Genomic DNA, 288358 nt, shown 5'->3' on the forward strand with positions numbered 1-288358 from the left:
TCCCTGAGTAGACTGACTGGGAGGCACCCCCCAGTAGAGGCAGACTGACACCTCACACGGCCAGGTACCCATCTGAGATGAAACCTCCAGAGGAACGATCAGACAGCAACTTTGGCTGTTCAGCAATATTCACTGTTCTGAAGCCTCCACTGCTGATACCCAGGCAAACAAGGTCTGGAGTGGACATTCAGCAAACTCCAACAGACCTGCAGCTGAGGGTTCTGACTGTTAGAAGGAAAACTAACAAACAGAAAGGACATCCACACCAAAAACCCATCTGTATGTCACCATCATCCAAGACCAAAGGTAGATAAAACCACAAAGATGGGGAAAAAACAGAACAGAAAAACTGAAAATTCTAAAAATCAGAGCACCTCTCCTCCTCCAAAGGAACGCAGCTCCTCACCAGCAATGGAACAAAGATGGACAGAGAACGACTTTGACTAGTTGAGAGAAGAAGGCTTCAGATGATCAAACTACACTGAGCTAAAGGAGGAAGTTCGAACCCATTGCAAAGGAGTTAAAAACCTGGAAAAAAGATTAGGCGAATGGCTAACTAGAATAACCAATGCAGAGAAGTCCTTAAAGGACCTGATGGAGCTGAAAATCATGGCACGAGAAATATGTGATGAATGCACAAGCTTCAGTAGCCGATTTGATCAACTGGAAGAAAGGGTATCAGTGATTGAAGATGAAATGAATCAAATGAAGCAAGAAGAGAAGTTTACGGAAAAAAGAATAAAAAGAAATGAACAAAGCCTCCAAGAAATATGGGACTATGTGAGAAGACCAAATCTACGTCTGATTGGTGTACCTGAGAGTGAGGGGCAGAATGGAACAAACATGGAAAACACTCTGCAGGATATTATCCAGGAGAACTTCCCCAATCTAGCAAGGCAGGCCAACATTCAAATTCAGGAAATACAGAGAACGCCACAAAGATATTCCTCGAGAAGAGCAACTCCAAGACACATAATTGTCAGATTCACCAAAGTTGAAATGAAGGATACAATGTTAAGGGCAGCCAGAGAGCAAGGTCGGGTTACCCACAAAGGGAAGCCCATCAGACGAACAGCTGATGTCTCGGCAGAAACTCTACAAGCCAGAAGAGAGTGGGGGCCAATATTCGACATTCTTAAAGAAAAGAATTTTCAACCCAGAATTTCATATCCAGCCAAACTAAGCTTCGTAAGTGAAGGAGAAATGAAATCCTTTACAGACAAACAAATGCTGAGAGATTTTGTCACCACCAGGCCTGCTCTACAAGAGCTTCTGAAGGAAGCACTAAACATGGAAAGGAAAAACCGGTACCAGCCACTGCAAAAACATGCCAAATTGTAAAGACCATCAAGGCTAGGAAGAAATTGCACCAACTAACGAGCAAAATAACCAGCTAACATCATAAAGACAAGATCAAATTCACACATAACAATATTAACCTTAAGTGTAAATGGGCTAAATGCTCCAATTAAAAGACACAGACTGGCAAATTGGATAAAAAGTCAAGACCAATCAGTGTGATGTATTCAGGAAACTCATCTCACATGCAGAGACACACATAGGCTCAAAATAAAGGGATGGAGGAAGATCTAACAAGCAAATGGAAAACAAAAAAAGGCAGGGGTTGCAATCCTAGTCTCGGATAAAACAGACTTTAAACCAACAAAGATAAAAAGAGACAAAGAAGGCCATTACATAATGGTAAAGGGATCAACTCAACAAGAAGAGCTAACTATCCAAAATATATATGCACCCAATACAGGAGCAGCCAGATTCATAAAGCAAGTCCTTAGAGACCAACAAAGAGACTTAGACTGCCACACAATAATAATGGGAGACTTTAACACCCCACTGTCAACATTAGACAGATCAACGAGACGGAAATTTCACAAGGATATCCAGGAATTGAACTCAGCTCTGCACCAAGCAGACCTAATAGACATCTACAGAACTCTCCACCCCAAATCAACAGAATATACATTCTTCTCAGCACCACACCACACCTATTCCAAAACTGACCACATAGTTGGAAGTAAAGCAGTCCTCAGCAAATGTAAAAGAACAGAAATTATAACAAACTGTCTCTCAGACCACAGTGCAATCAAACTACAACTCAGGATTAAGAAACTCAGTCAAAACTGCTCAACTACATGGAAACTGAACAACCTGCTCCTGAATGACTACTGGGTACATAACAAAATGAAGGCAGAAATAAAGATGTTCTTTGAAACCAACAAGAACAGATACAATATACCAGAATCTCTGGGACACATTTAAAGCAGTGTGTAGAGGGAAATTTATAGCACTAAATGCCCACAAGAGAAAGCAGGAAAGATCTAAAATTGACACCCTAACATCACAATTAAAAGAACTAGAGAAGCAAGAGCAAACACATTCAAAAGCTAGCAGAAGGCAAGAAATAACTAAGATCAGAGCAGAACTGAAGGAGATAGAGACACAAAAACACCCTCCAAAAAATCAATGAATCCAGGAGCTGGCTTTTTGAAAAGATCAACAAAATTAATAGACTGCTATCAAGACTAATAAAGACGAAAAGAGAGAAGAATCAAATAGACGCAATAAAAACTGACAAAGGGGATATCACCACCGATGCCACAGAAATACAAACTACCATCAGAGAATACTATAAACACCTCTACACAAATAAACTAGAAAATCTAGAAGAAATGGATAAATTCCTCGACACATACACCCTCCCAAAACTAAACCAGGAAGAACTTGAATCTCTGAATAGACCAATAACAGGCTCTGAAATTGAGGCAATAATTAATAGCTTACCAACCAAAAAAATTTCAGAACCAGATGGATTTACAGCTGAATTCTACCAGAGGTACAAAGAAGAGCTGGTACCATTCCTTCTGAAACTAGTCCAATCAATAGAAAAAGAGGGAATCCTCCCTAACTCATTTTATGAGGCCAGCATCATCCTGATACCAAAGCCTGTCAGGGACACAACAAAAAAAGAGAATATTAGACCAATATCCCTGAAGAACATCGATGCAAAAATCCTCAATAAAATACTGGCAAACTGAATCCAGCAGCACATCAAAAAGCTTATCCACCATGATCAAGTGGGCTTCATCCCTGGGATGCAAGGCTGGTTCAACATATGCAAATCAATAAATGTAATCCAGCATATAAACAGAACCAAAGACAAAAACCACATGATTATCTCAATAGATGCAGAAAAGGCCTTTGACAAAATTCAACAGCCCTTCATGCTAAAAACTCTCAATAAATTAGGTATTGATGGGACGTATGTCAAAATAAGAAGAGCTATTTATGACAAACCCACAGCCAATATCATACTGAATGGGCAAAAACTGGAAGCATTCCCTTTGAAAACTGGCACAAGACAGGGATGCCCTCTCTCACCACTCCTACTCAACATAGTGTTGGAATTTCTGGCCAGGGTAATCAGGCAGGAGAAAGAAATAAAAGGTATTCAATTAGGAAAAGAGGAAGTCAAATTGTCCCTGTTTGCAGATGACATGATTGTATATTTAGAAAACTCCATCATCTCAGCCCAAAATCTCCTTAAGCTGATAAGCAACTTCAGCAAAGTCTCAGGATACAAAATAAATGTGCAAAAATCACAAGCATTCGTATACACCAATAACAGACAAACAGAGAGCCAAATCATGAATGAACTCCCATTCACAATTGCTACAAAGAGAATAAAATACCTAGGAATCCAACTTACAAGGGATGCGAAGGATCTCTTCAAGGAGAACTACAAACCACTGCTCAACGAAATAAAAGAGGACACAAACAAATGGAAGAACATTCCATGCTCATGGATAGGAAGGATCAATATCGTGAAAATGGCCATACTGCCCAAGGTAATTTATAGATTCAATGCCATCTCCATCAAGTTACCAATGACTTTCTTCACAGAACTGGAAAAAAGTACTTTAAAGTTCATATGGAACCAAAAAAGAGCCTGCATTGCCAAGTCAATCCTAAGCCAAAAGAACAAAGAAGGAGGCATCATGCTACGTGACTTCAAACTATACTACAAGGCTACAGTAACCAAAACAGCATGGTACTGGTACCAAAACAGAGATATAGGTCAATGGAACACAACAGAGCCCTCAGAAATAATACCACACATCTACAACTATCTGATCTTTGACAAACCTGACAAAAAGCAGAAATGGGGAAAAGATTCCCTATTTAATAAATGGTGCTGGGAAAACTGGCTAGCCATATGTAGAAAGCTGAAACTGGATCCCTTCCTTACACCTTATACAAAAATTAATTGAAGATGGATTAAAGACTTCAATGTTAAACCTAAAACCATAAAAACCCTAGAAGAAAACCTAGGCAATACCATTCAGGACATAGGCATGGGAAAGGACTTCATGTCTAAAACACCAAAACAATGGCAACAAAAGCCAAAATTGACAAATGGGATCTAATTAAACTAAAGAGCTTCTGCACAGCAAAAGAAACTACCATCAGAGTGAACAGGCAACCTACAGAATGGGAGAAAATTTTTGCAATCTATTCATCTGACAAAGGGCTAATATCCAGAATCTACAAAGAACTCAAACAAATTTACAAGAAAAAAAAAACAACCCCATCAACAAGTGGGTGAAGGATATGAGCAGACACTTCTCAAAAGAAGACATTTATGCAGCCAAAAGACACATGAAAAAATGTTCATCATCACTGGCCATCAGAGAAATGGAAATCAAAACCACAATGAGATATCATCTCACACCAGTTAGAATGGCGATCATTAAAAAGTCAGGAAACAGCAGGTGCTGGAGAGGATGTGGAGAAATAGGAACACTTTTACACTGTTGGTGGGACTGTAAACTAGTTCAACCATTGTGGAAGAAGGTGTGGTGATTCCTCAGGGATCTAGAACTAGAAATACCGTTTGACCCAGCCATCCCATTACTGGGTACATACCCAAAGGATTATAAATCATGCTGCTATAAAGACACATGCACACATATGTTTATTGCAGCACTATTCACAATAGCAAAGACTTGGAACCAATCCAAATGTCCATCAGTGATAGACTGGATTAAGAAAATGTGGCACATATGCACCATGGAATACTATGCAGTCATAAAAAATGATGAGTTCATGTCCTTTGTAGGCACATGGATGAAGCTGGAAACCATCATTCTCGGCAAACTATCGCAAGGACAGAAAAACCAAACACCGCATGTTCTCAGTCATAGGTGGGAATTGAACTATGAGAACACATGGACACAGGAAGGGGAACATCACACACCGGGGCCTGTTTTGGGGCGGCGGGAGCGGGGAGGGATAGCATTAGGAGATATACCTAAAGCTAAATGACGAGTTGATGGGTGCAGCACACCAACATGGCACATGTATACATATGTAACAAACCTGCACGTTGTGCACATGTACCCTAGAACTTAAAGTAAAATAAAATATATATATATAAAAGAAGTCTTTTTAAAAGGATTGCATTATAAATTTGTACAATATATTTGCATATAATGCATTTACCACTACCAAAAATATTTTCCATCTACATTAAAATGTTTTTTTCACAGAACTTTGTTGTCTTTAATCAAGAACACCTTATGATGTTTTACCCTGCTTATACTGAAGATTATTTTGCTCTACATATAAAGTTACAAGGCATTGAAGTTTTTGGGGACAGTTGATGCTGAGATCTAGAAGTCCCGTTTTGACTATGAAGGCACAGTTCTTGGGAATCTTTTCCTTTTTGTCTACCTTCTGCAACTTATTTTGACAAGACTTTAATCTAATAGCTCTCCTGGCATTTATTTAAGCAAATTTTCCTCCAAAAGGTGAAAGAATAAAATTTGTTTATCGCACCATTTTCTTGGAGTTACTTTTGAAAAATTAAATGCCCCGCCTCAGTGTTAAGTTCTCAAGTTCCCTGAAGCATGATTTTCAACATCTAAAATTTTTCACTTGATGTATTAATAAATTAAACCAAATTACCAACTTACACTATCATATCACATTGTGTCTTTTACCTGATGTGCCTCTGTGGTACAGATTAAATGTCGCCTTTATTATCACCTCGAGCAAGAATATGAAAAGGATCCATCAAGCAAACGCATAATATAATATCAAAACATTTCTACAATTCTTCTATTATTGCTGATATCAGTGAGTATGACAAAAATAATTTTGCTTGAAGAAAGTATCCTTTGATGTACTGGTTTCTAAAAGACAACGCTACCAATATACTAACAATTTCAAGAAATTAATTAACCAATTTTTTTTTTTGCAAACCTACTTTGTGTCAACTAATCTTTTAGATTAACAAGAGAAACAAGGTCTCCATCCTCATGGAGCTTCAAGTCTAATGCATTGAGACAGACAATACACAAATAAGCAAAGATAATTTCGAATAATGATGAGAACAAGGTGGGGACGGCTGTTTTATTAGATAGGATTGCCAGAGAAGACCTTTCTAAAGATGTGATATTTGAGTTGAAACCTAAATAAGAAGTAGGAAGCAGCCACGCAAAATACAATCCAGACAGAAGGACAGCAAGTCCAAAGGCAATGAAGCAAAACAGCAAAGGCAGGGAGATCCCAAATCATCTAGGGTCTTGTGACTCATGGTAAAAAGTTTAGATTATTGGCTGGGCGCAGTGGCTCACGCCTGTAATCTCAGCACTTTGAGAGGCCGAGGCGGGCGGATCACTTGAGGTTGGGAGTTCGAGACCAGCCTGACCAACATGGAGAAACCCCATCTCTACTAAAAATACAACAATTAGCCAGACATGGTGGTGCATGCCTGTAATCCCAGCTACTCGAGAGGCTGAGGGAGGAGAATCGCTTGAACCCGGGAGGCGGAGATTGTGGTGAGCCGAGATAGCGCCATTGCACTCCAGCCTGGGCAATAAGAGTGAAACTCTGTCTCAAAAAAAAAAAAAAAAAAGTTTAGATGATTATCATTAGTTCACCTTATATCAATACAGTTAAACTATGAATGATTCCACATTTCAGTTCAGAAGTTTACAGAATTAAGTGACAATTTCCTCACTCCTGTGATGAAGAACAAGCTACTGGAAGTAAGTCTTATTACAGTCAATTAAGTGATCATATCTCTGCATCTTTTTTTTGTACAAACATGTGGTTGGAGTAATAACCTCAGACACTATTGATGTAAAGGAGAAAAACTGGTTTCTAATCCTTCCAAATGAAATGTATTACAATAGGAGAAAACGGAATTTGATTTAAAAATAATTAAAACCACCCAGTTTTATGGATTTAGTGGTAAAGCCTTAGAAACTTTGAGCCAGGCCAAGGTAGTAAGCCATTTATGAATTGCAATACAAAGCCTACAGGCCTCACCATATTCCAGTTGATTCTAATTCTTTGAAACAAATAAAATTTGGAGTCAGAGAAAGGAATTTATATAGCCATTGGGGTCTCATCATTTGTATGGCCACTTCCTCACTCCTCTACCCGAGTCTCCTTTCTATTCTGCTTTAGGAGGAAGGAACAATGAGTGTTGTGAGAGCGGAACATGACCTTAGAAAAGGGCTAGTTTCTAATGTGGCACATATACACCATGGAATACTATGCAGCCATAAAAAAGGATGAGTTCATGTCCTTTGTAGGGACATGGATGAAGCTGGAAACCATCATTCTCAGCAAACTATCGCAAGGACAGAAAACCAAACACTGCATGTTCTCACTCATAGGTGGGAATTGAACAATGAGAACACTTGGACACAGGGTGGGGAACATCACACACCGGGGCCTGTTGTGGGGTGGGGGGAGGGGGTAGGAGGGAGGGATAGCATTAAGAGATATACCTAATGTAAATGACGAGTTAATGGGTGCAGCACACCAACATGGCATATGTATACATACGTAACAAATCTGCACATTGTGCACATGTACCCTAGAACTTAAAGTATAATTTAAAAAAAGGGTTAGTTTCTAATGTCTAATAGAGGAATAATGGAGGTGTGCAGAACTTGAAAAACTGCCATTTCATCTCTCTGATAAAGCTCATTACCAATCTCACATCACCATATTACATAATGAATAAGGAACACCCTTTCCCCCAATATTTTTGAAGTTTGGGCTGTGGGAGTAACTCATCTAAAAGGGCCTTGGTATTACTGCTGGTGACTACCCTGCTGTACTCCCCAGGAAGCTAGAGATGAAAATCGCTCAGCTCTTGCCACAGCTCTGGGTAACCTTCCAGTCATGGGACTAGACCTCTGTTATCTATGGTTTCTTTTGTCGGCTCCAAAACTCAAGTTGAAACTGAATCCTCGATATGGCAGTATTGAGAGGTAGGGCCTTTAAGAGGTGATTGGGTCATGAGGGTTTCATTCATGGATTAATGGGTTAATGGATTAAGGGTTATCATGGCAGGCGAACTGGTGGCTTTTTAAGAAGAGGAAGAGAAACTTTAGGTAGCACATTAGCAGCCCCCTCACCAAGTGATGTTCTATGCCATCTTGGGACTCTTCAGAGTCCCTATCAGCAAGAAGGCTTTCATCAGATGTAACTCCTCGACCTTAGATTTCTCAGCCTCTGACTGTGAAACATAAATTCCTTTTCTTTATAAATTACTTAGCTTCAGGTATTCTGTTATGAGCAACAGAAAACAGACTAGGATAGCCTCCATCTTGCAACCAAATAATTGGAATATGCGGCGGTAAGTATCTTTCACTAAATTATTTGCAGTAGCCAAATACCTATTACTCTTTTCCACACACCTATTTCAAAATACCATTCCTATTTCTTTCACACTATGTTGGTGGTTGACTCACATCAGGTGGAAGGTGTAGAAGAGGGGTGATGGTGACAAATTATCAGCAGACAAGGGCATTCCTCTAAGCTGTCACTTTTATTTTGAGTATTTCAATTACATGTGGGAGAGGAAAAATATTTTAAAAGATGCCAGAATCATGATTCAAACTTAATCAAAAATCTTTTTATTTAATTTTAAAGGAAATCTGATTAGTCTGTCATTATTCGAGGCTCTTTACATTTTTAACATCTTTATTGAGATATAACTTATATAACATAAAGTTAATTGCTTTATTATGTACAAGTCAATGATTTTCATTATATTTACAGTTGTACAACCATTACCATAATCTAATTATAGAACATTTTAATGACCCCCAAAAGAAATACAAAGCCTATTAGCACATCCCCACCCCCTCCACCCCAGCTCTACTTACTCTCTATATACATTTGTCTATTCTGTACATTTACTATACAGTTGACCCTTGAATAACAAGGGTTTGAACTGCTGTGGTCCACTTATATGCGGATTTTTTTTCAACCAAACATGGATCAAAAATACAGTATTCACAGGATGCAAAACCCACATATATAGAGGGTCAACTTTTCATATATCCAGCTTCCCGAGGGCCAACTCTGGGACATGATTATGTGCGGATTTGGCTATACTCAGGCAGTCCTGGAACCAATCCCCCATGTATACCAAGGGACAACTTTAAGTGAAATCATACAATATGTGGCCTTTTGTGACTGGCTTATTTCACTTAGCATAATAGTTTCAAGGTTCATCCATGTTGTAGCATGTATCAGTACTTCAATCTTTTTTAGGATAAATAATATTCCCTTGTATGAGTATACCACATTTTGTTTACTCACCAGTTCATGGACATTGAGTTGTTTGTATTTTTTGGTTATTATGAATAATATTGCTGTGAACTCTTGTTTACAGCTGTGTGTGTGTGTATGTGTGTGTGATAGGGTCCTGCTCTGTTGCTCGGGCTGGAATGCAGTGGCGCGATTATGGCTCACTGCAGCCTCAATCTCCTGGGCTTAAGCGATCCTTCCACCTCAGCCTCCCAAGTAACTGGGACTACAGGCATGCGCCACAATGCCCATCTTGTGTACAAGTTTTTGTGCGGACTTATGTTTATAGTTCTCTTGGGTATATGGTAACTCAGTTTAACTTTTTCAGGAGCTGCCAAACTGTTTTCCAAAGTGGCTGCACAATTTTACCTTCTCATCTGCAAGGTATGAGGGTCCCAACTACTCCATAGCCTCATCAATATTTGTCATTGTCTTTTTTACTGTAGCCATCCTACTGGATAAAAAGTGGTAGGTATCTCATTGTGGTTTTGATTTGCATTTTCCTAATGATTAATAATGCTAAGCAACTTTTCATGTAACTATTGGCCATTTGCTTATATTCTTTGGAAAAATGTTTATTCAAATTATTTGCCCATTTGTAAATTGGGTTATCTTTTTGTGGTTGAGATTTAAGTTCTTCACCTATATTCTGGAAACTAGACCCTTATCAGATATATGATTTGCAAACATTTTCTCCCATTTTTGGGTTTTCACTTTCCTAATAGTGTTCTTTGATGCACAAAAGTCGTTAATTTTGATGGAATCCAATTTATATTTTTTTCCTTTGGTTGTGTCTTAGGTGTCACACCTAAGAAACCATTGCCTAATCTAAGATAACAAGTATTTATACCAGGGTTTTCTTCAAAGCGTTTTATAGTTTTAGCTCTTACCTTTAGGTCTTTGATCTATTTTGAGTTAATTTTTATATGTGGTGTGATGTAGTGGTCCAACTTATTATTATTATTATTATTTTGCATCTGGTTATCCAGTTGTCACAACAAAATTTGTTGAAAGGACTATTTATTTCCCCCGTTGAATTGTCAGTGCCACTGTCAAAAATCAATTAATCATAGATGTATGGGCTATTTTCTGATTCTCAGTTTTGTTCCATTGATCTATATGTCCATCTTTATTTCAGTACCGCATAGTGTTCCTTATAGTAGATTTTAGTAAGGATTGAACTTGGGGAGTGTGTCTTCCAACTCTGTTTTTCTTTTCAGGATTGTTTTGGCTATTCTGAGTTCCTTGCATTTCCATATCAATTTCTGCAGGTTTTGCAAAAACAGCCAGCTAGAATTTGGCTAGAGATTGTGTTGAATCTGTAGGTCAATGTGGGACATCACCATCTTAACAATATCATGTCTTCCAAACCATAAACATGGAATGACTTTCCATTTATTTAGGTATTCTTTAATTTCATTCAACAATGTTTTGTAATTCTCAGTCTACAGGTCTTGCACTTATTTTGCTAAGCTTATTTCTAAGTATCGTACCCTTTTTGATGCTATTGTAAAGGGAATGGCTTTCTTGATTTCATTTTTGGATTCTTCACTGCTAAAGTAAATAAATAACTGATTTTTGCATCTTGCTCATGTATCATGCAAGCTTGGCATACTTGTTCATTTGTTCTAAAACATTTTTCATGCATTCTTTAAGATTTTCCGCTATATAAGATCATGTCACCTGCAAATAGTTTTACTTCCTTTCCATTCCGCCTACTATTTCTTTTTTTAATTGCTGATGTTAGAACCTCAGACACTATTGAATAGAAGTAGTGAGACCAGAAATCCTGTCTTAAGGAGATCCCTTGATCTTAAAAGGAAAGTATTCAGCATTTTACTATTAAGTATGTTACTTGCTATGAATTTTTCATAGTTGCTCTTTATCTTTTAAGGAAGTTTCCTTCTATTCCTAGTTTGCTGCAAGCGTTTATCATGAACACTGTTGAACTTTATCAAGTGCTTTTTTGATTCTAATGATTATGTGATTTTGATTTTATTTTAGTATGGTATATTACATTGATTGATTTTCATATTTTAAACCAACCTGTCTTTCTAGTATAATCCCACTTGGTCATAGTATACATACTTTTTATATGTTACTGGATTTTGTTTGCTAGTATTTTTGATGACTTTTGTGTCTATATTCAAAGACTATTGGCCTGTAATTTTCTTGTAATGTCTTTGTTAGATTGGGTATCAGCATAATACTGGTGTCATGTAATTAGTTGGAAAATATTCCTTTCTCTTGTATTTTCTGCAATAGTTGTGAAGAATTGGTGTTTAAAAAAGAAAAACAAAAAACACTTGGTAGAATTAGCCAGCAAAGCCATCTAGGACTGGGGTTTTTTGGGGAGTTTTAAAATGATTAATTCAATGTCTTTACTTGGTATAGGTCTATTCAGACTTTCTATTTTATTTTTAGTCAGTTTTAACAGTTTGTTTCTTTCTAGGAATTTATCTATTTTTTTCCGTTATCGAATTTGTTGGCATGCTGTTATAGACTGAATTGTGTTCTACATAAATTCACATGTTGAAGTCCTAACCCCCAATATGACTGTGTTTGAAGATAAAACCTTTTATGAGGTAATTAAGGTTAAATGAGGTCATAAGGCTGTGGCCCTACCCCAATGACTGGTGTCTTTATAAGAGGAGGAAGAGACACCCGACTTGTGTGTGTGTGTGCACATGCACACAGAGAAAATGTCATGTAAGAATACAGTAAGAAAGTGGCTATCTGCATGTCATGGGGAGAGGCCTCAGGAGAAACCAACCCTGTCATCACTTTGATCTTGGACTTCAAGCCTCCAGAATGTGACAAAATAAATGTCTGCTGTTTAAGCCACCCGGTCTATAGTATCTTGTTATGTCAGCCCTACAGGACTAATATACCATTGTTCTCAGTATTCTCTAATAAGCCTTTTAATTTCTGTGAGGTAAGTAGTGATGTTCTTACATTTCCGATTTTAATAATTTGAGTCTCTCTGTATAACATTCCTTACTGCTTTCTGTTCTCTATTTCATTCTTTTATTTCTGCTCTTCTTATTATTTCCTTCTTTCTGCTTGCTTTGGGTTTAGTTTTCTCCATTTTTTTCTAATTTTCTAAGCTGGAAAGGTAGATTATTGATTTGAGAACTTTCTTCCTTTTATATATAGGTACTTGCTACTATAAATTTCCCTCTCAGCCCTGTTTTTGCTGATCCCATAAGTCTTGGTATATGTATTTTTGTTTCTCTCAATGTACAGTAATCCTCTTATTCACAGGAGATACATTCCAGAACCCCAAGTGGATGCCTGAAAGCAGATAGTACCAAACCATATATATATATATATATATATATATGGCATCTGATAACAGCTACTAAGTGACTATGGGTGGGTATCATATACAACATGGATATGCTGAACAAATAAATGATTCGCATCCTGGGCAGGACAGAGTGGGATGTGTAAGATTTTGTCACACTACTCAGAAGGGCATGCAATGTAAAACTTATGAATTATTTATTTCTGGAACCTTCCATTTAATATTTTCAGATCACAGTTGACTATGGCTAACTGAGGAAAGCAAAATCACAGATAAGGGTGGACTACGGTATTTTCTGATTTCCCTTATGGTTTTTCTTTGATCTGTTGGTTATTTAGGAGTGTGTTGTTTAACTTCCACATTATTTTTAAATTTCCCGAGTTTCTACTGTTATTAGTTTCTAATTTTATTGCACTGTGGTAGAAGAATATACTTCGCATAATTCTGATCCTTTTAAATCTATCAAAGCTTGGTTTATGGTCTTGCCTACAGTATATTCCAGAGAATATACCACATGCACTTCAGAATGTGTATTCTGCTGTTCTTGGGTGGAGTGTTCTATGCCTGTTAGGTCTAGTTGGATTATAGTGTCGTTAAAGCCTTTTATATCCTTGTTAATTTTCTTCCTATTCCATACGTTATTAAAAGTGGGGTATTGAGTCCCCAGATATTATTGCTGAACTATCTATTTCTCCTTCAATTCTGTCCACTTTTTGGGAGCTCTACTGTTAGATGCATATATTCATAATTGTTTTTTTCTCCCTGAGGGACTGAACCTTTTATTATAAATGGAACTCTTTATCTCTAAGTTTTTGTTTCAAAGTCTACTGCTTGTATTTACCATATTCTACCTTTCTTGTGATTGCTGCTTGCATTGTATGTTTCTTTGCCATTCTTTTACTTTCCACTTATTTGTATATTTAAATCTAAAATGTCTCCTGTAAATGAGTTTTTTTAAAAAAAGTTTTATTAAAATCTGCCTTTTGATTAGATCATTTAATCCATTCACATTTCATTATTTATATAGCTGGATTTACTTCTGCCATTTTCACTTTTCATTTTCTACATCTTATGACTATTTTGTTGGAAACTGGATTTTTAGATAATGTATTTTAGTAACTCTTGGTACTGACACCCCTAACCCTCCATGCTTGGTATTGTTATTTGCTTATGTGTTTAGTAAAAGGCTGGATTATTTTATTGAAGTCTCTTTATTCTCCCAGGTGTTAAGAGTCTAATGTTGCTCCTCAGGGAGGCTCATCTTCTGGTATGCCCAACTGGGATGACAGTGGCTTGGGTAGGGGTCTCTTCCTCTCTTTCCATGCCCACACCCAGATGTTAGAATCCACTAGTTACAAACTGATTACTTAACTGTTTTCAATAATGCCCTGTGGCATAAAATGCTCTAAACAAATCCAATTAAATGCTTGTTCTTTTGAAGGAATAGTTTTTGGTCAGTATTTGATATTGTTCTGACCCTAGGAGGACTCCTCCCAACTGTCTTATTCCTTGGTTCTTTCCGGCAAACTAGCTTGTCTACATAGTCTGTAGGTTGAATCTCTTCACTCGCCTTTCTCCATAATCACCATTGCTCTTAAAGAGCGCTCTTAAGTCCTGTTGTGACTAAAGTCAATTCCTTTGGAAAGAGATTAGAAGCTGTATGTTTTATGGTCTGCTTCTCCCCCCAGACAAAATGTCTGAGCCAGGGTTGTGGAGCTGGTTATGGGGGCAATGGCAAGCTTCCGGGGACAGAGTATACCTTGTGTTCTTGGCTGAAGCAGTTTAGAGTGAAGTCTGTGATGCGATGAAAATAGAGAGTAGTCTTGGTTCAAATACCACAGATTCTCACCTTTCTTACTAAATTTTCACAGATTCTCTTGTTGCTTGCCTTGTAGACCATCTCCAGAGGCTTGTGTTTTTTAAAACATAGTTTCCACAAGTTTCACTGAGGAGTGAGTTCTTCACGGTCATGACAGAAATCAATCTTTCCAATGACTTTTACACTTCCTAAATTGAATTTGATAAGTCTTTCTTATGAAAACAGAAACCTAAAGCAGTTCTATGGGATATTTGCCTTCAAATAAATAACTTTAACAAGTAGGATACAGAGCTTTTAAAGATTATAAGAAAATCGAACCTCCAATGGAAGTATGTTAGACTAGGAAGGTGCATAAAGAAAGGATAAGCTAGAAATTTTAAAGAATAGAAACATAAAGATTTTGGAAATCATTTAGTGATCAACTTCAGCCTTATACGACTAAAGATAACTGAAACCAAGGAGAACAAGGAACTTGGCTAAAGCCACTCAGCAAGTCTCCAACAGCTAGTACTAAAACTAGCCCGATGAGAAGTGGCATGTATAACAGTTAAGCAAACAGGTTTTGGAAACATATCTGAGTATAAATCCTGCCATTTAACAGCAATGTGATCTCTGGTCAATTCCGTTGCCTTTTCTAAACCTCAGTTTCCTCGTCTGTAAAAAAGTGTTAACAATAATACCTAATAGGTTTGAGACCTCAAGAAACATAACTATTATTATTAATGCAATAATTATAACATTAACATGTCCCTATCCCCACCAAGAATCCTTCTGCAAATTCCCCCTTCACGCACCTGCACCTCTACCAAAAAACAAAACAAAACAAAACAAAAAAATACAATAAAAAACCCCAAAACTTATGAGAGGCCTTCCTCAAACCTGTTTCCAGTGATCTGAGGCTGCTGTGCTCATTGAAGGGACTGACATCCAAACCCTGAACACTAAGGAATTTCATTCCTCATTAATCCTTCAAACCCTATTCTCTTCTCTCCTCTAGTTAACATGGTTCCTAGAAAGATCTCAAAGGCTTCCCTTATCCCCTTAACTCTCATAATAACCACAGTACCTGACTCCAGGTCAGGCTACTTCCATTGAAATACACATTGTGAGGAATATAAGCAAGGCTGCATGACAGTATCTAACCACAAAACAAAGCTCTGACCTAGATTTCTAGCTTATGTTCTCCTAATACAAGCAATGATTATTAGTGTAGGTATAATCAGCTAGTCAAACCTGCTGTGCTTTATCTAGCTAGAAAACCAAATCCAATTAATATACTTTATTTTCTATTCCCTGTTTGATTTTTACAGAGATCTTTGTTGACGTAATTCAATAGTCTATCTGCTGAAAGCCAACACTTTTCCTTGGATGACGATCAGACCAAGTGGAAGTTGTTTAGGAGAGGAGAAAAGATGGCATTGTGAAATATGAATGAGACTAACATAAATGCTATGAACCAAAGGCAACTTGAGCAGGCCTAATGTCTTCTCAAGGACCACTGCAAAACCCCATTTCTTGAGAATAAAGAGAGCAAATGCACGAGTCTTTGAGTTAAATTACTTGAAACGTTTCCCCCTAAAAACTCCTAATAACCACATACACTGTGACAGAATAGTTATAAAAAAATTTAAATCAGCAGTGGTTCAAGTTCACTTTACTGTATTTATAGGGCCACTCAACCTCTGCCGACCAACACTCCTGCCCCAAAGTCTTAATTAGAAAAAAAAAGCCACAAATAATTGTTTCCAAAGGACTGGTATATGTATTGGTGTAAAGAAAGAGTGACATTGGACTGTCGCGGTGGCTCACGCCTGAAATTTCACACTTTGGGAGGCCGAGGAGGGCAGATCACCTGAGGTCAGGAGTTTGAGACCAGCCTGGCCAACGTGGTGAAACCCCATCTCTACTAAAAATACAAAAATTAGCTGGGTGTGGTGGCACATACTTGTAATCCCAACTACTTGGGAGGCTGAAGGCAGAAGAATCGCTTGAACACAGGAGGCGAAGGTTGCAGTGAGCCGAGATCACGTCATTGCACTCCAGCCTGGGTGACAAGAGCGAAACTCCGTCTCAAAAAGAGAAGAGGAGTGACACATTAAATAATGAGTAAAACTGAGAGTCAGTTCAAAGGATGTAAAGTAAAAACACCCCAAAACAAAAACCCTAAATTAAACTTAGGGATTAAGTCAGGAACCCTGTTGCGTTCTCTGAGAACTGTACCTGAAACCCGTTTGAACTCAAAGTTCAAGGTTTTGCGCTGGCAAGGAAGCATAGAGTAGGGAAGACTGCAATAACAGATCATTCTTCAAAGTCACACATTGCAAAGCACATTTGTGTATATTAGCACAATTAATCTTCAAAATAAGATAGGAGTAAATTCTCTACACTTTTCTTGGGCATTTGCCTTTTTGTAAGAGTGTGTAAGATACACAATTCAATCATTTGAGCTTCAATCATTTTTCTACTTCCAAACCTGGTAGTTTTAAAAATTCCAAAGCACTAAGATGTTTGAAGATCCATATCTCAAGGTCCTCTTTATTAAAGATCTGAGCCAGAAGCAAAAATAAATGTTATTTTCAAGATACACAGGCATGATTTAGAAGTCTCCATTTCATAGAGATTGGGAAGAAAGAAAGTAGAACAAAACATCTTATTAATAAGATATAAAAGTTAAGACTAGAAACCTGGAAGCAGATATGCCGGATGAATCAAGGCTTTTCTAGTTACTAGCCATGTAGGCTTAGGCAAATTACTTGATTTCACTAAAACTCATCTTTCTGATTTGAAAAATGAAATTAACTAATGTCATTCTGATGATTGAGATTATGGACTTTGTGAACTGTAAAGCTCTTTATAAAATCATAGTGCTTGGCACATAGAAGACACTCAGTAAATGCTGAATGAATGAATAAAAAAGTGAACAAATCTAGGTAGCAACAGTCTAGTCTTTTTTTTTTTAAGTCATTTCTTATCACTAATATGAAGAGAACAGGCTACAACTGCCCACTGGTAAACATCTTTTTTGAAGGAGATACCAACACATGTTTAGAGAAAGAATGTGGCTCATTATCTCAGATAATGCTCTGAGAATTTCTGCTTGAATACTTATAAGCAAACTTATAAAAGGTATTTTTAGTGTTAAAAACTTGTCGTTGTGTTCAGCAGTCTTAAATTTTTGAGAAAACCAGAAAGCAAAAATGTATGTACCACAACCTTCAACTACTGTTTTGTTTTAGTAACTTCTTTTTCTTATGAAAACGACTAACCACATTTAGAATAAAAATGAACACAAATCTACAAAAGTAAAAGGATTACTTGGTAATTTCATGACTATGAGGATATCATGGGCATATTTTTTGCTCTATAGGGTCAGACTAGACAAAAACACTTGTTTTATAAACAATACTGAATCTAATTTATAAATTAAACATACGGAAATAACTCAGAACTACCAGCACTTCATTATTAATATTTTAGATGAATAATACTCAAGGGTAACAAAACAGTACTTTTCAAATGATCTATTACACAATTTGTTATGCAAATTTCATTTAAACATATTGTAAGCTTTTTTTTAAAAGCCAAGGGAGGAGGGAACACGTTAGCAGTTTCCTTGACTTAAATTACTTAACAGACTATACAAAATTGCCAATACAAATTAACATGTTGTTATACAAATTCTAACTAGAATTGCAACATGACAAAAATCAACCACAAAAATCCTTAAAAATGAATAAGCTCCATCAATTAATATTAGTCACCTAAATTAAAGAATTTAAAATGTTTTTATTTCTTCATATATTTACTTACAAAACTTATAAAATTGAAGAGAACTGCAAAGATGCTGACCAGCCAAGGCGGCAATTCAAAATTAATACTAGATTCAGAAAGACTTTTAAGTCTCCAACATCAAATTAAATATTAATTTGTTAATTAATAACTGTTAAAACTAGATGTCTAGAATAATTAAAATTATAAGATTTTATAATTATAATTAGATGTTTATAATCTGTAGATAAGAACTTCATTAAGGCAATTGTCACAGATGGCAAAGAAAAATCTATTAAAGTTACATAGAAAGGAAAGGAAAATGTTTCCCTAGAACTTTGGGGGAAAAATCGATACCATAAAAAGTTTACTTCATTTAATATTATTGTTTGATCTACCTGTGTTTTGTAGCATTAAAAAGCCCTTAAGTATTTATATAAATGACCTGAGAAAGCAACTGTAAGCGTATAGGCTTAACTATCCCACCAAAAATCTCATTCAAAAGATCAACTCACAGGCTCAATATATTGGTTTTATTTTGCACATTTTGGTAAAGTAGCTTTAAATTGTCAAGAACATGTAATTGAGAGAGGATGGAGAGCACCTTTTTCTTGACCTTCTCAACTTGGAAAAAAAATGGATCCCCAGGCTGGAGTGCAGTGGCATGATCACAGCTCACTGCAGCCTTGACCTCCCAGGCTCGAGTGATCCTCCCACCTGTCTCCCAAGTACCTGGGACTTACAGGCACACACAACCATGCCCAGCTAATTAAAAAAAAATTGTTTTGTAGATACGGTGTCTCACTATGCTGCCCAGGCTGGTCTTGAACTCCTGGGCTCAAATAATCCTCCCACCATGGCTTCCCAAAATGCTGAGATTATAAACGTGAGTCACTGTGCCTGGCCTTAACCAAAAATTTTTAATGTAAGATTTTTATATCCTTAAAGAGTGCTATCTCTAACCAATTAAGCAACTAAACAAAAATACCAAACAACTTATCTCCACTTCAATCTCTGAATATTGTAAAAAATCAGTCTACTTTTTTCCTAAATGCATTTTTTTATTCTAAATACACAAAATACACAGTATATATATCAAAGATACAGTCCAGTCTTTGGCCAGCTTATTTATCTTGAACCTAGTGGAATGTTTGCCACTGGGAGACAAATTCTGGGTAACTATATAGTTATGAATGTTCCTGTTAGAGCATTCAGATCATCTCACCTCACTTCTCTCTCTCCTACACTTACACTGAATTAAAGCACCATTTACAATGTAGGTAATCTGACTATACATTTTAAAATGTCAGGGACATATAACTCAGCTGTTAAAAGTTATAAGTCATAAATATGTTAGAGATCTATTCATTTTGAAAAGCTCTGCAAAACAAAATGTTGACAAATGCTTTGCAGGCTGTTATTGAATGCACCAAAAGCAGCCCACATTTAAAGTGTAAACATCATATTTATTATCCTAAAAGTGACCCAAAGAATATTTGCAATGTCTAAGATGAAAACAAAAAACAAAACCTTTTCTTTGATAGGAAGAAGCATCCTAGTTTCTCAGATTAAAAAATAATAGTAATAAAATATTCTATGACAAAGAAACAAGAAAGACCTAAGAGTTACATGTTACAATCTCTAAAGCTGAATAGGTAACTCCATATTTCTTTCTTCTGGTTAATTTTTCTCTGGTACATAAATTAAGGCATAAAGCAGCAAGAGTGCAATTGATTCCAAACAACTTGGAATTTTATTGTAAACATCCCATAAAGAATGGCAACAAATTAGTCCAGTTTTTTTGTCTTTGAAGATAATTGCTTATAATGACTGATAACTGCCAAACAAAACATCTTTTATAAATCAAGCCAGTTTAGATTACCTTTTTTACTGAATTTTAGTTTAACGGACATTTTGCCCATATACAATATCATATCAACTATGAACTGATTTTCCATCTTAAAATGTATGGATACCAAGAACAAAAAAAAGGTACAGTTATGTTAATACTGTGTAAGAGATTACAAAAGACAAGAATGATAAGTTACAGGACAAAGAAATAAATTACTGATTGCCATCACCACAGTATTGTTTAAGAATTAACATTTGTAGTACTGCCTAATGTGTATCTGGTGACATATGCAAAAACACATTTCCCAACTGGATTTCTAAATATTTTTGCATATCATTTTAAAATTCAATTACCAATGGTGGTTTCATTATGTATCAATAGTTTTATTTTTTAAGAAAATACTTATCATGCTTTTATATGTCAAAGTCTCACATTCTAGATTTAATTTAGAAGAAATGGGCATACATGTAAATAAACAAACACAACTTAATTCTAAACTGCAGGGCCTTTCTACTGTACTTCTCCCATCAATGAATCAAAAACTGCCAATCTTAAGTGTGGTAAATTAGGTGCAGTTTTCATGGCAGAAAGAAAAGTGAGGATAAAAGTAAGCAGGATTGAAAAGATGAAAAAAGAAATAATCAAGAATAAGGGTATATAGGCCGGGCACGGTGGCTCACGCCTGTAATCCCAGCACTTTGGGAGGCCGAGGTGAGGAAGGAAGGAAGGAGGGAAGGAAGAGAGGGAGGAATGAAGGAATGAAGGAAGGAAGAAGGAAGGAGAAAAGAAAAAAGAAAGAAACCTGAGTGCTACCCATATTCCACAAAATATAGCACCGTGAAAAAACTTAATTTTATATTGCAATTTAATCAAAACTTGGTAAAGAAGCTTTGCTAAAAGATGAGAAACAAAAAAGCATGAAAATACTTTCACACTAGTTTTTGAAATAAGCCATAAAAGTGACTTTAGAATATTCTATTTCTGATAAACCTTTCATAAAGCCTCACGTTCCACAAAAATATTGGGGATGGGGTTAGCATTTAAAACAATGGACTTTTTACATGTCGAAAGTTCCATCCCTTCCCCTAGAACTATTCATCTCAGAACTCAAAATGTTACTGTAATTGTTTAAAAGGCTGGACAGCAAAGTATACTGAAAATTATATATGATGCAAGTCTCCCTTTTATGGATGTGAAAATTCCAACTTGAAGATAAGTACCAGTTGGTAAATGTACATAAAATGATTTCCAACATACATCAGCTGTAAAAGGTATTTAATTCCCCATTACCACAAACATACAAATTTTTGGAAAATGCTCAAAAAAGTTTTATCAAAAAGTTAGAAGTGGCATTTATATCTTTCTCTCTCAATCACTCTATTATTGTCTGATGACAATCTATGGGATTAAAACAAAAACAACAAAAAGATAAATAACAGAAACGTACTTAAAAGTATTAGAAGGCTGAGTTAAATATCTGAGCGCACAGTTGTGCAGAATGAGATTTCTAATTTTACTCAGTTACTTTGTTACTTTGCATCTGCGGGAAACAAAGTATTATAGAGAAGAATTCCAACACAAGCCTGATTTCTGGGGAGGGAAAAAAAAAGAAAAAAAATTAAAAAGGGAAATAAAAAGAATAGAGGGACACAGGTATATGACAAAACCTGGACTGGTTATCTAGAAGGCATAATGAAATGGATGATCAAGCAGTAAATATACAGGCTAAGAGCTGTAGAGAGGCAAAAAGTTGGCAGACTGTCCTCCATACAAAATGTTCTCTTTTTTTGAATGTCTGAGATAAGGTGTGTCAAGTTGGGGAAAAAACTTTACACACATACAAGTGCACAAACACACATATACAAAAATTTAGTAAGTAGGCTAGTAGGCTAGTGAATGTTTTAGAGAGCATCCTATTGCTGAAAGAGAAACACACAGTAAGCCATAGAAGAAACACACAATTCAGATTTTATAAATATATACACACACTAAGATCTTAAAGCTGGGAATTTAAACATTATTAGCATTTATGAGAAATATTACAGCTCACTGACTATTCATATCTAGCATAGGATTAGGTTTATACATGTATATGCTCTCATGGGCCTAAATATAACAGTGTTTTTTCTTAGCAATTTAAGATTTAGGCTTTTCTTCAAAATTCTTTGTTCATTTTGTACTTGCTTTGCTATGGCTGGACCCAGATTTTACGTAGGTTTAAAGGGCCTCAAAGAAATTAAAATGATAAAGTAATCAATGTGATACTAATTACAACACATTCACAGGAGGTGGTATTACAAGAAAGCAAAGTGTAAATTGGGGGAAAAAAAAGTCCAGATATAAAAGTAAAAATACTATCTTCCAAACTTTTATTTTCACACTTATTAAAATAATTTGCATGCAAACAGAAAATTATCTGTTTGTTTAATAAATGATAACTATGTTTATCTAACATACCCTGATGACTAACTCTTTAAATCTTAATAACTGAAATAAACATTACAGCAAAATGCTGTTCACTAATATTTTCACAGTATTTCACTACATATAAAATATGCTTTAAAATGTCTTCAGCCTTATTATTCTAATTATCTAATTCTAGAAAATCTTGACATTTGGGAAATAAATGTGGCATTTTTATTTTTCAAAATAAATTATAAATAAAGCTCCAGATAGCCAAAATCACACAAATGTCAATTCTTCTACATTTCAAGAGGTCAGCTCTTCATAGAAGAATGTCAACAAAAAATTTCAAACTAAAATGATACATGTGATCCATATTTGGGAATTTAAGTAACTATGTTACTTAGATCAGGATAAGCCAAAGTATTATCGATTTCAGGAATACAGGCACAATTTAGTCTAAATGCCCAAGAGATAAATAACCGAAACAGCACATTTTAGCAAAAATCAAATGTAGTTTCAAATAGGAACGTTTTGAATCTCTACTATGGTTTAAAGTGGCAGCTGAGTTACAACCAGAAGTAGTTTTGGTTTAGTGAAAAAAAGACTACAACAAAAAAATAGTTTGGTCTGCTGTCTAGTAACAGAAGTTAGTGCCATTAACAATTCACAACAATACTTTCTCTTAAAGCCTGAACATCATTTCTACTGCAAGTGAAAACTGCTTAAAGATGTTAGTCCAAGAATAACCCTACTGCCGACCCTACCAAAAAAGCAAAGTTTTATGTGTGTACGCCTTCCTCTGCACTTAAGGGTTTTCAGATGCATGAAATGATTGAAAGCATGAGACAAACACATTAGCTTAAGAAATATCCTGGGATAGCTAGGTATATACTAAGAAGTCTGTTTTATCCCATGAGCCTGATCTAAGTGCAACAAATTTGCTGTTACAGAAACAGAAATTGCTATTATCCCTCTTACCTCAGAAATGTAAGTATCTAACAAATGAACAAATCTGTAATATTAAATTTGGGGAGTAAAACTGACCTTGGAACTCAAGCTCACTTATGGAACCATGTGCACTCTACTGCTGTAAACAAGACAATAAGGGGTTTTAAAGATGTTTTTTATCTATAAAATAATGATTCACAACATGAGTGTGCAGTGCAATAAGGTTCTTTCCTGAAAGACTAGAACAGAAGAACCCTTTGGAATGATATGAGCAGAATCTATAAGTTGATTCATAATACTAGCTAGCCAAAACATTCCAAATCAAACCAGGTGCTTTGTTAAATTTTAAGATTCAAATGAAAACCAGCAACTCACAGCTGTTAAATGGTAAGTGGAGCAGAAATATATAAGCAGTAGCCCAAGTCTACTTACACAAATATGTTCTAAGAAAGCCTAAGGTGGTAGAGCATACTATACTTATGAAACTTTGTTAATTACAATTATTAATTTGAGAGCCAATACAATTATTAACAACCTCTCAGCTTATAACTTATGGGGTATTCATTCCTACTAAGCTTGTTCTATTTCTCCTTAGTCAGTAAGGAATAACAACATCTATTTTCCTTAATGTTTCCAGTAGTTGTAGTTAAGAGGTAGCTGAGCTACTGTTCAAAAAAGTTGTTCTTTGTGGATGAGGATTTTTCAAATGTTTAAGTTATTTAAGCTACACAAATTCTATTAATGCAATAAAATGTGATAGGAAAAAAATTGATGCGGGAAACTTTTGCATTTGGCACCTTGTCTAGATTGATACCTCAAGTATTCTTTTTTAATAAAGTTAATGCACACATCAGAACACACCACGAAGATCTGCTACATATTTACAAGGCACCAACCCTTTCTCACCTTTAACGTGAATTATGCAAATCAATGAAAATCATATCAAGATCCCCCCACCCCCCAAAAAACTGTAGTATAAATATATACTTCAGTTCAGTACAAGTCATGAAAGTTTGGCCTGGGAAGAGTAAAATAATCCAGATCGCTCTTACAATATAGAAACTGTAAACATTTAATAGCTGCCTTTAGGATTGGTGTATTGTGCAAAAGTTATTATTACTGGGTATAGGAATCAAAATGGCAAAAACAAACTATATAAAACTCTGTAAGAAGGTGCTATACTTCTGTGATACAAAAGCAAAAGAGGGCTATTCTATTGAGATAAAAATGTCATGCTACTCTTAAGAAGCTGAATGCTCCTTTAATGTAGTAAATCTGTAGTGTCTGTGTTGTGTTTTGTGTGTGTGTGTGTCTGTGTGTGTGTATGTGTGTGTATGTGTTTGTGTGTGTGTGGGCAGAATTTCTTTTAATTTAAGGCCTAATGAGTAAGGCTTATTTGAACAAATGAAGTGTGGAGATCAAAAGTCTTGAAACAAATGTATACTGGCATAAATGGAAAAGCACCAATGTGAAAGGAAGCAGAAGTCCCCACACAACTTGCTTTGTAGATTTCCTGGTAAATTCCCTGCAGTAGAAGGCCATTGAATTTTTTAAGTTATTCTAAATTTATTAACTGTTAATAATTCCATCCCATGAGATGGCTAACCCTGGCTTTTTCTGTCATTTTACGCACTCTGCCTGATCTGGATGTACCAAGATTCAGAGGATCCTCAGTGGACACAAAATTGTCATTATCAGAATCATCATTATATAAAACAGTCCTCCTGCCTTGGTTTCTTGTTTTAATTCGAGGCAGTCTACTGAAACGTCCTGAAAACATGGTATCAAATTCATCATCTGCAATACGTGCTCGTTTGGCTCTGGTAGCTCCTCTAGAAGCACCTCTTCCTCCTCTCCCTCTTCCCCTCCCCCTAGTGCCACCTCCACCTCTTCCTCGACTCCCTCGTCCCCTGCCTCCTCTTCCTCTGCCTCCTCTACTCCATCTACCCCATCTTCCCCATCTGCCTCTTCCTCCTGTGCCTCTGGTCTTCCAATTTCTTTTTCCATTGCCATGTTGCTTTCTGAGTTTTCTTTTAGGTCTGGTTTGTATGAATTTGCTATAATCATGGTCTCCATCTACGTAATCTTGATCTGTTCTGGAAGTTGATTCAGAGTCAGAGTCAGAACCACAGGTACTTTCAGAACTTAAACTGGATCCTAACTCTCCACTCTCTGAGGTGGATAAATGAGATTTCTCTTTTGTTTCTTTTTTCTCTTTATCTTCTCCTCCCATGTTTTCATCTTCTTCTGATGCACTAAGTAGTTTCCTCTTGATTCCTGTCCGGGGCTCTCTGCCATCACCATTTGTAAGGGGTCCATCAAGGGAGTGATCTAAATTAAAATGAATGATTTTTAATAGTTAAGCTTTGACATTGACAAAATGGTTATTTAGGTTCAAAAACAGTCTACAGTTCCCAAAAATATGTGGAATACAATCATGGAGGGTGTCAGACTAAGAACTTAAATTTCTTCAAAATAGAAGATATTAAAGTGTTTATTTTTGTCTGCTTTTTTGGGAGAGGGAGGAGAATATGGGGGTGGAATGATGGCCATGAGGTTTAGGCAGAAGTTTTAAGGGCCTACTTCAGGAAGAATTACCTGAGAACACTAATTAGTATAGTTTCATTCATTCGGTTGATAAATTCTTATTCATTATCTACTATTACCAAGGCATTGCTAGAAGCTTTGAATACGGCAATGAAAGGGACAGTCCTTGCTGTTGGAATTTATATTTTAGTGGGAATACCTTGAAAGATAACAAAGTGAATAAATTAATAATAAAATTTCACACAGACATGTTATAAAGAGGATTTAAAAAAGAGTGTATATGTGTAGAAGGGAATGTATTTTAGATAGGGAAGACTTCTCTACAGAGGTAGTATTAGAAGAAATAACTGAATGAAGTCAGATGTAGGGAAAGAACATTCCAGAGGAGGGAACAGAAAGCAAGCCAGTATAACCAGAGTGGAATAGAAAAACAGTGAGTAGTAGGAGATGAGTGCCAGTGGAGAGTTTTAAGCTGGAGAAAGAATCTGATTTACACTTTTAAAATAGTATGGTTGCTGTATATAAAAAAGATCACAGGGGAGGCAAGACTGAAAGTGGAAGGAGAGACCAGTTGGGCATCCACTGCAGTATTCTAGGTAAGACATGATAAAGGATATGCCAATAGATGTGATGATAAGTGATTATATTTGGAATATTTCCTTCTAGAGAAACCTTTAATTTCAAAGGTTGAACTGATGGGACTTGCTGACAGACTATATGTCAAGTGTCAAGCACAGAATGAAGACTGACTCCTAGGTTTTATGGCCAAAGCAACTGGGTGAATGGTAGAGATATTTTGCCAAGGTAGAGAACACTGAAGGAGCAACAGGTTTGAGCAGGGCTCAAGATTCCATTTTAGATGTTGACAGAGATCCAAGAAAAGACATTTTTAAAAAAAAAAAAGAAATAAAGAGCAGGTAGATATACCAGTCTGGAGCTCAGGGGAGAGGGTAGAGCTGGAGATATAATTGTGGAAATTTTCAGTAAAGAGATAATATTTAGGGTAATGAGAACTAGGAGAGCTCACTGAGTGAGTAAGTAAAGAGAGACAACGTGGCTGAAGACTGAGACCTGAGATGTTCAAACATTTAAAGATAAAGAAGAACCAACAAAGAAAATGGAGGACCAGCCAGTGGGGTAGGAAGGAAACAAGAGAGCAGACTGGAAGAATTGAAAAGAAGACTAGGGCTGTAGATAATTACAAGATTAATCTAGTAAGTCTGGGTGTTATGGACTGAATTGTGTCCCTTCAAAATTCATATGTGGAAGCCCTAATCCCCAAAGTGACTGCAGTTGGAGATTAGGGCATTTAGGGAGGTAATTAAGGTTAAATGAGGTTATATGGGTGGGACTATAACTCAACAGGACTGATGTTGTTAAAGGAAAAGGAAGAGATACTAGAGGTATTTCCCTCTGTCTCTCTGTAGAGGCAAGGCCACGTGAGGACAAAGCAAGAAGGTGGACATATAGAAGCCAGGGAAAAAGCCCTTATCAGATACCCACCCATATGGCACTTTGACAATGGACTGAGCCTCCAGCTCTGTGAGAAGATGAATGTCTGCTGTTTAAGCCACCCAGTCTGTGGTATCTTGTTATGGAAACCCAAGCTGACTAATACTTCAGGCTGGAGACTAAGGTGATAGCAGTAGAAACTATATAGAAGATTTAAGTGGTATTAAAGAGTTGTGGAATTCACAAAACGTGGCAACTGACTAGGTATGAGGGATAAATGAAGAGTCAAAAAACACTGTGAGATTTTAAGCTGGGTGGCAAGAAAGATGGTTATGCCATTAACTAAAATAGTGAGCACAGAAAAAGAAGCAAGTTTGAGATGCGAAGATAAGCAACCAAAGATTTTTATTTTTTTATTTTTTAAGGAAGCACTTGGAAATTATTCTAATAGAATAAAGAGATATTTAAGCTCTGCATATGCATTTGGAGAGTCATCACATCAAGATGACGGATGCAGTCATTAGATTCCTTTATTTGTGGAAGACAAAAACAAGCAAAAAACAGTGGCAAACTGCAAATACAGAGCAGTAGAGTCAAACAGAAGAAACAGAAATAAGAGATATAAGCTAATCAATAGAGTATAGAAGCTTACAAGTAGAGTTCATAGAGAAGGCAGTCAACAACATGCAATGATACAGAGATGGAGAAGTTAAAAACTAAAAAAAGACACTAGTTGGCCACTGAAGAGTACTGATGAGTGTGAGAACAGCTTTTGAAGGGTGGTCGGGACAGACACCGTACTATAAAGGATAAACGACTCTGTGGATGGGAAAAACAAAATAGATAAAGGAAGCATGGGTTAATCTTGGCAGTGGAAGGAAGGGTAAAATGAAAAAAGGCAATGGCATAAGTATGCAAGATCAGAGGAGACACTAAAGATGTAAACTGGGAAAAACAAAGGCACTAATTATTTTCAAGTAATCAAATATGTTTCAACATTTCTTACATAGCCACTATAAAATATCTTCAGAAAAGCCTATTTTTAAGTTATTTGATGGTTAAATAACAATGGATAAGCTACTTAATCTTGCATTAAAATGTATATAAAATAAAATCTATATTCCAATAAAATTATTTGTAAAAGCATATTAACTATTCTTCACAAACTTCAAATAGCCGAACATGTTAGAACTTTCTCTGAATACATTCAAGGTCCCTAATATAGGCCTAAGTATAAGAAGAAAGTTTGAGTAACAATAAACTTCAAATATTTATGATAATTGATGTCCTTTGTATGGTCCAAGATAGACGCACATAATGAATTAGGTCAGTGTTTCTTTTTAAGCAGTGAACATTTTTCTCCTAATAAAAAGTAAAATAGCATCTCCTTATATGAAATAACAAACAGAACTGTCTGGTTAAATGCAGAAGGTTCTTCTGAGAATGCCTGAAGTACTTTTGTGGATGCCCCAGAAATGGGCAGGGCACAGTCTGAAAACCACTGACTTTGTGATATAGCAGGCCCCTAAGGAAGAGGATATCTGACTTACATAACTGGAAAACCTTAAGGAAGGTGGTAGAAGCGGTTATTGACTGAAAGAAGGCTCATTTCTCAGCCCAGACTCATATTTTTACTGTAGTGGGCCACAAAAATATGAGACCTATTTAAAGATGACTTTGGAAACTCTCCTTTCTTATTAATATGAAAAATATGGAAAATCCTAAATGTGTCTTCATGTGCTTGGGGAAAGAACTCTTCATTTAGTTTTTTTCTCCCAATTCCTTTTATTTTATTTATTTATTTTTGAGACAGAGTCTCACTCTGTCACACAGGCTGGAGTGCAGTGGCACAATCACAGCTCACTGTAGTCTCCTACTCCTGGCTCAAGCGCTCCTCCCACCTCAGCTTCCCGAGTAGGTATGAGTTGTATGCCACCACATTTGGCTACTTTTTTTTTTTTTTTTTTTTGTAGAGATTAGGTCTTGCTTTGTTGTCCAGGCTGATCTCGATCTCCTGGCCTCAAGTGATCCTCCCACCTCAGCTTCCTAAAGTGCTGGGATTACAGGTGTGAGCCACCACGCCTGGCCCCATTTTACATTTTAAGACTAAAATACATTTGAAAATAGCTATTGGAAATCTGCTAATGGCCTGTTCCCAGTTATGAATATGAAATGCTATCTGACTCATACGTGACAGAATTCTCATTAACTATAAGGATATACTAGTTTTTAGTATGTCAACATGTCAGCTTTTAAATGTTTTATCTGCTATCATAAAGAAATAAATAATAAATGTCTTGTCCTGTATTTATTTCCTACCTTGTTTAACTGGCAAAACTCTATTCCGAAATGATTTGGCTTTCCCTGGATCATGGCTATTTCCACTTCGGCTATATCCACCGAAGCTCGATGAAGAAAATGGCCCATCTGGCTCATCATCAAGTAGATATAGTGAAAGCCCTTCAGCAGCATCTGAAACTTACATTTTAAAAGATTTTAATACTAACATAATTATCATGTTTTCAGGAAAGTTAAACAGGCTACTTTTTGAAACCATATCTCTGTTATTTTATTCTAACACCAAAATTATAAGTTTCTCTAAGACAATGATATGAATATTTTGAGAACAAAGGGGTGAATGTCAGAAAAACTTGTCCAATTGCTCATCATAAATTTTCAAATATTATGTTGGTAAATATATTGTAGTAAGTGCTCTGAGATATTATAGGCATCATTTAATCATAAAATTTTAAAACTAAGAGACTTTTCATGTAGTCTAATAAAGAAAATGAATCATATGGCCTAATGTCATACTTAGGGACACAAAACTAGCAAGTGGAATTGGGAATAAAGCACAACTTTTAAAAATCTAAATCCATTGTTCTTTGCACTATAAACCATGCTGCCTCTTCTATATCCTTAATATCAGAATTAAACCGAGATACAAAACACCAAAAACAAAAGACATATTTACCAGGAGATGAGAAAGGAGAGCTAGTCCTGGCATAAGATACTGAGGTATTCTGGTCATTTTTAGGCTGCAACTTCATTTGTTTCTGCTTCCCTTTTGGACTAGAAGTAAAAATATGTAACAACGAGCATTTTTTTTTTTTCTGTTAGCAACATATTATGATAGACAGTATGATACAAAGAGGTATCAAGGTCAGTTATTAGCTGGCCAAAGAGGAAATGCCCTAAAATTCATGAAATAGATAATTTGACAGTGAAACTTCAATCATTAAAATTTAAAAAAAGTTTCTGGGATAGTAAAACCCACATAAATAGTACTTTTGATTACTAACTCTACATAGGCATAAGAGTTTAGGAAACAAACAAAAAAAGACCTCTTGGGATCTCCCCAAATTATTCATAAACTTTCACAAATTAGGTAATACATACAAAATGCTTTGAGAACAAAAAATGCTGCATCAATGTAATGATACCTAGGTGCTCCACTACTAGATAATGAACTGCTGCTGCTTCTTAGACGTTTTCTGTACCGTGGCCTTCTCCTCTTCTGACTCTGGATTGCTGACTTATATTCAGAGATGATATTTTTGATATGACTTTCAAATAAGGCAGATAATCGCAGCATCATGCTATAGATCTGAGAAGGCAGAAATTATATAGTCTTAACTAGTTTTATATTTTAAAAAAAGGTATAAACATGCCTAGACCAATATTAAGCATCAACGTTACAGACAAAATATTTGTTCACTTGAAAAATTCTTCTCAAATAACTGAAGTAAGATACCATTTTCACCTAAAAATAAATGTTTTTCAAGTATAGTATTCAATGTTCTAAAGGGTAGGGAAAAAAAGACTCTGATACAATGCAAGAGAGAATGTAAACTGAAACAGCATTCTAAAGGACAATATGCAGTCTGTACAAAAAAACCTTAAAGATACACACATCCTTTGGCTAGTAATTTTACTTCTGGGAATTTGTCCTAAGGAAATATCACAGAATTATATACATAAAAAATATATTCAATAATGTTAAAGATATTACCTATAGCATTACTCATGTAAAATGGATAACTGGAAACAACCTAAATCCCTAGCCAAAGAACACTGGTTAGTATAACATAAAACAACCACACAACAGAATACCATTAAAAACCTTGTTTTCAAAGAGTCATGATGATACAGGAAAACATTCATAACACTTAAGTAACAAAAAATGCTTCAAAGTACGAAATCCACTATTTTAAAGAATTTATAAGCATATGTAGATATATGTGTTAATGTAGAAAATCCTGGAAGTAAACAGTAACTGTAAGTAAAAATAGGTGATAGGTTTCACAGGTGATTTTTGTTTTCTTCTTTATACTTCTCTGTGTTTCCCAAACTTTCTATAGAAAATGTTACTCTAGCAATCAGGATCAAGGGGGAGGGGGAAGCAAGTGTAAACAAATTATGTTTGCAGAAATTAGTGGAAATGCGTTTTCCATAAAGTGGAAGTAGGCAAGTATATATTTACTGTGCAACTGATTAAAAGCTGATCAGATACCAGTGATTTCAAAAGAAAAACTTAATTACTATTTTTCTATTCTCAATATACTTTAAGTTCTGACAAAAATAGGGAAGATATTAAATGTGAGTATAAATAAGCAGTTACAACTTCCCAAGATGGTTCATTATTTGTTAGAATAAATGGAACGTACATGTTCAGAGCTAATAAAAATATTTCACATAAATCAACACTGTCAATCACCTTTCTATTTATTAAGTCACTTATTAGACATATTAAAGTATACTTAAATTACTACCTCTCCTCTCCTTGTTTTTTCTCTGGTACCTATAAATATTTATTACTAAAGAGTAAAGAGACAAGTAAGAGAAAGGAAAAGGTGGTTAATTTCAGAATGACTGCTAAATGTATCTTTATGCATGCCTAACAAGCAATCCATGTTTCAAAAAAGATACTGAGGATCAATTTTCAGTAACTGGTTAAAGAAAACTGCCTGATAATTAACCCAACTAATAATCATACCCTTGACTTTTTATTAGAGGTATAAGCTTTGGAGTTGTTGAATATTTGGCGAACATCCTTATAAAATTCCAGAGGACTACCATAGTTTCCTGCTTCCAAAGTTTCTTTCACAGTGCTGAAGTCCACAGGAGTATCTATAACATCTTGATAATCCTACAAAGAAGAATGTGTTATTAAATACTCAAACTGCATAGCAATATTAAGGAATACAATGGGACTAAAATTGGTATCACCTACTACGATACACCATGAAATAAACACATTGCTTTTCAATGTGCCAACTACCTCCCCACAACCCCAAAACATCTTTTGGTGGCTCATAAAAACAGCATAAGTCTGTGGGAAAGCCTTAGCCCTCACACCACAGTAATAACCGTAAATAACTATGAAGGTAAAGAATAGAAAATCCATAGCCATTGGCTTCATCTCTACAGCTTCCATGTCTTGCTTAAAGGCTGATACAACCTCCAAAACCCCAGCACACTGTTTAATGATAAAAGATGGGATTATTCACGTATCATTAAATTGTTCCACTCTACAAATTAGGCACATATTTCCACGATTCCTTGCTATGAGAACATTCTACTTAAGTGTCATTAGTTAAGGGTCAGGGTCAAATTGGTCATGTTTGTGCCTTTCTCCTTCTTGATTTTAAATCAATGTGATACCTTTGCTTCATCGAAGGTCTTCCATCTTATAGGTCCATAATTCATTTGATTTTGATTAGGGAAGAGGAAAGATTTCATTTTAACCTAAATCCAGTAAAGATTTTCCTAGGGTTATCAGATGGAGTTACATCTGATATTTAATTCCTATATATGCTACAAGCCTCAAAAACAAGTTTCAGAGTGAAAACCATGCTCAGTATTAGATCCCTTATTGTATTTAGAATCATCAAGAAGTAAAATCTCCACATTTCCCTCCTAGGAAAAAGCCAAAAAGCCAGAAGGGGCAGATAAATGGTATTATAAAAAGAGAGAAAATATTTTTCAAAGTATGAGAAGAAATGACAAACATTCTAAATATATCTTATTTTCTTAAATCATAAAAAAAACAGAAGTATATTCTAACACAGTATGGCTTATGTTAGAACTTGTGTAGTATGATGACCAAAATTTAAAAGACTCAGACTGCTTGCTGAATGAAGTCCCAGTGGGAATAATCAGCTGCAATACAGACACAATTATATTGTGTAATTGATGTTTTCTACTCTGCTGCAGTAGCTTCAGATCTACATAAAAAAGTAAACATTTACAAGGAGGATACAAAGAACAATCTTGAGAACACATGTTGATTCAGAAAGAGGAACAAAAAAATAAATGACCAAAAAATCAAACAAAGGTAAAAAGGGAAGCAGAGTTAGAAGACAGTCTTTACAAACTATAAGATTCATGTACAGTATGGAGAGTTTAGAAAGTAAAAACAATCAATATGTCTTTTAAGAGACTACCAGGCCTACCTCAGAAAGAGATGAATCTTGTTGTCTTTCTGGAACAACAGACTCTGAGGATTCTCCCTCTTGCTCCTGATGACCCTATTAGGGTGAAGAACATATACTGGTTTCCAGACAACTATAACAAAATATCAAGACGTGTAATACAATTATGACTTAAGTCTCAAAGATCCATACACTGGAATCATGTTTTATCGGCTGTACTTTAAGGTGAAGGAATTGTACATTCGTCATTCTCCTTTGCTATGAAAAACACAAGACTAATTTATTTTACCCAAACTCCCTACAAGCAAACAAGTTCTGTTGAACACAATCTCGTTCCTTACTTGAATGATATTTTTTCCCAACTGAGACCTACAGTATACAGAGAAGACCAATGTGTAGTAAGCTCATAAGACGGTCTGATGTATTTCTAAAATAGTGCTGTACCTCTTCTCTGAGAAAGTTAAAATAGATTTGCTATCTATACTACTTCAATGAATAGATACACTCCCAGGAAAGAAATCCTACAATCAAAGTTCTCATCCTTTTACCTTTATTGAAAAGAAAAGTCCCTACAAAGGACATGAACTCATAATTTTTTATGGCTGCATAGTATTCCATGGTGTATATGTGCCACATTTTCTTAATCCAGTCTATCATTGTTGGACATTTGGGTTGGGACATGGATGAAGCTGGAAACCATCATTCTCAGCAAACTATCTCAAGGACAAAAAACCAAACACCGCATGTTCTCACGTATAGGTGGGAATTGAACAATGAGAACACTTGAACACAGGAAGGGGAACATCACACACCGGGGCCTGTTGGGGGTTGGGGGAGGGGGGAGGGATAGCATTAGGAGATATACCTAATGTAAATGACGAGTTAATGGGTGCAGCACACCAACACACCAACATGGCATATGTATACGTACGTAACAAACCTGCACGTTGTGCACATGTACCCTAGAACTTAAAGTATAATAAAATATATATATATATAAAAATTAAAAAAAAGAAAAGAAAAGAAAAGTCATACTGGTATACTGGTTACTCTAAGTGGCCATATTGATAACACATTCAGTATAAATTACACAGGATTGACATGTCACCAAACATCTACAGTGTACAGAGGTGTATTCGAGGTTAGTAAAATGTATTAAATAAACGTCTGAAATAAAAGTCGGAAAGAACAGCAAATGAATTCTGATTCAAATTTTTGTTTTACAACTGTATAATTTACACACTGAAGACACAATGACATTTTTTTAAAAATCACACTAATCACACTACTACTTTCACAATCAAGACTGGAAAAAAAGAAAGGAAAGGAGAGGTGAGAAAATTGCTCTTATCTAGATTTTAGCATGGACATTTATGGGAAATTATCATACTGACAATTATTTAAACAACTGTATGCTTACTGGGTAAGAAAGAAGATCGGCTGGCTGTCGAAATGGCTCCGAGTCTTCACGTTCATAAATGAGGCTCAATAGTTCCTTGCATTGTTTTTTCCAAGCATCAGGATTACACTTTAAAGACTGTCTTCTGCCTCGGCATTTGACCTACAGATTTTAATAGAGTTATATCTAAAAGATCTTTCCTTAACTCAGTTGATTTTCTCATGAGTCCCTAATGTTAATATACCTATCTGTATGTATATGTGTGTGTGTGTGTGTGTATATATATATATATATATATATATATATATATATATATGGCAGCTGCTATTTTAGTTTCTTAGTTTAAATTAGACAGTATTTTCCCTGGCAAAAATAATTAATGAGCAAAAAAACCTAGACATTATATTCATGGAAATGGCAAGAATTCTAGTACTCAAATCTGAACTTCAAATAATGTACAGAGGAACAAATGCTTCTTTCCTCTACAAGATCAAGTTATAGAGCCTTAATATTTGCCGGTAGTTAAGTATACTTGACAATGGCATCATATTTTTCTCAAAAGAACACTTGAATGATTTTTTTTCCCAGAAATCCTTTGTGGTCATGATAAATTCTGTTCTGTACCATTTGATTTTGTTACGATCTCTTTCAGTATTTCAAAATATATTGTCCCTTATACAAAATAACTACATGTCTAATTATTATAGAGCAGAAGTCTGCACAAAAGAGTTAACATAGCAGGCCAGGATTTGCTTGCAAGGTTGGCCCTTGGCTGGCATTTGGGAACTTGGCATTTGAATGGCTTCCTAAATTATTAAGACAGTTTACTGCACCTAGACAGTATAAACAATGTGATTTGTGCTGAATACCTGATTTCCTTCTGGGAATCTGGAATCTTAGTACGTGCTAGTCAGAGGGTACCTACATAACCAGCCCCTAGTAAAATCTTTGGGGACTGAGTCTCTAATCACACACATGCTGGAAAAAGAGTGTAATATGTGACCCCTCACAGGGGAAAGATAATAATAGCATAAGGAAGCCTGTACATAAATTTCTCCAGACTCTGCCTGTGTCTTTTCCCCCATGACTCAACTGGGTACCCTTACTGCATCACTCTAATAAATATTATCAATGAGCATACCTAATATACTTAGTTGCAAGAATCCTTCTAGCAATTCTCCAAATATGGGGTTGGTCTTAGGGATCACTGACACAGGAAACCTGAAAACATATCTCCTCAGCAGTTCACTTATTTACTCACCCTTCTTCCAGATGAAGTACCAGGACCGTCTGAATCTAAATCAACCATTTCTGTATCCTTAATTAAAAAGGAAGAGTGGGAAAAGACGTTAAGTTACATTCAAAGTCATATAAATTAGATGGACATTTACAAATAAACAGGAAATAAAATCACAGTTAACTTTCCCCACTGGAGCAGCAAGTAGAACAAAAGATAGAGGGAGACTCACACCAAACTTTCCCAATATGCAGTGTACAAGCTGGAAAATATACTGGAAGAAGAATTAAACAAGGTTTCTCTTTAAACAAGAATCGGAAAGGAGGGGAACAGTGTAGTGGTTGGTATTTGCTAAAATTGTATCTAAGTGTTAGTATTTTTTAAAAACCTTATTCTATATGACATGCTTATTTAATATACAATTATTAATTATTCATGATTACTCCATTGACATTTCAAGAAATAGGTCTCATATAATATGCATTTATATTTTCCTATAGAAAAGAGATCTATTTCAGTTAAGTATCTCTCTAAGGGATAATTTTTTAATATGAAGAGTCAAGACCCAAGCACCACTAGTACTGGTGAAACACTGGGTAATATGTAGTAGAAAATAAAAAGTAGCTCATGAGATATTGGTACTCCTTTCTAATAAAATAAAGCTGTTGAGTTACATTTTTACTTAAGTTTTCTATTTTAACCCAAATAGTGCTACTCTGAGGTGAAATTCCTGCTACATCAAATTTCGAGCTAAAATATATTTATGTGAAAGGTCAGAGAAAATATAAGGAATATATAAGAAAATATAAAAAAAATTAGTGATACATTTTTCTTAGGTTTTAAGAAACTATAATAATATCTAATTGGTATATCATGTTTTCCTTATTATGTAAGTAACATTTAACTGCAATAATATATTTCATAGTCAGACACATTTTCATGAAAAAAATTAAAAAAAACAGCATTGGAGATCTACCATTCTGGAGATTAACGGTATAAATAATATAAACATGCAAAATATCTCATGCCACTGCAACACAATCTAGCATATGTGAGTCACTCATCCCTGGGATGAATTGTTTTCCAGTAAAGATTTGTGAATTATCACTTTCCAATATTGTTCCAACCTCTATTTTGGTTTTTGTTTCTATCATAACCTCCAGTCAAATACGGCTTTGTGTAAATTAGAAACATAGATGAGTGGGGAAAATCAGGAATACGAGGGTCTGCTGAGTACTACTTCCATTTCATTCAGAAGAGACTGATTTATCTTTATAAATTTTCAGAAAGGAAATCGAGTAATAATTTCATGAAACTACCAAAAATTTAGACTTTCAAGCCTGAAACTTTAAAATACTTTAATATTTTCTATACAGCATATAGAAAATAAAATCCTTACTGAAATTTCCATCAACTAAGCATTCTTTTAAAATATTGAGCACTTGTCTTGTTTCTAAATGTTGGAAAATAAAGTGTTGATTTCTCGTCACCTACATCCACTGTGTCAAATATGATGACTGGCCACCTGTCTCTGAATAAACCCTGTAGCTCTATTTTATTTTTGGTATATGCCATCTAAGTACACTTTAAAAGATGCCGGTATTCAGCCAGATTTCAAAAATCTGTTTTGCTGTTCATGGCCAATTACAACATTTACACATAATACTGTACTTCAAATAAGAGAAAAGTAACTCATTCCTACTAATCATGCTGTGATTCTTACCTCCTCTGCATCAGTACTGTTTCGTTCTTCTGCTTTAATTTTATTATAAGTATCCAGTATATCAGTACAGCTCTGATCCCTAAGAAACAAGTCATTTCAATAGCTTCAGTAATTTTTATAATTTTTCAATTAATTTTTTTTAAATTAATTTTTTAAAAACGTTAAGTTAGACTCTCTGGAAGCTAAAACTGCTTCTTACCCAATAAATCGAAGTAAGACATCAGTTACAATTTTAGCTGCTTTAACTATAGGACTGTCTGGCTCATTGAAAGTCCTGGCATTATGCTCAATATAGCGTACCTCCCACATTAATGCTGATATTCTCCTGTGAAAGAAAAAATACTCTGTTAGCCTTGGCTAATATATTTAAAGTATATTTTAGGAATATACAATATGGAACAAATATGTACTTAAACACAGTGTGTCAAAGGTGTTCCAATATGCATATAACTCAATATATTTGACTGATGAGCACTAAAAAGAGATGATATAGTTACAGTATTTAAAGCACAAGCAGGGATTCTGAACCACTGGAATGTATATACAAAACTTCAAATAGAACTGACCTAGGACATTATGGGTAAAGAGTCATTTGACAAGGTCAAAAGAATGTTTAGTTTAGTTTTCAGGGGAAGAGCCAAGAAGAGCAAGAAAAAAAAAACAGATTATAAAAAATGACAGATTTTTATCTAATTACTTTCATGATATAAATATTAAATCAAAATAATATATTATAAAAATACAACCAGTTCTCAATTGCAAAGGCAGATTAACCAGTCATGGAATACTGTCGTCAGTAGGAGACTTGGATGACAGAGGGACCAAGATATGCCCTCTACAACCTTCCCATAATCATCTCTCATCCCAACCAAAACAAAAAATTACTTGGCTCCTTTCCTGTATATATTTCAGTGCTGGTAACTAAATCTAATTAACTCTGACCAAATTCTCCAACAGAGGATTTAAACATGCTCCAAATTTGTAGCACCTTAATAACGATGAATCCACAAACCACTTAAATTGCCTTTAATAAACTAAAGTTAAATGTAGTTTTTGTGTTACACACCATTTATACTACCTATATTTTCCTCTCAGCCTTTCTTCTCTATCCCCAAGAGTGAGAATCTACTAAATAAAGGGAAATTAATATTCTAAATTTTTAAAGGAAATTTTGGTGTGGGTCTTTTGGATGATCATGTTATACTATGGAAATGCAGATCTCAAAAAGGAAAGCAAAAGCCATAAAGCTATAAATTTTATAATAAGTGATTAAAAAAAAAACAGACCTGTAAAAGCGATTTTCAAGTCTCCGCCTGATGGTATTGAGGTCAGTTGGATAAGCAACTACAGTACAATACAAGGGGTAGGCACTGAGATCCACTGGAACAGCAAAAGGGCTGGCAAAATCTACAAAATTATGAAAATCAAATAAGGTAGCTATAAAGGACATTAACATCTCATGGTAACAAACATTTATTCATATATAAACAAGAAGGGAGGGTGATATACTACTTTTCTAAAACCATGAGGATTCCATTATACAAACAGAACGTTATTCTTTATATTTGGACATCATATCTATGAATCATGCATGATACACTGGTTCAAATCAGGTAAAACAAAATTAGAGGAGCACTGGGTTTAACTTCAGATTTCTGTCTTTCCTAGATAAATGCCAAACTTCTCAAGTGACATGTTTTAGCAAATTTAACTACTCATGTGGGTAAAATACATTACTCATCCACTGTCCTTACCAAGAAACCCATCCAAAGTCAGGCTCAGGAATAGCTAGAGAATCAAAGTGATTCAAAAAGGAAAAAGACACTTACACAGTTACCTTCACTATTATCCCCCAGATTGCTAAACAAAAAATTATCAGTTATTACTTTGGCCAAGCATATAAAACTGCTAATATTAAAACTAGAATCACTGTGCTTCTTGAGTTAAAACTGAAGTGTACAGTGAGAAACTGCATATCCTTCTGTAGAACTTAAAACTTCTGCTGATTTTCCTAGCTCTCCTGCATGCTCCTAAAATTTTTTCACATTCATCATACCCAGGGAAAGAAGGTGGTTGATGCCCTGAATAACCCGTTCACATTCTTCGTCTCTGGAATGAGCCCCCCACTCTCCTTCCTGGGGTTTGTATAGCAAAGCAGTCAATTCTTCCTGGGAGACAGGAACACCAGCACCAACTTCATCTGGAAAGGCAGCTAGGTATAAGATAAAAAAAAAAAAATTAGAAAAAATTATTTTCCAGTATCATGTGATTACCATTTTACTTTTAAAAGAATTATAATTCATTTTTTAAAAGCATATTTACTTCCTTCTGGAATTGGCTCCATATCCCATGGGCTCATCTTTTCTCTCTCATTATTGTCCCAGCTATTAAAAAATAACAAGATGCAAATCAAATTAATCATATAGTACTTCCTTTCATATACTACCACAATTTTACATGACTTCTTGGGGGTGAAATTTGAAAAAGGGCAATACAGTTGTCTTGAAAGTACAACTCCGGTTACATACAGATAACAATAAACTTCTAATAGAGAAAACATGGTCCATCGCTATGAAACTTAGAGGGCAGAAAGCCTACTTTTTGTCAATATGGAGACTAAAAGTCAGTCCTCAGAGAATAAACATTTCATATAACATTCTTGAGAGGATTCATTCATTAGCAATCTTACAACTCTGGATTTTCAAGAATAATTAAAGTAAATGTTGCAAACAAATAGTACTTCCAAACATGATGCAACCACCTCTGCCTAGAATTCATACGACTAAACAAAAGACTAAGTACTAATATTCATGGCTATATTCCAGCAATAACAATTACTTTAAGTAGTAAATTAGTTTCCATATTTCCCATTAAAAAATAGTTGCAATTCTTGTCTAAAGTAGAAATAGTTAATAGAAAATGCAGACAACAAAAGAGGTAGCAATAAAGTGTTTAGTTATTCCTTTGTTTTAGTCAAAGAAAACAAAGAACTTTGCTTTGACTAAAACAAGGGAAGAACTGAGCATTTTACCATCAAATTTCTTCTTTACAGGTACAGGTATTGTGAGACTAGATAAGTCAGATAAAAGGGCATTACTCCTGATGGAGGCTATTAAAAGTCCACATACTACTACAATGTCATATTAGGCATAAAAGATCATAAACATACTTACTGAACACTGTAACACTGGAAAGAACTATCAGGATACTCTGGTTGAAAAGGCTGCTGACTCTCCACAGTCCCAAACCACCAGGCGTCATCTATTATACTGCGGAATCTATCACCTATAATGTTTTAAAATTCTTAAAAGGATGCTCTTGAGAATATTAGCTCTGTTCCCACTCTAAATTACTACTTTTTGTTGACAACAGAAGTAACACTGTATCTAGCATTATAAGAAGCTTCCATCTAGGTTTTCAAGATAAGTGATTATTTTACATTTTAACCTCTTTATGTATTTTGATTTCCAAGTGGTAGAAATCTTTCTGAAATAAATTACATATGACCACATCTTAAATAAATACTACCAAGCATAATTTAACTTTTTTCAATTACTTAGCATCATCATTAGGCACACTTCTTATTGTATTACATATGTACATAAATGCAGTTGATTCTTCTATCTTGCTTTTAGCTTTCTTTAAAAATCTCTTCATACTAGTATTTATATTACAGATCTTCAAGGCAGGCTGTAAATCAAGGAAGATGTAGGAAAGTCTGGAACTTCCTAGAGACTTGTTTAATGGTTTTGACCAAAATGCTAATAGTCATATGAACAATGAAGTCTAGGCTGAGGTGGTCTCAGATAGAGATCAGGAACTTATTGGGAACTAGGGTAAAGGTCACTCATGTTATGCTGTAATAAAGACACTGGCAGCATTTTGCCCATGCCCTAAGATCTGTGGAAACTTGAACTTGAGAGAGATGATTTAGGGTATCTGGCAGAAGACATTTCTAAGCAGCAAAGGATTCAAGGGGTGACTTGGCTGCTATTAAGAGCATTCAGTTTTATGTATTCACAAAGATGTGGTCTGGAAATGGAACTTATCTTTAAAAGTGAAGCAGAGCATTAAAGTTCAGAACTTTTGCAGCCTGATAACTGATAGGATAAAAAAGAAAAACCCATTTTCTGAGGAGAAATTCAAGCCAGCTGCAGAAATTTGCATAAGTAACTAGGAGCCAAATGTTAGTCACCAAGAAAATGGGGGAAAATGTCTTCCAGGGCATGTCAGAGCTCTTCAAGGCAGCCCCTCCCATCACAAGACCCAGGGCCTAGAAGGAAAAAATGGTTTCTTGGGGCTGCCTCCCTGCTCTGTGCACACTTGGAACTTGGTGTTCTGTTTGCCAGCTGCTCCAGCTCCACCCATGACTAAAAGGGGCCAAGGTACTGCTCAGGCTGTTGTTTCAAAGGGTGTAAGCCCCAAACCTTGATGGCTTCCATGTGGTGTTGGGCCTACAGATGCATAGAAGTCAAGAATTGAGGTTTGGGAACCTCTACCTAGATTTCAGAGGATGTATGGAAATGCCTGGATATCCAGGCAAAAGTCTGCTGCCGGGGCAGAGCCCTCATGGAGAATCTCTGCTAGGGCAGTGCAGAAGGGAAATTTGGGGTTGGAGCCCCCATACAGAGCCCCCACTGGGGCACTGCCTAGTAGAGTTGTGAGAAGAGAGTCACCGTCCTCCAGACCCCAGAATGGCAGATCCACCGACAACATGCGCCGTGCACCTGGAAAAGCTGTGGACACTCAACGCCAGCCTGTGAAAGCAGCTGGGAAAGGGGATATACCCTGCAAAGCCACAGGGATGGAGCTGCCCAAGAGCATGGGAACTCACCTCTTGCATCAGCGTGACCTGGATATGAGACATGGAGTCAAAGGAGATCATTTGGGGGCTTTAAAATTTGACTGCCCCGCTGGATTTTAGACTTGCATGGAGCCTTCAGTCCCTTCGTTTTGGCCAATTTCTCCCATTTGGAATGGGAGTATTTATCCAATACCTGTACCCCCACTGTATCTAGCAAGTAACGAATTTGCTTGTGATTTTACAGGTTCATAGGCAGAAGTGACTTGCCTTGTCTCAGATGATACTTTGGACATGGACTTTTGAGTTAATGCTGGAATGAGTTAAGACTTTGGGGGACTGTTGATTGGTTTTGAAATGAGAACATGAGATTTGGGAGGTGCCAGGGGCTGAATGATATGGCTAGGCTCTGTGTCCCCGCCATAATCTCATCTTGAAGTCTAATCCCTTCACATCCAGGGAGGGACCTGGTGGGAGTTGATTGGACTATGGGGGCAGTTTGCCACATGTTGTTCTCGTCATGGTGAGTTTTCACAAGATCTGATGGTTTAAAGGTGTGGCACTTCCCCTTCTAACTCTCTGTCTCCTGCAGCCATATGAAGAAGGTCTTGCTTCCCTTTTGCCTTCTGCCATGATTGTAAATGTCCTAAGGCCTCCCGAGCCATGTGGAACTGTGAAATCAATTAAATGATTTTTTCTTTATAAATTACCCAGTCTCAGGTAGTATCTTTATAGCAGTGTGAAAATGAACTAATACATATGGCTACAATTAGATTTTTAAAATTCAGGCCTAAGTAATTAAGTGTGCAAAAAAGTCGATAGTTTAAAAATCCTTATGTTCTGTATTGTATTGTTATACAATAGAGCTATAAGCAAATTTATTTAAATTATAAAATATTTTCCTTTACATTATTGCTATACTGCTTTTTATAATCAAAAAAGAAAAGAAAGAAGGGTAAAAGAGCAAAAGAGGGTGGGAAGGTGACAGGGAGGGAAACAAGGATGGAGGAAGGAAAAAAGGAAACAAATCACAATCAGTAATCATGTGTTTTAGAACCTAAGTGTAAAGTGCTCTATTTTAGGGCAACAGACATTTGAGAATTTTCTTTATATTCCTGTTTGTATACTAATAGAGTAGGTATTTGCAGAAGGTTTAGAGATTATATGCCACACACAATGTGCATAAGAAATAACTAAAAGGAAATTTTAACTTAAGTTTTCTAGTTTCTCTGGTAGCTTTTTTCAGCTAAATGATAAGCTACTTTCTTTCTGTTAAATCACAGTTAAAAAGTTACTTACTGTACATAAGCTTAATAGTTATTAAACAACAATTCTATATTTACCAATCTGCCAGTTCCTTTCTTTGGCTTCATTATAAAACTGATGTAGCACAAGGAAGTCAATGACATCTGGCATGTCATGATACCTATACAGAAAATAAAGCACATATGAATCAATATAGAGATGTAACAATATATGTTACTAAATGTCCAAGGATATATGTTTATTGTAGACCCATTAAGAAAAGTTTGCAAACCTCACAGTCCCTAGAAATGCCTTTACTTAAACATCACCTTCTCTGACCTGTTTGGGAGTGCCCTGCCTACTGCCATATTACTTTAAAAATATAAAGATGCCAATACAGGTTTATAAACCTGTATTGTATAATATGAGGTATTTTATATTAAGGAGTATGAATTAATGTTCTTTAATCTCCTTACGTTTTAAACTCAACTTCACATAAAGAGCCTCTGACTTATTATTCCTATTATTATTAACAGAAATAAAAGCAACCACCATGTTTCAAAAATTCAATTAGGGAATTATAAAGGTTTGTCTTTGATTCCTCACAACAATCTTTAGGAAGAGATTAGCATTTCCATTTTACAAATGAAGACATAAATTCAGAGAGGTTAAGTAACTTGCTTATGAACCTATCTATGTAACTATCCATAACATAAATACACACACACACACACACACACACACACACACAAATATAAATAAAACGGAGAAATAAACTAGGAATTAAACTCTGGTCTTTATAATTCTAAACCCTGTAGTAAAGAATGCTATAGTGTTTTCTCTCCCATTGAGCACTGTACTCTGTAAAATATACAATAGGTATTAAAATACACACACTCAAACAGAGACTCAGAGATAACTACTCACTTAATGGAAAAAGATTCTCCAGTCATTTTGCCTGAAATTGGGTCCAGAAATGCAAGCTTCAAGCAGCACAGTGTGGGTGGGCCAACCTCATATTTGATTCCTACAATCTTAACAAACTCTTGCTCCTATTCATGAGAATACCAATAAATTATTACTTTCAATATAATTACTTAACATTTGTATAATATTTCATTATTACTTGAACAATTTATTATCTGAAAATTCTCTAAATGCCAGGCACTACACTAAGTGTTAAAGGTAATAAGACATGGCTCTTAACTCCTAATAGCAGGTTGTAGTTTAGTGCAAGGCTCTAAACCAAGGATGAGCAGCCACATCACTTGGGGAAATGCTTCAAATTTAATGATCTGAAATCCTACACCTATAGAATCAAATTCTGTTTGGGGTATAGCTCGGTAATATATCTATTTTGGAAAAACTCCCTAGTGCAGTATGATGCTCTGGTTAAAAATCACTCCCCTAGCAAAAATACAGTATGTAAGCATCCAGGTATATATGTACGTGTACATGTTTGGGGTGAAGACTTATATATTTTAATGTCTACAACATTATCTTTTTTGTTGTTTTTGTTTTACTTCAGATTCATGGGGTACACGTGCAGGTTTGTTACAGAGATATATTGCATAATGGTGGGGTTTGAGTTTCTAGTGTACCCATCCTCCAAATAGTAACCACTGTACCAAATAGCTAAGTTTTTAACCCCTATCCCCCTCCTAATCTCCCTTCCTTTGGAGTCCCCAATGTCTATCATTTCCATCTACATGTCCAATTGTACCAACTGTTTAGTACCCATTTGTAAGTGAGGGCGTGTGGTATTTGACTTTCTGTTTTTCAGCTGTTTTACTTACGATAATGGCCTCCAGCTCCATCTATGCTGTTGTAAAGGCCATGACCTCAATTTTTATAGGTACACAGTATTCCATGATGTATATGTACATTTTCTTTATCCAGTCCACCACTGATGGGCATCTAGATTGATTCCATGTCTTTGCTATTGTGAATAGTGATGTGACGAACATGCGTGTGCAGGTGTCTTCATGGTAGAACAATTTATATTCCTTTGGGTATATACCCAGTAATGGAATTTGGGTAGTTCTACTTTAAGTCTCCTGAGAAATCTCCAGATTGCTTTCCGCAGTGGCTGAACTAATTCACATTCCCACCAGTAGTATATAAGCATTCTCCTTTCTCCACAACCTCACAAGCATCTGTTTGTTTTGACTTTTTAATAATACCCATTCTGACTGGTGTGAGATGGTATCTTGTGGCTTTGATTTGCATTTCCCTAATGATTAGTGATGTTTTAGCATTTTTTCATATGTTTGTTGGCCGCTTATACATTTTCTTTTAAGAAGTGTCTGTTCATGTCCTTTGCCATTTTTAAATGAGATTGTTTGTTTTTTTGCTTGTTGATTGAAGTTCCTTATAGATTCTGGATATGATCTTACAACAATCATACACATTTACTGATTATTAATCACATTTAACAGATGGCAAAACTGATCTTCATAGGTATAGGGTCCTGCTTAAAGTTATATATTAGCATATAGCAAAGCTAGAATTGAAATCCAGGTCTTATTCCAAAGCCCAAGCTCTTTTACCACATATAAGCTGCTCCTACAATTTCCTAGGACAACAAGGTTAGGATAAAAAGTAAGAACTTGGCCAGGTGAGGTAGCTCATTCCTGTAATCCCAGCACTTTTGGAGGCCAAGTCGGGTGGATCACCTGAGGTCAGGAGTTCGAGACCAGCCTGGCCAACATGGTGAAACCCCATCTCTACTAAAAAGGCAAAAATTAGCCAGGCGTGGTGGTGGGTGCGTGTAATCCCAGTTACTCGAGAGGCTGAGGCAGGAGAATTTCTTGAACCTGGGAGGCGGAGGTTGCAGTGAGCCGAGATCGCTCTACTGCACTCCAGCCTGGGTGACAGAGCGAGACTCTGTCTTAAAAAAAAAAAAAAAAAAAGAGTAAGAAATCACATGTTTTATTGAATCCTCTGATTCTAAAAAAGATTCAACTTTTACTTGATGAAGAATAGATGGGAGCTGTCCCTATCTTCCAGAAGATAATTATGTAAAGCTCACTTGATAAGCTACTTTAGCACCTGATGACATTAATAAAAAGTTTTACAAACATCTAAATCAAATCTTTATCTTAATAAATATACATATTCTCAGCTGGGCACGGTGGCTCATGCCTGTATCCCAGCACTTTGGGAGGCCGAGGCGGGTGGATCACCCTGAGGTCAGGACTTCGAGACTAGCCTGGTCAATGTGGCAAAATCCTGTCTCCAATAAAAATACGAAAAATTAGCTAGGCATGGTGGTGTGTACCTGCGATCCCAGCTACTCAGGAGGCTGAGGCAGAAGAATCGCTTGAACCCAGGAGGCAGAGGTTGCAGTGAGCCGAGATAGGGCCACTGCACTCCAGCCTGGGCAACAGAGCGAGACTCCGTTGCAAAATAAATAAAAAATAAATAAATAAATATACATATTCTCTCTTATATCCTTCCTGTCAAGAATCATCACACAACTCTTCATTTACCTGGAAAACTATCATAAAATGGCCCTTTAGTCTCTTATTCAGAAAACCAAAATGAAACACACATAAATCTAGGTAGAAATGGTGGTGTATGTATACCTATGTCTGTCTGTATGTGCATGTGTGCATATATATATACACATATATAGGTACAAATGAATGAAATATTTATTGACAAAATCATTCTCCATAAAATATGGAGCCACATGGGTATTATACATGTAGCTACAAGGGTAATATATCAAAACAGCTATTTTACAAAACACCAAAAGTTTCTGGGCTTCTTGTGATTTATCATATTTAAAATATACCAAAGCTGTCAGAACCTTGAGAGTGTTTATAGTCTACACACTCAGCTTATGGAGGCTCCAGAAGGTAAAAAGTTGCTGATTAGGGAAAATATCCACAAAGGGGAACTCCTGCTTTGCTCTAATTATGGACTAGTATAGACTAGACAATAGAAAATAGCATACAAATTTTGAGAAACGTATAAAATGTGATCCATAATATTCAGTTCTACAAGAGTATAGATCATCGTCTTATCTTGGATACACAATCAACAGTGAAATATGCATAAAACTGAGGAAAAAAACCATGGGTAAGCAATTTAATTCCAAAGCTACTTCCATCGCATAGCTTATGAATTTGGCAAACTTACCCTGAGATCCATTTTGTTCCATGGCTGTTTTTGTAAATTAACACTGTATATTTTCGATTTCCTTACAGCCCGAACATAAGCTTCATGTCCTTGCCTAAAATAGATAAGCTAAAACAGAAAACATAAGGTATTAAACAGCAGCATCCTATATAACTCTGTATGTCCAATATACATTCCTACAAACATCCTCTTCTGTTTGCAGAAAGAAATAATTATAATATTGAAAGACTTTATACAATAAAGGTTTCAAATGATGTTAATTCAGTATTCATGCCTATGTAGCCCTGTGCTCAGTACCACATCATATAAACACAGTAAACACAGTCCTTTCCCTTCAATCAGCTTCATAAGTGTGCTGAAGAAGCAGATTCATGGAAAATGTACACAAAACTGGTCATATTTTAAAGTATATGTGCCCTTCAATATCCACAGCTTCTGCATCAACAAATCCAATCAACTGCAGATTGAAAATATTTGAAATATATATATATATATATATATATATATATATATATATATATATATATATATATAAAACAATACAATTAGGCCGGGCATGGTGGCTCACGCCTTTAATCCCAGCACTTTGGGAGGTTGAGGCAGGTGGATCACCTGAGGTCAGGAGTTTGAGACCAGCCTGACCAATGTGGCAAAACCCCATCTCTAATAAAAATACAAAAATTAGCTGGGCATGGTGACACATGCCTGTAATCCCAGCTACTAGGGAGGCTGACGCAGGAGAATCACTTGAACCCGGGAAGCGGAGGTTGCAGTGAGCCGAGATCGCAACATTGCACTCCAGCCTGGGCAATAAGAGCAAAACTCCCGGTCAAAAAATAAATAAATAAATAAATAAATAAAAATACAGATAAAAAACCAATATCATATAACAACAATTAATATAGCATTTACATTGTATTAGGTATCATAAGTAATATAGAGATAATTTAAAGTATATAGGAGGATGTACATAGGTTATATGCAAATACTATGCCTTTTATATAATGTCCTTGCAGATTCTGTTATTTGCAAGGGGTCCTAGAGCCAATTCTGTGTGGATACCGAAGGACAACTGTACTATACTTCAAATTATAACTGACACTCTAACTATCAAAATTCTAATATTCAGTCTACACATTTCATATAAACAGTATAAATCACAGTTTACTAAATGGAGTAATTTCAAGACAAATTAAAAGTTGCCTGTTACAAGAGTTCATGTCAGAACTGGCATATTATGGAAGGAAAATGAATTCAATTACTTAATTCTTCAGCTCTTTAAGTCACCATTTACTATCATTTTCTATATTTATTACAAAAAGTTTCTTTTCCTCAAGTTTAAAAGCAGTGATAGAGGCTAGGCACAGTGGCTCACACCTGTAATCCTAGTACTTTGGGATGCCGAGATTGGTGGATCACCTGAGGTCAGGAGTTCGAGACCAGCCTGGCCAACATGGTGAAACCCCGTCTCTACTAAAAATACAAAAATTCACCGGGCGTGGTGGTGCACGCCTGTAATCCCAGCTACTCCAGAGACTGAGGCAGGAGGATCGCTTTGAACCCAGGAGGTAGAGGTTGCAGTGAGCCGAGATAGCCCCACTGCACTCTAGCCTGGGCAACAGAGCGAGACTCGTCAAAAAAAAAAAAAAAAGTAGTGATAGAGATAAGTAAATAGAAGAAAGTAACAAAAAATACCATATTATGAGATTTCTAAAATACATTAACATACTCTACCAATCAATACTAGGTCAGAATTTCTAATAGCTAAAAATTTGAGCAGAAAATAAAAAAGGTTTAAAATTAGTAAATAAAATAATTGTAAGGGTTAAAAACCAATAATACACGTCATTAAGATATCCTTTATTATATATTCATTCCTGAATTCCACAAATACTGATCATTGAACATCTATGTGTAGGCACTAGATGCTGTGATAAGGCATAAAACCATTTCCTCTAGGATATGGAAACTCATGTAGATATATAACTATAATGCAAGGTAGAATATATTATATATCAGAAGAGAAAAATAATTTAGGTAGAAAAGCCATGAGCACAGAGGGACTGGCCAATGAAAAACAAGGATAACATCCTGGAAAAGTTAGTATTTGAATTAGACCTTGAAAAATGATAATTTTAAGAAGCAATGATCTGTATGTAGGGATATCTAGGCAAGACAATGAAGGCTTAATATTAAGATGAAGTAAAAAGTAATGTTGCCATTAAGAAATCAATTATATAAAAAGTGTATGTTTGCCTTTATAATTTATTTAAAAACATTCTCTACATATTCACTGTCTGGTTTACATACATCTTCCTCATTACCTGAAGAACTGTCTTCACCTCATACACATTAGTCTTGAAGCATATAAGGATGTAGTAAGTTTAACAACATAGAGGAAAAGGAATTCCACCAAAGAATGGAGAAAAATGGTCCTTAGACAGGAGTCTCATTAGGTCTTAGAGTGTATAGATCCTTATATTGTTCTATAAAGTTTTCTAAGATAATTAAACATTACTCCTCTTCTGCCTCCAGAAAATAAAAACAGGCAACAACTATAAGAAATAGTGATTTGAGATATGCCAATAAAATTTTACAAGTTCTCTGTTTTTAAGTATAGCATTCATCAGAAAATATTTATTAACATAACTATGCAAACAAGCATTACTCAGAAGTCCAATACCTATATGAAAATATCAAAAGAAACATCTTAAAATATCTAAAGATAATCAGCAGGTAATAATTTATTTGTAAGGCTATTTGATAGCTACTCTGATATAAGATCTCTATAACAGGCAATTACAGAAAAGTTTGGTAAAACTTTTATTGTTCCCAAAATGTTTAGAGCCTACTTGCAAGGTTTTGCTCCTTCTGCTGCTGCAATGACAATATTACATTTCTACTAACACTCTTAAATTAAAAACTGTGTAAAAACATTTAATCGATTAAAAAAAATTAGTATATCAGACAATATCCAAGCCAAAAAGAGTTCTAATGTTCCAATGTTACGATAATTTTCATAATAAAATGAAAATTTTTTACCAGGTAGAATTTTGATTAATTTTTGACTGGCCAATAATAAATATGGCTATACTCATCAATCACAGACTCAGAAAGAAAGACCTGTTTGCAAAATTACATTCCCCTGCTCATTTAAAGGAGTAAATACCTTCTTGTATACTTTCTATCAGGTTGAACGTGTTTTTTTTTTAAATAAATATTGGAACATGAATGAGGACTCAAAATACCACTCAATTCTACTAAGTGGCAATTCAGATTAAAATAAAGCCAATTATTTTTATGACTTCACAAGCTGATTAATTTATCTCAATATTCAATGAGCATCTAATAGACTGAAGCTACTGTGCCAGGACCTACAAAGGATACAAAGATTAATACTGTTCAGTCCCCTTCCACAAGAAATATACAATTGAGCAGAGCAGATAAGACACTGTATATATTATTATAATGGAATTAGGAATATAAATATATTCAGACTGATTAAAGTTAGTGCTCTTGAGGCTCCACAGAAAAAGGTTATAACAGGTAATAATTACCTCATCTCCCATTTGTGGGACAAATGGGGAACGTCGGGGTATAGTATCCAAGATCCACTGAGGGGCAAACCATTCTTCATTAGGCTCACCTGCTATAGAAACTAGTCCTCCTTTCTAAAACATAAATACACGAAAAGTATATGTATAAAACACAGTTCTCCAATACATAAAACACATGAACAATAGTATGAAAAATAGTAGGTAGAGAAGATTAAAAATTTCAGGTTACAATGAAACCTAAAGTATATAAATTTGAATGATTTTGCTTTATTATATACAACTTTTCTGCCAATAAAAAATCACTTTACTAAATTTTAACTGACAAGTAATAACTTGACACTATAGACTACCTGAAAACCGTAACTTTTACATACGTCCCTTGACTACCACATGAATTCAAATGTAAGAATAACTTTTTGCCAATAAAATAGTGAGAATCAAGAAAATAATTGTCTACTAAAGCAAAAGACTACAGAATGTGTCTATAATCAATTTTGAAGTTAAAATTAAAATAACTACATACACCAAGTCTTTAAATCATTCAAATGAATCTATAGTGGGGAAAAGAAACTGTCATTGGGATGAAATAAAAACATAAAGGTAAGCCAGGCACAGTGGTACACACCAGTAGTCCCAGCCAACCAGGAGGCTGAGGTGGGAGTATTGCTTGAGCCTAGCAGTTCGAGTCTGCAGTGTGCTGTGATCATGCCTGTGAATAGCCACTGCACTCCACTCTGGGCAACATAACAAGACCCCATCTCTTTAAAAAAAACACCAAAAAACATAGTGGAATGGAGGGAGAGTCCTATACAATTTATCATACTCTTCCATGTTACAAGTTAAAAATGTTAAAAATGAGGACTCAAAATACCACATGACAAGAATAATAATGTTGTCAGATAAAACTGACAAGAATAATAATTTCGTTAAGACAGTAGTTTATTTTAGGACATTGCTACATTTTAACAAATGATTGTGAATATGTTTGAATAACAAATTATAATGAAACATTCTAGCCTCTACCTTTGATAACAGAAAAATTTCAAAAATTCTTTACATTTTGAAGTCAAACTACTTTTACTTACTTTCTCAGATGAAATGTTATTTTTAGAGAAAAGTCAATGTTACAATTAAATATTTAAGTTATCAAAGGCAAAAAACAAAAAATAACAAAAACAAAATAACTTATAAAATTACAAACCTTCTTTCTAGTCTGCTTAGGTTTCTTCTGCCTTTCTTCTAGGGACTTCAAATTTTCCTCATCAGAGCTGCTGCATATTTTACGTGTTGTCTGTCTGGTTTGTCTTTTTGGGGGTTGTAAATTTATTCCAGCATCTGCTGTCCAATCAGAATATTCACTTGATGAGTCACTGTAAATAAATCAAAATTATGGATACCTAAGTATAGAAAAGGAGTAGTTTTACTTAATAATTGAAAGATCATTCTGTAAGCAAACAGCATTATAAATGACATGGCTGGATTTTTTTCTAACTTAAGAGAAAAAATATCATCCAGGCGCGGTGGCTCACACCTGTAATCCCAGCACTCTGGGAGGCCAAGATGTGCAGATCACAAGATCAGGAGTTCGAGACCAGCCTGGCCAACATGGCAAAACCCCGTCTCTACTAAAAATACAAAAATTAGCCGGGTGTGATGGCACACGCCTGTAGTCCCAGCTACTCAGGAAGCTGAGAGGGAAGAATCACTTGAACCCAAGAGGCAGAGGTTGCAGTGAGCCGAGAGTGTACCACTGCACTCCAGCCTGGGTGACAGAGTGAGACTCCATCTCAAAAAAAAAAAAAAAAAAAAAATCAATATAGAATTTCGACCATTATCTAAGTAATTTTAATGAAATGCTTCTTGGATGAAGTATACTTTATCCAAGGATTATATTATAATTATAATGCTTAGTTTCCTGTAACAGGAATTAAAATCCCTGTCCAAAATCACAAATGCTTCTTTAAAATAAAAAAGCATCTTATTCTTGGAAATGCTGAAGTGGGATTGTTTTAAAACTGAAATAAATACATATACAGTCATATACAGTCATGAGTCAGTTAACAAAGGGGATACTTTCAGAGAAATGCATCATTAGGTGATTTTGTCATTGTGTGAATATCATACAGAGTATACTTACACAAACCTAGACAGTATAGCCTACTACACAGCTATTCTATATAGGTAGAACCTAATGCTCCAAGGCTACAAATTTGTACAGCATGTGACTGTACTGAATACTGTCAGCAATTTTAACACAATGCTAAGTATATATCTACACAATGCTAAGTGTATATCTACACATAGAAAAGGTACAGTAAAAATATGATGTAAAAGATTTTTAAAAATGTATACCTACACAGGGCACTTAACATGAATGGAGTTTATAGAACTGAAAGTTGCCGTGGGTGAGTCAGTGAGTGATGGTGAGTGAATGTGAAGACCTAGAACATTACTGTACACTACTGAAGACTTTACAAACACTACACTTAGGTTACACTAAATTTATAAAAAATATTTTTCTTTCTTCAACAAGAAATTAATCAGCTTGCTGTAACATTTTTACTTTATACTTTTTAGCATTTTTTAACTTTTTGACTTTTTTGTAATAACACTTAGCTTAAAACACAAACACATTGTACAGCCGTATTTTTTTTTTCCTTGAGACAGAGTTTCACTCTTGTCGCACAGGCTGGAGTGCAATGGCGCAATCTCGGCTCACTGCAATCTCTGCCTTCTGGGTTCAAGAAATTCTCCTGTCTCAGCCTCCCAAGTAGCTGGGATTACAGGCCTCCGCCACCACATCCGGGTAATTTTTGTATTTTTAGTAGAGACAGGGTTTTACCATGTTGGCCAGGCTGGTCTCGAACTCCTGACCTCAGGTGATCCTTCCACCTCGGCCTCCAAAAGTGCTGAGATTACAGAAGTGAGCCACCACGTTCGGCAAATTTTTTCTTTATATCCTTACTCTATAAGGTTTTTTCTATTTTTAAGGTTTAAAATTTTTTTTTATTTTAAAACTTTGTTTAAAAACTAAGACACAAACATTAGCCTAAGCCTACAGAGGGTCAGGATCATCAATATCACCGTCTTCCATCTCCACATCTTTTCCTGTTCAACGGAAGGTATTCAGAGACAAAAACACATGGAGCTTTTATCTCCAATGATAATAATGCCTTCTTCTGGAATATCTCTTTGAGGACCTGACAGAGGCTATTTTACAGTTAATAATTTATTACAAGTAGGACAAGTACACTCTAAAATAACAATAAAAAGTATAGCATAAACTGAGCAAACTGGTGTGCACCTGTACACCCTGCTACTCAGGAGGCTGAGGTGGGACGACTGCTTGAGCCCAGGAGTTCAAGGCATGCCTGGGCAACATAGCAAGACACCATCTCTAAAATAATAGAAAATGAAATGAAGAAAACGTAATAATATAAAAGTATAGCATAGTAAATAAACCAGTAACATAGTTGTTTATTAAGTACTATGTACTGTACATAATTGTATATGCTAAACTTTTGTATGACTGACAGTTCAGCAAGTTAATTTACACCCGCATCCTCACAAACACATGAATAACACTTTGTGCTACAGTGTTACAATGGCTATGATGTCACTAGGTGACAGGAATTTTTCAGCTTCATTATTGGACCATAGTCATATGCACTCCATCATTGACTGAAACATCATTATGCAGAGGGTGAATATAATTGCCAAGATGTAGAATCTTGGATTTAAAAAGAATCTTATTTTATAGATGAAGAAACTAAAAGGCCCAAAGTGACGTCAGAAAGATATTGGGAGAGCCAGGATCACATCAGGTCTCTCGGCTTCCAGCCAGTACCTTTTCTACTATAAAACACTATTTTAATTCTGGTTTTACCAATTTCCCTACGAGAACATAATTTCATATTAAAACTGTTCAATAATTTTGACCAAATTAAAACCATTAAAACTACCTGGAAGAACTTTCACTTTGCCATTCAACAACAGGATCCTCTACCGAAGCGTCACTTGTGCCAACAGTTTCATCTTCCTACAACAAAGAGCCAGCAATTAAGATATATGGATATTACCAGCTAATGTATTTCTAATTAAAAAACCACTACCTGTTTTATAGCATTTTTTTGAATTCTGCCCTCAAAAAATGTTCTTCTTAAAATGCACATAATTATTGTTCTAAGTATATCTGTAACTCACGACTAAGTCTACTAGGTATTTCTAAATTTCTAGCATCATTATCTTATTGATATAAAACATCTTTTTGTGATTTCAAAGACTCAATAGATTTCTTGAGTCCAAATATAACTCTCTTAAATACAATATTAGAAACATTGTTTTCAAAATGCCTATATGTCTCTGTCGAGTTAATATAATTACTCTCCATTAAAAATTTTAATTATCTTTTTTATGTAAAATTTTACATACAGTAGAGAATAGATAACCCGTGTACACAATCTCCAGTTTAGGTAATAACTCACTTTCTATTTTATCTATACCCTCACCCACTGCCTTATACTCTAGCATTAGTTTGATGCACAATATGACCAAAAAAACCATTTTAACCATAAATATTTACTAAGATTAGGATTTCTTTTAAAAGTACAACTGCAATGCTGTTATCACATTACATTTAAAAGGGAGCATCAGGTCAGGTGCAGTGGCTCATCCCTGTAATCCCAGCACTTTGGAAGGCCAAGGCAGGCAGATCACCTGAGGTCAGGAGTTCGAGACCAGCCTGACCAATATGGTGAAACCCTGTCTCTACTAAAAACACAAAAATTAGCAGGGCATGGTGGCATGCACCTGTAGTCCTAGCTACTTGGGAGGATGAGACAGGAGAATTGCTTGAACTTGGGAGGTGGAGGCTGTAGTCAGCTGAGATTGAGCCACTGTACTCCAGCCTGGACAACAGAACAAGACTCTTGTCTTTTTTTTTTTTTTTAAAGGGTGGGGGAAGCATCAGTTCCTGAATAGTGATCATTCTTTTAAGATCAAGATTTCATATGGGTGGGGGTGGGGCATGAATGTAGGACATCTTTGATAATAGTTTAAGAACTGTGAATGGGGCCAGGTGCAGTGGCTCATGCCTGTAATCCTAGCACTTTGGGAGGCCAAGGTGGGCAGATCACCTGAGGTCAAGGGTTCAAGATCAGCCTGGCCAACAGGGTGAAACCCTGGCTCTACTAAAAATACAAAAATTAGCCATGCATGGTGGCGCATGCCTGTAATCCCAGCTCCTGGGGAGGCCAAGGCAGGAGAATCTCTTGAACCCGGGAGGCAGAGGTTGCAGTGAGCCAAGTACGTGTCACTGCACTCCAGCCTGGTGACAGAGTGAGACTCCATCTCAAAAAAAAAAAAAAAAAGAATTGGGAATGGCACAAGAATGAGAGTACCATATATTGTCAATGCATGATTAAACCTTCATTATGCATTTAACAATGAAAGCTGTTAAGAGAACAAAAAGACTGGAGAACAGAAGAACAAGATGAAAAGAAGCTATGCTCTTTATTCATTACCATGAAAAAGGTAGGTCTGAGAAAAATCAACATTCAATGATCTCTATGAGGGGTGAAGTCAATAATAACAAAACATGTGTACATTATGTTGATTAGATAGCCAACCAGTTCCGAAACTGTGTAACTTATTAATGCTCTTTATATTTCGCTCCTTTCCATTTATAGGCTGATTTCCTCTTACTCTTTTTTTCACTGTCTCAACGTCAAACTCTTGCTGGCATATTTGATACCCTCACCAAGACAGCATCTGAGGTACAAATCCAAGACATCTAAATGAATTAAATATGCCCAAATATACCTACTAAATGTATTATTAATGAACAAATCTCTTATAAGAATATAATTAAAATAATTTTCTATTAAAGAAGTGACCCTTAAACCCAAATGGATGATACAAACTGGGAAACAAAAAACTACATCAAATAAATAATAGTATATATATAACCTCTGAGGAGCTGTCTGAGTCTTCCTGTACACCTGAATTTTGACATGATGCCTGTGAATTATGCTCTATGTTGGACCGTGTTTGGTAAGTATGCTGACGTTTGCGCTGTGTCCTGCGTAAAGAACGCCCACAGCTAGGCTCATAATCATTCTGTAAAAGAGAAGAATAATATATTTTAAAAAAGGAAAAGCTCAGTAAACACACAAGGAACATATATAAAGCAAATTAGGTGGGGGGTAGGGGTGAGTAGGAGATGAGAATAAATTCCCCAAAAGAAAGTCAACATAGAACTATATTTATACATATTTAATCCACTTTCCACTAATATTGATCACTCTCCTATTTTGTAAACCTTGTGATCAAATTAAAGACAGTGCTGAAAAGTCTGGGTTGCAAAGTCCCACAGACTTCTCTGTACAACGCAGAGTAATAGTTTAGGCAGCAACTTCTTGATCCTCAGTTTTGCCAGAGGCTGCAACCAGACCTGTGCTGGAACCACGTTTAGAAACCAGTATGACAATGATATCATTGTCTGGAGCAGGATTCATCAAACTGAATATGCAATGGAAGCTGTTAAACAAGGTTCAGCCACAGTTGGTCTGAAATCAAAAACCCATGCAGTATTGGTTGCATTGAAAAGGGCACCATCGGAGCTTGCAGCTCATCAGAAAAAAATTCTCCATATTGACAATCATATTGGTATCTCAATTGCAGGGCTTACTGATGACGGTAAACTGTTATGTAATTTTATGTGCCAGGAGTGTTTCGATTCCAGATTTGTATCTGATAGACCACTTCCTGTGTCTTCTCTTGTATCTCTAATTGGAAGCAAGACCCAAATATCAACACAACAATATGGCTGGAGACCATATGGTGTTAGGCTACTTACTGCTGGTTATAATGATATGGGCCTCACATTTTCCAAACCTGGTCATCTGCTGACTATTTTGACTACAGAGCTACGTCCACTGGGGCCCGTTCTCAGTCAGCTCGTACTTACTTGGAGAGACATATGTCTAAATTTATGGAATACAATTTAAATGAACTGGTTAAACATGGTCTGCATGCCTTAAGAGAGACAATTCCTGCAGAACAGGACATAACTACAAAAATGTTTCCACTGGAATTGCTGGTAATAATTTGGAGTTTACAATCTATCATGATGATGATGATGTGTCTCCAATCCTGGAAGGTCTTGAAGAAAGGCCACAGAGAAAGGCAAGGCCTGCTCAACCTGCTGATAAACCAGCAGAAAAGGCTGATGAACCAATGGAACATTAAGTGATAAGCCAGCCTATGTATGTATTATCAAATATGTAATAATGCTGGAAGACATACTGATGATACTAATCATCAGTAGAATGGTGGTGGAATGGTATGTTTTAGGAATCAGTCCAGATGTGAGTTTTTTCTAAGCAACCTCACTAAAACCGTATAATGGGGTACATTTTTCTTTGAGATGTCTATATAATCACTTTCTAGAAAGTACAGGTATCTCTACTGATGTTTTTATATGAAAAAAGTAAGTGTCTTTGTGATTTTAAAGCCAACTGTAAAATAAAATTGTTTCACCTCCTGAAAAAAAAAAAGAAATGTCTGGGTTGCAAGAATTTGCCCATTCATAATTTACGTATGCCACATTATTCAGAATTATTATAGGATGAAGCAAGACATTTCAGTCATATGTGTATATATAATGTGTGTTTATTTAGTTCCGCTCAAAAATCTAGAAAACTTTTTTAAAGTGCTAAGATATATAAGTGGATTTAATAATCTATACTTTTGTTCATTCTAGATTAACATTGAGGGCTAAACTCTGATCTTTTATTTCTCTTGCCCAAATTTCTATCTAAGAGGCCTTCTGCAGAGGTGGGCATGGGAGGGGAGGTTCCATGCCTCACAAACGACAAAGTCTCATCAGAGGGGTTTTACTTAACCCTATATAACGTGTTTTAACTTTCCAATATGACTCTGGCATAACATCATACAACAGAGAAAGAAGGAAATCAAAATATTTTAACCGCAAATATGTTTCTGTCATATCTTGAAATAGCCCTGTAAAGCTGTCTTAAAATCAACATTCTGTAGAGAATCCCTTTCTCTTTCCAGGCCTTTTTCCTGATCCAGGAGAGAATCAACCAAAAGTCTGGCACTTTTATTTAAGTCTGAAAAGAAACATTTGCAACCTACTCTCTGTGAAAAAAAGCTACCTAGAGGCTTCTTCTGCGTAATGAGAATCTCGGTCTCTAAAATTCCTTATCTAAATCCAGACATTTCCTTCCATTGATTCTAGGTCTTTAGACAATAACTTAACTCTTTCAACGAATTGCTAATTAGAAAATTTTTGAATCCACCTATGACCTGGAACCTCCTCCGTCACACCCCCGTGAGTTGTCCTGCCTTTCTGTACCAAACCAATGTACTGTCTTACATGTACTGATTGATGTCTTGTCTCCCTAAATTGTATAAATCCAACCAGTAGCCTGGCCATCTTAGGCATATGTTCTCGGGACTACTTCTTGAGACTGTGCAACCAGTCACTGGTCACTCATGTATGGCTCAGAATAAATCTCTTCAAATATTTTATAGAGTTTGACTCTTTCATCAACAGCATTCTTAAGATTCTTAAGAGCTAAAAAGTATCTTTAGAATAAATTTAGTCCAATCTCCAATCCCCCACCTCTGAAATACAAAACTAGGTCCAGGAGAGAGTTGTTTAAAATAAAAATGAAATGCTCTCCCCTCTCCCCTCTCCCCACGGTCTCCCTCTCCCTCTTTCCACGGTCTCCCTCTGATGCCGAGCCGAAGCTGGACTGTACTGCTGCCATCTCGGCTCACTGCAACCTCCCTGCCTGATTCTCCTGCCTCAGCCTGCCGAGTGCCTGCGATTGCAGGCACGCGCCGCCACGCCTGACTGGTTTTCGTATTTTTTTGGTGGAGACGGGGTTTCGCTGTGTTGGCCGGGCTGGTCTCCAGCTCCTAACCGCAAGTGATCCGCCAGCCTCGGCCTCCCGAGGTGCTGGGATTGCAGACGGAGTCTCGTTCACTCAGTGCTCAATGGTGCCCAGGCTGGAGTGCAGTGGCGTGATCTCGGCTCGCTACAACCTCCACCTCCCAGCCGCCTGCCTTGGCCTCCCAAAGTGCCGAGATTGCAGCCTCTGCCCGGCCGCCACCCCGTCTGGGAAGTGAGGAGCGTCTCTGCCTGGCCGCCCATCATCTGGGATGTGAGGAGCCCCTCTGCCTGGCTGCCCAGTCTGGAAAGTGAGGAGCGTCTCTGCCCAGCCGCCATCCCATCTAGGAAGTGAGGAGCGCCTCTTCCCGGCCGCCATCCCATCTAGGAAGTGAGGAGCGTCTCCGCCTGGCCACCCATTGTCTGAGATGTGGGGAACGCCTCTGCCCCGCCGCCCCCTCTGGGATGTGAGGAGCACCTCTGCCCGGTCGCGACCCCGTCTGGGAGGTGAGGAGCGTCTCTGCCCGGCCGCCCCGTCTGAGAAGTGAGGAGCCCCTCTGCCTGGCAACCGCCCCGTCTGAGAAGTGAGGAGCTCCTCCGCCCGGCAGCCGCCCCGTCTGGGAAGTGAGGAGCGTCTCCACCCGGCAGCCACCCCGTCCGGGAGGGAGGTGGGGGAGTCAGCCCCCTGCCCGGCCAGCCGCCCCATCCAGGAGGGAGGTGGGGGATCAGCCCCCCGCCCGGCCAACCGCCCCGTCCGGGAGGTGAGGGGCGCCTCTGCCTGGCCGCCCCTACTGGGAAGTGAGGAGCCCCTCTGCCCGGCCACCACCCCGTCTGGGAGGTGTACCCAACAGCTCATTGAGAACGGGCCATGATGACAATGGCGGTTTTGTGGAATAGAAAAGGGGGAAAGGTGGGGAAAAGATTGAGAAATCGGATGGTTGCTATGTCTGTGTAGAAAGAAGTAGACATGGGAGACTTTTCATTTTGTTCTGTACTAAGAAAAATTCTTCTGCCTTGGGATCCTGTTGATCTATGACCTTACCCCCAACCCTGTGCTCTCTGAAACATGTGCTGTGTCCACTCAGGGTTAAATGGATTAAGGGCGGTGCAAGATGTGCTTTGTTAAACAGATGCTTGAAGGCAGCATGCTCGTTAAGAGTCATCACCACTCCCTAATCTCAAGTACCCAGGGACACAAACACTGCGGAAGGCCGCAGGGTCCTCTGCCTAGGAAAACCAGAGACCTTTGTTCACTTGTTCATCTGCTGACCTTCCCTCCACTATTGTCCTATGACCCTGCCAAATCCCCCTCTGCGATAAACACCCAAGAATGATCAATAAAAATAAATAAATAAATAAAAATAAATGAAATAATAAATCTTAGATTACTTCTAACAACAGAAGGGAAAGGACTCAAAACAATCTACATACAAAAAGTAACAATTTAATTTTTGGAACTGAAATCTAAACTCTGCTCTTTTGTTATTCTCTTGCTCAAATTCCTATCTCAAGGGTCTGGGGAGTCATGCCTTACAAACCATAGGGTCCCATCAGAGCGGTTTTATTTAACTCTATGTAACATGGCTTTACTTTTCCAACCTGACTTTGGCATAGCATCACATGACAGATAAAGAGGGGAATCAGAATATTTTAATCCCAAATGTTTCTTTGCCATATCTTGAAATAGCCCTGCAAAGTTGTCTCTTGTGGGGGAAAACCTACATTGTGCAGAGGACCCCCTTCAAGGGAGAATCAACTAAGAGTCTGGCATCTTTTTAAGTCCGATAACAAACATTTACAACCTATTTTCTCTGAAGTTTGCTACCTGGAGGCTTCATCTGCATAATAAGAATCTTGGTCTTCAAAAACCCTCATCTTTTTTTTTTTTTTTTTTTTTGAGACGGAGTTTCACTCTAGTTGCGTAGGCTAGAATGCAATGGCGTGATATGGGCTCACTGCAACCTCGGCCTCCAAGGTTCAAGCGATTCTCCTGCCTCAGCCTCCTGCCTCAGCCTCCCGAGTAGCTGGGATTACAGACATGCACCACCACACCTGGCTACCCAAACCCCTATCTTATTCCAGACATTCCTTTCTCTTCATTCCAGGTCTTTAGATAAAAACTCTTTCAACCAATTTCCAGTCAGAAAATCTTGGATTGGAAACTGACCTGGAAGCCCACCACCCACCTTCCAGTTGTCCTGCTTTTCTGCACCAAACCAGTGTACATTTTACATCTATTGATTGATGTCTTATGTATCCCTAAAATGTATAAAACCAAGTTGTAGCCCGACCATCTCAGGCACAGAGTCTCAGGATCTCCTGAGGGCTGTGCCACGGACCATTGGTCACTCATTTTTGGCTCAGAATACATCTCTTCAAATATTTTAGAATTTGATTCTTCGTCAAAGGCACATAGACACACACAAATTCATGCCATGTTTAATCCCTTATATCCCATTGAGGATTATTTCTACTATTTGCGGACAATATAGAAGAAGAGAAATTGAGTAACTATGGATAACTTACCTGTAGTTGTAACAAGAATTGGCAGTATGTTCATTTAGTAAACAGGTCAAAATAGAGATTTAATTTTTAATGATTAAAATTTGAAGTGAAAACTATTTTATTCTAACCTTTACAAATATAAAACATTACTATTGATATTCCATTTAGCTAAGCTGCAATCCTAGAATGTAATCAGGAGCCAACAAGTTTAAAAGTGTATGTAAATGTTTCACATTTTCAACCTAAGTAAAAATATCTACAGACCTAAGTACCCTGTCCATTAGTCTCAGCCAAGTCTGATGTTTGATAAAATCAGCTTAGTAAGAAACATGAATAAAAATCAGTGTTCTGAGTCATTCAAAATCTCTTAAAGAAAAAAAAACTTACCAGAGAACAGCAAATAAACTAACAAAACAATAAAGTTAATTTCTTAACAATAAAAGTTAAGAAAGCAAACATCAAAATGATCTAATATTTGCAGATATCCATTTGATATTTACCTAAATTTCTGTTTATCAATTATGGAAAAAAATGCAAATTCAGGGTCCATTACCTAGATTGGTTTAACAACATCAAAATCATCCTAGACTCTTCAAATTACCACACTCTACAGAAATTATGGTTAAATTTGGGAACAAAACTATACATTTGGTGTACCTGAGAGTATTCTGCTTAGCAGTTTCTTTCTATAGTACATCACAATATACAGATCATATTTTGCTCCTAAATGATTTGGTAAGCCAGGAATGGGTCTAGGGTAGGGATCAGCAAACTTTTTCTGCAAAGGACCAAAGTGTAAACATTTTTTGGCTTTGCAAGTCATACAATCTCTGTTACAACTATTCAATTCTGTCTTACAGCCTGAAAGCAACCATATACAAGACATAAATAAGTGAACGTGGCTGTGTTCCAATAAAAATTAACAGAAATAGGTAGCAGAACTGATTTGGCCCATGGGCTATAGTTTGCCAATCTCTGGCCTAGGATATCTGGATCATTTGTTTTACATTCTAATTAGTGATCTGGTAATATATTTAAGGTTCTACTTTGATCATATAAAAATGGTTATTTTAATACAAATATCTTATACCTACAATGACCACATGTCCTAGATTTGGGGGGACACTCGACTTGTAACTTTGTTCTTATTAATAATAATCATATATCTCAATTTGTGGCTCAAAAAGTAGGTTCCCTATATGCAGATACCTATTAAAATAGTCTCTTAACACACAACTGCTGCCTCTCAAAAGCCTATTATCTACAAATATCTGCAAATAGTGTATCCCAAAGTATTGTAAAACTATACTTACCCTTTGAGTAGTGTAAGATGGCTTTTTCTTCTTTTCAACTGTATAAAGACTGATTTCTATGTCACCTTTTGCAGTTCGACATTCTTCCTGTACCCTAATAACAAGTCAAAGGTCAAAGTAACAGAAAATCAAGAAGAAAACCAATCATCTAAGAATCAGATAATAAAAATACTTTTAAACATATAATTTGCCACTTGAACTATTTTTAAGCATATAATTCAGTGGCATCAATTACATTCAGAAAGTTGTGCAACCATTACCAGCATTTCCAAAACTTTTTCATCACTTCAAAGATAAACTCTGTGACCATTAAGCAATAACTCCCCATTTTCTCCTTCTTCCTAGCCCCTGAAAACCTCTAATCTATTGTATGTCTCTATGAATTTGCCTAGTCCAGATATTTCATATAAGTGGAATCATATAATATTTGTCCTTTTGTCTCTGGCTTCTTTTGCTTAGCATGTTTATCCACGTTGTAGCAGGTATCAGAACATCATTCTTTTCTGTAGCTGAATGATATGCCATTTTGTACATATACCACAATTTGTTTATCTATTCATCTGTTGGTGGACAATTGAGTTGTTTCCACCATTTGGTTATTGTGAATAATGCCACATTTAACACTGGTATACAAATATCTTTGAGTCCCTGCTTTCAATTCTGCTTTCTATGTTTTGAGTAAATAATCATTTACTCCAAAGACATTAATTATGTCTTTTTTTTTTTTTTCTTATCACTGCTGCCTTCTTATAGCAGAAAGCAGAAGAAAAGGAGAAACCAAATTAATTTTGCTATTTGTTGGTTGATCTGGTAAAAGGCTTGGTTAGGAAGATACTTGATTAAAATGAATTGTACATATTCTCTGTAAATGTCCTTTCTCTTTTCTAAATCTATTTCCAGTTGCTGTGGAGTATCTGAAAGTTATTATTACAGCAAATGTCAGGGTTTACAAATATGAATAGGGATTATAAGTTTGAAATTAATCCTAATGAAATTCTTTCACCCAATGAAGCCTACCTAAATGACATTTCTAAAGATACTCTAAGCACTAGCATCTAACAAATAATTGTACTCCCAGGCTGCTCCAATGTTAGGGTCCATATATCACTCACATATTTAATTATGTAAGACCTCATGAGTTCTTAATACTACTTGTATTCTTTTCTTCTAATCTAGGCTATAAACTCAGAACACAGATAATGTTTTGCATTTTCAATATTCCCCAAAGCATTCAGCACAAAGCTGAAGATGATCATTATTTGTTACGGAGTGAACTCATTGGAATAATATGGAAAAACTAATGCATGACTAAACTATATTTTAAAATACCTCATTTACTAGGCTAACATAGTACATTTCAATTCACTTCCTAAGAATAAAGCTTTAAATGTTTTTCTAAATGTTACCTTATTGACTCACCTACTAACCCCATTATTTAGTTCATTGACCACCACTCTTCTGCTCCACGCCATGAGATCTCTTTCAGTGGCCATCTGGCTCCGAGGAGCATTGTTATGCATTTGTCTAACACCTTCAATTTGACTACTATGTCTTCGAAGCCTGATGTTTGGGGAAGAAGATATGTCCATGTTTGGACTTCTCAGAGCTAAAACAAAAACAAGGAAAATTATCACTCTGTGAGCAAAGGCACCATAGTTTTCCAGAACAGAGCTCTAAATAAAACAGTAGATTCAAATATAGTACTGCTGTAAGAATTGCTATCCCTTTGTTCTATATTTTCTGTACCCTCCTTTGTGTTTTTCATATTGTTATAAACAAAGCAGGCACTCTTATTGAGAAATGTTTAAAATTTCTATAATTATTTTAATTTTTTTCAAAGTAGTTTCACATCTGACGTCTACTAAATGCTCAATGAATATAAAAAAATGTATTCAACATGATTTGGAGATTTACAAATGTTTATTAGTACTAGCTCAGGAAGGAGCTTTTTGAGCTAAATTCTATCTTTGTTCTCTCCATTACAGTGTTTCTAGATAAAACATCAATAAAACTTTCAAAAATGTTAAGATTCAAAGTGTAAATAAATATTTTTTTAAATCAAAATTTCATTTTCAAGATTGATGAGCAATGAAAGAAAGAAAACAAAGTAACGGAAGTTTTACTTTTTAATACTCCAGAAAGGTTCATGTTATTTTTCTTATATTTACAAATAAAACACAAATGGAAACTGAAACATCCAACTGTTAAATGTCAGAAAAATTTCAAAACAAATCAATATTACAAATAGAAGTCAGTGGGGTCTCTTGACTAATGCCATTTCTAATCTGTCCACAGAAACCTAGTATTGACGGTACAACAGAATACAGATTTCATTAATGGATATTTAAATCAGGGTTCTGAGAAAGTTTTATGTCTCAGGAATAAAGGGCCTGGATAGATAGGATTATCAGCCCACTTGTCATCTTGTTCTAGGTTCAGAAAAGCTTATCTGAGTTAGGTGTTCAAGTAACCTAAATGAACTATTTTAATTTTATGAGATATTGAAGAAATCAGGAAATGAGTAAAATACCCTGTGAATCACCACAAATTTAAATCACCTTATTGATTTCCATGGAATCTAAAATGCAATGTTACACAGATAAATGACTCTAGTTACAAATATATGAAAAGAAATAAATCTGAAAAATCTCATAAGATGACTACATTTGAAAATAAAACTGATAGCTCTTGATACAAGCTAAAACTTATATAAAACTCAGATGCCCTGGCACGTTTAATGTAAAAGATAGGATAGAATATCATTTTAATATCATTTAAGGATAGAATATTCATTTTAAGATAATTAATTATACAATAACTTCTACTGGTATTAAGATCAAACTATTATAAAAGTTAATTCAGAAGCTCCATCTGTATTCCCTAAGAGTGCTTCTTGTCTTCAGTGTATTTTTTTTTTTTTATTCAAGAGAAGAGCATGGTATTCTGCTTTCCTCTCCACAAAAGAGGAATTGGTAGTAATTTCTAAACTTAAGGTAGTTTTAATTTTGAAAACTATATAGGTTGTTTCCTCTACAAAAGGGCTAGACTTACTGTAGCACTTCAGTTCTTAAAACAAATGTAAAGATTACAGATAAATTACTGAGTAAAAAGAAGACAGTGTATTAAAATGCATCACCTGTATTTCTCAGGAGACCTTAAGTCATTTTATCCACAAATGATGAGATTATGAGACTTCGATATATCTGATATCAAAATTGTAAATTAATAAAAAAGTTTTTGTTTATAAATGTAAAATATTTTCCATGTAATTATTTGGTAAAAGTAAAATAATTACAGTACATAAACTACACCCTTTACAAGTATAAAAATACTTACCACCATTAAGAGAGTATGCTCTATTAACTGGAAAATGTGGAACATCTCCTTCATTAATTAGTCTCAGGTCTTGTTCTCTCTGCAGCTCCCTGATTATTCCATCAAGAATGCTCTCATCTTGGTCATTGGTTTGCTGCCCAATTACCTGTTCTACTACCTCACCATCACCTTAATAAGACCAGATACAAAGCCACAAAATTACTTACATTTTAGTATACCTTAAACATAGTAAAAACAACCTATAAATTTCTACACAAATGATTAAAAACAGGATTAAATGTAAAATAAAGTATATATCAAATGAAACATTTGTAAATATTTTTGATGTACTAGCTTATGTGTCTGACTTAACCAATGCTCCCAAATTAGACATTATTATGAGAGCCTTCTCATCTTTAAAAATACAATCAAGTGCTGCATAACGACATTTCAGTCAAAGATAAACCACATATACAACGGTAGTCTCATAAGATCATAATGAAGCTGAAAAACTCTTATTGTTTAGTGACATCATAGCCTTCACAGTGCAGTGCAGTACTCACGTTTGTGGTGATATTGGCATAAACAAACCTACTGCACTGCCAGTTATATAAAAGCATAGCACATATAATTATGCACAGTACATAATATTTGGTAATAAATGACTATATTACTGTTTTATGTATGCACTATACCATACTTCGTATCATTTTGAAATGTACTCCTTTTAATTATTAAAAAAACATTGCACTGTAAAACGGCCTCAAGAAGGTCCTCTTGGAGGTATTCCAGAAAAAGGCATTGTTATCCTAAGAGATGACAGCTCCATATTGCCCCGGAAGACCTTCCAGTGGGACAAGCAAGATGTGGAGATAGAAGACAGGGATATTGATAATCTTGACTCTGTGTAGACCTAGGCTAATGTATGTTTGTGTCTTAACTTTTAAAAAGTTTAAAAAGTAAAACAATAAAAATTTTAAAAATAGAAAAACCTTATAGCATAGGGATATAACAATATTTTATACAGCTGTACAATGTATTTGTGTTTTAAGCTAAGTATTACTAAAAAAGAGTCAAAAAGTTAAAAAACAAACAAACAAAGAAACAAAAAACCAAAAAACCTAAAAAGTGTTTCCAGTAAGCTAAGGTTAATTTGTTACTGAAGAAAGAAAAATATTGTTTATATACATTTAGTGTAGCCTAAGTGTACAGTGTTGATAAAGTGTACAGTATTGTATAGTAATGTTCTAGGCCTTCACATTCAACCACTCACTCACTGAATCACCCATAGCAATTTCCAGTCCTTTAAGCTCCATTCCATGGTAAGTGCTTTATACAGTCATACCATTCTTAATCTTTTATACCATATTTTTCTGTACCTTTTCTGTCTAGATATGCTTAGATATACAAATATGTACCATTGTATGTATAACTGTCTATGGTATTCAGTGCAGTTACATGCTGTACAGGTTTGCTGCCTAAGAACAACTAGCTATGCCATATAAGAGTTTTGAGTAAGGTTTGAACAAGTTTAACCACAGATACCTAAAATGCTTTGCTTCCTTCTTTTGTGAAAATTTCCTTTTTGAAAGAAGTCGAAATGATGATCTTTCAACTATTACTGTCTTTTGATAACATTTTAGTGTTTTAATGAGTACAAAATTTTTATATACACTGAAACTTAATGACTATTTCTGAATGAAAATGTTAAATCTTTTTCTCTCTTAAGTATATCATAGCCCTGGTTTTCATCTTGTCCTCTAGTCAGATTTGACAGAGTAACCAAATGATCAGATCTTACAAGAAATGTACAAGAAATAAAGTCTGATAAATTAGACTTTCTTATTCATTTGTTTTCAAGTTTATCTCCCATTTAATTAATATTCACACCTTTTCTCCTTGGCTAATAAATATGACATCATCACAGTAACTACAAGCACATGTGTAATACCATTTCCCTGCTCTACAACCTTTATGAGCAAGAACATAAAAGGACGTGCAGCATTTCATTCCATTCAAGCCTTAATTCCCTAGCAATGATATGAAATTCTACTTGCAAATCAGTAACTTACTAGCTCATACCTGAAGACAACCTACAAGTACCAAAGTAAGATATGAAGGCATTTTAAGTGGGGGTACAGGGCAGTATAAATAATGGAAATATGCTAACCAGAAGAGAATAAATTGCTTTGATAGAAAATAGCTTATTCCAATGTTTTATTCTACTATCTTCCTATCATATATCACATTCATCTCTGCTTTTCCAATATCTCCCAAGACTGAGTGTTCTTTAAATAGTCACATCCTCTTACCCTACACCCAATAACTCTTTGCATTTCAAACATGAGGATAGGTAAATAGCTACCTCCAGCTGCGGGGTAGGGGTTGTTTTCTTTTTATTGAGACAAGAGTCTCACTCTGTCGCCCAGTCTGGAGTGCAGTGGCGCAATCTTGGCTCACCGCAACCTCTGCCTCCTGGGTTCAAGCGGTTCTTGTGCCTCAGCCACCCAAGTAGTTGGGATTACAGCCGTGCACCAACACCCCCAGCTAATTTTTGCATTTTTTAGTAGAGACGGGGTTTCACCATGTTGGCCAGGCTGGTCTTGAATGCCTAACCTCAGGTAATCCACCCGCCTTGGCCTCCAAAAGTGCTGGGATTACAGGCGTGAGCCACCGCGCCTGGCCAGTCTGTGGTTTTTCAAAGTTTCCTCTTCTTAGCTTAATTAACTATGAACCCTCAAACTAAAATACCAATACGATAAGCAGTGGAATTCCACCAGTTATAAAAGCTTTTACTACAACTCCATACTATAGAAAACAACAGCTTCATACATACATAAGGTTTTCTAAAGAAATAGGTCAATACATTATCTGCTTGATGCTTATGTTTGTCCTAACCCACTTATCTGTGTCCAGGTGAGATAAACGATGAAAAAGTACTATGCTAAGGTAAAAACAACTGAAAATAAACAGTAACAGAAGATGAAACATATTATAACCTACTCCAGAGTTTAGCAGGAGGCATACATCATAGAGAGAACAGCAGTAATGTATAACATTGGGCAAAATGTTTTAAATTTACTTTTAGAGAAAACATACCATTAGCCACATATCCCAGCTGTGGTATAAGCTGTTCATCTTTACAATTTTCCCGTCCTGGTACCAACCGTTGGAATTTTGTGGGATGAGGATTTCCATCAACATCCACCAAAAATGGAGGAGGCATGAGGTGAGGAGCTTGTTGGGTTTGTTCATCCAATACATAGTTATTGGCATCACGAATAAGAGGACGATAATCCGTGTGGAAGAACATCTGATCTGGAATCTTTATGACAGATTTTTAGTGGGTTAACATACACAGGGAATTTATAAGTAAATATTTGTTTTCATTCCTTGAGCACACTCATTTTTTAAATCAGAGAATCTTTTGCATACTCTTATAGTCCTTTGTTGCCCTGTATTCCCTTTAGGTAGAAGAGAATTGAATTACCTAAATGGTAATTCTCTTTTCTCCACAAAATCCTATAATCTGTATTAATTTTTAGACATATCATATTTCTTCTATTATGATAAGAAGAACTAAAGCAACAACCCAGTAGATATAGTTGGGCGTTTGTATTGAAGTTGTAAAAATTACACAAACCTATATAATTACATTTTTCTTGCTTATTTTTATTCAAATGAAGATAGATGAAGTATAATACATATGGTAAAACAGGTAAATATCAATCACATCAAAGGCACTCAAACCTGATATTAATGCAATTATTGAGCTGACCTCAATGCTTGAGTTCTCTTTCAACTCTAAGATTCTATAATCTTTCTCAAATTCACAGCTAATAAAACACAAAGACCAATTAAGTTAGCTCCCAAAGTATTTTAACAGGATCAATAATAAGCAAAATAGTAAAACAGCCACCTAAGAAAATAAACATATTCAGTCACCAGCGGTTTATTCCCAATTCATGAGAAGTAGAAGATGTGATGTGTTAGAATTACTCTCCTATTATACCTGGAAGGCAGCTATAATATAAGCAAAAGGATTTCCTAAGGAATTTTTATATCTTCATCACCCTATAACTTATCTCAATTGTGATCTGCACTGCCAGAACCTTAGGTTTGGCTGTGCAGATCACAATTGAGAACCTTTACTAAGAAAGACAACTTTCTTTTATTTTGTATCTATTGACACACAACAGCCCTTATTAAGTGGAGGGCTTTAAACAAAATTTGTGAATGACACAATCCTAAATTATACTCTACAGCAAAATTTAAATATGCTAACCTTTTCGTAGTATTTACTGCATCCAAAACCAAAAAGCAGCAAATGCCCATGAGAATCTGTGCAGGCAAAATGGTTTCCATCTGGTGAAAATTTACAATCAAACACCGCACCATGGCCTTGGCCTTCAATCTGAAATTCAGAGGAGTCTCAAGTCATCTTAAGAGTAATTTTCAAATAATAGATAGGCGGTAACTTCTCCTTGCTAATACCATGGACTCTGTGATGCACAAACATTCCAAAGTACTCTCTCTGGCTTCTGCAGCCAGAACCCTACTGATACAGTAAATCTCTGAAAGAAATTAGGGAGAGGCAAATTGCAATGGATGAAATCAATCATTGCTAGCAAGGACATACCTCATGAAATACTAAATGAGTGACTGTGAAGATTAAAAAAGAACTAAATGCAACCAAAATGACAAAGGTACTACCTAAGCAAAGTCAAGATACTATCTTCACATCTTAAGTTGTAATGCAATGAAGTCTTAAAATAACCATCCTAAAATTAAAGCACACAATCAATTTTACCAATAAAAGACAGAGGATCTGTCTTTGCTTTGGGTCTATATAAAGCATATAAAAGTAAACTCAAAGAGCAACCAACAATTTAGAAACGTTTAATCAGAATTATTCTTAAGAGGATATTAGTATTTCCATCATCATAGAATGGTGGATATGAGTAGTCCCATCACCATAGAAGGGTGTTCTGAGAGAAGAGATAGCTCACCAGATTTTTCCATGGCTTGTATGAGACATATCTTAAAGAACATCCATATCTCCAAGTCCATGTTTGCCAAACAACTTTCTGATTACTAAATCATATGAGGTTTACCAGAGGCAGATACAAGTATTACAGTCACTGTTACAATTCATAAATCAGAATTACATTTTAAACATCAATCTTTTTGTGATTTTGGTTAGGTGGTAACTCCAAAGCTTAATACATTTGAGTATCTGTAGTTTAGGACTGGGGAACAGAATTTGGAAAATGCTAACACCTAAGAATAGTCATCTTGAAAGGCTCAACTGGCCTTATTCTCAATTCTTGAGTTATTCTCTGAAATATTTAACCAATTTAAACACAAATGACAAGAGGTTCCTCTGCACTGGGTATACTTTAATTAACCAAGTTATTATATGAGAGAAGTTGGTTTTAATGTGAACTAGATACAGGTAGGTGTCTCTTACCATGTTAAAGTAATTCCGAATTTTGGTCCCCCGGTCAAGGTCCCAAATAAAAATGTTCCCATCATGACCTGCTGAAAGTATGATCCTTTGATCAAATGGATGGGCTTCTAGAACGAATACTTCATCATCATGTCCCTATAATAAAAATCAGTATTAACAATGAAAAGCAACACGAAATGTTTGGTTCATTTGGTAAAAAGGTCTTCAGTGTGCTATCAGTTAGGTTCAAATGAATTTATGCAGAATAATTTAACAGCATTTATGACATGGATACTACATGAACAATATAGCTCAGTGAGAGTTCCTTATAAACTGCTGATTTTATCAAGTATTCAATAAACAGAAGACCCAGAAATGTTTTTAAAATAAAGACAGTCTAAACAGTTACAGCTCATTAACCAGGCCTCTGAAGTGGAATTTAGGACTGGGCTATTTAAAAGGCCACAGAATATATGACAAACAGAATCTTTCAATAACACCCAATTCTGACACAGTGATAAATACAATCCAGCACTCTATTCTCTATTACTGGTATTCAAATTGTATTTTAGTAGGTCCCATGATACATTCAAAGGATAAAGCACAGTGGCTCTGCTCTATATCTACTTTACATTTGGGAGTTCCATTTAAGATGTTATCTGGAAAATACATTTCCTGCTAAAAAGAAATTAAGTTTGAAAACCAATGCTTTATGTTATATGTCTATATAACATAACATGTTTACATGTTATATGTCTATATAACATAACATGTTTACATGTTATATGTCTATATAACATAACGTTTACATGTTATATGTCTATATAACATAACATGTTTACATGGTATATGTCTATATAACATAACATGTTTACATGGTATATGTCTATATAACATAACATGTTTACATGGTATATGTCTATATAACATAACATGTTTACATGGTATATGTCTATATAACACATGTTTACATGTTATATGTGTATATAACACATGTTTACATGTTATGTCTATATAACACATAACATGTTTACATGTTATGTCTATATAACACATGTTTACATGTTATATGTCTATATGACACATAACATGTTCACGTTATGTCTATATGACACATGTTCACGTTATATGTCTATATGACACATAACATGTTCACATTATATGTCTATATGACACATAACATGTTCACGTTATATGTCTATATGACACATAACATGTTCACGTTATATGTCTATATGACACATAACATGTTCACATGTTATATGTCTATATGACACATAACATGTTCACATGTTATATGTCTATATGACACATAACATGTTCACATGTTATATGTCTATATGACACATAACATGTTTACATATGTTATATGCTTATATGCCTCATAAAGGAAAAGTTTACAAACATCTGCTTTAAGATCACTGTTGATTTTCTTTGGACTTAACTCCTGACTAGAGAGTATATGATTAAGAACAGGCTCCAAGCCTTAGAAAAGCATAGAGAACATCCTGAAGCTGCACTTATCTTAAGAACACACCATCACATTATACATCAGGAGCGTCTAAAAAAATGATCATATCCTGCAAATCTCAAAAGTGCATTTTATCCCAAATCATGCTATCAAAAAAAATAGAATAGAGTATCCTACCATATTACGATTATGGACAAAAATACACCTTGCTGAAAGAAAATATAACTTTAGACTGGCTCAAAATGTAGTGTTAAGATTAGTAGGAAAAATCCCCTTATGATAAGTACCATCACAACTCAAAGTTTACCAAAATTCTTCCCAGTGACTACAGAAAAAGTTATTTCTTTGTTATAACAAAATCCCTTGCTAAAAGAATCAATCTGATATAGCCAATATTTTCTCAGGTTCCTAACCAGCAAAACATAAAGTTAGTTTGTTAAACTCTAATGATAATGACATGACTACTTCAACGTACATTAGGGAAAAAAAAGAACTTTGAAGCTGGGGATTTTCATTTTTTTGGGGTCACATGCCTTAGGAGAGTACATAGTTACTAGATCATGGGGAACAAGATCTAGTCAGAATCAGTAATGTCTTAAAATTTATCATCTGCCATATTTGTACTTAGTAAGCACACTTTTATTTCCACCACCACCACACAAATCTAAATTATCATCCTGGCTCATTCTGGCTACTATCAGACTCCTATAATCTATCTGCAGTCACTCTTAGCCCATTCCAATCTATTCCCTCTTCTGTGACCAGAATTAAAAGGTATTTTTCAAAAGCAAAACTCTCATGTTTGCTTTAAACCCTTTAATGATTTCCTATTGGTGTTACAATAGAGCCTACAAAATCCTAGTCTGGCCCCTGTCCACTTTTCCAATTGTATCTGGGGAGACTCTGTTTCTGCTCTCTGTGATATAGCTAAATTGGCTTTCTTTCAGCTCCTATCTACCTCAGGACCTTTGCACATGCCGTTCCCTCTTTCTAGAAACATGCCACAGCCTCCTCACATATTTGATTTACCAAATATTTATTGATTCCCTACCATGTAGAGGCAGGGAATAAACAAGAAAACATAACAATAAAATATCAGATAGTGATAAACCTAATAAAAGTAAAGCAAGGTGACATAATAAGACAAAGACTAGGAGGCTACCTTGAATTGTTTGATCAGGGAAGGCCTAATCAAGGAGTTGACACTTAAGTTGAGATTGGGTAATTCCTACTTATCTTTCAAAACTTAACCCAAACTACAGTTCCTCAGGAAGTTTTCTCTGAGCCTCCCATATCAAATTTGGTTACCCTGTTAGAAGTTTGCATTCTATCTTGCATTTTTCTTTCTTAGCACTTATCTGATTAAAGTTATTTCTCATAATAGGCTATAAACTCTAGCATGACAGGACTCTGTCTAATTTACCATTTATATCTAACACCTAAGCCACTTCTGGCACATAGCTGATACTCAAACAGCATTTGCAAAATAGAAGAACTTTACATCCCTCTGATACATAAACACCATGATATAGTATAAAGACAACTGAGTTGAGTCAGAATTGGTTTCTATTCTTATCACTTACTATCGTGTAATCACATGGCAACCATTTGGCATTCTCTCCTTAAAATGCTTATGAATTGATAGTTGAAACAGACAAAAAATAAGGTTTTTAAATTAAGCTTAATCTGAAGTCAACCAGTATTATGATAAACTGAAAAACATCAACACTACCCATGTGATTTCTGCTATTAATCCTTTCAACTTTTTACATAACAAATACTACAGCCTCTTACAATGACAAATACACTTTCTGAAAGAGGAAAAAAGACCTTTCTTTTCCTACTTCTTCCTCTTACCCCTATTCCTTGCATAAACTAATCACTAAAGGTAGACTATGTAGGATACCCTTGTTGAAATAAGGTACGCTCTACCCCTATAATGGTAACAATGAAAAAATGCCAACCCCTGCTAAAAACAAAATAACTTATATGTCCTCATTGTATACAATAACATAGTAGATGAGTAACTACCAGACTTAGAAAAGATCTTGAAAAGATTTCATACTTGCTTTTAGCAGGTATAGCGCGTGTCATCCCTATTTTACAGATATGTCAACAGAGCCCTCTCAGAAAATCATTTTTCCAAGGACTAGTATAGTATATCATAGAAAGGAACCTGGAACTTAAATTTCCTGTGTCTTAAAATAATGTGCTTTTTGACCATTTTAATTACTTTAAAAATAAAATACTTACAGATAATGTATGAAGAAGCTGTCCTGTGATAGAATTCCACACTTTCAAAAGAAAATTGTTCACTGCAGTAATAACTGTGGTATCATAGCGATCCCAGGCCACCATAGTCACCTTAAGTTTAGTGATCTTGTCTTCTCCAGATGGCAAATTATTGCTAAACAAAACAATTTGCAGTATTCATATCTTATAAATTTTTGACAAAGGTGCATGTTAAATAGCAAATTATGACAAAATTTCTCCAGGAGTATACAACTGTTTAGATTTAAAAATCCTAAACTATACCGTTAAGTATTCATGAAAGAAAAAAATAAATATATCTGCATAGGGCAATACCCATTAGCTTATTTCAGGGAGAAAAAAAGACCCTAAAATGACAAAAATTTGGTAAATAGTTCCTTGAGAACCAAAAACTACTAAGAAATCTATAAATACCTTGAAAAATAAAATTCATATTTATATTGGTTGTCAGAAAATATGAAAACATAATGGCCAATTTATTATCTTAAATATGAACGTTTTATCAATAGGCGACTATGATGAAAAAGTCATTTCTATATTGCAACTAATGGAAAGATAGTTGATTTCAGGACCATACCCTAAAGAAGCTGTAGTGTCCCAAAGAGGTAATTATGTATCTTCCAATCAACAGTGAAGATGACAAAACTGAATGCTGATTAAGTGGATATTTATTACTGAGTAGGAGAAATATTATAAAAGTGTCCTTAGAAAATTAGAGAAAAAGTTAAACATATGATGACATTTAATAGGGACAACTCTCAAGGTAGAAAGTAAAATGGATATATTTTTTAATGACCTATAAAAAACTAAGGCAGAGAATGGCTCTGTAGGCATCAGTAGAACACGGAGATCTTTGAGTCACAAAAGACCAGAATATCAAATGAATCAGCAATGTTCCTGTCATCCACTCTGTCAATCAACAGTAACGAAGATTTGCTTAGAGGCTGTACAGAGGCAAACTTCATGTCTACAATTAACTTCAAACTATTTATTAATGTAAAAAGATATTTTATATTCATTATTAAACTCAATGTAAAATGTATCATGAGAACCACATAAACATCTGACATATATTCTTACCCAGTCATTTTAGTAGCCATGTCTAGCACTATACTCTTCCATTCTTGTTGCTGATACTGCCAAATTCTTGCCGTTCCATCTCGACTTCCACTAACAAATCTTAAACTAGAAAGAGTTAAAATAACTTTATTAATTTTCTCAAAAATGTAAATCACTTTTTTTTGATAATATAAGTAACACATTAGCCCTCACATACTACTGAGGGGAATGTAAAATGGTACAGTCACTTTGGAAAACAGCTTGGCAGTTCTTCAAAATGTTAAACATAGAGTTATCATACGACCCAGAAATTCTACTCCTGGGTATATATCCAAGAGTAATGAAAACATAAGTCCACATAAAAATGTGTACATGAATATTCATGGCAGCATTATTCATAATAAGTCAAAAAGTGGAAACAACCCAAATGTCCATCAATGGGATAAATGGATAAACAAAATATAGCATATTCACACAATGAAATATTATTTAGCAAAAAAAAGAAAGAAAGAAAAAGAAAGAAAGAATGACAGACACAGTTAACACAGATGAATCTTGAATAGGCAAACCTATAAAGACAAAAAGTAGATTAATGGTTACCAAGAGCTGGGAGTGAAGGGATAGGAGAATTGGAGGTTGACAGTTAAAGGGTATGAGCTTTCTTTCAGGGCCAATGAAAATGTTCTAAAATTGACTGTGGTGATGGTTGCACAACCCTATGAATATACTAAAAACCAATGAATTTTATGTTATGTAAATTATATCTCAATAAAGATGTCATTTAAAAAGAATACATATTCACCCATACTTCTGTCACTGTTAACACTTCAGTTTCTATTTTCAGAATTTATAAAATACAGACATACACACTTCAATATTTTCTACTACAAAAAATTGAATTGAACTACATGTTTTTCCCTAGCTTAACTGTATTTTGTAGATCTATTTCTATGTTTACAAGTACAAAACTACTATCACTTTTAATAAGTGTTCAACTATATGAATGTACCAAAATTTTTTTAATTAATCCCTTAATGATCAACTGTTGTTTCCAATCTTCACCATTATAAATAATGCTGTGATGAACATCTCTATATAATCTTTGTACAACCTCATACATATCTTTGCTGAGTCAGAGTAGGTGTATTTTTAAAGCTTTTGATACATACTGCCAAATTGTTTCCCTGAAAAGTTTTTTTAATAATTTACAATCTCATCACAAGTTGTAGAAGTGTCCATTTTCCCAAAACCCTTGGCAATATTGGGATTATCATTTTTCATTATCTTGTCATTCTGAAAGAAAAAAAAGTGACTGTTATTTTAATTAATATTTATTTGATTATTAGTAAAGTTGGACATCTCCTCATGTGTTTATTGGCCACATGAATAATTAAGACCACAATAATGTATTTTCTCCTTAATGGAAAAAGACAGGGAGTTAAAAATTTAGGTTCTTCCATCATGAAAGAACAGTAGCTATACTAATGTTCAAGCATCTAACTCAGTATAATGCAGTCAAGTCAACCTTAAAATTTATTTGGTGGTTTTTTTATTCCTAATACAGACATCACTGTTTGTAGACCATCATTATTTACTCTCAAATTGGACAAAAATGAACAACTCCATCACTGTAATTATTTGCTGTCAAAAAATTATTTAAAAATAAAACATGATCATCCTATAAAGTCCTTATAGGCCAGGCACGGTGGCTCACGCCTGTAATCCTAGCACTTTGGGAGGCCGAGGCGGGCAGATCACGAGGTCAGGAGATTGAGACCATCCTGGCTAACACAATGAAACCCCATCTCGACTAAAAATACAAAAAAATTAGCCAGGCGTGGTGGCGGGGGCCTGTAGTCCCAGCTACTCGGGAGGCTGAGGCAGGAGAATGGCGTGAACCCGGGAGGCGGAGCTTGCAGTGAGCCGAGATCACACCACTGCACTCCAGCCTGGGTGACAGAGCGAGACTCTGTCTCAAAAAAAAAAAAAAAAAAAGTCCTTATAGACATACAAGTTGAGCTAGCTGAATCCAAAATTCTAAAATCTGAAAGTGTTTTGAGTGTCAACATGACGCCACAAGTCAAAAATTCCACACCTGGCCTCTTGTGATGGGTCACCAATAGTCAAAACTTGGTTTCATGCACAAAATTATTTAAAATATTGTATAAAATTACTTTCAGGCTACGTGTATAAGGTATATATGAAACATAAATGAACTGCGTTTAGACTTGGGTTCCATCTCCTAGCATATCTCAGTATACATATGCAAATATTCCAAAATCTGTAAAAATATCCACTTCCGGTACCAAGCATTTTGGATAGGAAATAACCTGTATTTGAAACAAATTTATGCTAGGTGCTTAAAATTTTAAATCTATTATGCTAGGTAAACTTTTAGGCTAGAGCCTTTTTGGCCACCATCTTTTTGGGATTAGACATTTTAGAGAGTGCAAGGATATCTGCATATAATTTCTGACTTTAGGGATACAGGAGTAATGAGTGATGCAGATATTCAGAGAAAGTCAACACAACTAAAAGCTGGAACATTCAGGAAAGGTTTCAGGTAGGGCATGAACCGTAAAAGGAAGATAAGACCTAGTTAAGAAGAGGAGGAAAAAAAGAAAGGACAGGGAGAAGAGAGTAAAGGAGAAAGAAAGTAGGAGAGAGAGAGAAAGAGGTTAGGGGAAGGTAGGAAGTGGCATTTCTTGGTAGAAATGATGTGAGGAAAAGTATAAGCAAAGGAATGGATGAGATGTGAACAGAAGCAGGGTACATCAATTAGGCTGGATCTAAGGATTCATACAGAGAATAGTAGCAAAGAATGTAGCTCTAAGTCATGTGGTAAAAAGCTGTGAATGCCAGGCTAAGACACTTGAATTATATTCCATAGACAGAGAAGAGGAAACACTAAAGATTTCTATAAAGAACAATGTTGGCCGGGCATGGTGGCTCACGCCTGTAATCCCAGCACTTTGGGAGACCAAGGCGGGCAGATGACAAGGTCAGGAGATCAAGACCATCCTGGTGAAACCCCGTCTCTACTAAAAATACAAAAACTTAGCCAGGTGTGGTGGCATGCACCTGTAATCCCAGCTATTCGGGAGGCTGAGGCAGGAGAATCGCTTGAACCCAGGAGATGGAGGTTGCAGTGAGCCAAGAGCGCACCACTGCACTCCAGCCTCGGCAACAGAGCAAGACTCCGTCTCAAAAAAAAAAAAAAAAAAGAACAATGTTACACTGGCAGAGATGGACAGGTCAAATAATGGAACACTTGACTAACGTGGGTGCTAACAGAAATAAAGCAAAATAAACAAAGAAGAAAGCACTCAGAAAGGAAGACCTGATAGGCTATGGTTACTACTTGGATGAGATTGTGGAAGTGATAGCTAAGGATGTCATCAAAGACAAACAAGGGCTTTGAACCTAAATAACCGGACAGAAATAAGGTATCTATCATAGAAGTAGCTGCATCTGAGGGAATGGTAGTAAAATATATCAAACATTTGTTTACACAAATATGTATTACATAATTACCTGTCTCCATTGTTACAGAACTGAACAGCAACAACTTTATCCTAAGACATGAAACAGATTTTTGGTTAAAATGGACTTACTTGTAAAATGAATTAAGTGCTCTTTCTCTCAAATTCATAGGTGAAAACATCATGAAGTAGTTTTTTTTTTTTTTTTAATTTCAATGAAGCCCAAAACAATGTACTAACTATTGAGGAATACCTATTGGCAGTAACAGGAAACAAACCAGACATAGGGAAACCTCACAAACCATATTTCAAGAGACAAATAGTTCTGAATAGATATTAGTTTATTATGTCCTCCATAATAAGACAGCACACTAATATAAGAGAACACCTTAAAATAGTTAATTTAATAGTAGTTGCATTAAATTTTACACATAATTTTATTAATGTTTGAAAATAAATCAATCATTTCCTGTTTCCCACATCATTTATTTAATTATTTTCCAATGGAATCATCTGACAATCTATAGGTAATCTTCTTTTAGAATAATTAACCCATACTTTTACAAGTATAGTATGTATAGTAGTAATGACAAGAGTAAAGTGTAAGCCAAAATTTGTGATTTGTATATGTTACTATGGTACAGATCAGAAAAGAAATGAAATAAGCTTTCCAAGGATGTTCAAAAATAAAGCAACCATTTCTGATTTTCTCTTACCGTATGTGACTCTAATTCAGCAATTTTCTCAGGAACCTCAGAACCCAAATAATATATTCTAATCACATGGTCAGTACTACCAGTTGTAATGAACATACCACCTAGAAGATTAAAAAACAAAACAAAACATAGTACCAAGGAACCTTAAAAACCCTCTCATTACTTCCTTAGTTGTATGCTACCTTGCATTAGTAAAAAGGCTTAAAGAAACACAAGGTTGTCTTCTAATTATTGGAGACATACTAGCGATTTAGAGAAAATGTAAAACTGTATCATTCATCCAACAAAATCTACAAACTATACACTGAATACAGGCCGCCTATGATCATAAACATTAAAGAATACATCCTGAGGAATGCATTTCTTTATTTAGAAACGCAATGTTCCAAAATTATTTATAAGACAACTTATCTACAATTCTCTTTACTGTGGCTATAGTGGTTGAGTGTAAAGTCAACTGCTTTTGGGATGATGAAAAAGTTCTAGAGATGGATGGTGTGACAGATGCAGACCAATGTGAATATACTGTACACTTAAAAATGGCTAAAATGATAAAATTTTAAGTTCTGTATATTTCACCACAATCAAAAAAAAGGAAAAAAAAAAAGGTTAACTAATGTAGGATTCTTAGCAGTAGAGAAAGCACTGTAAAAGTGTTTTCAATATGGAGCAACAGTACATTTTTTTTGTAAACTCTGGGCAGAATTTTTGTGTTGATTGTGGGGCAGTAAACTTTTTTGTTAGTGGGTATTTAGAGTAGGGGGTCTGTTTTTTACCAAGCAAAATCATCATTATATAAAAATGTATTAAATTATGAATAAGGAAAAAAAAAATCAACCTTACACATTACTTAGAGTCCAAAAGAGTTTATCTATCATAACACATGGTTCAGATTTTTGATATCCTTCAATTAACACTTAAATGTGTATCTTTTTTCTTCATAAATCACTTTCACAACTGGATCGTTAAATATTCTAGATGCTCAAAACATTCCAGTTTTACACATACCAGAACTGAAAGATGAACAAGATATCTGGACTCCAGGTCTGGATCTCTCAGTAAATTTCACCGGGCGATCTCTAAAGATAAAAATAAGGTGTTTTTGTGTTTCATCATGTTTAGCTAATGGGCCAGAATGTTAGAGCACTACTGGATACTGATCAATTTAGCATCAATATTATAGAAAAAACAAAAGGAACGTGGTCAATAAGTACTATTCTCATCAATTAGGTTAAAAATGCATTTAACCTTGCAAATATACTTTATGATATCAGTATTATTACTATAGTTTTATTAACCATATTACTTACTACTACCATTATGAGAAATCTTCTTACCAAAGTAAGAAATGAAACAAATAAAATCCTACCAAGATTTTCTATATAAATTGTCTCTTCAACATTAATATCAAAAAAATTTTGGCTGGGCACAGTGGCTCACGCCTGTAATCCCAGCACTTGGGGAGGACAAGGTCAGGAGATCGAGACCATCCTGGCTAACACGGTGAAACCCTGTCTCTACTAAAAATACAAAAAATTAGCCAGGCATAGTGGCAGGTGCCTGTAGTCCCAGCTGCTCGGGAGGCTGAGGCAGGAGAATGGCGTGAACCCGGAAGGCGGAGCTTGCAGTGAGCCAAGATCACGCCACTGCACTCCAGCCTGGGCAACAGAGCGAGACTCTGTCTCAAAAAAAAAAAAAAAAAAAAAATTTATCCTAAAATCTCTTAACAACTTATTGAAGTAGGTATGGATATGTATACACAAATACACATACACATATGTAAATATATATATTTAAATACATGGACTATTAAGAATCAAGGCAATAGATAAAAAATTAACATGCTTAATTTTTCACAAAATTTCTAAACTTACCTAAACTTCATTGTTTTTACATGCCATTGCCAGAAACAGATTGTTCCATCAGCACCAGTAGAAGTGAGGTATCTGTTTGTGCCTTTAGTTGATGGACAAAACTTAAAAAAAAAAAAAATTCTGATTCAAATAAAAAGTTTTCATGTTCAGCCTAACATCAAACACGGAGTATTTTCAAATTGTAATCATTTAACAAATATAATTTCAATAAATTCAGCTAAAAATTTTTGTTTCAAGGGACTATTTAACTTTCCTAAATTAATAAATACCTTATAAAAAATTTAAAATATCAAAAAAACTATAGGAAAAGTAACTGAACTTAGGGTAAAATGTTTTAGTTATAAAAAAATTACTTTTAAATTATTTAACATTACACTTTAAGATTTTTAATCACTTTCAGTGGAGAATAAACTCACAAGCACATTACTACTTAAACCTTTACAAATGTGCTATATATACACTTATAGAAACAACTGTGGAATTTTTATAGTTCAGATGGGCAGAGGATTAGAAGTAAATCTAAAAACACTTGGGAAGTTAATATCCAAGTATTTGGTTTTATTATTTATTTCACTTTAAAATCCAGTTCCATTCAATTGAAGTATATAATTTTGTCTTTTTTAGATGTAAGCCATTTGTTTCCATAAATAATGTAAAATACTTCAAATCGTTATTCGTATCATATCATTGTGGGAAAATGGAGATCAAGTTTAAAAAAAAAACTTAAGTTGTCAATATAGAGGACTACTACTATGTCAGAAGGATCAAGGCCTTTATCATGTGGGCTTCTCAGGCTCTTACTCTCAGTATTTTACATATCCTCAGAAAAGAATCACAGAAAAGGGAAAAGAACAACTGAGCTCCTGATGTCTGGGACACAGGAAAAAGCTGAAAATTGGACAAGAGTTTCTGGCATGTCAGTGAGTTTTTAAAATCCCAAATGAAGATAATTAAACATTTCCATTGAGACGATGACTAAGGATTAAGATATATAGGGTTTGAATACATTTTGAATGCAAATCAAAAGAAAATTATCATTATAGAAATTTGAAGTAATTTACTTAGCTTCTTTGGAAGCACAGAACTTCTAAAGACAACAGAGATGAATTCAAACAAAAATTACTCATTAATATTATTCATTAATAACTGATGTGCAGTAAAGAAACCAGGACTCATGCCTATATAGTCCTCCGTTGGTATCATTGAGACATTGCTTCCAGGACCTCCCATGGATACTAAAATCAGTAGATGCTCAAGTCCCTGATATAAAATGGTATGGTATTTACAGATAACACATGTACATCCTCCTGTATACTTTAAATTAAATCATCTCTAGATTACTGATAATACCTAATACAATGTAAATGCTGTAGTAATTTGTTGTTATACTATATTACTTAAGGGATAATGACAAGAAAAAAATCTGTACATGTTCAGTACGAATGTTAATTTTTTTCAAATGACTTTTGTTCCTCAGCTGGTTGAAGCCACAGATGCAGAATCTACGGATACAAAGGGTAAACTGTATTTTCATTTCTGAGATGGAGAAATTTGCATTAAAAAGCTTAATCTGGCTGGGCGCAGTGGCTCACACCTGTAATCTCAGCACTTTGGGAGGCCGAGGCAGGCAGATCACCTGAGGTCGGGAGTTCGAAACCAGACTGGCCGATGTGGCAAAACCCTGTCTCTATTAAAAATAAAAAAATTAGCTGGGCATGGTGGCACATGCCTGTAATCCCAGCTACTCAGGAGGCTGAGGCATGAGAATTGCTTGAAGCCAGAAGGCAGAGGTTGCAGTTAGCTGAGACCGTACCACCGCACTCCAGCCTGGGCTACACAGCAAGACTGTCTCAACAACAACAACAAAAGCTTACTCTAAAATCTACAGCAGTAATCCACAAATTATGGCCAACACACCAAATTCAGCTTATTGCCTGCTTCTGTAAATATAGTGTTATTGGAACACAGTCGCCTTACACCGTCTATGGCTGCTTTTGCACTATGGGAACAGAGCTGAGCAGTTGTGACAGAGATTGTATGACATGCTAAGCCTAAATATTTACTATCTGGCCTGTATATTTGCTGATCTCAGATCTACAGGAATTAGACAATTAAATATGAAATAGTATAATTTTATAAAGTGAAGAAATATTGAAACCTTTATCTCCATTGCATTTAAATTGCTTCATCTATCACAAAGGGGGACCTGGCCCATTAATGTGCCTTAATAGAATTGTTTTAAATGAGAAATCATGTTACGGATTGTTTAATAAAAAAATCATGTTATGGATTGTTTAATAAAATCAGGTTACGGATTGTTTAATAGAATTGTTTTAAATGAGAAATCATGTTACGGACTGTTTAATACATACCTATTGTACAAAACTTAGGAAACGTGGAAAAACAGAAAAAAAGTAACATGTAATTCTGCCATTCAGTGGTAACCACTATTAGCATCATACCATTTTAACTATATTTTGTTAAAAAAAATACAAAACGTGGGAGAATAATATATCACTGATGTTAATAAACACAGCCAATACACAAATAATAAAGAACATGTAAAGAATACCAAAAGATGACTATTACTACAGACAAAAAAATGAAACAGAAGGGAAGATAAAGAGTTGCTGTGCACACAGTGGAGGGGGTGGGGGGGCAGTGGTTTACAATTTTAATCAGAGCAATAAGGTAGTCAGAGAAGGTCTCCCTGAGAAGGTGACATGTGCACAAAGCACATAGAAACTGAGAAAACAAACTATGTGAATATCCAGGGAAGACCACTCCAGAGACAGGAAACAGTTAAGAGCAAAGGCAGCCATGTACCTAGAATGTTCAAGAAAAGCAAAGTGGCCAGCAGTAAGCAGAGTGAAAAAGGCAAACAAACACGCAATAGATGAGATTGAAGAGCGCCAAGGAGGCTGAGAATACAGAGCACTGTGAGTCACTGTGAAGACTTCAGCTTTAACTCTGAGATTGGAAGCTATTGATGGTCCTGAGCACCAGTGACACGATTTAACTGCCATTTTAAAATAACTTTGTCTGTTAAACTGAGAGACTAAACTGGGGGCAGGGGAAAGGGAATGGAAGATGCAGGCAGATCGGTTAGAAGTCTATTTCAATAATCTAGACCACAGGTGATAGTGCCTTAAAACAGGATAGCAATAATAGAGGTCATGAGAATTTGCCAGATTCTAGATACAGTTTGATGGTAGAACCAACATGATTTGCTGACAAGTTAGATACAAAGTATAAGAGAAAGATAAAAGGGATGATCTACTCTGAGCAGTTGAAAGCATGGTATTGCCATTTGTTTGGATGAAAAGGCTTGGGGAGAAGATCTAAGGAAGAAAAAATAGTTCAATAATGAATATAATGAGTTTGAAATACCTAGTAGACATCCATGTGATGATGCCATCAAATTGAAATAAAAAATCACTGAAACTAAGAATAAAAATGTCCCTCACATTAACCTAAACACAGACACACACATACTAAATCTGACTGGCAAACATCTTGCATTAAATATTAATACAAGGTATGCCAATATTCAAGTTAGAACCTGTTTATATTCTTTTTTTTTTTAATTATACTTTAAGTTTTAGGGTACATGTGCACAACATGCAGGTTTGTTAAATATGTATACATGTGCCATGTTGGTGTGCTGCACCCATTAACTCATCATTTAACATCAGGTATATCTCCTACTGCTATCCATCCCCCCTCCCCCACCCCACAACAGGCCCTGGTGTGTGATGTTCCCCTTCCTGTGCCCATGTGTTCTCATTGTTCAATTCCCACCTATGAGTGAGAACATGCGGTGTTCGGTTTTTTGTCCTTGTGATAGTTTTCTGAGAAAGATGGTTTCCAGCTTCATCCATGTCCCTGCAAAGGACATGAACTCATCACTTTGTATGGCCGCATAGTATTCCATGGTGTATATGTGCCACATTTTCTTAATCCAGTCTATCATTGACGGACATTTGGGTTGGTTCCAAGTCTTTGCTATTGTGAATAGTACTGCAATAAACATCTGTGTGCATGTGTCTTTATAGCAGCATGATTTATAATCCTTCGGGTATATACCCAGTAATGGGATGGCTGGGTCAAATGGTATTTCTAGTTCCAAATGCCTGAGGAATTGCCACACTGACTTCCACAATGGTTGAACTACTTTACAGTGCCACCAACAGTATAAAAGTGTTCCTATTTCTCCATATCCTCTCCAGCACCTGTTGTTTCCTGACTTTTTAATGATTGCCATTCTAACTGGTGTGGGATGGTATCTCATTGTGGTTTTGATTTGCATTTCTCTGATGGCCAGTGATGATGAGCAGTTTCTCATGTGTCTCTTGGCTGCATAAATGTCTTCTTTTGAGAAGTGTCTCTTCATATCCTTCGCCCACTTTTTGATGGGGTTGTTTGTTTTTTTCTTGTAAATTTGTTTGAGTTCATTGTAGATTCTGGATATTAGCCCTTTGTCAGATGAGCAGGTTGCAAAAACTTTCTCCCATTCTGTAGGTTGCCTGTTCACTCTGATGGTGGTTTCTTTTGCTGTGCAGAAGCTCTTTAGTTTAATTAGATCCCATTTGTCAATTCTGGCTTTTGTTGCCATTGCTTTTGGTGTTTTAGACATGAAGTCCTTTCCCATGCCTATGTCCTGAATGGTATTGCCTAGGTTTTCTTCTAGGGTTTTTATGGTTTCAGGTCTAACATTTAAGTCTTTAATCCATCTTGAATTAATTTTTGTATAAGGTATAAGGAAGGGATCCAGTTTCAGCTTTCTACATATGGCTAGCCAGTTTTCCCTGCACCATTTATTAAATAGGGAATCCTTTCCCCATTTCTTGTTTTTGTCAGGTTTGCCAAAGATCAGATGGTTATAGATATGTGGCATTATGTCTGAGGGCTCTGTTCTGTTCCATTGGTCTATATTTCTGTTTTAGTACCAGTACCATGCTGTTTTGGTTACTGTAGCCTTGTAGTATAGTTTGAAGTCAGGTAGCGTGATGCCTCTGGCTTTGTTCTTTTGGCTTAGGATTGACTTGGCAATGCGGGCTCTTTTTTGGTTCTGTATGAACTTTAAAGTAGTTTTTTCCAATTCTGTGAAGAAAGTTATTGGTAGCTTGATGGGGATGGCATTGAATCTATAAATTACCTTGGACAGTATGGCCATTTTCACGATACTGATTCTTCCTACCCATGAGCATGGAATGTTCTTCCATTTGTTTGTATCCTCTTTTATTTCATTGAGCAGTGGTTTGTAGTTCTCCTTGAAGAGGTCCTTCACATCCCTTGTAAGTTGGATTCCTAGGTATTTTATTCTCTTTGAAGCAATTGTGAACGGGAGTTTACTCATGATTTGGCTCTCTGTTTGTCTGTTATTGGTGTATAGGAATGCTTGATTTTTGCACATTGATTTTGTATCCTGAGACTTTGCTGAAGTTGCTTATCAGCTTAAGGAGATTTTAGGCTGAGACAATGGAGTTTTCTAAATATACAATCATGTCATCTGCAAACAGGGATAATTTGACTTCCTCTTTTCCTAATTGAATACCCTTTATTTCCTTCTCCTGCCTGATGGCCCTGGCCAGAACTTCCAGCACTATGTTGAATAGGAGTGGTGAGAGAGGGCATCCCTGTCTTGTGCCAGTTTTCAAAGGGAATGCTTCCAGTTTTTGCCCATTCAGTGTGATATTGGCTGTGGGTTTGTCACAGATAGCTCTTATTATTTTGAGATACATCCCATCAATACCTAATTTATTGAGAGTTTCTAGCATGAAGCGTTGTTGAATTTTGTCAAAGGCCTTTTCTGCATCTATTGAGATAATCATATGGTTCTTGTCTTTGGTTCTGTTTATATGTGGGATTATGTTTATTGATTTGCATATGTTGAACCAGCCTTGCATCCCAGGGATGAAGCCCACTTGATCATGGTGGATAAGCTTTTTGATGTGCTGCTGGATTTGGTTTGCCAGTATTTTATTGAGGATTTTTGCATCAATGTTCATCAAGGATATTGGTCTAAAATTCTGTCTTTTTGTTATGTCTCTGACAGGCTTTGGTATCAGGATGATGCTGGCCTCATAAAATGAGTTAGGGAGGATTCCCTCTTTTTCTATTGATTGGAATAGTTTCAGAAGGAATGGTACCAGCTCCTCCTTGCACCTCTGGTAGAATTCGGCTGTGAATCCATCTGGTCCTGGACTTTTTTTGGTTGGTAAGCTATTAATTATTGCCTCAATTTCAGAGCCTGTTATTGGTCTATTCAGAGATTCAAGTTCTTCCTGGTTTAGTCTTGGGAGGGTGTATGTGTCGAGGAATTTATCCATTTCTTCTAGATTTTCTAGTTTATTTGCATAGAGGTGTTTACGGTATTCTCTGATGGTAGAACCCATTTATATCCTAATAGGAAAGAGTGTGCTCTTAAGGCATTTACAGGTTTTCTCCCTTCTTAACAAATACAAATAAGATATCTCACTCTATTTATAGAACTTTTTAAATCATCTTTTTAGTTATTTATTAAAAAAGATAATCATATGAAAAAGGAACTTAAAAAAACACCTTGCTGCAGGGTAGGAGCAAAGTCCAGAAGGAAGCATTTTTCTCTTGTTATTCTTTGGGGTATTATCTATACAATGTAACATGAAATCAGAGAATTCTCACCTTTTTTACATATGTTCAAGCTAAATTTTATCACTTTTCTTACCTGTATGGAAGTAATAGAAGCTGAATGGCCCTGAAGGACTGCAACGGGTGCACAAGTTCGAAGACACCATACTCTTACTACCTTATCACAGCTGCCTGCGGCAATAAGAGTGTTTTCATAGTTAACAGCCATGTCAGAAATTTCAGCAGAGTGTCCACGAAGTGTAGCAAGAAGGCGTCCATCATCTGTAGCCCAAATTTTTACTAAACAGTCATCTGAACCCTATAGTAACAAAAGGACAATAGGTTTATAATGAAGCAGAAATTCACCACAATACCCCCACCCAAAAAATAGCCAAAAAGATTTTATTAAATTACTTCTAAGCCTTTACTTTCTAGTCTCCTCTCTACATATAATAGGGATCCAGTAGCAAGTATAAATGATGTCCAAATGATAGCAATAACAAAGCATTGTCCAAAGTGACAATGGCATTTGTGAAGAACTTTTCAAAATTACCACCAATCCTGACAACGCAAAATATTTTAAACTCACTTTTTAGTGATTTGGCATTAAGTATTTTTACCATCATTTCTTTCTTTAGGCTTGACAGCCTTTTTTCTAAATTATTTAAATATTTTTTCCACAAATTATTCAGAATTTAACCTAAAGTCTACATGCATTTCTCAGTAAACATGAGGCTACCCATTAATGATAATTTCTGGTAAAAATATATTAAACTTCCTTTTGAGAATTTCAGAAGAGTGAACAGTAAAAAGCAATTCTACTCTACCATGGTAGAAAAGTTACTTAACAATTATCTATTTATTAAAATATAGCATTCATCATCCTCATCATGATCACTAACATCCAAATACTTATGTGACGCATTTAGAGCCATTAAGTCATTAATGGAAGAGTCCAAAATAAACTCTAAGGTGTGATAACTTCCTGAATAACTTCCACTTCATTCGTTGTAGCATACAAATATAACAATAAAATTATGCTATTACCCACACTTCTATGTTAATACTAAAGCAATGAGATTAAGCTTTCTTTTGGAAATACTGGTGTACTACAATTTTGTACTCAAAAGCATACAGTATTATCTGCTTAATAAAAATTCAGCTTAAAAAATAACCAGTACTGAAACCAAAAAAAACATATAAAAAAGAGCTATAATCTTCATCACGGTGTAGTTCAACTATCTAATCAAAAAAAGTGATGAAATCATTATTTAGGGAAAACTGGCAGCAATTACACTGAGTGACACATTAACAAAACATTTAATAAATGTTTGTTAAAATTGAATGAAATGAAATTGAGTACACTTGTTTCACATAAATTAACCACTTCTAGAATATAAGGTCTTCTGAAGATTTAACTTTTTAAAATTAAACTTCCAAGAAGATAGTAAACATTTTTGTTCACTTGTTTACTTATATAAAATGAGAAAATTTTTTCAATTTCCACTCATCTTTTTCTGCACTCATATATCCAAAAAAAGTGAACTGCTTACAAAGCACAATGCAATGCCATGCAGTCTGGCTTCAATTGTTGTAATTCTATATATGTTACCATATTATAAATTTTACACTCACTGTAAAAATTCTTCTCCCGCTTCGGTCAAATGCTACACAGTAGACAGATGACAAGTGCCCCAGAATTCTCTTATGCATCTTAATGTGCTGGTAAGCAGATGAAGGGAAAATATGACCAAAGCGACTACAGCCGGTTAATTGCCTGGCAGAGGTGATATTCACTGAAAAAAATACGAAATTAACTTAAAACTTAAAAGTGAAACTGATTTCATGAAATTAAGTCATAAATATTAAGATGAGACAAAACAGAGTACATATATTATAGCAATTCTGCCCTGTGAGAAGTCTAAATTCCCTTACATAGTTCATGATTTTATGAACTCCAGTTTACTACAAGAAAGCACCAAGAATACTCTTCCATTAAATCCCAAGGGTCTGATATTCTGCTTGGCTTACTGTGGTTTCTCAAGCACATTCTCCTTTTGCCTTTCTTGGTACGCTATAGTCAAAGAGACTGTCATTTTAAATATATAGGTAAATCTTTCTATAACATGAAGAAATTTTAGAATAAAACTGTACTTGGTTAAGTATATTCCTCTAAAAAATTATACAGGAATTTCATAAATTCTTGTCCTATCTCCTCACACCTATCCACCATATGTATGACTGCCCCTAAAAATTCAAGAGTAATACAAGTAAAAAAAAACTATACAGTGAAAAGATAAGGAATCTATGATGTTACAAATATTTTATGTTACAAACAACCTAGGTTTGTCTATGGGTTCTTTCCTTTTGGTTTCTGAATTTAGAGGCTCTCCCTCTAGTTAACAATGAACTTTAAAGGCTTCATCTCCTATGAAGTCATTTTAAGTCCTATCTCATTTTTTTTTCTTGTTCGCTTTGCCTTGTTCTGCATTTTCTTTAAAAAAATGCCATAATATAGCATAAGTCTACACAATTCTTCTCCAAATACCACGTGGATTCTGCTCATAGCTAAAAAACAAATTTTGATCTCTATGTAAAAATTTACAGCCACCCACTTGCCCTGTGAAATCCTTCATCTTCCCTTATACACTAAAAGTGCTTAACACCCCACACAATGTATTTTAATCAAAACATAGGCTCCCTATAACTTCAAAGGTCACCTTGAGGCAAAGTGACATTTTACCACACTGCATAAATAATATAGTACAAAATGAAAATAGCTTCATGATCAAGCAGGGCAAGATTAAAGCAAGAACTGAGTTCTAGCTAGATTAGTATGATTAGAACCATGCCACAATCAAAAATATGAAATCTTTCAACATCTCACAATTTTAAGAGCAATGAAGTCTTTCTTTCAGGCAAAGGCAGATCCACTGGCCATTTTAACTGACAAAATGACAAAAAATGAATAATGAATAGCAAAATCAGTGACATGTTGAATATAAACAATTAGAACACATAAGAGACCTGAGTAGTTATGTAATACTGCAAGATGCTGAGTAAATAATGGGAGGAACTGCAAAAGCATCAGTATCAGGCAAGAGGATTTCTTTTTGGCAGGTGTTCCCATCTCAACCACAAGAAAATCCCATGACTCCAAGATAGGAAGGACTGGTACCCTAATTTGGGACTTCAGAAATCTTCCTTCTCCAGTGAAACATTTCTTACTGCTCTGAGTTCCTTAAAACAATCAACCATTACTTCTGCTTGGCTTTTGTCTCTTCATACTTTGCAGGTAGATGCGGGGGAGAAAGGTTACTTTAAGGCAGGGCTTCTCAATCTTTAAACTATTGATATTCTCCATTGAATGATTCTTTGCTGTGGGGACTTTCCATTGTAGGGTGTTTTGCAGCATCCCTCACCTGTCCCCACTACATGCTAGTAGGATCCCCCCGCCACACTAAGTTGTGACAAACAAAAATATCTCTAGATGTTGTCTAGGGTAAGAAACTGCCCCAGATTAAAATCACTGCTTGCAGTATAAAAGCAAAAAACATCATTACCAATAGAAGGGGAAAAAAAAAACAAAACAGAAAAGCAATTTTGAGAAGGGGAGCTGCAGGAGATAGAAAGCAAATCCATGAACATGGGATATCTTTCCATTTATTTGAATCTTCAATTTCTTTCATCAATGTTTTATAGTTTTCACTATACAGCTCTTTCACCTATACTTAAATTTACTCCAAAGTACTTTCTTAGATTCTATCATAAATGGAATTGTTTCACTGAGTTCTTTGGATAGTTCATTGTTAGAGTATAGAAACAATGTAGATTGTCAAGTTCATTTTGTCATCTGCAACATTACTCAATTTGTATATCAGTTATAAGAGGGTTCTTTTGGTGGATTTTTAGGGTTTTCTACATATAAGATCATGTCATCAGAAAACAGAAAATTTCACTCCTTCTTTTACTATATGGATGCATTTTGTTTCTTTCATTTTCATTTGTTTCTTTCATTTTCTGGCCTAAATGCACTGGCTCAGACTTCCTGTGCTACATTGAATATAAGTGGCGAGAATGGGCATCTTTTTATTAGAGATGGGGTTTCAACATGTTAGTCACGCTGGTCTTGAACTCCTGACCTCAGATGATTCGCCCACCTCAGCCTCCCAAAGTGCTGGTGTTACAGGCATGAGCTGCCGTGCCCAGCCGAGATACATTCCTTCTATACCTCTTATGTTGAGATTTTATCATGAATACATGTTGAATTTTGTCAAATACTATTTCTGCATCTATTGAAATGATCACACAGGTTTGGTGATCTGCCCACCTCGGCCTCCCAAAGTGCTGGGATTACAGGCATGAGCCACTGCACCCAGCCTTTTGCATCTATTCTCAAAAGGGATATTGGCCTTTAGTTTCCCTGTATTAACACTGCCTGAATTTGGTATCAGGGTAATGCTGACCTCATAAAATGAATTTGAAAGTATTCTCTCCTCTTCAATTTTTTGGAAGAGTTTGAAAAACATTAGGGTAAGTTCTGCTTTAAATGTTTGGTAGAATTCAACAGAAAAGTCATTTGGTCCTAAGCTTTGATTTGATGGAAGACTTTTTATTACCCACTCAATCTCATTACTGGTTATTTGTCTGTTCAGTTTCCACTTTCATCTCTGATTCTGAGTCTTTTCTTTTGTTTTTTTTCCTAAGTCTACCTAAAAATTTGTCAATATTGTTTACCTCTTCAACAAACCAACTTTAAGATTTGTTAATCTTTTCTGTTGTTTTTCAAGTCTCTATCTTGTCTATTTCTGCTCCAATCTTCCTTATTCCTTCCTTCTGCTAAGGTTGGGCATACTTTGTTCATCTTTTTCTAGTTCCTTGAGGTTCAATGTTAATATTTTCTATCTTTTTTAATGTTTATTGCTATAAACTTACCTCTCAGGACTGTTTTTGCTGCATCCCATAAGTTTTGGTAGGTTGTGTTTCCATTTTCATTTGCCTCAATTTCCCTTTTAATTTATTCTTTGACTCATGGTTTTTCAAAAGTATGTTGCTTAATTTGCATACATCTGTGAGCCTTCCAAGATTACTCCTGTTATTTTTAGTCTCATGCCATTGTAATTAGAAAAGATGCTTAATATTATTTCAATCTTCTTAAATTTGTTAAGACTTGCTTTGTGTCCTAAAATACGATCTGTCCTGGAGAATATTCCACATGTACTTGAGCTGAAATGTTCTATAAATGTCTATTAGGACCAATTAGTCTGAAATGTGGTTTAAGTACAATGTTTCCTTATTGATTTTCTGTCTACATAATCTGTCCAATGTTGAAAGTGAGGTATTGATGTCTCCTATTATTGTATTGCAGCTGCAGTGTCTCTCTCTTCCTCCCTCCCTCCCTTCAGTTTTTATTATATATGCCTTGTATATTTAGGTGCTCCAATGTTGGGTGCATATATATTTACAACTGCCAAACTTCTTGATGAACTAACATCTCTATCATTACATATGACGTTTTTTGTCACTATTCACTTTTTAAATTCTCTTATATCTAATATAAAGAAAACTACTCCTGTTCTCTTTTGGATTCCATTTGTATGGAACATATTTTCCATCTCTCCATTTTCAGTCTATGGGTGTCCTTAGAGATGATGAGTCTCCTGTAGGCAGCATATTATTGGGTCATGGTTTTTCATCCATTCAGCACCTCAATGTCAAAAATGTCCATTCTACCCAACAACATTTACAGATCTAATGCAATCTCTATGAAAATTTCAATGACATTTTTCACATAAATAGAAAAAAAATCCTAAAATTCAAGTGAAACCAGAAAAGACCCCAAACAGCTAAAACACTCTTATGCAAAAACAATGAAGCTAGAGGCATCATGCTCCCTGATTTTAAAATGCATGATAAAGCTTATTTAATAGAAACAGCATGATACTGACGTAGAAACAGACACATCAACCAAGGGAACAGGATATAAAGTCCAGAAATTCACCCAAGCATTTAAAATAAAACAATATTCAACATAGATTCCAAGAACACACAATGGGGAAAGGACAGTTTCTTCAATAAGTGGTGCTGGGAAACTGGATATCTACAGGCAAAAGAATGAGATTGAACCCTATTCTCATAACATGTACAAAAACCAACTCAAAATGAATCAAAGATTTAAACAGAAGATATCAAACAGTAAGGTTCCTAGAAGAAAACATAAGGGAAAAGCTTCAGAACATTGTTCTAGCCAATGATTTCTTGGGTAGGACTCCAAACACAGGCAACAAAATCACAAATAGACAAATGGGATAGTATCAAACTAAAAAGCTTCTGTACAGCAAAGGAAATGATTAGCAGACAGATGATACAACTCACAGATTGGGAGAAAATACCTGCATACCATCTATCTGATAAGGGGTTAATATCTAAAATATATAAGAAACTCAATAGCAAAAAAAAATGTAATTAAAAATGGGCAAAAGGTCTGAACAAACATTTCTCAAAAGATGACATACAAATGGCCAATGGATATACGAAAAAATGCTCAACATCTCCAGTCATCGGGGACATGCAAATTAAAGGAACAATGATATATCACTTCACACCTGTTAGAATGGGTATTATCAAAAAGACAAATACTAATCTGTGTTGGTAAGGACATAGAGAAAAGGAAAAGTCTTGCATACTGTTGGCAGCAATGTAAATTGAAACATTTTGGAAAATAGTATGGAGGTTCCTCAAGAAATTGAAACTGGAAATACCATATGATCCAGTAATCCTACTTCTGGATATATATCCAAAGGGATTGAAATCAACGTCAAAGAGATGTCTGCATTCTCATGTTCGTTGCAGCATTAGTCACAATAGCCAAGATATGGTTGCAATCTAAGTGTCCATCAGATGAATGAATCAATGTGTTTTATACACACACACACACACACACACACACGCAAAAATCATTAAGTCTTATAAAGGAAAGAAATTGGAAATTATGCCATTCACAACAACTTGGATGAAATTAGAAGACATTATGCTAAGTGAAATAAGCCAAGCACAGAAAAACAAATACTGGTTGATATCATTGATGTAGAAGCTAAAAAAGTTGATTTCATAAAAACAGAGTAGAAACGTAGTTACCAGAGGATACAAGGAAAGGAGAGGGGTGAGGAAAGGGGAGATGCTGATCAAAGGGCACAAAGTTTCAGTTAGACTGGAGCAACAAGTTTTGAGATTTACTGTACTACATGGTGACCACAGTTAATAAGAATAAAATGTGTATTTCAAAATTGCTAAAAGAATAGATTTGTAATGTTCTCACCACAAGAAAATGTTGGTGAGGTGATGGATATGCTAATTAGTTTGGTTTAATCTTTCTGTAATGTATACATAGATCAAAACATGACATTGTACGCCTTGAATATACAAAATTATTTGCCAATAAAAATGAATAAATGAATGAAACAAACAAAAAGAGAAGGACAGCAAGAGCCAGAGAAAGAGAGGGGAAAATAAATAACTACCAGAAAGAAAATCCACTCATTCATCTAACAAATATTTGAGTTCCTTAATGGCCAAAGAAACACAGCTAAGTACATAAGCAAAATACATTTGTTTAAAACTATTTTCTTACTCATACAAATTCATGGGCTATGTGTGCAATTTTGTCACATGCAAAGATTGCATAGTGGTCAAGGCAGGGTTTTCAGGGCATACAACACCCAAATATGATACACTGTACTCATTAAGTAATTTCTCAACATCCATTCCCCTCCCACAGCCTCACCCTTCTGAGTCTCCACTGTCTACCATTCCACTCTCTACATCCAGATGTACACATTTTGTAGCACCCACTTATGAGTTCATGAGAAAATGTGATATTTGACTTTCTGTACCTGGCTTGTTTCACTTAAGATAATGACCTCCAGTTCCATCCGTATTGCTGCAAATAACATGACTTCATTTTTTTTATGGCTGAATAGTACTTGATTATGTATATATAGCACATTTTCCTTTTTTTATTTTTTCAATTTATTCATTTTTATTTCATTATTATTATTATTATTATTATTATTATTATTATTATTTTAAACACGATCTTGCTTTGTCGCCCAGGCTGGAATGCAGTGGCACTATCACAGCTCACTGCAGCCAAGACCTCCTGGGCTCAACTGATCCTCCCACCTCAGCCTCCTGAGTTGCTGGGACCACAGGTGTGTGCCACCATGCCCAGCTAATTTTTTGCTGTTGTTTTAGAGATTGGGTCTCTCTATGTTGCCCAGGCTGGTCTTGAATTCCTGGGCTCAAGTGATCCTTTCACGTTGGCCTTCCAAAGCATTTTCTTTATCCATTCATCCACTGATGGACACTTAAGTTGATTTCATATCTTTGCTATTGTGAATAGTGACATTATAAACATACTAGTGCAAGTATCTTTTTGATATAATGATTTATTTTCCTCTGGGGTGTATACCCAGTAATGGGTTTGCTGGATTGAATGGACATTCTATTTTTAGTTCTTTGAGAAATCTCCATACTACTTACCACAGAGGCTGTACTTATTTATAATCCTACCAACAGTGTGTTAAGAGTTCTTTTCTGCACAGCCTCACCAACATGTTTTTTTAAAATATATATTTTTATTAATAGCCAATCTGACAGAGGTAAGATGATATTTCATTGTGGTTTTAATTTAAATTTCTGTGATAATTAGTGATGTTGAGCATTTTTTCTTTCTTTCTTTCTTTCTTGAGATGAAGTCTTGCTCTGTCACCCAGGCTGAAGTGCAGTGGCACCATATCAGCTCACTGCAACCTCCACCTCCCAGGTTCAGGCTCCTGCCTTAGCCTCCTGAGTAGCTGGGATTACAGGTGCCCGCCACCACGCCCAGCTAATTTTTGTATTTTTAGTAGAGACAGGGTTTTGTTATATTGGCCAGGCTGGTCTCAAACTCCTGACCTCAGGTGATCCACCAGCCTCAGCCTCCCAAAGTGCTGGGACTATAGGCGTGAACCACCACGCCCGGCCGAGCATTTTTTTGTATACCTGTTGGCCATTTGCATGTCTTCTTTTGAAAAATAGCTATTTATGTCTTTAACCACTTGTTAATGGGATTGTTTCTGAGTTTTGTTGTTGAGTTGAGTTCCTTGTATATTTTGGTTATTAGTCCCCTATCAGATGGATAATTTGCAATTATTTTCTCCAATTCTACACATTCTACAGATTGTCTCTTCACTCTGCTGGTGCTTCTTTTGTTGTGCATAAGCTTTTTAGTACTTTAGGACTTCAGTAAGTCCCATTTGTCTATTTTTGTTATTGTTGCCTGTGCTTTTCAGTTTTTTTTTTTTTTTTAGATGGAGTTTCACTCGTCACCCAGGCTGGAGTGCAGTGGTGTGATCTCGGCTCACTGCAACCTCTACCTCCCAGGTTCAAGCAATCCTCCTGCCTCAGCCTCCTGAGTAGCTGGGATTACAGGCGGCTGCCACCACGTCTAGCTAATTTTTTGTATTTTAAGTAGAGACAGGCTTTTGCCATGTTGGGCAGGCTGGTCTTGAACTCCTGACCTCAGGTGATCTGCCCACCTCAACCTCCCAGAGTGCTGGGATAACAGACATGAGCCACCACACCCGGCCTTGAGGTCTTACTCATAAATTTTTTGCCTAGACCAATGTCCAAAAGAGTTTTTGCTGTTTTCCCCTATTATTTTTATAGTTGTGGGTATTACATTTAAGTTTTTAATTCATCTTGAGTTGATTTTTTATATGGTTAGAGATACGGGTCCAGTTTTATTCTGCTGCATATGAACATTCATTTATCCCAGCACTGTTTATAGTAGAGGGTGTCCTTTTCCTAATGCATGTTCTTGTCAGCTTTGTCAAAGATCAGTTGGCTATAAATATGTAGATTTATTTCTGGGTTTTCTATTCTGTTCCTTTGGTCTGTTTGTCTATTTTTATACCCGTACAATGCTGTTTTGGTTACTAGAACCTTGCAATGTAATTTACATCAGGTAACATGATTATCTCCAGCTTTGTTCTTTTTGCTCAGGACTACTGTGGCTATCTGCACTCTTTTTGGTTCCATATGAATTTTAGGATTATTTTTTATTTCTGTGAAAATGATATTAGTATTTTCATGGAGATTACACTGAATCTGTAGGTTGCTTTCAGCAGTATGATCATTTTAACAATATTGTTTTTTACAATCCATGAGCACAGGCTATTTTTCTACTTGTGTCATCTACAATTTCCTAAGTGTTCTGTAGTTTTCTATGTAGAGATCTTTCACCTCCTTGGTTAAATATATTCCTAGATTTTTGGGGTTTTTTTGTAGCTATTATTGGCTTCTTGATTTTGTCTTAGCTTGGTCACTTTTGGTGTACAGAAATGCTACTAATTTTTGTACTTTGATTTTGTAACCTGAAACTTTACTGAATTCATTTATCAAATCTAGGAGTCCTTTGGAGGAGTCTTTAGAATTTTCTAGGTATAAGACCATATCATCAGCAAACAGAGATAATTTGACTTCCTCTTTTCCAATTTGGATGCTTTTTATTTCTTCTCTCATCTGACCACTCTCGCTAGGATTTCCATTACTATGTTGAATAGGAGGAGTGAAAGCAGGCACTCTCTTGTCTTGCTCCAGTTCTTAGAAGAAATGTTTTCAGCTTTCCCTCATTCAATATGACACTAGCTGTAGGTTTATCATGCATGCCCTTTATTATTTTGAGATATGTTCCTTCTATGCCCAATTTGTTGAGGATTTTTACCAAAAAGGAATGCTGAAGCCGGGCATGGTGGCTCACGCCTATTATCCCAGCACTTTGAGAGGCTGAGGCAGGCAGATCACTTGAGGTCAGGAGTTTGAGACCAGTCTGGCCAACATGGTGAAACCCCATCTCTACTAAAATAACAAAAAATTAGCCAGATGTGGTGGTATGCACCTGTAATCCCAGCTACTCAGGAGGCTGAGGCCAGAGAATCTCTTGAACCCAGAAGGCGGAGGTTGCAGTAAGCCGAGATGGCGCCACTGGAATCCAGCCTGGGCAACAGAGCAAAACTCCGTCTCAAATTAAAAAAAAAAAAAAAAAAAAAGGAAAACTGAATTTTAAGAAATGCTTTTTCTGCCATCTACTGAGATGATTATGGTTTCTTCCTTGATTCTGTTTATATGATGTATTTCATTTACAGATTTGTAAATGTTGAACCATCTTTGCATCTCTGGTATATTATCTTTTAGCTGTGCTGTTAGTTTACTTTTAAAAACCGCTTTACAAAAAAAAAGTAAAAATTGAAAAAAGTGAAAATATTTACAAGATGGAAAAATCTTAATATTTTAAAATACATATAAAACTAATGAGCTATAAGAACACCATCAACACCCAAAAGATGATTTGGTAAAAAAAAAGTTAACAGATAAGGTGCAATATAGGAAATATAAATAATATGCTGACTCACAGAAAAGATACAACTATTTTGCCAGTTATCAAAGAAATTTAAATGAAAATGAGGCATAAATTTACACCTAATAAATTAGCATTTCTAAAAATTCAAAAACCTAATGTTAGCAATTACTACTTGAAACTGATATACACCTCTATTTCTAAAAGCACCATACAGTGAGATGATCCCTTAGGAAAATAACTTGGCAATATACTTGAAGAGCCATGAAAACATGCACATCCATTACTCCACCTCTGGGCATCTATCCTGGGGACATAACTGATTAGCAAAAAACAGTTACATATATAAAATATTTAAAGTAGTACTATTTATAAAGCCAGTGAATTAAAAACAACCTACAAGTCCAGTATCAAGGGAATGTTTACGTATTAAATTATGGAATATTTGATAGACTATTACATAGCAATCAATAATATAAAAAGCAATGTGAAAAAAATTAGGGGTTACACAGCAAAAATGTAAAATACAAAATTATGTGTACACTATCAACTATGTAAATTTATGCACAAATGTATGGATAAGGACCATAAAGAAACAAGAGAAATGAAGCCAACTGCTTTGTGTTAAAAGAATGAGGAAATTTTTAAAATTTCACTTAATACTTTTCAAAATACATTTTTATCTTAAACATACATTTTCTATTAGGTTCTTCCCAATAGTCACTAATACCTATTCAAGAAAAATCTAACATAAGGTATGACATATATCATTAAATGTTCCTTCTCCCAGTTCAGCGGTTTATTTATTTATTCATCTGGCACTGGAAATGATATCTATATATTTTTTCTCAGTGATTGTTAATATAAACAAGTCTTAGTCTCTATACATTAAGAAATAACGTCGGCTCATGCCTGTAATCCCAGCACTTTGGGAGGGTGAGGTGGGCAGATCACCTGAGGTCAGGAGTTCAAGACCAGCCTGATCAACATGGAGAAACCCCCGTCTCTACTAAAAATACAAAAATTAGCTGGGCCTGGTGGTGCATGCCTGTAATCCCAGCTACTCTGGAGGCTGAGGCAGGAGAATTGCTTGAACCCGGGAGGTGGAGGTAGCAGTGAGCCGAGATCGCACCATTGTACTCCAGCCTGGGCAACAAGAGCGAAACTCCGTCTCAAAAAAAAAAAAAAAAAAAAGAAACAATGTCAACACTCTCTTTTGCATTTAGCCATTATTTTTTAGTACTGATTCTTGCTTTACTTACTACAGTAGCCTTTATTAGGAACATGTTCCCCAAATGTTAATGGTTGATAATTGATTATACAGATACAATTGAAAAGTGTTCACTTCTGACCAATTCATGAGTATTTTACTGGGAAGAACTGGATCTCATTCTTCTAGCATGAATATCACACGCTTCCTTGGGGGGAGGAGAATGCTCCAAACCATTTTTCCTTTTCTCTAAAGTAACAGTTTAAAAAATGAACACACACATACACACTTGCACACATACACAAACATGCACAAGGCTATCACTGTGTTCTATCTAAATGTCTCTATCAAATGCCACTGAGTGAACTGGTTTCTTTTTAGTTTTATTATAAGCATGATGCAAGTCTAGAGATGAGCAATTTAACTTCCCCTGTAAGTAGAATGAAGTATTAAATGTAAGAAACAACTACAAATAAATGATCAAAAAACCCCATACTCCTAGCCTGATGTATTCACTATAATGGCATCATTACATTCTCACTGTTAAACTTCAAAATCTATACTTCAAGGTTATGTAATAAGTTTTAGTATATATAATTAGTTACTTTGATTAGTAACTTAATTATTTCAAAAGCACCCTAAAAGTTAAGTAACATTATCCCAGGCTCTATTTACTAAAAAATTTAACTCCACTATGTCACAAAAGTAAAATGGCAATACACTTCTAAAAACTCATTAAAACAGGGCAATCAATCAACATAATTTTAGTCAGGAAAACAATGTGTGCTTCTTCACCCACTGTTGTTAAGAATTTGCAACTTATAAAAAACAATACTTATGACTCCTTTATATTTTGAAAGCTGAGATTACAGTTTACAACAATCAACTAACTATAGTTTTTTCTTGAATGGTAACATAAACATGTAAATTGTCTTAAAATATTTGAAGAACTTTCCTTTTGAGAAAAACAATTCTTTAGCAATGTTGAATAATTCACTAGTAGATAAATTAGTCAAATATAGATTTGAATACAATGTATTTGAATACAAAATATTCTATTCAGAATCCATTATGTCTCTTAGATATTTGTATTTAAAATTCCATACTATAAGCTTCTAAATTGTTCTCTAACAAAAGACAAAATGAACTAACTCAATGATAGACCGTACTTCTTAAATATTCAAATAATGACAGGATAATAGATTTACTGTATATATTTTACAAATTTATAAAATCATAAGATCAATAAACAGCCATCAATGGACTTAGCTGCTTTCTTTAAAACATAACATTGGTTTACCTCTTACTAGGAGCTAAAGCACTGTGATAGATCCTGGAGATACTGATTATAAACAAGTAAAATAGGCTGGGTGCGGTGGCTCCCGCCTGTAATCCCAGCACTTTGGGAGGCCAAGGGAGTGGATCACCTGAGGTAGGGAGTTCGAGACCAGCCTGACCAACATGGTGAAACCCCGTCTCTACTAAAAATACAAAGTTAGCCAGGCGTGATGGCGCATGTCTGTAATCCCAGTTACTCGGGAGGCTGAGGCAGGAGCATTGCTTGAACCTGGGAGGCAGAGGTTGTGGTGAGCCAAGATCGCGCCATTGCACTCCAGTCAGGGCAACAAGAGCAAAACTCCATCTCAAAAAAAATAAAAAATAAAAAATAAAAAAGTCAAACGAGGTCTCTGTCCTCATGGAATTTACATTCTACTCTGCAAAGCTTGTATCACTTATCCAATTTCAGGAATGAGTAAAATACTTCACTGGGGAAAAAGTGATCTACAAAAATATATACAACTCTTAAAATGTTTTTCTAACAAGCTCTGCAGTGATGGTGATACTCTGCCAAGTTTGGGAGCCATCAATTCTAGTCCAAATTACCTCCTCACAAAATTATCCTTTCTATAACCTAAATAGCAGATGGCCATTCCGACCTCTGCCTAAACACTAGTAAAGATAAGGTTTTTCTTTTCCAGGAATGGCCAATTCATATGTACAGCTGCTCTAATTAGGGGAGACTCTACCTTTAATTGAACTTTATCTCTCTCTGTGTAATTTCCAGAGAGTTATCCAGGTTCTACCCTTGGGAGCGACATTAAAAAAAGAATATAATATGGTGGTGCCTGTAGTCTCAGCTACTCAGAGGCTGAGGCAGAAAGATGTGCTATGATCTGTGTGGGAATAGCCACTGCACTCCATCCTGGGCAATATAGCGAGATCCCATCTTTAAAAAAAAAACTAAAAAGAAAAAAGTCAATTCCCTTTATTACATGGTAATCCATGAAATAAAGATAGCTATCATTTGTACCTTAAGTTTTCTTTTGACATGTTAAGTCCTTCTACATTACTCACAGCTGTAATTTATAGATACTTCTCTTTCCTAATATCCCCTCAAGAAAAACACTCCTTCACCATAAATATTATTGTGGTTACTTTCTTCTGGGAGGTCTCTAGTTTATCAATGTCTGAGCCTTTTAAAATAGTAAGAGCACAATGTTCCAGTGGTCTTATCAGCACAGAGTACAGTGTATTATTTTCCTTCATCAGGAAACTACACTTCTACGAATGAAGGTTAAGATTGCAAAGACTACATTAGGTTTCTTAAAATGCTGCCTTATAGTATCTAGTGCTCAGATGAAAGAGAAAATAAAGTTAATTTGACTATCTTCTGAAAGTGCACAAACACCTGTTGAATAAACCTGTCTAAAATTTTGTCTGGGGTTAAAGCTGAGTTCACCATCTATAGTTTCTAGAATCTATTCTTTTTTCCTTTTTGTATATACTTGCCTACTGGGCCATTTCTGTTTCTCCTGTCTACTCTGATTTCACAAAGAATATCTTCCAGTGAAAATTATTTCAGTATAACAGGCTTTAATTAATTTGGGCCTCTTAAAGCAAGTAGGTACTAATCTACCTTGCATTTTCTTTTCTCTAACTATGCTTGCTCTACCCTTTGCAGTTTATTTATCAGTGTCCTTGATAGAGAAAATTAAAGCAAAATATTATTCTCTCCAGCTCTTACGTTTTAGCTATGAATGTGATACCATTATTCCCATAAAATAAAATCTATGGGTTCCTTCCCCATATGCTAATTAGAACTTTAATGGTCCTTTCGGGCATTTCTATATGGGTCAAACAATATGAAATGGCTAATAATTGTTTTCTACATACAAAAGCAGTGATTTCATATGGCTCAACATGATAGCTATAATTGGAGTGTGGAGGGGAAGGGCAGTGTCGAGCATTAGTTTGATCTGGGTATCCTGCTTTTTTACCTATTAGGAAATCATCATCCATACTGTCTAGTCTGTAGTATAATCCCATATAGATTTCTCACTCCTTTTAACCCCATCCAGTGTTTTTCACATTTCACAGCCACATTGTGGTCTATAGATTCCTAAATACACTTAACATGCACTGCTACTCCTCACCTTCCAATTAAATCTATTTGTTTAAGACCAAGAATAGCCACTCTTACTATATATTAAACACTAATCCTGCGTCAAGTTTCTATAACTCTTCATGTTAAAGCTTCTAGTTTACTTTATTACTTCATACCTAATATTTGTAAGTACTCTGCTGAACCCTTAATGTTTTCTCTTGTGAATTACTGACCACCTCCTTCTTTGTGGATTTCTTTTCTATTACACCTGCTATCCATCATATTTTTTTAAACTGGGTATTTTACCATTGACCCTAATAAACAGCAAAATAAACTTATCTGGGCTTAATTTTCTGTGTTTTCTCAACATCAATTATAAGTGCTAATGAACAGTAACAGGGATAAAGTTATCCCATAAAAGCCTCCAATTATATCACGAACATAGCAAAGAATTAATTAAAACTGAATACAATTCAAATAAAGGTTCTCCTGAAATTGGTCAATTTTTTCTACTAATATCTTTAAATGCTAATGAATTACCTTTAGAAATTAAGAACACTGAATGGACTTTGAAAAAAGGCACAGGAAAATGCCATTTGATGTGTATGATAGTCTAATGTGCACTGGAATATTATTCACATATTTAAATTGCTTTGCTTCAAAATTATTATATGAAATATTGTAACCCAAATTAACAAAGTTCAAACCAGACTGTGGTTTTCTTCATATAGTCTTCAATAATAGATTTGCTTTCCTTACTCTGTGACATCTTGAATCTCTTATAAGGATGTGATTCTTTTCTTACTTTCTTTCTTCATTGTCCTACCCATTAGCAATGCAACCCATTATTTTAGAAAAAAATTACCAGTAATCTGCTAAAATATTAGTATTAGAAAAAAAGTGTTTTGGCCAGTGTGATACAAGATGTACTAATTTACTATCCTGACTTAAAAGCTTAGTACCAGAGTGTGGTAATTCCTACCTATAATCTCAGCTACTAGGGAGGCTGAGGTGGGAGGATCCCTTGAGCCCAGGAGTTGAAAGTTGCAGTGAACTATGATCTTGTCAGTGAACTCCAGCTTGGGTGACAGAGTGAGACTCTATCTCTTAAAACCTATTGGTTAGCTTAGTATTAGACCCTCAATATTAACTGGTGATAAACCAAAGGAAAAAAAGACTCAATAACAAAGATGCTTAATAACAATGAATCCAAATCAAGAAATTATTACAGAGTGGTTATACTAACGATACTTTATTAGTGCATCAACCTATTCCTTCCTGTAACAGTTCAAGACCAGTTTGTTCTCCTAAATCCAGTCAATCATATTGTCATCAAGGTCAGTAATAAGAAGAAATAAAAGGATCACTGCAAATGCATAGCTTCTGCATAAAATACCTCAAAGCACATTTCCTTCTATTATCTTCATGCATGAAAAATAAGATTATTAGACCAAAATAAAAAGACCCACAAGAAGCCTATGCTGAAACACACTGAAGCAATTATATGACAGGCAAAGAAGTCAAAAATTGTTAAATACTGAGGAAAGGCAAAAAGTGGTAATCAGGTGTAAAGCAACTGTCATTTTATACTAAACTTAAGGTTTAATATTTTACATATTTAATAAGAAAAAATTTGAATTAGCAGGCAAAGATGCCAAAAATTGTTAGGTACTGAGGAAAGACAAAAAGTGATAATCAGGTGTAAAGCAGTTATCATTTTACACTAAACTTAAGGTTTAATATTTCACATATTTAATTAGAATAAATTTGAATTAGATTTCTTAGGTATTTAAGAGTCTTCCTTGTCTATTTGTTAATCTGTCAAAAAATGGTTCCATACTGAGATAAAATTAGTATGTTTTATGAAATCTATACTCCACATCACATCATTTCTTATTGGGACACAGATATCAATAGCAGAATCCAAATTTAAAGTGCATTAGAAAGGCCCATTTTTGTAGAAATCATAAGCATTTGACTCAACCACATGAAGACACATTTGCCCACAGGTACAATTAGAAACAATATTTCTACTCATTTTCTATATCCTAATGAAATTTTCATCAGGATTTACATTTTAAATGTAACTGAGCTTTGTGTCCTTTAATTCTCAAGATAAAAAAATGCAAGAGACAAAAAAATACAGCTGACTTTGGCAATAAAAAGATGCAAACCTCAAAGATACAAACCAACTTTATAGTTAGATTGAGGGGATAATCACCATTTCTGAGGCTCTCGGAAGTAGTTTACAAGCAAACATGTTTTGCCTTTCTCTCTTTGAACTAGAATCTCTTACAGAATTGTGCTAAACCTTGAATGGACGTTAAAGATAAATTCTTAATGCAACTTCTCATTTTACATATAACAAAACTAAGGACCATGTTGATGAAGCAAGTTTTCCTAAGTCCTAAAAGTGATAAGTGACAGAGAAGGGGCACGAACTTGGGTCAAATGTTCTTTTTCATATGCCACAGCTGCTGCTGAGTGCTTCATGTTTAAATATATCAGCAATGTTTATCTCCCACCAAATAAAAGATATTAATGGATCTAAAGCGGTGAACTCCTCCTCATTTTTCTGGGTGCCAAGTGCCTACTTAATAGCAGGAGATAAACCAAAAGGGTATGTGTTGGGGGGGTGGGGAAAGGAGAGGGATAAAGGCCATAATACAAAGCAATTTTGTGGGAAAATCAAAAGGCCAGATGAATAGCTCAATTAAGCACTGGCAGAGTCGCCTCTGGCTTTACCAATTCTCCTTAACTTGGTAGAATGATGTACTAAAAAGGCAATACAGTATTGAAAAGAGGACAAGTGGCCAAAGCTTCTTCCTTATCTATAAAATCTACAAAACAGGTTATATTCCCTATCTAAGAATTAAATGAGGTGAATTTTGTAGAATGTCTAGCACAGTAGGCATTTATTCATTAAAGCTTAGTTCCTTTCCCCTTTCCTTTCCTCTCTGGGGTCTCAGTAGTCTCACATTTCAGAATGGGGTAGGTTAGGAATACCACGCAAAAGTTTGGTATTAGCCTGGCAACTCTAAGGAATAGTGATCACTACTATAAAGAAAATAAAATAAATGCAAAAATTTTACCTATACTTTGCTGCCCAGAGTCTATGGTATATTTTTTAAATCCCCTTTTAAATTATAGAAGTTAATATTTAATGATTTTTATATGCCAGGCACTATTCTAAGCACATTACATGTTTACCTTATTTAACCCTATGAAGTGAGTACTATTATTATCTCCTTTTTAAATATGTAGAAATTGAAGCATAGAAGGGTTAACTCACTTTCCTAAGATCCTTAGCTATTAAGTGGTAGTCAAGATTCAAACCCAGGCAATCTTGTTTCAAAGGCTGATCTCTTTGCTATGGCTGCTCTTATAGTAGCTTTTCTTAAAATGAGAGAAAAATGAAAAAAATCATCATATACCCCAATAGCTAACATTGTTTCAGTGACTACAACAGATTTCATCCCATATCTTAAATTCTAGCTCAAACCTACCTAGAACATAAATCTGCCAAAGCAACAAAAGTGAGATAGAATAGGCCCTAAGAAGATGTTTAAAAACTACTAGAAATAAGAGATTAGTTCCAGCAAGATCACAAGAAACAAGAGCAATACACAAAACTCAACTGCATTTCTATATACTAAAAATGAACATTTAGAAACCAAAATTAAAAACAAAATACTATTTACGATCACGCCAAAGAAAATGATACTTAAATATACATTTAACAGAATATGCACAGTATCTCTATCCTGGAAATTACAAAATGGTGAAGAAAAAAAATCAAAGACCACAATAAATGGAGAGACATACTATACTATGTTCATGGATTGGAAAGTTTGACAGAGTAACATGTCAATTCTCCCCAAATGATTTACAGGTTTAACACAATTCCTTTCTAAAGGCTTTTGTAGACATCAAGGAGCTTATTCTAAAATTCACAGGGAAAGACCCTAGAATATAGAAAACAATCTTTACAAAACTAAAGTGAGAGGGAGTCTTCTTCCCAATGTTAAGGCTTACTACATAGCTACAGAAATCAAAACAGCATGCTATTGGTGAGGAGATAAACACACAAATCAATGGAACAGAATAAAGGGCCAAAAAAATTTTGCATAAATTTTCTTAACTGATTTTTAACAAAGGTGCAGCTCAATTTCAGTGGAGGAAGAACAGCCTTTTCAACAAATGGTGCTGAAGCAATTTGACATACAGAAGTGAAAGAATAATGAATGCTGACCTAAACCTTACACCTTACAGAATTAAACTCCAAATTAATCATAGAATTAAATTAAGGCATTAAACTATCAAACGTTTAGAAAAAAAGACATGGGAGAAAATCTTCAGAATATGGGGCTAGGCAAAGAATTTTTTTTTTAGAGACGGAGTCTCGCTCTGTTGCCCAGGCTAGAGTGCAGTGGCGCAACCTTGGCTCACTGCAAGCTCCGCCACCCGGGTTCAAGTGATTCTCCTGCCTCTGCCTCCCCAGTAGCTGGGACTACAGGCACCTGCCACCACGCCCAGATAATTTTTTTTTTTTTTGTATTTTTAGTATAGACGGTGTTTCACCATGTTAGCCACGATGGTCTCGATCTCCTGACCTCGTGATCTCCCCGCCTCGGCCTCCCAAAGTGCTGGGATTACAGGTGTGAGCCACCGCGCCCAGCCTTAGGCAAAGAATTCTTAAACTTGACAACAAAAGCAAGATCCATAAAAGGGAAAATTGGTAAACAGGGTGTCATCAAATTTTTTAAATTTCAGACTTTGAAAGCCCATGTGAAAAGAATGAAAAGACAGACTAGGAGAAAATATTTGCAGAGAATATATTTGACAAAAAACTGGTATCTAGAATACATGAAAAACTCTTAAAGCTCAACAATGAAATTAAAAATAATCTAATTAAAAATGGGCAAAAGGCATAGACACTTCACCAAAAAGGATATACATATGGTAAATAAGCATACAAAAAGATGTTCAACATTAGTAGCTGTGATAGCTAATTTTATATATCAATTTGGGCCATCAGCATACAATATATGGTGCTATTTTTCCCACAGCCAGGATTCAAGGGTCTAGGAATTAAGTGGTAAAAACAGAGTGACATCACCCACTATTACTTAGTTGCCCCACTAGCAAAATTTTTGCTTCCTTTTCCAATAACCTTCTGCTCTGCTGGCCTAGAGGTCTTAGTTCCAAAAGGAGGAATGCTTCCACCAGGAGACACAACAATAATTCTATTAAACTGAAAGTTAAGACTGCTGCCCAGCCAATCACTTAAAGCAAGTATCCAATGCCTCTGAGTCAACAGGCAAAGAAGGCAGTTACCATATTGATTGACACTGACTACTGAGAGGAAACAGGACTGCTACTCCACAATAGAGGTAAGAAAGAGAATGTCTGAAATACAAGAGCTCCTTTAGAGCATCTCATAGTATTACCATGCCCTGTGATTAAGGCCAATACAAGGCTGGTGATTAACAACAATACAATCCAGGCAGAACTACTAATGGCCCAGACATTTCAGGAATGAAGGTTTGGGTCACTTTACTTTAGTTTACTATTCTGGGTAGTAAAAGAGGGTAGTTATACATACCAACTACAACCATATGACCAGTTATAGAACTGAGTACTGTAAGTGTTATGAAATACTATTCCTCCTTATTTTGTAATGACGTGCTGTGTGTGTATAAAACAGTTTCTTTGCTTTCCTTTATCATGTAAAATAAGATGTACTAACTTATATTTAATGTTAATTAAATATTATGTAATAATATGAATTGATGTTAATTTTACCTCATTGTATTTATGTTACAAGCTACAGAGAAAAGTAAACACCACTCAAGGACTTTCTTTTCTCTCCTGGGGAAGAGGTCTAATGTATTTCAGTTGTATGCAAACAGATATATCATGGCAAGTGAAATTATGACCTTGCAATTATCTTTATTTGGAGGATTATTTATTTATTTAAGTATTAAATACTTATTCCTCCAAATACAGATAATTTAAGGAAATGTGTATAGATGCCAAGTTGACAAAGGGTGAATTTGTGATAGTTTTAATGTGTCAACTAGACTGGGTCACAGAATGCCCAAACATTTGGCTAACCATTATTCTGGGTGTTTGGATGTGATTAACATTTGAATTGGTAGACAGAGTAAAGCAGATTGCCCTCCCCAATGAATCAGGTGGGCTTTATTCAATACCTTGGAGGTCTGAATAGAACAAAAGGCAGGTTAAGGGAGGATTCCCTCTCTCTGTCTATTTTCAAGCTGAGACATCTCTCTCTTCTGCACCTGGACTGGAACTTACACCATCAGCTTTAATGATTCTCAGGCTTTTGGACTTGGACAGGATCTTATACCACCAGCTTTCCTGGGTCTTCAGCTTGCAGATGGAAGATCATGGGACTTCTCAGCCTCCATAATCACATAAACGACTTCCTTATAATAAATATATCTATCAATCCTACTGATTCTGTTTCTCTGACGTACCCTGACTATACAGGAGCCAGCAAGGAAATGCAAATCAAAACCACAATGAGATATTTCACTACATACGCACAAGAAAAGCTAAAATAAAAAACTTTGACAACACCAAATGCAGGCAAGGATGCAGAGAAACTAGATCACTAATGCATGGCTAGTGGGAACATCAAATGCTACAGCCACTCTTAAAACACAAAACATGTGGATTCTGTTCCAAGATGGCCAAATAGGAACAGCTCCAGTCTGCAGCTCCCAGCGTGATCGATGCAGAAGATGGGTGATTTCTGCATTTCCAACAGAGGTAGCTGGTTCATTTCTTTGGCACTGGTTGGACAGTGGGTGCAGCCCTCGGAGGGCGAGTGGAAGCAGGGTGGGGCACTGCCTCACGCTGGAAGTGCAAGGGGTCAGGGGATTTCCCTTTCCTAGCCAAGGGAAGCCTTGAGAGACAGCACCTGGAAAACTGGGACATTCACGCCCAAATACTGTGCTTTCCCAACGGTCTTAGCAAATGGCACACTAGGAGATTATAGCCTGCACCTGTCTCTGCGAATCCCAAGCCCACTGAGCCTTGCTTACTGGTAGCTCAGCAGTCTGAGATCAACCTGCAAGGCAGCAGCCTGGCAGGGGGAGAGGCATCCACCATTGTTGAGGCTTAAGTAGGTAAACAAAGCCACAGGAAGCTTGAACTGGGCGGAGCCCACCTCAGCTCAGCAAGTCCCACTGCCTCTGTAGTCTCCACCTCTGGGGGCAGGGCATAGCTGAACAAAACGCAGCAGAAACTTCTGCACACGTAAACCTCCCTGTCTGACAGCTCTGAAGAGAGCAGTGGTTCTCCCAGCACAGCGTTTGAGCACAGAGAACCGACAAACTGCCTCCTCAAGAGGCTCCCTGACCCCTGTGTAGCCTAACTGGGAGACACTTCCCATTAGGGGCCAACAACACCTCATACAGCCTGGTGCCCCTCTGGGACAAAAAGCTTCTAGAAGAAGTATCAGGCAGCAATATTTTGCTGTTCTGCAGCCTCCACTGGTGATACCCAGGCAAACAGGGTCTGGAGTGGACCTCCAGCAAACACCAACAGACCTGCAGCTGAGGACCTAACTGTTAGAAGCAAAACTAACAAAGAAAAAGGAATAGCATCAACATCAACAAAAAGGACATCCACACCAAAACCCCATCTGTAGGTCACCAACATCAAACATCAAAGGTAGATAAAACCACCAAGATTTGGAAAAACCAGAGCAGAAAAGCTGAAAATTCTAAAAACCAGAGAGAAAATTATAAAAACCAGAGAGCCTCTTCTCCTCCAAAGGATCGCAGCTCCTCGCCAGCAACAGAACAAAGCTGGATGAAGAATGACTTTGACAAGCTGACAGAAGTAGGCTTCAGAAGGTCAGTAATAACAAACTTCTCTGAGCTAAAGGAGGATGTTCGAACCCATTGCAAGGAAGCTAAAAACTTTGAAAAAAGATTAAACGAATGGCTAACTGGAATAAACAGTGTAGAGAAAAACTTAAATGACCTGATGGAGCTGAAAACCATGGCATGAGAACTACGTGACGCATGCACAAGCTTCAATAGCCGATTCGATCAATTGGAAGGAAGGGTGGTATCAGTGACTGAAGATCAAATTAATGAAATAAAGCAAAAAGTTTAGAGAAAAAAAGAGTAAAAAGAAATGAACAAAGACTCCAAGAAATATGGGACTATGTGAAAAGACCAAATCTACGTCTGATTGGTGTACCTGAAAGTGACAGGGAGAATGGAATCAAGTTGGAAAACACTCTTCAGGATATTTTCCAGGAGAACTTCCCCAACCTAGCAAGGCAGGACAGCATTCAAATTCAGGAAATAGAGAGACCACCACAAAGATACTCCTTGAGAAAATCAACCCCAAGACACATAATTGTCAGATTCCCCAAGGTTGAAAGGAAGGAAAAAATGTTAAGGGCAGAGAGAGAGAAAGGTCGAGTTACCCACAAAGAGAACCCCATCAGATTAACAGCGGATCTCTCAGCAAAAACTCTACAAGCCAGAAGAGATTGGGGGCCAATATTCAACATTCTTAAAGAAAAGAATTTTCAACCCAGAATTTCATATCCAGCCAAACTAAGCTTCATAAGTGAAGGAGAAATAAAATACTTTACAGACAAGCAAACGCAGAGAGATTTTGTCACCACCAGTCCTGCCTTACAAGAGCTCCTGAAGGAAGCACTAAACATGGAAAGAAACAACCGGTACCAGCCACTGCAAAAACATACCAAATTGTAAAGACCATCAATGCTAGGAAGAAACAGCATCAACTAAAGGGAAAAATAACCAGCTAACATCATAATGACAGGATCAAATTCACATATAACAATATTAACCTTAAATGTAAATGGGCTAAATGCCCTAATTGAAAGACACAGACTGGCAAATTGGATAAAGAGTCAAGACCAATCAGTGTGATGTATTCAGGAGACCCAACTCAGGTGCAGAGACACACATAGGCTCAAAATAAAGGGAAGGAGGAAGATCTACCAAGCAAATGGAAAGCAAAAAAAAGAAAAAAAAAAAAAGCAGGGGTTGCAGTCCTAGTCTCTGATAAAACAGACTTTAAATCAACAAAGATCAAAAGAAACAAAGAAGGCCATTACATAATGGTAAAGGGATCAATTCAACAAGAAGATCTAACTATCCTAAATATATATGCACCCAATACAGGAGCACCCAGATTCATAAAGCAAGTCCTTAGAGACCTACAAAGAGACTTACACTCCCATGCAATAAGAATGGCAGACTTTAACACCCCACTGTCAACATTAGACAGATCAATGAGACAGAAGGTTAACAAGGATATCCAGGAACTGAACTCAGCTCTGCAACAAGCAGACCTAATAGACATCTACAGAACTCTCCACCCCAAATCAACAGAATATACATTCTTCTCAGCACCACACCACACCTATTCCAAAATTGACCACATAGTTGGAAGTAAAGTACTCCTCAGCAAATGTAAAAGAACAGAAATTATAACAAACTGTCTCTCAGACCACAGTGCAATCAAACTAGAATTCAGGATTAAGAAACTCACTCAAAACCACAAAACTACATGGAAACTGAACAACTTGCTGCTCAATGACTACTGGGTAAATAATGAAATGAAGGCAGAAAAAAAGATGATCTTTGAAACCAATGAGAACAAAGATACAATGTACCAGAATCTCTGGGACACATTTAAAGCAGTGTGTAGAGGGAAACTTACAGCAGTAAATGCCCATAACAGAAAGCAGGAAAGATCTAAAATTGACACCCTAACATCACAATTAAAAGAACTAGAGAAGCCAAGAGCAAACAAATTCAAAAGTTAGCAGAAGGCAAGAAATAACTAAGATCATAGCAGAACTGAAGGAGATAGAGAAAAAAACCTTCAAAAAAAAAAAAAATCAATGAATCCAGGAGCTGGTTTTTTGACAAGATCAACAAAACCGAAAGACCACTAGTAAGACTAATAAAGAAGAAAAGAGAGAAGAATCAAATAGACGCAATAAAAAATGATAAAGGGGATATCACCACTGATCCCACAGAAATACAAACTACCATCAGAGAATACAGTAAACACCTCTATGCAAATAAACTAGAAAATCTAGAAGAAATGGATAAATTCCTCGACACATACACCCTCCCAAGACTAAACCAGGAAGAACTTGAATCCCTGAATAGACCACTAACAGGCTCTAAAATTGAGGCAATAATTAATAGCCTACCAACCAAAAAAAGTCCAGGACCAGATAGATTCACAGCCAAATTCTACCAGAGGTACTAAGAGGAGCTGGTACCATTCCTTCTGAAACTAGTCCAATCAATAGGAAAAGAGGGAATCCTCCCCAACTCATTTTATGAGGCCAACATCAGCTTGATACCAAAGCCTGGCAGAGACACAACAAAAAAAGAGAATTTTAGACCAATATCCCTGATGAACATCGAAGTGAAAATCCTCAATAAAATACTGGCAAACCGAATCCAGCAGCACTTCAAAAAGCTTATACACCACAATAAAGTTGGCTTTATCCCTAGGATGCAAGGCTGGTTCAGCATACGCAAATCAATAAACATAATCCAGCATATAAACAGAACCAAAGACAAAAACCACATGATTATCTCAATAGATGCAGAAAAGGCCTTTGACAAAATTTGACAGCCCTTCATGCTAAAAACTCTCAATAAACTAGGTACTGCTCAAACATATTTCAAAACAATACAAGCTACTTATGACAAACCCACAGCCAATATCATACTGAATGGGCAAAAACTGGAGGCATTCCCTTTGAAAACTGGGACAAGACAGGGATGCCCTCTCTCACCACTCCTATTCACCATAGTGTTGGAAGTTCTGGCCAGGGCAATCAGGCAAGAGAAAGAAATAAAGGGTATTCGATTAGGAAAAGAGGAAGTCAAATTGTCCCTGTTTGCAGATAACATGACTGTGTATTTAGAAAACCCCACTGTCTCAGCCCAAAATCTCCTGAAGCTGATAAGCAACTTCAGCAAAGTCTCAGGATACAAAATCAATGTGCAAAAATCACAAGCATCCCTATACACCAATAACAGACAAACAGAGAGCCAAATCATGAGTGAACTCCCATTTACAATTGCTACAAAGAGAATAAAATACCTAGGAATCCAACTTATAATGGATGTGAAGGACCTCTTCTAGGAGAACTACAAACCACTGCTCAGCGAAATAAAGTAGGACACAAACAAATGAAAGAACATTCCATGCTCATGAATACGAAGAATCAGTATCGTGAAAATGGCCATACTGCCCAAGGTAATTTATAGATTCAATGCCATCCCCATCAACCTACCAATAACTTTCTTCACAGAATTGGAAAAAACTACTTTAAAGTTCATACAGAACCAAAAAAGAGCCCGCAATGCCAAGACAATCCTAAGCAAAAAGAACAAAGCTGGAGGCATCACACTACCTGACTTCAAACTATACTACAAGGCTACAGTAACCAGAACAGCATAGTACTGGTACCAAAACAGATATATAGACCAATGGAACAGAACAGAGCCCTCAGAAATAACACCGCACATCTACAACCATCTGATCTTTGACAAATCTGACAAAAACATGAAATGGGGAAAGGATTCCCTGTTTAATAAATGGTGCTGGGAAAACTGGCTAGCCATATGTAGAAAGCTGAAACTTCATGACTAAAACACCAAAAGCAATGGCAACAAAAGCCAAAATTGACAAATGGGATCTAATTAAACTAAAGAGCTTCTGCACAGCAAAAGAAACTACCATCAGAGTGAACAGGCAACCTACAGAATGGGAGAAAATTTTTGCAACCTACCCATCTGACAAAGGGCTAATATCCAGAATCAACGAAGAACTCAAACAAATTTACAAGAGAAAAACAAACAACCCCATCAAAAAGCGGGCAAAGGATATGAACAGACACTTCTCAAAAGAAGACATTTATGCAGCCAAGAGACACATGAAAAAATGCTCATCATCACTGGCCATCAGAGAAATGCAAATCAAAACCACAGTGAGATACCATCTCACACCAGTTAGAATGGCGATCATTAATAAGTCAGGAAACAACAGATGCTGGAGAGGATGTGGAGAAATAGGAACGCTTTTACACTGTTGGTGGGAGTGTAAACTAGTTCAACCATTCTGGAAGACAGTGTGGCGATTCCTCAACGATCTGGAACTAGAAATACCATTTAACCCAGCAATCCCATTACTGGGTATATACGCAAAGGATTATAAATCATGCTACTATAAAGACACACGCACACGTATGTTTATTGCGGCACTATTCACAATAGCAAAGACTTGGAATCAACCCAAATGTCCATCAATGATAGACCAGATTAAGAAAATGTGGCACATATATACCATAGAATACTATGCAGCCATAAAAAAGTATGAGTTCATGTCTTTTGCAGGGACATGGATACAGTTGGAAACCATCATTCGGAGCAAACTATCATAAGGACAGAAAACCGAACACCGCATGTTCTCACTCATAGGTGGGAATTGAACAATGAGAACACTTGGACACAGGGCGGGAAACATCACACCCTGGGGCCTGTCGTCGGGTGGGGGCCAGGGGGAGGGATAGCATTAGGAGAAATACCTAATGTAAATGACGAGTTTATGGGTGCAGCAAACCAACATGGCCCATGTATACGTATGTAACAAACCTGCACGTTGTGCACATGTACCCTAGAACTTAAAGTATAATTTAAAAAAATAATAAATGATCCTGAAGAAAGTAATTAAGAACAGAAATTAATAATAAAACTCTAAGAAACAAAAAAAGCCACAAAACATTCAATTACCATATGATCCCCAATTACAAACTTGGGCATTTATCCCAGAAAAATGAAAGTTGGTGTTCACAAATAACCCTTACATAAACGTTCATAGCAGCTTTATTTATAATAGCCAAAAACTGGAATCATCCCAGATGTCCTTCAATTGGTGAATGGCCAAACAAACTGTGGGACATCCATACCACAGAATATCACTCAGCAATGAAAAGGAATGAATACTGACACTTGCAACAAATAAGATGAATGATCAGGAAATTATGCTGAGCAAGAGAAAGTTACATAGTGTATAATTCCATTGATAGAACTTTTCTTGAAATGACAGAACTATAGAAATGTAATACAGATTAGTGATTGACAAGATGGGGTAGGGGAGTCACGCAGGAGGGAAGCCAATGTGGTTATAAAAGAGTAACATCATGAATCCTTGCGGACTTAAAACTTATTTATCTTGACTGTGTTAGTGGATACACAAGTACTAAAAGTGTACAGAACTTAGCATGCAACATAGATATATACATAAATGAGTACAAGTAAAACTGAGGATATCTGACATGACCACAAGCAATTTCCTGAGTCTTAAGCCAAATATCTCCCAGTGGGCAACCTCAGCACCTTTGTTTCTGCTATTCCTTTAGCCTTATGCCCACCTCTGTCATTTCAACCTATCAATATCCTTTTTATTCTTGGAGGCATAGGCTAAAATTGCATGCTTTTTCATGAAATCTTTCTCAATCACGTCAGCTAAACATGAACTCTCCTGCTTCAGTTCTAGCCCTTACTATGGTATATCTTATATTAGTTACATATTTCTGATTTAAGATTTTAAGCATTTGAAAATAAGGATTAATGTGTAACTATCAGCACTAAGCTAACTAAGCTAGCTCAGTCCCTTGGATAGGCACTCAGGTATTAATATCCAACCTAATTCCTACTCTTCCAGGGCATACATTCTCCACTTGAAATAGACGGGTCTCCTCCTCTGTCCTATGCAGGTATCTTCTCACCTGGAATGCTCCATTTCTCAAGTTACAATGAACCCTTCAAAGTTATCTCAAAGGTCATTTATTCCTTGAAGTCTTCCCATGTTTTTCTTAATCCGTTTCATCTCTCCTTCTTGTAATGCCCATTACACTTTGTACTTCCCTTAAATCACTTAGTTTAAGTCCTGTACTACAATCACATTCTGGCATCTGCCTAACCTTCTCCAAAGAGTAAATTCCTTCACAGCAACAACTGCCCTGAACACTTTGGAAAATGCTTTACATATATTTGGTGTTCACGTATTTGCTGAATCGAATAAAACTTACTTCTAGAAAGTTAAGTAATATTATCATTCAACCTTCTAACACCATTGATAAATATAAATGCCATAGAGTAAGTTCTATAGGAAATGTTAATCAACTCTGTAATTCTCTTATGACTTGCAAGATATCATTTCTGATTCCCCCTGCCTCTCTATACCTTGCCTTCTTAGTTTCTCATATATATTTTTGTTATATCCTGACCCACCTTTATTGAAATGCTGATGGTTCCTTCAGATTTTTTTTTTTTTGAGACAGGGTCTTGCTCTGTCACCCAGGCTGCAGTGTACTGGCACATTGGCTCACTGCAGCCTCAACCTCTTGAGCTCCAGAGATCTTACCTCAGCTTCCCGAGTTTCTGGGACTACAGCTGCGTGCCACCATGCCCAGCTAATTTTCTTCCAGGTTCCTTCAGATTCTATCCAGGTCTCTCTTCTCCATCCTCACAGTCCCTGAGTGATCTTACCTACTCACATACTAATTACTGCCAATCTTTATCTGTAACCTCTATTTTCAACCTTAGCTCCAGGCCTACATTTTCAACTACCTAATGGACAACCATCCCATCTTACCTGGATGTGTCATAAAGGAAGATTTCCCAAATCAAGTTTATTAGCCTTCAATCACAAGTTTTCTATAATCTCCCTTTCCTCAACTTTGGGACTAACAGATTATTTTTTATTCTTCCTCTTTTATGTCCTGTATCCAACCAAACTGTATTATTAATCCCACCTCCAAAATCTTGCTTGAATCAATCCAATTACCTCCATTTCTATCACTGCCATCTCCACATTCATTTTCTGTCTATATCTATAGTAACAGTCTTGCCTCTGGTTTCCCTACCTGCCTCTCCAGTTTCTCTCCTCTCCAGTTTATCCTATACTCTATGTGTTACCTTTTCAAAATAAAATTCTCATCATATGATTTTCCTATTCAAAAACATCCAATGATTCCTCAATTATCAATAGGATAAAATCTAAACTCATTATTCATGTAGACCAGGGGCTGGCAAACTAAGGACCATGGACCAAATGTAACCCACCATCTTTTTGTACATGCAATTTTATTGGAAAACAGCCATGCTCATTCATTTACATATTATCTATGGCTGTTTTCACAGCAACAGAGTTGAGTAATTGCAACTGAGACCAAATGTTCCAGAAAGCCAAAAACATTTACTATCTGGCCCTTTACACAAAAAATTTGCAGACTCCTGGCATAGAGGATGTAGAATAATTGGGCCCCTACCTCCCTTTCCAGTCTCAACTCCCATCACAAACTCTAAGCCTTTGTTATGTCAAACAGGGTATTCTCCTCTTAATAAAACCACTACTTATTTTTCAAGGGGCTTTACTTGACACAATTGGGGTCGAGAGTATATTGAATAAAATGATGGCTTTTTACCAATTCCTATCATATTATCTCATGTCTTATTTAAAACACATACAAACCTATGATTGTAACAGAAATAAGAGGATGGAAACTACTTGGGAAAGTGACAGCAAATATGTGTATTGTAAAGATTGCAGAACACTTAAAATAGCTGAGAAGAGGTTCTATCATGACAACTAAAAAACACCTTTTACTTTGGCAGGATACTTTTGTGCAAAGAGCACTAGATTTGAAGTCAAAGCACTTAGGTCTAATACTTAAGTTTGGATATTAGAGTCCCAGTATCGTTGCATATGAGCTACATAGTCTTTTCATAAAGATAACACAAACACTGAATTTTTAATCTGAGTCACTATTATCATTACCAATATTATCAGCATCTGTGATCCAATACCATAATTACAAATTATATTTTCATAACATTTTAAAGCTTATAAAGTATTCACAGACATCTCATTTGAGTTCACAGTAGTCTTGTGAGATTTGAAGGCAAGTTTCTTCCCTTTGTAAATAAAGAAATTAAGGCCCAAAGAAACTAAGTGTGCTGCCTAACATCACAGAGTCAAAAAATAGCAGAGGCTCAGTCTAGGTCTCCTGATTCTAGTTTAATAGTCTTCCCACTTTTCAATGTTGTCTATTTAATGACATTTTACAAAATGTAATCTGCTGTGAGCCTGCAATAAGAAATAATTTAACAGCAAAAATTATACATAATATCCCTCGATCTTACCTCCACCTGAGAGACAACACCATTAGCAAAGGCTCTGGCTTCAACTAAATTTGGTTCTACTGAAAAGCTCATCAAGATCCAAAGAGTATTCCAAGATGGTCACATCAGAGTTATTAGACCACTAACTAGTCCAGTCATTATTTACATTAGAAAAAAAAGTTTGTATTACAACTATTTCACACAGGCATGAAACTTCAAACCGATGTCAGAAAAATGTTTCTAGGCTAAAATAAAGGATTTTCAACTCAACAGACTAAGAACATTCAGGAAAGTCCTTAAGTAAAATTAATAACAAAATGTTATATATTGACCACTGCTTTTGAAGTATTTATAAGACTACATGTTAAAGAGTCAAAATCTATCCAGGACTGAAAGAGTGAATATCAGCTAGGACTGAAAAAAGAAAAAAGCAACCATGCAATTAATCAGGCTTGGGAGGACAGACATAGATAAAACCAGCAGCAAAATTAACAGGAAACATTGTTTTTCCCAAGGTCATGTGGCAGTTGTAAAATATCATGAAGACTCCTTCTTGAGTGATTACTGCTTTCTTACCAACAATGTCCCCGGACCCGCTTTGCTATTTTCACTTATTACCAGAGGGAGATACCCAGTTCCTAAACTGTCCTTGCTTCATGATGGTACCCGATCCGTAGTTAATTCCCACTTGTTCCAATTTGCCTCAGTTAACAGCTACCAATCTAGAACTGATCCTGGCTTCCATCAGACCCTCCTCAGAATACTTTAATGTAAACCAAACTTTACAAAAAGTACTTCCCTCATCCCTCTTATCCAGAGGCCTTTCATTGTTACTTGGGAGTTTACTCGCTCACTATACATAAATACATCTGATTTTCTCAGACTACAGGCTAATTCTTAGTGGTCCTTAGTTGATTATGCTTAAACAAAAAAAAATGCATTTTGAATTATCGTACAGATTCAGCAGTTTCCTATCAAGAAAAGCACTCTTAAGACCCCCCCCCCCGAAAAACCTCCTGAGCCTAAACCAGAAAATCACTAACCACGACAGAATTTTACTCCCAAGAAAGATGAGTAACTCACTGAATTCTGTTTATTATCACAGGAAATATTCTGATCAATAATGCTAAGAGATATAGGACTTAACCAAAGCCAGGTAATCATATCTGCTGGGAAAGAGTTTATCATCAAATTGGCACCAAGTTCAGATAAAACTAGAAGTATACAAATTGGTGGTATTATTATTTTTTTTTTTTTTTGAGACAGGGTCTCACTCTGTCACCCTGACTGGAGTGCAATGGCATGAACACAGCTCACTGCAGCCTCAACCTCCTTGGCTCAAGTGATCCTACTGCCTCAGACTCCTAAGTAGCTGGGACTATAGGCACACAGCACCACACCTGGCTAATTTTTTACTGTTTAATTTTTGTAGAGACAGGGTCTCACCATGCTGCCCAGGCTAGTCTCGAACTCCCGGGCTCAAGTGATCCTCCAGCACTGGCTCCCAAACTGTTGGGATTACAGGCACAAGCCACCATGGCCGGCCTTTGATTTTTTTAATACAAATGAATAACATAACTCTTGGGCAATTTTATCTGTTACCTGCAATCATTAAAGTTATACATAGTATATATGAAATCCTTATGTAATTTTCTAATTTTTTTAGTTTTTTATTTTTTGGTTAGAGGTGGGATCCCACTTTGTTGCCCAGGCTGGTCTTAAATTCCTGGGCTAAATGGGTCCTCCATCCTAGGCCTCCCAAAGTGCTAGATGACAGGCTTCAGCCATCACACATAGCCTAAGTTTTAAATTTTAATATAAATTATATAAAAATAGATTGTTTCCAATTTTTCAATAAATGGCATTGAAAGAGAAACCAAATTATTTTGGCCATAGGTCAAGCTAACTTCATAAACATAGTAGCCACATTTCAGCTACTACAAGGTAAGAAATAAGATCTTATTGTGTTTTAAGCTTTAAAAAACTCAAGAGTTGAAAAGTGCCTTGTTACCAAGTCTTTGGAAAATAGAAAATCTAGCTATTTTAAAGAATAATAATCTCAATCCAACTTTAGTAGGCCAGAATTTTGGGGGCTAGGACAAAAACATTATTACCAAAATAATGTTCAAATATGATGCTTATAAGATTAAGAAAATCCTGTAACCAACTTCAAGACAAAGTTTTAAACTTCTAAGAAACAGTAGCTGCACATCTACCTCAATTTTAAGTCAAGAATATGGAGGTGCAGTGGGGGATGAAGCAAGGAGAGGAGTGCCTTCAGCAAAAGACTAAGACTGAATCAAAAATAGTACAAGGCTCAGCCAATAACTACTGACCAAATATAGTCTTAAAGCTGTACAGACATAGGGCAGAAAGGACTACTGTTCATAGATCAGGCTTCTTGTACCATACCTATCATCATCAATATCCTAATCTTCAAATACAAAGAGTTTTTCAGAAAACAAGCTGTACGTAATTAAGCAGAGCTAAAATAACCTTGGATTCGTATTTTCTCTTTTACAAAAAAATAACCTGGTCAACATTAGTTTTATTTTTAAAAAATTTGGCCAGGCACGGTGGCTCACACCTGTCATTCCAGCACTTTGAGAGGCCAAGGCAGGTGGATCACTTGAGGTCAGGAGTTTGAGACCAGCCCAGCCAACATGGTGACACCCTGTCTCTACTAAAAACACAAAAATTAGCTGAGCGTGGTGGTGCACATCTGTAATCCCAGCTACTTGGCAGGTTGAGGCATGAGAATTGCTTGAACTTGGGAGGTGGAGTTTGCAGTCAGCCAAGATGGTGCCATTGCACTCCAGCCAGGGCAATAGAGCAAGACTCCATCTCAAAAACAAACAATTTAATTAGAAAACAGAACGTGGTCGGGCACGGTGGCTCATGCCTGCAATCCCAGCACTTTGGAAGGCCGAGGCAGGTGAATCAACTGAGGTCAGGAGTTCAAGACCAGCTTGGTCAACATGGTGAAACCCCATCTCTACTAAAAATACAAAAAATTAGCTGGGCGTGGTGGCGCATGCCTGCAATCCCAGCTACTCAGGAGGCTAAGGCAGGAGAATCGCTTGAACCCAGGAGGTGGAGGTTGCAGTGAGTCAAGATTGTGCCACTGCACTCCAGCCTGGGCAACAAGGGAGAAATTCTGTCTCAAAAAAAAAAGAAAGAAAATAGAATGTATGCAATCCTCTGATTGGTTAAAGTGTAGTAAGCATATTAGTTTCTATTAAGTAGAGAGGACAATAATAGACTAAGAAAATACTGCCAAAAACACTGGAAAGTGGCCAGGTGGAGCGGTTCATGCCTGTAATCCCAACACTTTGGGAAGCAAAGCAGATCTCTTGAGGCCAGAAGTTCGAGACCAGCCTGGGCAACCCTGTCTCTACAAAAAAAATAAAAAAATTAGCCAGGCATGGCGGTACATGCCTGTAGTCCCAGCTAGTTTTTGGTAAAGCTTCGTTGGGGGTTTCCTAAAAAAACTCCAACAACTAAACAGATTAATATAGACTAAAATCTTGAAAGAAGCCACAAAAGCGACAAAAATGAATATGAATAAAATGTGTTAATTCTAGTAAAATTACAAAGGTATAGAATTACTTCTTTCATGGATTTGGTTCTATGGATCAAATTATGTCTCTAAAACCTTAACCAGCAATAGTAAAAGTATACAGTCTCCAAAGTTGATGCCAATCACATCTCATAACACCAATCCACAGTAAAACTTAAATAACACTAATAAGTTCTACAGGCTATTGATATTCATATTCATGGCCATTGAACATCTTTTTGCTAGGGTAATATTAAGTGAAATATGGCAAAGAAATATTATTTACAATTCCTTTCAGGCTTTCTGCAAAGTTCACTTATATAATTTGGAATGATAAACATCCCAAATCTTTATTTTTTTTAAATCCTCTCCTAAACTTTTTAACTTAATTTGGTTAATATACACAGAAGTTTCAGACTGCCTTTTCCTCCAACTAAACAAACCTGGCACTGTTTTACCTCTTCCCTTTGTGAAGCATAAAGTTCTATCTCTATAAAGTACTGAGTTAAACATATAGAACAAATATCAAAAGATTAATACTTTGGTGTATACTGAAAGAAAAATCTAAAGGAATAATAATGAGGAAAGAAAAAACATGTTCATACTAGGATTAAATGGAGAAAATACTTTTTTCATTATATTTTATATAATAAAATAAGCCCTCATATGATAAAATCTGTTTCATTTTTTAAAAAGATACTAAATTATTAATCCTAATATTACTACAATACTGATTTCAGAAATGGATATAAGGGGCTAGAAACACATATAGGCTATATAAAACCATAAACACATCTTAAAAGGATACTTCAGTTTCCATGTGGCAACAATCATAGCACTTCCATCTATTTAATATTTAGTGAGCACTTACAATGTGGAAAATACAAAAGATGGAGTTTATATTCCAGTTTAATTACTTGCAGGTGTGACAAGAATCTCTTGATCTTCTCCAGGTATATAAAAGTAATGGCTTCAGAAGCAACTCACTTCAGGCACAATTATGAGAGTACAAAGAGGAGGAAGGTGGTAAGTAGAGTGAGGCAGGCCACAAAAAGCAAAACCTAGCAAAAGTATGATACATAGGCAAGATATAGGAACTACATAAAATTAGAGAGGGTGACAAATATTCCTGGCAGAAACCCAGTCACCTCAGCCAGATAAACAGTTTAAATTAGACTACTTTCTTTCCATTTACATTTACATATAAACAAGAGATAGATTCCTCACCTCCAAGTGAATTCTGGCATGAAGAGTGACATATAACGACACAATGGCCAATAAGTCAAGAGTCAATCAATGCTAAATAAAAGCTTAGAGCAACACGTAAATATTAATTTGGCTTTAGAATTAATGCAAGGGTCCTGAGCTGTATACAGTGTAAATTACAAGCTTACTATATAAATTACAGGATATTGCTATATGCCAATTGTACTAAAGATAAAAAACAAAAATTTTTTTTTTTGCAGTTGCAAGATTTAATAGAGTGAAAACAGAGCTCCCATAAAATGGGAGGGGACCCAAAGGGGGTTGCTGTTGCTGGCTCGAATGCCTGGGTATATCCCGATCACTGTCCCTCCCCCTGTGCTCTCAGGCGATAGATGAGTGGCTATTTCTTTATCTTCTGTTTATGCCTAATTAGGATTTGAGTGAGCTATTTTTACTACCTGATTGGTCGCGTGTGAGCTAAGTTGCAAGCCCCTTGTTTAAAGGTGGATGTGGTCACCTTCCCAGCTAGGCTTAGGGATTCTTAGTCGGCCTGGGAAATCCAGCTAGTCCTGTCTCTCAGTCCCCTCTCTCAACAAGAAAACCCAAGTGCTGTTGGGGAGGTTGGCCGATGACTGCTCTAACTGCTTCCTGCTGAACTGGGGCATAGTAGGGGTCGTGCAGTTGAGATTTCCTCGGGAAAAAAATGTTTAAAAATACAGTCTTATTTGCATCATACCCTTGCCTCAGTTTAGAAATATAAGCATGCATACAAAAATCAGTAGCATTTCTATATGCCAACAGAGCACAATATGAAAAGGAAATCAAGAAAGTAATCCCATTTAGTATAGCTATAAATAAAATAAAATACCTAGGAATAAACCTAACCAAAGAAGCGAAAGATCTCTACAATGAAAACTATAAAACACTGATGAAAGAAATTGAAGAAGATACAAAAAAAGGAAAGATATTCCATATTCATGAATTATAAGAATCATTATTGTTAAAATGTCCATTCTACTCAAAGTAATCTACAGATTCAACGCAATCCCGATCAAAATACCAATGACATTCTTCACAGAAATAGAAGAAATAACCCTAAAATGTATATGGAACCACAAAAGACCCAGAATAGATGACACCATCCTGAGCAAAAATAATAAAACTGGAGAAATCACTTACCTGACTTCAAATTATACTACAGGGCTATTGTACCCAAAAACAGTATGGTACTGGCATAAAAACAGAAACATAGGCCAATGGAACAGATTAGAGAACTGAGAAATAAATCCATATGTCTTAAGTGAACTGATTTTCAACAAAGGTCCCAAGAACACATATTGGAAAAAGGACAATCTCTTCAATAAATGGTGCTAGGAAAATTGGATACCCATATGCAGAAGAATGAAATGAGACCCCCTATCTCTCGCCATATACAAGAATCAAATCAAAATGGGTTGAAGACTTAAATTTAAGACCTCAACCTATGAAACCACTAAAAGAAAACATCGGTGAAACTCTCCAGGACATTGGACTGGGTAAGGATTTCTGATTTCTTGACTAATACCCCAAAAGCACAGGCAACCACAGCAAAAAAAGTTTGTGCACAACAAAGGAAACAATCAACAAAATGAAAAGACAACCCAAAGAATGAGAAAAAATATTTACAAAGTATTCATCTGACAAAGGATCAATAACCAGAATATAGCCAGGCACAGTGACTCACGCCTGTAATTCCAATACTTTTGGGAGGCAGAGGTGGGAGGATCACTTGAGGCCAGGAGTTTGAAACCAGACTGGGTAACACAGTGAGACCCTATCTCTACAAAAATATATATATTTTAATTATCCAGAAGTGGTGGTGCATGCTTATAGTTCCAGCTAATCAGGAAGCCGAGGCAGGAAGCTCACTAGGAGTTCGTGGCTGCAGTGAGCTATGGTTGAACCAGTGCACTCCAACCTCGATGACAGAATAAGGCAAGACCCTATTTAAAAATAAATAAATAAATAAAAATAACCAGAATGTAAAAGGAGCTCAAACTCAATAGAAAAAAAAAATCTAATAATCCAATTTAAAAATGGGCAAAAGATCTGAATAGACATTTCTCAAAAGAAAATATACAAATGGCAAACAGGCATATGAAAAGGTGCTCAACATCATGGATCATCAGAGAAATGCAAATCAAAACTATGAGGGCCGGGTGCAGTGGCTCATGCCTGTAATTCCAGCACTTTGGGAGGCAGAGGCAGGCAAATCACCTGAGGTCAGGAATCTAAGACCAGCCTGGCCAACATGGTGAAACCCCATCTCTACCAAAAAATACAAAAATTAGCCAGGCATAGTAGTGCACACCTGTAGTCCCAGCTACCAGGAGGCTGAGGTGAAAGAATCACTTGAACCCGGGAGGCAGAGGTTGCAGTGAGATGAGATCGCACCACTGCACTCCAGCCTGGGTGACAGAGTGAGACCCTGTCTAAAAAAAAAAAAAAAAATCCAAAAGACATGCAATAATAAATGCTGGTGAGGTTTTGGAGAAAAGGGAACCCTTGTACACTCTTGGTGGAAATGTAAATCAGTATAGCCACTACGGTTAACAGTATGGAAGCTCCTCAAAGAACTAAAAATAGGACTACCATATAATTCAGTGATCCTACTGCTAGGTATATACCCAAAAGAAAGCAAAACAGTATATTGAAGAGATATCTGCACTCCCATGTCTATTGCAGTACTATTCACAGTAGCCAAGATTTTGAAGTAACCTAAGTATCCAACACCAGACAACTAGACAAAGAAAATGTGGTATTTATATACAATGGAATACTATTCAGACATAAAAAAGAATGAGATCCTGTCATTTATAACAACATGGATAGAACTGGAGAACGTTATATTAAGTGAAATAAGCCAAGCACAGAAAGACAAACTTTACATGTTCTCACTCATTTGTAGGAGCTAAAAATTAAAACAATTAAACTCATGGAAATAGCAGAATGATGGTTACCAGAGGCTGGGAAGGATAGTGGGAAAGAGGGGGGAAGTGGGAATGGTTAATGCATAAAAAAATATAGTTAGATAGAATGAGTAAGATCTAGTATTTGATAGTACAACAGGGTGATTAGAGTCAAGAATAATTTATTGTACATTTTTAAATAACTAAAAATATAATTGGAATGTCTGTATAACACAAAGAAAGGCTAAATGTTTGAGGTGATGGGCACCTCATTTACCTTCAGGTGATTATTACACATTGTATCCCTGTACAAAATATCTCACATACCCAACAAATATACACATCTACTATGTACCTATAAAAACTAGAAATTGATTATCAGTCTCAAATGAATGAGCCATCCTGCTACGATTTCTAGGTATTTTTATAAAAACTGTTTAGATTATGATAATTAGGAAAATTCCTAAAATTGTTACCATGATGGATAGTATCAACAATACTAGTTCTTCAAATAAACATTAAACACACTTTTTTTTATTTTAAGTTCTGGGATACATGTGCAGAACGTGCAGGTTTGTTACATAGGTAAATATGTACCATGGTGGTTTGCTGCACTTAACCCGTCACCTAGGTATTGAGTCCCACATGCATTAGCTATTTCTCCTGATGCTTTCCCTTCCCTCACCCCCACAAGAGGCCCTGGTGTGTGTTGTTCCCCCACCCTGTGTCCGTATGTTCTCATTTTTCAGCTCCCACTTATGAGTGAGAACATGCAGTGTTTGGTTTTCTGTTCCTGTGTTAGTTTGCTGAGGATGATAGCTTCCAGCTTCATCCATGTCCCTGCAAAGGACGTGATCCCATTCCTTTTATATGGCTGCATAGTATTCCATGGTGTATATGTACCTTTTCTTTATCCTGCCTATCATTGATGGGCATTTGGGTTGGTTCCATGTCTTTGCTATTGTGAATAGTGCTGCAATAAACATATGTGTGCCTGTATTTTTAAAATAGAATGATTTGTATTCCTTCGGGTATATACCCAGAAATGGGATTGCTGGGTCAAATGGTATTTCTGGTTCTAGAACCTTGAGGAATCATCACAGTCTTCCACCATGGTTGAACTAAAACATACTTTTAAAACTACTTCTGTACTCACAAGCCAGCTCAGCAGCAGAACTGTCTGTGTGAAATTTTAACTTCAAATTCTAGTGTAACTATGGCAAAGTTCCTAAAATGAATATTAATCTTTAAAATGATGAAGAAATAGTAATAGGTGATAGTGTAAGACCTCAAACAATACCACAAATATTAATTACATATGCCTCAGAATTTCCTTGAGTGGCATTAAGTATTAACACTATTTTGAATTTAGCTCAATTTTCTTCTTCTGATTTAATTTTGGTACAATACAAAACCAATTTGATTAGTCAAGCATACAGCTAATGAAATGGCATGACTGGCACTTAGAACTAAAATAATGTAAATATCACAGATATTTTTGCTTTTGCCATAAGAAATCTAGAAATTCACCCATGGTAAATGTAAGTACACATGTATTTTAAAGTGTTACAGTAGTTAGTGTGGAGAATAGAATCTGGGAATTAACTCTCAAATTCCTTCCTTATGCTCCCTTACCTTCATTTCATTAAGCTACTAAATAACTTTTTTGATTAACTATACGAACGACGGAAACATTTGAATAAATACTCCAACATAATGCAAAGTCCAGATAAGGTCAGAATTTTATTGTTTTTGGCCAAAGTCTGTTGTAAAACTTTCATAGAAAAGAACTGGCACAATTCAATCTTTAAAGTGAGTCGCTAAAATCAAGATATGAACAGCTAAAAGTAGTTTCTAAGGATAAAAATAGGAAACTTAAAAATCAGGCCAGGTGCAGTAGTTCACACGTATAATCCTAGCACTTTGGGAGGCCAAGGCAGGCAGATGACCTGGGATCTGGAGTTTGAGACCAGCCTAGCCAACATGGCAAAACCCTGTCTCTACTAAAAACACAAAAAAGTTAGCCAGGCATGGTGGCAGGAGCCTGTAATCCCAGTTACTTGGGAGGTTGAGGCAGGAGAATCACTTGAACCCAGAAGCGGGGGTTGCAGTGAGCCAAGATAGTGCCACTGCACTCCAGCCTGTGCGACAGTGCAAGACTCTGTCTCAAAAGAAGAAAAAAGAAAATCAAATTTGTAAAATAAGTAAATTAATTATCAAATTATGCACCTATCCAGAGTAGCTTACCTGTTCCCATATTACTCTAGATCCACACTATGCAATATAGTGGCCACTAGCCACATGTGGTTGCTGAATGTCAAATTACTTAAAATTAAATAAAATAAATATTTAATTTCTCAGTTGCAATCATCTCCATCGTCACAGAAGGTTCTACTGGGTAGCACTGTTTTATATAAAATACCAGTTAAAATATGCCCTGAAAAATTACTGATATAATTCCAAATATAATGGGCAGAATGAAAAGAGGGACATGTCCATTTATTATACAAATTCTATGCATAGTGGCAAGAGAAGGGAACATCCTCAAACTGAAAAAAGGGCATTTATCATTATACTTAATGGTGAAAGATGATCTGTTTTCACCCTATGATCAGGTACAAGGCAAACCTGTACACTCTCACCCTTTTAATTTGCCTATATATATATATATGGAGTCTTGCTCTGTTGCCCAGGCTGGAATGCAGTCAGTCGTGCAATTTTGGCTCACAGCGACCTCCACCTCCAAGGTTCAAGTGATTCTCCTGCCTCAGCCTCCCAAGTAGCTAGGATTACAGGCATGCACCACCAAGCCAAGCTAATTTTTATATTTTTAGTAGAGAGGGGGTTTCACCATGTTAGCCAACCTGGTCTCAAACTCCTGACCTGATGTGCCCGTCCTGGCCTCCCAAAGTGCTGGAATTACAGGTGTAAGCCACAGCGCCCAGCCTAATCCACCATGCCCGGCCTAATCCACCATTGTAGTAAAGGCACTAGCAGCTCAATAATTTAAGAAAAAGAAATAGAAGGCACACAAAATCAGAAAGGAAAAAGTAAACCTGTCTTTATTTGCAGACAACAGGGTTATCTATATAAAGAATCCCAAAGAATCTCAAGGGAAAAAAGTCATTAAATCTAGTAAGTAAATGTACTGAGGTCAATATACAGAAAAACAAAACAAAACAAAAAGAAAAAAAAAAAACATTTCTATCTACTAGCAACAAACTGAAAATCAAAAATCTTAAAAATACAAATTAAAACTAAATAAAAACCATAAAATCCTTAGGGAAAATTTTCACAATAGATGTGTTAAGACCTGAACACTGAAAACTACAAAACGCTGCTATGAGAAATTAAAGATTTACAAAAATAAAGAGCTATACTACGTTCCTGGATTAGAAGGCTCAATGCTGTGAAGATGTCAGTTATTCTAAAATGTCTCTATACATTCAGTGCAATCCCAAGCAAAAACCCAGTACCTTCTTTTTGGGGAAATTGAGAAGCTGATTCTAAAATTTAGGTGGAAATGCTAAGGAACAGAAAAACCAAAACAATTTTTTGAAAATGAGAGCAAAGTTGGAAGACTCAGATAGCACAGAGTCCAGAAAGACTCATACATACATGGTTAAATGCTTTTTGACAAATGTGCCACGATAATCCAATGGGGAAAAGGATGGCCTTTTCAACAAATGATACTGGAATTAGACACCCATATGCAAAAAAAAAAAAAAAATGAATTCAATCTAAACCACACACCTGATATAAAAATTAAAATGATCAAAAATCTAAATATACAACAAAACTATAAAACTTCTAGAATATAAGAGAAAATCTCTGTGAGCATGAGTTAGGCAAAGATGTATTTGAACACAAAAAGTACAATCTTAAAGACAAAACTGATAAATTAGACTTCAGCAAAAATTTCTGTTCTTTGAAAGACACTGGTAGGCCGGGCGCGGTGGCTCACGCCTGTAATCCCAGCACTTTGGGAGGCCGAGGCAGGCGGATCATGAGGTCAGGAGATCGAGACCATCCTGACTAGCACGGTGAAACCCTGTCTCTACTAAAAATACAAAAAATTAGCTGGGCGTGGTGGCGGGCGCTTGTAGTCCCAGCTACTCGGGAGGCTGAGGCAGGAGAATGGCGTGAACCCAGGAGGCGGAGCTTGCAGTGAGCCGAGACTGCGCCACTGCACTCCAGCCTGGGTGACAGAGCGAGACTCTGTCTCAAAATTAAATAAATAAATAAAGACACTGGTAATAAAATAGGGCCAGGGACAGTGGCTCATGCTTGTAATCCCAGGGGGAGGCCGAGGCAGGTGATTGCTTCAGCCCAGGAGTTTGAGACCAGCCTGGGCAACAAAGCTAGACCCCATCTCAATTTAAAAAGATGGGGGCGGGGAGGGGAGGAGACAACTGCACATTGAGAGAAAATATTTGCAAAAGACAAAGGATTTGTACCCAAAATATATAAAGAACTCTCAAAACTCAATAATAAAAAAACGCAAACAACTCAATTTTAAAAATGGGTGAATACTTCACTAAAGATCTACAGACTGGCAAATACGCACATGAAAAGATACCAACTGACAGTATCAGAAGCTGGTGAGAATGTGGGACACAACTAGAAATCTCATATATTGCTGATGGGAATACAACATATAATAGCTACTTTCACAACAGTTCGGCAGTTTCTTATAAAGTTAAAGTTGTATTTAACATATGATCCAACAACTGTACTACCTATTTACCCAAAGAAATGAAGAAAGATATTCATGCAAAGACCTGTACATGAATATTTATAATAGCTTTATCCATAATAGGCAAAATTATTGAACAGATTATGGTAAATTCATAGAATGGAATGCTACTTGGTAATAAAAAGAAATGAACTACTGACACATGAAATGACATGCATGAATTTCAAAAGCACTGGTCTAAGTGAAATCAGACAGACATAAAAGGCTACTTACTACCCGATTTAATTTAGATGACATTTTAAATAACATGAAGTATAGTCAGTCACAGAAAGATTAGTGGTTTCCAGGGGTTGAGCAAACGATACTGAGGCTGATAAAAATGTTCCATATTTTTATTGTGGTGGTGGTTACACAAAAATGTATACAATTTGTCAAAACTTATTGAACTGCACACTTAAAAAGACAGCCTTTTATGTCAATAATATCCTAATACAGTTGACTTAAAAAAAGTACCATGGCTAATACTCTATCTTTGGAGCTCTCTAGGTATAAATCTGTCATACCAAGAAAATATGGTGACATCTGACCATGAATATGACAGATAGTCTATTTAGAAGACAAGCAATGTAACTTAGGCCAATCAAATAACTTCTCTGAGCTTTGGGTTTCTCTGCTGCAAACAGAAGGGTTTACAACCAAGTTCCCCAAATCTGTTCCCAGGAACTTACAGGATCTTTAGATCTGTTTCCAGGATCTTAATAGATATTCTGGAAAGAGTTTCCATGCTTAATTTTTTTTTTTTTTTTTTTTTTTTTGAGACGGAGTCTCGCTCTGTCGCCCAGGCTGGAGTGCAGTGGCGCGATCTCGGTTCACTGCAAGCTCCGCCTCCCGGGTTCACGCCATTCTCCTGCCTCAGCCTCTTCAGTAGCTGGGACTACAGGCGCATGCCACCACGCCCAGCTAATTTTTCGTATTTTTTAGTAGAGACGGGGTTTCACCATGTTAGCCAGGATGGTCTCGATCTCCTGACCTCGTGATCCACCCGCCTCGGCCTCCCAAAGTGCTGGGATTACAGGCGTGAGCCACCCCGCCTGGCCTCCATGCTTAAATTACTTGGGAAATGCTCCCTATAAGGTGAGCAATGCATTTTAACATATGAAAAGCTACGAAAAGTCCACCATTCATTTAACTTTTCCCCATTTTTAAAAAGCTGTTTGCCACATTTACTTGACCATGAAACTCCTTTTTTTTTTTTTTTCCGAAAAACAGTGTCAATTCTTTATAGTTCTAAGATTCAACAGAACTTTCAAGAGGATATACCAGGCAGGCGTGGTGGCTCACACCCATAATCCCAGCACTCTGGGAGACCAAGGCAGGTGGATCAGTTGAGGCCAGGAGTTCAAGACCAGCCTGGCCATCATGATGAAGCCCCATCTCTACTAAAAATACAAAATACAAAAATTAGTCGGATGTGGTGGTGCATGCCTGTAATCCCAGCTACTCAGGGGCTGAGGCAGAAGAATCGCTTGAACGAGGGAGGGGGGAGGTTGCAGTGAGCAGAGATTGTGCCGATGCACTCTAGCCTGAGTGACAAGAGACAACAGTGAGACTCTGTCTCAAAAAAAAAAAAAAAAAAAAGATATACCTTCATGATTAAATTTTGTTTAGATTGGCAACCTATAAAACTGATTGGTTTGAAAGTAGCTATAGAGAACTATGACCCACAAAGAGAAAACTGCCTCAAATCACAAACTGGAAAGATTTCATATCCATCTTAGTGAGTTTTTGTCAGGCTTTGAATTCTAAATAACTTAAACTTAAGCATCTTGAGTACCAGGTACTACATGAAAATACATCATGATCGAATTGCCTCTGTTCTAAAAGCTCCTCCCCAAATAACATGCCAGATTTAAAATGAATTTAAAAACATCAATGCCAGGGCCATGACAATTCCTAAGCAATTACTAAAAGAATAACAAACAGATTCAAATCAGTGTAAAGAGTTTATTTTACAAAACCAGCAGAAGTTTGAAAGTATATGCTTAGTTAAAAGAAAAAAAAAGCGAGAGAAGGGAAGAAGGGATAAAGAAAGCCTGTAAACCTAATATTGTAATGGTTGCTCTTCAGCATTTCACATGTGACCCATGAAGCATAACACACTACAAAATAATGTTGACAGTATAGCTAAAAATACTGTATTTTGAAAATAAGTAAATGCATGAATAACAAAAGTTAATTCAATATATTAATTATGACTAAAGCTTTAAGGCAAAGTGAACACTGGAAAATTCTGGTGGATAAACAAACAACTCTTGAAAAAAAAAAAGTTAGCAATACCATGTTCAATGAGACTCAACTTTTCCAAGTAACATCCAAGCTATGGAAAAGTATTTTTAGCAATATACTTCAGAGTATCCAATTTCCCTGAATAAGTCCTATGTATGTCTAATCAATGATTTTGTCTAAATATATCTTAAAAAATATTTCTAACTTCAATTTACTTAACCTCTGAGGCTAAACTACATAAGCTTAATGTATAAGAAGTATTCCTTTTAAAAAAGTATTCATATTTTTCTATCTGAAATTCATCCCTTTCAAATTATAGGCATATTCTGTAGGCACTATATATAAAATAATGTAATTTTTTAGAAGAGCGAGAAAGTAATGGAGCAGAGGAGCAATTACTCACCCAGCACCTTGGTTTTGCACATACTTTGTGAGGGCGAACTTTAATATAAATAGTTTTGTATCTAGATCTCTTTGGGAACCACTACTAGTATTTCTTCATAATGGTCTGGCCAGAGATGTCCCAAGAATAATTTGAATGAGACGTGAATTTCATTAAACTGGAACCAAGAAAGGTGACTTTTTGTCTTAATACAGACATATAAAAATGTATAACATCATTATAATTTTGGAAAACAACACATATAAATAATGTACTTTTGTTTGGGAAACTCAGCACATAGACATGTAAATAGACAACCATATGGCTAAAAACGTCTATACTATATTAAAAAAGAAGTTTCTGCTAAGAAAGAAGTGAAATGAAATGAAATAAAGAAAACAAAGATCACCTTTTATAAAACATTGTATTTGCTTTAAGTAAAAATGTTTAAAAAATCTGGACTAGCCATGAAACTCCTCAGGAATGTAAACAGTTTGTTTATGCTTCCAATTTAATTTTGGTACCTATTTTTGTCTTCCTAATGAGTTCAGGAAGGAAAGAATCAACAATCTGTTTATAACACACAGGTATATTACTCACCCACATTTGGAGGTTTCACATAATTTACAGGTAGTTCTGGAGGTCTGCCTCTATGCAGAGCCGCAAAAGCAGACCCATTCCATAGTGTACTCTTACAGTCTATATAAAAAGAACAAAGGTTGCTAAGGAATAGAGCAGTTTTTTTTTTTTAACCAGGTCTCAGAAGCAAATGTCTGATTTTAATTTCATTTGTTGGAATACATTTTTAATTATTAAACCAAAATGAAAATAATAGGCATATATTTGAACATGTTATAAACTAAATTTATAACTGGTAACCACCCAACACCTTAACATATCATCTGGATATTTTATTTCTAAGCTAGTCTTGAACTAAAGCTTTTTTTATGCACATATTTGAATCTTATATAAATATGTCACAGATTAATAAGCTTTAAAGTTTACATCAGTTCTTCTTGATCTTTAGGCTTACACGTCTATTCATATAAAACCGTATAAGCAAGGATATAACTATAGCACAAGTATGCCAGGGAAAATTCAGGCATATTTATACTTGGGTACATGTTCGTATTATGAAATACTTGCCAGTTGTGTCATAACAGATAACAGCACTGCATATCAGATGGTAACTGATTATAAATAGCTGTGTTTTTTTCTCTTTCATGTTTAAGTCAAAAAATGTAAGGAAATATTAAATATTACTAATAACTTGGCTTTAAAACAAAAACCCAAAAGCTCTCTTGAAAGTTTCCAAATAAACTCAATTAAGAATTTCCTTAAATTATAAAATGAGATGCTTAAAATCTGGTATCATTACACAACTATTTATCTTGGAGAATTAGGATTTTTAAAAATAGTATGCTAATTAAACAAAACATAGAAATAAATGGGCTGCTATACCTTAAGTATTTATTACTCCAATAGGCATCTTTAATGCCTAATTTTACATTTTTATGTTTATCAAATACCACTTTATATGTTTGACATATATGGAGGTTCCAGGTAAAACTTGGGAAAAATCTGTAAAACACTGAAAATCAGCTGAGTAGAAAAGCTTATTTAACAATTACTGAGGCCCGGCGCAGTGGTTTACGCCTGTAATCCCAGCACTTTGGGAGGCTGAGGCAGGCGGATCACGAGGTCAAGAGATCGAGACCATCCTGGCCAACATGGTGAAACCCTGTCTGTACTAAAAATACAAAAATTAGCTGGGCGAGGTGGCACGCGCCTGTAGTCCCAGCTACTCAGGAGGCTGAGGCAGGAGAATTGCTTGAACCTGGGAGGCGGAGGTTGCGGTGAGCCGAGATCGCGCCACTGCACTCCAGCCTGGTGACAGAGCAAGACTCTGTCTCAAAAAAAAAAAAAAAAAAAAAAATTACTGATGGGTTGATATTTTTGCTTAAATATGTTCAAATATTAAAATTGTATATATAATTTTGATTTACCTGTTATGAAAAGTACAATATCATTAGGATGACATTATCAAAACTAATAAAGAGTAAGAACATTATAATGAAAGAATATTGTAAGTATTTATACTGTATTAATCAAAGGAGGAATCTTTTGAGATCTCTATTCCATGATTACAAAGGTATTTTATATTCTTTACCTATATATATTCACTTTTACACAAAAGGACTCCTTTTTAGGTCTCTAAAAATTTACTTGTACACTAAGAAAACAAAAACAACATTGGCAAGATAAGAAAAACTAGTATTTAGAAAAGCATGGGAACATTTACTCAATCTAAAAATAAGCTACACTCCACTCCTTCCTCTGATATCACAGTCCTAAATTCTGAAAATCTCACCTTTGGCATCCCGTAGCAGAGACTGCCGACCAACACCTAATAATGTCTGTACCCCAGGAACACTCTGAGGGATCTCTTTATCTAGTAAAGGACCAATTCTCTCACAAATTTTAAGGAGGTAGTCTGGAGGAATGTGTGCATTTGCTGCCACCTAAAAAAGTATAAATAAAACACAGGAAAAACATTTATTTGGTTTAAAAATATAAATCTATTCCACTACTAAATTGTTCCATTCATTATAGAGCAAAGTACAGTTTTAAAATATGGAATCAGGCCTGGGCGCGATGGCTCACGCCTGTAATCCCAAAACTTTGGGAGGCTGAGGCAGGTAGATCACTTGAGGTCAGAAATTCGAGACCAGCCTGGCCAACATGGTGAAACCCCATCTCTACTAAAAATACAAAATTAGCCAGGCGTGGTGCTGCACGCCTGTAATCCCAGTTACTCAGGAGGCTGAGGCAGGAGAATCACTTGAACCCAGGAGGTGGAGGTTGCAGTGAGCCAAGATTGTGCCACTGTACTCCCGTCTGGGCAATACAGCGAGACTCTGACTCAAAAAAAGAAATAAAAAAAATAAAAATAAATAAAATATGGAATCAGAGCCGGGTGCAGTAGCTCAGGCAGATAATCCCAGCACTTTTAGAGGCCGAGGCAGGCGGATGGCTTGAGCCCAGGAGTTTGATACCAGCCTGGGCCACACAACAAAACCCCATCTCTACAAAAAATACAAAAATTAGCTGGGTATGGTGGCTGTACCTCTAGTCTCAGCTATTCGGGAGGTTGAGGTGAAAGGATCACTTGAGCCCCAGAGGCAGAGGTTGCAGTGAGCTGAGATTGCACCACCACACTCCAGCCTGGGAGAACGAGAGAGACCTCGACTCAAAAAAATAAAAATAAATAAAAAATATATATATATATCTCTGTATGTATGTGTATAGATATATATTTTCCATATATATATTCCATATACATATGGAATCAGGAAGAGAAATTTTTAAATATTTAATAATTGACCAAATTTAAGAAACAGTCACAAAATCAGCACATTTAAATGATATGACAACATTTACATGGCATGGCACTCTAATATACATTTAAATGTCTTGATCAAGTCATTTGCTTAGCTGTTAATCTTATGAAATAAGTGTTACAAAGCAACTAACATGCCAAAATCAAAAAAGCACACAGGTGATGAGTAAACTCTCTATTACTTGAGTCATTCAGTAGTGACGAACTGATCCAAAATCAGAAGACCTAGATTCTATACAAATGATAAGAATACAAGTGAAAGGTATTACTTGCACCAAACCCACAACCAATAAAGCAAAACTGTTTTTCCTATTAAAGTTAACTTGTTTCCAAAAGGGTATAAAACTAACAATGTTATAAATACTATGCTTTAAATAACTCAGCTATGTAGCCAAAATTCCTTGAAACAAAAACTTGTTTTTAAAAAAACAAGTAAAATTCTGGACATTAGATACCATATATAGATAAGAATGAAACTATAAAACAACAAAAATCGTGTTGCATTTTTAATCTAAGCTAATGTACAAATCCCTGAGGTGTTTCATAAATACTTCATTGTTAAAACAATAAAAAGAAAAACCAGAATATTAAAAACCTTTAGATAAAGTGAACGTCTACATCCTCATCTTGAAACAGGTCCTAAAATCTACTTCTGGCTACAATGTCGATTTTTATAAGTGCTATAATTGTGTATATATATACACACACACACGTGTATATATACACACATATATACATATATGTGTGTATATTCAGTGGTATATACACATATGTATATATACATGTATATGTATGTGTATATGTATAGATACCTATGTGTATCTATACATGTATGTGTATATATGTATATGTATGTATACATATACATATATATGTGTGTATATATATGCCATTGAATAGGACACACATCAATACTATTACCACCAGGTCAATCAAGAACAATAGGCTGGGAACGGTGGCTCATGCCTGTAATCCCAGCACTTTGGGAGGCAAAGGTAGGAGAATCACTTGAGCCCTGCAGTTCGAGATCAGCCTGGGCAACATAGCGAGATCTCATCCCTACAAAAAATGTAAAAATTATGGTTCTGAATGAAAATAAGTGAAAAAAAAAGAACAACAACAAAAAATATTAGCCAGGCATGGTGGCACGCCTGTAGTCCCAGCTACTCGGGAGACTGCAGTGGGAGGATTGCTTGAGCCCACGACGTCAAGGCTGCAGTGAACTGTGTTCATGTCACTGCACTCCAGCCCGTGGGTGACCCTGTCTCCAAAAACAAAGAACAACAATAAACACAAAAGAATAATTTTCTAACGCATCTCTGGTGATCACCATGAGAGAAGATATTTTGTGTGTTTTCTTCAATGATGTATTCCTTGCATCCAAAAAAGTGTTGGGCATAAAGCAGGACTAAATAAATATTTGTTGAATAAATGAATAAAAATCAAAATAAAGTCTAACTATAATCAATGTTTTTGTTTTTTTTTTTTTTGAGTCGGCGTCTCGCTCTGTCGCCCAGACTATAATGCAGTGGTGCGATCTCGGCTCACTGCAACCTCCGCCTCCTGGGTTCAAGTCATTCTCCTGCCTCAGCCTCCCGAGTAGCTGGGATTACAGGCGCAAGCCACCATGTCCAGCTAATTTCTGTATTTTTAGTAGAGACGGGGTTTCACCATGTTGGCCAGGCTGGTCTCGAACTCCTGACCTCGTGATCCACCCGCCTCAGCCTCCCAAAGTGCTGGGATTACAGGCATGAGCCACCGCGCCCAACCTAATCAATGTTATTGTAAGAATTCCTGGAGGAAAAATCTCAAATTCTCGTATCAGGATGCCTTTTTTGTTTTCCTAGGAAACACAGGTCAAAGAACCACAGTCCAACATGTATTCAGAATTCTGGTAACATGAGTGAATCACCTGTGATTATTTTTGTTTTAAATTATATCCTGCTATATATCTTTGGTAAGTTCCTTCAAAAAAAACAATTTGAATCTACCAAAATAATTGAAGCCTGTGCAACTGTCATGATGCTCCGGAAGAATGGTAATCAGATTATTTCAGATTTGCATCTCCAGGGTTTAGCATCAGGACAGAGGATTAAGTAAATTCTTTCCATTAATTCTCACATCTTTAGTTTTTCTTCCAAGCAAACAACTATACAGAGCTATGTTTCAGAAAAATATAGAGGTAATATTAAAGTCAATGCAGCTGATGATTCAATCTAAAAAATACTTCATGGCTGGGAACGGTGGCTCATGCCTGTAATCCCAGTACTTTGGGAGGCCGAGGAGGGAGGATTGCTTGAAGCTAGGAGTTCGAGACTCGCCTGGTAAACATAGCACCACCCTCATCTCTACAAAAAATAAAAATAAAAATAAGAATAAATCATTTCCTATCATCTACAGAGTGATATCCTAAAATCCTAGTTTATAATTCATACCCTGCACATTAAGGCATTTCCTAAATATGACTACATGCAAATATAATTAGTACCCTTAAAATATGTATCTGGAAAAAAAGTCTTAAGGTGCTGCATATTAACAACTATAACAGCTTATTCCTTTTTTCCCAAAACTGTCTTAGATAAACTGGGCTTCTGTTATCAGCCATTATTTTTTCATCAAGTAAATGCTGTAAGAGGGCTTTTACATAGAGTAGTAGTTGACATTTTTACTGGTAATTATTTTTTTTAATCCTCTGGACCAACTCAAGATATTCAGTTGTTACATAAAAACTTCACTTAACTACCCTAGAAATACAACATATTTAGCATATACAATCCAGAAAATGGGAGTTCTATAATTAGAATTTTTAGAGTTACCCTCCTATAGAAAGAAAATTTGTTGGAGTTACATCTTAAACTGATATCTTAAGCTCCCTGGCTATTGCATTTTATAGAAACAATGATGTTTGATTTTCAGCTAATTATATAAAAAGTTTTATCAATCACTCAGTAATAATTCAAAAATACAGAATCATTAATGGTTACAAATGAGGTCTATATATTCAGCAAATACAACTTACTCCTAACTATCCCTTTAAAGACTTGTACAATAAACAAGTTTGACTTTCACTCTATACAATAGAAAATTGCTCGATTTCTAAGCAGTTACATTGAAAAAGTCCTTTGCTCTAAAATCAATAAAAATTTGATTATATGGCCGGGTGCGGTGGCTCACGCCTGTCATCTCAGCACATTGGGAGGCCGAGGCGGATGGATCACAGGGTCAGAAGATGGAGACCATCCTGGCTAACACGGTGAAACCCCATCTCTACTAAAAATACAAAAAATTAGCTGGGCATGGTTGTAGGCGCCTGTAGTCCCAGCTCCTCGGGAGGCTGAGGCAGGAGAATCACTTGAACCCGGGAGGCAGAGGTTGCAGTGAGCCGAGATCACGCCACTGCACTCCAGACTGGGCGACAGAGCGAGACTCCACCTCAAAAAAATAAATTAAATAAATAAATAAATAAATAAAATATGATTGTAACACTAGAGAAACAGATTTGATCAAAATAATGGCAATAACAATCTTTTGAGTTTAAACATGCTAGTTTCTCCTTCAAACCACATTAGCAGGCTTCCAAACTATATCGATGTAGTTCTTAAAATGTTTCTTCTAAATCAAACTTTAGGTCTTATAAGGGTAGTTAACTGCTTACTTGAATCTATTTGCTTTTCATTAAAGCTGGAAATTTTTAAAGGTGATCTTTTCAAAGTAAGAACTCTTACCTACCCTGAATAGTTTTTTTTTACATTTTTAAATAAATCTATATTGTTATATCATAGCCTATAAAATTCATGTCTTAATATTATAAACCACTCTTTTTGTTTAAAGCTCAAACATTCTAATTTCAGTCATTTAACTACATTTATCTCTCTGGAATATAATGGCTGACTTGGAACAGTTAAGTGCTCTGAGGCCTGCAGAAGAAAAACATTCTATATAAACAAAGTTTAAGTGTATAATACGGGAAAAAAAAAAAGAGTATAATATGAGGCTGGGTGTGGTGGCTCACGCCTGTAATCTCAGCACTTGAGAGACAGAGGTGGGAAGATCACTTGAGGCCAAGAGTTCAAGACCATCCTGGGCAACATAGTGAGACCTCCATCTCTACCAAAAAAGTTTTTGTTAAGAGTATAATTCAAACTTCTATATTATTCTATAAAACAGCTCTAAAAGTTAAATTATAGAATCTCTGAAATGTAAGGATCCCTATGTATAATCAACCTAACCCCACACCTTACAGAAGAGAAAACAGATCCAGAAGTAAAGTGCTTTGTCCAATTGTTACAAAGAAAAAATACAGGAATCTGGGTTTCTCTGCCCACTCCTCTTTCTACTACTGTCCTCTTAAGGCAGCTGAAAAATTATAATGATAGAAATCATTAACACAAAGCTGCAAAGCAATGAAAACTGTAAATCTGAATAAACTGAAAGACATTAAATTAACCCTAGATTATAAACCTTCTTGATAGTTAGACTGGCTGACCTGAAGAGCAAATCTAATAACTGAATTACCATACTTCAGAATCATTATGACAACTGAGAAAACCAGAAAACTCACGGAGATGATACTATTCATCATAATTAGTTAAAAGAAATCCAGCTGGGCACTGAATAAAATGTAAAAGGTAGCGAATCTCAGGAGGCCAGGACTGCACCAGGAGCTACATTCTAAATACTAACTTTCAAACACCAAAAATATTTGTTTACCCTGGCTTTTAAAAATAATAGTATCAGACAAGTAACTCTAAAAAACAAATATAGCAGAGAATACGCTATTTGTTTTCCAAGACCATGGCTACAGAAGTTAAATGAAGAAGCAAACTGGGATTGCATGCTCAAAAGGTAAAATGTAACATTTTGCCTGGGTCTGATTGGTTGATTGATTTAGAGGACAGAACAGGCATATACAAAAGTTAGTCATGTAATCTTTTGCTCTTTAGGGATAGAAAACAAAATGGATTTTGAAAAATACAGCAAAGCTTTATATCAATGTAAGTGTACTACAGAGATTAACAGGGTACTTTGAAGTCTGAGAGCCTGGAACTAAAATTTACTAGCTGTTACTCTTTTTTGGCAGTATGATCCAGTAGAGAGACTGATCTGAATCTTTGCAGCATCCCCAGTTACTACTTATATGACCTTAGGCAAAGTTTCTTAGCCTCTCTGAGCCTGAACTTCCTCATCTGTAAAACAGTAATGATAACTATCTCCTAAAGTTCGGTTAGGACAAAGACAGTCATCCACTCATGCATTCATTCAGCCATTTAAAGTATAGGAAAGCAATGGAAAGAAGATTAAATTGCTGCCCTAAGGGAACCCATAGTCTTAGAGGAGCAAACAAAATAGTAAATAGAAACAAATTAAGCTGCAAGTGCCCAGAGGTCAGTACAGAGAACTAAGGAAGCAAAGAAGTAAGGTACACCTAAATTTTGCCTAGAGGTTTAAGGGTTCATGTCCAGTTTCACCCTTGAAAAATATATGAAAAGTTCACAAGACAGAAAGGGAAAGGAGGGCATTCCAAGCAAAGAGAAAGGCACCCCAACCCAATACAATTTTGCATGGTAACTAGCGCATAATATCTCCTTATTAAGAAGGGCTATTTTTTTTTTTTTTTTTTAATGAAAAACCCCAGGGTACAGTGGCTTAGGTCTGTAATCCTAGGAGGATCACTTGAGCCCAAGAAATCAAGACCAGCCTGGGCAAAAAAAAGTGAGATCCCGTCTTTATAAAAAGTAAAATTATTAGCCAGACATGATGGTGCATGCCTGTAGTCCCAGCTACTCAGAGGCTGAGGTGGGAGGATCGATTGAGCCCAGGAGGTGGAGGCTGCAGTGAGCCATGATCGAGCCACTGCACTCCAGCCTGGGTAACAGAGTGAGATGCTGTCTCAAAAAAAAAAAAATACAAATACAAATACTTGTACAAAAAAAAAAAAAACAAGACTGGAAGAAAACATAAATTAACTGGTTTTTCTCTTTGAACATAAAAGAAAACATAAAAAATTAACTGGGTTTTCTCTTTTTGATGTCTACAATAACCTAAATCAAATGCTGTGTTTTAATGGTTGCTGAATTTGAAAGAGAAGTGAAAAACCGGGCAGGGGAAAAAAAGAAAAAAAAGACAGCAGGCAGGCCTTTCCCTAGTTGCTCTTACAAAATGTTAAAACTTCCTATCACTCACCTTTGAAAATGCTAATCATTACGCATAGCATTTCTTTTTCTTTTTATTAGTTTTAAGATTTCCTCAAGAAAGAGACCACCAGAAGCGACCCTCCTAGGGTCAAGTATTCTCTGGCTTACACTGCCTCAAGAAAGCACTGAAAAGCACTATAACCTGAGGGCAGATGAAATTAAGACAAGGACAGGGGACCCACCCACATTCTAGTAGGTGCTCAGTAGAGAAAGGTCCAACAAAAGAACCCAGTACCAACTAGCAGATAAAATAAACCAAATATATATATCTATATATATCATGCTTCTAACAAAAGTTAAGAAAACCACAAATAATTGAGACCCAGCTAACTATAAAACACAATGGCGGATACTAAGGGGCATGAGAAAACATCTTTTTTTTTTTTTTTTTTTGAGACGGAGTCTCACTCTGTCACCCAGGCTGGAGGGCAGTGGGCGAGATCTGGGCTCACTGCAACCTCCGCCCTCCAAATTCAATGGATTCTCCTGTCTCAGCCTCTGGAGTAGCTGGGATTACAGGCGCCTGCCACCGCGCCTAATTTTTTGTATTTTTAGTAGAGACAGGGTTTCACCATCTTGGCCAGGCTGGTCTTGAACTCCTGACCTCATGATCCACCCACCTAGGCCTCCCAAAGTGCTGGGATTACAGGCGTGAGCAACCGCGCCCGGACGAGAAAACATTTTAAACAGGGTAACTTAAAATACGAGAAATTAGGCCAGGTGTGGTGGCTCACACCTGTAATCCCAACATTTTGGGAGACGTAGGTGGGCTGATCACTTGAGGTCAGGAATTCAAGACCAGCCTGACCAACATGGTGAAACCCCACGTCTACTAAAAATACAAAAAATTACGTGGGCATGGTGGTGCATGACTGTAATCCCAGCTACTCTGGAAGCTAGAGCAGGAGAATGGATTGAGCCCGGGAAGTGGAGGTTGCAGTGAGTGCCACTTCACTCCAGCCTGGGCCACAGAGCAAAACTCTGTCTCAAATAAATAAGTAAATAAATCTCAAAAATATATAGAAAATAAATTCAGGATACAATCAGAAGGGTTGAGAATCCCTGCAATAAGACATATGAAAGACTCACAATAAAATTCCCATTTGTTTAAAAAAAAAAAGTGAATACTACACCAGTGTTATACTGGCATTCATAAAAAATGCATATTACACTAAATATCTTTCGACATACATTCATGTTTGTGTTAACACAGACACAGCTCACTCATTCTGAGTTCAATTCTGACACTAATATTTTAAATATTCTTTTTTTATAGTACTGTTTTATATGCCCCTTACTTTATAAATATATTAAGGGCCAGGAATGGTGGCTCACGCCTGTAATCCCAACACTTTAGGAGGTTGAGGTGGGCGGATCACTGGAGGTCAGGAGTTCAAGACTAGCCTTGGCCAACACGGTGAAACTCCACCTCTACTGAAAATAGAAAAATTACCCAGGTCTGGTGGCGCACGCCTATAATCCCAGCTACTTGGGAGGCTGAGGAAGGAGAATCACTTGTACCTGGGAGGCGGAGGTTACAGTGAGCCAAGATCGCGCCACTGCACTCCAGCCTGGGCAACAGAGCAAGACTCTCATCTTAAAAAAAAAAAAAAAAAAAAAATTAAAAATTAAGAAAATTAGGGGGTGATATCTCATCGACTAAGAAAATATAACATCTGGGGTCATAGTTCTCCAGATTTCCATGCTGGCTGTTTGGTCTCTCTATCCTAATTTTAAAATGTAGCGAACAATTCATTTGCACAGCATTTTACAATTAACAAAATGCATTCTTTCACATTTAACTCACTTGTTCCCCACAACAAATGGGAAATTTTCATTTTATAATTGAGGAAAGTCAATCTCTGAGAGCTTAAGTAATTTCCCTAGGGTCACTCAACAAGTAAAGGCTATATTCCATACTAAATATTAGGGTCTTTTCTACTACTCACAAAATCCCATGTAAGAAACGTCAAGCAGGCCGGGTGCGGTGGCTCACGCCTGTAATCTCAGCACTTTGGGAGGCCGAGGCAGGCAGATCACGAGGTCAGGAGATCGAGACCATCCTGGCTAACACGGAGAAACCCCGTCTCTGCTAAAAATACAATAAATTAGCCGGGCGTAGCGGGCGCCTGTAGTCCCAGCTACTCAGGAGGCTGAGGCAGGAGAATGGCGTGAACCCGGGAGGCGGAGCTTGCAGTGAGCCGAGATTGCGCCACTGCCTTCCAGCCTGGGCGACAGCGCAAGACTCCATCTCAAAAAAAAAAAAAAAAACAAACAAACAAAAAAAGAAATGTCAAGCAAGGTCATCTCTAAATTATGACACAAACACTAAACTACCTTTTTAGAATACCATTTTGCTGCCTACCAAAAGGAAAGTGTTTATTAATCAATCAGTAATCAACATCAGTAGTAAAACAAAAACGAAAACACAGGAACTAAAACTAATATTCAAATGTGACAAAGATGCTCAGGACAAAATTTCATTAAGGCAAGTTCACTGAATCCAAAGTATTAGTCCCTAACACCAGCTCTCTTCACTTTCACAATATCTCATTTGTACTGAGATACCAGTTATCCTAAGATTAATGATAAATCTCCAAAAGGATTTTAAATCATTGAAAGTACGTTCCTTAGAGCCCATATGTGGAAAAAAAAATGCCAAGGATCAATCTAGACAAATCGCTAAAGCCAGTATATTTCAGAGAGCGCGTGGTGGCTCAAGCAAGTCAGTAGTCAGGAGTAGTCAGGAATACCGATTTCCAGATATTGACCTCTCTCTGTCATAATACCTATCAGTTAGCATTATATGCACAATACACTGCACTGGGGTTGAGCAGAGCATGCTTTTTGATATCCCATGATGCATCCTGTTCTTCCTAACTATGGCTATGTCCACATGGCAGTTAATAAATCAAACATGCTTAAACTGCTTCCACACTTAGAGATGCAATAACTATGCTACCAGCACTCAAAGATCATTCTGCTGTTCTAATTGACAATTTAAGCTATTATTAGTAATTGGAGAACAACAGCTGGTTAAGAAAAGAATACAGGTATGTCTGGAATTTAAATACAGTGTTTTAAAGTACTTGGTGAGGATCAAATGAGATAATGTGAAAACACTTTTAAACTTGAATGTGTTATATGCAGATGCAACTTCTTATAACAACATATAATCATAGATGTATGTACATTTTTTAAGGACAATAACAATCTTTATAAAAGTTTTTCATAAAAAACATAAAATTACTTCTAGTATTTTGCATGTAAAATGAGGGTAATACAATCTATGTCATTCCAAATGTAAGCGCTAACTGGTGCTTTCAGTTTTAGAGATTAAAATGCGAAATAAATGTAAAACTATATACCACACCTAAACACATTTATAACTTTGGTTCAGTCTTTTTTTTTTTTTTTTTTTGAGACAGAGTCTCAGTCACCCAGGCTGAAGTGCAGTGGTGCGATTCCAGCTCACTGCAACCTCTGCTTCCAGGGCTCAAGCAATTCTCATGCCTCAGCCTCCTGAGTAGCTGGAATTACAGGCATGAGCTACCACACCCGGCTAATGCTTGTATTTTTAGTAGAAAAGGGCTTTCGCCATGTTGGCCAGGCTGGTCTTGAACTCCTGACCTCAAGTGATCCGCCTGCCTCAGCCTCTCAAAGTGCTGGGATTACAGGCATGAGCCACCACACCAGGCCCTGGTTCAGTCTTATGATACGAGACTCCTAAAAATGATTTAAAAATCTTAAAATGTGGTTTCTAAAAAGTTTCCAAATCACCATTTCAATATATAAAACTTATAGATTAACAAGAACTGTTCATTTAAACACACACAACCTTGATTACTCTGTTGTCCCCAGTAAAGCTCCAAGGAGGAAGCAATAAATTAGCCAACAACTCAATAGGGTCACCACAAATGAAAGGACATCTGTATTATTTAAATTATCTACCTTAAGATGAATTGCAAGAAGCAAATCTAATTCTATTATGTGGTCAGTAACAGCCAACTAGGAAGCAGAAAATAAAGTGCCCAGATGAAAATTCAGAAACAATCACAACTTCAAAATTTTCCCTCTATCATTACTTAAAATTCTGGAAATTTTAGAGTGTTATATTTTAAATGCCATATTCAAAAACCTTACAGTTCAACATAAACTGACCAAAAAGCTTCATGTACAGATTCTTTTTTAAATGACATTTCAGATCAGGATACGTCAATACTTAACTGCCAGCAGCTTTAATAAAAAAGCACCTTCCCTTGTGTTCAAAATTACAAGTAAAACACTAAACACTAAATCAGATGACCGTTTCAGAAAACAGAAGGCAAGGATTTCTAGAATATGTAATTTAGTATAAACACTGAATCAGATGATTGTTTCAGAAAACAGAAGGTAAGGATTTCATTACTACTACTGACGGTAGTAATGAAATGTTGAAGAAATTCAATTTATCATTACCTTAATATTATTCTGATAAATTAAGCATTAATGACAATCAGTTCAAATGAAAGTATACATATGAACAAAAAGGCAGGATTTTTGTCTCATATATGCAGTATACGTGGCCATGCAACCCCTATTTACTATGTTGATATCCTAGTTAACACTTCATTGTACATTTGTACACTTTCCTTTTCATACCCCAATACACCTTAAGTTTGTAATGCTGCTATATAATGTAATATTCCAGGTAAATCAAGATGATACTATTAATACTTTGCCCTAAATTTCAATCCAAAACATGCAGCTAAATCAAAGACCACACTTTATAAATCATCATTCCAATAACAATTTAAAAAATACCTACCCCAGGCCGGGCGCGGTGGCTCATGCCTGTAATCCTAGCACTTTGGGAGGCTGAGGTTTACGGATCACGAGGTCAAGAAATCGAGACCATCCTGGCCAACATGGCGAAACCCCGTCTCTACTAAAAAATACAAAAATTAGCTGGGCGTGGTGGCACGTGCCTGTAGTCCCAGCTACTTGGGAGGCTGAAGCAGGAGAATCGCTTGAACCTGGGAGGCGGAGGTTGCAGTGAGCCGAGATCCCGCCACTGCACTCCAGCCTGGCAATAGAGCGAGACTCCGTCTCAAAAAAAAAAAACAAAAAAACAAAAACACCTACCCCAAGAAAAAGTATCCCATCTCTTCTACAATGCAGCCACTCAAAATCAGGTCATATGTGAAATAATTTTAATCAACAATATTACTGACAAATTTAGCAATCAAACCAACACTGCACATTCACTTCTCAGCCACTACACTTCTGTTCAAATTATCACTCAACCCTGCCCATCTTCTCTTACAAAGAAGTCCATAGGTAGAGAACAGAAATGTAAAAGAAAACCATGGTATCTAAACTATAATGTTCAAACAACAGAACAAACTCTGTGTACATAAAAAAAATAGAAAATATAAAAACAGAAAAGAATACTTAAAAGATACGTTAAAATTGAGTATATGTAAGAATTAACAATTTTATTTAATTCCTTAAAGGTTAAGCCTCACTAGTAATGAAAAAAAAGAGCTACTTAAGTCAACCAGGAGCTATTGACATCTATTAAATATTAAAGAAACCAAATGATTTAAAGCTATTAAAAAACTCACTCTAAATACCTAGATGATGACATTATAAATTAGTACAATCTTCTGGAGAGCAAACAATATATGACAAGAGCTATAAAACTCATGAGACCCTTTGACCTGGTAACTCCACTTTAGGGAATAAAGTCCAGGAAAATAACTGGGGGCAGAAGGGATAGGGGAGAAAGTAAAAAGCAGAAAAAGACCACCTAACTATGCAAAGTTATTAGTAAAAATCTCGAAGTAGCTCAAATGCTCAACTGGAAGCTTGGTTCAAATCATATCGTACCTTAAATACAACTGAATTTTTTCTTACCATTAAAATAATGATGACTATTCAAATACACAAGTACATTTTTAAATGTTAAGAAAAATATGAAGCATAAAACGGACACTGATCACAATTATGTAAAAATGTCTTTACAATATGAGGAAAAGTCTAGTAAACTGGGTTGTTGGGGTTTTTTTGGTGAGGAGACTATTTTTTAATTACTTTGATTTTCATTTCCTTTTTATCACTGTCAAGTTAGTTTCAAAAAAGCTTTTTCCTTTTAATCTCCTTTGCCACTTGCTTAAAATAACACATATAGGCTGTGAGAGGGACAAATGTAAAGGAAAACATTTTCAATACACCTCAGTATTAAAACTATATATAAAAACCTGTATCAGTCATTAAGTGTTAAAACATATTAGTAGGCACTGTTGTTTTTGCCTCTTTTAGGGGGAGGGAAAGACTTAAGTCCAACAGAAAGACTGACTACAAATTAACCAGGCAGTACATGAAGTTTTTCAAAACTAATTTTTCTCCATCTGAGAAATTGTTACTATTAATAATACAGATGGTCGAGTTTACCCTTATCACAATTATACCATTTTCTGTGATTTGCAAAATATGAGAAAACTATACAGTCGGTAGACTTGATCATAATAATGTGGCCTCACTGTTGTAAGATAATACAAACAAAAACAACAAAATGAACATTGAAGCAATTTAAATATAGTCTTATTGCAAGCAAATTTTAAATCATTTATATTTAGAGTCTACCATACATCGCCAACTTTCTTTAACTTTGTCCGATTTTCCTCCACTTGGATCTTATTTGAAGGAAAGATAGCTGAATTTAGATTTTAGTAACATCATTCCTTTCTCCTTTCACTACCCTCCAATGCACTGTGGCAGCAGCTAACACAAGGGAACCTCCCCCGCAAAATAAAAAGGATCACCTGTTTTTGTGTGTCAATGCTGAACACAAGGTACATTTATACTATGAATTATATTTGCAGGAGAAACAACACAGACCTATGCCTTTGGTCCTTCACTAAAGTATATTCCATTTTTAAATATGTCCATTGTTGTCTCCTTGTAAACCCAAAATCGTGTTTCACCAATTCTCAAAAAGTGATAACTCAGTTTCTATTTAGTGAAAACGGGTCTATGCAAATGCGACTTAACTGATGATTGAATGAGCTTATAAAATCGGAGATACGTAACGATTATGCTTTTACTCAGTAGACCATTACCTAACCGGCAAAATTTGAAATTGGCTTGACGCTCCTTATTATTTTTAATTATGTCGTTTTTCCTAATCCCTGGTCCGTCAATTCCCCTCCAGAGCCCCTTCCTCCCACGCCTCCCCCCTGCCCCCCCGCCCCCCCAAAAAAAGACCAAGCCTGGCCTTAGTTCCCGTATTTCAGGCCAGGACCAACCAGAAACCAGTTTTCTTCCACTAATCCGGAACTCCGGGCTGTTACCAACGCTGTCATTGGCCAGCGTCAGACCTTAGTACGTGCCCCAAGATAACCCCTTGGTTTCTCTCCCTTTTCCGCCTACAATGGGCCTTCCCCAATGTTTGTAACATATTCATAATCCACAACACGGCACCTCTGATAATCAACTCACATTCTTCAAAGTTTTCGGGTGGAAACAAGCAGGGCCAAGGGGAGGGCAAGGTACCCTTTTTCCGACTAGCAGGGATGGGGGAAGGGGCAGTCGTTCTTTGGCTCTGCACCGAGCTCTAGAACCTCGTCGGCTGAGAGGTGGGGGGCGGGTTGGGGGTACAAGGTGGGGAGGGAGTGGTGAAAGAGTTAGGTTAAGTTGAAATGAAAACTTTACTCACCAGATCCTCGAAGCTTCTTCGGTGCTCTTTCCCCTCCCAATCTAAGCGGCGCGGAATCAGCTGGGGGCCGGACGAAAAGAAAGGGGGAAGCGGAGGCAAATGATGAAGGAAAAGCCTCCGCTCCCCATCAACTGGACCCAACCTGTGTCCCAGTCCTCAACACTTTACCGTCTTTATTTCTCTCGGCCTGATAGCTATTGGCTCAGAGCTAGACGAGTATATGGGGGGGGGGGGGAAGGGGGGTCGAGAAGGAAATCCTGAAAAACTGCCTCCCACAAGCATAAAGCGGGGACGAGTTAAGACCCCAGCGTTGTCTGCCCCTTTTGAGGGAAGAAGCCAATTCACCCCGGTGACAACAGCTACGGGTACCCAGATCGAATCCTCTATCCCAGCCCGTCTTCCGCCCCTGACTTGCCCTCCCCTTCCTCCAGTCTCACCTCAACCCTCCCCACCCTTCCCGAAGGGGCTCCGTACCTGATGCTCCTCGAGCTCCTGCACTAGCACCTGAGCAAAAGGGAAACACAGATATGAGGAGCAGCTCGGGCCATCAACCCATTCCTCCCTCCACACTTAAAGCCCAGCCGCTGACCGTTTGACTAGTCAAGGCCGGCCTTTCCCTCACCCTCAACGGAACTGCTCGTCCCGCTGCCTCGATTTCCCCACTGGGACCATTCACCACGACTCCCAGATCTCTTTCTTCCCCTTACCTGAGCGGATTTGTTGCAGGGTCCAGACTGCAAGAACCTAGCGATCAGGTAATACAGCTCTGGGGAAGAGGGGGGAAAAGAGGTTGAGAGGGAGGTAGAGAAGAGAAATAGAAGCTTTTTCAAAAGAAACTGACAGCCTTCGCGCTAAGCCCCCATTCCCTTAGCACCCCCCACCCCCCGACACAGCTACCCACCGGCTTCGATCTGGGTAGGTGCTGCCGCCATCCTTTTCCCGAGGGGGTTTGGGGGCTTCGCTCCGGAGGGGCTGGCAGGGGCGGGTGGGGGCGCTGCCTCTATTGTGGTGAAGCCCCCATGCCCGGGAGTCCCGCCGCTTCCGCCGCACTCCTCGTCCTAGTTTCGCTCTCTCTCGAATTCATCGCATCACGTTTCGACCCATAGATATTCTAGCCCAAGAGCTGAGGAGGCGGAGGAGGAAGGAGAGAGAGGAGAGGGAGAGGGAGAGAGAGAGTGAGTGAGTGAGAGAGAGAGAGAAGAGAGAGAGAGAGGAAAAAGAGAGAGAGAGAGAGAGAGAGAGAGAGAGAGACGCGGGGGGTGGGGGGGGCGGAGAGAGAGAGAGAGAGAAATAGACGGAGCGAGAAGAGGGAGGAGCCGAAGTGGCGAAGAGGTGGGCGGGGGCAAAGGGGGTGGAGAGAGGGGAGGGTAAAAATGGTGATAGGGTTTTGCAGCGCTCATAGTTCCCCGCTAGAGGCACTAATACAGCAGCTGAGCCTAGACTCTCCCGGAGCCCGATGGTTGCTTAGCTACAGCTCTGGGAAGGAGGGGGAGGTGCTAACTGACGGCCGACGCTCTGGCAGCCGCCTTGGAACTCTGTGGTGGCATTCGCGTCTGCGAGCTCCGGAGTGACTTTCCCTTCCTGTGAAGGCAATCCGGCCCTTTCCGGTGGAGGACCCTTCCCCCTGGGTTGATCTTGAGGAACTTAAGAGACGGTGTTTTGACTCGACTCCTTTCCCCTTTTTCCTCCCGGTACCAAAGCGGTTTTGTTTGTTGTTTATACTCTACCCCGTGGAAAGGCGGCTAGCTGGCCAAAGGGTTTTATGCCTGGGGGAGGATGAGTCGCTATTTGGTCGTGACTTGTTTCTGTTTAAAATTATTATTATTTACCAAATGAAAATGTTGTACTTACCAGTCCAAAGTGCGGGGCTTATATTGTTAGAAGACCACTTAAAATGCTCCTGGATTCTGACAAATATTGCATGAGAAATTTGCAATCAGCCGTGAAGCATGTTCCCCCTTCTGAAAGTTTAACACGTGCCGTATCTACGGCTGGGATCTAACACATCCCATTCCTACAGGGTAATTTCCTATTGTGTTTTCAAATACTACTAAAGTACTTTAACCAAGAGTTTTCAATAATCTTTATGTATTATTGCCTATCTCTATGCAAGGTATCAATAGTTTTCTACAGGTTCGGGACTACACTGTTTAATATATAACCCCAACCCTTGGTACCGCACTGACCTTCATTCAGTATTTGGTTGCTGAAATCTTCAGTGATGAAAGGGGTTGGTATGATAATTGACACAGATTAGTAAACCGGGTCCTTTTCTTCCCTACTTTCCCATAACATCCTGTCCCCACCCCACTCCCTCACCTAAACCTGATGAGACCAGAAATGCATTTTAAGTTGCATGTATTATTTACATTGAAATATTACAATTTGAAGGTTCATCTAAATTTAAGGCTATATTCTTGGGAATTGGGTTTCCTCACTCAGCTCTGCCACTGACCACAGTGGGCCTTGAATTTCTAAGTTGACATAAACTTAGCCTAGGTTGATTAGCTCTCACTTGTAATTTTTTTTTTCCTCAGAAAGCAATAACCACAGGAGGTAATTGTGAAGTGATAGGCTTATCTTTGGTTGTTATTGCCATGGAACTTGACAAAACAAATATGAATAATTGATACAACAAAATGATATAAAAAGATACATGAGACCTAGACAATTCATTGCAAGTAGTTTAGCAAAATACCAGACTGAATAATTTTATAGTTGAAGTATAATGTACAGGTTGAGTATTCTTTATCCAAAGTCCTTGGGACCAGAAATGTTTTGGATTTTGGACTTTTTCAGATTTTGGAATATTTGCATATACATAATGAGATATTTCAGCTATAGGACCCAAGTCTAAATGTGAATTTCATTTGTTCCATTTATACCTTATACACATAGACTGAAGATAATTTTATATAATATTTTCAATAACTTTGTGCATGAAACAAAGTCTTGACTGCCTTTTGACTGTGATCCTCCACTTGAGGTCAGATGTGGAATTTTCCATTTGTGGCATCATGTTGACACTCAAAAATTTTGGATTTTGGAGCATTTTGAATTTTGGATTTTTAGATTAGGGATGTTTGACCTGTATGTAACAGTTAACACTTAACAAGCCATTATCATGTCCTCAGCACTTTTATGTGCTTACCTCATTTAATCTTTACAATGACCCTAGGAGATAGGTTCAATTGTTATTCTCATTTTACAAATGATAAAAATGACTATGAGTTTGGTCCACTCACAGCCTGTGAACCTCATTCCTCACCTGTAAAATGTGAATAATAAATAGTATTTGCCATGTCTACTTCAAGGAATTGTTATAAAATTCGTGTGAAAATGTATTTGTGTACTCTTTCAAAATTTATGTGGCAGTTATTCCATGATCACCTCTGTATCAGTCAGTTCAATTATTAATGATAACAGGAAATTGGAATAATGAGGGCTTAGCTAGCAAGAAGTAAAGAGAACTCTAAATACTACAGATGTAGCAGGTATATAATAGTAGATATGATAGCCACTACCCCTGGAACTGAGATAAAGCATTCTCTGCCCTTAGCTGAGATCCAGACCTTCTTAGAGAGAACACAGCCGGTGGAGACTCACTCTATGGCAGGAAATATTCTGTATTGCCTTACAGGCAGAACTTGCTGAAACTCCAACCTCTGGAAATTACTGGAACTCTGCATTCTAGAACTTGCTGGAAACCCACCCTCTGGAATTGGCCTGCTAGAGTGCCTGAGAAGGATGTTCATAGGGAAATGTTTCAGCAGAGGAACTTTACTACAAAAACCACAAGAGGGAGGGTGCCAGGGGAAGCGGCCTGGTGCTATTGAAACTGCAACACAGAAGCCAGCCACTGGAGAGAGCTGCACAAGCTGCAGGAACACCCTACCCAGTAAGCCGGCCAGAAGGAGGGAGCAAAACCTTTTCTCTCTGCAACATCTTTCCAGTTTCCTCTACTGGAAAAGCTTCATTGCCAGCTGACAAAAGGAAAAATACTTAAATGGATCAGATCCATTTTCACAGAGCAGTCAATAATGGTGAATTTTGGAGATGATAAGCAACAAATTGATGAACTGGCACAACTTCCCTGCTACTTTCTTGATTGTAATGCCTAGATAGGGAATAGGAAAGTTATTGAAATGTATGTGTTCCCATGAAATGTGTTTATTTGTTGTTCAAGATCAATACTAATAAATGGGGACTAATGTTCTGAAGTATTTTGTAACAATTAGAATCACCACTCTTAACCCTGTGGCCAAAGTCTTAAATGGACAGGGAGGAAAATGTTTATAAACTGAAGCAAAAATTGACCTACATAGAAAATAAATCTGGAATGTTTACTTGGTAGGTATACTAGTTTCCTAGGGCTGCCATAACAAGTTATTACAAACTGGGTGGCTTAAAACAACAGAAATTTGTTCTCTCACAGTTCTAAAGGCCAGAAGTCCAAAATCAAGGTGTTTACCAAAGCCATGCTCTAGGGGAGAATCCTTTGCTTCTTCCAGCTTCTGGTGGCTCCTGGCATTACTTGGTTTGTGAGAGCATAATTCTAATGTCCGCTTCTACCTTCATATGGCCTTCTTTCATATGACATGTCAAATCTTCCTCTCCTTTTTCTTATACGGACACCAGTCATTGGATTTCAGGCTCACCCTTAAGCCGGGATGATCTCATCTCCAGAACCCTAACTTAATTACATCCACAAAGACCCTATTTCTAAGTAAGATCATATTCACGAGTACTGGGGTTAGGACATGGACATCTTTTTGGAGGACACAATTCAATCCACCAACACATTTTTATTTTACTTTGGTCTTTAAAAAGCATATTTTAAGCCGAGTTCAGTGGCTCATGCATGTAATCCCAGCACTTTGGGAGGCCAAGGCGAGCAGATCACTTGAGGCCAGGAGTGCACGACCAGCCTGGTCAACATAGCAAAACCCCATCTCTACTAAAAATACAAAAATTAGGGCCGTGCGCGGTGACTCACACCTGTAATCCCAGCACTTTGGGAGGCTGAGGCGGGCGGATCACGAGGTCAGGAGACCGAGAACATCCTGGCTAACTCGGTGAAACCCCGTCTCTACTAAAAATAAAAAAAAAATTAGCCTGGCGTGGTGGCGGGCGCCTGTAATCCCAGCTACTCAGGAGACTGAGGCAGGAGAATGGCGTGAACCCGGGAGGCGGAGCTTGCAGTGAGCCGAGATCGCACCACTGCACTCCAGCCTGGGCGACAGAGCAAGACTCCGTCTCAAAAAACAAAACAAAAAAAAGCCGGATATGGTAGTGCACTCCTGTAATCCCAGTTACTAGGGAGGCTGAGGCATGCCGGGCGCGCTGGCTCACGCCTGTAATCCCAGAACTTTGGGAGGCCGAGGCGGGCAGATCACAAGGTCAGGAGATCGAGACCATCCTGGCTAACACGATGAAACCCCATCTCGACTAAAAATACAAAAAATTAGCCAGGCGTGGTGGCGGGTGCCTGTAGTCCCAGCTACTCGGGAGGCTGAGGCAGGAGAATGGCGTGAACCCGGGAGGCGGAGCTTGCAGTGAGCCGAGATGGCACCACTGCACTCCAGCCTGGGCAAGAGTGCGAGACTCCGTCTCAAAAAAAAAAGAAAGAAAGAAAAAAAGAGAATGAAGAATTGCTTCAACCCAAGAAGTGGAGGTTGCAGTGAGCCAAGATCGCACCCCTACACTCCAGCCTGGGCAACAGAGTGAGACTCTGTCTCAAATTAAAAAAAGAAAAAAATCACATTGCAATGGAATATAAATGTTAAAAACTTAATGGTTCTCCCTAGGAAGGCAGAAGAAAAGAAAAATGGTAGGAAATACTGAGACGGAAGAGCAGAAGTGTTAATAAGATTAATATAACAAACTAAGTAAATAGTTGCTTCGTTTTATTATCTCAGCTTCTTTAAAAAATTGTATAGAGTAATAATTAAAATAATGTATTCTTATGTTTAATATATTACATACATCATAATATATTAACATATTTTAACATATTGCATGGATGTAATATGAATAATAATAATGGGAAAAAAGAGACAAGATAGAGCTATAAAAGCGTAGCATTTGTATACCTCAAAAGAGATGATATAAACATGAAATATAAGGCTGAGCATGGTGCCTCATACCTGTAATCCCAGTGCTTTGGGAGGCCAAGGTGGGAGGATCACTTGAGGCTATAAGTTTGAGACCAGCCTAAGCAGCATAGTGAGAACCCTGTCTCTGCAAAGAAAAACAAAACGGTGAGGTGTGGTGGCATACGCCAGTAGGTCCAGCTACTCAGGAGGCCAAGGTGGGAAGATCACTTGTGCCCAGGACTTTGAGGTTGCAGTGAGCTGTGATTGCACCACTGCACTCCACCTCTGGGAAAAAGAGCAAGACCTTGTCTCTAAAAAAAATTAAATTTTAAAAAATGAAGTATATTCTGATAAACTAAGAAGTATATGGCAAACCATAGAGCAACCACTAAGAAAATTTTTAAAATGTGAAAAAAATCATCAAAAATTTTATTAGGATATATTTACTTAGTACAAAAGAAAGCAGGAAAGGAGGAATAGAACAAAAAAGACATGAGATATCAAAACCAAATTAATATAGATATAATTCCACCTACATCAATACTAACATTACATGTAAATGGATACATGCCACTTCTGTCATGAGAGCATGAGGAACTTTGTGAACCAGCTCACAGTGAAACTGGTGAAAATTATATAAACAACCATCTAAAGTCTCTGGAAATGTTTCTGATGACATAAAACAAATGAAAAATCATTTATTCAAGAAAAAGCTACTAAAATTTTAAGAACAGTGAAAGTTTGTGGTAAATGAACCAAAACCCACTCTTCCAACCCTGCCTCCCAGCCCAGTGAAGAGGTGAGCTCTACTCTAGACTGAAACATCCAAAAATACAAGACTCCTTATTCCTCCTAGATCTCAGTTAGAGGGCTATCTTCCTAGGAGGAGCAGGACATAACCATTTCTCATGCTTCCCCCAATTACCTGTTGCTGAGGCTAAGTTCTGGTTTAGTGTGGCCAAGAGGTGGTGGCTCCTTTTTTCCACCCAGCCCCTAACCATAGGACAAAGCTAAATCTTGGGCATTGGTGCTACTGAGCATACTGGGGCATCGATCTCCCTGACCCTGGATTGAGTGAGGAGCAGTAGATGCATTCTAAGAGAGGCAAGCTAAAGAGATTAAGGGCTATTGTCTCCTTCCTCCACCAAGCACTCATGTTCTCAAGCAGAGATATCAGAGAGAATTATGCCATTGTTCCAGTCTCCAGGACCAGAATTGTGGCTCAGAGATTCTGCCCTAAGGGAAAGGTAGGTCTTAGAAGAGAGAGCTCTGAATCTCTCCCTAAAATAACTGACTTTATTTGCAACTGAGTGTGGAAAAATTCAAGCCTAAGGGTGCTCTCAAGAACAAAGAAGGTTATGGTAAAAGAAAATTGGGGGAAATTGGTAAATTTATTAAAATTATAGGCTAAACTGTAGGCCAACCAGTTTGCTGGAGAGAAAACAGAGAGAAAGGGCAGCAAAAAAGTCCTCCAAGAGTCAGAGCAAGTCTTAAACACTAACCTAAGAAAATATTCCTACTAAGGTGCCCAAATTTGATTGGATCAGTCTGTGAAGCAATTTATGCCCCAGGGTGTTGTCGAAAACAAAAGAGCAATCAGCCGGTAATTAGCGTGATTTAAGAGCTGGCTGTGGTCAGGGAAAGAGGCAGTTAAAGGGAGCCCTGCCAAAATCAGTGTTATCCCAGGGTGATTATGTGCCTACCCAAGGCTGTACCCCCTGAGGAACAACATCAGCAGTTTCACACAATGAAGTTAACAAGCACACAAAAATAATAAGACCTGGAGTGGGAAGAACAAGTACCCAGGGTTGGTACAATATATTATCTAAAATAACCTAGTTTCTAACAAAAAATTATGAGGCATGCAAATAAACAGGAAAGTATAAACTATACACTATACACCAATACCAAAAGAGCAGGCAACAGAAACTGCCTATGAAAATTACCAGATGTCAGATTTAGTAGACAAAGTCTTCAAAGTAACCATGATAAATATATTTGAAGGACTAAAGGAAACTATTATTAAAGAAATGAAAGAAGGTATGATGTCAATGTCAAATCAAACAGAATATAAATGAAAAGGAAATATTTTTAAAAATGAAATAGAGATTCTGGTGTTCAAAAGAACAATAATTGAAATGAAAAACTCACTAGAGGGAAAAAGAGTCCATTCGAACTGGGAGAATAAAGAATTAACACACTTGATAACAGATTAATAGAGCATATTAACTCTAAAGAGCAGAGAAAACAAGAATGAAGAAAAATGAAGATGGCCTCAGAGAATTATGGGATATTATATGCACCAACATATGTGTAAGGGGACTATTAGAAGGAAAGAATGAGAAGGAAGCAGAAAAAAAAAGAAATAATGGCTAAAAACTTCCCAATTTATTGAAAAACATTAATCAACACATGCAGAAAGCTCAATGAACTGCAAGTAAGATAAATGCAGAGATCCGCAAGCTGACATATTATAATAAAAATGCTAGAAGACAAAGAGAAAATCTTGAAAGCAGCAAGAGAAAAATGACTCATCACTTACAAACTTACAAAGGAAGATTAAAAGCTGACTTCTCACCAGAAACAATGGAGGCCAGAAGGCAGTGTGATAACATACTCAATGTGCCCAATGAAAACATTCATTAAACAAAAGTCATATATTCAGCAAAGCTAACTTTAAAATTGAAGGTAAAATAAACTTTTCCAGATAAAGTGAGAAAAATTTGTTTCTAGCAGACCTACATTACGAGAAATACCAAAGAGAGTTATTTAAGCTGAAAGCAACTGAATCCAGAAAGTAATTCAAATCCACACAAAAAACAAAAAGCAATGGTAAAGATAGTTATGTAATTATGAAAAGCAGTATAAATGCATATTTATTCTCCTTTCTTAAATTATTTAGAAAACAATTTTATGAAACAATGTGTATGTAATGCATAGTTCACCCTATAACATATAGAAATATTATGTATCTGCCAATAACAGCAAAAAGAAGATGGATTGGAACAAAGCCGTATTGGGGTATGGAAGTAATTCCAGATGGCACCTTAAATCCACAGGGACAGATGCAGAGAACAAGAAATGATAAATAGGATTAATATAACAAGGCCGGGTGTGGTGGCTCACACCTGTAATCCCAGCACTTTGGGAGGCCAAAGTGGGCAGCTCATCTGAGGTCAAGAGTTCGACAACAGCCTGGCCAACATGGTGAAACCCTGCCTCTACTAAAAATAAAAATAAAAAAATTAGCCAGGCATGGTGGCACACACCTGTAGTCCCAGCTACTCGGGAGGCTGAGGCAGAAGAATGGGTTGAACCCAGGAGGCGGAGGTTGCAGTGAGCCAAGATCACATTGTGCCACTGCACTCCAGCCTGGGTGACACAGTGAGACTCTGTCTTAAAAAAAAAAAAAAAAAAGAAAATTAATAATTTAACAAAAGCTATAAATATATACTAGCTTTTCTTAGCTTCTTTAAAAGTATACATATATATAAATAATTATAACAATGTATTGTTTGGTTTGTAACATTTATAGATGTAACCTGTATAACAATAACAAAACAAAAAGGAAGGAAGTAAAGTAAAGCAAATACAGAAATAACATTTTTGTCTCCCAACAGAATTAAATTAGTATAAATTGGAAGCTGATTCTGATGTATAAGGTAAGTTCTAGATCAATAGCTAAGGAGATAACAAAAATGTATTGTAAAAAATCATTAAAGAAATTAAAATTCTGCATTAGAAAAGATTCACTTAATCTGAAAGAAGGTGGTATAGAAGGAATAGAGAAACAAACAGAGCACCATGCATAAAGAAAACAAAAAGTGACATGGCAGATATAAATTCAAATATATTAATAATATCATTAAGTATCAATGAATTATGCTGGGTGTGGTGGCTCATGCCTGTAATCCTAGCACTTAGGGAGGCTAAGGTGGGAGAATAGCTTGAGCCCAGGAATTTGAGGTTACAGTGAGCTATGATAGTGCACCGTACTCCACTCCAGCCTGGGCAAAGAGTGAGACTCTGTTTCTAGAAAAAAAAAATGAATTAAACAATCCAATCAAAAGGCAGATGTCAGTCTGGGTTAAAAAAACAACAACAACAACATAATTCAACTATATGCAATCTACAGAAGAGACACTTTATTTTTTAATAGAGATAGGGTCTTGCTATGTTGACCAGACAGGTCTCAAACTCCTGGCCTCAAGTGATCCTCCCATCTTGGCCTCCCAAAGTGCTGGGATTACAGATGTAAGCCACCATGCCTGGCCCAGAAGAAACACTTTTTATTCAAAGATACAAATAGGTTAAAATTAAAATGATGGAAAAACTAATAACATGCAAACAGCAAGCACAAGAAAGCTGGAGTGGCTGTACTGGTATCAGAAAAAATAAAATTTAAAATAAAAAGTTATTAAAAATAAAGAGGGACATTTTATTATGATAGAAGGATCAATACACCAGGACAATATAATGATTATAAACATACATACACCTAACAGCACAGTACTAAAATACATAAAGCAAAAACTGATAGGAAGATTTAAATAGACAAATCAGCAATAATAGTTGAGGGTTTCAATACTTTATTTCAAATAATAAATGGAACAATCAGGCAAAATATCAACAAGGAAATAGAACACTTGAACATACTATGAGACAACTGGACCTAATAGACATCAAGAGACACTCCACTCAATGAGAACGGAGTATACATTCTTCTCAAGTACATATGGAACATTCTCCAGGATATACCATATGCGAGGCCATAAAACAAACCTTAATAATTTTAAAAAAACAAAAGTAATACAAAAAATTATTAAGCCAAGGAGGCTGAAGTGGGAGAAACACTTGAGCCCAGGAGTTCAAGACCAGCCTGGGCAACATAGCAAGATTCCATCTCTAGAAAAACAAAACAGTTTAAAAAAAAAAAAAAGAAATAATACAAGTTGTTTGTGGTGGTGCATGCCTGCAATTCTAGCTACTTGTGAGGCTGAAATGGGAGGACAGTTCAAGCTCAGGAGTTTGAGGCTACAGTGAGCTGTGATCATGCCACTGCACTTCAAGCTGGGCAGAGTGAGACCCTATCTCTATGTATAAAAGAAAAGAGGCTGGGTGCAGTGGCTCATGCCTGTAATCCTACCACTTTGGGAGGCCAAAGTGGGCAGATCATGAGGTCAAGAGATCGAGATCATCCTGGCCAACATGGTGAAACCCTGTCTCTACTAAAAATACAAAAATTAGCTGGGCATGGTGGTGCATGCCTGTAGTCCCAGCATCCTGTACTCAGGAGGCTGAGGCAGGAGAATCACTTGAACCCGGGAGGCAGAGGTTGCAGTGAGCCGAGATGACGCCACTGCACTTTGGCCTGGTGAGGGAGTCAGACTCCATCTCACAAAAAAAAAAAAAAAAAAAAGAAAAAGGAAAAAGAAATAATCCAAAATATGTTCTCTGTCTATAATGGAAAGAAATTAAACATCAATAACAGAAAGAAAATTGAAAAAACTCACAAATATATGAAAATTAAATAGCAGGCCAGGCGTGGGTGGCTCACGCCTGTAATCCCAGCACTTTGGGAGGCCAAGGCAGGTGGGTTGCGAGGTCAGGAGTTCAAGCCCAGCTTTACCAACATGGTGAAACCTCGTCTCTACTAAGAATACAAAAATTAGCCGGCATGGTGGCACGTACCTGTAATCCCAGCTACTCAGGAGGCTGAGGCCGGAGAATCACTTGAACCTGGGAGGCGGAGGTTGCAGTCAGCCAAGATCGTGCCACTGCACTCCAGCCTGGGTGACAGAGTGAGACTCCATCTCCAAAAAAAAAAAAAAAGAGGTCCGGGAACAGTGGCTCACGCCTGTAATCCCAACACTTTGGGAGGCCGAGGCAGGTGGATCAGGAGGCCAGGAGTTCAAGACCAGACTGGCCAAGATGGTGAAACCCTGTCTCTACTAAAAATACAACAATGAGCTTGGTGCAGTGGCAGGCGCCTGTAATCCCAGCTACTTGGAGGCTGAGGCAGGAGAATCACTTGCACCTAGGGGGCGGAGGTTGCAGTGAGCTGAGATCATGCCACTGCACTTCAGCCTGGGCAACAGAGTGAGACTCCGTCTCACACACACACACAAAAAAAAGAAAATTAAATAGCACATTCCTAAATAATCAGTCAAAGAGGAATCAAAAGAGAAATTAGAAAATTACTTTGAGATGAATACAATAAAGGCTGACCAAGGGGAAAAAAAAGAGAGAAGGCTCAAATTACTGAAATCAGGAATAAAAGAGATGTTACTGCCAAACTCACAGAAACGAGAGAGGGTTATAACATAATATTGAGAAGAATTGTATGCCAACCAATTAGATAACCTAAATGAAATGGACAAATTATTGGAAATACATAATCTATCAAAATGGACTCAAGGAAAAAATAGAAATTCTAAATATATTTATAATACAAATATTGAGCTAATAATTTTAAAAAAAAAACAACCCTTTCAACACATAAAGCCTACACATATATGGCTTCACTGGTGAATTATAGCAAACATTTAAAGGAGAATTAATAGGCTGGGCATAGTGGCTCACGCCTGTAATCTCAGCACTTTGAGAGGCCAACATGGGTGTATTGCTTCATTCCAGGAGTTCGAGGCCAGCTTGGGCAACATGGTGAAACCTCATGTCCACAGACAAAATACAAAAATTAGCTAGGTGTGGTAGTGCATGCCTGTAGTCCCAGCTACTAGGGAGGCTGAGGTGGAAGGAACGCTTGAGCCCAAGAGATCAAGGCTGCAGTGAGCCATGACCACACCACTGCACTCCAGCTTGGGTGACAAAGTGAGATTCTGTCTCAAAATAAATAAATAAATAAATAAATAAACAAATAGATAAATAAGAATTAATGGCGATTCTTTAAAATTCTTCAAAAACATGAAAGAGAAGTGAACATTTCCCAACTCATTCTATAAGGCCAATATTACCCTGATATCAAAAGCAAACAAAAATATCATAAGAAAAAAAACCTGTAGGTTTTTTTTTTTTTTTTTAGACAGAGTCTCACTCTGTCACCAGGCTGGAGTGCAGTGGCACGATCTCAGCTCACTACAACCTCCGCCTCCCGGGTTCAAGCGATTCTCCTGCCTCAGCCTCCCAAGTAGCTGGGACTACAGGTGTGTGCCACCACGCCCGGCTAATTTTTGTATTTTTAGTAGAGACGGGGTTTCATCAGATTGGCCAGGATGGTCTTGAACTCTTGACCTCATGATCTGCCAGCCTCAGCCTGTGCTGTGATTACAAAGTGCTGTGATTACAGGCGTGAGCCACCGCGCCCAGCCAAAAAAAACCTGTACATTTTTATCTCTTATGAATATAGATGCAGAAATCTGACAAAATACCAGTAATATAAATTCAAACATATAAAAAAGATTATAAACTATTATCAAATGGGATTTATCTAAGGAATGCAAGGTAAGTAAAATGTGTGAAAAACAATTAATGTAATATACGGTATTTATAGAATACAAGACAAAACCCACATGACCATCTTTTTTTTCTTTTTAATTTTGCTTTAAGTTCTGGAATACATGGGCAGAACATGCAAGTTTGTTACATAGGTATACAGGTGCCATGGTGGTTTCTGCAACTGTCAACCCATCATCTAGGTTTAAAGACCTGCATGCATTAAGTATTCGTCCTAATGCTTTTCCTCCCCTTGCACCCCACCCCCTGACAGGCCCCAATGTGTGATGTTCCACTCCTGTGTCCATGTGTTCTCATTGTTCAACTCCCACTTATGAATGAGAACATGCAGTGTTTGGTTTTCTGTTCCTGTTTTAGTTTGCTAAGAATGATGGCTTTTAGCATCATCCTTGTCCCTGAAAAGGACATACACTCATTCTTTTTCATGGCTGCATAGTATTCCATAGTGAATATGTGGAACATTTTCTTTATCCAGTCTATCATTGATGGACATTTGGGTTGATTCCAAGTCTTTGCTATTGTAAATAGTGGTGGAATAAACATACTTGTGCATGTGTCTTTATGGTAGAATGATTTATAATCCTTTGGGTATATACTCAGTAATGGGATTGCTGGGTCAAATGTTATTTCTGGTTCTAGATCCTTGAAGAATAGCCACACTGTCTTCCACAATGGTTGAACTAATTAGCACTCCCACCAACAGTGTAAAAGCATTCCTCTTTCTCCACAGCCTCACCAGCATCTATTCTTTCCTGACTTTTTAATAATCACCATTGTAACTGGTGTAAGATGGTATCTCATTGTGGTTTTGATTTGCATTTCTCTAATGACCAGTGACGATGAGCCTTTTTTCATATGTTTCTTGGCTGCCTAAATGTCTTCTTTTGAGAAGTGTCTGTTCATATCCTTCACCCACTTTTTGATGGGTTTTTTTTTTCTTGTAAATTTGTTTAAGTTCCTTGAAGATTCTGGATATTAGACCATTGTCAGATGGGTAGCTTGCAAAAATTTTCTCCCATTCTATAGGTTGTCTGTTCACTCTGATGATAGTTTCTTTTGCTGTGCAGAAGCTCTTTGGTTTAATTAGATCCCATTTGTCAATTTTGGCTTTTGTTGCCATTGCTTTTGTTGTTTCAGTAATGAAGTCTTTGCCCATGCCTATGTCCTGAAGGGTATTGCCTAGGTTTTCTTCTAGGGTTTTTATGGTTTGGAGTTTTACATTTAAGTCTTTAACCCATCTTGAGTTAATTTTTGTATAAGGTGTAAGGAAGGGGTCTGGATTCTGTTTTCTGCATATGGCTAGCCAATTTTCCCAGCACAATTTACTGAATAGGGAATCCTTTCCCCATTGCTTGTTTTTGTCAGGTTTGTGGAAGATCAGATGGTTGTAGATGTGTGGTGTTATTTCTGAGGTCTCTGTTCTGTTCCATTGGTCTGTATATCTGTTTTGGTACCAGTACCATGCTCTTTTGGTTACTGTAGACTTGTAGTATAGTTTGAAGTCACGTAGCAGGATGCCTCCAGCTTTGTTCTTTTTGCTTAGGATTGTCTTGGCTTTACAGGCTCTTTTTTGGTTCCATATGAAATTTAAAGTAGTTGTTTTTAATTCTGTGAAGAAAGTCAATGGTACGTTGATGGGAATAGCATTGAATCTATAAATTACTTTGCGCAATATGGCTATTTTCATTATATTGATTCTTCTTATCCATGAGCATGGAATGCTTTTCCATTTGTTTGTGTCCTACTTTATCTCATTGAGCAGTGGTTTGTAGTTCTCCTTGAAGTGTTCCTTCGCATCCCTTGTAAGTTGTATTCCTAGGTATTTTATTCTCTTTGTAGCAGTTGTGAATGGGGGTTTGCTCATGATTTGGCTCTCTGCTTGTCTATTGTTGGTGTATAGAAGTGCTTGTGATTGTTACACGTTGATTTTATATCCTGAGACTGTGCTGAAGTCAATTATAAGCTTAAGGAGTTTGTGGATTGAGATGATGGGGTTTTCTAAGTACACAATCATGTCATCTGCAAACAGAGACAATTTGAATTCCTCTCTTCTTATTTGAATACTCTTTGTTTCTTTCTCTTGCCTTATTGCCCTGGCCAGAACTATGTTGAATAGGAGTGGTGAGAGAGGGCATCCTTGTCTTGTGCCGGTTTTCAAAGGGAATGTTTCCAGCTTTTGCCCATTCGGTATGATAGTGGCTTTGGATTTGTCATAAATAGCTCTTATTATTTTTAGATACATTCCATCAATACCTAGTTTATTGAGAGTTTTTAGCATGAAGGGATGTTGAATTTCATCAAAGGCCTTTTCTGCATCTATTGAGATGATCCTGGTTTTTGTCATTGGTTCTGTTTATGTGATGGGTTATGTTTATTGATTTGTATATGTTGAACCAGCCTTGCATCCCAGAGATGAAGCCGACTTGATTGTAGTGATTAAACTTTTTTTAAAAAAGAAAAAAGAAAAAAGAAAAAGAAAGAAGAAAAAAAAAAGAACAAAGAATAAAAAAAAATAAAATAAAATAAAATAAAATAAAATAAAATAAAACTTTTTGATGTGCTGCTGGATTCGGTTTGCCAGTATTTTATTGAGGATTTTTGCATCAATCATCAGGGATATTGGCCTGAGATGTTCTCTTATTGTTGTGTCTCTGCCAGGTTTTGGTATCAGCTGGCCTCATAAAATGAGTTAGGGAGGAGACCCTCTTTTTCTATTGTTTGGAATAGTTTCAGAAGGAATGGTACCAGCTCCTCTTTGTACCTCTGGTAGAATTCAGCTGTGAGTCTGTCTTGTCCTGGGTTTTCTTGGTTGGTAGACTATTAATTATTGCCCCAATTTCAGAACTTGTTATCGGTCTATTCAGGGATTCAACTTATTTCTGGTTTAGTCTTGGGAGGGTGTATGTATCCAGGAATTTGCCCATTTCTTCTAGATTTTCTAGTTTATTTGCATAGAGGTTTTGTAGTATTCTCTGACGGTAGTTTGTATTTCTGTGATATCCCCTTTTTCATTTTTTATTATATCTATTTGATTCTTCTCTTTTTTCTTCCTTATTTGTCTAGCTAGTAGTCCATCTATTTTGTTAATCTTTTCAAAAAAACCAGCCCCTGGATTCATTGATTTTTTGAAGGGTTTTTTGTGTCTCTATCTCCTTCAGTTCTGCTCTCATCTTAGTTATTTCTTGTCTCCTGCTAGCTTTTGAATTTGTTTGCTTTTGCTTCTCTAGTTCTTTTAATTGTGCTGTTAGGGTGTCAATTTTAGATCTTTCCTACTTTCTGTTGTGGACGTTTAGTGCTATAAATTTCCCTCTTAACACTGCTTTAGCTTTGTCCCAGAGATTCTGGTACGTTGTCTCTTTGTACTCGTTGGTTTCAAAGAACTTACTTATTTCTGTGTTAATTTTGTTATTTACCTAGTAATCATTCAGAGGCAAATTGTTCAATTTCCATGTAGTTGTGCGGTTTTGAGTGAGTTTCTTAATCCCGAGTTCTAATTTGCTTGCACTGTAGTCTGAGAGACAGTTTGTTATGATTTCAGTTCTTTTCTGTTTGCTGAGGAGTGTTTTTCTTCCAATTATGTGGCCAATTTTAGAATACGTGCTATGTGGCACTGAGAAGAATGTATATTCTGTTGATTTGGGGTGGAGAGTTCTGTAGATGTCTATTAGGTCTGCTTTGTCCAGAGCTGAGTTCAAGTCCTGAATATCCTTGTTAATTTTCTGTCTTGTTGATCTGTCTAATAATGACAGTGTGGTGTTAAAGCCTCCCACTATTATTGTGTGGGAGTCTCAGTCTCTGTAGGTCTCTAATAACTTGCTTTATGAATTTGGGTGCTCCTGTATTGGGTGCATATTTATTTAGGATAGTTAGCTTTTCTTGTTGCATTGATCCCTTTACCATTATGTAATGCCCTTCATCTTTTTTGATCTTTGTTGGTTTAAAGTCTGTTTGAGAGAGTAGGATTGCAACCCCTGCTTTTTTTGCTTTCCATTTGCTTGGTAAATATTCCTCCATCCTTTTATTTTGATCCCATGTGTGTCTTTTCATGGAAGATGCGTCTACTGAATACAGCACACTGATGGATCTTGACTCTTTATCCAATTTGCCAGTCTGTGTCTTTTAATTGAGGCATTTAGCCATTTACATTTAAGGTTAATATTGTTATGTGTGAATTTGATGCTGTCATCATGATGTTAGCTGGTTATTTTGCGCATTAATTGATGCAGTTTCTTCATAGTGTCATTGGTCATTATAATTTGCCCTGTTTTTGCAGTGGCTGTTACTGGTTTTTCCTTTCCATGTTTAGTGCTTCCTTCAGGAGTTGTTGTAAGGCAGGCCTGGAGGTGATAAAATCCCTCAGCATTTGCTTGCCTGGGAAGAATTTTATTTCCCCTTTGCTTATGAAGCTTAATTTTGCTGGATATGAAATTCTGGGTTGAAAATTCTTTTCTTTAAGGATGTTGAATTTTGCCCCCACCCCCTTCTGGATGTAGGGTTTCTGCAGAGAGATCTGCTTTTAGTCTGATGGGCTTCCCTTTGTAGGTAACCTGACCTTTCTTTCTGGCTGCCCTTAACGTTTTCTCCTTTGTTTCAATCTTGGAGAATCTGATGATTATGTGTCTTGGGGTTGTTCTTCTCGAGGAGTATCTTATTGGTGTTCTCTGTATTTCCTGAATTTGTATGTTGGCCTGTCTTGCTAGGTTGGGGAAGTTCTCTGGGATAATATCCTGAAGTGTGTTTCCCAACTTGGTTCCATTCTCCCCGTCACTTTCTGGGACCCCAATCAATTGTAGGTTTGGTCTTTTCACATAGTTCTGTATTTCTTGGAGGCTTTGTTTGCACTTTTCATTCCTTTTTCTCTAATCTTATCTTCATGCCTTATTTCAGTAAGTTGATCTTCAGTCTCTGATAGCCTTTCTTCCACTTGATCGATTCAACTATTGATACTTGTGTATGCTTCATGAAGTTCTCGTGCTGTGTTTTTCAGCTCCATCAGGTCATTTATGTTCCTCTCTAAAGTAGTTATAGTAGTTAATAGTTCCCGTATCCTTTTATCAAAGTTCTTAGCTTCCTTGTATTGGGTTAGAACATGCTCCTGTAGCTCAGAGGAGTTTGTTATTATCCACCTTCTGAAGCTTACTCTGTCAATTCACCAGTTTCATTCTTCATCCAGTTTGTGCCCTTGCTGGAGAGGAGTATGATAATTTGGAGGAGAAGAGCCATTCTGGTTTTCGGAATTTTCAGTATTTTTGTGCTGGTTTTTCTTCATCTTTGTGGATTTATCTACTTTTGATCTTTAAGGCTGATGACCTTTGGATGGGGTTTTGGTGGGGGGTCCTTGATGTTGATGTTGATGTTGTTGCTTTCTGTTTGTTAGTTTGTCTTCTAACAGTCAGGCCCCTCTTCTGCAGGTCTGCTGGAGTTTGCTGGAGGTCCACTCCAGACCCTGTTTGCCTGGGTATCACCAGCAGAGGCTGCAGAACAGCAAAGATCACTGCCTGTTTCTTCCTCTGGAAGATTCCTCCCAGAGGGGCACCCACCGGATGCCAGCTGGAGCTCTCCTGTATGAGGTATCTGTCAGCTCTTGCTGGGAGGTGTCTCCCACTTAGGAGGCATGGGGGTCAGGGAACCACTTGAGGAGGCAATCTGTCCCTTATCAGAGCTGCTGCGCTGTGCTGGGAGAATCCTCTTGTCAGGATCAGCTGCTCTCTTAAGAGCCAGCTGGCGGGCATGATAAAATCCACTGAAGCTGCACCCACAGCCACCCCTTCCCACAGGTGCTCTGTCCCAGGGAGATGGGGGTTTTGTTTGTAAGCCTCTGACTGGGGGTGTTACCTTTTCTTCAGAGATGACCTGTCCAGTGAGGAGGAATCTAGAGAAGCAGTCTGGCCACAGCCGCTTTGCTACACCCAGCCCAGACCTCCCAGCCTCCTTAGCACTGTCAGGGAAAAACTGCCTACTAAAGCCTAAGTAATGGCTGACACAGACCCTACCCCCCCACCCCACCCCCAACCCCGCCACCAACCTTGATCATCCCAGACTTCAGACTGCTGTGCTGGGAGTGAGAATTTCAAGCCAGTGGTTCTTAGCTTGCTGGGTTCTGGGAAAGTAGGACCCACTGAGCGAGACCACTTGGCTCCCTAGCTTCAGCCCCATTTCCAGGGGAGTAAGTGTTTCTGTGTCACTGGGGTTCCAGGCGCCACTAGTGTACAAAAAAACAAAAAAAACAAAAAAAACAAAAAAAAACCTCCTGCAGCTAGCTTGGTGTCTGCCCAAACAGCCGCCCAGTTTTTTGCTTGAAACCTAGGGCCCTGGTGGTTAGGCCCACAGGGGAATCTCCTGATCTGCAGATTGCAAAAACTGTGAAAAAAGCATAGTATCTGGGCTGGGTAGCACAGTTCCTCATGGCTTCCCTCGGGTGGGGAGAGGGAGGTCCCTGGCTCATTGCACTTCCTGGGTGAAGCGATGCCCCACCCTGTTTCTGCTTGCCCTCCGTGAGTTGGACCCACTGCCTAACCAGTCCCAATGAGATGAAATGGGTACCTCAGTTGGAAATGCAGAAACACTCGCCTTCTGCGTTGGTCTTGCTGGGAGCTGCAGACCGAAGCTTTTCCTATTTGGCCATCTTGACCCCTTGACCATCTTAAAGTTGCAGAAAAAGCATCTGACAAAACGCAACACTCCTTCATGATAAACACACACACACATACACACACACACACACACACACACACACACTGAATAAACTAGGAATAAAAGGGAACTACTTCAACTTGACAAAAGGCATCTATAAAATACCCCACAGCTAACATAATACTTCATGGGGTAAAGACTGAGCTTATTCTTAACTGATCTTAGGGATTAAGCTCAAAAAGGATGTCTCTTTTCATCACTTCTGTTCAACATTTTATGGCAGGTTCCAGCAAGGGCAATTAGGCAAGAAAAATGAAATAAAAGACATCCTGTTTAGAAAGGGAAGATAAAAACTCTATTTATAGATGCCATGATTTTTTATGTAGAACATCCTAAATGATCCATTAAAATCTATTATAATGAATAAATGAGTTATGTAAATCTTCAGGATAAAAAAAATCAATGTACAAAATCAGTTGTATTTTTGTATACTTTCAATGAACACTCTGAAACTAAAATTAAGAAAGCAATTCCATTCACAGTAGCACCAAACAGAATCAAATAGTTGAGAATAAATTTAACCAAGGCCATTCAAGGCGTCTACACTAAAAACCACAAAAACATGTTAAAAGCAGTTAAAGAAGACCTAAACAAATGCAAAGGGAGCCTATGTTTATGTATCAGAAGACTCACTGTTGTTAATACTGCAATACTTTCACAGGCATTGCATTAATTTACAGACATATTAATGATACAATGTGTGTAAAAATTCCAGGTGGTTTTTCCCCCCCAGAAACTGGCAAACTGATCCTAAAACTATTTTGGAAATGAAAAGTACCAGAATAGTCAAAAGAGACTTGAAAAAGAACAAAGTTGGAGGACTCACTTCTTGATATCAAAACTTACTACAATGTTTTAGTATTTAAGACAGTGAAGTATTGGCATAAGGATAGACATAGATCAATAGAAAATAATTGGGGGTATAGAAGTACACCTTCGCATTTCTAGTAAATTGACTTTTGACAAGAATGTCAAAAGAATTTAATGGGGGAAGGAATAAGGAATAGTCTCTTCAACAAATGGTGCTAAAACAACTGGATATCCACATGAAAAAGTATGAATTTGGAGCTCTACTTCACACCATATACAAAATGAACTCAAACTGGATCAAAGACATAAACGTAAGAGCTAAAACTATGAAACCATTAGAAGAAAGCATAGACATACATCTTCATAATCTCGGAATTGAAAATGGTTTCTTAAATATGATGCCAAAAGCTCAAGTTAAAAAAAATGTATATATATATATATATATATATATATATATATATAGGACTTCATCAAAATAAAATACTTTTGTGCCTCAAAAGGCACTATCAAGAAAATGGAAAGAAAATCTACATAATGGGAAAATTATTTGCTAATTATGTATCTGACATAAGGAGCTTGAATATGTAAAAATCTCTTAGAAATTAAAAAGGTAAATAACCCAACTAGAAAATAGACAAAAAAAATTGAATAATTACATGAAAAGATCCTCAGCCTCTTTAGCCAAAAGAGAAATATACATCAAAATTACTTCATACACAGTATAATGACTGTTATCAAATAGATAACGAATGTTGACACAGATGTGGCAAAATTGGAACCTTCATATGCTACCGATAGGAATGTAATTTGGAACCTTCATATACTGCTTTGGAACATTATTTGGCAGTTCCTCAATTATGTAAACAGAGTTACCCAACAATTCCACTTCTGGATATATACTGAGGAGAATTAAAAACACATATCCATCTCAAAAATTGTACATGAATTTTCATAATAGCAAGAAAGTGGAGACAACTTAAATGTCCATCGACTGATGAATAGGTAAACAAAATATAGCATATCCACACAATAAAATATTATTCCAGAATTTAAAGAGAAGAAGTACTGATACATAGTATAAACATGAATGAACTTTGAAAATACTATACTAAGTAAAAGAATTCATTCACAAAACACCACATATGACATGTCCAGATTAGAATAATTATTAAGATAGAAAGTAGATTATTGGTTGCCTAGGACTGAAAGGCTTGGGATAAAATGAGGGTGATTGCCAATTGATGTGGGTTTTGGGGGGGAAGTGATGAAATGTTCTAAAATTGACTGTGGTAAGACATAGAGAAACTGGAGCAAGATGGTGGGATAGGACTCTTCAGCAGTCATCTCCCTGCAGAAACAACAATTTGAACAATTCTCCATACATGAAAATACCTTCACAAAATCTAAGAGAACCAGATGAGAGATCACAGTAGTTGGTTATAGCATCATAAAAAAAAGACGCATTGGAGAGGGTAGAAAGAACAGTGTGACATTACCTGCATTACCTCTCCCACAACTTCATGCAACACAGAGTGGGGACACATACCATCCTTTTTGGGAAAAGAGAGAAACTTTGCCTTAGATCCCAATACCGGGCCTGCCACAGTAGAACCCAGCACTGGGCACACCCCATGGTACCTGACTCCAGACTGGTGCCTCAGACTGAGGCTACAAACCTGCCTTGTTGCCAGAGGAAAACACTTAACCCCTGCAAAATGAACTCAACTTTTAGCCTGCATCACTGATGGCCAACTACAACTGTAAAAAGAGACAAAAAATATTATATAATGATAAAATGGTCGATTTAGCAAGAGGATATAACTATTGTAAATATATATGCACTCAGCATTGAAGCATCTGCACACATGTGCAAATATTAATCAATCTGAAGGGAGAGATAGACTGCAATATAATAATATTATGGGGCTGCAACTCATCACTTTCAACAGTGGAAAGATCATCCAGACAGAAAGTCAACAAAGAAACATCAGATTTAAACTGTACTCTAGAACAAATGTACCTAACAGATATTTATATAATATTCCATGCAACAGCTGTAGAATACACATTCTTCTCAACTGCACATGGAACACTCTGGGAAAAAATATATATTTTAGTCCACAAAACAAGTCTTAACAAATTTAAGAAAATTGAAATCATATCATGTATTTGTTTTATTTTTTTGAGACAGGATCTCACTCTGTTGCCAAGGTTGGAGTGCAGTATTGTGATTATGTCTTACTGCACACTCCACCTCCTAGGCTTAAGTGATCCTCCCACCTCTGCTGGGACTAGAGGTGTATACCACCATGCCTGCCTAACTTTTTAATTTTTTTTTTTTTTTGTGGAGACAAGATCTCACTATGTTTTCCTGGCTGATCTTGACCTCCTAAGCTCAATCAGCCCTCCCACCTCAGCCTCCCAAAGTGCTGGCATTACGGGCATGAGCTACACTCCCTGGCCTCAAATATCTTTTTGACAAAAATAGTATAAAACTAGATTCAATAACAGAAGGAACTGCAGAAAATACATAAATACATGTATATTAAAAAACATGCTCCTGAATAACCAATGGATCAATAAAGAAGTTTAAAGGGAAATTAAAATTATTTTTCAGATATTACCTGCATTACCCCTTAAGGTCATTATTCCATGAAAATGGAAACACAATGTACTAAAACCTAAGAGATACAGCAAAAGCAATTCTAAGAAGGAACTTAATAGCAATACACACCTATATCAAAAAAGAAGAATAATCTCCAATAAACAACCTAATGTTGCATCACAGGGAATAAGAAAAACAAGAACAAACTAAACCTAAAATTAGTAGGAAAAAAGAAATAATAAAGATTGAAGCAGAGATAAATAAAACAGAATCTGTAAAAACAATATGAAAGATCAATAAAATGAAGAGTTGGTTTTTTTGAAAAGATAGACAAAATCAACAAACCTTTAACCATACTAAGAAAAAAAGAGAGGAGGCTCAAATAGATAAAATAAGAGATGAACAAAGAGATATTAAAGCTCATATCACAGAAATACAAAGGGTCGTAAGAGACTAGTATGAACAATAACATGCCAACATTTGATAACTTAGAATAAATGAATAATTTATTCGACACATATCCTACCAAGACTGAATTATGAAAAATAGAAAACCTAAACAGAGCAATAATAAGTAAGAAGATTGAATCAGTAATGAAAAATCTCTCATTAAAGAAAAGCACAGGGCTGATGGCTTCACTGTTGAATTCTACCAAAGATTTAAAGAACTAGTACCAATACTTTTCAAACTCTTCCAAAAAATTGAAGAGGAGGAAATACTTCCAAACTCATTCTATGAAGCCAGCCTTACCATAATATCAAAACCAGACAAAAAAGGAAAACTGTAGGCCAGTATCATTCATGAACATAGATGTAGAAATTTTCAAAAAAATATGAGCAAACTGAATTCAGTAACATATTACAAAGATCATTCATCATGATCAAATGAGATTTCATCCCAGGGATGCAGGGTGGGGTCAACATATGCAAATCAATATACATAATATATCATAGTAACAGAATAAAGTATAAAAATGTTATGATCATTTCAATACATGCAAAAAAAATTTGAAAAAAATCCAACATCTTTTCATGATAAAAACTCTCAACAAATTAGGCATAGAAAATATGTATCTTAGCCAGGCATGGTGGCTCACACCTGTAATTCCAGCACTTTGGGTGGCTGAGGCAGGCAGATCACTTGAGGTCAGGAGTTCTAGACCAACCTGGCCAACATGGTGAAACCCCGTCTGTACTAAAAATACAAAAAATAGCTGGGTGTGATGGTGCACACCTGTAATCCCAACTACTTGGGAGTCTGAGACAGGAGAATTGCTTGCACCCAGGAGGTGGAGTTTGTAGTGAGCCAAGATCGTGCCACTGCACTCCAGCCTGGATGACAGAGTGAGACCCTGTCTCAATGAAAAAAATAAAATAAAAAAGAAAATATATATCTTAACAAAATAGATGCCACCTATGACAAATCTACTGCTAACCTCATATTCCACAGGGAAAAACTGAAAGCTTTTTTCTCTGATATCTAGAACAAGACAAGAATACCTACCTTTGCCACTTCAATTTAACATAGTCCTAAGTCCTATCCAGGTCAATTATGAAAGAGAAAGAAATAAGACAGTGAACTATCTGAAAAAGAAATAAAACAATCTCATTTATAATAGCCACAAATAAAAATCCGTAGGAATAAAGTTATCCGAGGAGGTAAAAGATCTCTATGCTGAAAACTATAACACACTGATAAAAGTAATTGAGGAGAGGAGAAAAAAACGGCTGATGGGAGACAGGGCTAACATGCAGCTCCTGCTTAGATGGACAGAACAGCATCTGGACACTCACACTGTGAACTTTTGCTCTAAGAACTACTGCAGAAGCATAACAAAAAACAAAAACAAAAAAATTCACGGACCCTTTGAAAGAAGTGGCTTTCCGCTGTGAATGTTGCAAGACAGACAAAACCCCTGAAGACAAAAACATACTCTCTTGGGAGCGCTATGGCCCTGCCCATCACCTGAGAAACCCAAGTATTCATTCAGGCCAGTGTAGGACAAGATTATATTCCTCTTCTACTCCTGCAGCTAATACTCCCTTGAAAGCACCACCTCCTGGCTAAAAGCCAAACAACTCAAGCCATTACAACAACTCGTAACAGAAGAAACCTGCTCCAAAGAAGGATAAAACAACTAATTCCACCACCTGCAACACCCTGGGTAGACAGAGTGTTGCACATGACAACTTCACTGCTAACATAACCAGCATTTGAGAAAACCAGACACTAAACAAAACTACAACCAAGGACTCCCACAGAATTGACTTAACTCCACTGCCACGTTCACTGGAACAAGTGCTGGTATCCATGGCTAGGAGACCTAAAGATGGATCACATCACAGGTCTCTTTGCAAACATTCCCCAGCAACAGTCTGGAGACTGGTAGCCCCACTAGGTGGCTAGACCCAGAAGAGCAATAACACTCATGGCAGTCTGGCTCTCAGGAAGTTCTATCCATAAAGGAATGGGGAGAGTACCACATAGAGGGATCACCTCATGGGACAAAAGAATCTGAACAGCAGCCCTTGAGTTCCAGATATTTCCACTGAAACAGTCTGCCCAAATGAGAAGGAACCAGAAAAGTAATTCTGGTAATATGACCAAACAAGGTTCTATAACACCCCCAAAAGATCACATTAGCTCTCCTGCAGTGGATTCAAACCAAGAAGAAATCTCTGAATTGCCAGATAAAGAATTCAGAAGATTGATTATCAGGATACTCAAGGAGGCACCAGAGAAGGATGAAAACCAATTTAATGAAATTTTAAAAATAACAAAGAATATGGATGAAAAAGTCTCCAGAGAAATAGATCTCATAAAGAAAAGACAATCACAACTTCTGGAAATAAAAGACACACTGAGAAAAATGTGAAATACACTGAAAAGTTTCAACAATAGAATCAAACAAGTAGAAAAAAAGAACTTCAGAGCTCAAAGACAAGGTTTTTAAATTAACCAAATCCAACAAAACAGAACAAAAAAAGAAGACTAAAAAAATAAGCAAAGCCTCCAAGACATTTGGTATTATGTTAAATGACCAAACATAAGAATAACTGGTGTTCTTGAAGAAGAGAATAAATCTAAAAGTTAGGAAAACATATTTGAGGGAATAATTGAGGAAAACTTCCCTAGTGTTGCTAGAAATCTAGACATCCAAATACAAGAAGCTCAAAGAACACCCAGGAAATTCATTGCAAAAAGATCATCACCTATGCACATAGTCATCATATTATCTAAAGTCAAGGTGAAGGAAAGAATCTTAAGAGCTGTGATGCAATAGCATCAGGTAACTTATGAAGGAAAACTTCTCAGATTAAGAGCAGATTTCTCAGCAGAAACTCTTTAAGCCAGAAAAGTTTGGGGTCCTATCTTTAGCCTCCTTAAAATAATGATCAGCCTCAAGTTTTGTATCCATCAAAACTAAGCTTCATAAATGAAGGAGAGATGAAGTCTTTTTCAGACAAACAAATGCTGAGAGAATTGGCCATTACCAAGCCAGTACTAAAAGAAATGCTAAAAGGAATCCTAAATCTTGAAAAAAACCTCAAAATCCATCAAAATAGAACCCCCTTAAAGCATAAATCTCACAGAACATATAAAACAATAACACAGTGGGAAAAAAAAACAAGATATTCAGGCAACAACTAGCATGATGAATAAAACAGTATCTTATATCTGAATACTAACATTGAATGTAAATTATCTAAATGCTTCACTTAAAAGATACAGAATGGCAGAATGAATAAAAATTCACCAATCAAGTGTCTGCTATCTTTAAGAGACTTGCCTGACACATAAGGACTCACATAAACCTAAGGTAAAGGAGTGGAAAAAGATATTCCATGCAAATGAAGAAAATTGAGAAGGAATAGCTGTTCTTATATTAGAAAAAACAGAGTTTAAAGCAACAACAGTTAAAAAAGACAATGAGGGACACTATATCATGATAAAAGGATCAGTACAACAGGAAAATATCACAATCCTGAATATATATGCACCTAACATGGGAGCTCCCAAATTTATATAACAATTACTAGTAGACAAATTAATGAGATAGACAGCAACACAAAAATAGTGGAGGACTTTAATATTCCACTGAAAGCACTAGACAGGTCATCAAGACAGAAAGTGAACAAAGAAACAATGGACTTAAACTTTACCCTAGAACAAATGAACTTAACAGATATTTACAAAACATTCTACCAAAGAACTGAAAAGTATACACTCTTTACAACAGCACATGAAACTTTCTCCAAGATAGACCATATGATAGGCCACTGAGACTCAGTACATTGTTAAAAATCTAAATTATTTGTTTTATTTTATTTTATTTCATTTTATTTTATTTCTTTTTATTGAGACAAAATCTCCCTCTGTTGCCCAGGCTGAAGTGCAGTGGCACAATCTCAGCTCACCACAACCTCCACTTCCTGAGTGCAAGCAATTCTCCTGGCTTAACCTCCTGAGTAGCTGGGATTACAGGTGTGTGCCACCACACCCAGCTAATTTTTGTATTTTTAGTAGAGATGGGGTTTCACCATGTTGGCCAGGCTGGTCTCAAATTCGTGACCTCAGGTGATCCACCTGCTTCAACCTCCCAAAATGCTGGGATTACAGGTGTGAGCCACCACGCCTAGCCAGAAAATTGAAATTATATTAAGTATCTTCTTAGACCATGGTGGAATGAAATGGAAAATTAACTCCAAAAGGAACCCTCAAAACTATACAAATACGTGGAAATTAAATAATCTGCTCCTAAATAATCCTTGGGTCAACTATGTTATCAAAATGGAAATTAAAAAATTATTTGAACTGAATGATAATAGTGACAAAACCTGTTAAAACCTCTGGGATACAGCAAAAGTGATGATAAGAGAAATGCTCATAGCATTAAGTGCCTACATCAAAAAGTCTGAAAGGGTACAAACAGACAGTCTAAGCTAACACCTCAAAGAACTGGAGAAACAAGAACAAACCAAAGCCAAACCTAGCAGAAGAAAAAAAAAATAATAAAGATAAGAACAGAACTAAATTAAATTGAAATATAATTATACAAAAGATAAAAAAAGCTGGTTTTTTGAAATGATAAGCAAAATTGATAGACAATTAGTGAGATTAACCAAGAAAAGAAGCGAGAAGGTCTAAATAACCTTAATTAGGAACGAATGGGAGATATTACAACTGATACCACAGAAATATGAAATATTATTCAAGACTACTATGAACACCTTTATATGCACAAACTTGAAAACCTAGAGGAGATGGATACATTCTTGAAAATATACAACCCTCCTAAATAAAGCCAGGAAGAAATAGAAACTCTGAACAGACCAATAACAATTCACGACATTGAAACAGTAATAAAAATTGCCAACAAAAAAAGTCCAGGACCAGATGGATTCACAGCTGAATTCTATCAGACATTCAAATAAGAATTACTACCAATCCTACAGAAACTATTTCAAAAGATAGAGGAAATCCTACTTAAAACATTCTATGAAGCCAGTCATTACCCTAATACAAAAACCAGGAAAGGACATAACAAAAAGGAAAACTACAGAACAAATATCCCTGATGAACAGAGATGCAAAAATTCTCAACAAAATATTAGCTAACCGAATTCAATGCATATCAAAGAGATAATACACCATGATCAAGTGGGTTTTATGCCAGGGATGCACAGTGAGTGTAACATATGCAAGTCAATACATATGACACACCACATAAACAGAAGTAAAAACAAAAATCATGATCATCTCAATAGATGCAGAAAAAAGCATTTAACAAAATCCAGCATTCGTTTATGATTAAAACTCTCAGCAAAAATGGTATAGAGGGGACATACCTTAAGGTAATAAAAGTGATCTATGGAAAACACACAGCCAATATTATACTGAAGAGATAAAAGTTGAAAACATTCCCCTGAGACCTGGAATAAGACAAGGATGAGCTCCCTCTCCCTCTCCCTCTCCCTCTCCCTCTCCCTCTCCCTCTCCTCACGGTCTCCCTCTCCCTCTCTTTCCACCGTCTCCCACTGATGCCGAGCCAAAGCTGGACTGTACTGCTGCCATCTCGGCTCACTGCAGCCTCCCTGCCTGATTCTCCTGCCTCAGCCTGCCGAGTGCCTGTGATTGCAGGCGCGCGCCGCCACGCCTGACTGGTTTTCGTATTTTTTTGGTGGAGACGGGGTTTCGCTGTGTTGGCCGGGCTGGTCTCCAGCTCCTAACTGTGAGTGATCCGCCAGCCTTGGCCTCCCGAGGTGCCAGGATTGCAGACGGAGTCTGGTTCACTCAGTGCTCAATGGTGCCCAGGCTGGAGTGCAGTGGCGTGATCTCGGCTCGCTACAACCTCCACCTCCCAGCCGCCTGCCTTGGCCTCCCAAAGTGCCGAGATTGCAGCCTCTGCCCGGCCGCCACCCCGTTTGGGAAGTGAGGAGCGTCTCTGCCTGGCCGCCCATTGTCTGGGACGTGAGGAGCCCCTCTGCCTGGCTACCCAGTCTGGAAAGTGAGGAGCGTCTCTGCCCGGCCGCCATCCCATCTAGGAAGTGAGGAGCACCTCTCCCCAGCCGCCATCCCATCTAGGAAGTGAGGATCATCTCTGCCCAGCCGCCCATCATCTGAGATGTGGGGAGCGCCTCTGCCCCGCTGCCCCATCTGGGATGTGAGGAGTGCCTCTACCCGGCCACGACCCCGTCTGGGAGGTGAGGAGCATCTCTGCCCAGCCGCTCCGTCTGAGAAGTGAGGAGACCCTCCGCCTGGCAACCGCCCCATATGAGAAGTGAGGAGCCCCTCCGCCCGGCAGCCACCCCGTCTGGGAAGTGAGGAGCGTCTCTGCCCGGCAGCCACCCCATCCGGGAGGGAGGTGGGCGTCAGCCCCCACCAGGCCAGCCGCCCCATCCGGGAGGGAGGTGGGGGTGTGAGCCCCCCACCCGGCCAGCCGCCCCGTCCAGGAGGGAGGTGGGGGGGTCAGCCCCCCGCCCGGCCAGCCGCCCCGTCCGGGAGGGAGGTGGGGGGGTCAGCCCCCCGCCCGGCCAGCCGCCCCGTCTGGGAGGTGAGGGGTGCCTCTGCCTGGCCGCCCCTACTGGGAATTGAGGAGCCCCTCTGCCCAGCCACCACCCCGTCTGGGAGGTGTACCCAGCAGCTCATTGAGAACGGGCCATGATGACAATGGCGGTTTTGTGGAATAGAAAGTGGGGAAAGGCGGGGAAAGGATTGAGAAATCGGATGGTTGCCATGTCTGTGTAGAAAGAGGTAGACACGGGAGACTTTTCATTTTGTTCTGTACTAAGAAAAATTCTTCTGCCTTGTGATCCTGTTGATCGGTGACCTTACCCCCAACCCTGTGCTCTCTGAAACATGTGCTGTGTCCACTCAGGGTTAAATGGATTAAGGGTGGTGCAAGATGTGCTTTGTTAAACAGATGCTTGAAGGCAGCATGCTCGTTAAGAGTCATCACCACTCCCTAATCTCAAGTACCCAGGGACACAAAGACTGCGGAAGGCCGCAGGGTCCTCTGCATAGGAAAACCAGAGACCTTTGTTCACTTGTTTATCTGCTGACCCTCCTTCCACTATTGTCCTATGACCCTGCCAAATCCCCCTCTGTGAGAAACACCCAAGAATGATCAATAAAAATAAATAAATAAATAAATAAATAAAGACAAGGATGCCCACTTACATCACTTCTATTCAACATAGTACTAGAATTCCTAGCCAGAGCAATCTGAAAAGAGAAAGAAATAAAAGGCATCCAAATTGGTAATGAGGACATCAACCTGTCACTGTTTGCCAATGATATGATCATATAAATAGAAAACCCTAAAGACTCATCCAAAAAGTTCTTAGATCTGATAAATGAATTCAGCAAAGTTTCAGGATACAAAATCAATGTACACAAATCAGTAGCATTGCTATATACTAATAGTGACCAAGCTGAGTATCAAATCAAGAACTCAAACCCTTTTATAACAGCTGTTAAAAAAATTAAAACTTAGGAACATACCTACCAAAGAGGTGAAAGATCTCTATAAGGAAAACTACAAAAGAATGCTGAAAGAAATCATAGATGACAGAAACAAATGGAAACACATCCCATGCTCATGGATGGGTAGAATCGATATTGTTAAAACGACCATACTGCCAAAAGAAATCTATAAATTCAATGCAATCCCCATCAAAATACCATCATAATTCTTCATAGTACCAGAAAAAACAATCCTAAAATTTATATGGAACCAGAAAAGAGCCCACATAGCCAAAGCAAGACTAAGCAAAAAGAACAAATCTGAAGACATCACATTAACCAAGTTCAAACTACGTTATGAGGCTATAGTTACCTTGTAATGTAGTATGATAGTGGTATAAAAACTGGCATGCAGACCAATAGAACAGTGAATCCGAAAATAAAGCCAAATATTTACAGCCAACTGATCTTTGACAAAGCAAACAAAACATAAAGTGGGGAAAAGATATCCTATTCAACAAATGGTGCTGGGATAATTGGCAAGCCACATGGAGAAGAATGAAACTGTAGGCTCATCTCTCGCCTTATACAAAAAACAAATCAAGATGGATCAAAGACTTAAATCTAAGACCTCAAATCATAAAAATTCTAGAAGATAACATTGTAAAAATAATGCTAGTCATCGGCCTAGGCAAAGAGTTCATGACCAAAAACCCAAAAGCAAATGCAACAAAAACAAAAATAAATAGATAGGACCTAATTAAACTAAAGAGCTTCTGCACAGCAAAAGAAATAATTAGCAGAATAAACAGACAACCCACAGAGTGGGAGAAAATATTTGCAAACTATGCATCTGACAAAGGACTAATACCCAGAATCTACAAGGAACTCAAACAAGTCAGTAAAGAAAAAAAAAAAACCCTAATTAATTCCATAAAAAAGTTGGCTAAGGACATGAATAGACAATTATCAAAAGAAGATATACAAGTGGCCAAAAAACATATAAAAAATGCTCAACATTACTAATTATCTGGGAAATGCAAATCCAAACCACAATGCAATACCACCATACTTGTGCAAGAATGACTATAAGTAAAAAATAAAAAAAAAATTAGATATTGGTGTGGATATGGTGGAAAGGAAACTGCTTGTGAGAATGTAAACTAGTACAACCACTATGGAAAACAGTATGGAAATTCCTTAAAGAACTAAAAGTAGAACTACCATTTGATCCAGCAATCTCACTACTGGGTATCTACCCAGAGAAAAATAAGTCATTATATGAAAAAGACACTTGCACACAAATGTTTAAAGCAGTACAATTTGCAATTGCAAAAATATAAAACCAGCCTAAATGCCCATCAACCAATGAGTGGATAAAGTAATGTGATATGCAAGATTTTATATATATATATATGTGTGTGTGTGTGTGTGTGTATCTATATATCTATACCTATATAGATATATAGAGTCTCATTCTGTCATATATATCTATATAGATATAGATATATAAAGATATAGATATATAGATAGAGAGAGTCTCACTCTGTCACCCAGGCTGGAGTGCAGTTGTGTGATCTTGACTCCCTGAAACCTCCACTTCCTTATTTCAAGTGATTCTTGTGCCTCAGCCACTCAAGTTGCTAGGATTACAGGTGCATGCCACCATGCCCAGCTAATGTTTGTATTTTTTAGTAGAGACAGGGTTTCCCCATGTTGCCCAGGGTGGTCTCTAACTCCTGACTTCAAGCAATCCACCTGCCTTGGCCTCCCAAAGTGCTGGGATTGCAAGCATGAGCTACTGTGCTTGGCCTAAATGTGTTATACCATGGAATACTACTCAGCCATACAAAGGAATAAAATGATGACATTCACAGCAACCTGATGGAATTGGAGATCATTATTCTAAGTGAAGTAACTTATGAATGGAAAAATAAACATCATATCTTCTCACTTCTATGTGGGAGCTAAGCTATGAGGATGCAAAGACATAAGAATGACATAATGGACTCTGGAGACTTGGGGGGAAGGGTTGGAGGGAGTGAGGAATAAAATACTACACATTGGGTGCAATGTACACTACTCAGGTGATGGGTGCACCAAAATATCAGAAACCTCACCTAAATAACTTATCCATGTAACTAAATACCACCTGTTCCTCAAAACTAGTGAAATAATAATAATAAATTTTGAAAAGTAATCAAAGAAGACACAAATAAATGGAAAGCTATCCTGTGTTCATAAACTAGAAGAATTAATACTGTTAAAATGTCCATACTACACAAAGTAATATCTAGATTTAATGCAATTTCTATCAAGACAATTATGACATTCTTCACAGAAATAAATTTGTGCATTTAGAGCAAACAAATTTTTCACAAAGGTGCCAGAAACACAAAATGGGGAAAGGGGGCTTTTTAATGTATAGTGACATAAAAACCAGATATCCACCTGCAAAATTAGATTCTTATCTCTCACCATATACAGAAAGCATCTCAAGATGGATTAAACACTTAAATGTAAGACCCAAAACTACTAACTGAAACCATGAAACTTCTAGAATTTAACATTGAGAAAAAGCTCCATGACAGTGGTCTGGAGAATGATTTTTTAGATAAAATCTCAAAAGCACAGATAGCAAAAACAAAAACAGTCAAATGGAATTGCATCAAACTAAAAAGCTCCAGCACAGCAAAGGAAACAATCAACAGAGTGAAGAGACAACCTACAGAATAGGAGAAAATATTTGCAATCTATACATATAAGGGATTAATATTTAAAATATATAAGGAACTCAAACAGTAACAAGAAAACCTGATTAACAAATAGAAGGACTGAATAGACATTTCTCAACAGAAGACATACAAATGTCCAACAAGTATATGAAAAAATACTCAAGAAAACTAATCATCAGTAAAATGCAAATCAAAACCACAATGAGATGTCACCTCACTCCCATTAGAATGGCTATGCCACATTTTGGCTGTTTGCGCCTTCTGAAATTCGTATTGAAATTTCACACTAATTTTAACAGTATTAAGAGGGTGGGAAATCTGACTATGGTGTTTGGGTGGAGCATTAGTGGGTTTATAAGTGGAGAAAGTGATACTTGAGCTAGCATGGTTAGCCCTCTTGTCATATGATTTCCTGCACCATCAGGGACTCTGCAGAGTTCCCCCTGGCAAGAATGTTCTCACCAGATGCAGCCTGTCAATCTTGGACTTCCCAGCCTCCAGAATCATGAGCTAAATAAACCTTTATTTTTTATAAATTTCTTTTCTCAAATATTTAGTTATAGCAACATCAAGCAAATGAAGACAAGCTATTGTCAAAAAGACAAAAGATAACAAGTGTTGGCAAGCATGTAAGGAAAAAGAAACTCTTGCACACTGTTAGTGGAAATATAAATTAGTACAACCATTATGGAAAATTTTATGGAGGTTCCTAAAAATGTTAAAAATAGAGCTACTATATGATGTTACTACTGGTTATATATCAAAACAAAATGAAATCAGTATGTACAAAAGGTATTTTCACTCCCATGTTTATTGCAGCATTATTTACAGTAGCCAAGATATGGAATCAACCCAACTGTCCATCAACAGATAAATGAATAAGGAAAATATGGTATATACACAGTGGAATACTATTCATTCATTGAAAAGAAGGAAATCCTGCCATTTGCATCAACATGGATGAACCTGGAGGATATTAAGTGAAACAAGCCAGGCACAGGAAGACAAATACCACATGCTTTCACTCATATATGTGGTGAGTAGAATGGTGGTTCCTAGAGGCTGGAGTGATTAAGCGGGAGAGGGGATGGGAGGATATTGGTCAAAGAATACATAATTACAATTAGGGGGAATAAGTTTAAGAGATCTATTTATAGCATGATTGCTATAGTTAATGAAGATCTACTGTATTCTTAAAAAATGCAAAGAGTGAGTGTTAAGTGTTCTCACCACAAAAATGCTATGTGAGGTAACAGATGTATATGGACTTCAAAATATCATGTCATAGATGATAAATATGTAAAATTTTATGTCAATTAGATATATAATGAAAAATTAAAATAGATTGTGGTTATGATTGCATAACTCTGTGAATGTACTAAAATCTATCTAGTTGTGTATTTTAAATAAGTGAAGTAGGGGCCAGGTGCAGTGGCTCACACCTGTCATCCCAGCACTTTGGGAGGCTGAGGCAGGCAGATCACTTGAACTCAGGAGTTCAAGACCAGCCTGGGTAGCATGGTGAAACCCTGTCTCTACAAAAAATAAAAAAATTAAAAATTAAAAAAAAAAATAACTGGGCTTGGTGGTGAATGCCTGTGGTCCCAGCTACTTGGGAGGCTGAGTTAGGAGGGTTGCTTTAGCACAGGAAGTTGAGGCTGCAGTGAGACCAGATCATGCCACCGTACTCCCGACTGGGTGACAAAGTGAGACCCTGTCTAAAAAACAAAAATAAAGTCCGGGCGCTGTGGCTCACGCCTGTAATCCCAGCACTTTGGGAGGCCGAGGCGGGCAGATCACGAGGTCAGGAGATCGAGACCATCCTGGCTAACACCGTGAAACCCTGTCTCTACTAAAAATACAAAAAATTAGCCGGGCGTGGTGGTGGGCGCCTGTATTCCCAGCTATTCGGGAGGCTGACGCTGGAAAATGGCGTGAACCCAGGAGGCGGAGCTTGCAGTGAGCCGAGATCGTGCCACTGGACTCCGGCCTGGGCGACGGAGCGAGACTCCATCTCAAAAATAAATAAATAAATAAATAAATAAGTAAATAAAATAAAAAATAAAAAAGTTAAGTATATGATACTGAATTATATCTCAATAAAAATTCAAAAACTAGTAAATAGCTAAATATTTATATAAGGAATATATTTGCTGAAGTATATGAGCGGAAGTGATGGAAACAGAATATAGCAAAACCTTTGAAGGGGAGGATATTTTTACTAACTTTTTTTTTTTTTTTTTGAGACGGAGTCTCACTCAGTCGCCCAGGCTGGAGTGCAGTGGCACAATCTCGGCTCACTGCAAGCTCTGCCTCCCAGGTTCACGCCATTCTCCTGCCTCAGCCTCCCGAGTAGCTGGGACTACAGGCGCCCACCACCACGCCCAGCTAATTTTTTTGCATTTTTAGTAGAGATGGGGTTTCACCGTGTTAGCCAGGATGGTCTCGATCTCCTGACCTCGTGATCTGCCCGTCTCGGCCTCCCAAAGTGCTGGGATTACAGGCGTGAGCCACCGCTCCCGGCCTAGCTTTTTTTTTAAATGGAGTCTCGCTCTGTCGCACAGCTGGAGTGCAGTGGCACAATCTCGGCTCCACCTCCCAGGTTCAAGTGATTCTCCTGCCTCATCCTCCTGAGCAGCTGGGATTACAGGAGCATGCCACCACGCCTGGGTACTTTTTGTATTTTTAGTAGAGACGGGGTTTCACCGTGTTCAGGCTAGTCTTGAACTCCTGACCTCAAGTAATCCACCTGCCTCGGCCTCCCAAAGTGCTGGGATTACAGGCGTGAGCCACTGCACTTGGCCTTTTACTAGCTTTAACACACTAAATAATGAGTAGCTTTGGAAACTAAACATACTCTCTTTAAAGTATTGGCAAAATTAAGTTTAATAATTAAAGGTGTTAATATTACCCTGTCATTTTTCATTCTCTAGAACCTATCTTCTTGTAGTTCTTTTCTAGTTTGTTCCAACAGTATAAATATATGCGACCAGACATATGTGGTCACAATTGTAGAATATATGCTGCAAAGACGAATCATTACAACTCTCCTCTCTCCAAAGAAAACAGTTTCATTTTGGGGCATGTTTGTTAATTAGCCCTACTGAAAGGAGATTCTACTTCAGTCTTTTACTGCGGTAGTGACTTATAACAAAGTGTACTAAGAGACGGAGTCTCTCTCTGTCTCCCAGGCTGGAGTGCCCTGGCATGATCTTGGCTCACTGCAACCTCCACCTCCCGGGTTCAAGCGATTCTTCTGCCTCAGCCTCCTGAGTAGCGGGATTACAGGTGCCTGCCACCATGTCCGGCTAATTTTATATTTTTTAATAGAGATGGAGTTTCGCCATGTTGGCAAGGCTGGTGTTGAACTCTTGACCTTAGGTGATCCACTCACCTCGGCCTCCCAAAGTGCTAGGGATTATAAGCGTGAGCCACCGCTCTCTGCCTGAAGTTTTTTTTAAAAATAATATTTTAACTACTTTTTGTAGTATAACCCTTCTTTCTCTAGATTCACCATATTTAGTTACCCTCTAGCATTTACTACCTGTGGTTATATTTATTAAACCTAACAATAAATAAAGCAGAATCTTTTAAAACCAATAAACTGCTTTGTAGACATTGGCATTACTACTACCCTATCTAACAAATTAAAAGATTGAGGACACTCAAATGCCATATGGGCATAGAGTATCACCAGTGTAGAGAGATTATCCATAGCTAGGTTATGTTCCTGAAATGGCTCTGCTTCCACCCAAAGCCTCCAGGATATTTCTACAGGCATAGTAAAACATAGGGAGCAAGGATGCAATCATGGCAAAAGTCTATGGAAAATCTGTATGCTTTGTGGTTTAGTTCACAAACTCATTCTCTTTTTTCAGCAGTTCCAAACCTTTATGCTTTTGAGATTATGGGACCCCCTTTTATTTATGTTTATGTTCTCATATTTATTCAATAAGTAAGACAGAGGCTTCAGTTCCATCAGGATCCTTCAGATAACTAAAGTAAACCTAAATATGAAGTGGACCTTTCCTCTCCCTGCCCTCTCTGGCAGAAGTAAGCCATAGTGACTTTCTTAAACATAATCCACCAACTGATCACCCTCCAGTGATATACACTGGGTTAATTTCACTCAGAGAGTGTTCTGTCCCCAAATGACTTTGCCATGTTTACCTTTTACTTAATTCCTTTTGTACACCAGAAGACTGGTGTACTAAGAGATTGTGTCTACCTAATTAACTTTACAATTATGAAAACCAGTCAGTTTCAAAGCTGGAATACTCAGTGAGGTATGCTCTCATGTTTACCTTCTCTAAATATGAAAGTTTTAGATAAATAGATTAAAGTAATGCTATTTATGCCAATTGTCTTCATCTATAAGACAGTGGGATTGGAAGGATACTTAGTATTCTGGGTTTTTTACATGGGCCTGCACTCCTCCTTTATGCTCTCTTACGTGTCTTTCATTGCTACTTCGAAAGGTAATGACATATACATAATTTAAAGCTTGATTTTTGACATCATTTTCCTACAGGAGCATTGTACCCTGGAATGCCAGTTCCTTGATGAAGAGACTGGATTTTTTTGACTGAATTCTATATACTTCTCCAAGTACCTGGTATTTAGCGGCCTCTCAGCTATTACTAATACTTGTTTGGTCCTGGAGATGTTTAATAATTACCTGTTGCTTTTTCTTGAGGATAGCAGTCAAGTAGAATGAAGACTGCTGAGGTGAAAAACACACACAAAAGCCTAAATAGCCGAGAGTCCTCAGTTCACTGGAGGCTCCAGATATCTTCACAATTGTAAAGACAAAAACAAAAAATTTGAAAAATACCAAAAGGAAAAACAAGTGCAAACCAAAACAGGGAATGACAAAGGAAGCCATCTGAAGATGCCTTCATCATCTGAACATTTCTCAGTTGCTATTTTACTTTTTAAAAGTAGACTGTTATTTAAGAGTCAATTGCTTTTATCTGTGCCTCATCTCCCCTATTTATTATGTCTCCTCAAGGCATTGGACAATGTTAACCACATTCCTTTTAACTCCCCAGAACATTGAGTCTTATGCATCAAGTGAGAGCAATTTATAAGCCCTTCGTTATGTTTTCCCGGAAACTAGATGAAAGTGTTTTAAGTAAGGAGAAATCACTTAAAATGGTAAGCTTGTCTATTTCTCTGCATGGTTGAGGACCTCCAGCTGCTCTGGGCTGCTGTTTGTGTCCTGCCATTCCTGCAAAACTTCTGCCTGATATCTGCCTTCACCACCACCCTACCCAAAGCAACTCTGATTCTGGGAAGCTGAGCTCTCTTTTTTCAGGGCAATTTATCTCTCCCTGTGCCCTGGGAGAGGCCAGACAACAGTCCTGAGAGACGCTGCCAGCAAGTTGTTTATGCCAGGAGAGTGTTGCCCTACCTGTGGCCTCACTGCAGAGCCCTCTATGGAGAGGGGATGTATCTGATTCTGATGTTCTTTTACAAATCAAATTTCTGCATTTTAATTTTTGTACCTCTTCTCAGACACTGCATTGTATGATAGAATATTTATTTTATTATTAAAAATGGTGAATTAACTAGCACATTGCTTTTTCTATCTTAATAACGACTAGCTTAATTCTGTAAAATTATAATGTAAGTCTTGAGTGAAGTAGTCATTGCAGTATTTTATAATCCTAGTCATATACCAGAGCTTTCTCAAGGGGAAAAGTATTATAGTTATCTCTTCAATATTTGCTTGTGTGAAACAGTTATTAACACCGTTTATAGCTAACCCTGTCTGTAGTGACTGTTTTGAGAACCCTAAATCTCTAATTTAAAGGCCCAAGATTTTATCAGTTTGTATGGAACCTGTGTTTGCTCCTCAGTCCTGGTTTCCTAATAAACTTATGAAGATATTTGTGATGGATTTCTGAAGATTTCGAGTACATGTGAGGGGATTCAGTACAAATTACAGGGATTCAACACATTGACAACAGGAAAAATGTAATTAATTGTTAGGTGGGGAATGATGTAAAGTGAAGTAATCTGAATAAAAGCCTATATTATATTTGTTAGCTGACTTAGTTTATCTTTGTTGTCACTGAGGAAGCATAATTTTTTATCTTCAGTAATAGTGTAAGTTATTGTACAAAGCCTAAAAATTAGTATTCTCTTTGTAAACAAAAGAGTATCTGAGACAAGTCTCAATCATTTTAGAAGTTTATTTTGCCAAAATTAAGGACACGCCCATGACAAAGCCTCAGGAGGTCCTGAAAATATGGGCACAAGGTGGTTGAGCTACAACTGGTTTTATACATTTTAGGGAGACATAAAACATCAATACACATAACCTGTGCATTGGTTCTTTCTGAAAAGGCAGGACAACTAAAAGTGGGGGCTTCCAGGTCATAGACAGATTCAAAGATTTTCTGATTGGCAATTGGTTGAAAGAGTTATTACCTAAAGACCTGGAATAAATAGAAAGGAATCTGGGTTATAATAAGGGGTTGTGGAGACCAAGGTTTTATCATGTAGATTAAGCCCCCAGGTAGCAGGCTTCAGAGAAAATAGATAGTAAATGTTTCTTATTAGACTTAAAGAGGCTGTTCTATCAGTATTTTTTTTTTTTTTTGAGACTGAGTTTCGCTCTTATTGCCCAGGTGGGAGTGCAATGGCATGGTCTCAGCTCACTGCAGCCTGTGCCTCCCAGGTTGAAGCAATTCTCCTGCCTCAGCCTCCCAAGTAGCTGGGATTACAATAGGCACATGCCACCATGCCCAGCTAATTTTTGTATTTTTAGTAGTGACAGGGTTTCACCATGTTGGCCAGGCTGGTCTTGAACTCCTGACCTCAGGTGATCCACCCACCTTGGCCTCCCAAAGTGCTGGGATTACAGGCATGAGCCACTGCACTCAGCCTTGTTCTATCAGTTTAAAGTGTCTGTGTTGATGTGAATGCTGATCAGCTGTGAGGCATGTCTGACACTTCTCCCTCACTTTTCATTATGGCTGAAACTAGTTTTTCAGGTTAACTTTGGAATGCTCTTAACCAAGGAGTGGTTCTGTTCAGATGGTTGAGGGGCTTAGAATTTTATTTTTGGTTGATATTCTCCCCCTTCTGGCCAAGATTTGCCAGAAGCGACACTGATGGCCACCAAACCTCTATTTTGTTCCATAGTATTACTAAGGTGGCATGGCTGCCTGGCCCAGGTCCATCTTCTCCCTCAGTGGGACCCCTAGGGCCAAGGGACTTAGAGCCAAAAGATTTACAGCCAATTTAAATGTTCTAGGCCAAACAGGAATGGACATCAACAGGCATTTATTAACCCTTAAAATTTTGTATATAATATAAAAGTTACCAAACAAAAAGCCAAAGGTGAGGTTACAAAACTGACTTACCTACTTTTAACTTCTATATGGCGAGCTACTGTGATCTTCGTTTTAGTTACAGACATATAACAATTAGCTATACAAAACATAAGCCTTGTTAAAACCTTTTCGGCTAAGGAGTTTAGAGACTCGTTGTGCCATAATGCATTTTGCCCTCTTTTAGCAATTTGTCCTAAGGTGCTGATAAATTTTTAAGTATATATCTATCTGCATAAATATCATAACTGGAACTATTATACCCAGGAGGCTTCATGACAGATATCTTTATATCCTCTCAGTAATAATTTTCTTTTAATTCTACAGAAAGCAGAAAATTCTTTATGGTTGTGATGGATGAAATGGTACCATGCATGTAATTATCCAGAAGGCAAAGTCCCTTATTTTGCCAGCTGTTTAGGCATCCATATACCCATCCTTGATTTGCAGGGTCTGAACTAATTCTATTCCTCAAAACTGGCCCTTATAATCTCATACACCCACTTCTTCTGTGATAGTCCCTGGGCCTAGAGGAAAGTTGCTTGTATAAGTTTAGCAGCAGGATATTTGCAATGAAAAACTGACTGGACCCAGTGGGATTCAAAATGACAAAGATTTGCAGGCTTTTTCAAATCATCTCTAGTCTTCTGAATACATGATTCTGATTTTTTCAGAATAAGTAAAACTACAAGAGATAAATAACAACAGTTTGACAATAGAAAGAGAATGTGCGTGTCAGAACAGAAAAAGAAACCTATTCCATTAGGGTTTCAACTAAAAACATGAAGAAAATTATAACCTGATACTCTTTAGAATATTATTGTAGCCCAGAAATAATTCATGATTCAATTTTCACTCAAAAACATAAGTCAAGGCTGTAGTCAAGTAAAAGGTGTTATAGTTTTCCTTTCAAACAATTTCTCTCCTCTAGTACTCCTTTTCTACTAAGGAGAAATTACAGTAAGACCAATTTGTGTGTGAAGTACGTTTTAGGCTTATTATACTTGGCCTGATTATTTACATAAAGGGCAGCAAGAATTGTTTGACCATATAGGCTCTTTTCAAGTTGGCTTTGCTGAACTTTACCTAAAAATATGTTATTCTAATCAAAGCCTTGGAAAAATAACCAGTGTCTCCAACTGCCTTATTTTTTTTTTAAAAGACTCTTAGTAAACTTATGCAAATAACTATATTATTATAAAATCAGAATATGCATGAACAGTTTCCAAATTTTGGAGACCTCAGATAGAGAGAAAGGTAAATTTGCTCACAAAAACATACTTTACCCAATTGCTCTAAACTATAAATAACTAATAAATACATAAATAAATAAATAAAACTACTTTCATGACTCTCTTTAACCAAATCAGCAGGCTTTCAAACAAAATGTTGTTTGTTCACCTTGGAACTGCCATTCACAAGCCAAGCAGCTCTTGTCAGATGAGAGCTGTTTATCTGGCACTGAAAAATCTAGCAGCTCTTCACACTGTTAGAGCCAGTCCTAAGGGAAAAAGAGGTTCCCTGCTAATGAATATCTCCTCCTTGCATCCCCAGATAGCATGATCCTATAAAAACCACATTCAGTTTATCATGGAAATCTTTGGGGCACTATTGTTTTCATTAGCATAGGGGTAGCTTTAGTTAGCATTCCATAACAAGGCAGTAAATGTATCTTAGGTGGAGATTCTGTAGTCCAGACTTCCAGTAGTTGTCACTGGAAAGTGCTCACAGGCATTTGCCATAAGCCCCAAGAAACACTCCACAGAGAGCTATCAAATGAAGGATTTGTCCTGACCGGCACTCTAGCTTCCACCCTATATTCTGTAGGCTCAGGCAATCTTACTAGTTCCCATTTAGTGTGTCCAATGAACATTTCTCAAAGGTCAGATTTACATGCCTTCAGTTTTATAGTACTAGATAGGGAAAACATCCCCTAGTGAGATACAATTCCCATTTTCATAGGAAATTTAGGTAAAGGAGTCACAACTACCTTACAGAAAGCCTGTTTAAACATCTCAGATTTCATAATCCTATCAATCTTTACATTTTTATGTTCTGGTCCCAGGAACTGTTCTTCTCTACTACCAGACCATTTTACCATTTCTGGTGGAAAAGGATTTGGGTTCCCAGAATGGAGTTGAGCCAAGATACTCAAGCCGTTTTGTCAATCTTTACCTTAACTCACCTCGACATTGCCCCAGGTAATGTTAGCTTGCTCATTATACCTTTTCCCTTTTGTTTTCTTAAATTCCTCCAACCTGGACAACTGTAGGAAAGTGATGTGGGACCTTTTAATGTAGGGGGACCCAGCAGGGGTTTCGTTTCACCCAACCTTTGATAGTGTTGTAAAGACGTTTGCTTTAACTCCATCAATTTTCATTTCATTTCATTTCTTAATAAACATTTAATGATTTTCACCATTCTGGGATGAGTCCTTTGACTCCCTTTTGCCTTTCCCTTTTTTGTTGTTGTTAATTACTGTAATGTTCTATTAGCATCTGTAAGACCCGTGAAGGACAGCAAATTTGATAAGGCTTCTCAAACAGTTGTTTGATTCTGCAGGAGTAATGTCATCCAGGGTGCCCATATAGAAGGGGCCCCCTTAACCACAACTTTTACCATGACCTGGATAATAGGCATATACAGTGGAAACATATCTTGGTTATCATAAAGCCAGTCCTACATGGCTTGCACATAAGGAATATCAGCTGCTTCATCTGGGATGCTCCACTTGGTATTTTATAGAGAGAGTTGGGAAATCCCCTTCTCAGGGTAAAGAGACCTTACAGTGGCGTTCATCCATTCCACTGGGCTGCTTGTTCTCTCACAAATAAACTGCTCTTCATCTGGATCACATATAACCATCAGTGATTGTCTAATAGTAAGCTATGGGTTCTGTAACAACCCAAACATGCTCTTTCATTCTGTAGCATTTAAAATATAAGATACTGCCCTTAAAGTAGTTATTTTTACATTCTGTTATAGTAAAGGGTTCTCAGGAAGTGGATGACACAAATCTACAAAATGGAACAATTTCTTTACATTATACTCTATGGTTGGTTTTGCCCTTCCCTCACATTGACTATCTTCTTGGTAACCACAGGTTTTAGAGTTAGTTTCTGTTGCCCTGCGTAATTCTGCCCTTGGGGTGCAGCTTTCAGGCTGGTGGCATAAACTCAGATTGACTTAAATCTGAGCTCTGTCTAGCATCAAGGTCCAACTCAGCACTATTCTTTTTTTTTTTTTTATGACAGAGTTTCGCTCTTGTTGCCCAGGCTGGAGTGCAACGGTGCAATCTCGGCTTTCTGCAACCTCAGCCCCCTGGGTTCAAGCGATTCTCCTTCCTCAGCCTCCCAAGTAGCTGGGGTTACAGGCATGCACCACCACGCCCGGCTAGTTTTGTATTTTTTGTAGAGACGGCGTTTCTCCATGTTGGTCAGGCTGGTCTCAAACTCCCGACCTCAGGTGATCCGCCCACCTCGGCCTCCCAAAGTGCTGGGATTACAGGCATGAGCCACTCCACCTAGCCTCAGCATTATTCTTTAATTTCATTTTACATTGTACAGGTAACAATAACCGAGGAATCAAAGGTTTCTAATTTCCCACCTTTTAATTTTCTCTTTATTCATTTAGTTTTGTCTGTATGAGTGTATATATATGTATACATATGTGTGTGTATATATATGTATACATATGTGTGTGTATATATGTATACATATGTGTGTATATCTATGTATATATATGTATGTGTATATGTATGTATATATATGTATGTGTATATATATGTATATGTATATATTTATTTATTTATTTATTTATTTTGAGATGGAGTGTCACTGTCTCCCAGGCTGGAGTGCAGTGGCACGATCTTGGCTCACTGCAACCTCCACATCCCGGATTCAAGCGATTCTCTTACCTCAGCCTTACAACTAGCTGGGATTACAGATGCATGCCACCAAACCCGGTTAATTTTTGTATTTTTAGTAGAGACGGGCTTTCTCCATGTTGGTCAGGCTGGTCTTGAACTTCTGACCTCAGGTGATACGCCCGCCTTGGCCTCCCAAAGTGCTGGGATTACAAGTGTGAGCCACAGCGCCCAGCTGTCTGTATATTTTTAGAAGTTTAGAATCGCCTCTAAACTAGAAAAATAAACCCTAGCCTCTAAACTAGCAAAAACCACATTCTTGTGTTTTATAAACTTCACCAAAATTACTTTTTACTCTCCTATTTTATTTCTTAGTAAACCAGATTCCCAGTGCAAAAAATTGAGGATTACTTAATTTAACATAACATGACTTAAAGATCTTAAACTGCTGGAGAGAATTTTAAGATTAAATTTACCAAATTAATCTTACCAAATATTACTAAAGTCACGTGAACTAAAAGGCATCAGGGCTAGTTTTTATTAGTCGGATAAGCACTTACTTTTCTTTAAGCCAATTGATTAGAGCTCTTTCATATGGTTTGGTAGTGAAATATCACTTTCACATGATACATATAAAACATACAGACATAACAGACGTATAGACAAAGGCAGATCTTATAACATTTTTTATATCCCTGTTTTCAAAAATTCCCTCCCTTACTTTAGACTATTAATTTAAAAAAAAAAAAGCATTACAGGAGCCAATAAAAGTTGGAGGAGTGATTTACCATCCCAGGCCTTCTCAAAAGGGAGAGCTGAAGCAGCAAGGTACAGCAGAAGTTGAACTTCTAAGATATCAATCTAAAGAATTTAGAAAAATAACAAATTAAAGAATTTTAAAATTAAAAACATCTTTCATTAAAATTAAGTCAGGCCAGGCGTGGGCTCATGCGTAATCCCAGCACACAAGTAAATATCATTCTGTTTGGGGTATGTTTATGGTTTTATAACCCTTATGCCAAATTTTGATACTGAATAGTATTTGGCAAGCATAAGTATGAAACTGCTTCATCAATAAATACAGCCAAAAATGTTGACAATTCTTAAGACATTTCTAATATTACTTTACCAATAATATTATATTTGGCTTATTTATAGAAAATTTTACTTAAGTCACATGAACTTGAAAAGCATTTGGGATTACTACTTACTTAATTTATGAATACTCCTTAACTTTAATCCAATTTGGTACCTTGTGGCCACAACACATAACAAAATACATGCATGTATACATAAACACACACATACACACTCATACAAGGATCTCATAGATTTTACTTCAGAACTATAGCCATTATATATTAATACAAACTCATTGCTTTACAAAAACAAAAAATAAACAAAAAGAAAACAGTTGGATCCAAACAGTGGTTTTTACCTCAGTAGAAAACTAACAACAGATTTATAGCAGGCAGAAAAAAAAAAAAACAGAGAAATAGAGAACTTAGGAACTCTATAGTTGCAGGTTGACCTTTGGGCTTTGAATTTTTCCTGGATGTAATTTGCTCATCAGTTTAAAATGTGTACAGCAGACCATAATATGTAACCAAGTGGAGTACTAAAAAACCTGGAATGCCCTCAAACTTTTCCATTTTACCCACACACTTGCAAGTAGAGGCACCATAAAACCAATGGGTTATCAAAAAGAGGATCATTCTCCTTCTTTTTCTTCATTTTTATGTATTTATGTATGTATTAATTTTGAGATGGAGTCTTGCTCTGTCACCCAGGCTGGAGTGCAGTGGCATGATCTGGGCTCACTGCAGCCTCTGCCTTTTGGGCTCAAGTGATTCTCCTTCCTCAGCCTCCTGAGTAGCTGGGACTCCAAGCATGCACCACCACGCTCGGCTAATTTTTGTATATTTAGTAGAAATGGGGTTTCACCATGTTGGCCAGGATTGTCTCGAACTCCTGACCTCAAGTGATCCGCCTGCCTCAGCCTCCCAAAGTGTTGGGATTACAGGTGTGAGCCACCATGCCCGGCCTCTTTCTTCATTCTTAGATTGTTTCTCACCTCTTTTTCTAAAAAAGAGGACCTGAGCTGTGGCCTAAGGGGGGGTGTGTGTGTGTGTGTGTGTGTGTCTGTGTGTGTTTGTGTGTATTAATGTGTTCTGATTGTGAGTGGGACTCCACAGTGTTTCACCACTGAGTCATTTCTGCCCTCTTACATGTCTCAGTTTCTCTCACCAGAGTTCTACCACCTCCAAGAGCGCTCAAAATGCCTAGTGATCAGCTCTTATATGCATCTTCTGGACAAGACCTTTTCAAACCAATTTTGTTGGTTCCTTGTAGGGTCACTTCACATCGTTGGGGGGTCAACCCTCAGACACTCCCACTCAGCCCCCAGTCACCCAGGGGTGCCTTTTGGCTGGGAGGGGCTAAATCCCCTTTCTTTTTGAAGCCAAATAGCTCAGTCTCCCATTTGTCTATGCAAATTACAGTTCAGTTCCTCATGCAAATGTGCAGACAAACCAACTGACCTTAATTTTGGGAGGAAAAAACAATGGAGAAGACTCTTTGAAATGCACCTCTGAACTAGAAACCAAATGGGATACCCAAAAGGGGGATGACTCTCTTTGTCTTTAGAAAAAGGCAATGGAGAAGACCTTTTAGAATGCACCTTCAAACTAGAATTAGGATGCTAAACAACAACTTACCAGGAGAAAATACTCAGCATAGACCCCTTCCTGAAAACCACCTTCAGCCATCCCCTAAGTTTGTAGCTCTCACCTGCCATTACACACACCAAGGTCAAATTCTCTCGCAGTACAAGATAATCTCTGATACCCCCCAAACACAAAGAGGTCAGTTAATGCAATACAAGACTTAAGAATTTACTCATGACTCTTGCAACTCCACAAAGAAAGCTGAACACCACAAAAGGGGCATGAATGGCACCTTTATTCTGAGTTTTTTAAGGTGTCTGAGTCATTTGAAGCCCTCTCTAAATTTTTAACTTTGTCCTGAAGATGGTAAAATTGGAGGGAGGAATAGGGTGGAAGAAAAGTACTTGAAAGAACAATTTTTTTTGAGAAAGGAAGTGAATGGAGAAACCAAGTGCATGTTTTGTTTTTGTTTTTATCCTACAGCTGTGAGGAATTTTAGCCAGTTCAGAAGACTTACTCCCCATAATTTGTAATTCTCATTTAGATTTGACCAAGATGGGTAGAGTTGGCCAAATCCAATGGGAGAATAACCAAAACAAACAATGTGATTACTGAGTACTCTAATGGTAAGAAGTTAAAACCAGTTGGTTGTCCGTTTTAACATTTAGTCATTAAGGAGAACTTTCAAGACAGAAAAACTGAACTAAGCTACTTATCTAGGAATGGGGCCCATGCATAAGACTGCTCTCTACTATTTTAGAAGCAGAAAAAACCTCAAACTCATCTTCCCTGTTGGAGGCGAGCTGAAACTCCAGAGGGAGTTGCCTGCTTTCCATTGTTATGGAATCAGGAAAACTCAGCTTCCTTGTTGGAAAAAAGTACAACTCCAGAAAAGGAGTCATACAAAATCTCAGATTTTAACAAAATTTTGGGAGACCAGAGATTCTCTGTAGGAGGGCCTCCAAGGCCAGTAAATTTTTCTATTGATTTGAGCAATAATGATAGCTCAAACTGTTACCAAGCACGGATAGATTTGACAAAGGTCAGGGGAACCTCTACTCAGAGTTCCTTCATGGTTACCAATTGTTAAATTAAGAGTATCTGAGACAAGTCTCCATCAATTTAGAAGTTTATTTTGCCAAAGTTAAGGACATGCTCATGATACAGCCTCAGGAGGTCCTGACGACATGTGCACAAGGTGGTTGGGCTACAACTGGTTTTACACATTCTAGGGAGACATAAAACATCAATCAATACATGTAAAATGTACATTGGTTTTGTCTGGAAACGTGGGACAACTGGAAGTCTGGGCTTTCAGGTGACAGGTGGATTAAAAGATTGTCTGATTGGCAATTGGTTGAAAGAGTTATTATATAAAGATCTGGAATCAACAGAAAGGAGTGTCTGCATTATAATAAGGGGTTGTGGAGACCAAGGTTTTATCATGTAGATGAAGCCCCCAGGTAGCACACTTCATAGAAAATAGATAGTAAATTTGTTTGGTTAGACTTAAAGAGTCTGTTCTATCATTCTTAAGATCTTTTGTTGATGTGCACACTGGTCAGCTGTGAGGCATGTCTTACACACCTCCCTCACTTCCCATCATGACCAAAACCAGTTTATCAGGTTAATTTTGGAATGCCTTCAACCAAGGAGAGGGGTCTGTTTAGATAGTTGGGGGGCTTAGAACTTTATTTTTGGTTTACACTTTTTATTTTATTTTTTAATTTGTGTGAGTACATAGTAGGTATATATATATATATTTATGGGGTACATGAGATGTTTTCATATAGGCATTAAATGTAAAATAAGCACAGCATGAAGAATGGGGCATCCATTTTCTCAAGCACTTATCTTTTGAGTTATAAACAATCCAATTACATTCATTAAGTTACTTTAAACTGTACAATTAACTTATTATTGACTATAGTCACCCTGTTGTGTTATCAAATAGTAGGTTTTATCCATTTTTTTCTATTTTTTCTTTTAGACAAACAGTTTAATTTGAAAAACAGAAACAGCTGAGTCTCCCCCTTTCCACAGACCTGGCAGTGTTGGGCTCAGGTGTGGGAGGACCAGTTTCCTGCAGAGAGAAGACAGAGTTAGGGGTTGGAGGCCAGATCCAGGGGCTAGACCATGTGAGTGGCCACAATGGGGCAGAGGCCACAGTGCCCATCAGGGCCCGGGTTTCACAGCTGCACATGGGGCAGTGCACATTGAGTTGAGGCCCCTGGAGGCTCTGGGTGCCAAATCTCTCCCATGGCCATGGCCAAAGCCAGGGGTGATATGCAACCAATGCCAGTGACCCCAACCACTAGTGGGATGTGTGTGGCCAACACTGCTGGACCTACCCAGGCAGAGAGACCATTCTTTTATTTTTATCTTTTGGTACTCATTAACAATTCTCACCCCCTGCTAGCCCCCCACTACACTTCCCAGCCTCTGTAACCATTCTTCTACTCTGTGTGTCCATGAAATCTATTTTTTTTAACTTTTAGATCCCACAAATAAGTAAGAACACGTGAAGTTTGTCTTTATGCACCTGGCTTATTTCATTAACATAATCATATTCAGTTTCATCCATGCTGTTACAAATGACAGGATCTCTTTTTTTTTATTATACTTTAAGTTCTAGGGTACATGTGCACAACATGCAGGTTCATTACATAAGTATACATGTGCCATGTTGGTTGGCTGTACCCATTCACTCATCATTTAACATTAGGTATATCTCCTAATGCTATCCTTCCCCACTCCCCCCACCCCACGACAGGCCCCGGTGTGTGATGTTCCCCTTCCTGTGTCCAAGTGTTCTTATAGTTCAATTCCCATCTATGAGTGAGAACATGTGGTGTTTGGTTTTTTTGTCCTTGTGATAGGTTGCTGAGAATGATGGCTTCCAGCTTCATCCATGTCCCTACAAAGGACATTAACTCATCCTTTTTTATGGCTGCATAGTATCCCATGGTGTATATGTGCCACATTTTCTTAATCCAGTCTATCACTGATGGACATTTGGGTTGGTTCCAAGTGTTTGCTATTGTGAATACTGCCACAATAAACATACATGTGCATGTGTCTTTATAGCAGCATGATTTATAGTCCTTTGGGTATATACCCAGTAATGGGATGGCTGGGTCAAATGGTCATTCTAGTTCTAGATCCCTGAGGAATCACCACACTGTCTTCCACAATGGTTGAACTAATTTACATTCCCACCAACAGTGTAAAAGTGTTCCTATTTCTCCATATCCTCTCCAGCACCTGTTGTTTCCTGACTTTTTAATGATCGCCATTCTAACTGGTGTGAGATGGTATCTCATTGTGGTTTTGATTTGCATTTCTCTGATGGCCAGTGATGATGAGCAGTTTTTCATGTGTCTCTTGGCTGCATAAATGTCTTCTTTTGAGAAGTGTCTGTTCGTATCCTTCACCCACTTTTTGATGGAGTTTTTTGTTTTTTTTTCTTGTAAATTTGTTTGAGTTCTTTGTAGATTCTGGATATTAGCCCTTTGTCAGATGAGTAGATTGCAAAAATTTTCTCCCATTCTGTAGGTTGCCTGTTCACTCTGATGGTAGTTTCTTTTGCTGTGCAGAAGCTCTTTAGTTTAATTAGATCCCATTTGTCAATTTTGGCTTTTGTTGCCATTGCTTTTGGTGTTTTAGTCATGAAGTCCTTGCCCATGCCTATGTTCTGAATGATATTGCCTAGGTTTTCTTCTAGGGTTTTTCTGGTTTTAGGTCTAACATTTAAGTGTTTAATCCATCTTGAATTAATTTTTGTATAAGGTGTAAGGAAGGGACCCAGTTTCAGCTTTCTACATATGGCTAGCCAGTTTTCCCAGCACCATTTATTAATAGGGAATCCTTTCCCCATTTCTTGTTTTTGTCAGGTTTGTCAAAGATCAGATGGTTGTAGATGTGTGGTAGTATTTCTGAGGGCTCTGTTCTGTTCCATTGGTCTATATCTCTGTTTTGGTACCAGTACCATGCTGTTTTGGTTACCGTAGCCTTGTAGTATAGTTTGAAGTCAGGTAGTGTGATGCCTCCAGCTTTGTTCTTTTGGCTTCATTGACAGGGATGCCCTCTCTCACCACTCTTATTCAACACAGTGTTGGAAGGTCTGGCCAGGGCAATCAGGCAGGAAAAAGAAATAAAGAGTATTCAATTAGGAAAAGAGGAAGTCAAATTGTCCCTGTTTGCAGATGACATGATTGTATATTTAGAAAACCCCATCATCTCAGCCTAAAATCTCCTTAAGCTGATAAGCAACTTCAGCAAAGTCTCAGGATACAAAATCAATGTGCAGAAATCACAGACACTCTTATACACCAATAACAGACAAACAGAGAGCCAAATCATGAGTGAACTCCCATTCACAATTGCTTCAAAGAGAATAAAATACCTAGGAATCCAAGTTACAAGGGATGTGAAGGATCTCTTCAAGGAGAACTACAAACCACTGTTCAATGAAATGAAAGAGGACACTAACAAATGGAAGAACATTCCATGGTCATGGATAGGAAGAATCAATATTGTGAAAATGGCCATACTGTCCAAGGTAATTTATAGATTCAATGCCATCCCCATCAAGCTACCAATGACTTTCTTCACAGAATTGGAAAAAACTACTTTAAAGTTCATATGGAACCAAAAAAGAGCCCACATTGACAGGATCTCATTTTTTTATGGTTGAATAGTACTCCATTGTGTATATGTATCACATTTTCTTTATCCATTCATCTATTGGTGGACACTTAGGTTGCTTCGAAATCTTAGCTATTTAAAAAAGTGCTTCAACAAACGTAAGAATGCAGATGTCTCTTCAATATATATATTTATTTTTTGGGCAGGGGTATATACCCAGCAGTGGGGATGTTGGATCATATGGTACCTCAAGTTTTAGTTTTGAGGAATCTCCAAACTGTTCTTCATAGTGGTTGTACATTTACATTCCCACCAATCGTGTACAAGGGTTCCCTTTTCTCCACATCCTCGTGAGCATTTTCTATTGCCTGACTTTTGGATAAAAGCCATTTTATCTGGGGTAAGATGATATCTCATTGTAGTTTTGATTTGCATTTTTCTGATGATCCATGATGTTGAGCACATTTTCATGTCTGTTTGCCATTTGTATGTTTTCTTTGATAAATGTCTATTCAAATCTTTTGTCCTTTTTTTTTGAGACAGAATTCTACTACTGTCTCCCATGCTGGAGTGCAATAGCATAATCTTGGCTCACTGAAACCTCCACCTCCCAGGCTCAAGCAATTCTCCTGCTTCAGCCTCCTGAGTAGCTGGGTCTACATGTGCATGCCACCATGCCTGGCTAATTTTTGTATTTTTTGTAGAGAGGGATCCCACTATGTTGCCCAGGCTGGTCTCAAACTCCTGCGCTCAAGTGACCTACCTTCTTCCTTTCCAATTTAGATGCCTTTTATATCTTTCTCTTGTTTGATTGTTCTTACTAGGAGTTCCAGTACTATGTTGAATAACAGTGGTGAAAATGGGCATTATTGTCATGTTTAGATCTTAGAGAAAATCCTTTCAGTTTTTCTCTATTCAGTAGGATACTAGCTGTGTGTCTGTCATATATGGCTTTTATTATGTTGACATTTATTTCTTCTATTCCTAGTTTTTTGAGGGTTTTTATCATGAAGGGATGTTGAATTTTATCAAATGTTTTTCAGCATCAATTAAAATGATCAGATTGTTTTTATCCTTCATTCTGTTGATGTGATGTATCACACTGATTGATTTGCATATATTAAACTCTCCTTGCATCCCAGGAATAAATCATACTGGTCATGATAAATTATCTTTCTAATTTATTGTTGAATTCAGTTTGTTAGCATTTTGTTGAGGATTTTTGCATTCATATTCATCAGAGATATTAGCCTGTAGTTTCCTTTTTATGATGCATCTTTGGTTTTGGTATCAGGGTACTACTGACCTTGCAGAATGAATTTGAAAGTATTCCCTTGTACTCTATTTTTTAAAAACTGGTTTGAGTAGGATTGGTATTAGTTCTTTAGAAGTTTGGCAGAATTCAGCACAAAGCCATTGGCTCCTGAGCTTTTCTTTAATGAGAGACTTATTATGATGGCTTCAATCTTGTTACCTGTTATTGGTCTTTCCAAGTCTTGGATTTCTCCCTGTTTTATTCTTGGTAGGTCGTATGTGTCTGGGAATTTGTCTATGTCTTCTAGATTTTCCAATTTATTGAAATATAGTTGTTTATAATAGCCACTAATGATCTTTTTAATAGCTGCAGTGTCGGTTGTAATGTCTCCTTTTTCATTTCTGATTTTATTTATTTGAAACTTCTGTTCTTCATATTCTGGCTAAAGGCTTGTCAATTTTCTTTAACTTTTCAAAAACATCAACCTTGTGTTTTATTTATCTTCTGTATTGTTTCTCCATTTCCATTTCATTTATTTCTGCTATGATCTTTATTATTTCTTTTCTTCTACTAACTTTGGGTTTTGATTTTTTTTCTAGCTTTTCTAGCTCTTTAAAGTGAATTGTTAGATAGTTTATTTGAAGTTTTTTTTTATATAGGCACTTTTAGCTATAAACTTCCCTCTGAGTATTGCTTTTGCTGTATCTCATAAATTTGGTTTTGTATTGTTTCCATTATTATTAGTTTCAAAAATTTTTTCAATTTTCTTCATTAATTTTTCATTGACCCACTGGTCATTGAGGAGCATGTTGTTTAACTTCAATGTATTTGTATAGTTTCCAAAATTTTTCTTGTTATTCATTTCTAGCTTTATTCCATTGTGGACAGAGGAGATGCTTGATATTATTTCCGTTTTTGAATATTTTTATATTTGTTTTGTGACTTAACATATTGTCTATCCTTGAGAATGATCCATGTACTGAGAAAAAAATTGTGTATTCTGCAGTCATTGGATGAAATGTTCTGTAAATATCTATTAGAGGCACTTGGTCTATATTGCACACTGAGGCTGATGTTTCTTTGTTTATTTTTTGGAAGATCTGTCCAGTGCTGTCTGCTGCTATTATTGTACTGGGGCTTATCTCCCTCTTTGGCTCTAATAATATTAATACTTGCTTTATATATTTGGGAGATCCAGTGTTGGGTGCATATATATTTAAAATTGTTTTATGAACTTGATGAATTGACCCCTTTATCATTATATAGTGACTGCCTTTGTCTCTTCTTATAGTTTTTGTCTGGAAATCTATTTTATCTGATATAAGTATAGATACTCCTGCTTTTTTAAAAATTTCCCTTCACATATGATATCTTTTTCCACCCGTTTATTTTCAGTCTATGTGCATGTTTTTAGGTAAAGTGTGTTTCTTGCAGGAAACAGGTAAGTGGGTTTTGTTTTTTTATCCGTTCAGTCAGTGTGTGTCTTTTGATTGGTGAGTTTAGTTTGTTTACATTCAGTGTTATTATTAGTAAGTAAGAACTTACTCCTGTCGTTTTGTTATTTGTTCTCTGGTTGTTTTGTAGTCTCATTTTTTTTCTTCCTATCTTCATTTAGTGAAGGTGATTTTCTCTGATGATATTATTTAGTTTCTTGCTTTTAATTTTTTGTGTATTTTTTTGTGTTTCTTGGTTTGGGCTTCTGATGAGTCTTGCAAGTGCTATCTTGCTACTCATTATTTTAACCTGATAGCAACTTGACACTATTTACATAAACAAACAAACAAGCAAAAAACAAATTAATAAAAACTCTCCTTAACTTTGTCCCCTGCTTTTTAACTTTTTTGTTGTTTCTATTTATATCTTATTGTAATGTCTATGGTTTCAAAAGTTGTAGCTATTATTTTTTTACTGGTTTATTGTTTAGTCTTTCTAGTTAGGGTAAGAGTGGTTTACATACCACAGTTACAGTGTTGTCATGTGTGTTTGGTTATCTGTTCCTGCGTTAGTTTGTTGAGGATAATGGCTTCCAACTGCATCCATGTTGCTGCAAATGACATGATCTCATTTCTTTTTATAGAACTATTTCACAGTATATATGTACCACATTTTCTTTATCTAGTCTATAATTGATGGGCATTTAAGTTGATTCCATGTCTTTGCTGTTGTGAATAGTGCTGCAATGAACATATGTGCACATGTATCTTTATAATACAATTATTTATATTCCTTTGGGTATATACTCAGTAATGAGATTGCTGGGACAAATGGTATTTCTGCCTCTAGGTCTCTGAGGAATTGCCACACTGTCTTCCAACTGACATGAGATGGTATCTCATTGTAGTTGATTTGCATTTCTCTAATGTTCAGTGATGTTGAGTTTTTTTTTATCATATGCCTGTTGGCCACATAAATGTCTGCTTTTGAGAAGCATCCATTCATTTCCTTTGCCCACTTTTTAATGGGGTTGTTTTCTTTCTTGTAAATTTGTTTATGCTCTTTGTAGACCTTTGTCAGATGGATAGATTGCAAACATTTTCTCCAATTTTTAGGTTGTCTGTTGACTCTGATGATAGTTTCTTTTACTGTGCAAGAGATGTTTAGTTTAATTAGATCCCATTTGTCAATTTTTGCTCTTGTTGCAATTGCTTCTGGCATTTTTCTTTTAAAATCTTTGCTTGTGCCTATATCCTGAATGGCATTGCCTAGATTTTCTTCTAGGGCTTTTATAGTTTTGGGTTTTACATTTAAGTCTTTAATCTATCTTCAGTTAATTTTTGTATAAGGTGTAAGAAAGGGGTCCAGTTTCAATTTTCTGCATATGGCTAGCCAGTTCTTCCAGCATCATTTATTAAATAAGGAGTCCTTTCCCCATTGCTTTTTTATGTAAGGTTTGTGAAGGATCAGATGGTTGTAGGTGTGTGGTATTATTTCTAAGTTCTCTATTCTTTACCATTGGTATATGTGTCTGTTCCTGTACTAGTACCATGCTGTTTTGGTTACTGTAGCCTTGTAGTATAGTTTTAAGTCAGGTAGTGTGATTCCTTCAGCTTTTTTTTGTTTGTTTGTTTTTGTTTTTTGTTTTTTTGGTTTTTTTTGCTTAGGATCGTCTTGACTATTTGGGCTTTTCTTGGTTCAATAGGAATTTTAAAGTAGTTTTTTTTCTAATTTTGTGAAGAATGTCAATGGTAGTTTAATGGAACTATTCAATTAATAACATTGAATCTATAAATTGCTTTGGGCCGTCTTACCATTTTCACGATATTGATTCCTCTTATCCATGAGCATGAAATGTATTTCCACTTGTTTGTGTCCTCTCTAATTTTTTTGAGCAGTAGTTTTGGGTTCTCCTTGAAGAGGTCCTTTACTTTCCTTGTTAGCTGTATTCCTAGGTATTTTATTATTTTTTTTAGCAATTATGAATGGAAGTTCATTCATGATTTGGCTCTCTGCTTGCCTATTGTTAGTGTATAGGAATGACAGTAAATATTTAACAATGATTTTGTAACCTGAAACTTTGCTGAAGTTGCTTATCAGCTTAAGAAGCTTGTGGGCTGAGACAATGTTGTTTTCTAGATATAGAATCATAGCATCTGCATGCAAAGATAGTTTGGATTCCTCTTTTCCTATTTGAATACACTTTATTTCTTTCTCTTGCCTGATTGCCTTGGCCAGAACTCCCAATACTACGTTGAATAGGAGTAGTGAGAGAGGACATTCTTGTCTTGTGCCAGTTTTCAAAGGGAGTGCTTTTAGCTTTTGCCTATTCAGTATGATACTGACTGTAGATTTGCCATATATAACTCTTATTATTTTTAGGTATGTTCCTTCAATATGTGGTTTATTGAGAGGTTTTAACATGAAGGGATGTTGAATTTTATTGAAGTCCTTTTCTGCATCTATTGAGATAATCATGTGGTTTTTGTCTTCAGTTCTGTTTATGTGATGAATCACATTTATTGATTTGCATATGTTGTACCAACCTTGTATCCCAGGGATGAAACCAACTTTATTGTGGTCGATAAACTTTTTGATGTGCTGCTGGATTTGATTTGCCAGTATTTTATTGACAATTTTTGCATCAATGTTCATCAAGGATATTGGCCTGAAGTTTTCTTGTTGTTTGTGTCTTATTTGTGTCTTATTTGTGTCTCTGCCAGTTTTTGGTATCAGGATGATGCTGATCTCATAGAATGAGTTAGGGAGGAGTCCCTCCTTTTCAATGGTTTGAATAGTTTCAGTAGAAATGGTACCAGCTATTCTTTGTACCTCTGGTAGAATTCAGCTGTGTGATTCATAAAATGTAGAAAATGTAAAGCTAGGTGTGATTCTAGAAATGATCTAATAGGAGGGGTGCAGTGGCTCACATCTGTAATCCTAGCACTGTGGGAGGCCGGGGCGGGTGGACTATTTGAAGTCAGGAGTCTGAGACCAACCTGGCCAACATGGCGAAACCCCATCTCTACTAAAAGTACAAAAATTAGCCCAGCATGGTGGCACATGCCTGTAGTCCCAGCTACTCAGGAAGCTGAGGCAGGAGAATCACCTGAACCCAGGAGTTGGAGGTTGCAGTGAGCCGAGATTACACCATTGCACTCCTGCCTTGGTGACAGAGTGAGACTGTCTCAAACAAGCAAACAACAAACAAATAAAAAAAAAAGATCTAAACAAAACCCTTCACATTTTACAGATGAAGATGAGGTCAAAATTCTTAAGTGCTCAAAATCATACATGTAATTATTAACAGTGGCAGAACCTAGACAAACCAGGTGTCTTGGCTATGCAAATTAATTCAATGAATACTTTTTTACTTTTGTCAGTAATTACTGATTTTTTAGATCTTGCTCTAAAATAATTAAATACTGTACTCTGAAGCTATAGAAATATAGATTATAAACTTCTGAACAACAATGACCAATAATAATCTGTTCTATATGGTAATATTTTAAGCATGTAGAATAGCTCATAGGTGCACAATATTTCATGAAGACAGTATTGTCATTACAAGTTTTTCTCAAAAATAGTATTATTTTGTTTATGGTAAGGTAATATTTTATCAGCCATTTTAGGGACACATATTTGTGTAAGAACTCCTGTGTTTTGTAAAATTTTTATTAGTATAAAATAATACAGTTTTGTCAGTATATTTAAAATGCTTGAAAGCATGCACAGGTAGCTATACAGTGAGAATATTTAAGATATAGTAGGGATGAGGAAAGAAAACTTTTTCTTTCCAATTTTAATATTCTGTACTTTTAAATATATTTTTAACAGTAAGCATGTTTGTCCTTTTAATATAAAAATAAGTTACACCGCATGATCTCACTCATAGGTGGGAATTGAACAATGAGAACACATGGACACAGGAAGGGGAACATCACACATTGGGGCCTGTTGTGGGGTGGGGGGAGGGGGGAGGGATAGCATTAGGAGATATATCTAATGTTAAATGACGAGTTAATGGGTGCAGCACACCAACATGGCACATGTATACATATGTAACAAACCTGCACGTTGTGCACATGTACCCTAAAACTTAAAGTATAATAAAAAAATAAAAAAATAAGTATTTCAACACTATCACAAAAACAGAAAAATCGCACCACTCAGAAAGAACCACTCTTAGTATTTTGTCACATTTCTTTCCAACCTGACATTATGCCTTATTTGTTTCCAAAAGTATCTGATTTCTGCTCTTGTTCCATTTGACAGTATGGCATAAATGTTTTCTTATGTCATTAAAAACTATTCATTATTTTTTTAATAGCTGTGAAGAATTACATTGTTTGGACATACTATAATTACTTTAGCTTAATATTCTATGTTGGTTTATTTCCCTTTGTTATCATAACTAAAGCACTATTAGACATAATCATGCATTAATCTTTGTGTGTATTTTGGATTAAGTCCTTACGATAGATTCATAAAACTTAAATTACTGGGTTAAATAATATGAACTTTTTTTTTTTTTTTTTGAGATGGAGTCTTGCTCTGTTGCCCAGACTGGAGTAGAGATGTGATCGGCTCTCTGCAACCTCTGCCTTCCAGGTTCAAGTGATTCTCCTGTCTCAGCCTCCCAAGAAGCTGAGACTACAGGTGCGCCACCACGCCTGGCTAGTTTTTGTATTTTTTAGTAGAGATGGGATTTCTCCATGTTGGGCATGCTGGTCTTGAACTCCTGACCTCAATTGATTCACCCACTTTGGCCTCCCAAAGTGCTGGGATTACAGATGTGAGCCACTGTGCCTGGCCTAATATGAACATTTTAAAAAGCTCTCCAAAAATAATACCAAATTACTTTTCAGAAATATACTAATTTATACTCCCACTAATTTTTTTCAGAGACAAGATCTCACTATGTTACCCAGGCGGGAGTGGAGTGGCTATTCACAGACAAGATCATAGCATACTGCAGCCCTGAACTCCTGGGCCCAAGTAACCCTCCTGCTCAAGTAGCTGGAACTACCTTGTAAGGTATGCCACCACGTCCCACTAATTTTATTATTTCTTCCAGTAGTGTGTGAAAGTGCTTTATCATGAAACCATCATACATATGTTTCTAATAGATTAGATAAAATCATTACTGTCTATTTTAGTTGAAATTCTTTGATTTAGTGAAATTAAACATGTTACTTGTTCATTAGCCATTTATATTGTATCTCCTGTGAATCATCTAATTACTTATTCATTTATATACTGGAGTTTTTGTATTTTTCTTATCAATTTGTATGAACTACTTACATATTAAGACTATAACCAACAAATATTAATTTCTGTAATATTTGTTGCAGGTAAGTTTTCTAATTTTGTTCTTTTTAAAATTTGATTTTTGCTGTTTTTAATGATGACGTTTATAAAATTCTATCCTATCTATTGTTTTATTTTATAATTTATTTCCCATTGTTCCTAAACTTAGAAAGTGACCCCTCATCCTGAAATTTATTGCATAATCAACTTTTCTTTTCTACTATTTTAAATTTTTATAATTTGATTTTTTTGTATTAAGAAAATTTAACTACTTTTTATCCAGCTGGAATTTATTTTATATGATGTGAGAGGATTGTTTATGAAATAGCCAATCAGTTGTTCCAGCATTATTTATTAAATATATTTACTTTCACAATTGTTGCATTATACTCTCTTTGCCATCTATTAAAGTGTTATACTAAGGTCTGTTTCTTCACTGTCTGTTCTGTTCCATTGATCTGGTACCAATGTTATTTTAATTTAATCATTGTAGGTTGCATTAAATTTTAATATCTGACAAGGCTAGCTTTCACACATAAGATTTTTTTCTCTTTTTCATTTTTAAGCCATTATCTTCTATTTGTTTTTTCAGAGAAACTTCAGAAAAATTTTTTCATGTTTTTCTTCTCCACTCTCATATTTTACATTGAGGGTATTGACTGCAATTGTTGTGCTATGTATGTTATGTTTCTTTCTTTATTCTTTACAGATGGGGTCTTGCTGTGTTGCACAGGCTCATCTCAAATTCCTGGCCTCAAGTGATCCTCCCACCTGGGCCTCTCATAGTGTCGGGATTACAGGCATGAGGCATTGCACTCAGCTTGTCATGTTTCTATTTACTTATTTACTTAACTTTTATACTACTTAGTGACTACTGTCATGTTTCTTTTTTTAAAAAAATTTTATTTTAAGTTTAGGGGTACATGTGCAGTTGTGTTATATAGGTAAACTTGTGTCATAGGGGTTTATTGTACAGATTCCTTCATCACCCAGGTATTAAGCCTGGTATCCATTAGTTATTTTTTTCTGATCTTCTCCCTCTTTCCACCTTCCACCCTCCAATAGGCCCTAGTGTTTGTTGCTCCCTTTTATGTGTCCATGTGTTCTCATCATTTAACTCCCATTTATAAGTGAGAACATGCGGTATTTGGGTTTCTCTTCCTGCATTAGTTTGTTAAGGAAAATGTCTTCCAGCTTCATCCATGTTCCTGCAAAGGACATGATGTTGTTCTTTTTTACGGCTGCATAGTATCCCATGGTATATATCTACCACATTTTCTTTATCCAGTCTACTATTGATGAGCATTTAGGTTGATTCAGTGTCTTTGCTATTGTGAATAGTGCTTCAATAAACACATGTATATGCGTCTTTATGATAGAGCAATTTATATTCTTCTGGGTTTATTTGCCGTAAGGGGATTGCTGGGCCAAATGTTATTTCTGTATTTAGGTCGTTGAGGAATCGCCATACTGCTTTCCACAATGGCTGAACTAATTTTTATTCCCACCAACAGTGTATAAACATTCCTTTTTCTCTGCAACTCCTCCTACACCAGTTATTTTTCAGTAATAGCCATTCTGCCTGGTGCGAGATTGTATCTCATTGTGGTTTTGATTTGCATTTCTCTAATTGTCAGTGATATTGAGTTTTTTTTCATTTGCCTGTTGGCCACATGTATGTATTCTTTTGAAAAGTGCCTATTCTTGTCCTTTGCTTAGTTTTGAATGTTTTTTTTTTCTTGTAATTTTGTTTAAGTTCCCTGTACATGCTGGGTATTAGACCTTTGTTGGATGCATATTTGCAAAAATTTTCTTCCATTCTGTAGGTTGTCTCTTTATTCTGTTAATAGTTTCTTTTGCTGTGCAGAGCTCTTTAGTTTAATTAGATCCCATTTGTCAGTTTTTGCTTTCGTTGCAATTGCCTTTGGCATCCTCATTACCAAATCTTTGCCCATTCCTATGTCCAGCATGTTATTGCCTAGGTTGTCCTCCAGGGTTTTCACAGTTTTGGGTTTTATATTTAAGTCAAGGAAGGGGTCCAGTTTCAATCATCTACATATGACTAGACTGTTATCCCAGCATCATTTATTGAATAGGGAGTTCTATCTTGGTTTTTCCTGTTCTTGTTAGCTTTGTCAAAGATAAGATAATTGTAGGTGTGTGTCATTACTTCTGGGCTCTCTACTCTGTTCCATTCATCTATGTGTCTGTTCTTGTACCAGTACCATACTGTTTTGATTACTGTAACCCTGTAGTATAAAGTTGGGTAACATGATACCTCCAGCTTTGTTCTTTTTGGTTAGAATTGCCTTGGATATTTGGGCTCTTTTTTGGTTCCATATAAGTTAAAATTGTTTTTTTCTATTTCTATGAAGAATGTCATTGGTGGTTTAAGAACTTGGCCAGGCATGGTGGCTCACGCCTGTAAACGCAGCACTTTGGGAGGTTGAGGCAGGTGGATCAACTGACATCAGGAGTTTGAGACCAGCCTGACCAACATGGAGAAACCCCATCTCTACTAAAAATACAAAAATTAGCCAGGGGGTGGTGGCACATGCCTGTAATCCCAGCTACTCCGGAGGCTGAGGCAGGAGAATTGCTTGAACCTGGGAGGCGGAGGTTGCGGTGAGCGGAGATTGCGTCATTGCACTCCAGCCTGGGCAACAAGAGTGAAACTCCATCTCAAAAAAAAAAAAAAAGAACTTCTTGATTGTTGACCTAATTTTATTATTTACTCAAAAGTCATTCAGTGTCTTATATCCAATCATGTGATCAAGTTTTGAATATGTGCCATGCGAGGATGAGAAGAATGTATATTCTGTTGTTTTTGGGTGGAGACTTCTTTAGGTGTCTATCAGATCCATTTGATCCAGTGCTGAGTTCAGGTCCTGAAGATCTTTGTTAATTTTTTGCCTTAATCTGTCTAATACTGTAAGTGGGGGCATTGAAGTCTCCCACTATTATTTTGTGTGAATCTAAGTCTCTTTGTAGGTCTCTAAAAACTTGTTCTATGAATCTGGGTGCTCCTGTGTTGGGTGCATAGAGATTTAGGATAGTTGGATCTTCTTGTTGAATTGAACCCTTTATAGGTAATGCCCTTCTTTGTTTTTTTGGATCTTTGTTGATTTAAACTCTGTTTTGTCTGAAATTGGGATTGCAACTCCTTTTTTCTGTTTTCCATTTGGTTTATTTATTTATTTATAAACATTTATCCCACTCAGTGGCTACTGTCATGTTTCTTGATTCACTTAATTACACCTTTAAATGTTTCAGTGAAATTTTCTTTACAAAGGTTCTGCATATTCCTTGTTAAAATTTTAATTCACTCAATAATGTTAATTCTTCTGGAATTCAGATAGATCGATGTTGTTTTGTACCCATTATGTGCTAAGCATTGGCCTAGACGTTTGCATGTATTATTTATATTTCTCACGAGAATTCTGTGTAGTAGGCATTTATTATGCTCATTTTAGAGATAAGGAAATTAAGACTCCAAGAGATTTAATGGCTTGCCCAAGGCCTGGTAAATATCAGGGCTCTGTTAAGACCTCTGAAAGAGGTCTTCTTCTCTCACCAATTTATATTGTTTTAATTGGTTATTGCTAGGCACTAAGAAAGCTATTTAAAATATATATTTTTTATTCAATCACCTATCTACCTGTCTGTCTATATTATTTATGGCAGAAAAAAAAGAGGTTTTATTGTTTTCATTTGGTTGACCAACTAGGAGAGAGTTCTGGGGTGGTTAAAAAGCTGTCTTACACTGGAGAAAGTGGCTTTGGCACAACCTCCAGTTCAGAAGGATCATGGGAAGGCTGTTGGGTGTCATAGGTCACTGGGCTTGGGAGAATCCAAGTTGTCAACAAGAAGTTTTTGACCAGCCAGGTCTGGGGCCTGCAAGCCTGTAGAGGTGGGTCAGGTAGTCATCCATCTTCTCAATGAGTTTCACCTCCTATTAGGAAGTGATATTCCAGGAACTCACACCAATGGGGGGTCTCTGCTGCTCCAAACTCAGACTTAGCAGGCCTGGTTTAGGCTCTTTTTCAGGACCATGATGGCTTCCTTCGCAACCCCACTCATCTTGGGATGTCTTCTTCATATCCAGGCAGAGAGTTTGGCCACAGCATTGGTTTTTCATCTTTAAGAGATGCTCAGGCTGGGCATAGTGTGATCATGGCCCACTGCAACCTTGACCTCCAAGGCTCAAGCTATCCTCCAACCTCAGCATCCCAAGTAGCTGGGACTACAAATGTGCACCATCATGCCCCACTAATTTTTAAAGATTTTTTTAGAGGCAGTGTCTCACTATGTTGGTCAGGGTGGTCTTGAACTCCTGGGCTCAAACAATCCTCCTGACTTGGCCTCCGAAAGTATTAGGGTTACAGGTGTGAGCCACCATACCCAGCCTATTGTTTTATATTTTAAATAATATAGCTAAAGTTAAATCACTAGTCCTCAAGTACCTACCCTTTCTTCAAAGTGCATTACAATACTAAAATCTTTCTACAAGTGTGTTTGATGTGAATTTCTTAGTTTGAGTAACCTTGCTTCCCACCTGAGCTAACATCATCAAATGCATTTTATGTGTATCCTTTGAAATTCTGATGAGCTAATTAGTAATTTACTTCTCTCGAAATAGCCCTTTCCAGCATGATGCAGTAGAAAGAGTAATACTGTGAGGGTCAGGAAACTTTTGTTCTAATCCTGGCTCCTTCATTAATTGTACAACTGTGGAAAAATCACCAATTTCTTTAAGCTTTAAAAAAAATATCTATACAGTGAGTGTACTCCTAGCTGTAAAATTCTATGACTGTAATCTTTAGTTCCATCCCATTAATTCTTCCATTTAAATTTTCGATATCCATTCAATGAAGATGCAAGTCTCTTATTTGTTACCTCTTTCAAGATACAAATACTCATTCAACACATCCCCACTCCATTTTACTCTCAATTGTCCTATATTTTCTCTTTTTCTTCTTAGTAAGGTGCTTTATGAAGCCCCTGATTCTTTGTAGGCAAATTTCATTTTGTCTTAAAACCTGTTTATCACCCCCAACAAAATCTGGCTGTCACATGAAGACATCAGTTTCTCTACAGTCTTTCTCACTGGAGATTTTACCCGCAGACACCTAAAGCATATGGTAGCTTCCCCATTGCCCAGCTTCTGCACCATGGGCAGCTTCTTCAGTGCTCACCTCCCAGAGTTTCCATTGATACTCCTTGCCCCTCAGGCATTATTCTAGCAGACAGCTTCCAAATGAGACACATTGGCATGATTAGCTTTCCCAGGCTCCTTAGAGGGTGATTTTCCGGTAATCCCTAAAGGATTAATTCCTAGCAAGTTCCACCTGCGTAATGCCACAGTGACTGATCTTTCATGTTAGCGTCCACTCCAACAAGGTCTGGATCTCAGCCCTGGGCTGGAGTGGGGTGGGAATGCTCTTCCTTGGGTGCTCTATTTCAGCCCTAGAAGTAGTAGTTGCTCCTTATTTTTGCTACTCTTATATTCTTTAAAGGTCACCTTACTGTTTACTAACCAATCCCTCATTATTCCCGTCTGCTGTTATATATAACATTCTTTATCTTAAACTTTCCTCTATTCAATTTACTGTGTGCTCTCTCTCTTTCTCTCTCTCTCTTTTTCTCTCTCTCTCTCTCCTAGTTGGACTAAGACTCATACTGAAGTCTCTATGCCTTTTTAGCTTAATTTACTCCTTAATCCCTTCAATCAGGCTGCTATTCCTACTGCTACTGTGGAAAAAATGTGAAATCTAACCATCTTTCTCCATCCTGTGGTTTCGCTGCTTGGGACAGAATCCTCTTGAAATTCCAACTTGGGCTTCTATGATACTATACCATTCCATTTGTCTTCCTGAATCTCCAATTGTCCCTTCTGTTTTCTATATTTACTCTAATTTCTTTTCATGTTTCTTAGTTGTTATTACCAAAGTGTGAATATTTATCCCTTGGCTATTTTCTGTTTTCTCTCTTCTCTAGATAACTCATAGTCTCTTGGCATTAGCTACCATCTCTGATTTAATGACTTCCAACTTATGTTTATAGTCCTATCATCTCTCCTCATCTTAGTTCTATATTATTCATTTTTTTATCCAACAAATATTTCCTGAATGCTTACTCTGTGCTAGGCAATGTGGTAGATATTTGAAATACAAACGTGAACAAGGCACATTTCCTACACATGGCAAGCTTATTGACTGATGGCGAACACTGACATGTAAACAGAATATTATCATACAGTGTGGCAAGAGCTGCGGTTGAAGTAGAAAGTATTATTGGAACATAAAAAAACTCCTAACCTAATCTTGGTGGAGGTCATGGAGGATTTCCCAGAGACTGTAATATCTAGCAGAGAACTGAATGATGAGTAGGAGTTAACCAGGTGAAGAAGATTGAAGGGGTGGATAAGGTTGGAAAGTCAGTTCCAGACAGAAAAAACAGCATGTATAAAAGCCTAAGTGTCATAGAGAACATGATGTTTTGGGGCGAAATTCAATTAGTTCAGACCATGTCGTTTCAGATCAATTAGCTAGACCATAGAGTTTAAGGGGAGAGTGACTAAACTTAAGCAAGCAGAAGTTAGAACTTCAAATTGTCTACTTTTATATTTATATTGTCTACAATTTTATATTTTATTTAACATGTACCTCTTTAAAGGAAACTTTCCTGAACTATTTTTACTACTAAAGTTATACAGATTTTTCCCTTCTCTCAATTCTACAACATTATTTATTAATATTTCACTTAACCCTATACTCTTGGACCTTGTTCCCTAGTTGTTTTATTTCCATTTAAGACTATTTATTGAGTATTTTGTATTCCAAGCTGCTGTGACGAGCACAAGAGATATAGGGGTGAATGAGATAGGACTCTTGAATAGCAGACTTTCTTGAATGCATGTCTTACCTTTTCAGCAGATTGCAAGCTACTTGAAGCCTGGGGCTGTGATCTAAGTTTTATAATAAATCTGTTTCTATTTAGAATAACTAGAAATGAAAAAAAATCAAGATGGACAGTTGAAAGTCTTAGGCCAATAAAGTTCTTTACAAATATCCCTAGGTGATGTAGTCACATTTTCAGGTATATGGAACAAATGTTCCATATATGTTCCATATATTAAATGGCATAATATATTTGGATTTTTAAGACTTTATGAATGAAAACTTTTATTTTGTTCAAGTGCCTATCACAGCAAATACTTCAAATATTTATCAAACTTGTATTCATTATTAGTTTCTGATAAACTGTAACTTGCATACATAATCTAGGGTTTCTCAACCTTGTCACTGTTGACATTTTTGGGTGCATAATTTAGTGTGTGTGTGTATGACGTGTGGGTGCTGTCTTGTACACTGTAGCATGTTTAGCAGCATTCCTGATTTCTTCCCACTAGATGTCTCTACCACACCCCTACCTAAGTTGGACAACCAAAAGTGTCTCCAGACATTGCCAAATATCCTCTGGGGAGAAAATCACCCTGATTGAGAACCATTGCAACTCTATTCGGAGATTCATGGTACGCAGTTTTATGTTAAAAACAACCCCAATGACCTTGATTCCAATATTCAAAATAGGACTCCTACATTTGCATTTTAACAGAGGTCTGAGGACCCCACCCCACCCCCACTCACATAACAGTCAGTTTTTTGGCAGGGAGCATTATACTCAAGAAATCTTCATTTGTTTTTTAGAAATTAATATGAAATTTACTAATTCTTGGCATTGCTTTTCTCTCAATTAGAAGTAAACATTTGTTAGCCATGCATTGTGCTAAGGGTTCTGAAGGCATTATCTCACTTTAATTCCTATAACAACCCTTAGAAGTTGGTATTATTAGAAGTTTCTTCTGCATGTGAAGACACTGAGGTTTAGGACACCTCAATGACTTGTCCAAATTTATGCAGCTTGTGGTGTATTTGGGTTTCAAATCCAGATCTCTGACAACAAAACCAGTGTACTTTCTACTAATCACATGGACTGACATTTCTTTCATTTCAGTAATTCTCCAGTAGAAATGAGTTATATATTAATTATTATTAGCAGTGGAGGGTGGTGGATCAAAAAGTTCTCATTCTAACATTAGGGAAACAGTTACTAATTTTATCCATTTTATACTCCACATCTCAGTTTTTATGTTGCTTAATGTTATAACCTACCAAAAACTCATCAGTTATTCAGCTCTAACAGGTTTCTAAACTAGAAGGGAAAAAAGATTGATTTCCATTACATACAAATAGATGTGTTTTAAAAATGTGTTAGGAGGATAAGGATATAGTCACTCTGTGGTAGACGTTTTAGTAGGATTAGAGAAGTTTCAGTAGTCTTGTTGATCTTTTGTTCAATCAAAAGTAACGTCTATTTATTCAGCATGATGCAGTTTAAAGGGTAGTGTGTTAGAATGAGGAAGGACTCTATATATTTTAGTCCTTGTCCTATCATTAATGTAATTAAGACCCTGAGAAAGCTATTTCTCTACTCTGAGCCTCATGTTCCTCACCTGTAAAAGGAAGAAAGTGGTCCACATGATTTCTAAAGTCCTTTTCAGCTCTACCATTCTAAAAAGAATTGTGTTGTAGAAAACTCCTCAGAAAGAAATAGAAATTATGAATAAACCATCATATAAAACACTACTAAGACTTTACTTTTTCAAAAAAAAAAAAAGACTTTACTTTTTCGAATGAATTAATGGCACTTGCAGTGACCTGGATGAGATTGGAGACTATTATTCTAAGTGAAATAACTCAGAAATTGAAAACCAAACATCGTGTGTTCTCACTGCTATGTGGGAACTAAGTTATGAGGACATAAACGCATAAGAATGATATAATGGACTTTGGGGACTTGGGGGGAGGGGTGGGAAGGGGGTTGAGGGATAAAAGACTACAAATAGGGTGCAGTGTGTACTGCTCAGGTGATGGGTGCAACAAAATCTCACAGATCTACTAAAGAACTTATGTAACCAAATACCACCTGTAGCCCCAATAACCTATGGAAAAAATAATTTTAAAAAGTTACTTTTAAAATAAAAAATGATTGATGGTTGGATGATAGTAGAACTTCAAAATTATATGTAATACTAAAGTTGTTGGTTCCTTAGGGTTTTTATGTGATTGTTTTAAATTTGATTTTCATTTTACTCCATTCTTGCTTAAGGACTTTTTCTTACATTTCCTCTAGGTGGTGCTCCATAACCAAAAATCACTTTTTAGTCTAGTAGCTATCAAAAAATATTCTTAGTCAACAAGACACCCTCCTTTGTCTCCAAATTCTGTATTATATTTTATCTATGTCACAATTTATAGGATACTGGCACCATAAAACATAAATATATGTTTCTAAGTTCTACAAATTAATTTAATATAGCACAAAGCACCATCTGTATGGAATAATACCATCTGTTATGCCATGTACTGATCCCATTTCTCATATCTGTGTTATGGCAGCTAGCCATTAATTGGTATTAGATGTTCAGAATCCTGTTGATATGCTAGACGATCTGTCTGTCATTTATAAAATGAAGGTATTAAAAACATAGGGCACCTAGAGTTAAATTTTCTTTATGCATATTCCACAGATGTGTTGTGAATATTTTAAAGACAAAATATTTTACTTATGTATCATATATTTTATTACTATTATATTTATCATTTCATAGTAGTATTAAATTTAAATTCATACATAAAATATTCTAGACCAAAAAAAGATTTTTCGACTTGTGTTTTTAAAAAGGTTTTGAATTACATTCAAATTAAAAAAAAAAAAGCTATCATTGCATTTTATCTCTTTCTACTTAAATATCCTACCATTCTCTAGTTCTCTAGTCTTCTTAAGGAACCGACTACTTCTACAACTCTAATCCTCCACTATTGCTCTGCTTCCCACTCTAACCCTGAAGGTCAATGATGCCAATTCCTTGGTATCTAAATATTCAAAATTTTCAAGTTGAGTACCAACTTGAAAGATACGATTATCTGTCTCTGTTGTTTTTGTGTATGATTTCTATTAGATAAGATCTTGTATTAAGCTGCTATTTTGAAAGAATTACTCACCCAGCAAATGTTTAAATTAACCAACATTGAGTATTTAATTTTTTATTTGTATCAATTGTTAGTACGGATAATTTGAAATCTAATTACATTTTAATAACAAATTATACCGATTTTTAAAAATAGGTAAACACTCTCCACCAATGAGCAATGATTAGAAGTGAATTTGGCATAAAGTGAAGGTTAGCATTTGATATTACTTAGGCTTTTTTTTTGTTTGGAAATGCTGCTACAATAAAGATAATATTAAAAAATTTAACACCATGCATTTTATTTCTTGAATTAAAAACATATATGTATGAGAGAATGCATTTGGCTATTAAAAATGACCAACCACAAAACCTTATTACTTTATTAATTTTTAAAGTTTTATTTATTTATTATTTTTATTTTAGGTTCAAGGGTACATGTCCAGTTTTGTTATATAAGTAAATTGTGTGTCACAGTGGTTTGGTGTACAGATTATTTTATCATCCAGGTAATAAGCATAGTACCCTATAAGGAGTTTTTGAATTCTTTCCCTCCTCCCACCATTCATCCTTAAATACACATATGTCCATGTGTACTCAATAAAACTCTCTTACTTGTTTTAATGCTCCAAGGTATTTCAGGCTGCAGATTTCCTCCAGTTGTTATTTCACAATATCAGTTAATCAAAGGGCATATTTAAAATTGTGATGTAGTGATGTTACTTTGAGAGGCCAACTAAGATATCAGAATGCAAATATTCTCAGGATATTAGAAATAAATTTTGAGTTAATTATTGTGCTAACTCCTTTAAATAAATTGCCCTACTATTTTACCTTTAGACTCTTGTACATCATTTTATAAAACTTTGCAAAACCATTGGTGTTTCATCCTTGAGTTATGGCCATTCAAGTTGAAGTTGACTACCATCTTGTTTATATTGGAATTAAATTTTCTTTTAAATAAAACTATGACATAATGATCCATCTGTTTAAAAAATATAGAACAACGTTTTTATACTAGCAATTTGTTTGATTAACTTATTATCCCTTCCTAGAAAATAATATTGTGTTTAAAACAGAGAAAGCCTCACAATAATTAAAGGTCAGCAAACCAGGAATCTAAAGACAAGTTCTGGGCTTGACTCAGGTCTAAAGATTAGGTCACAGCTGTGTATATATATGGGCAATTGATCTAATCTCTTTATTTCACTTTTCTTGCTTGACCAACCCCAAAGCATAAAGCACTAGATAAATGCAAGTTATCATTATTATAGAAAAATATTTACCCTGATTATCCCCTCATAAATGCAAACTTTGCAACAATATGCCTACCATAACTGTCAAGGGCAGAAAAACACTTTCTTTCTATAATATACTCTATGAGATTCTCTGCTCCAACCAGGCTTTTGCCCAACTGCAGCAGCCTTTCAGCAGAAGTTGGCACCTTTCCAGGTTGCTCTGGCAGTTGCCACATTAGGTACTGAACAGTGACAGCTGCATACTTGGGAGACTACCTGAGCACAGATGCTTCTAGCCTTTCACCTCCAAAAAGGAGCCATGTAGTTCACATTGAACATATACATTGCTGATGAGCGGAGAGCAGGAGAAGAAGAGGAGGAGGAAGAGAAAAACATGACAAAAAATTCTCCTTCTCATAGAGTCATAGAATTTTAGTAATGGAAAGGAACTTAAAGGTCATCTTGTGTAATCACCCATTCCTTTTCCTCATTCTACCCAGCACCTTTATAGACCTAAGGAGATTTTCCTCTATGTTTTATAAATTGCATAGAGACAAAAAAGAAAAAGTATATGTGATTCAGTTGTCAGTGAAAAAGATACTGCTCATGAACTTTCTAAACTGTGCACCCACCTATATCAGAAATAAATGATGGAAACAAAATATAAACAATTAAAATGTCATTATCACAGCTCTTAGAAACAAATGGGTAAAATATGGAAGTGAGTGAAAATAAAACCTGGACTCCAGTGAATCTCTGCAATTGGTGTATTATTGATTTCAGTAGCAATATTATTTATCTATTGCTGTGTAATGAATTACCCTAAAACTTAGAGGCTTATACAGTCAACTGTAACACAAATAACAATCATTTGTGTTATGGTTTTTGTGGGTCTGGAATCTGAGCATAGTTTAGCTGAAAGCCTCTGACTCAGGGATTTTTACAAGGTTGCATTCAAAATGTTGGCAGCTGCTGTCATCTCAAAGCTCAACTTGGGAATGACTTGCTTCCAACTTCTCTCACATGGTTCCTGGCAGGCCTCAGATTCTGCCTGGCTGTTGGCTAGAGATATCAGTTTATTGCCATGTGGGCCTCTCCATAGGGATGCTCACGATATGATAGCTGGCTTCCCTCAGAGCATGTGAGTGAGATGAAAGAGAAGGTGTACAAGATGGAAGCCACAGTTTCTTTGTAACCTAATTTTGGAAGTGACATTCCATTGCTATTGCTGTATCCTGTTTGTTAGAAGCAAGTTATGAATTCCAGCCCACATTCAAGGGGAGGAGAGTAGACACAAAGATGTGTATACCAGGAGGTGGAGATCATTGAGGGCCTTCTTAGAAGCTGCCTACTATAGTAGCCTTTTTAATTCTATCATTTTAAAATGAGGAGGACAAGCAATTTGAAAATGTTTTACTATGACTAATTCAACATCGTAAATTCTAGTACATACAATATGGTTTGCTGAGAGTAAGCATATTCAAATTAATTAGCTGAATAAGTTTTTTTGGTGTTTCCATATAGTTTATATAGATTATTAAAATTAAATATTGAGAATTCCAGTTCCAGCTAGTCCTTACTAAACCTCCCCCTTACAGCTAAGAAGGCAAATTGGCTAGGGATCTTGAGGAATAACTGGTGGTGAGTTAATGAGTTCTTCTAGAGCTTTAGGATGCATATATGAAGAGCAGACTTCATTATAGAGTACAGAAATTTGGAATGTATTACTCTTTTGGCCCACATGACATTTCTTGGAAAATTATTTTTTTAAAAAAAGTATAACTTTGGTATGATATTGTTTACTGGTTATCTCTTTAAAAAATATATCCAGTACATAAAATGAACTGAGGGTACTTTCTGTTTAATTGAACCTGCAAGTTACTTGATTTGAATGAATATGAACATATTCTTTAATTGTAACTTATTCTTTATTCCCTCTTCTATATTGTATGTCTTTATTTAGTAACATTGTAAAGCCAAGATATCATAATATGAGATGTAAAATTTTATAATATCTCTTTTGAAGCTCCATTATCTAACAGTATGATGCTATCTCTAAAAACATTTTTTATTCAGATAAAGTTTCTTAATATGTTTTAGGCAATAGTAAAATCTTGCTATGTTAGATATATTTATATTTTGTTGACAATGTTGCATGAGTTTTTGTTTGGAATAAAAATTATAATGTCTCTAATTTATCGAAATTCTATTTATCTACAGGTGTGTGACTCATTTGTAGGTAAATGAGTTTATTGTGAATAATTGCAAAGACTAATCCATGTGTGAAAATAGTCATACTAGCTTCCTATTATGTTAAAATTTTACAAAAAAGCTCATATTTTTTCAAGCTAACATATATCAAGTATTTACCATATGTCAAACACTAGGCTAAGGACTTTAAATGCATTATCTCATTAATGTTCACATTGCCCTATGAGGCAAGACCTATTTATATCCCTATTTACTGGTGAAGAAATTGAGGCTAATGAAGATTACAGAGTCAGAATTTAAACCTAGGTCTTGGTGATATGAAAATTCCTGCTCTTAACCACCATGTAATACTGACTTTCCCATTCGTATAAATGACTTTGTATGTTGTAGATCAGTCCAATTTGACTTCGGTGGTTTCAATAACAGGTATTTGCAAAGCTGCTCATGCTTTGGCTATGGTATGGCTGGCGGGTTGCTTGCTTGTTAGTTTGCTTAATTGCTCATTTGTGATTGGTTATACCGTGTGTAACTTTCCCAGTATTCATGCTTGATCTCCAGTAGGTCTTTTTCTCTTAGTACAGAATTAAATGCCTAGAGTTTGTATGAAAAATTTTCTCCACTCTTTCCTTTCTGTATTCAAGATTCCATGTAACACCTAAATGTGAAGTGAAACTGAAAACAAAGCATTTAAAAATTTGGAGATTCCTAAATATCTAGAAATCCGATGTTGTTTAGCCAAACATCTGGGCGTTTGAATATTTCAGCTTCCAACCACATGCCTGGCAATCTGCAGAGATAGCCTGATGTTGATAAGCCTTAGAACTTCTTAGGCTTACTTTAGTACCATCTACTCTCCTCCAATTTCAGGTCGAAATGTATGAATCAGAATAATTCAGAGGATTGCTCTTTCTTTTTGATTTACCTGGAAGATTTTATGTCCTTCTTATAAATTAAAATAAAAATATTATCAGTCCGGTTTTGACTTTTCCATTAAAATCTCCTGTGGGTTTTTCCCCCAAAGATGGCAGATTCAAGGCAGTGTTCGCATGCCTCTCCCACTTGAAAACACAAAATAGTGTGTAGATATTCACCTTGTGAACTTTTTCACCCAAGAAACAATGCAGGAACTTAATGGAAAAACTAAAATCCATAGATTATTTGAAAGAAGCAGCAGGCTGCCACCTACACCGTGAGCCAGGTGAAAAACTGTTAAGTCCCCAGAATGTGAGAGGAGAGACACCGCCTGCAGAATATACACCCCCACTGGGGAAAATGGAAATCCAGACCACAGGGGAAGACCTTAACCCTACGCTGTGCCAGAACTGAGTAAGAGAGTGGTGAGAAATATAAAAGTAGGAATGGCGGTGGGAAGAGCCTTGCATGCATTCCCATCTTCAGCATGGTCCAAGAAAGCCATTCCTTATCCTGCCTCACAAGAGACGTCACAGAAATCTGCCAACTAACTCAGGCAGTGGTCACAGGTTGAAAGAAGCTCCCAACTTAATTTTATGCTGTAACCTTTAGTGGGGCAGAAGCCCCTTCACCAGAACCAGGAGGTGAGTGGGAAGCGTGCTGCAGCCACAAGTGCAGGAGCTGGGTGCCCTGGCTGTGCCAGCAGACTGGGAGAGGTGTGGCCTGAATGCAGTGGTTTCTGTCTCTATGGGGAAAGCTTATGACCTGGGGCAGTTTTAAGTTTTGAGTGTAGACAACCTGGAACTTACCTTGCTGTGGGTAGTGGAAAACTGCATGTGGGAGATCTGCCTTGCTAAGTGCGTGGAAGCTGGGTGGGACTTATTACCACCTGGTACTCCCCACTCCCTGCCTGAACTCTTCTGTGTAGCAGAGAGTTATGGTCCTCTGTGCAACATTACCCCAGTGGCCAGAAACTGCTCCCCCTGACTTTCACAGGGGCCATTCCTTGCTCTACACATGGAGAGTCTGAGCAGGGACCTGCCTGACCCAACCCCAACCTGGCTTTGCCCTTCCACTGCCCCCACCCCCGGTAGCTTAACATGAAGGACAGAAACTTTTGGGAGATTTATAGCCCTGCCTATCACCTGAGAAACCAGAGTATTGCCCCTGGGTACCATAAGGCAAGCATAAATTCCACTGCTACTACCACAGCTACTGCTCTTTTGAAAGTGTCACCTCCTGGCTGAGGGTCAGCCAACACAGTCCATTACAGCATCTCCAGGTAGAATAGCACTGAGCCCAGGAAGGAGAAATCATGTACATGACCTTAGCTATTACCATATCCTGCACCACCGTGGCTAAACAGGAGGTACTGAGTCTGTCCATGTAACTTGTTAATTACTACTATAAGTGGTATTTGAGAAAGCCAACACACTAAGGCTATCTATAACCAAGGAATCTCACAGAGTCTACACCACTTTCTTGCTACTATCATTAGAGCTTGTGCTGGTACCTGATACTGGGAGACTGGAGGACATGTAACATCTCTGAATCCTTTGCAGACATCCTCTAGCACCAGCCTGGAGTGTGGCAGCTACACCACTGGGTGACCAGACCGAAAGGAGAAACAGCATTCAAAGTAGTCTGGCTCCCAGGTATTCTACTCCTAGGGAGAAAGGGAAGTTTACCACATCAAGGGAACACCCCATGGGAAAAAAGAACCTGGACAGCAGGCCTTGAGTCTCAGATCTTTCGGCTGGTGGAAGGTTTCTTTCAGCAGAGGCATAGTTGCAGTGCTGGGCTTATCAGGGAAAGACTGCAGCTTTACCCCAACAGTCAGGCATCCCTGGTGCTCCTGAAGGGTCTTGGAGAACAGGACTTCTTTATCCCCTCGTCTACTACTGCAGACATAGCTGGGGCTTTTCCCATGAAAGCTTGGTGTGGGTGCACCTATAGACAGCTTCTTTAGAACACTTCAAGGTGACTGCAACCCCACAGGAAGAGCACCCTCCAGGTGCAGGCTTGCATGAGAAGTAAAGTCACAATTCTTCTCTACTTGGAACATCAACATTTCTGTGTATAAAAGAGATGCCTGTATGCCTTGAATAGCTGCAGCATGGGGACAGGAGTGTGTCTGGGAGGTGGATAGCTTCTCTGCTGGCTTGTCAAAATAGGTGAGGAAGCTCTGGCCATTCTCTCTGATAAGACCTCAGTGCATTTCACTGAAAGCTTTCCCAGCCACCTCTGTCAAGACCAGGACCTCTTCCCACCATTTGATATTGCATTTACCCACCTGCTTTAGCCACAGCCAATTTATAACTGTGGACACTTCCACTATTGGCCTGAAGCTTAAACTATTCAACCCAGTAAATAAAATACTGAGGAATATCTAAATAAATAAATACACACCATGGGAGAAAGAGATGTTTCAAGAGACCTCTGCCATTTATATACCATAGGAGACAGTGAACATGCTTAAACACCAAGCACATAGCTATTAGAACCAGCATCTGAGGAAATCATTATGGAGACTCTCTCTAACCAAGGAACTCATACAGTCTTTACCCTTCAAAGCACCAAGAGCCAAATTAGGCTACAATAAACTGTAAATATTAAAGTTGCATCCTTAAGGGTGGGGGGAAAAATTAAAAAAAACAGTGAAATAAAAAATAAATTCAAGAATAACTGAAAAAAATAGTCTACCCAAATGAGAAGAAACCAGTAAAATAGTTTAGGGAATATGGCAAAATGGTTCTATAACACCCCCAAAAGATCACACTAGCCCTCCAGCAATGGATTTAAACTAGGACAAAATCTTTGAAATAACAGATTAAAAAAATTCAAAAGATTGATTATTAAGCTACTGAAAAAGATGCCAGAGAAAGATGAAAACCAACATAAAATTTTTTAAAAAAATTTAAGATATGAATTTAAAATTTTCTAAAGACATAGTGGTATGGTTTGGCTGTGTCCTCACCCAAATCTCATCTTAAATTTTAGCTCCCATAATCCCCACGTGTCATGGGAGAGACCCAGTGGGAGGTAATTGAATCATGGGGGCAGGTTTTTCCCATGCTATTCTTTTGATAGTGAATAAGTCTCATGAGATCTGATGGTATTTTTTTTTCAAGACAGAGTTTCACTCTTGTTGCCCAGGCTGGAGTACAATGGTGTGATCTCAGCTCACTGCAACCTCTGCCTCCCGGGTTCAAGTGATTCTCCTGCCTCAGCCTCCCAAGTAGCTGGGATTACAGCTGCCCACCACCATGTCTGGCTAATTTTTGTATTTTTAGTAGAGACAGGGTTTTGCCATGTTGGCCAGGCTGGTCTTGAACTCCTGACCTCAGGTGATCCACCCATCTTGGCCTCCCAAACTGTTGGGATTACAGGGGTGAGCCACCATGCCTGGCAATCTGAGGGTTTTATAAAGGGAAGTTCCCCTGCACACGTTCTCTTGCCTGCCACCATGTAAGACGTGCATTTGCTCCTCCTCCACCTTCCGCCATGATTGTGAGTCCTCTTCAGCCATGTGGAACTCCCAAATCTCATGTTGTTTTCATATTTCAAAACCAATCATGCCTTCCCAACAGCCCCCCAGTCTTAACTTATTCCAGCATTAACTCAAAAGTCCATGTTTAAAGTATCATCTGAGACAAGGCAAGTCACTTGTTCCTATGAGCCTGTAAAATCAAAAGCAAGTTAGTTACTTCCAAGAATCACTGAGAGTACAGGAATTAGATAAATGTTCCCATTTCAATTGGAAGAACTTGGCCAAAACTAAGTAGCTAGAGAGGTCCCATGCAAGTCCAAAATGCAGCCAGGCAGTCATTAAATCTTAAAGCTCCAAAATTTCCTTTGACTCCACGTCTCATATCCAAGGCATGCTGATGCAAGGGGTGGGCTCCCACGGCCTTGGGCAGCTCCACCCCTGTGGCTTTGCAGGCTACAGTCCCTGCAGCCACCTTTACAGGCTGGCATTGAGTGCATGGGGCTTTTCCAGGTGCATGGTGCAAGCTGTTGGTGGATCTACCATTCTGGAGTCGGGAGGATGGTGGCCTTCTTTTCACAGCTCTACTAGGCAGTGCCCCAGTGAGGACTCTGTGTGAGTGCTCCAGCCCCATATTTTCCTTCCTTACTGCCCTAGCAGAGGTTTTCCATTAGGGCTCCACCTCTGCATCAGATTTCTGCCTGGAGATCCAGGTGTTTCCATATATCCTCTGAAATCTAGGCGGAGGTTCCCAAACCTCATCTCTTGTCTTCTGCACACCTGCAGGCCCAACACCATATGGAAGCCACCAAGGCCTGTGGCTTGCACTCTCTGAAAAAATTGCCTAAGCTGTACCTTGGCCCCTTTTAGCCACAGCTGGAACTGAAGCAGCTGAGATGCAGGGTGCCATGTTCCAGGGCTGCACAGAGCAGCGAGGCTCTGGGCACAGCCCATGAGACCATTGTTCCCTCCTAGGTCTCTGGGCATGTGATGGGAGGGGCTGCTGTGAAGATCTCTGACATGCCTTGGAGACATTTTCCCCATTGTGTTGGCTATTAACATTTGGCTCCTTGTTACTTATGCAACTTTCTGCAGCAGGCTTGAATTCCTTTCCAGTAAATGAGTTTTTCTTTTCTACCTCATGGTCAGGCTACAAATTTTCCTAACTTTTATGCCCTGCTTCCCTTTTAAACATACAACCATCTCTTTGTTAATGCATGTAACTGAATGCTTTCAGAATAAGTCATGTCACCTCTTGAATGCCTTGCTGCTTGTAGTGAGCTGAGATCATGCCACTGAACTCCAGCCTGAGTGACAGAGCGAGACTCCATCTCAAAAAAAAAAACTATTAAAAAAAATCTGGATTCATTGATATTTTGAATGGGTTTTTTTGTGTCTTGATATCCTTCAGTGTAGCTATGATTTTGGTCATTTCTTGTCTCCTGCTAGCTTGGGGGTTAATTTGTTCTTGCTTCTCTAATTCTTTCAGTTGTGAATTTAAGTTTTTAACTTGGGATATTTCTAACTTTTTGATGTGGGCATTTAGTGCTATGAACTTCTCTCTTAAAACTGCCTTAGCTGTGTCCCAGAGATTCTGAAATGTTGTATCTTTGTTCTCATTAATTTCAAAGAACTATTTGATTTGGTGTCTTAATTTTGTTCTTTACCCAAAAATCATTCTGGAGTATGTTGTTTAATTTTCATGTAATTGCATTGTTTTGAGGAATTGTCTTAGTCTTCACTTCTACTGTTATTGCTCAGCAGTCCAATACTATGTTTGGTATAATTATGACTGTTTTAAATTTGCTGAGGATTATTATTTTTTTAACTTGCCAACATTAACACATTTATTTATTTGTTTATTATTATTATTTTTTATTATACTTTAAGTTCTAGGGTACATGTGCACAACATGCAGGTTTGTTACATATGTATACATGTGCCATGTTGGTGTGCTGCACCCATTAACTCATCATTTACATTAGGTATATCTCCTAATGCTATCCTTCAGCCCTCCCCCCTCCCCTCACCCCACAACCGGCCCCGGTGTGTGATGTTCCCCTTCCTGTGTCCAAGTGATCTCATTGTTCAATTCCCACCTATGAGTGAGAACATGCAGTGTTTGGTTTTTGTCCTTGTGACAGTTTGCTGAAAATGATGGTTTCCAGCTTCATCCATGTCCCTACAAAGGACATGAACTCATCAATTTTTATGGCTGCATAGTATTCCGTGGTGTATATGTGCCACATTTTCTTAATCCAGTCTATCATTGACGGACATTTGGGTTGGTTCCAAGTCTTTGCTATTGTGAATAGTGCCACAATAAACATACGTGTGCATGTGTCTTTATAGCAGCATGATTATAATCCTTTGGGTATATACCCAGTAATGGGATGGCTGGGTCAAATGGTGTTTCTAGTTCTAGATCCTTGAGGAATCGCCACACTGACTTCCACAATGGTTGAAATAGTTTACAGTCCCACCAATGGTGTAAAAGTGTTCCTATTTCTCCACATCCTCTCCAGCACCTGTTGTTTCCTGACTTTTTAATGATAGACATTCTAACTGGTGTGAGATGGTATCTCATTGTGGTTTTGATTTGCATTTCTCTGATGGCCAGTGATGATGAGCAGTTTTTCATGTGTCTGTTGGCTGCATAAATGTCTTCTTTTGAGAAGTGTCTGTTCATATCCTTCACCCACTTTTTGATGGGGTTGTTTGTTTTTTCTTGTACATTTGTTTAAGTTCTTTGTAGATTCTGGATATTAGCCCTTTGTCAGATGGGTAGATTACAAAAATTTTCTCCCATTCTGTAGGTTGCCTGTTCACTCTGATGGTAGTTTCTTTTGCTGTGCAGAAGCTCTTTAGTTTAATTAGACCTCATTTGTTATTTTGGCTTTTGTTGCCATTGCTTCTGTTGTTTTAGTCATGAAGTCCTTGCCCATGCCTATGTCCTGAATGGTATTGCCTAGGTTTTTTTTCTAGGGTTTTTATGCTTTTAGGTCTAACATTTAAGTCTTTAATCCATCTTGAATTAATTTTTGTATAAGGTGTAAGGAAGGGACCCAGTTTCAGCTTTCTACCTATGGCTAGCCAGTTTTCCCAGCACCATTTATTAAATAGGGAATCCTTTCCCCATTTCTTGTTTTTGACAGATTTGTCAAAGATCAGATGGTTGTAGATGTGTGGTATTATTTCTGAGGGCTCTGTTCTGTTCCATTGGTCTATATCTCTGTTTTGGTACCAGTACCATGCTGTTTTGGTTACTGTAGCATTGTAGTATAGTTTGAAGTCAGGTAGTGTGATGCCTCCAGCTTTGTTCTTTTGGCTTATGATTGTCTTGGAAATGCAGGCTCTTTTTTGATTGCATATGAACTTTAAAGTAGTTTTTTCCAATTCTGTGAAGAAAGTCATTGGTAGCTTGATGGGGATGGCATTGAATCTATAAATTATCTTGGGCAGTATGGCCTTTTTCATGATATTGATTCTTCCTATCCATGAGCATGGAATGTTCTTCCATTTGTTTGTGTCCTGTTTTATTTCGTTGAGCAGTGGTTTGTAGTTCTCCTTGAAGAGGTCCTTCACGTCCCTTGTAAGTTGTATTGCTAGGTATTTTATTCTCTTTGAAGTAATTGTGAATGGGAGTTCACTCTTGATTTGGCTCTCTGTTTGTCTGTTATTGGTGTATAGGGATGCTTGTGATTTTTGCATATTGATTTTGTATCCTGAGACTTTGCTGAAGTTGCTTATCAGCTTAAGGAGATTTTGGGCTGAGATGATGCAGTTTTCTAAATATACAATCATGTCATCTGCAAACAGGGACAATTTGACTTCCTCTTTTCCTAATTGAATACCCTTTATTTCTTTCTCCTGCCTGATTGCCCTGGCCAGAACTTCCAACACTATGTTGAATAGGATTGGAGAGAGCGGGCATCCCTGTCTTATGCCAGTTTTCAAAGGGAATGCTTCCAGTTTTTGCCCATTCAGTGTGATATTGGCTGTGGGTTTGTCATAAATAGCTCTTATTATTTTGAGATATGTCCCATCAATACCTAATTTATTGAGAGTTTTTAGCATGAAGGGCTGTTGAATTTTGTCAAAGGCCTTTTCTGCATCTATTGAGATAATCATGTGGTTTTTGTCTTTGGTTGTGTTTATATGATGGATTACGTTTATTGATTTGTGTATGTTGAACCAGCCTTGTATCCCAGGGATGAAGCCAACTTGATTGTGGTGGATAAGTTTTTTGATGTGTTGCTGGATTCGGTTTGCCAGTATTTTATTGAGGATTTTTGCATCGATGTTCATCAAGGATATTGGTCTAAAATTCTCTTTTTTTGTTATGTCTCTGCCAGGCTTTGGTATCAGGATGATGCTGGCCTCATAAAATGAGTTAGGGAGGAGTCCCTCTTTTTCTATTGATTGGAATTGTTTCAGAAGGAATGATACCAGCTCCTCTTTGTGCCTCTGATAGAATTTGGCTGTGGATCTGTCTTGTCCTGGACTTTTTTTGGTTGGTAGGCGATTAATTATTGCCTCAATTTCAGAGCCTGTTATTGATCAATTCAGGGATTCAAGTTCTTCCTGGTTTAGTATTGGGAGGGTGTATGTGTCGAGAAATTTATCCATTTCTTCTAGATTTTCTAGTTTATTTGCACAGAGGTGTTTATAGTATTCTCTGATGGTAGTTTGTGTTTCTGTGGGATCGGTGGTGATATCCCCTTTATCATTTTTTATTGTGTCTATTTGATTCTTCTCTCTTTTCTTCTTTATTAGTCTTGCTAGCAGTCTATCAATTTTGTTGATCTTTTCAAAAAACCAACTCCTGGATTCATTGATTTTTTGAAGGGTTTTTTGTGTCTCTATCTCCTTCAGTTCTGCTCTGATCTTAGTTATTTCTTGCCTTCTGCTAGCTTTTGAATGTGTTTCCTCTTGCTTCTCTAGTTCTTTTAATTGTGATGTTAGGGTGTCAATTTTAGATCTTTCCTGCTTTCTCTTGTGGGCATTTAGTGCTATAAATTTCCCTCTACCCACTGCTTTGAATGTGTCCCAGAGATTCTAGTATGTTGTATCTTTGTTCTCATTGATTTCAAAGAACGTCTTTATTTCCTTATTTCTGCCTTCATTTTGTTATGTACCCAGTAGTCAATCAGGAGCAGGTTGTTCAGTTTCCATGTAGTTGAGTGGTTTTGAGTGAGTTTCTTAATCCTGAGTTGTAGTTTGATTGCACTGTGGTCTGAGAGACAGTTTGTTATAATTTCTGTTCTTTTACATTTGCTGAGGAGTGCTTTACTTCCAAATATGTGGTCAATTTTGGAATAAGCGAGATGTGGTGCTGAGAAGAATGTATATGCTGTTGATTTGTGATGGAGAGTTCTCTAGATGTCTATTAGATTCGCTTGGTGCAGAGCTGAGTTCAATTTCTGGATATCCTTGTTAACTTTCTGTCTTGTTATCTGCGTAATGTTGGCGATGGGGTGTTAAAGTCTCCCATTATTATTGTGTGGGAGTCTAAGTCTCTTTATAGGTCTCTAAGGACTTGATTTATGAATCTGGGTGCTCCTGTATTGGGTGCTTATATATTTAGGATAGTTAGCTCTTCTTGTTGAATTGATCCCTTTACCATTATGTAATGGCTTTCTTCGTCTCTTTTGATCTTTGTTGGTTTAAAGTCTGTTTTATCAGAGACTAGGATTGCAACCCCTGCTTTTTCTTTGTTTTCCATTTGCTTGGTAGATCTTCCTCCATCCCTTTATTTTGAGCCTATGTGTGTCCTGCACCTGAGATGGGTCTCCTGAATACATCACACTGATGGGTCTTGACTCTATCCAATTTGCCATTCTCTGTCTTTTAATTGGAGCATTTGGCCCATTTTCATTTAAGGTTAATATTGTTATGTGTGAATTTGATCCTGTCATTATGATGTTAGCTGGTTATTTTGCCCATTAGTTGATGCAGTTTCTTCCTAGCATTGATAGTCTTTACAATTTGGCATGTTTTTGTAGTGGCTGGTACTGATTGTTCCTTTCCATGTCTAGTGCTTCCTTCACGAGCTCTTGTAAGGCTGGCCTGGTGGTGACAAAATCTCTCAGCATTTGCTTGTCTGTAAAGTATTTTATTTCTCCTTCACTTATGAAGCTTAGTTTGGCTGGATATGAAATTCTGGGTTGAAAATTCTTTTCTTTAAGAATGTTGAATATTGGCCCCCACTCTCTTCTGGCTTGTAGAGTTTCTGCCGAGAGATCCGCTGTTAGTCTGAGGGGCTTCTCTTTGTGGGTAACCCGACCTTTCTCTCTGGCTGCCCTTAACATTTTTTCCTTCATTTCAACTTTGGTGAATCTGACAGTTATGTATCTTGGAGTTACTCTTCTGGAGGAATATCTTTGTTGTGTTCTCTGTATTTTCTCGATTTGAATGTTGGCTTGCCCTGCCAGGTTGGGGAAGTTCTCCTGGATAATATCCTGTAGAGTGTTTTCCAACTTGGTTCCATTCTCGCCATCACTTTCAGGTATACCAATCAGACATAGATTTGGTCTTTTCACGTAGTCCCATATTTCTTGGAGGCATTGTTCTTTCTTTTTACTCTTTTTTCTCTTAACTTCTCTTCTCACTTCATTTCATTCATTTGATCTTCAATCACTGATACCCTTTCTTCCACTTGATCAATTTGGCTACTGAAGCTTGTGCATTCGTCAGATAGTTCTTGTGCCATGGTTTTCAGCCCCATCAAGTCATTTAAGGTCTTCTCTATGCTGTTTATTCTAGTTAGCAATTCGTCTAATCTTTTTTCATAGTTTTTAGCTTCTTTGCTATGGGTTCGAACATCCTCCTTTAGCTCAGGGAAGTTTCTTATTCCTGATCGTCTGAAGCCTTGTTCTCTCAACTCCTCAAAGTCAGTCTCCATCCAGCTTTGTTCCATTGCTAGTGAGAGCTGCATTCCTTTGGAAGAGAAGAGGCACTCTGATTTTTAGAATTTTAAGCTTTTCTGCTCTGTTTTCTCCCCATCTTCGTGGTTTTATCTACCTTTGGTCTTTGATGATGGTGACATAGAGATGGGGTTTTGGTGTGGATGTCCTTTCTGTTTGTTAGTTTTCCTTCTAACAGTCAGTTCCCTCAGCTGCAGTTCGGTTGGAGTTTGCTGGAGGTCCACTCCCATCTCTGTTTTCCTGGGTATCACCAGTGGAGGCTGCAGAACAGCAAATATTGCAGAACGTCAAATGTCGCTGCCTGATCCTTCCTCTGGAAGCTTCATCTCAGATGTGCACCTGGCTGTATGAAGTGTCCATCGGCCACTCCTGGGAGGTGCCTCCCAGTTAGGCTACTCAGGGATCAGGGACCCACTTGAGGAGGCAGTCTGTCCATTCTCAGATCTGAAACTCCACGCTGGGAGGACCACTACTCTCTTTAAAGCTGTCAGCCAGGGACATTTAAGTCTGCAGAAGTTTCTGCTGCCTTTTGTTCAGTTATGCCCTACCCCCAGAGGTGGAGTCTACAGAGGCAGGCAGGCCTCCTTGAGCTGCGGTGGGCTTCACCCAGTTTGAGCTTCCTAGCTGCTTTGTTTACCTACTCAAGCCTCAGCAATGGTGGACGCCCCTCCCCCAGCCTCGCTGCTGCCTTGCAGTTCGATCCCAGACTGCTGTGCTAGCAGTGAGTGAGGCTCCCTGGGCGTGGGACTCTCTGAGCCAGGCGTGGGATATAATCTCCTGGTGTGCCACTTGCTAAGACCTTTGGAAAAGAACAGTAATAGGGTGGCAGTGTCCCAATTTTCCAGGTATCATCTGTCATGGCTTTCCTTGGCTAGGAAAGGGAATTCCCTGACCCCTTGCACTTCCCAGGTGAGGCGATGCCCCATCCTACTTTGGCTCACACTCCATGGGCTGCACTCACTGTCTGACAAGCCCCAGTGAGATGAACCCAGTAACTCAGTTGGAAATGCAGAAATCACCTGTCTTCTTCATCGCTCACACTGAGCATTGGAGCCTGGAGCTCTTCCTATTTGGCCATCTTGGAACCTCCTGCTGAGGATTATTTTATGTCCAATTATGTAGTAGAGTTCAGAGTATGTGCCATATGTCAATGAGAATAATGCATATTCTCTTGTTTTGGGATAAAGATGTTTATCAGATCATTTTGGTCCAATATTGAGTTCAGGTCCTAAATATTTCCTTTAATTTTCTACCTTGATAATCTGTCTGATACCATCAGTGGAGTGTTACAGTTCTCCACTATTTTTGTGTGAAAGTCTACATCTGTGTTATAGTTTGGCTTTGTCCCCACCCAAACCTCATCTTGAATTGTAGCTCCCATAATTCCACATGTTGTGGGAGGGACTTGGTGGGAGATAACTGAATCATGGGGGCAGTTGCCCTTATACTGTTCTCATAGTAGTGAATAAGTCTCATGAGATCTGATGGTTTTATAAGGTGTTTCGCTTTTCACTTGGCTCTCATTCTCTCTTTCCTCCCACCATGTAAGACATACCTTTGTTCTTTTCTCACCTTCCACCATGATTGTGAGGCCTCCCCAGCTATGTGAAACTGTGAGTCAACTCTTTTTTTTTATATAAATTACTCAATCTCAGGTATCTCTTTATTAGCAGCATGAGTATGGATTAATACAGTAAATTGGTACCAGGTAGTGGGGAACTGCTGTAAAGATACTAAAAAATGTGGAGGTGACTTTGAAACTGGGTAACAGGCAGAGCTTGGGACAGTTTGGAGGACTCAGAAGAAGATAAGAAAAGTGGGAAAGTTTGGAACTTCCTAGAGACTTGGAGGGCTCAGAAGACAGAAAGATGTGGGAGAGTATGGAACTTCCTGGAGACTTGTTGAATGGTTTTGACCAAAATGCTGATAGTGATATGGACAATAAGGTCTAGGCTGAGGTGGACTCAGATGGAGATGAGGAATGTATTGGGAACTCGAGTAAAGGTCACTTTTGCTATGCAAAGAAACTGGCAATATTTTGCCCCTACCCTAGAGATCTGTGGAACTTTGAACTTGAGAGAGATAATTTAGGGTATCTGATGTAAGAAATTTCTAAGTGACAACGTGTTCAAGAGGAAGTAGAGCATCACAGTTTGGAAAATGGGCAGCCTGGCCATGTGGTAGGAAAGAAAAACCCATCTTTTGGGGAAAAATTCAAGCCAGCTGCAGAGATTTCCATAAGTAATGAGAAACCCAAGGTTAATCACCAAGACAATGAGGAATGTGTCTCCAGGGCATGTCAGAGATCTTTATGACAGCAACTCCCATCACATGTCAGGAGTGCTAGGAGGAAAAAATGGTTTCATAGGTCAGGCCCAGGACACCCCTGATGTGTGCAGCCTAGAGACTTGGTGCCCTGAGTCCCAGCTGCTTCAGCTATGGGTGAAAGAAGCCAAAATACAGCTCAGGCTATTCCTCCAGAAGGTGTAAGCCCCAAGCCTTGTCAGCTTCCATGTAGTGTTGAGCCTTTGGTGCACAGAAATCAAAAATTGAAGTTTGGGAACCTCCACCTAGATTTCAGAGGATGTATGGAAATGCCTGGATACCCAGGAAAGTATGTTGCAGGGGTGGGCCCTCATGGAGAACCTCTGCTAGGGCAGTGCAGAAGGAAAATGTGGGGTTGAACCCCCAACACAGAGTCCCCAACTGGGGCATTGCCTAGTGGAGCTATGAGAAGATGGCCATCATCCTCCAGACCCCACAATGGTAGATCCACCTACAGCTTGCACTGTGCACCTAAAAAGCCAAAGACACTCAACACCAGCATGTGAAAGCACTCAGGAGTGGGGATGTACCCTGTGAAGCCAGGGTTGTGGCAGCCTACCTCTTGCATCAGCATGCCCTGGATATGAGATATGGAGTAAAAGGAGATTACTTTGGAACTTTAAGGTTTACTGACTGTCATATTGATTTGCATACATGCATGGGGCCTGTGGTCCCTATATTTTGGCAAATTTCTTCCATTAGGAATGGGTGTATTTACCCAATTCCTGTATCCTCATTGTATCTAGGAAGTAACTAACTTGATTTTGATTTTACAGGCTCACAGGTGGAAGGGACTTGCCTTGTCTCAGATGAGACTTTGGACTGTGTAGTTTTGAAAAAATGCCGAAATGAGTTAAGACTTTCGGGGACTGTTGGGAAGACATGATTGGTTTTGAAATGTGAGGACATGATATTTGGGAGGGGCCAGGGGTGGAATGATATGGTTTGGCTGTGTCCTCACCTAAATGTCATCTTGAACTGTAGCTCTCATAATCCCCACATGTCATGGGAAAACCCCAGTGGGAGGTAATTGAATCATGGGGGTGGGTTTTTTCCCATGCGGTTCTCTTGATAGTGAATAAGTCTTATGAGATCTGATGGTTTTATAAAAAGAAGTTCCCCTGCACATGCTCTCTTGCCTGCCACCATGTAATACATGCCTTTGCTCCTCCTCCACCTTCTGCCATAATTGTGAAGCTTCCCCAGCCATGAGAACTGTGAGTATATTAAACCTATTTTTCTTTATAAATTACCCAATCTCAGGTATTGTCTTTATTAGCAGCATGAGAACAAACCAATACAGCTAGATATCTTAAATAAAAACTAATCAGAACTTCTGGAAATAAAAGATACATTTAGAGAATTACAAAATGCATTGGAAAGCTTTAACAATAGACTAAAACAAGTGGAAGAAAAATTTCAGAGCTTGAAGATAAGGCTTTTGAATTAACACGATCAGAAAATGCATATGAAAATAATCAAAAGAAATGAACAAAGTATCAAAAAATATGGGCTTATGTAAAATGGTCAAGCATAAAAATAATTTATTTTTCTGAAAGAGAAGAGAAAGCAATAATTTGAAAATTTGAGAGAATAATTGAGGGAAATTTTCCTGGCTTTGCTAGAAATTTAGATATCCAAATACAAGAAGCTCAATTAAATCCTGGGAGATTCATTACAAAAGTCATCACCAAGACATATAGTCATCTGTCTATCTAAAGTTAAAATTAAGAAAATAATTCTAAGAGCAGTGAGACAAAAGCACTTGGTAACCTATAAAGAAAAACCTATCACTAACAGCAGACTTCTCAGCAGAAACCTTACAAGCCAGAAATAATTTTGCTTATATCTTTAGCCTTGTTAAATAGAATAACTGTCAGCAAATAATTTTGTATGCAGCCAAACTAAATTCCACAAATGAAAAAGAAATAAATTAATTTTTAGACAAACAAATTCTGTGAGAATATGCCACTACCAAACCAGCCCTACAAGAAATGTTAGAATGATTTCTAAATCTTGAAACAAAAGCTCAATATGCACCAAAATAGAACCTCTTAAAATCACAAAACTCATGTGACCTATAAAATAATAACATAATGAATACAAACAAAGTAGGTAACAACTAACATGATGAATGGAACAGTGCTTCATATCTCAATATTAACATTGAATGTAAATGGCCTAAATGCTCTACATAAAAGATACAGATTATCAGAATCAATAAAAAATTATACCGAGATTGTGCCACTGCACTCTGCCTGGGCGAAAGAGCGAGACTCCATCTCAAAAAAAAAAAAAATTATAAACCAAATATCTGCTGTCTTTAAGAGACTCAGTTAACACATAAGAATTCATATAAACTAAAAGAAAAGGTGTGAAAGAAGACATTCCATACAAGTGGAAACCAAAGCAATCAGGAGTAGCTATTCTTTTTAAATTATTTATTTATGTTTTTAGGATTTATGTATTTATTTATTTTTCCATAGGTTATTGGGGTACAGGTCGTATTTGGTTACATGGGTAAGTTCTTTAGTGGTGATTTGTGAGATTTTGGTGCACCCATCACCCAAGCACCTAAATGCCTAAAATTCACAGGCTATAAGAATGGTTAATCAAAAAGTAACTTTAAATAATGACTATCACAGTTTTAATAAATAATCTAGGCAAACTATTTAAAAAATTAATTAGGTAAATGTAATTTAATAATTGAAAATAAACTTATATAATTTGGAATCTAATGTTATATTATATAATAGGCATTCAGCCAGGCATGGTGGCTTATGCCTGTAATCCCAGCACTTTGGGAGGCCAAGGCAGTTAGATTGCAAGAAGCCAGGAGTTTGAAACCTGGCTGGCCAACATGACATAACCCGCTCTCTACTAAAAATACAAAAATCTGACAGGCATGGTGGTGCTTGCCTGTAATCCCAATTACTTGGGAGGCTGAGGCACAAGATTCACTTGTGGGATTACAGGCATAAGCCACCTGGCTCATCTTTGTATTTTTAGTAGAGACGGGGTTTCAACATATTGGCCAGGCTGGTCTTGAACTCCTGATCTGAAGTTATCCACCTGCCTTGGCCTCTTAAAGTGCTGGGATTACAGGTGTGAGCCCATGTCCCCGGAGCAGTTGTGTCTTTAACCAGGGCTGTTCTAAGACTTTTATAATTCACACTTATTTTTTAACTTTGATTCTTTTTGGGCAGTTTATAATCAGCTATTAATCTCTAAAGAGTACTCTGAAATATTAATTTCTAATAATTTAGAGATTATGCTATTGAGATATAGAGAAAAACTTTCATGACTCCCATAGAGAGCTTATGTATTCATAAGGATTGTTGATCTAATACTGAGCAAAGCAGGAGTTAATTGTATGAACTAAACAGAAGATTAAAATAATCTTTTATGACTTCTTATTTAAAACATTTGCTGATTCTTTTTGTTTTACCATTCAGAGTCAAGACAAATTTCTATATTTTAAGCTATTTATGGCTTTTAACAATGAGGTAAAATATACTCTTATAAGCAAATTTTGAAACATAATTTCTTTCTCTCAACCTAATTTCTCCAAAATTTGGGAACTATTTTGTGAGTATCCTTAATTTATGACAATATAGTTGTTTGGATAAGTTCAATAAAAATCTGATTTCTTTTATAACAAGGAATAATTGGAGACACTGGTTATTTTACCAAGGCTTTGGCTGGAATAATATATTTTCAGATTTTCTTGAGAAAATGAGGCTGACTTATAGAGCTGATAAAAAACCTTGGAAGAGCTGGCAGCATCCCTTTTCCTTTACTTACCTGTGGTAAGTAAAGAATGTCAGTTAATAACAGGCCCAGGAACCCTAAATTTTCTTGGGACCTCAAAAACAGAAGCATGTACTAAATTCACACAGGTATTGGCAGGCACAGATAAATCTTTGCCTGGGTTTGTTTCTTTTCAAAAGGTCTAGAATTTTTATTTAAAAAGTTTCAGCAAAGCCAATTTAAGAAAACAAGTGAGCTTATATAGCAAGTTATTATTTTTGCTGCACTTTATGCAAATAATCAAGCCAAGTATAATACAACTAAAACTTATTTTACAAATAAATTGTTTTACTGTAATTTTTATCTTTAATAGAATGGGAAATTGGAGAAAGGAAAATTACCTCTCAATAATAAACTATAATACACCTGTTATTTGATTCTAGCCTTGCCTACTGCATTTCAAATTTTTATTATATTCTACAATTTTAACTGAATTGTAAAATTTTCTCTGGCTACAAATCTTCAAAATTATGTTTTAGATATTTTTCTTCTTTCTTTCCCTTTTTCCTCATTTTTCCTGATTTAAAATTACTAAAAATTAAGCTGTGCTTTTCTTAAGGCCCTGTGACCTGAAGCTAGACAATTTGAACTTCAGAGGAAAATAACAGCAGCCTATTTATATATACATATATAAACTATTTTCATACTTTCTTACATATATAAGTACTGATGTATGGACTTCAGAGTCACACAGCTTATATCAGTTTTCAAGCATTGTTTTTCTTTTTTACGTCTGTTATTTCCTCCATTTTTCTGTTTTCTTTCTCTCTTCCTCTCCCTACTTTTTTTGGTGAGACATGAGATTTTACAACCTACTAAAAATGAGCTTGACTAACAATGTGGTACCTTTCCATGCAAGAATAAATGCCCTAGTCATGAGAGATCAGACAAAACCCAAGACTAGAAACTAATTTTCTTCTAAAAAGCTTTCTCTTATAGATTTTATTTTTTAAAAAAGAAGGGGGAGAAATGTGAAGGAAAATAAAAACTTTGGAACCTAATTCACTATGCCAACAGAAAAAAGTTAAGCGAAAAGTTGGATTATGCAAGAAGCTGCCTTTTCTTTTGTTCCTAAGCAGATAGCTACAGGTGAAAGATTAGATATCTCTACAGGTGGTTACTCTATGTTCACCTTATCTTATGTAATGTGCTGATTAACTGAGCATGAGACAAATACAAAATTGACTATTCCTCCACCCGCTCCTTTTTCTCTTGCAACATGTGAATTACCAGACCCTCCATCTGTCTCCTCCAGCCCAATTTTTCCCTTTAAATATTGAAGCCCTCAGGCATCCTTGGAGAAAGGCACAGACCACAGACTGTTTCTTTAATTCCATGTTTATTTTTTCTGAGCATGTCCTTAACCTTGGCAAAATAAACTTCTAAATTGATTGAGACCTGCCTTGGAAATTTTTTGGTTTATAAGCTTAATTAGCAATAACCTCTTCACAAATTATCATTAATTTTATGATTGGTAAAGTAAAATAAAAATATCATGACTCTGTAAAAATATCAACATTGCACTAACTTCAAATATTTTAAAAATAGTGTTAAAACGTTAGGACATAATAACATAGTGTTTATGTGAATGGAAATTAGCAACGTTGACACCACAGAAGAACTTGGATATTTGTTTTCTTTTGTTTTGCTTTTGAGAGAGGGCCTTGCTCTGTTACTCAGGCTGAAGTGCAGTGGCATGATCATGGCTCACTGTTGCCTCAGTCTACTGGGCTCAAGTGATTCTTCCACCACAGGCTCCCCAGTAGCTCCAACTACAGGCATGCACCACCACACTCAGCTAATGTTTTGTAAATTTATTTTCTGTAGAGATGGGGCCCAGGCTGATACTGAATTCCTGAGATTAAGCATATCTCCTGCCTTGGTCTCCCAAAGTGGTAGGATTACAGTTATGAGCCACCATTCCCAGCAGGATACTTGTTAAAATGGAAATAATATGGTTTTACTAATTTGTTATATAAATTGATATTAGCAAAAAGATCTCGTTGAAAATATGTTATCATGCTCAATTTGGCAGCGCATATACTAAAATTGGAATGATACAAAGAAGATTAGCATGGCACTTGTAAAAGGATAACACACAAATTTGTGAAGTGTTCCATATTTTCATTGAGATTCAGGAGGATGATAAAACCCAATCCAAGGAAAATAAGAATCACAATAAAGTAACACAGTAGCTGAAGGATGAATAGCCAGTATAAAACAGAACTTAATAGGTCAGAACTAAGTAACACAATACAAGAATTTCACAATGCAATTACAAGTATCAACAGCAGAATAAACCAAGCTGAGGAAAGAATCTCAGGACTTGAAAAGTAGTTCTCTGAAATAAGGCAGTAAGACAAAAATAAAGAAAAGAGTATAAAAAGGAATAAACAAAACCTCCAAGAAGTATCGGATTATGTAAAAAGACCAAATCTGCAAATCATTGGCATCCTTTAAAGGAAGGGGATGAAAGTGAAAAACGTGGATAATATATTTCAGGCTATTGTTCATGAAAACTTCCCCAATCTTGTTAGAGAGGCCAACAGTCAAATTCAGGAACTACAGAGAACTCCTGCAAGATTCTAAATAAGAAGTTCATCCTCAAGATACATAATCATCAGATTTTCCAAAGTTAAAAGAAAAAATGTAAAGACATCTAGAGAGAAAGGGCAGGTCACCTACAAAGGAAACCCTGTCGGGCTAACAGTGGCCTCTCAGCTGAAACCCTATAAGCCAGAAGAGATTGGGGCCTATATTCAACACTCTTAAAGAAAAAAATTTTCAACCAAGAATTTTATATCTAATCAAACTAAGTTTCCTATGTGAAGAAGAAATAAGATCATTTTCAGATAAGAAATTTGTTACCACCAGGCATACGTTACAAGAGATCTTGAAAGGAGCACTAAATATAGAAAGGAAAGACTGCTATCAGCTAATGCAAAAACACAGTTAAACACACAGACCAGTGTCACTGTTAAGCAACCACACAAACAAGCCAACATAAAAATCAGCTAACAACACAATGACAGGAACAAATTCACACCTACCAATACTAACCTTGAATATATGTGGGCTAAATGCCCCACTTAGAATGTACAGAGTGGAAAGCTGGAAAAAAAAGAAAGACTCAATGATATGCTGTCCTCAAAAGACCCATGTCACACATCATGACATTCATAGGCTCAAATTAAAAAGATGAAAGAAAATATACTAAGCAAATGGAAAACGAATGAAAGCAGGGGCTACAGTTCTAATTTCAGACGAAACAGGTTTAAAACCAACAAATATCAGATAAGACAGAAAAGACAAAGACAAAGGCATTACATAATGATAAATGGTTCAATTCAGCAAGAAGACCTAACTATTCTAAATATATGCACACTCAACACAGCAGCAATCAGATTCACAAAGCAAGTTCTTAGAGACCTACCAAGAGACAAAGAGACATAGACTCCCACATAATAATAGTGGGATACTTAAACACTCCACTGACAATATTAGACAGATTATAGAGGCAGAAAATTAACAAAGATATTCAGGACCTAAGCTTAACATTAAACCAAATGGATCTAATTGGCCTTTACAGAACTCTCCAACCCAAATCAACAAAATATACATTCTTCCCATTGCCAAATGGCACATACTCTAATAATGACACATAATTAGACAGAAAACAATCTCCAACAAACATAAAAGAACCAAAATCATACCAAACACACTCTTGCACTACAGTGCAATAACAATAGAAGTCATGACTATGAAAATTGCTCAAAACAACTATGCAATTACATGGAAATTAAACAACATGCCTCTGAATGACTTTTGGGTAAATAATGAAATTAAGGTAGAAATCAAGAAGTTCTTTTAAAATCATGAAAACAAAGATTCAAAATATCGGAATGTCTGAGATACAGGTAAGGCAGTGTTAAGAAGAAAATTTATAGTACTAAATGCCCACATCAAAAGTTAGAAAGATTTCAAATTAACAACCTAACTTCACAACTAAAATAATTAGAGAAGCAGGAATAAATCAACTGCAAAGCTACCAGCTGACAAAAACAAATCAAAATCAGAGCTGAACTGAAGAAAATCAAGACATGAAAAAGAGTTCAAAAGATGAACAAATCCAGGAGTTGGTTTTTTGAAATAAATTAGATAGGTCACTAGCTAGACTAATAAAAAAGAAAAAGGAGAAGATTCAAATAAACACAATTGGAAATGTTTAATAAAATGATACTACTCATCCCTTCCAAAAAAAAAAGATAACCATTATAAACTACTATGAACACCTCTACTCTCACAAACTAGAAAACCTAGAAGAGATGAATAAATTCCCGGACACATACACTCTCCAAAGACTGAGGCAGGTAGAAATAAATTTTCTGAAAAGACCAATAAAAAGCTCCGAAATTAAATCAGTAATAAATAGCCTACTAAGAAAAGAACTTGGGGCCTGATGGATTCACAGCCAGATTCTACCAGGTGTACAAAGAAAAGCTGGTACAATTCATACAGAAACTATTTCAAAACATTAAGAAGGAGTAACTCCTTTTCAACTTATTCTATGGAGCCAGCATCATCTTGATACCAAAATCTGGCAGAGGCACAACAAAAACAAAAACAAAAAACACTTCAGGCCAATATATTTGATGAACATTGATGCAAATATTCTTTTTTTTTACATTTAAAATGTTTTATTTGGAAAGCAATTGAGGGCATACACACAGACCAAGTGGTCTCCAGTATGTCCCAAAGAGAATGTTGGAAATTTTATTAGAAAAAGACATATTCTGTATGGTTTTAAAAGAAAGTTCATTCGCACTAGAGAAGCTTTGGGGAGATAGCAAGCTTCTTGCTAGCTCTGATTAGTGAGTGATGGTGGTAAGTAAAACCAGTGTTAGGGTCCCAGCAAGTTGTTTCAGCAGCTCCTAGGTAAAGTTGGTCTTGGGGTTACAGCAGGCCATTTCAGCAGCTGGGCTTGTAGAAGATTTAATTCTTGGATCAGGTGCTATAAGCTCCCAGGGCTTTTTCCCTGTGGCCCCTTGACTGATTTATTTGGTTATGACAAGAATGACCCAATTTGAATAATTAACTTTCACACTAGCAATCCTAGTGGATGTGAAATGTTGTCTCCCTATTTGAATTTCAGTAATGGTTAAATTATGTTAAGCATTTTTTTTTCAGGTTGTACTGTTTTTATTGTAGTTGTTATTAGAAGCACAGAGAGGTTAAGTGAGTTGCCAAGAGTCTCTGCTATTTAGTTAACAATTGGGGGGTGTGATGGGGGCCTATAATCCAAGTTGGGAGAACTAACGTGGGCCATATTCCATTAGGTGACATCACCTCTCTGTAGCTGCTTCACATTTCATTATTCTCCCCAAAGCTCACCCATGGTCTGGAGGTACATTGAAAAATTCAGCGAGGAGTTAGAGCACCCCCAATAGCTAAAATGAAGAGTCAGCACTCTGTTAGCAATTTGGCTATGGTAGAACAACTAACTGTCCCATTGATAGAATTGAACGAAAGAACACGAAAGAACTGAGGACTTCTGCTCCCATATGGTTTAGGAAAGTGTCCTTTCAACTCAGAGTAGAGCACTCAACAGAGCATTTGTGGGCTTGGAGTTGATAGGTTTAGGTCCAAATTCAGGGTCAGCTATTAGTCAATTTTTGGAAACATACGTAACTTCTCTGAGCCTCCATTTCCACATTTTTGAAATGGATATAATAATAATAGTAACAGTAGTAATACAGGCCCATCAGCCAGGCACAGTGGCTCACACTTGTAATTCCTGCACTCTGGGAGGTCAAGGTGGGTGAGTCATGAGGTCAGCAGTTCAAGACCAGCCTGGCCAACGTAGTGAAACCCTGTATCTACTGAGAAATAAAAAAATTAGCTGGGTGTGTGGTGTGCAACTGTAATCTCAGCTACTGGAGAGGCTGAGGCAGGAGAATCACTTGCACCCAGGAGGTCAAGGTTGCAGAGAACTGAGATCACGCCCCTGCACTCCAGCCTGGGTGAGAGACCAAGACTCTATGTAAAAAAACAAAAAAATACAAGCCCATCCTGTATTCTTTTTTTTTTTAAATTATATTTTAAGTTCTAGGGTACATGTGCACAACCTGCAGGTTTGCTATATAGGTATACATGTGCTATGTTAGTTTGCTGCACCCATTAACTCGTGATTTACATTAGGTATTTCTCCTAATGCTATCCCTTCTGAGCCAGGTGTGGGATATAATCTCCTGGTGCGCCATTTTTTAAGCCCGTCGGAAAAGCGCAGTATTTGGGTGGGAGTGACCCGATTTTCCAGGTGCCCGTCTGTCACCACTTTCTTTGACTCAGAAAGGGAACTCCCTGACTCCTTGCACTTCCCAAGTGAGGCAATGCCTCGCCCTGCTTAGGCTCGCACATGGTGTGCACACCCACTGACCTGCGCCCACTGTCTGGCACTTCCTAGTGAGATGAACCCGGTACCTCAGATGGAAATGCAGAAATCACCCGTCTTCTGCGTCGCTCACACTGGGAGTTGTAGACCGGAGCTGTTCCTATTTGGCCATCTTGGCTCCTCCCTTAAATTTTTTTCTGTTTTATTGGTTTTGTGTGATTTATGCTTTAGAGGTTCTGTTGTGATGTGTTTCCAGGATTTGTTTCAAGATTTAGAGCTTCTTTTAGCAGTTCTTGTAATTGTGGTCTGGTAGTGGCAAATTCTCTCAGCATTTGTTTGTCTGAAAAGGCTGTGTCTTTTCTTCATATATGATGCTTTGTTTCACTGGATACAAGATTCTTGGCTGATAATTGTTTTGTTTTAGGAGGGTGAAAATAGGGCCAATTTTTTTTTCTAGCTTGTAGGGTTTCTGCTGGGAAATCTGCTGTTAATGTGATAAGTTTTTCTTTATAGGTTACCTGGTGCTTTTGTCTCACAGCTCTTAAGATTCTTTACTGCTGGTGTCTGGCAAGATGTTCGAATAGGAACAGCTTTGGTGTTCAGTTTCCAGCAAGATCAATGCAGGCGGGAGATTTCTGCATTTCCAACTGAGGTACCTGGCTCATCTCACTGGGACTGGTTAGACAGTGGGTGCAGCCCACGGAGGGTGAGCTGAAGCAGGGTGCGGTGTCATCTCACCCGGGAAGCACAAGGGGTTGGGGAACTTCCTCCACTAGCCAAGGGAAGCCATGAGGGACTGTGCCCTGAGAAACAGTGCACTCCAGCCCAAATACTAGGCTTTTCCCATGGTCTTCACAACCTGCAGACCAGGAGATTCCCTTGGGTGCCTATGCCACCAGGGTCCTGGGTTTCAAGCACAAAACTGGGTGGCTGCTTGGGCAGACACTGAGCTAGCTGAATGAGTTTTCTTTTCATACCACTGTGGCACCTGGAATGCCAGCAAGACAGAACTGTTCACTGCCCTGGAAAGGGGGCTAAAGCCAGGGAGGCAAGTTGTCTAGCTCAGCAGATCCCAACCCCACAGAGCCCAGCAAGCTAAAATCCACTGGCTTGAAATTCTCCCTGTCAGCACACCAGTCTGAAGTCAATCTGTGACACTCAAGCTTGGTGGGGAGAGGGGCACCCACCAATACTGAGGCTTAAATAGGCTGTTTTCCCCTCACAGTGTAAACAAAGCTGGCTGGGTTCTTAGGACTGGGCAGAGCTCACCGCAGCTTCACAAAGCCCCTGTAGCCAGACTGCCTCTCTAGATTCCTCTGCTCTGGGCAGGGCATCTCTGAAAGAAAGGCAGCAGCCCCAGTCAGTGGCTTATAGATAAAACTCCCATCTCTCTGGGAGAGAGCAGCTGGGGGAAGGGGCGGTTGTGGGTACAGCTCCAGCAGACTTAAACATTCCTGCCTGCTGGCTCTGAAGAGAGCAGCAGATCTCCCAGTACAGTGCTCAAGTTCTGCTAAGAAACAGAATGCCTTCTCAAGTGGCTCCCTGACCGCTGTGCCTCCTGATTGGGAGACACTTCCCAGCAGGGGTCAACAGGCACCTCACACAGAAGAGCTCTGGCTGGCATCTGGTGAGTGCCCCTCTGGGATGAAGCTTCCAGAGGAAGGAACAGGCAGCCATCTTTGCTTCTCTGCAGCCTCTGTGGTGATACCCAGGCAAACAGGGTCTGGATTGGACCTCCAGCAAACCCCAGCAGACCTGCAGCAGAGGGGCCTGACTGTTAGAAGGAAAACTAACAAACAGAAAGGAATAGCATCAACATCAACAAAAACCCCAACCGAAGGTCACCAACATCAAAGACTAAAGGTAGACAAATCCACGAAGATGAGGAAAAACTAGCACAAAAAGGCTGAAAATTCCAAAAACAAGAATGCCTTTTTTCCTCCAAGGTATCACAACTCCTCGCCAGCAAGGGAACAAAACTGGATGGAGAATGAGTTTGAGTAATTGGCAGAAATAGGTTTCATGGATGAAACTGGAAACCATCATTCTCAGCAAACTATCGCACGGACAAAAAAACCAATCACCCCATGTTCTCACTCATAAGTGGGAATTGAACCATGAGAACACATGGACACAGGAAGGGGAACATCACACAACAGGGACTGTTGTGGGGTGGGGAGAAGGGGGAGGGATAGCATTAGGAGATATACCTAATGCTAAATGACAAGTTAATGGGTGCAGCACACCAACATGGCACATGTATACATATGTAACAAACCTGCACGTTGTGAACATGTACCCTAAAACTTAAAATATAATAATAATAAAATTTAAAAAAAGAATTAGGTTTCAGAAGGTGAGTAATAAAAACTCCTGCAAGCTAAAGGAGCATGTTCTAACCCAGTGCAAGGAAGCTAAGGACCATGAAAAAAGATTAGAGGAATTGCTAACCAGAATAACCAGCTTAGAGAAGAACATAAATGACTTGAAGGGGCTGAAAAACACAGCACGAGAACTTCGTGAAGCATACACAAGTATCAAGAGCTGAATCGATCAAGTGGAAGAAAGGAAATCAGACGTTGAAAATCAACTTACTGAAATAAATCGTGAAGACAAGATTAGTGGGAAAAAAAGTGAAAAGGAATGAACAAACCCTCCAAGAAATATGGGAATATGTGAAAAGACCAAACCTACAATTGATTGGGGTCCCTGAAAGTGATGAGGAGAAAGGAACCAAGTTGGAAAACACTCTTCAGGATATTACCCAGGAGAACTTCTCCAACCTAGAAAAAGAAGCCAACATTCAAATTCAGTAAATACCGAGAACACCAGAAAGATATTCCTCGAGGAAAGCAACCCCAAGACACATAAAGGTCAGATTCTCCAAGATTGAAATGAAGAAAAAAATGTTTTTTTATTTTATTTTATTTTGTTATTATTATTATTATACTTTAAGTTTTAGGGTACATGTGCACAATGTGCAGGTTAGTTACATATGTGTACATGTACCATCCTGGTGTGCTGCAGCCATTAACTCGTCATTTAGCATTAGGTATATCTCCTAAATCTATCCCAAAGAACTATAAATCATGCTGCTATAAAGACACATGCACACGAAAAAAAATGTTAAGGGAAGCGAGAGAGAAAGGTCAGGTTACCCACAAAGGGAAGCCCATCAGACTAACAGTGGATCTCTCTGCAAAAACCCTACAAGCCAGAAGAGAGTGGGGGCCAATATTCAACATTCTTGAAGAATTTTCAATCCAGAATTTCATATCCAGCAAAACTAAGCTTCATAAGCAAAGAAGAAATAAAATCCTTTCAGACAAGAAAATGTTGAGAGATTTTGTCACCACCAAGCCCACCTTACAATAGCTCCTGAAGCAAGCACTAAATATAGAAAAAAAAAAAAAAAAACACTGATACCAGTCACTGCAAAAACATAACAAATTGTAAAGACCATTGACACTATGAAGAAACTGCATCAACTAATGGGCAAAACAACCAGCTAATATCACAATGACAGGATTAAATTCACATATAGTAATATTAACCTTAAATGTAAATGGGCTAAATGCTCCAATTAGAAGACACAGACTGGCAAATTGATTGGATAAAGAGTCAAGACCCATTGGTGTGCTATATTCAGGAGACACATCTCACATACAAAGACACACATAGGCTCAAAATAAAGGGATGGAGAAATATTTACCAAGCAAATGGAAAGCAAAAAAAAAAAAAAAAAAAAAAAGCAGAAGTTGTAATCCTGGAACCTAGTTTCTGATAAAACAGACTTTAAACCCACAAAGATCAAAAAAGGCAAAGAAGGGCATTGCATAATGGTAAAGGGATCAATGCAACAACAAGAGCTAAGTATCCTAAATATATATGCACCAAATACAGGAGCACCCAGATTCCTAAAGCAAGTTTGTAGAGAGCTGCAAAGAGACTTAGACTCCCACACAATAACAGTGAGAGACTTTAACACCCTACTGTCAATATTAGGCAGATCAATGAGACAGAATGTTAACAAGGATATTTAGGACTTGATCTCAGCTCTGAACCAAGCAGACGTAATAGACACCTACAGAACTCTCTGCCCCAAATCAACGGAATATACATTGTTCTCAGCAACACATAGCACTTATTCTAAAATTGACCACGAATTTGGAAGTAATACACTCCTCAGCAAATGTACAAGAATGGAAATCATAAAAAACAGTCTCTCAGACCACAGCGCAATCACATTAGAACTCAGGATTAAGAAACTCACTCAAAATCACACAACTACATGGAAACTGAACAACCTGCTCCTGAGTGACTACTGGGTAAATAAAATTAAGGCATAAATAAATAAGTTATTTGAAAACAATGAGAACAAAGACACAATGTACTAGAATCTCTGGGACACAAATAAAGCAGTGTTTAGAGGGAAATGTATAGCACTAAATTCCCACATCAGAAAGCGCGAAAGATCTAAAATTGACACCCTAACATCACAATTAAAAGAACTAGAGAGAAGTCAGCAGAGCAAGAGCAAACAAATTCAAAAGCTAACAGAAGACAAGAAATAACTAAGATCAGAGCAAAACTGAAGGAGGTAGAGACAAAAAAAAAAAACCCTTCAAAAAATCAATGAATCCAGGAGCTTGTTTTTGAAAAAATCAACAAAATAGACCACTAGCCAGACTAATAAAGAAGAAAGAGAGAAGAATCAAATAGACACAATAAAAAATGATAAAGGGAATGTCACCACTGATCCCACAGAAATACAGACTAACATCAGAGAATGCTACAAACACCTCTACACAAATAACTAGAAAAATTAGAAATGGATAAATTCCTGGACACATACAATCTCTGAAGACTAAACCAGGAAGAAGTCGAATCCCTGAATAAACCAATAACAAGTTCTGAAATTGAGACAGTAATTAATAGCCTACCAACCAATAAAAGCCCAGGACCAGACGGATTCACAGCCAAATTCTATCAGAGATACAAAGAGGAGCTGGTACCATTCCTTCTGAAACTATTCCAAGCAATACAAAAAGAGGGACTTCTCCCTAACTCATTTTATGAGGCCAGCATCATCCTGGTACCAAAAACCTGGCAGAGACACAACAACGACAAAAAAAATTTTTGGCCAATATCCCTGATGAACATCGATGCATAAATCTTCAATAAAATACTGGCAAACTGAATCCAGCTGCACGTCAAAAGCTTATCCACCACAATCAAGGTGGTTTTATCCCTGGGATGCAAGGCTGGTTGAACTTATGCAAATCAATAAATGTAATCTATCACATAAACAGAACCAATGACAAAAAAACACATGATTATCTCAATAGATTCAGAAAATGCCTTCGATATAATTCAACACCCCATCATGTTAAAAACTCTCAAAAAACTAGGTATTGATGGAACGTATTTCAAAATAATAAGAGCTATTTATGACAAACCCACAGCCAATATCATACTGAATAGGCAAAAGTTGGAAGCATTCCCTTTGAAAATTGGCACAAGACAAGAATGCCCTCTCTCACCACTCTTATTCAACATAATATTGGATATATTAACACCTGGCCAGGGCAATAAGGCAAGAGAAAGAAATAAAGGGTATTCAAATAGGAAGAGAGGAAGTCAAATTTTCTCTGTTTTCAGATGACATAATTGTATATTTGGAAAACCCCACAGTCTCAGCCCAAAATCTCCTTAAGCTAATAAACATCTTCAGAGAGTCTCAGGATACAAAATCAATGTGAAAAAATCACAAACATTCCTATACACCAAAAATAGACTAAGAGAGAGTCAAATAATGAGTGAACTCCCGTTCACAATTGCTGCAAAGAGAATAAAATACCTAGGAATACAACTTACAAGGGATATGAAGGATCTTTTCAAGGAGAACTACAAGCCACTGCTCAAGGAAATAAGAGAGGACACAAACAAATGGAGAAACATTCCATGCTCATGGATAGGAATAATCAATATCGTGAAAATGGCCATACTGCCCAAAGTAATTTATACATTCAATGCTATGCCCATCAAGCCACCATTGAATTTCTTCACAGAATTAGAAAACTACTTTAAATTTCATATGGAACTGAAAAAGAACCCGTATATCCAAGTCAATCCTAAGCCAAAAAAACAAAGCTGGAGGCATCACACTACCTGACTTCAAACTATACTACAAGGTACAGTAACTGAAACAGCATGATACTGGTACCAAAACAGACATATAGACCAATGGAACAAAACAGAGGCCTCAGAAATAACACCACACACCTACAACCATCTGATCTTTGACAAACCTGACAAAAACAAGCAATGGGGAAATGATTCTTTATTTAATAAATTATGTTGGGAAAACTGGCTAGCCATATGCAGAAAACTGAAACTGGATCCCTTCCTTACACCTTATACAAAAGTTAACTCCAGGTGGATTAAAGACTTAAATGTAAGACTTAAAACCATAAAAACCCTAGAAGAAAACCTAGGCAATACCATTCAGGACATAGGCATGGGCAGAGACTTTGTGACTAAAACACCAAAAGCAATGGCAACAAAACCCGAAATTGACAAATGAGATCTAATTACACTAAAGAGCTTCTGCACAGCAAAAGAAACTATCATCAGAGTGAACAGGCAACTGACAGAATGGGAGAAAAATTTTGCAATCTGTTCATCTGACAAAGGGCTAATATCCAGAATATGCAAGAAACTTAAACAAATTTACACACAAAAAAACCCCACAAACAACCCCATCAAAAAGTGGGCAAAGGATATGAACAGACACTTCTCAAAAGAAGACATTTATGCAGCCAAAAAACATGAAAAAAAGCTCATCATCACTGGTCATTAGATAAATGTGAATCAATACCACAATGAGATATCATCTCATGCCAGTTAGAATGGCGATCATTAAAAAGTTAGGAAACAACAGATGCTGTAGAGGATGTGGAGAAATAGGAATGCTTTTACACTGTTGCTGGGAGTGTAAATTAGTTCAAACATTGTGGAAGACTGTGGCGATTCCTCAAGGATCTAGAACCAGAAATACCTTTTGACCCAGCAATTCCATTACTGGGTATATATGCAAAAGATAATAAATCATTCCACTATAAAGACATATGCACATGTATCCTTATTGCAGCACTGTTCACAGTAGCAAAGACTTGGAACCAACCCAAATGCCCATTAATTATAGACTGGATTAAATGATAGACTGGTATGTATACACCATGGAATACTATGCAGCCATAAAAAAGGATGAGTTCATGTCCTTTGCAGGGACATAGATGAAGCTGAAAACCATCATTCTCAGCAAACTAACACAGGAACAGAAAACCAAACACTGCATGTTCTCACTTATAAATGGGAGTTGAACAACGAGAACACATGGACACAGGGAGGGGAATAGCACACACCGGGGTCTGTCGTGGGGTAGGGGATAGGGGAGGGATCACATTAGGAGACATACCTAATGTAGATGATGGGTTGATGGGTGCAGCAAACCATTATGGCACACGCATACCTATGTAACAAACCTGCAAGTTCTGCACATGTATCCCAGAACTTAAAGTATAAGAATAATAAAAAAAGATTATTTCCTTTGTCTTAACTTTAGATAACCTGATGAAAATGTGCCTAGGCAATGATCTTTTTGCAATGAATTTCCCAGGTGTTTGTGCTTGTTGTATTTGGATGTCTAGGTCTCTAGCAAGGCTGGGCAAATTTTCCTCTATTATTCCCCTAAATATGTTTTTGAAACTGTTAGATTTCTCTTAGCTTTTGGGAACACCGATTATTCATAGGTTTGGTTATTTAACATAATCCCAGATTTTTTGGAGTCTTTGTTTATATATTTTTTATTTTCATTTTTTGTCTATGTTTGATTGGGTTAATTCAAAGATCTTGTCTTTGAGCTCTGAATTTCTTTCTTCTACTTGTTCAATTTTATTGCTGAGACTTTCCACAGCATTTTGCATTTTTACAAGTGTGTCCAATGTTTCCTGAAGTTTTGATTGTTTTTTCTTTATGCTATCTATTATTTCCTTGACTATTTCTCTCTTCACTTCTTTTATAATTTTTTGAATTTCCTTACATTTGGCTTTACCTTTTGCTGGGGCCTCCCAGTTAGCTTAATATTGAACCTTCTGAATTCTTTTTCAGGTAAATCAGGGATTTCTTCTTGGTTTGGACCCATTGCTGGTGAACTAGTGTGGTTTTTTGGGGGTATTAAAGAACCTTGTTTTGTCATGTAACCAGAGTTGGTGTTCTGGTTCCTTCTCATTTGAGTAGGCTCTGTCAGAGGGAAAATCTAGGGCTGAAGGCTTTTGTTCAGATTCTTTTGTCCCATGGGGAATTCCCTTGATGTAGTACTCTCCCCTTTTTCCTATTGATGTGACTTCCTGGAAGTTGAGCTGTCAATTATTGTTATCTCTCTTGTGGATCTAGCCACCCAGCAAGTCTATAAGGCTTCGAGCAGGTATTAGGGTTTATCTGCACAGAGTCCTGTGATATGAACTGTCTATGGGTCTCTCAGTCATGTATACCAGCACTTGTTCTGGTGGAGGTGGCTGGGGGGTGAAATGGACTCTGTGAGGGTTCTTAGCTTTGGTAGTTTAATGCACTATTTTTGTGCCAGCTGGCCTCCTCCCAGAAGGTGGCGCTTTCCAGAAAGCATCAGCTGTAGTAGTATGGTGAGGAACAGGTGGTGAGTGGGGCCCTAGAACTCCCAAGAGTATATATCCTTTGTCTTTAGTTACCACGGTGAGCAGGGAAGGACCATTGGGTGGGAGAGGAGGTAGGCATTTCTGAGCTCAGACTCTCCTTTGACAGGACTTGCTGCAGCTTCTATGGGGGATGGGGGTGTGGTACCCAGGTCAATAAAGTTATGTTCCTAAGGAGGATTATGTCTGCTTCTGCTGTGTTATGCAGGTTGTCAGGGAAGTGGGGGAAAGCCAGCAGTCACAGGCTTCACCCAGCTCTCATGCAATCTGAAAGGACCAGCCTTACTCACATCGTGCCCTCCATAACAGCACCAAGTTTTTTTCTAGACAGTGGGCAAGCAGGGCTGAGAACTTGCCCCATGCTACCAGCCTCCCAGTTGTGAAAGCAAATATGCCTTTCTTTCTTCCCCCACCTGTGGATTCTGCACACTGGATTCATGCCATCCCTTGAGTTCTGGCAAGGAGGCTTCTCAATCAGTTCAAATTGTTAAAGTTCAGCTGGAGATTTCCTTTTCTCTATGACCTTTTCCCAAAGCCTCTGGCTGCCCTGCCAAAGGATCCCTGTGAGACCAGGCTAAAATGACTTGCTAGGGGGCACAGTGAGCTTACAGGTGTTTTCCAACTGCTTCCTTTACCCCAGGATTACACACGGCTCTCTAAATTGACTCAGCTCCAGGTAAGATCAAAATTTTCTCCTGTAATCTAGGCCTTCAGTTTCCCCACTTGTCCACCATGATCCTGTGTTCCTGCAAGTGTCTTTTTTTTTACTATAAGTTTTGGGGTACATGGGCACAAAGTGCAGGTTTGTTACATAGGTCTACATGTGCCATGGTGGTTTGCTGCACCTATCAACCCATGATCTAGATTTTAAGCTCCGCATGCATTAGCTATTTGTCCTAATGCTCTCCCTCCTTTTGGTACCCACCCCCGACAGGCACCAGTGTGTGACATTCCCCTCCCTGTGTCCATGTGTTCTCATTGTACAACTCCCGCTTATGAGTGAGAACATGCAGTATTTGGTTTTCTGTTCCTGTGTTAGTTTGCTGAAAATGATGGCTTCCAGCTTCATCTATGTCCCTGCAAAGGACAAGGACTCATTCTTTTTTATGGCTGCATAGTATTCCATGTTGTATATGTGCCACATTTTCTTTATCCAATCTATTATTGATGGGCATTTGGGTTGGTTCCAAGTGTTTGTAATTGTAAATACTGCCACAATAAACATACATGTTCATGTGTCTTTACAGTAGAATGATTTATAATCCTTAGGGTATATACGTAGTAATGGGATTGCTAAGTCAAATGGCATTACTGGTTCTAGATCCTTGAGGAATTGCCACACTGTCTTCCACAATGGTTGAACTAACTCACACTCCCACCAACAGTGTAAAAGTGTTTCTATTTCTCCACAGCCTCACAAGCATTGGTTGCTTCCTGACTTTTTAATAGTTGCCATTCTAACTGGCATGAGATAATATCTCATTGTGGTTTTGATTTGCATTCCTTTAATGACCAGTGATAAGGAGCTTTTTTAAATATGTTTGTTGGCTGCATAAATGTCTTCTTTTGGGAATTGTTTGCTCATATCCTTTGCCCACTTTTGATGGGGTTTTTTGCTTTTTTTTCTTGTAAATTTGTTTCCTTGTAGATTCTGGATATTAGAACTTTGTCAGATGGGTAGCTTGCAAAAATTCTCTCCCATTCTGTAGGTTGTCTGTTCACTCTGATGAGAGTTTCCTTTACTGAGCAGAAGCTCTTTAGTTTAATTAGATCCTATTTGTCAATTTTGGCTTTAGTTGCCATTGCTTTTAGTGTTTTAGTCATGAAGTCTTTGCCCATGCTTATGTCCTGAATGGTATTGCCTAGGTTTTCTTCTAGGGTTTTTATGGTTTTACGTTTTACACTTAAGACTTTAATCCATCTTGAGTTAATTTTTGTATAAGGTGTAAGGAAGGTGTTCAGTTTCAGTTTTCTGCATATGGCTACCCAGTTTTCCCAGAATCATTTATTAAAGAGGTAATCCTCTCCCTCTTGCATGTTTTTGTCAGGTTTGTCGAAGATTGTATGGTTGTAGATGTGTGGTGTTATTTCTGAGGCCTCTGTTCTGTTCCATGGGTCCATGTGTCTGTTATGGTATCAGTACCATGCTGTTTTGGTTACTGTAGCCTTGTAGTGTAGTTTGCAGTCAGGTAGCATGATGCCTCCACCTTTTTTTTTTTTTTTTTTTTTTTTAGCTTAGGATTGTCTTGGCAATGCAGGCTCTTTGTTGGTTCCATATGAAATTTATTTTTTTATTTTTTTATTATACTTTAAGTTTTAGGGTACATGTACACAACGTGCAGGTTTGTTACACATATATACATGCACCATGTTGGTGTGCTGCACCCATTAACTCGTCATTTAACATTAGTTATATCTCCTAATGCTATCCCTCCCCCCTCCCCTCACACCACAACAGGCACCAGTGTGTGATGTTCCCCTTCCTGTGTCCATGTGTTCTCATTGTTCAATTCCCACCTGTGAGTGAGAACATGCGGTGTTTGATTTTTTGTCCTTGTGATAGTTTGCTGAGAATGATGGTTTCAGCTTCATCCATGTCCCTGCAAAGGACATGAACTCATCTTTTTTTATGGCTGCATAGTATTCCATGGTGTATATGTGCCACATTTTCTTAATCCAGTCTATCATTGTTGGACATTTGGGTTGCTTCCAAGTCTTTGCTATTGTGAATAGTGCCACAATAAACATACATGTGCATGTGTCTTTACAGCAGCATGATTTATAATCCTTTGGGTATATACCCAGTAATGGGATGGCTGGGTCAAATGGTATTTCTAGTTCTAGATCCCTGAGGAATCGCCACACTGACTTCCACAATGGTTGAACTACTTTACAGTCCCACCAACAATCTAAAAGTGTTCCTATTTCTCCACATCCTCTCCAGCACCTGTTGTTTCCTGACTTTTTAATGATTGCCATTCTAACTGGTGTGAGATGGTATCTCATTGTGGTTTTGATTTGCATTTCTCTGATGGCCAGTGATGATGAGCATTTTTTCATATGTCTGTTGGCTGCATAAATGTCTTCTTTTGAGAAGTGTCTGTTCATAACCATCACGCACTTGTTGATGGGGTTGTTTGTTTTTTTCTTGTAAATTTGTTTGAGTTCATTGTAGATTCTGGATATTAGCCTTTTGTCAGATGAGTAGATTGCAAAAATTTTCTCCCATTCTCTAGGTTGCCTGTTCACTCTGATGGTAGTTTCTTTTGCTGTGCAGAAGCTCATTAGTTTAATTAGATCCCATTTGTCAATTTTGGGTTTTGTTGCCATTGCTTTTGGTGTTTTAGACATGAAGTCCTTGCCCATGCCTATGTCCTGAATGGTATTGCCTAGGTTTTCTTCTAGTGTTTTTTTGGTTTTAGGTCTAACATTTAAATATTTAATCCATCTTGAATTAATTTTTGTATAAGGTGTAAGGAAGGGATCCAGTTTCAGCTTTCTACATATGGCTAGCCAGTTTTCCCAGCACCATTTATTAAATAGGGAATCTTTTCCCCATTTCTTGTTTTTGTCAGGTTTGTCAAAGATCAGATAGTTGTAGATATGTGGCATTATTTCTGAGGGCTCTGTTCTGTTCCATCAGTCTATATCTCTGTTTTGGTAACAGTACCATGCTGTTTTGGTTACTGTAAACTTGTAGTATAGTTTGAAGTCAGGTAATGTTTTCTAGTTTTGTGAAGAAAGTCAATGGTAGCTTGATGGAAATGACATTGAATCGATAAATTACTTTAAGCAGTATGGCCATTTTCATGATAATGATTCTTCCTATCCATGAACATGGAATGTTTTTCCATTTGTTTGTGTCCTCTCTTACTTTCTTGAGCAGTGGTTTGTAGTTCTTCTCGAAGAGGTCCTTCACATCCCTTGTAAGTTGTATTCCTAGGTATTTTATTTTCTTTCTAGCAATTGTGAATGATAGTTTACTCATGATTTGGCTCTCTGTTTGTCTATTACTGATATATAGGAATCCCTGTGATTTTTTCACATTGATTTTGTATCCTGAGACTTTGCTGAAGTTGCAGCAAATGACCAGTTAATGGGTGCAGCACACCAACATGACGCATGTATACATATGTAACAAACCTGCACATTGTGCACATGTACCCTGAAACTTAAAATATAATAATAATAAAATTTTAAAAAAAGGTTTTTATTTCTACCTGGTTTAAGGTTTACTCATTGTCTTAGAAAAATTTGATATCTAAGTGTGAGTGACACCAGTGTAAATGATTGAAGAAAAATCATTATAATATACTATTTGCACTCAGATTACTTTGCAAACATCTTTTTAATTTCTTGATTCACTTTAAGAAAATTTAAACTGGAATAGATACAGTTTATGTAAGAAAGTTGACATGGAACTCTTTCAGGATACCCATAATCAAGGAAAGTTCATGTGCTAAAACAAATGATTAATTATTCAATGAGCATTTATATATTTTATGTTGAAGTAAAACATTTAAGCCACTTTCTTTTTATTATTTGTCAATCTAATTCAGATTTTAAACAAATTTTTCTACTATCAATTGATCCCTTCTCAAACTGCATCAGATAACAGAATCTACTGTACTTTAGTAAAATTACAGTGTAATAATTGGAATGTTTGAGGTATATTCCTTCTATGACTAGTTTGTTGAGGGTTTTTATCATGAAGGGATGCGAAATTTTTATCAAATAATTTTTTTTGCATCTATTGAGATGATTATCTGGATTTTATTTTTAATTCTGTTTAAGAGATAAATCACATTTATTGAATTATGTTGAACCATCCTTGCATTCCCTGGAATAAAACACATGATCACAGTGGATTATCTTTTCAATGTGCTGTTGGATTTAGTTTGATATTATTTTGTGGAGGATTTTTGCTTCTATGTTCATTAGGGATATTGGTCTTTTGTTTTCTTTTTTGTTGTCCTTGTTCAGCTTTGGTATCACGGTGATACTGCCTTCATAAATGAGTTGGGGAGAATTTCACCTTTTTTTATTTTTTGGAGCTATTTCATGAGAACTGGTACCAGTTACCCTTTGCATGTTTGGTAGAATTTGGCTGTTGATCTATCTAATTCTGGGCTTTTTATTTTGTTGGAAAAAATTATCTTACTGATTAATTCTCACTATTTTATCACTTTGTTCAGGATTTCTATTTCTTCTTGGTTCAATCACAGGAGTTTATACATTTCCAAGAATTTATTTACTTTATCTAGGTTTTTTAGTTTGTGAGTGTATTATTGTTCATTTTTGTCTCTAAAGATCTTGTGTAAAGACCATATATGACAAACCCACAGACACATCATACTGAATGGGAAAAAGCTGTAAACATCCCCCCTAACAACTGGAACAAGACAAGGATATCCATTTTCACCACTCTTATTCAACATAGTATTGGAAGTTCCAGCAAAAGCAACCCAGCAAGAGAAAGAAATAAAAGACATCCAAAGTTGAAATGAGGAAGTCAAACTATCTCTATATTCTGATGATATGATCTTATACCAAGAAAACCCTAAAGACTTGATATGGTTTGGATGTTCCCTCCAAGTCTCATGTTGAAATATGACTCTTAATATTGAAGGTGAAGCCTTGTGGAAGGTAATTAGATCATGGAGGCAAATCATTCATGAATGGCTTAGCACCATCCTCTTGGTGATAAGTGAGTTGCTCAGTTAGTTCACATGAGATTTTGTTGTTTAAAGGAGTCAGGGGCTTGCCCTTTTTTTTCTCTTACTCCCATTCTCACCACCTAACATACTGGCTTCCCTTTTCTTTCCAACATGATTGTAAGCTTCCTGAGGCCCTCACCGGAAGCAGATGCTGCCACTATGCTTTGTGTACAGCCTGTAGAACCATAAACCAATTAAATCTCATTTCTTTAAAAATTACCCAGTCTCAGGTATTTCTTTATAGCAACTCAAAAACAGATTAACATGAGACTTTTCCAAAAGAGTCCAGGATTTCATAAATAAATTCAGTAAATTTTCAGGATATAAAATCAATGTACCAAAATATGCAGCATTTCTATACATCAACAACAATTAAGCTGAGAACAAAATCAATAAGTCAATTCTACTTGTAATATCTGCAAAAATATAAAATACCTCATGTTACATTTAAACAAGAAGGTAAAAATCTCTACAAGGAATATTACAAAATACTGATGAAAGGAATTGTAGATGACACAAACAAATGGAGAAACATCCTATGCTCATAGATAAGAAGAATCAATATTGTTAAAATGACCATACTGCCTAAAGCAATTTAAAGAGTCAGTGCAATTCCCATCACAGTACCAATTACATTTTTCAAAGAATTAGAAAAAAATCCTAAAATTTATATGGAACCAAATAGAGCTTGAATAGCCAAAGCAATTCTAAGCAAAAAGAACAATACTGGAGGCATTATGTTACCTGACTTCAAATTATGCTACTACAAGGCTATTGTAACCAAAACAGCAGTGTATCAGTATAAAAACAGGTACATAAATCAATGAAGCAGAATAGAGAACCCAGAAATAAAGCCACGTGCCTACAGCCAACTGATCTTTGACAAGGTTGACAAAAACATGCACTGAGAAAGAACATTCTATTCAATAAATGGTGCTGAGAAAATTGGATTGTCATATGCAGAAAAATGAAACTGGTCCTATACCTCTCACTATATACAAAAATTAACTCAAGCCAAGTTAAAGACTTAAATGTAAAACCTAAAACTATAAAATTCCTAGAAGAAAACCTAGGAAAAGCTCTTCTGGATATTGGCCTATGCAAAGAATTTATGACTAAGGCTTCAAAAGAAAATGCAAATAAAACAAAAATAGACAAATGATACTTAATTAAATGAAACAGCTTCTGAACCACAAAAGAAATAATCAGCAGAGTGAACAGAAAACCTGCAGACTGGAAGAAAGTATTTGCAATCTAAGCATCCAACAAAGAACTAATATCCAGAATCTACAAGGAATTCAAACAACTCAACGAATAATCCAATTAGAATGCAGGCAAAGAATATGAACAGACATTTGTCAAAAGAAGACATATAAAATATCCAACGAGCATATAAAAAATACTCAACATCACTGAAATTCAGAGAAATGCAAATTTAAACTATGATGAAATGTCATCTTATACCAGTCAGAAGGGCTATTATTAAAAAGTCAAAAATAACATGTTGGTGAGGATGTGGAGAAAAGGGATCTCTTATATGCCTTAGTGGGAATTCAAAATAGTACAACATTTATGGAGAACAGTATAGAGATTTCTGAAAGAACGAAAAATAAATACCATTTGATCCAGCAACTCCACTACTGAGTATATACCCAAATGAAAAGAAATTATTATATCAAAAAGATACCTACACACATACATTTATAGTGGCATTATTCACAACAGTGAAGATATGGAATCAACCTAAATGTCTATCAATGGATGATTGAATAAAGAAAATGTGGTAGTATTATACACACACATACCATGAAATACTACTCAGCCATAAATAGGAACACAATTATATTTTTTGAAGCAATGTGTATGAAACTGGAGGCTAACTCAGAAACAGAAATTCAAATACTGTATGTTCTCACTTATAAGTGGGAGCTAAATAATGTGTACACAGGGACATAGAGTGTAGAATAATTGACATTGGAGACTTGGAAGGGTGGGAAGGGTGGGGGAGTGGGAGAGAAGATGAGATGAGTAATTTCATTATGGGTGCAATGTACAATATTTAGGTGACGGTTACACTAAAAGCTTAGGCTTTACCAATATGCAATATATTCATGTAACAAAACTGCTCTTGTACCCCCTAAATTTATACATATTTAATGAAAATAAAATAATTGAAATGTTTGGGCTCAAAACAAAATAGGCAAGATGAATTTAAATGAACTCTTGTTGAGGTATTCAGTTGCATATCTAATTTAATTTCAATAAAATAGCATCATAAGTCACATTCCTGTTGGTATTCAAATTTTATTGGATTTGTTCTTGTGTTTGTAGATAAGATGTAAATTTTTTTTTATTTAGTCATGGCATGACTGGTATATTGAGTCAGCATAACTCACGGCATAATAAAAATGCAACTTTATTATTATTTTATTTTCCCCTGTCCCTTTAATATTTATTTAGAGGAAGTAATCTTCTTCCTTCCTTAAAAAGCTTACAAGTCCCAAACTTTTCTAATCATCTTTAGGGGAGTAGATCGCCTAGTTATGACTTTAAGTCACAAATTCAGCTTATTGAAAAATAAGAATATTCAATATATAACACAAGTTGAACTCTGAAATTGAATTATTCAAATCTACCCTTCCTCAGCTTAAGATTACTTCAAGCTGGAAGCCTTTAATAGGAAGCATATATGGCTATCTTGTATTCTATTTCTCTGCCTTGCACTTAACCTCTCCACCTTTTATTCTATCCATTCCCTGTTTGCTAGAAAATTTCTGACTAATCCAGGTTCACAGTGGTTGAAAGAAGAGGTAGGTATGAAGATAAATGAGTCTCAGTTGGACTTATTCTGTCCCAGACTGGCTTTGTATTCTCTGGAGCCAACTGATATTTAAAGCTAACTCTTTTATTTCAAAGCTTTTTTGGGTCCTTTAGAACATCTCTCCTGTGATTCTCTTGATAAGATAACAGGCATATATATCTCCATTAATGGCTGGTGAACTCTTCCACAGTTTATATGACTCTCACATTCACTTCTAGGTCTTTGCTGCTGAAATTCTCATGGCCACTACACTAGGAAACCCTATCAAAGACATCCAAGATGACCTACTTCTAACTTTTCCATGTGGCCAACTTGGATCCACAAAAAAGTTTATGAATCATTTGCTCAAATCCAATATTGTCACCTCTATCCAGTTTCTATAGCTTTCTCTAGTTTTCTAATGAGTGAGCAAATTACTAGTCCTCTGGATTCTCCCAACTGCAGGGAAAATATTTTAAGCTCTAAAAGTCTACAAGTTGTCCCATGGATGCCCCATTAGTAAGTTCTATGGGAAGAAGTAGAACCTTCACAATTCTCCCCCATTAAGAGGATGTGGGGACTCATAGTAGTACAAAACTCTCTCTCAAAAAAAATCCTCATAAATTATTCTCTCTATTCCCTTTTAAATTCTTCAACGAGTCAGGAGATTCCAGAGTGAAAGAACCATGACACTAACAATTTACATAGGGCAATCTGTCTTGCAATCATTTTGGTACCTAATACCTCCTGTATTGAGGCCAGAATTTAAAGTAAGATGAGATTCTTCTATATTAACAACTTGTTGCAGCTGTATAAGAGCTAGATTTATGTTTTTCAAATCTATCAAAATCCCTAATCCATTGATTCTACCACATTTTCACTGTCTGTCAACTCCATAATGTTACTTATCACCTTACCCAGCTAGATTCCATGTCCATCACTTAGGCCTCATTTTTCTGTCTATCTTACTCACCTAACAAATCACCAAATCTAGTTAACCCCCTTTTGTACCTGTTGTACACCTGAACCAAGCAGCAGAATATAGCTGGAAAACAATACAAATTCATACTGGCTGCTCTAACTTTATAATTATGTCCATTACCAATCTTGGAAATCCTGTTACATTTATTTCATCGTTCTCTTTTCCCCTCTCTTCAAGACAAATGTTTTATAACTCCTCTACTCTCCTCAAAATTCTAATACTGCTCTCTTGTCTTCACTCTTTCTGATCACATTACCTCTTATTTAATTAAGAAGATAGAAGCACACAGACAAGATCAATGTCATTTTTCCAACATTAAATCTACCAAACTACCTGCACATGTGTTCAAATACTTCAACTTCTAGATTTCTTTACTTCCAAGCTGTGTGACCTTGAGCAAATCACTTAGCATCTCCGTGCCTCAGTTTTTTTAATATAGAAAACTGGAAAAAGACTGTCTCCCTCATTAAGTTGTCAGCAGAATAAAGTGAGTTAATAACCCTTAGAATAGTTTCCTGCATGTAGTATATTTGGAAGAAATTGTAGTTTTCATTATTATTCAAATTTTTGTTCGTATCTGAGATCAATTGCTCTATTTGGCAACAGATTTGTATCCCCATGCCTGCACAAGAACTTTGATAATTAACTGCTATTTTTCCCGTATCATTAATTTATTCATCATTATTTATTATTTCTATAATGATACAAACATGCTATAATATCTCTCATCTATAAGAACTATTGTCTAGTTTACCCGTTACTCTTTAGCTAACTACCCCATTTCTCTGCTCTTCTTAACAAAACTTTCGAGCAACATGGCCAACTAGATGCTCCTAATACCCCCAAAAACAAAACACAAAACAATAAATAAACAATAATGTTTTTACCAAAATAACAAAAAGAGAGCACCAGAGAACAGCAAAGAAACAGCAGAATTCCTGAAGAGCAAAAAACCCAGGATGGCCACATTTACAGAAAGGAAACATCACCTCTGTCACTCCATTCCCCCAGTCAGATCAGCTCACAACAAGGAGGGTCTTCTTCCTGCAGGGAAAAGGTAAGCAAGAGGATTCCAGCAGCCACCATTGCCACCACAGCCACCTTCAGTTGTTGCTACTGGAAACTCTTGAAGTCCTCTGAGGCTCAGAGACCAGCTGAGGGAGCTCCTTATAATCCACACACAGCTTTCCCAAGAGAAGAAGCCAATACTGTTCCTCACCTGCTTCCATCTCATACCCCATGTTGCTATTGCTCTACCCCATCTTGGAACCAGAGCCACGGCTAGAGTATATACATTACAGCGGTGAGTAGCCATTATGTCCCTCCATCCCACAGGCTCAGCCACCACTGCATCATGTCCACCCAGTTGTGCACCAGTCATCCCCAAGTAGAGCTGCTTCTATGCCCTACCCCCTGGGACCAAGCAACAGCAGAGCGACTCCAACCTCCTTTCCAGTCTCTGGTGCATCCTGCTCTTAAGGCTGAGGTGAAGTTCTGCACCACCTCCAGGGATATGGAGCCTTGAACTACAAGGGCAGTTGAACCTCCTGCACCATAGCCAAAGCAGCACCCTGTCCCCCTGGGAACCTCAGGCCTTTGGCACACTGGCACTTTCTGAGGCTAAGAGGACATGGCACACTTGTGTCCTAGGGAATCAATGCCTTGGCTGAGATGTGCCCCCCACACTTCAGACCAAATAGCCACAGTACCCTGCGTACGTAGAACTGGACTAGTCCCCCACAATTTGAGTTGCTGAGGCACTCTGTCCCTCTGGGAAGTGAGATTATTGCTTCACTGCTTTCTGCCTCCTAGGGCCCAAGGCACATCAGCATATTGCCATTTCTGTGTTCTTGCTTCTGCTGAACCTAATCTTACAGAGCCTAAACTACTGCTGTACCCTATCATCCCAGGGTCCAGAGTCACCACTGTGTGGTACCTCATCCCCCAGAAAGAGCCTGAGCTGCTGCATTGCCCTGTTGGTTCTGTGTTCTGAATTGCAGCAGTGACCTGCTCCTAATGGCCCAAGCCTCTGGACCCCTCTTCTTCCTCAGAGCCATGCCAGTGGTGTGGCTTGTTCCCCCAGGATTAGAACCACAGCTACTTTCTAACCATTTGAGCCCAAACTTCTGAGGTTTGCCTCAGAGCAACAGATCGTGGCTAGTAGAAGAACTGCACCCACTTGTGTCTTGGAGAGTAAACCTATGCTTCAAGTTCCAGGCAGTTTTCCAAGAAACTGAGCCCAGAAATATGGCTCCACAGCCACTCTGAACACCGGTGCCATGGATCCCAGTGCACCATGGCTGCCTGTGAGTCATGTCAGACCCAATTCCAACAGAGATTTCCTCAGCTAAGTCTACCATCTGTAAGGAATACAAGAAAAAACATCCCCAAAACCCTGGCCTTAATAATATACACAGCTACTGGCACTGCTGCAGCCTAGAACACTAAGCACATGCAGTTATCACTAATGTTTGTCACAACCGAAAAACCTGCACAGAGGCTACACCACTGCACACACATGAAACCAGAGCCACCACACCATACCCAAGCAGCACCTTCAAGCCCATTTGCAGGTGAAAATCTTCCCCTATGAAAGCCACTTTGTAAAATTTGGAAGAGGCCACTACACCACCAGATGCAGAGATACCAATGCAAGGACACCAGAAATGTAAAAAGGCAAGAAAAAATGACACCACCAAATGAACGTGATAATTCTCCAGTAACTCAAAGAAATGGAAATGTATGAATTGCCTGAAAAAAGAATTCAAAATAATAATCTTGAGGAAACTCAACAAGACACAAGAGAATACACATAGACAATTTACTGAAATCGAAAAGACAATTCATGATCTGAATGAGAAATTCAACAAAGGGATAGATATCACTAAAAGAAAACCCAGAAATCTTGAAGCTGAAAAATTCAATCAATAAAATAAGAAATACAACTGAGAGCTTCAGAAGCAGACTGGGTGAAGCCAAAGGAAAAAAAATCTATGAACTTGAACGCAGGCTTCTTGAAATGACTCAGTCAGGAAAAAAGAATGAAACAAATGTGAGGACATCCTATGGGACTTATGGGGCACCATTAAGTAAACAAGTATTTGCATTATGGGGGTTTCAGAGGAAAAGAGACAGAGAAATTGACAGAATGCTTATTTAATAAAATAATTGCCGAAAGCTTCTTAAGTCTCAAGAGAGATATGGATATTTAGATCCATGAAGCTAAAAAGTTTCCAAATAGCTTCAGCTCAAAGAGGTTCCCTCTGAAATACACAATAAGCAAACTGTCAAAAATCAAACACAAAGAGAATTTTAAAAGAAGCAAGTGTAGCTTCACAGCTGAATTCTATCAAACATTCAAAGAAAAGTTAATACCAATATTTCTTTAACTCTTTCAGAAAATAGAGCTGGAGGGAATACTACCAAACACATTTCATAAGGCGAGCATCACCTTGATACTGCAGCTGAAAAAAGACATAATTTAAAAAAGTAAGCATTACAGGCAAATTTCTCTAATGAGCAATAATAACACAAATCCTCATTAAAATATTAGCTGACCAAATCCACCTCATAAAAAAATTAGCTGACCAAATCCACTTCATAAAAAATATTAGCTGACCAAATCCACCTCATAAAAAAATAAATCCCAACTGGGATTTATTTCTGGCTTGCAAGTCTCATTTAACACACACAAATCAATCAATGTGATACACCACATTAATGGGTTGGAATATAGAAATCACATGATTATCTCAATTGACATAAAGAAAGCATTTGGCAAAGTCCAACATCTTTTCTTGATAAAAGCTCTCAACAGATTAGGTATAGAAGATTTCCTCAACATGATAAAGGTCACTTATGAAAAACCAACAGCTGACATTACAACCAATGGGGGAAAACTGAAAGCTTTTCCACTAAGATATGGTACAACAAAAGAAGGCCCACACTCACCAATTCTATTAAACATAGTACTGAAAGTACTTGCAATAACAATCAGAGAAGAAAAAGAAATAAAAGGTATCTAAATTAGAAACCAAAAAGTAAAACTATCTATTTGCAGATCATATAATCCTATATTTAAAAAAAACTCCAAAGATTACACAAGAAAAACTGTTAGAACTAATAATGACTTCAATAATATTGCAGAGTACAAAATTGAAATACAAAAATATGTAGCATTTTTATATATAAATAACAATCTAACAGAAAAAAGAAATAAAGAAAATAATTCCATTTATAATTGCATCAAAAATACCTAGGTTTAATCAAGGATGTAAAACAAATTGAAGTATACTTTGTGCTCACAGCTCAGAATGATTATTATTGTTAAAATGTCTATATTACCAAAAGTAATACACAGATTCAATGAAGTCCCTATCAAAATCCCAGTCATTCTTCACAAAAATTTAAAAAAATTCTAAAATTTGTATAGAGCCATAAAAGACTCCAAATAGCCAAAACAATTCTGAGAAAGAAAAACAAAGTTGGAGGCATCATACCTCCTAATTTAAATTATACTGCAAACCTATAGCAATCAAAACAGTATGAAACTGACATAAAAACAGACATATAGACTAGTGGAACAGGACAGAGGGCCCAGAAATAAACCCAAACATATTTGGTCAACTAATTTTTCACAAGGGCATCAAGAAGACACAATAAGGAAAGGATCATCTCTTCAATAAATGGTGCTGGGAAAACTGGATTTCCACATGCAAAAGTATAAAATTGCACCCTTATCTTGTGCCATACACAAAAATCAACTAAAAATAGATAAAAGACCTAAATATAAGATCAGAAACTATAAAACTCCTAGAAGAAAACATAAGAAAAAAGCTCCTGGACATTGGCCTTGACAACGATTTTTGGATATTACACCAAAAGCTCAGGCCATTAAGGCAAAAATAAAAGGGACTACATCAAACTAAGAACTTTGTGCACAGCAAGGGAAACAATAAAAAAAATGAAACATCAGTCTATTGATTGAGAAAAAAAATTGCAAACCATTTATCTGATAAGGGTGTTACATAGCCAAAATTCATAAAGAACTCCAATAACTCAATGGTGGAAAAACAAATAACTTAATTTTTTTAATGAACAAAAGATCTGAATAGATATTTCTCCTAAGAAGACAGAAAAAATGGCCAACAGTTATATGAAAAAAGTGCTCAATGTCATTAATCATAAGGGAAATGAAATCAAAACCATAATGATATATCGCCTCACACCTGTTAGGATGGCTATTATCAAAAAGTCAAAAGTTAACAAATGTTGGCAAGACTGTGGATTAAAGAGAACTCTTGTACACTGTTGGTGCAAATGTAGATTGGTACAGCCATCATGGAAAACACTATGAAGGTTCCTTAAAAAACTAAAAAGAGAACTGTCATATGACCCAGCAATCTGTCATTTCACCACATACTCAAAGAAAATGAAACCACCACCTCATAAAAATATCTGCAATCTCATGTTTGTTGCAGCACTAGCCACAGTGGGCAAGATATGAAAGCAATCTAAATATTCATCATTTAACAAATGGATAAAGAAACTGCTGTTAAGTATACACAAAGGGATATTATTCAGCTCTAAAAAGGAACAAGATGTTTCCACAACACAGATGAGCCTGGAGGACATTATGCTAAGTGAAATAAGCTAAGCTAGACACAGAAAGAAAAATACTGCATAATCTCACTTACATGTGGAATCTTTTAAAAATTCAAATATATAGGGATAAAAAATTAAAAAAAAAAAACGGTTACCAGGGATGGTGGTGTTGAGGGCAGAGAGTGGGTATGTAGGATGAACAAGTCTAGAGATCTAATGTACAACACAAGGACTATAAGTAACAAAATTATAATATGGGATTTATGCTAAATGAGTAGATTTTATCTGCTCATGCAACATAAACAAAATGGGTAACAATGTGAGATAATGGATATGTTAATTTGCTTCACTATGTAACCTTCTTACTATCTATATATATCCCATAACAAACATATTGTATACCCTAAATATACACAAAAAAATATATTCTTTAAAAAAAGAACAAAAGTCTTTAAAAGAGTTTTGTTTTTACTTGCCTACATCACCATTGACTCCTCCATCCACTCCAGTAAGGACTTTTCCACATCACTCCATTAAAAAATCTCTTGTTAAAGTCACTAATAACCTACATGTTACCAAATTTGATGTTCAGTTCTTAGTCCTCATCTACGTGTTACCAAATTTGATGTTCGGTTCTTAGTCCTCATCTAATTCTACCCATCAGCAGCATTTGACACAGCTGATTACCCACTTCTGCTTTAAACACTTTGTTTACTTGGTTTGTTTTTTGAGACATCTAGCACATTATAAGTTCTTAATATTTAATGAATTAGTAAATAAATGATGGAAAATTATAACATAGTGTTTCTCAGACTTGAGAACTCAAGAACGCCTAAGAATATATCTTTAGATGTCTCAGTTTTTTAAAAAATCACAATAAAATTTAAAAATTGTCAATTTATGTGATCTTTTGGTGCTAATTCTATCACTAAGAAACTGTAAACATGAATCCTAAAATCAATGAAATCATACAGCAGTTTCAATTACAAGAGGGTTATTCCAATGATTCAAAATATATTGTACAGACTCTATTCTAAATTATCAACAAAATAAAAATACAAACCTTACTCTCATAGAGGACTCTTAGACTTTGAAAATACATTGGTGGATCCCCAGAGATAACAGAAACTCTGCAGTTTGTGAAACAGTGGCACAGTGGTGATAACTCTTGAAGTCAGAAAACAATAATTTCATATTCCATCTCCACTAGTTATATGACTTTCCAGTGATTTTACTTATCTAATAATCTGTTTTCTTATTTTAAAATGGAAAAATTATGGTCATTGTTATTTACCTCATATGAGAGTTGTATGGATTACATGAGCTAATTTATGTAGAGAGCTAAGCACCTAGTAAATGGTCAAATAATGTCATCTCATTCTCACTCTGCCTCTATCTATCATCTCTCTGTTTTAAAATTATCTCTGTGTAAATGAACAAAGTTTTATCTCATATCTTAACCTTCTTGGAATTACAGTCTGATGTAGTTTGGATATTTGTTCCTGCCCAAATCTCATGTTGAACTACAATCCCCAGTTATGAAGATGGGTCTTGTGAGAAATGTTTGGATCATGGCAATAAATCCCTCATGGCTTGCTGCTGTCTTCATGATAGTGAACTCTCATGAGATCTGGTCATTTTAAAGTATGTGGCACCTCATCTGCCTACTCTCTCTCCATTGCCCCTGTTGTTGGCATGTGACATACCTTATCCCCCTTCACCTCCTGCCATGATATTAAGCTTCCTGAGGCCTCCCTAGAAGCGAGAAGCTGAGCAAATGCCAGCACCATGCTTCCTGTAAAACCCACATAACCATGAGCCAATTAAACCTCTTTTCTTTATAAATTACCCAGTCTCAGGTATTTCTTTATAGCAATGCAAGAATGGCTTTACACACAGTCCTTTTGAGAATCTGATGATTGTTAGACACCCTCTGTCCTAAAAATGCACATTTGCAGAAAATCTGAATAATGTTTGCCATAATTCTGAATCCCGTAAAGTTGTTCATAACTTCCTCCCAGGAAGCTCTCAAATTTCTAATGTAACTAACTAGAATATAAAATAAGTATTAAATTGTGACCCACAGAAGCCAGTTTTTCCTGAATTTACACATCTAAATGATGACAGAAGTCTAGCACTCAGGTTGTCAACATCAGGGATGCCCACTAAGAAATGACAGAGACTTGGACATTGCAGATTGGGGTACAAAAGAAACTCAATTATCAAGGTCAGAGTGGCACCTGTAGCAGATATAAGAAATGTGGCCAGTAAGTTACTGTCATAAACTTCCTTCTCTTCACCCTTCATTTACTCAAGCCTGCCCCGGAACTTGGGACTGAACTAAGTTCAAGTTATCCACAGGTAAACGTTTAGTAGTTAACATTTGGAAAAGTGGGAAATTTGGAAAATCAGTCATGTTATTTCATTGTACTTTAAAAAAAATTAGTGTTTTAATTTGTTCTATATTGGAAAATGTTTAAATTATTCAAAATACAAAAAAAAATTAAGTATCTCATAATGTCACTGGCCAGGGATGCCCAATGTTAACATTTTCGTCTATTTTATTTCATTTTTGTTTGCAAACATAAATAATTTTACATCATGTGGTCTCTAAACTGAAATTGATGTTTACCTTTGAGTCATGAAGAACATGAATTATGGTTAATACCAATGGCATGGATATAACTTTTCTAAGGAATAAAAGATTATTTAAATCGGACTAGTGATTTAAAGTCAATTTAACTTAAGAAAAAATAGCCCTAGTAGTAATTAAATTGATTTTAATTTATTCCCACATTTTTCTGGGGAAAATTATTACATAGTAGCCATAGTCAGTACCCAAGAAATCATAAAGATCATCCCCCTGGCAGTTACTAAGTTAAGACAGTGCAATTCTTACCTTCCAAGATCCTAATAATTGTGAATACTAATATATCAGCCTCCTTTGCATATTTTCATCATTAACATCACACCAGTTCTCTGATATTAATTTAGTCTAATAGAGGTCTTATGCAAAAACATATTGAAGAAAAATGCAAAGTACAGATGAGCATAGAAGCTGAATTTTGTAGAACACATGAAATCAGTATCTTATCTGCAAATCAGCCTACATTTGTAATAGATAATGTTAATATTATTATTTCAATTGTTAGAATATATAATAGTAGTAAATCAAGTCAGATTAACAGGCTGGTTATTCAGTTAAATATTAACAGAAACAAAAATAAATGTCGACTGGAACTGCAGTGATATGTGCATTTAGGAGATTCAAATGCACTAAATTAAAAGTAAAGAGGATTTAAAACAAGATATCTATAATGATTTCTGTGATTTACAAGAAGGTGAAAACATACATCAAAGTTAAATTTGATGATTTGGGAAAACAATCACACATAAAAATTTCTCTTTGGAAAATTATAATTTTGATGCGATTTTCATTCCTTGTAAGAAACAAGTGCAACATGGAGGGTTTAGTCAAACGACACATAGTTTTGTACAGGATAGTGCATGTGCAATACTATAGTTATCAATACTATATTGTACACTTAACAATACTATATTGTACACTGTAGTTAACAATATGCTATTTTGCACTTAAAGATTTCCTAAGAGGGCAGTAAATTTTATGTGAAGTTTTCATATCACAAAACAACTAATGATAATAATAATGAATAAAGAAATCAGAAGGCCGGGTGCGGTTGCTCATGACTGTAATCCCAGCACTTTAGGAGGCCAAGGCAGGCGGATCACAAAGTCAGGAGTTCGAGACCAGCCTGGCCAATATGGTGAAATCCCATTTCTACTAAAAATACAAAAAAAAAAAAAATTAGCCGGGCATGGTGGCACTGGCCTATAGTCCCAGCTGCTCTGGAGGCTGCGGCAGAAGAATCTCTTGAACCCAGGAGGCGGAGGTGGAAGTGAGCCAAGATGGTGCCACTGCATTCCAGCCTGGGCAACAGAGTGAAACTCCGTCTCAAAAAAAAAAAAAAAAAGAAAAAGAAAAAAGAAAGAAATCAGAAAAAAAATTTTGGAAGTGATGAATACATTTATGGCATAGACTGTGATGATGGTTTCAGAGCTTATACGTATTCGCAAACTTATCAAGTTATATGCATTAAATATATACAACATTTTGTATCTCAATCATACCTCAATACATTTTTAAAGAAACAGGGTGTTAATGGCTTTGTAGAATGAGTAAGAGAGGAGTCATTTCCACAATTTTTTAGAAAAGTTTCAGGAGGATTTGCATCGGGTCGTCTCTGTAAATCTGATAGAATTAGAATGTGAATCCATTTAATCCTGTTTTTGTTTCGTTGAGGGAATTTTTACTACTGCTTCTATCTCACTACTTTTTATTTGTGTGTTTGGGATTTCTATTTCTTCCTGATTCAATCTTGGAGAGTTGTATATTTCCAGGAATTTATCCATTTCCTCTAAGTTTTCAAGTTGTGAATATAGAGTTGCTCATAGTAGTCTAGAATGATCTTTTTTTTATTTGTATGGTATCAGTTATAAAGTCCTCTTTTTCATGTCATTTTTAATACAAACAAATTTAAAAGTTTTTTATTTTTATTTTATTTTATTTTTATGATACATAGTAGGTTTATATATTTATGGAATACATGAGATGTTTTGATACAGGCTTGCAATGTGAAATAAGCATATCATGGAGCATGGGGTATCCATCCCTTCAAGCATTTATTATTTGAGTTGGAAGCGATCCAATTGCACTCTTTGAGTTATTTTAAAATGTACAATTCAGGTATTATTGACTATATTTGTGCTATAAAATAGTAGGTTTTATTCATTCTTTCTAATTATTTTATACCCATTAACCATTTCCACACACCCCTCAACCCCATACTACTCTTCCTAGGCTCTGGTAACCTTTTTTCTACTCTCTTTGTCCATTACTTTAATTGATTTAATTTTTAGATCTGAAAAATAAGTGAAAACATGCAATGTTTATCTTTCTCCACCTGGCTTATTGCACTTAACATAATGATCTCCCATTCCATCCATGTTGTTGTGAATGACTGAATCTTATATTTTATGGCTGAATATTACTCCATTGTGTATATGTACCACAATTTCTTTATCCATTCATCAGTTGATAGAAACTTAGATTGCTTCCAAATCTTAGCTATTGTAAACAGTGCTGCAACAAACATAGGAGTGCAGATATCTCTTTGATATACAGATTTCCTTTCTTCTGGGTATACACCCAGCAGTGAGATTGCTGGAATCATATGGTAGCTCAACTTTTAGTTTTTAGAAAAACCTCCAAACTCTTCTTCATAGTAGTTGTACTAATTTACATTCCCACTAACTGTATACAATGCTTCCCTTTCCCCCATATCCTTGCCATCATGTTATTGTCTGTCTATTAAATATAAGCCACTTTAACTGGAGTGAGGTGATTTCTCATTGTAGTTTTGATTTGTGTTTCTTTGATAATCAATGATGCTGAGCACATTTTCATATACCTGTTTTCCAATATGTATGTCTTCTTATGATAAATGTCTATTCAAATTTTTGCCCATTTTTTTTATCAGATTATTAGACGTTTTCCTCTAGAGCTGTTCAAGCTCTTTATATATTCTGGTTATAACTCCCTTGTCACATGGCTATCTTGTAAATATTTTCCCCATTCTGTACATTTACTTTTCACTTTGTTGGTTGTATTTTTTGCAGTGCAGAAGCTTTTTAACTTAATGTGATCCCATTTGTCTATTTTTGCTTCGATTGGTTGTGCTTGTGGGATATTGCTCAAGAAACCTTTGCCCAGTCCAAACTCCTTGAGAGCTTCCACAAAGTTTTTTGTAATAGTTTCATACTTTGAGGTCCTAGGTTTAAGTATATAATCCAGTTTCATTAGACTTTTGTATATTTTGATATATAGGAGTCTAGCTTTATTGTTCTGCATATGGATATCCAGTTTTTCCAGCACCATTTATCTTAGAGACTATGTTTTACCCAATGTATATTCTCAGCACTTTTGTCAAAAATGAGTTCACATTAGGTGTGTAGATTTGTTTCTGGGTTCTCTATTGTTTTCCTTTGCTCTATGTGTCTGTTTTTATGCAAGTACCATGTTGTTTTGGTTACTATAGCTCTGTAGTATGATTTAAAGTTAGGTAATATGATTTCTCCAGTTATGTTCTTTTTGCTCAGGATAGCTTAGGCTATTCTGGGTCTTTTGTTGTTTCATATAAATCTTAGAATAGTTTTCTTCTATTTCTGTGAAGAATGTCATTGGTATATTGATAGGGATTGCATTGAATCTGTATATTGCTTTGAAAAGTAAGACCATTTAAACAATGTTTATTCTTGCAATCCATATACATAATTTTTTTTCTTTTTTTTTGGTGTCCTCTTCATTTTCTTTCATCAGTGTTTTATAATTTTTACTATAAAGATAATTTACTTCTTTGGTTAATTTTTTGATATTAAATTTTATTAGTAAATTTTATTGTAAATAGGATTAGTTTCTTGATTTCTTTTTCACATTGTTCACTGTTGGCATAATGAAATGTTAATGTTTTTTAATGTTGATTTTGTATCCTGCAACTTTATTAAATTTGTTTATCAGTTCCAATGATTTTCCTGTGGAGTCTTTAAGATTTTGCAAATATAAGATCACATTATCTAGATAATTTTAGTATTTAGTTTTCAATTTGGATGCCCTTTATATATTCCTCTTATTATATTGAATAACAATGTTGACAGTGGGTATCCTTGTCATGTCCCAGAACTTAGAAAAAAAATTTACGTTTTTCCCCATTCAGTAGGATAGATGCTAGCTGTGGGTCTGTCATATTTCTCTTTTATTACATTGAGTTATGTTCCTTCTATACCCAGTTTTTGAGGGCTTTTATCATGAAAAGATGTTGAATTTTATCAAATTTTATCAAATGCTTCTTCAGCATCAATTGAATGATTATACAGTTTCTATCTTTCATTTTGTTGATACGATGTATCCCATTCATTTATTTGCATATGTTAAACAATCCTTGCATTATAGGAATAAATCCCACTTGGTCTTTCTAATATGTTGTTGAATTCAGTTTGTTAGTATTTTGTTGAGAATTTTTGCATCAATATCATCAGAGATATTGGCCTGTAGTTTACTTTTCTTGATGTGTCTTTGTCTGGTTTTGGTATCAGGGTAATACTGGCTTCACAGAAACGGTTTGGTTTTCTTCTAGGGTTTTTATGGTTTTAGGTTTTACATTTAAATCTTTAATCCATCTTGAGTTAATTTTTGTGTAACATGTAAGAAAGGAGTCCAGCTTCAGTTTTCTGCATATGGCTACCCAGTTTCTTGGATTTCTACAAGAAAAACTATAAAACACTGCTCAAAGAAATCATAGATGACACAAACAAATGAAAACACATCTCGTGCTCATGCATGGGTAGAATCCATATTGTGAAAATGACCATACTGCCAAAAGCAATCTATGAATTCAATTCAATTCCCATCAAAATGCCATCACCATTCTTCACAGAACTAGAAAAAAAATCTTAAAATTTTTATGGAACAAAAAGAGCCCAAATAGCCAAAGCAAGACTAAGCAAAAGAACAAGTCTGGAGGGACCACATTATCTGACTTCAAACTATACCAAGAGGCTATAGTCACTAAAACAGTATGGTACTGATATAAAAATAGACACATAGATGAATGCAACGGAAGAGAGAACCCAAAAATAAAGCCAAATACTTACAGCCAACTGAACTTTGACAAAGAAAACAAAAACATAAAGTAGGGAAAGGACATCCTATTCAACAAATGGTGCTGGGATAATTGACAAGCCACATGTAGAAGAATGAAACCATATCCTCATCTCTCACCTTATACAAAAATCAAATCAAGATGGATCAAAGACTTAAATCTAAGACATGAAACCTTACAAAATTGTAGGATATAACGTCAAAAAAACTCTTCTAGACATTGGCTTAGGCAAAGAGTTTATGACTAAGAACCCAAAAGGAAATGCAACAAAAACAAAAATAAATAGATGGGACTTAATTAGACTAAAAAGCTTCTGCACAGCCAAAAAAATAATCATCAGTAGAGTAAACAGACAATCCACAGAGTGGGAGAAGATCTTTCCAAACTGCATCTGAAAACAGACTAGTGTCCAGAATCTACAAGGAATTCAAATCAGCAAGAAAATATAAAACAATCCCATCAAAAGTTGGCTAAGGACATGAATAGACAATTCTCATAAAAAGATATACACATGGTCAATAAACATATGAAAAAATGCTCAACATCACTAATTATCAGGGAAATGTAAATCAAAACCACAATGTTTTACCACCTTACTATTGCAAGAATGTTCATAATTAAAAAAATAAAAAAAGAATAGATGTTGACATAGAGGTAGTGAAAAGATAACACTTTTACACTGCTGGTGGGAATGTAAACTACTACCACTATGGAAAACAGTATGGGGATTTCTTAAGGAACTAGAAGTAGAACTACCATTTGATCCAGCAATCCCACTACCGGTTATTTATCCAGAGGAAAAGAAGTCATTACATGAAAAAGACATTTGCACATGCATGTTTGTAACAGCACAATTCACAATTGCAAAAATATGGACCCAGCCGAAACGCCCATAATTCAAGTGTATAAAGAAAATATGGTATACATACACCATGCAATACTACCCAGCCATAAAAATGAATGAAATAATGGCATTCACAGCAACCTGAATGGAGTTGAAGGTCATTATGCTAAGTGAAGTAACTCAGGAATGTAAAACCAAACATAGTATGTTCTCACTTATAAGTGGGAGCTAAAGTTATGAGTACACAAAGTCCTGAGAATGATATAATGGACTTGGGGGACTCAAGGGAAAGGGTGGGAGGGGTTGTGGGATACAAGACTACACATTGGGTACAGTGTACACTGCTTGGGTAATGGATGCACCAAAATCTCACAAATCACCACTAAAGAACTTATCCATGTAACCAAACACCATCTGTTCCCCCAAAACTGACCACTTTGCTATTTTGTCTTATTTTTATTATTCCAGCAATTATATGAGATAATTTTTACTATCACACTTCGCATATGAGGAAACAGAATAGACAGTTTAAATCTCTTGCCGGAAATTACATTGTTGATAAATAGTTGAACCTAGATATAAACTCAGATCTGTTTAAGTCTGAAATCTATACTCTTTCCAGTGTGTTTTTCTGCTTCTCATAATTTAGGGTTGTGAAATTATGACAAAAGTTACAGAAGAGGAAAAGAAAGTAGCTAGGTTCAAAAGTCACGAATTTACTAATAACAATATTATATATTGAGCAGTTACTATAAGACAGGCACTCTTTAATGCATATTTCATTACACTTTTCCAATCCCAAGAGAATGGTATTATTATTACTCTTTTATAGATGAAGGAACTGAGGGAGAAAACAGTTATGCACTGAACTTTAGTTTGTACAACTAGCGAACAGTAATAGCAGAGTTTTAAACCTAAGTTTGACAGAATCTAGAGACCACGCTCTGTAGAAAAAAAAAGTGCTTCACTGGAAAACAATCCATTTTCTAGACTCTAGAGAACACCTCTCTGAGTTTTCTGATTCTAAAAGCTATTTTATAACTCTGTAAACTGTAAACAAATGGTAACAATGAAAAATACTTCTTATTTATGGATTTGCAAATTCTGTCTATCCAGAAGTCCAAATAACTTCTCTTTTTTGGTCCCTCATCCTACTAGAAAAAAGCAGTTTTGCTTCCATTTGAACATTTATTTTAATTTTTCTGATCTTTAAATTTATTTGTTCTTCAGAGTCTCTTTCGAACCAGTAGTCATATCTGTGTTGTTTCCTCATGGCTAAATGAAATATATAACATATTTGTATGACATTCATGATTTTACTTTTTTTTTTGAAAATTGTCTCTTAACAGTTTTCCAGAGATGCCTAGTGAGTTCTTCTAATGGAACCAAGCAAACTTAACGAGAGAAGTGCACCTCATAAGCGGTTTAAGCCCAGACCAGTCTTTCTTGGCTTCTAAAGCTGACTCCAAATTGGCAATATAGCACTGCTGACTTTCTTTTTGTTGTTATTGTTGTTTTGAGACAGAGTCTCAATCTGTCACCCAAGCTGGAGTGCAGTGGTGCGATCTCAGCTCACTGAAACCTCCACTTCCCAAGCTCAAGCTATTCTCCAGCCCTAGCCTCCAGAGTAACTGGGATTACAGGCATGAGCCACCAAAGCCTGGCTAATTTTTGTATTTTTTGTACAGATGGGGTTTCACCATGTTGCCCAAGCTGGTATTGTACCCCTGAGCTCAAAGCAATCCTTCTGCCATGGCCTCCCAATGTGCTGGGATTACAGGCGTGAGCCACCACTCCTCGCCAGCACTGCTGACTTCCTATTTATCTAGTTTTGATCTTCATCTTTACTAATTTTG

At 37.0% G+C, this 288358-nt stretch overlaps 1 protein-coding gene, 2 long non-coding RNA genes, 2 other non-coding genes and 1 pseudogene across 6 annotated transcripts; 4 read left to right on the forward strand and 2 right to left on the reverse strand.

Moving 5' to 3' along the window:
- Nucleotides 1-17266: 17266 nt before the first annotated feature.
- BRWD3 (bromodomain and WD repeat domain containing 3) lies at nt 17267-157282 on the reverse strand. 2 transcript variants are annotated; one of them, XM_008978138.4, is made up of 41 exons: nt 156764-157282; nt 156570-156628; nt 156337-156366; nt 155863-155922; nt 140941-141091; nt 139170-139268; nt 92894-93054; nt 91356-91577; nt 84647-84747; nt 83781-83851; nt 82773-82873; nt 82109-82149; nt 78596-78700; nt 77498-77651; nt 73795-73929; nt 72610-72738; nt 71424-71649; nt 68346-68513; nt 66429-66615; nt 65010-65103; nt 58242-58391; nt 56237-56313; nt 53476-53644; nt 52275-52388; nt 48718-48825; nt 45499-45623; nt 44670-44752; nt 41699-41810; nt 40848-40909; nt 40582-40737; nt 39812-39932; nt 38725-38850; nt 38526-38604; nt 36827-36883; nt 35587-35727; nt 34188-34262; nt 32729-32881; nt 31176-31339; nt 30707-30804; nt 30052-30204; nt 17267-26064 (listed from the first exon to the last, which is right to left on the reverse strand). In XM_008978138.4, exons 1-41 carry the CDS (start codon nt 156792-156794, stop codon nt 25310-25312), a joined length of 5403 nt encoding a protein of 1800 aa, XP_008976386.1. In that variant the 5' UTR covers nt 156795-157282; the 3' UTR covers nt 17267-25309. The 2 variants fall into 2 exon arrangements, with proteins under 2 accessions (XP_008976386.1, XP_003824472.1); XM_003824424.5 differs by having other exon boundaries at nt 30052-30210.
- Nucleotides 58495-60165, forward strand: LOC103787084 (proteasome subunit alpha type-1-like; annotated as a pseudogene).
- Nucleotides 156298-196244, forward strand: LOC129395480 (uncharacterized). The gene is made up of 4 exons (XR_008622914.1): nt 156298-156617; nt 174842-175000; nt 191057-191273; nt 194769-196244. It is a non-coding gene; the product is annotated as an uncharacterized LOC129395480 (long non-coding RNA).
- Nucleotides 157461-160627, forward strand: LOC112438270 (uncharacterized). Its single transcript, XR_003026722.3, has 2 exons — nt 157461-157553; nt 159422-160627. It is a non-coding gene; the product is annotated as an uncharacterized LOC112438270 (long non-coding RNA).
- Nucleotides 196245-206278: 10034 nt separating the features above from the next.
- Nucleotides 206279-206405, reverse strand: LOC112438626 (small nucleolar RNA ACA64). Its single transcript, XR_003027027.1, has one exon. It is a non-coding gene; the product is annotated as a small nucleolar RNA ACA64 (small nucleolar RNA).
- Nucleotides 206406-249717: 43312 nt separating this feature from the next.
- LOC112438522 (U6 spliceosomal RNA) lies at nt 249718-249822 on the forward strand. The gene has a single exon (XR_003026937.1). It is a non-coding gene; the product is annotated as a U6 spliceosomal RNA (small nuclear RNA).
- The last annotated feature ends 38536 nt before the right edge of the window (nt 249823-288358 follow it).

This window comes from Pan paniscus, chromosome X, assembly GCF_029289425.2.
Source record: "Pan paniscus chromosome X, NHGRI_mPanPan1-v2.0_pri, whole genome shotgun sequence".
In the NCBI taxonomy this organism is placed as follows: domain Eukaryota; kingdom Metazoa; phylum Chordata; class Mammalia; order Primates; family Hominidae; genus Pan; species Pan paniscus.

What these genes read in the sequence shown, in the direction of transcription:
- BRWD3 (XM_003824424.5), bottom strand. Translation starts at nt 156,794, where the DNA reads ATGGCGGCAGCACCTACCCAGATCGAAGCCG. An exon ending in AGCATACTCTCTTAATGGTG is followed by an intron (nt 66,616 to 68,345) that starts GTAAGTATTTTT and finishes TTTTTGTTTTAG; the next exon opens with CTCTGAGAAGTCCAAACATG. An exon ending in CAACCACCTTCTTTCCCTGG is followed by an intron (nt 39,933 to 40,581) that starts GTATGATGAATG and finishes ATAATTTTGTAG; the next exon opens with ATTTTGCCAGCCCTTTTGCT.